Source organism: Lissotriton helveticus, chromosome 8 (genome assembly GCF_964261635.1).
Source record: "Lissotriton helveticus chromosome 8, aLisHel1.1, whole genome shotgun sequence".
Classification (NCBI taxonomy): Eukaryota; Metazoa; Chordata; class Amphibia; order Caudata; family Salamandridae; genus Lissotriton; species Lissotriton helveticus.
The window spans coordinates 724,209,275-724,497,632 of record NC_136069.1 but is presented as its reverse complement, the minus strand read 5'-3'; positions in this window follow the sequence as shown (position 1 = coordinate 724,497,632).

Sequence of the window (288,358 nt, the reverse complement as noted above, 5' to 3'; positions counted from 1 at the left end):
TCCCTGAGACAGGCGCAGGACCTCCTGAACTTTAGGCGAAAGCTAAAAACGTGGCTCTTTTCAGCAATAGAGGAGTCAGCCGCTAGTGCGCGCCTACTTTTTCTGTTACGAGGGTAATGGTAGCACCGGGACACTCTCTAGAGTAGCCGTGCGCTCTACAAATACCCCAATAACATAACATATTGGTACTCGCAAATTGCACATGCAATTTCCCATTCATTCCTATGGGCCTGCAGGCCCATAGGAATGAATGGGAAGCCATTTCTTAATTGCGTCTTGCAATTTTCAAGTTGCAATTAAGGAATGTTTAGAATTCGCTATTTTAATTGCGATTTCTACATGCATAGGCTTTTGAGAGCCCCTATTTACGATTCCTTAATAATCGCAATGAAGGACTCGCAAAAAGCTTACTTTGATGCATGTGCCCCCTAGATTTCTGCAACATGATTAACTCCACCTCAGATACGTTTCCTGTGATACTTTGTGAGGTCATGAAAGCAGTTCTCAGGGTGAAAATAATTGCATTAATAGCTGGCAGAAAAAGAGACAGAGAAGAGTAAATATTGGCATTGGAAGGTAAACTCAGAAAGATAGAAAGACTCCGTGCCCAGAGAAGGGAGGAGGATGTGTTTCGCCACGGTCTTGAGGTGACAAGAGAGGCCCTTAAACAGAAGATGTTGCAAGAAGCTAAAGCAGCCCTTAGAGAAATGCAAAATAGATTGTACGAATTTGGGGCTAAACCAGGACAACTGATCCATAGAATTACACCCAAATCTCTGACAGGTTTGTCCCTCAGGTATGCACACAGGCAGGCCGGGTAACTCAGGATGTATCCTTAATAGCCAAAATCTTTGCGTTAAACTATGAGTATCTTTACCAAGCAATATCGTTGAGCCATGCTGAATTACAGACCCCAAGAGTAGCATCTTCTCAATAGGCCTTTACAGTGAAAGGGATCCTTGCCACCCTATAGGATATGCAACCTGGGTAAGCACCAGGTCCAAACTGCTTCCCCACCGACTTCCTAATAAGGATTGCATCTACTATGATTCCCAACCTTAATGCCTGTTCATAGCTGCCAGGAAATGGGCATTCTTCCCAGCCGATATCCGTGATTCCATGGCGGTGGCCCTCCCCAAGTGGGACAGGCCACTTTCGGAATCCGCATCTTATAGTTCCATCTCCTTGATTTTACATGGAAGCTAAGCTGTCGGCAAAGACCCTGGAAAACTAAGCTGCCTGGTCCAGCGGAAAAGGTTCTTGGTACGCTTCGACCAGAATAGCTTTATGCCTACCAGGGGTACCCGGCACTGCCATAGGAGGTTGAACATGGTATTAGTCCAAAAAACACAGTTGATGGACAGAATGTAGAACAATATCATACATTCACCCCAGTACAAGGATCTGGGCCTAAATCCATCGTTTTTTTGCACTCCACACCACCCTGGGTTAGACACTGGCTATATGCAAATCAGCTCTGACCCTGTGCCTCATGGGAACAGTCCAGTCCGAACTACCAAGCCATGTCTTTCCCAGACCGGAATCAAGCATCCAAGGACCGGTTTCTGGCTATCAGCCTTCATCAGCCTGGATAGCTTGACTCCAGTGGTGTGGAGAGCCTGGGACTCACGTCTGAGCATACCCAGCCCACTCGGGGTGAAAATTGCAAAAAACACAGTTGATGGACAGAATGTAGAACAATGTCATACATTCACCCCAGTACAAGGATCTGGGCCTAAATCCATTGTTTTTTTGCACTCCACACCACCCTGGGTTAGACACCGGCTATATGCAAATCAGCTCTGACCCTGTGCCTCATGGGAACAGTCCAGTCCAAACTACCAAGCCATGTCTTTCCCAGACCGGAATCAAGCATCCAAGGACCGGTTTCTGGCTATCAGCCTTCATCAGCCTGGATAGCTTGACTCCAGTGGTGTGGAGAGCCTGGAACTCACGTCTGAGTATACCCAGCCCAGTCGGGGTGAAAATTGCAAAAAACACAGTTGACGGACAGAATGTAGAACAATGTCATACATTCACCCCAGTACAAGGATCTGGGCCTAAATCCATCGTTTTTTTGCACTCCACACCACCCTGGGTTAGACACTGGCTATATGCAAATCAGCTCTGACCCTGTGCCTCATGGGAACAGTCCAGTCCGAACTACCAAGCCATGTCTTTCCCAGACCGGAATCAAGCATCCAAGGACCGGTTTCTGGCTATCAGCCTTCATCAGCCGGGCTAGCTTTGTCACGGTTTGCCAGGCTGCGCCTACGGACTACAACTCCCAGGAGGCTGTGGAGTAGGAGGAGTCAAGGGTATAAAGACGTCTGGGATGCAGGCGTTAGTTGTACGTGATTCTCCCTTCGGATCTGTTCCTGATTGCCTTGCTGTTGCTTTTGTGTCTTTGGACTTTCCCTGGTTTGGCTTCCTCGGCTGAGGCGCTGAACATTTGTGCTCGGAGAGGGCGGCTGCCTTCTGTCGGGTCCTGGGCTATTTCGGAGTTCCTTCCGCCTGCGGCTGCGGCGGACATCGCCTGTGAGCGTTCTCGGCTGAGACGCTCTGTGTTGGTTCGTTGAAGAGGGACGGCTGTCTCTCTTCCTTCCAGCACGCCCGTTGCTGTTACTCCGCCTGCGGCTGCGGCGGACATATCCTGTGAGCGTTCTCGGCTGAGACGCTCAGTTTCCTCTCTCGGAAGAAGGGCGGCTGCCTTTCTTCATGAAGCAAGCTTACTGTGGATTTATCCGCCTGCGGATGCGGCGGCCCATGCCTGAAGGCGTTCTCGGCTGAGACGTTGCCTCAGTTACACAGAAGCGGGCGGCTTCTTTTCTAACCACCAGTGAGAGAGATAAGTACCATTGTTAACTTTGTGGTTGCTGAACTGTTAGTAACCAGAAATCTGGAACTTTGCTTGGAACATTGCTTGTACTGGTTACAGGCATTCTGACTTTTGTTTGCTTTTGAACATTGGAACTTCCTGAGTTGTTCGTTATATTTTGGTTCCTTACTGACAGTGGATCTCTTTTATACTGCTTCCTTCAATACCCGGTTACTGGAGAAGGAATTATTTTCAGTTGTGTAAAGAACGTGGGAATGGTATGTATGGTGCGTTTGTGGTGTTTACTGGATGTCGTGAGCATCAACCAGGAATAATACTGTTTGTGTCTTTCTGATTATTAGGTATCAGGATAGAGGAGTATCTATCATTTACTGTCAAGAGAGGGGGTTGCATCCAGTGGAGTAACTGGGGTAGGTTTTCCACTAGCGAGAATTATATGAGAGTAGCCAGTGAATTGTGCTATAACGTTGTGTCTTATTTTCTTCTCGTTTCAGTGGTCCCTTCCGTTCCAGCCCCTTCCCTTACCTTTCCCTCGCCTGATTTCCTAGAGGCTCTGTGTACTTAGTTGTCAGAGTTTCGGGCAGTCAGGAGGTGGACCCCCTTGAGCATCGCCCTGATCCTGTGGAGACAGATCGTGACAGAATCACGTACCCACGTAGTTGACTCCACCCGGTCAGGGGTTGCTGAAGGGATGGCCACTTTAGACGATGTATTGCAGGCCCTGGTTTTGGTCCAACAGGAATTGGCTACGTCTAAAGCAGAAACAGCTGCATTAAAAGACAGGCTGGATAGGCAAGGCAGAAACCCTTTCGATGCCTCAGCAGGAGTACCTCAAATACAGGTGTCAGTTCCTCCACCTATACCCGTGGCCAGTCCTGAGAGGTATTCAGGCGATCCCTTGAAAATCCAGACCTTCCTGACACAAATCACCCTGCATTTCTCTTGTAGACCGGCCTCCTTTCCTACTAACCTGTCGAGAGTGGCATTCGCTATCTCGTATCTTACGGGGGATGCTGCCAATTGGGCGGTTCCTTTAGTAAAAAACGACGATCCATTATTGGCAGATTGGGATGATTTCCGAAAGGAATTCGAGAGAGTGTTTGACAGACGTGCGACCACTTTAAGCACTGACCGTGAATTGCTAAGGTTGAGGCAGGGAAAGAGTGACCTAGTAACTTATATGACCACTTTTAACAGGCTCGTTGTAGAAACGGCCTGGCCAGAGGAAAAAAGGATGGCGCTCTATTATCAGGGATTGAACGAGGACATAAAAGACGTCCTTGCTCAAATAGATCCACAACCAACGACATGTACGGATCTCATTAATCTTACGTTGCGCTTAGATCGTCGCATGTCTGAAAGAGGCGGGGAACGGAAGAGATATGATAGAGCAGGAGGCGGGATGGCTCAGGTTGGTCAAGACAAACCCAAAGACAGTGTGGCAGAACCAATGGATATCGGGGCCATGCGACCTCCTTTGTCTAAAGCAGAAAGGGAGGTGCGACGAGCGCAGGGTCTCTGCATGTACTGCGGAAAGAAGGGACACTATGTTAAGGATTGCACCGTTAAACCAAAGAAAATACCTTCTTTCTATGCAGGGAAACAGGTGGCGGTTCTGTCTCCGGCTTTATCTCCGGCGGTACAGGTGGACCCTAACACAGTGGAAAGGGCTGGCATCGCTCAACAGGAGTGGAAAATCCCATCCTTAGAGGTAGCGGTGTGTAACAACACAGAATCGCATGTAGTGATTTCCATGTTATTGGGTAAAGGGCCTCATCAAAGCCAGGCATTGTGCATGATAGATTCAGGGGCAACCGGCAATTTCATCGACAGTGGGTTGGTGGAGAGGTTGGGTTTGAGGAAGGTGCCAACTCTTCAGCCTGAAACTGTTCTGGCCGTGGATGGCACTCCTCTCAAATCAGGGCCGGTAGTGGAACATACTGAGTCTTTGGAGTTGACTGTGCCTGGTTATCCATTGAGACATGTGGAGGACATTGTGTTGAACATTATTGAGGCTCCTCAGTATGAGGTAATATTAGGGATGCCGTGGTTATGGCATCATAATCCGACGATGGATTGGAAAACAAAAACTATGTTGTTTGAATCCGAGTATTGCAATGCTCAATGTATGAAAACACAGAACTCGCCTACGGTATCCTTGGCTCAAGCCTATCAGGTCGCTACTGCGGCGGAAAAGGAGGTGGTCTTGCCGGGAGAATATGCAGGGTATGAGGCCGTGTTCAGTGAGGTGATGGCAGAGGTTCTTCCGCCACATCGTGAATACGATTGTCGGATCGACCTGATCGAGGGGGCGGTGGTACCCTCATGTAGGGTGTATGCCTTGTCTGAGTCCGAGACCACTCATTTGAAGTCCTATCTGGATCGTTTTTGTTCTATTGGTTTCATACGCCCCTCACGGTCACCAGCAGCTTCTCCTTTGTTTTTTATTTCGAAAGCGAATGGAGAATTGCGGACCTGCATAGATTACAGACAGCTGAACAAGGTCACCGTGAGAAACAGATACCCACTTCCACTCATCCCTGTCCTGTTGGACCAGGTGAGAGAGGCAACCATTTACACCAGGTTAGACCTCGGGGTGCCTATCATTTGGTGAGAATTCGGGCTGGGGATGAGTGGAAAACGGCTTTTAAAACACGTTTTGGGTTATTCGAATATTTGGTGATGCCGTTCGGGTTGTGCAACGCCCCGGCGGCATTCCAATATTTTTTAAACGACATCATGAAGGAGTATATCGATCAATTCGTTGTCATATACATCGACGATATATTGATCTACTCCAAAACGGTTGCCCAGCATGTTAGTCAGGTGTTGTTGATTCTCAAAAAACTACAGGACAACAGATTATACTGTAAGCTCAGCAAGTGCGAGTTCAGTGTCAACGAAGTGGAGTTTTTGGGGGTCATATTAACACCTAGCGGATTTCGAATGGCAGAGCGAAAGGTGACAGCTGTGAGTGAGTGGCCAACGCCTAAGAACGTGAGAGATGTGCAGTGCTTCCTTGGCTTCTCCAATTACTATCGGAGGTTTATTGCTCATTTCTCTCAGCTGATCTCTCCAGTAACCCGGTTGTTGAGGAAGGGGGCGCCTTTTTGTTGGACAACGGAGGCTATGGAAGCGTTTAATCAGTTGAAGGAAGCATTCTGCTCTGCGCCCATCCTCCGACATCCACAGATGGATGTGCCATTTGTTGTGGAAGCAGATGCGTCGGACATTGCAATAGGGGCTGTGTTGTCACAAAGGGACAAGCAAACAGGACAGCTCCATCCCGTGGCTTTCTTGTCAAAAAAACTCACTGCCTCCGAAGTCAACTACACTATCGCCGAAAAGGAACTTCTGGCCGTGAAAAAGGCCTTTCAAGAATGGAGGCATTATTTGTGGGGGGGCCAACATCCGGTGACTGTGTATTCAGACCACAGGAACCTGCAGTTCTTGAAAACCGCCCGGCATTTGTCCCAAAGGCAAATGCGCTGGATGTTATTCTTCGCGGAATATGAGTTTACTATCACTTTTCGTCCTGGTGCTGAAAATAGAAAGGCTGATTCCCTTTCTAGACAGACAGACTTGGCTACCCCGTTGTTTGCTGAACCTAGATCCATACTGCCCCCTGAGAAGGTTGTGTGTGCCTGTTCTGTTGATACGTTTCTGGAGGAGGTGTCCAAGAATAGGTCTCCATTGCAATGGGAGGAGTGGGCTAAGGTAGATTCGCACCGTTCCTTGCAACATGGCATTCCACTGTATCAGAACCGGCTGTTTCTCCCCATCCTTGCCTTGCGGTTGTTGGCATTCAACTGGTGTCACAGTGCGATGGTGGCTGGTCATCCAGGGCAGCAAAAGACCATCAACGCCATGCAACGACAGTTCTGGTGGGAAGGAATGAATAAGGATGTGCGGCAATGGGTTGACCGTTGTGAAACGTGTGCCCGGGCGAAGAATGAACAAGCCAAGAGCAAGGGGTTGCTAATGCCTCTTCCTACGCCTTCCCGTCCCTGGCAGGTCATAAGCATGGATTTCATCGTTGGGTTACCTATGGACAAGGGCAGCAATGCGATACTGGTAGTGATAGACAGTTTCTCGAAGATGGGACACTTCATCCCTTGTAGGAATCTGCCTACGGCGGCTCAAACAGCGCAACTCCTCTTAACGCAGGTGGTGAGGTTGCACGGCATCCCGAAGATCATTGTGTCCGACAGGGGTCCTCAGTTTGTGGCTCGGTTTTGGCACACGTGGTGCAAGGCGTTGCATATCCAGGATGCGTTGTCAACCAGTTTTTATCCGCAGTCTGATGGACAGACCGAGAGACTGAACCAGACCCTGAAGAAGTACCTTCGCTGCTATGCGGAGGAAGCTGCTGACTCGTGGGTGTCGTTGTTATGGTTGGCAGAACTATCGTACAATAACACTTGGCATAGTTCCACGGGGGTTTCGCCGTTTCAAGCCAATACCGGTTACCATGCTGACACCCTGCCATTGACAATTCCTAGTGAGGTGGCGAATCATCCAACGGTGTTGGGACAGGTGAAGGCTCTTTTGCTGATGCATCGGAAGGTCCAGGCTCACTTGGAAAAGGCCAAGTCGTCCTATAAGAGATGGGAGGATAGGCATCGGCGAGTGGGACCGCAGTATCGAGTTAGAGACAGAGTCTGGCTGTCCACCAGGAACATCCGGTTCCGGTTCCACAGTATCTTCCATCCACGGTTCATCGGTCCATACGAAGTGGTGCGCCAGGTCAACCCCGTGGCATACAAGTTGAAGCTTCCAGCCTCCCTGCGGATCCACCCGGTGTTCCACTGCAGCCTTCTGAAGCCTGCGAAGTCTGCGCGTCGTAAAGTGGTGCCTCCGGTGAGGCGGGATGGTCAGTTGGAGTACGAAGTGCGTAGGATCCTTGATTCCCGCTATCGGCAGGGAAAGCTCTGGTACCTGGTGTCTTGGAAGGGCTACACGGCGGAGGACGATTCGTGGGAGCCGAGCTCGGGGGTTCATGCCCCGCGTGCTGTGCGCTGTTTCCATGCCCGGTGTCCGGGCAAGCCTGGAGCTAGGAGGCGCTTGGGAGGATGGCCTACTGTCACGGTTTGCCAGGCTGCGCCTACGGACTACAACTCCCAGGAGGCTGTGGAGTAGGAGGAGTCAAGGGTATAAAGACGTCTGGGATGCAGGCGTTAGTTGTACGTGATTCTCCCTTCGGATCTGTTCCTGATTGCCTTGCTGTTGCTTTTGTGTCTTTGGACTTTCCCTGGTTTGGCTTCCTCGGCTGAGGCGCTGAACATTTGTGCTCGGAGAGGGCGGCTGCCTTCTGTCGGGTCCTGGGCTATTTCGGAGTTCCTTCCGCCTGCGGCTGCGGCGGACATCGCCTGTGAGCGTTCTCGGCTGAGACGCTCTGTGTTGGTTCGTTGAAGAGGGACGGCTGTCTCTCTTCCTTCCAGCACGCCCGTTGCTGTTACTCCGCCTGCGGCTGCGGCGGACATATCCTGTGAGCGTTCTCGGCTGAGACGCTCAGTTTCCTCTCTCGGAAGAAGGGCGGCTGCCTTTCTTCATGAAGCAAGCTTACTGTGGATTTATCCGCCTGCGGATGCGGCGGCCCATGCCTGAAGGCGTTCTCGGCTGAGACGTTGCCTCAGTTACACAGAAGCGGGCGGCTTCTTTTCTAACCACCAGTGAGAGAGATAAGTACCATTGTTAACTTTGTGGTTGCTGAACTGTTAGTAACCAGAAATCTGGAACTTTGCTTGGAACATTGCTTGTACTGGTTACAGGCATTCTGACTTTTGTTTGCTTTTGAACATTGGAACTTCCTGAGTTGTTCGTTATATTTTGGTTCCTTACTGACAGTGGATCTCTTTTATACTGCTTCCTTCAATACCCGGTTACTGGAGAAGGAATTATTTTCAGTTGTGTAAAGAACGTGGGAATGGTATGTATGGTGCGTTTGTGGTGTTTACTGGATGTCGTGAGCATCAACCAGGAATAATACTGTTTGTGTCTTTCTGATTATTAGGTATCAGGATAGAGGAGTATCTATCATTTACTGTCAAGAGAGGGGGTTGCATCCAGTGGAGTAACTGGGGTAGGTTTTCCACTAGCGAGAATTATATGAGAGTAGCCAGTGAATTGTGCTATAACGTTGTGTCTTATTTTCTTCTCGTTTCAGTGGTCCCTTCCGTTCCAGCCCCTTCCCTTACCTTTCCCTCGCCTGATTTCCTAGAGGCTCTGTGTACTTAGTTGTCAGAGTTTCGGGCAGTCAGGAGGTGGACCCCCTTGAGCATCGCCCTGATCCTGTGGAGACAGATCTTGACAAGCTTGACTCCAGTGGTGTGGAGAGCCTGGGACTCACGTCTGAGCATACCCAGCCCACTCGGGGTGAAAATTGCAAAAAACACAGTTGATGGACAGAATGTAGAACAATGTCATACATTCACCCCAGTACAAGGATCTGGGCCTAAATCCATCGTTTTTTTGCACTCCACACCACCCTGGGTTAGACACTGGCTATATGCAAATTAGCTCTGACCCTGTGCCTCATGGGAACAGTCCAGTCCGAACTACCAAGCCATGTCTTTCCCAGACCAGAATCAAGCATCCAAGGACCGGTTTCTGGCTATCAGCCTTCATCAGCCTGGATAGCTTGACTCCAGTGGTGTGGAGAGCCTGGGACTCACGACTGAGCATACCCAGCCCACTCGGGGTGAAAATTGCAAAAAACACAGTTGATGGACAGAATGTAGAACAATGTCATACATTCACCCCAGTACAAAGATCTGGGCCTAAATCCATTGTTTTTTTGCACTCCACACCACCCTGGGTTAGACACCGGCTATATGCAAATCAGCTCTGACCCTGTGCCTCATGGGAACAGTCCAGTCCAAACTACCAAGCCATGTCTTTCCCCGACCGGAATCAAGCATCCAAGGACCGGTTTCTGGCTATCAGCCTTCATCAGCCTGGATAGCTTGACTCCAGTGGTGTGGAGAGCCTGGGACTCACTTCTGAGCATACCCAGCCCACTCAGGGTGAAAATTGCAAAAAACACAGTTGACGGACAGAATGTAGAACAATGTCATACATTCACCCCAGTACAAGGATCTGGGCCTAAATCCATCGTTTTTTTGCACTCCACACCACCCTGGGTTAGACACTGGCTATATGCAAATCAGCTCTGACCCTGTGCCTCATGGGAACAGTCCAGTCCGAACTACCAAGCCATGTCTTTCCCAGACCGGAATCAAGCATCCAAGGACCGGTTTCTGGCTATCAGCCTTCATCAGCCGGGATAGCTTGACTCCAGTGGTGTGGAGAGCCTGGGACTCACGTCTGAGCATACCCAGCCCACTCGGGGTGAAAATTGCAAAAAACACAGTTGATGGACAGAATGTAGAACAATGTCATACATTCACCCCAGTACAAGGATCTGGGCCTAAATCCATCGTTTTTTTTGCACTCCACACCACCCTGGGTTATAGCCATGTCTGAACTGGGGTGGCTGAGTGAACTAAAGAATGGTGATGGATTAAACCCAGATCAGTTGACTGGGGGTGAGTGTTTGATTTGTACAAACGCTCCGTCCATCATCCCCTTTTGTATCCCCATGGTATTAGTCCACCTGGGCTCGGACCCGCCGCCCTCATGCAATTGGACTTATCGCGTCTATGTGAAGCTGTTATACATTGAACCATGGGCAATAGTGTACGTCAATGGCACAATGTCTCAACAGTTTTGCATCAACAGGTGCACTTGGCAGGATTGTCCCCTTTTCCCCTTTCTGCTGGAGAATTATGGAGAGGCAGCTGGCCTGAGAGTAAAGTGGGGCAAGTCAGCCATAATTCCATTAGTAGGAACCCCTCCAGATCTACCACAGGGATTCCACAATCTCCAATAGGTAACAGGGTCATTGAAATACACGGGTAGTTCATAAATAGGGACCCTAGGGCCTGCTGGTATAGCAATATTACTCCTCTCATCTCGAAAAACAAGGGAGATTTGGCCAGGTGGAGCACCCTTCCCCTGACTATGTTGGGGTGTTATACACTCTTTAAAATGCTCGCAGTTTTACAGCTGCTTTATGTTCTCAAGAACTAGCCCTTTCAGGTTCCCTCACACTGGTTCACTGACTTGTAAACAAGTAATAACATCTACAGTAGGGGAGGAGGGCTGACACTGAGAGTCTCCCATATTAAGTACATCATACAATGCCCATACCACTGCAGCTTGGGAGCGGTGAACCTCAAACTGTATTATTTGGTGGCTCAGTTGTTCTCAATTAATGACTAGTTATTTGTAGACTGGGCAACCTGGCCACAGTATTTGAACTTGTGGTCTAACCACATGATATCCTACAAACAACTGATAGCTGAATATGAATTGCATAAATTTTTCCTTTTCGGCATGTGGTAGATGAATACAAGGTGCTGGCCAAGGCGCTCCCATAGTATTGTCCCCTAGAGGCCTAATTTATAATAGCGACTATTGAGGGGAACTTCATCTCTGTTGTATGTAGGCCTGAAGGCGCAAAATGAGTCATTAATATCAAGTTCCTCTATTACTGCAGTGCTCTGCCAACAAGTCCAGTGCCAAATGTACGGCAATAAATTAGGCATTTAAAGTATAAAATGAAGAATTCTTTACCTGTCATGTCACAAAGATGTAATAATTAAGAAATATAATGACGTAGGTTGAGGTCTGACAAAATCTCTAAACCAGAAACAAATTCTGTAGCATGTAACATCTTCGACAAAGATGGCGGCGAATTCTTGACTACAGCTGCCAATGTTGACACACCAGCGCCTTAGCGACCCTGAAGATTCTGTGATGTCACAAAGTCATCTCACTCTGGTAAGAACCAATGATGTCAAAACCTGAGAGAAACCTGGTAGCAAGGCAACACTGTTGTATTCATGAAGCTAAGATGTTGCTGGTCTGCAGTGGCACTAAAGGCTGCACTTCTCACCACCAATCTTTGGAGTAAAGGGAAATTATGTGAACATGTCACGTGCTAAGGAATTTAGCATAAGGGTGAGAAACACAGAGAAGGCAAATGTGACTTTTAACATTTTAATATGTTAGAATGTTTCTTCCTTCCATTGAGTATATTTTATGTTTGGATTGATAGCCCAGAAAGTACAAAAAGAATACCTTTTAAAATACAATTTGCCAATAAAGATGACTTTGTCTGTCCCATGCCCCAGAATGGACAGAGAGTTCCTATTCTGTGAATAACTACACCAAATAGATTTGGTGTGTCGGGGGCATTTACTGTTTTTGTGTATTATTGTTTTAGTGGAAGCAAAGATGGTGAGTTTCTTGTTAGGTTTCCCATTGCTAGTGGATAAGAATACAGCTGAAGGAAAAGGGTAAGGAAGAGAGTGTTCTATTTTATACATGATGGGCATCAGTAGCCCTTGACAGAAAAAAAGTAAACTGATGAATATTTGTAATGATCTAACATCCCTTCTTCACAAATAGGCTTTTGATCATATGTTCCCTGTAAAGACTGTTGGGGCACCAGAAAGCTTCCACTCACAGAATAATTCCAGAGTCATTGTATTCAATGTTAGGCCATTATCAGGACCAGGTTACAAGTAGTTTAGGAAGCAGTGTTGAGTCAATCAAGAGCGGTGACTGGACAGTGTTCACGCAGTGTTCACCAGAACCCTGCGAGTTATTCTATGCACCATTAATTGCTTGCTCTGGACTTAACCAATGGGCACAACCTGATGCACGAATTTCCGCATCTATAGCACCCATGAATTCCTTCCATGCGCCGTCCAGTCACCGCTCTTGATTGACTCCCCACTGCTTCCTAAACTACTTGTATCCTGGTCCTGATGATGGCCTAACATTGCATACAGGCTGAAATGCCGTCGACGTTAGCATCAAAATTACGGCGCCTTTCTCGAGAGTGCTCATTTAAATTATTTTGTATTATCTGCATTCACTGTTTGGCCAATTCTATGTATACTCTTTTTATGTATAATTTGTTTTGGTTGCGGCCCGTGTCCTCTGTATATACTCCCTCACATGTCACTTGCGCCGTTCACCATTTCACGAGCACTTGTGCACAGTATTACACAGGTTATATGTCATTCAATGTAACACAGCGCTTTCCTTTTTGTCTTTAAATATATGATGAAATATGTACAAAAGTTTTTCCATGTTTCTGCGAATCACTGTCTCCCTGTTCTCTGTGCTCACAGCAATTAAATGTGCTTCTTTAAAAATTGCCTTCCAAAAATACCCATTGAGACACTGTTGTATGTTACATGACTATTCTGACTGCCCTAAGCACCTCACAAGGCGAGGGGCAGACCCCCTCAGAGACTTGTCGCCCAATTAAAAGCAGAGTTTGAGGAAATAATGAAAGGGAACTTAGGGATGAACTTCTTGTGACATTACAATGAGAGCAAATTACTCTACAAGAGGAAGGAAGCTACAAGGGTGGCACGCGAGGAATGTGTGAAAATGGAAAGTGTGGCAGATGAATGCGGGCTTGTTCTGAAACTGAGAAAGAAGCTGTAAAATAGTGTCTGGATAACTATGACATAGAGTAGGATGCTGAGAAAGAATGTCAGGGTGTTGATGAGGGACAAGAAGTTGAAGCTCTTAAAGTTGAAGAGACTAAAGATGCATGTGAGAATTGATCGCGAATATTAAAGATCGAAGCAAGCTGGAAGATTTTAGGGAATTGTGGCCTAAGAAGGAAATAAAGAAGGTGGGTCCTGCAGCATCCAGCCCCATACAGGCAGTGACAGCCCATGGGGATGACTCCTGCTTGTTCCCAGTTCTGTGCGCTCCTGAGTCCATTCTGGAGCCCAAAACAGAGGAAGGAGCTTCAAGTGGGCCACGTCAGAGAGAGGCCAGCCTGACATGCATGCTTTGATGCGGCTCCCTCCTCTCCTTCAACCTCAGTGCTTGTGGCCCCCATGGAGAATGCAAAGATACTTGAATCAACAGTAAAGGCCCAGTCGCAGCAGGGAAACGGCTGACTTGCAGATGATCTAGCGATTGCCCCGTTGGTTGTGGTGGTCGATGCTGTAGGTGCAGAGTGCAGGCCTTCCTTTCCATTGGGCACAGAGGGGCAGGAGCCATGAACGAACACTGTGGTGCCCTTCCTGGGTGACTAGGGGGAGGGGTTACCACTAACGTGACCATGTTTCAGCTGTGGCAACAGCAGCAGGTGCTGGGGGCCCGAGGAGTTTCAAGGAGCTGAATCTTAACCTGCCGTTGGAACCTTGATGGACTGCATGGCTGACCTGCCCCTCACCGGACACTCACTGGACTCGTCCGGCTGCAACAGTCACTGACTAAAGTGGGATTTAGGTGCTACCCTGAGGTGGGACAGGACTGGAGCCATCGAAGGGAGGTGCAGCACAGATGAGATGCCACGAGGGGAGGAGCAGCTGGCCCGATGCACATGTGTGCACAGGGAGAGGCCCTGTGGAAGTGGAGGTTCCCGGGACATCGTGGTGTTGCATGGAGCGGTGAGACGGGGGTATGGGCCCTCCCACTACCCACCCCCACTGCCCACCTTCCATGCGGACTAAGCCCTGGTGGAAGACTTCAAGGAATCACAGTGGGGTTTTAAATCTGAGGCTTTTATACTGTCCCCTGGGAAACAGTGGGCTGGGGGAGAGACCTAGATATAATGCACTTCCCCCTTGGAGTCTGTGACCTGTCCCTGCTCTGTGATAACATTGCCTCCAGGCCCTAGAAACATGGGGGTGAAGAGGTACTCCGGCTGGACCACCAGAATGGTGAAAGACAAAGCGATGGGCCATGCCTGAATACTAGTGGCTCCTTCTTGGATGGCAGGTGACAGGGCACAGGAACTGGCTCCCTAGCAGCAGGATGACACGGTTGCACTAGCCACAACCCCACAAAGATCTCAATGACAAGATTGATGGGGTGTAGTTGTAGGTCTCCCTCTTGTCCGAAGGCATACAAACTTTTTTCAGCAAGAACTACTGAGGTGGAGGGGCACATCTCCTGTCTGGAAAATATGGTGGACACCACAGGTAAGGAGATCTAAATTCTGAAGATATTGACTGCACTTCTCAAACACCGAATGGAGGATGCGGAAGGCCAATCACGTGGAAATAACCTGCGGTTAGTGGGTCTTCTGGATGGCACAGAGGGACAGCAACTATAGAAACTATAGAAATGATTTTAGAGATTGATTTAAGGGATGGATCCTGGACAGGGCTCTGTCCTTCTGCTTCATACTGGAGAGGGCTCCCAGAGTACTCTCTGTAATACTGCTGCCTTGTGCCTAGCCCGACCCATCATCATGTAGGTACCAAACTATGTGGACAGTGATGCTATACTGCTGCAGTCCGCTGCCAACAAGATATTCGATGTGCAGACTCTAAGGTGTTGTTATTCCTCCGAGTACACCACCAAGGTGCAGCTCATGTGTAAATTCTTTTTGGAGTGAAAAGCAAGCAAGGCCTTAAACATTCATTATATGTTTATCTACCCTGCTAAACTTAAAGTGCTGTTTCAAGGCCAAGCAATTTTCTTTGAAAGTGCAATGCCAGCTTGGGACTAGGCAGCAGAGAGGGAGCAATTGCCTACAATGCAGGGAAACCCATGATTCTCTGAGAGCGGACAAATAGCCCCAGGAGAGAAGGTCGGCAGTGTAGCAGTGGGAGACTACCTCATCGGATGGATCCTACCAAGGCCCTAGAGCGGACTCCCTCGCCTTTATAATTTTCAGTATGGCTGCCTGCAACAAGTGGCTGGAACGGAACAGCTAACCTCGCTGTTACGAAAGGCCCGCTAAGCCATGTAAGCCATAACACTCAGGGGTCCATTAGGATGGCGGGCGGACTTTGTCCGCCCGCCACCCTAGCGGAGATCGGGATCGCCCGCCTAAAGGGTGGGGGTCCCAACAGTGGCATTAGGATGCGCCCGCCACAGTGGCGGGCGCATTCCTCAAGTTAACATTGTGGCGGGCTGTGCCCACTGCACCGCCCGCCACAATGTTAAAAACAAATGCACGCATTTGCATAATCAAAGCTGCAGGCACCGCGCGGTGCCTGCCGCTGCGATTATGCAAATGCAGGGGGGTACCACAGGTACCCCCCCGTGTGCCACCCCCCTTTGGCCCCCACTCTGGGGGCCCACAGGGGCACCCCAGAGTGAACACCGCATGCCTTTCCGTGGCGGCATTGCCGCCACGGAAAAGCATTGCAAAATGCCCATTGTAATATGGCTGGCGGTGTCTCATAGACACCGCCACCATATTCAACATATTCCGCCCCGGCCGCAAGGCGACCGGGGTGGAAAAGTGGCGGGCGGTGTTTTCTTCCGCCGTGGTCCCCCCGCCATACTAATATGGCGGGGGGAATTCAGGGAAGGATGTCGGGCGGCCACCGCCAGCCTGGCTGGGGCAATCCGCCCAACATCCTAATGGGCCCCTCAGTTCCTGATGCGTATCGGGAATAAAGGAGTCAGCGTGCTAATACCCGATTTCGCTTCCTGTGAGAAGCTGACCTAGTACATGATGAACACTTATGTAAGTGGACAATTTGCACCAGTCCAGACAACCATTATGGTGATTTAAGAGGTCTTAGACAACCTTAGAAAGCTCTCTAAGTGGTAGCTGTGGAGAGCAGCCTTCAGGCTTAGTCCAGAAGGAATGTAAAGCAGCTTGTGTTACAAGAATGCAATGTTATAGTATAGATTAAGTGAAAAAGAACCACACAAGGTATTTATAAATATATTTATTTATTATATCATACTCTCTAACTCATACAAATATCTCCTACCCGGAGATATGCACAATGCACACAATTCTTTGCAAACAAATACAGTAAATAGAAGTAATACTCAGTGGACCTCAGGGGGGACCAAACCATATACTAAGACAGTGGTATAAGAACCATGACCCTGGTCAAGACAATGTCAAGAGGACGTAGAAGTGCTGGGGGACCCAAGGAACCACAGAAGGTGTGTGACTAAGAACCCCATGGAGAGAATGTGCAGTGTGGGAACACAACCGCGTGCTCCTTCCAAGTCTATGTGTAAGTCGCAGTTGGATTTTTAAAGATTAAGGACCCTTCCCACTAGACCCTGAAAAAACACCATGGAAGACAGAAGCTTGGAGAGCCACCCCACCCTTGGATACCCTAGCACCCACTTTACCTACACCAGGGAAGCCAGGTGCATTAATGTGAAGTGGTGTCAGAGACTGCTGTTGAACCCAATAGAGGACTTCAGGAAAGTGCCGCTGCTGTAGGAATAGAAAGTGTCAGTTGGAATACGAAGGTGGTTTCTCGTTGAGAGGTACCTGCAGGCAGAGGGGACAGAGTCTATGTCACTCAGGAGTGATCAGAAGATCTGGAAGACGAATGCCCACCGATGTCAAGAGTTGCAGGAGAGTTGACGTGGATCTTGACTGTGCATCTATGAGTACCAGGCAATGCTGAGGAAGACCAGGAGCCGTGTACGAGCTGTCCCACGAAGGATGCCGAGGGCTGAGGGGTCGGTGTCCAGTGTGAGCACCAATAAGACTTGGCAAATACAACCAACACAAGAGCTGAAGAAGGAGCAACGTCGGGCCCAGCAAGGTCCAGCAGACTTACCACAAGCAGGGGAGTCAGGGCATGCCCTGAGAAATCAAGGGAGCCCAAGATAAGCAAAGGTGACCCTCAAATGGACCCACAGGCAGGAGGCACTGGAGTCGCCAGAAGACCTCAAGCAGCTCACCAAAAGATGCAGCCCACGATTGACACGGTGTGGTGTGGCCCATGATTCTGGTCTCTGGAGATGCTCGAGGTTGGGGCTACTTGGAGCCCAAAGATCTTCTTGGAAGGAAGCCAACAAGCCTCTGCTACTGCAAGTTGACGCAGTGCACAGGGGTTCGGTTATTGCAGTACCCATGAGGGATACTGGCCTCACACTTGTGAGAGGGCAGGGGAGGCCTCGGGAGCTGTGGAAAACAACACCTGTGTTGCAGAACCTTTCAGAGTCCGAACGAGCTCTGGATCAGCAGACCGGTCGACTTACTTGTGGTGCTTGCTTATGCAAGGGAGTGATTCCTTCACTCAAAGAGAGATTCCTTTAGGTGCCTTTGATGCCCACAGGGCTAGTAAAGTTCCTGTATGGTACAAAGGCACAGATGATGCAGCAGACTGGAAGGTAGAGGAAGTCGAACCCAAACGAAGTCCAGCGAAGTCCAGAGTACCCAGACGGTAGAAGAAGTGGTGTATGATCTGAATCTTATCCCACGTTGCATTTAGGGGTCCACCCACAGGTAAGCCCTTAAGTACCCTTAGTAAAGGGTTGGGACGATTCAGGGGACCCTCCCAGTCGAGGGCCTGGATAGGATGGAGGTTACCCCCATGTCCTTTGTTCAGTTTCGCGCCAGAGCGTGAGCCAACGGCTCCCAGGACTGGTGTGAAGTGGACTATGCATGGGGACACCCAATGTGCCCCTCATGCAGACGAAGTGGCGCTGGTAAGCACACCCACCCTGCCCCAATACACTCAATCCTGTCAGGGAGTTGGTCACACCTCCCTGTGACAGGGTGCTTATTTTTCTGCCTTTCCCTGCTCGAGCTTGCAGGAGGGCAGAATCGTGTCTCTGGTCGGCAGAAAACATTTTGTGCAGTGTGGGTCTGGAAGACTGGTACCAGGGACATGCAAAGCGTAACGGAGGGCACTTTCAGTGCTTGGAATTGTACCCTCCACACCGTTTACGGTGTGGGAGTATAATTCCAACATGTTCCTACACCTGCTTTCGCAAAGTTCTAAAAACCCATCTTTTCCAGCTAGCCTATGAATAAACCCCACTGCCTTTCCGTCCTGCTTTGTCTATGAGCGCCATGAAACCATTTGGTGACCGTGCGCGGTACAAATCTTTTTAACATAACATTTAACATAACATGTTTCATACCAAACATGATAGGATTTGTTGCAGACAATTTCGAGATGGTCAACGCGTAATTACGCAATGCTCCTCCATATGGTATATGGCTGCTTCACTGACAACCTGGAAGAATGGACTCTATAGGCTGTAGGGGTGTTCTGCTCATGCTGGGTCACCCTCTCACTTAGAACCAAGCATCCTACCTTCAGATTTGCAAAGACCTGCTATGGGGTGACTTATAGATTTTAAGTACTGTAACCCTAGATTTAGGAAACCTATACATTTAGTAAGTGGTGCTAGCTGCAATGGCAGGCCTGTATTTCCATATCAAATGGTCTCCCATGATTGACATAATGCATGCTTCAGCTCATGGGGGAACACTGGGGTACCTATGCCCTGGGTACCTTAGTACCATATACTAGGGATGTATAAGGGTACCCCAGTGTCCAACCTGGGATGTACCTAAGCACTGCACATAACAATTTAGGGAGAAAACAGATGGACTGGGGTCTGGGCTATCTCCCATTTGATAATGTTACATAGCGATAATTTACGTTGTTGTGGCATTGATGTTCTTATTCCTGAAGTGGAGTTAGCTTTAAAAAAAGTGGTTCAATATAAGCAGTCTAATACTTATTCTGAAATCGCCAAGAGGGGCCTACCTCACTCGAAGAGAGAGAGCATATATCAGGTTTCCCTAGGTAAAGAAGGCAGGAGGGTCTCGTTACTCACAGAGGAAAAGACTCAGTATGATCCTTCCATAGATGAGGAGGATAAGAAATGGAGTTGGGTAGCAGGCGCTCAGACTAAAAATAGATCCCTATGCTTAAAATGTGGGAATTTCTCCTAGCAGGGATATCTCTGTAATATCTTGGAACGCAGCAAGCCTGAGCTCCAACAAAAATAAACTCCTATTATTGAAGGAACAGAGTGCAGATATAATTTGTCTACAAGAGACCTGGATCACTATGGATTGGTCTACTGAAGAATATATGGTGTTGAGCCGGCTTGCGCTATTGCTATTATGCTTAGTACAAATTTTAGTTGGTCTTATAAATACTTTTTTCATGATTCCAACTTAACCCCTTCACTGCGGGGCTGTTTCCCCCGCTGTGCTAGGGGGCGGGGGGCATGACGAGGTCAGCTCGTCATGAGCCACGGCGCTCCGGTGCTCATGACGAGCTGAGCTCGTCATGACCCCGCCCGTTCCAATGGAACGCTCAGCACAGCAGGGGAATCAGCCCAGCATGCAAGCGTTCCATGTAACGGGCGCGGTCATGACGAGCTCAGCTCGTCATGAGCACCGGAGCGTCGTGGCTCATGACGAGCTGGCCTCGTCATGAGCACAGGAGGGGTTAATTCAGGCGATTAAGTTAAATCTTAAGTATACCCAGGATCATTTAAATTCTCTGTTGATCGTAAATGTCTATTTACCTCCTGATGCATTGTATTCTCACCTATTAAAAGACCTATTTGTTTTTATTTCCTCTATTTTGGAAAGGGAAGATTGTAGGTCTTTAATGTTAGTAGGTGATATGAATGCTAACACTTCCTCACATAGTATAAGCGTATTCTCTAACACTGAAAAAAATGAAGCCCTAAAAATCCCCACTGCCCAATTTCCGAATAAAAACAGGACAGATAAAAGGGGTGCTATACTACTTGAAGGTCTGGGAAGCTTAGATCTTATAATTTCTAACAGGAGGTTAGAAAATGATATTCTAGCAAATTATACTCAGGCCCCAACTGGGAGATGTATTATAGATTATCTAATTGTTTCCTCTGATTTCATTTGTAATCTCATAAGTATGGAAGTTCTGGGAACTGATCTTAGCGATCATATGTTGATCTTCTTCAAATTCAATTATACCTATGCTAAGGTAGGTCCCTGGAATGTTAAAGGCAGCACAGTATGGTTCAATGCAAGAAATGGTAGTGTTCACTGGAATACTCAAGCGACAGCTAAAGTAAAAGCGAATTTAACAGCTCTGATAAAAGATCAGCAGCATTTAGTAATGACCGAGCGTGATTCTCCTCAATTTGATGCTCTGGAAGCTTTCTCCAGTAAGGTAGGTTATTTGGCTACATCAAGTAAATCATCGCATGTTCCAACTAAACTGATATCTCATTTTAATCCAATGCTCACCTTAAATAGGGAAATTAATAAATTAGTGAGGGCTCAGTTCCTGAACTTTTCTATTGAACAAAGTAATTCAATAAACCTATTAAAGAGGAAAAGACATAGGAAAAAACGTTCCTTAAAACAAACAAAGGAAGATGGCACATGGGTGCAGTTAAAGGAGGCGGCCTAAAAAAATAACTCCAAAAAATGTTGGGAAGTAATCGCTGACTGCTGTGGCACAAGAGTGAAATCTCTCCCCATTCCTAATAAAGAAGAGGATTGGAAATCCCATCTGGTAGAACTCTACGCAGCAAACTCTAATTCTTCCAGCTTCGTCCCCACCGCCCCTGACCCCTTGCAAACTCCTATATCCAACTATGTACACTCATTGAATGATGTAGTTGGAATTATAAAAAAAATTGATCTTCAGGAGCAATGGATCTGGATGAAATCCCTATGATGGTAATTAAAAAGGAGACACTCTTGTGGGCCACGTACCTACGTACCTAGTCCCACTGTTTAATTTCTGTTACTCTCAGGGGAAGTCACTGCCATCGTGGTCTGGAAGTATTTAATCCCCCTGCACAAAAAGGGCCGTAGAACTCATCCAGGTAATTACCGGCAAATAGCTTTATTAGATGCAGTGGGGAAAATATTTGCACGCAGTATTCTCGATCACCTCACAGAATGGGTCATGGAGAATAAGGTCCTCCCTATAGAACAAGCAGGTTTTAGAAAAAAATATTCCACCCTGGATAACATCACCATGTTGAAATTAATTGAGGAGAAATACACATTATCTCGTAGGTCAAACGTTTACATGGCCTTCATAGATTTTTCGACGGCCTTTGATAAAGTGGACCGGCTGTCACTAATATATGGGATTGCCTGCTCCCCTGCTGTCCTTAATTATTGCATTACATTCTCAAACTTGGTGTCGGGTATTAATGGGAGGAAACCAAGGTTTAACATCTGTAATTCCCATAGAAAACGGTTTGAAACAAGGTTGTTTACTAACCCCGCTACTATTTTCCTTATAATTAGCAAATTTACCCGACTGTTTTTCCAAGCGAGAGGGAGACACACCAAAGATAGGCAGCCGTCCTTTCGCATGTCTCCTATATACAGACGATATAGTAGTGATGGATCTAACTCCTATAGGGCTAAATAAAAAGTTGATATCATTACAGAATTACACAATGGCTCATTTCTTGAAGATCAGTGTCCTAAAAGTAAAATTTTTATCACAAAAGGAAACAGAAGTAGTAAATCAAGTGATTTCGAATGGCAAATTGGTCTTGAAATGCTGGAGGTGGTTAATTCATATTTATATTTAGGGAAAATAATAGCGAGCAATACGAAGAATAAACTTCATATCCAACACAGCTCCTGTAAAGCTATGTCCCACACTAATGGTCTGTGCATTTTTTGTAGTGCAATGGGTAGAAGGCATTTTTTACATCTGCTGGCGGTTTTTAATGCAAAAATTCCATCAACTTTGCTCTAGGATTGAAGGCCAGATCTTAAGTAAATTGTGTAATTTTAATACGCTAGTTTCATTAGCTGCTATTAGATTGGAATTTGAACTGATAAGCACCTATACCCAAGGCGTTTCCAGAGTTTTACGTTGGGGATACCAGTTAAAAAATAGTGAACCTTACTCACTAAGAGGTTTCATGTGTCAAGAATTCTTTGGAGGTATGGGGGGGAATATTACTTATATCGTGATTTCTCTCTGGCACTAAAATGTTTCTGTGTACAGGAAGAATCAGTGATTACCCTCCCACTATTAGAATTTAAATCCTTTATAAAAAAAACTTAAGTGGTAAGATTAGTTTTAATAGAGATATTAAGTTCTGTAATACTAAAGAGAGACTAAAGATAATAGCCAGGACAACTTCCCCGAGACTTCCCAGAAATATTTAACCTGGAGCTTAGATCATGGAACAGGGCCCTGGTTCTCCTTATTTCGTATGAATCTCCTACCTCTAAACAGCACACTGGTCCCAGAACACGAAAAATGGGAAAAATTGTCATTTCTGTGAACTGAGCATTCAGAACCTGGATCATGTTTTGTTTGTTTGTCCAGCACTGGTATTAAGTCGTCGTCGCTGGCTTAGACCGATGTTTTTCCAAAATGGTATTAAGGATGTAGCTTGAGCCCGCAACTTTCTTATTAGCCCAAAAAATGAAGCAGTTTGTGTAAAATTAATCAACTTTTTTATGGAACTTATGTACATATTTTAATTGTATATCTATTTAAATGGGCTGTTACCTCTGAGCCGTTGCCCTATTATGTAGTCTTAATATACTCTTCTCTTTTCAAATGTATTTTGCATTGTTTTGGCTACTATTTTAAATGCTTTTGCATGAGTGAGATAGGTTTAGTTTTAGCTCATTGATTTATTGTAAATTTTAAAAATTCAATTCAACATTGAAGTTAGATTTTATTTTGCATACAATGCTGCTGTAAAATAACTGATTTTTTCCAAGTTAATTCTTTGCTGAAGATGAATTTTTTAATTTTAATTGTATTTTTGCACATGATCCGGTTCCTTTCTAAATGTTCTTTGCACAGTTCAGGATATACTTTGTTACCTTAATTTGTTGGCTGCTAATTCCAAACTTTATTTCTTGAAAATGCTATATATTGAAATTTTTTACTCTATTGCGTTGTCACGTGTTTTTATTATATTTTACATAATAATTGGTATAAGTCTTTTTTAAGAGTCATTTAATAAATGTATTTTGTGATTCATTCGGATAGCATTTTCAATTATCAATACTATATGCTTTGAATGAAACATATGCTTTAAATGCGTACAGCACAAATGCTCTTTTCGTGTACAACCAGTTCCACTGAATTTTTATGTATTTTGGCGGGGTTTTTAACACATCATGTTTAGATATGTTTTACTGTGTTTAGAACTTATTAATGTTGTACATAAGAAAGTGGAGTAGGTTTTGTGTGGCGTTTTAGGCTCCGAGTGAATTTTCCCGATTCATGCCCGTATATAGGTACAATTCACATTGCCCTAATACAGGCATAGAAATCATACCCTTATTTAGGCATAGCCCTGCTAGTCAAATACAGGCATAGCGCTTCCATCTGTTCACCAAACGTCACAACGATTTCTTGGAAAACCAGCTGAAGCAGTCAGGGACTTCCCCTTGCTTGAATATTGATTTCTCCAAGAACTCGGTTACTTTACAAATGAACAACTTTTCCCAAGGGGTTCATTCATGACATTCGTATGCCCAACTTTACATCAAACTATGGCATTCCTAAACACCTTCAAGGTATAAATATACCTTCACTTGCTATAGCAAACTACGGTGGTTCGGAGCAGTTCGACTATCTACTTGCCCGACGGAGCTCGCACAGCAAGTGCCGAAGGAAGCCGACTCACCAGCTGACGCACTGCTCAAGAAGCTGCTCTTCTCCTGCCGAGAATCCAGATCCAGTGTGTCCGGCTCCCCTTGCGGGGTGTTGGGAAATCGAGTCCCGAGACTGAGATACCAGACCTCCTTCATTCTAAACTAAGGTATGGAGCTGATTAGAACCTAGAGAAACCTTTGGTAGATTCTTGGCAAAGAAAACTAAAACCTATGCTACACAATACTTACTTCTTTCCACATACTAAACTTAGTTTAGGTACATTGGGGTAGGCGTATTTTAGAAGCACCAGTTGAGTATTTTAGTCTAGTTATTTATGTATGTATTTGTATATGGCTTAGAAACCATACAATGCTCTTATACTATTATTTAATATTACTGTTTAAGCTGTACGCATTATACTTTACAGTCTGCCTAACGATTGTAGCAGTTCATTTCTCTTGCATGAGAAAGAAGACCGTTCAATAAACCTTTTTATTGAAAACCCCATCTCTCTATTTCTCTGCAACTCTGTTGAAGCGAAGCATGCATGAAGCATGCATGATTGACTGTGTGAAATACTTATCTATTTTTTCCACAACTCTGAGAGATATATTCTTATTTTTGGGAAACAAAGTTGTCATGTTCATGCGGTTGTTAGAAACTAATCCCTTCTTGTGAATTTGAGAAAGTTTCTAGTGACCTCTGAGCTAGCTGGCACTCACTATTAAGTTTAGTATATTCGATAGAGACCTAGTTGACCTAAGTCCTAATTCAAATCCATAGGATATATTATTCCAATGCGCAGAGCCTATTGGCAATATAGGAACTACACTACAAGTTATGCTTCTCGAGAGTTACTTGAACTGTGATGGCCACATGGGGACAGCCTTGCTCAGACAGGGGACAACAGGTTTAAGTGGACCCCATTGGAATTCCAAAACGTTAATAAATATTGAATTGAATTGTCCTGATTAGCAGGATCCCAGTCAGACAAGTCAATAATAGCTTGAGCACCAGGCAAAAGTGGGGGTAACAATAGAAGCAGATCCTACTTTCCTACAAAATCCCGTCCCCCAAACGTAAGGAGATGAGACTAACCTTGTCCAGTTTAGTCTTTATTTTCTAAGTGGAAATATCGGGAGAGTCCCTCTGCATTGGCATTGCATTGCATTGCCAGTGTATAGAGCATCCCCTGTAGGGAAATTGACCACCTCAAAAGTCGCAAGGTGGTTGGGGCCCATTGGAATGGGGCCTGTGCCCTCAGAATTGGTATGCCCTGTGATGCCTGTGATAGTGCAGATCTGCCTATTCGTCAGAGTCAAAGTTTCCACTACCAGGCCAAACTGGAGAGGGGGTGGACATTCCTGTCTTGTCCCTGTAGTGAGTTCGATTGGGTCCATACAGTGACTGTCAACCCAGATGCCCGCTGTGGAAGGAGGCATAAGCTGCCATTATTTTGTATTTCAATTTTGGGACCTTCCAGATTTTCATAAGGACAGCAGAGAGAGCTGTTCAACTAAAGTGGTCAAACATTTTTCGGTATCCAGGGAGACCAGGAACACCAGGATGAGCCTTCTGCAAGCTTTTCTATTAGGTGGGGCAGTTGCTGAAGGTTGTCTGCACCTTGTCTGTTTGCATATGAAACCAACCTAGTCTGGATCAATGAACCCAGGCAGTAGTTGGTCCAGGCGAGGCGCTAGGATTTTAGTGTAAGTTTTTAGTTTTAGGAGTTGAGTGGGTTCCACAGTGATATCAAAAAGTCAAATAGGAAAGTTCTGTAAAAGGCAGGCATTAGGCAATCAGGGCGGGGAATTTTCCGACTGGGAGTAGCTTAAGTACCTGTCTGATCGCATCTTCAGTGATCAGGGCTTCTAGGGGGTCCTAGTAGTGGTGCTCTGGCAGGGGCTAGTTGCAGTCCTCTAAAGATGCTCTTGCGGCATCCTGGTTGTTCGAGGCTCGCGTATACAGCTCCTGGTAAAAAGGCTTAAACGCTGCCCTCTTCCCAGCCTCCTCTTTCATGTAGGTGCTGTCTGCCTTACGAATCTGTGGGATAAGTGTTTTAGATCTATGTAGCCTAATCTTACGTGCAAGGAGTGAGACAGCTTTGTCCCCCCTATTGTAGAACCTCAACAATGCTTACCACCCAAGCTTTCTCTATATCTAAAGAGATCATAACCCCCAATTATGGTAACCTTAAAGGCAATTTGATAACATGTTATGGTTGGCAGTTATTATTCAAAAAATTGTTTAATGACGATATTTTTAGTGCATGATGGGAGTTGTATTTCTTTAATAAACAGAAGTCGTTTTCTGTTGGTAGAGGGAATCCGGTGGTGCAATTAGGTAATGTGAATAAGGGAGGGACTTGGGTGGGAGTTTCTGTTTAAAAGGCAGGTGGTTGCACTATGTAAATGTATACTTGTAAAGTGCACTGTTACTCCATCACGCAGTGTCCTTACGCTGTATACCGCTGGGAAACCCGTCCTGGCTTTCCCTGTGAGATGGTCCCTCCTGGGCACCCCCAAGGTGAAGCCAGGCATCCCCGGCGCTGATAGGGCCGTTGTGGAGATTAAGCAAGCTATTGCCCAGAGTTGCAGAGTGGGACCCATGGTTAGCTTAGTTACCTAGGCGAGAATTATCGAGTCCACGGGCATTGACCCAAGACCCTGCCGCGATGGGAATTGAACCCTGGTCCCGGGCCGACCTCTGCTTCAGGGTCTGCCGCTTCTAACCAGTGAGCTACACTTCTCCACTGTGGAATCAACACTTTCTTTATGAATGAGACACAGGGACGGAGGTGTTAAGGAATTTTTGGCAGGTACGTGAAGTTGCGTGGACACAGCGGCAGTAGATTGTGGAGTATGTTGGTGTTTGCGAGAGGAGAAAGAATGAGTGTTAGCAGCGCATGAATGTACCAGGAAAGAAAGGGGACGCTAGCATCGTGTAATGCAGAGAGAGAATGAAGGTGGAAGGAGCAGGTGTTAGCAGTGAGTGAAGCTGTAGGAATGACAGGGGCTGTTTGTACTGTGAGATTCAGAGAGAGAGTGGAGGTGGAAGGAGCTGGAATGAATGTGTGAATATAGCGCGAGAATGATTGATTTGAGAGGAATGTTGGATGCAAGTGAAAATGATACAGAGAGTTTAATAATACAAATGCTTTTTTGAATGGTGTTGACAGTGTGCTGTGTGAGAGTCGGGGAGGGGTTTAGATACAGTGAGCCAAAGAGAAGGGGGGAGGTAACTATATTATGGTGAATATACAGGGGAGGCATTTGGGATTTCAATGTAAGTCGTTTTGTTGAGGGTTTTATGTGACTAATATGATTTTGAAAGTGATTGTCCACGTTTTTTGGGGTTAAATAAGTATCATATGGCCAGTGCGGAAGTGTATAGATACAATAATGGTGATTACATTCTTTCATATGTTAAACAATGGTTTATGTAGTAATGATATATGTTTACTGTCATTTGCAGTTACCCCCGAAGAAGGACTGAAAGCCCGAAATGCATTGGGTTCTAATAAACTCTGCTTTTTGGACAAATTATGCTTCAGTGCGTGTTCTTGACAGAGGTCCGGATGGACACATCTCGAGCACGGGAAACTTTGGAAAATAGCATGACATTCCATGTGTGTACTGAATGGGATTATAATTAACTAAGTGGAATAGTAATATGGAGTACACGTAATACTTGGATTAAAATGGATTATAATAGATGGAAAAATGTGGTATACCCACCCTCATAGCAGTGCGACTGGTTTGGGGACATTAATGTTGCCCCACACAGTAGAACCTTAAAGGCGTGCCATAGTGTATGGAGGGGTACCTCCTGGGCAGAGTTATGTTCAAAGTATTTGGCTATCGCTGTGTGTATGTTTGCCTATTAGTGGGATCTCGGAGGAGTTGAGGGTCAAGGGGCCAATTCGGTGGACACTTTTTGGTGGCCAAATTATCTCTATAGTTGAGAGCTAAATGTGCATGATCAGATACGGCTATATCGGACATAGATGCCGATTCTATAGCAAGAAGGAGGGATTGTGTGACCAGGATGTCGTCAATTCGGGAGTAGGAGAAGTGTTCAAGCGAGTAAAAGTAGTAGTCCTTTTTGTCCAGGTGCATGTAGTGGCAGGTGTTTGTCAACCCAAGTTCTACAATCTCTTTTTAAGGAGTGTAAACAGTGCTCCCATTCTTTGGTAGATGTGAGATCCCCTATCTCAGTCAGGGTCCCAGAATAGATTTAGGTCACCCCAACTATGATGTGTCCTGTGGCTGCTTTCAGTTGTTGGGGGAGGAGTACACAGAGGTAAGGGTCTTGTGCTGTGGTAGGGGCGTAGATGTTGAGGAGTGTGATTGTCGCCCATCCCAAGGTAGAATGAGTTACACGCATCAACCCTCAGGGTCTCTGTTGACTGAGAAAGGAGTTTCCCTATTTGTGGTTTACGAAGAATGGCAACCCCTGCTGTCTTAATGGCAGAGGAGACCCAGTATTGATGAGGGTAAGCAGAATGACCCATGCCTTTATGGTCTGCTTTGAGAAGGTGGGTTTCCTGCAGAAAAATTATGTCTGCACCCTGTATCAGAAGGTGACGCCAGATCTGATGGTGTTTGGTGGGTGAATTCAGTCCTTTCACGTCAAGGGACAGGAGTTCCAGAGTGGGACTAAATGTGTCTGGGGTGGACTCTACCCCAGTAAGCATGGTATCTGTCATAGCAATATCAGACTGCTGTGGTGCTGTAGTGACAATGGTGCCTTGTGCCCAAGTGCTGTGTGCGGCATAAAGTGATAAGGAGTCCAGGGAGGCCAATGTTAAACTGCAAGCTTGCTTCCCATAGCAGGCAACATAGATGTTTCTACTGCAAGCAGTGCATTTATTTTAAATTACAATAACAAGTTGTTTGAGCGGCTTTGATGTGGTGCCCCTGATGTAGAGTTTCCAATGTTGTACCCACTCAACAGAGAAGCATTACAAGACAAGCATTGCAAATTAGTGTGACATTCAAGTCTATTTGGAGATCTGTGGTTGATGCACAGATTCTGTTGCTTCTTTTTTAAGGTTAATAAGCTTTATTAATATATAAGTTCAGCAAACAACACAGGGCCGGGACCATAACAATAATTAGAAAATCAACAAATTTACAGAGAATGCCATAAAACAAAGTAGAAAGCTGTTTATAATTTTTGGGGAGTATAAGGGAAGGGAGGGAAGGGAAAGGAAAGAAAGGGAGGGGAAGAGAAGGCAACTCTGCTTTTGAGGATCAAATGGCTATAATTATCATCAGAGGAAAACAAGAAGGAATATAAATGATACGTTTCATATAGCAAAACATTATAATAATAAAATGTCTAAAAAGAGAAAAAGGCGGCAAAGAAGTGAAAGAGAAAAATTATGGTGGTAGGAAATGTTCAGAGCAATCTCTGGATACCTGAGTAATTGAAATCTTTTTTAAATAAGCAGTAAGTGGAAACCAAAATAAAGTTCTATTCAGGCGTGGATTAAAACAAGAAGCAAAAGCAGTATCCAATCTATGATAATGACATACATTGTTCCACCAAGGTGTGATTGAAAGTTTATGCGCACATTTCCAATTAAGTGTAATTTGTTGTAAAGCTAAGGCTAGCATGAGGTCAAACAATCCTCGTTGGTAGGGTCATAATCCAAGGGAATCTGCCAGACTGCCTGCAAAGAGAAGGGTATTGGAAAGGGGAATGTGAAGATCAAAAATAGTCGAGATTGTAAGCCAAAGTTTGACCAAAACGAAGTGACAGAGGGACATGAGAAAAGAAGGTGGTAAAGATCAGCCGACGGGTGAGCACAAGACCAGCAGGTTTAATTATCAGAGTGGGTAAATTTGGCAATGGAAATAGGAGAGAAATATAATCTGTGGTAGAGAAAGAACATAGATTGTGGTGTAGAGGCAGATCTCGCAATTTTTAGTTATCTGATCCAGATCTTGCTCCAAAAATCAGTGCTACTTACACAGCCCAAATCAGACTCCCATGCAAGTTCCGAGGGAGTTTTAGTGTGCCCTCCGGATCAACGGAATTTAAAAATGTATAAATGAGAGAAGCCTTTGGAGACAATGATAACATTCTAGTAAGATGATCCTGTATGGGTGGAGAGTCGTCGGAGGGGAGAGGATAAAAGAAGTCCAGGATAGTTTCCATTAGTAACAAGAAATTGTGCAAGAACGAAGAACGAGGTAGCTGAAAAGTGGCTTGCAATTGAGGAAAAGAGTAAGGAGAAAGGCCATCAAACATCCTGAATCCAGATAATACCTTTAGATCTCCAAGAACTCCAGAACAAGTGTCAATTATTGTTAGTAAGATGACGGTTGTGCCAAAGAGAACATAAAAAATTGGCTCTAGAGAATAGCCTTGGTTGACAGTGGGGTCGTAACAATGAGCAAGTATGCTTAAAAAGAGGAAGAGATACGAGATTCCTTTTGGCCGTAAAGGCTAACAACTCTGGGAAAGAAAAAGGGGAAATTAAACAGCGTTCAATATTAAGCCACAAAGGGGTAAAAGAAGAGATACCAGTATGAAACCAGTAGGTGGCTTGTTTGAGACAGAAGGATTTATGATATCATCGAAAAGATGGAAAATTCACACCTCCGTGAGGCTTTGATTGTCTGAGATGAGATAAAGAAACTCTGGGTTTCCTATTATTCCATAAGGATTTCGAAAGAAAAGAGTCCAGTTTCTTGAAATAAAGAGAAGGAATACGAACTGGGATCATGGCAAGAGTATATAATAAGATAGGAGTGACCATCATGTTAATAGAATCCAAGCGTTCCCACCAGGAGAGAAAGAGAGGGTTCCTAGAGGATAATAATGTAGAATACCCTTCATCTTAAGAGTAGCCGAATCTAGGATGGAGTTGGTAAACCATAAGCTTAGGTATTTAATTTTTTAACCATTCCAACGGAAACCAGTCAGGTCAAAATGATGCTTAAAATAAAATTTTGTTATGGGAAATATTTCTGTTTTGTCAGAATTGATTTTGTACCCTGAGACTACCGAAAAATCTGAAATTTCTTGTAATAACGGGGGAATAGAGGATTCAGGGTTAGAAATAAAAAGTAAGACATCATCTGCATAAGCGGAAGTTGGTAGCATTCTGGCAGATGCGAGATAGAAAAGGTTCGAGGGATAAACGAAAAGAAGAGGAGATAAGGGGCAACCTTGTCTAACACCACGATTAAGTGAAAAACGGTTATAAATAGGACCATTAACTAAGGTAGAAGCAGAAGGAATGGTATAAAGTAGTGATATCACAGAAATACATTTAGATAAAAACCATGTCAACTGAGAGTTTTAAGGCCAATCAACTCTATTGAAAGCTTTTTCCGCATCGATAGAAATTGCTGCTAAGGAATAAGAAAGGGTAGACGCTTTATTCAAAACATTAAAGAAGAGCAGAGAGTTATCAAATATTAATCTACCCTTGACATAACCACATTGTTCTGGACCTATTAAATGAGGTAAAAAGGATTCCAGACGAAGAGCTAATAATTTAGTGAACATTTTATAATCTACATTTATTAATGATATTGGATGATAATTTTGAGAAAATTTAGGGTCTTTACTCGCTTTAAGAATGAGACATATAGTAGCTTCCAGAAAAGTACAGCTAGCTTTTCCAGTGGTACAGAAGAGCTAAAAAAGATTGAAAAGTTTTGGCAGTAGGAGATTAGAAAAATATAAATAAAATTGCACTGAAAAAACATCAGGACCAGGAGATTTATTTTCCTTTATTGAACCTAGAGAACCGGCAATCTCCTGAAGGGATATATCAGAGTCTAGAGATTGAAAATCAAGATTTGAAGAGGAAGAGGGAGAGACACTACCAAGATAGGAATCAATAAGGGAGTCATATGAGGGTGATTCCAGAGTGTATACATGTTTATAAAAAGAAGTAAATTCATCTAGAATATCACGATCTTTAAAAAGACGTTTCCCATCCTCAGATTGAATAGAATCAATTAATGTTCTTTCTTTTCTAGATTTAGGATAGTTAGCCAGCAATGAACCTACTTTATTCCGACCACCATAGTAAAAGGCACTTCTATGAAGTAAAATAGAAGAGGCATGGTCCGTAGAACTTTTATTAAAATCCAACTTTGCACGCACAACCTTCTGCAAATCAATGTCCGATAGAGATGTATAAAATTGATGTTCCAAGCGCTTGATTTTAACCAATAAGGCGTCATGTTGAGTAAGGGTATGCTTCTTTTTCTTAGATACAAAATCAATGATAAAACCCTAGGCAGCAGCCTTGAAAGTATCCCATACTATGGCAGGAGAAACAGACTGATCTTCATTGAGAGTGAAAAATTATTTCGCAAAAGAAGTAAAGGATGAAAAAAAACTGGGTCCTGTAAAAGAAGGTTATTGAATCGCCATCTTGTAACGGTATTTGTAGAGCGCATGGCTACCCTGAGGCCTCCCAGCGCTGTGGAATCTGATCTGTGAGTACTCCGTTTAGCTAGATGGAAATAGCAGTGTTTTCAGTAGCTTCCGAAAAACCAGATGGTCGTCCGAAAAACCAGATGGTCGTCCGTGGACGGAGCAAATCAAAGTCCGCAAACACTGGAGTGTGATCAGAAATCAAAATAGATTCAATTGAAGATGAAATGAGAGATTGAGCTAGTGGTTTGGATAGAAATATATAATCTTATTGAGAAATGGAACCATGAGGAGGGGAGAAAAAGGAAAAATCTGTTTGGTCTGGGTTACAGAGTGTCCAAGCATCTACTAAATGCGCTTGATGTGTGGTACTATGAAATTGTTTGTGGGTTCTGTGAGGGACGAAACAGACTCGGGATCTACGGTCTGTAAAGGGGTCCATGATCTGATTGCAGTCACCTCTGAGGAAAAAGAGTTCATCTTTGTGCTGCAGGTACTTATGTCTAATAGTTGGCCAGAAAGTATAATCTGGGAGAGTTGGACCATAAACATTAAAAACAGTTAATGGGATATTATTATTAATAAACAGTTTAACTAAAATCCATCTACCTTCAGCATCAATTTCCTGTCAAACAACAGAGCATGTCAACTTTTTATGGCATAAGATAACAAGACCATTTTTCTTGGTAACAGTAGGAGAGACAAAAACAGTACCAACCCAATTGCTTTTCAGTTTAAGAGCATCAGTTTCTGACAAGTGAGTTTCCTGTAATAAAACTAGAGCAGGATTATAGGAGGCTAAATGTGAGATAATTCTCTGCCTCTTGACAGGATTAATAAATCCCTTTATATTCCAAGTAACAACTCTGAATGATAGAAAATATCAGTAGATATGGAACAATAGAGGCAGCAAAAAAGAATAAGGATAGGAAAAAGGAGCAGAGCAAGAAAAAAGAAAATAAATAAAATAGGAATAATGAGTGAAGAAGAGAGTAGTAATACATCCGCTGGAAAAAAGGGAAGACAAAGGAAAAAAGGGCAAAGGAAAGAGAAAAGAGAGCCAAAAGAAGAAGAGACAGTACATATCCAAAAAGGAAGATGGAAAAAACATACCTGAAGGGACAAAAACGAGATAACATTGGGTCAAGGACGACACACGAAAAGATTAAACACCCGAAACCGGGAAGTCCGGACCACACCAGGACAAAGAAGGGATAAGGAGACAGACCAGACATATTAAAATGAACGGATGAACCTGTAAGGATATAAAAAGGAGATAAAATAAACATCATGTATACTAGAAAGATTACCCTACTAACAAACGTAAGAAATGTAAAAAGACGAATATGAGCTACACATTGACCCTTAATTGAGCAATATTGAAAAATAAAGAATTAATGCAAAGAAATAGCAGTAAGTGTACAACTGATCAACCATGAGAAGAACCATCAAAGTCCATGTTACAACTAGAAAAAATGTAAAAAATTACACTGCTAAACAAACATAACAAATGGGAAAAAACGAATATGAACTATGCAATTAAACCACACTTCAACCATATTGAAAAGAAAAGAAAAAAGAAATACCAAGAAATATAAAGAAGTGTACAACTGATCAACCATTACAAGAACCAGCAGTGTCCATAACACTTGTAGCGTGAGAGTGAATGAATTTCTTGAGTTCTGCAGGATCTTCAAATGACCGAGTCTGGCTTTTACAAGTCACCTTAAAAATGCAGGGGTGGGAAAGCCATATCGAGCTCCAAGAAATCGAAGAGGTGCTCAGAGGTTAAGGAACTCTTTCCTTCTAGCTGCAGTAGCATTGGAGACATCTTGAGAAAGGAACACCCTCTGACCAAGCCAAGAAATGTGTCGTTTGACTGTAGCTGCAGACAGGACTGAGAGCAAATCAGTAAATTTCAAGAAGAGAATGATGACTCCCCTTGGTCTAACCGAAGATGTAGCGAGTGGAGGGCGAGGACCAAGTATGTGAGCTCTCTGAATGTTGAGTGACATTGAAGGAGGCATGTCTAATAGCTTCGGCAAAAAGGAGGAGAAAAAGGAGACAGGGTCATCACTTTTTAAAGCTTCAGGCAGACCATAAATACGTAGGTTATTCCTCGTACCTCCAGTTCTAGAGAAGAAAGTCTCTGGGAATTACCTTAGACAACCAAAATTTGCTGTTCCATTGTAGAAACTCTACTTTCAATTGTAGACCACGTTTTCTCAAGGAATTGCATTTTACTATTTGTTTCCTCTACAAACGGACGTAAGGCGCGGATTTCCTCCAATAGTAATTCCAAGGAAATGGGAGGTGGCGCCTTGTCGGGAGAGGGAAGATCAAGCTTCAATCGTTTAGAAGCCGAAGAAAGTGGAGAAGGTTTATTAGCTATAGACTGTGATGAGGGATTGTGAGTAGAAGCAACTCCATCTTGCACAGTGCAAGCGGTCGTTTTCTGCCGCTCGAGTAGATTTGTACTCGAGCGGCAGCTTTCTCAACGCGGACTGGTAGTTTCTCATCGCGAGCGATCGCGAGCATACGCGACCACTCGCAATAAAAAACCTGACCTCCCCGCTTTGAGAATCTCGCCGGGAGGTTTATTTTTCATTCTCGCGATTGGCAACTTGATGTTGCTGATCACGAACAAGGAAAAAGTCTCACCGGGATGGTATTTTGCTCGCTCGCGGTCGCCAACTTGACGATGAAGGTTCGCGGGCAAGCAAAAAATGCCCTCTACGCTACGTGTTTTTGCACTGTGCTACGTGAAATTTGCAGAGCACGTAGTTGTGCAAACTACGAAACTACGTGAGCGTAGCCTAGTTCTACGCCCGGGGTTAATCTAGTCTCAGTCCCCCACTGCTTCCTTCCATGTTATTGGTGACAAATGGATTAGAGAATTAGGAGGAAGAAGGCCATCTGACTGACACTATAAAGTAGGCCCACCACATTTCTTCACCAGCTACTAGGGCTAATCGCTGACAGAGGCTGGGTCGGGCTGTTCGCAGCGTTACCACATGTATTTAAAGGAAAATGTTCTCAGTAAGCACATACCATGTGAAAAAGTGAAACCATGGCACTCAATTTCAATTCAATTCAAGAATCTTTATTCGGTGATTGAAAAAACACCATAAAAGCACACTCAAATATACATAGTAAAAAGTCATTAAACATTTCATGATTCTTTGTACAAAAAATATATACCATAATACAACCAGGTATCCATTATTGGCACTATTAAAAGTTACAGTAAAAACAATTCAATCTTCTCCTCTGGTGAGCCTTAAGCGGAGAGCTACCTTGATAAAATTCAGAATGCTACACAGTGTTAACGGATCCACAGCTGTCTGTAAAAATACTAGTGCCTCCCTCGCGTGGACCAAATTAGCTTTTTTCAGGAGGTTTACAAGGTATCTACGTCTGGGCATTGAATAAAAAGGGCAGAGTAAAACAAAGTGAAGGGAGTCCTGCGGAGACCTATTGTCGCAGCCGCAGGACCCCTTCTCTTCAATTGACGTAGCAAACCCCGCTGGTGATGCCAACATAAATGGGAGTAGGTTCAGTCTGAAACGGCACATCAAGAACCTGTCCTGTGCATTATACATGAGGTACAAGTAAGGCTCCATACCTTCCCTGCTCTTCACCAGGAAATGGGCCCTTACTGTCTTTTTACACCCTTCAGCCTCATCTCTGCGTAGGTTTTTCCGCTCTAGAAAAATTCTCCCTACCTGCAGTTTGTTCTGGGCTACAATAGTTGTGGGGTGCGTAAACAAATTCCCAAAACCTAGCTCCTCCAAGGTATTCTTCACATAAAAGAGCCAGGGGATGCGCATACACTTGTCCCTCTCAAGACAGTCCAATAAAATTTCTCTGCTCAGTGTCGCATCGGGATTAACCCAGATTTTTAGCCAAGCAATAATGGGCCTCAATTTTATCAGATCTTCTATGTAGGGTCTACCTAACTCCCTGTGGGCAATCATACCAGCAGTACTTTGTGGTACCCTTAAGAGAGATTTCAGATATTTATTTTCCTCTCGTTGGATACTAGTGGTATTAACAAAGCCCCATACTTCTGCCCCATAGATTACCTTGGAGCATGATACAGAGCTGTACAGGTTTATCACCTGTTCCGGGGACCATCTTCCTAGCCTCCTGCCATAGCCAGCAATTGCCCCGTTAGAAGCAATCATTTTACCACGTCGTTCCTCGACCAGGGTATCGAACCTCAGGGCACCATCGAATGTTACACCAAGATAGGGGAATGTTTTAACCTTTTCCACAATATGACTTCCTATTGTGTATGTGAATGTAGAGGAGGTTTTCTTTGTTTTCCCCGCCAAAAGCACATATGATTTGCTTAGATTAACAAAAAGGTCCAGGGCGCCCATGAACCTAACAAATCCATCTATCAAGATTTGAAGGCTCCTTGGTGTGCGTGCGATCAGGACCGCGTCATCTGCGTAAAGCAGAACAGGAATATGACGCGACCCAACCTTTGGGCAATCTGCCTTTAGACCTAACAAAAACTGCTCCAAATTATTAATGTAAAGGGAAAACAAAAAGGGGGCAAGGATGCAACCTTGCCGGACTCCACTCATGCAGGGAAAGGAGGTAGTCAGTCCCCCCTCCCTGTTAAAACGAACCTTTGCAGTGGTGTCGCTGTGCAATTCTCTCAATATATTAATTAAACCCCTCTCTATCCCCATACTAAGCATCATACCCCACAATTTTTCCCTGTTGACGTGATCAAATGCTGCTGCCAGATCCATGAAACCCATGTAGACGGAATCGTCACTAGCCATGGTATACTTGGCAGTCAGCATATAGAGGTTCAGGCACTGGTCGCTAGTCGACCTCCCTGTCCTAAATCCATATTGAGTGTCCGAGAAGATGTTATTTTCCTCGGTCCACTCGGACAGTCTATTAAGAATTGCCCTTCCCAAAAGTTTTGCCGACACATCGATCAGGGAGATCGGACGGTAACACTTCGGGTCATCCCTACTGCCCTTTTTAAAAATTGGCACGATTACCGCCGTGGACCAAGACGGGGGCAGGCCATAGGTAATGGCAGTGTTAATAACCCTTGTCATTAAAGGGGCCCAAAGTTCGATATTACTCAGGAACAAGTCTGGGGGGATTCCGTCAGGCCCCGGGGCTTTATTTCTGGTCAGGCCCTCCATCCCTACAGTGATCTCCCTAATGGAAAATTCTACTAATGGAGCCTCAGTTGAAATGGCCCACGGCTCTTCACTAGAGCCAGACTCATAATTATACAGGCTCCTAAAGTGGGTAACCCACTGCTCTGGGAGAACATTAGCCCCTATATCCGGGGCATCTTTTTCCTGAAACGTTGGGTTATTAATTATTTTCCAAAACCCTGCCAAATCCTTTCTTTCCCCTGCTTCCCGTAAATCTGCCCATGCTTCCATCTGCAAAGCAAGTTTCCTCCGTTTGATCTCCTTTTTGTAAGTGTCCCTACACTTCTTAACTGTTTGGGGGACCCTTGGCTTAATTTTAAGGCAATTTTTCAGCTCCCTCAAAGCTTTAGAACAGTCATTATCGAACCATCGCGGATTTCCGTGGTTCTTCAGAGGCGCACTGGTCTTTAATAGACCGTCGACCAGTTTAGCAATCTGATCAAAGGCTTCTAATACCCTTGACCCTTGGACCTCAGTGTCCAGACAATCATTAATAGCGAGTTTCCCTGCGTCCACCAGGCCCTTGTAGAACTTTTCCCCGTCTATTTTTGCCCATTTTAATCTCCTGCCCTGGTCTATTGCTCTTTCAGAGAATGTACTTTGGACTCTAGTACTTGGGCCCACCCTGTGCGACAGATCCAGGACAAGAGGATTATGGTCACTGAAACCACTCCATTCGATCCCTACACTGATAATCTTATTAGTTAGGGACCTTGAGACCAGAATGTAATCTATAAAAGAAGAACATCCTCGTCCCTTGAATGTGGGAGGGAGTGTACCATCCAACTGCGTCCCTATCATATTAATAGTATGTTCTAAGTCATACTTAAGCCGTAGCATTCTAAGTGCAGAGCCCAACAGTGTGTGAGAAAAATGCGGGCCCTTCTCCCTGGGGCATCGTGACCAATCAATATTTGTGTGGACCAAAACCGGGCACAGGTGGCAGTTGTAGTCTCCCATGACCACCAGCCCATATGGCTGCCCCTTTTTTTGATTTGAAATAGCCTGGCCCAACCTGTTATCTAATTCCTCAGCCAAAGAGACATTAGATCCTAATGTCTCATCGTTGTAGATATTAACTGCAACGAATCTGAGGCCTTTCCCAGAGAACATCACTGCCTGAATCCTGTGGGAGTTCCAATCCAGACATGTATGACTTCCCGGGAGGCACAGGTCTATATATATAATTAATCCTCCCATTGCCCTCCCTGATCTTGATTTTTGAGCCGGTACAAAGAAACACCTGTACCCTTGCAAATGGTAGTTATTCTCCTGGGCCCATGTTTCCTGCAGGCAGATCACATGAAATTTTTTAATATAATCAAGCCACTCCATGTTATTGAATTTCCCGGCAAGGCCTGCTATGTTCCATGAGATTATCCTTAAAGCCTCACCCCCTTGTGCCCCTCCTCCCAATAGCCCTCCTACTGGATCGCACCCTTGTTTTTCCTTTTCCAACCCCTGTACCCCGCCTATACAGGCAGTATCTATAGGCCTACATTCATCAGGCCGCTGTATCCGGGCAGAGCTTGATGAAATTTGCTCTGCCTCGGAACTGTGCTTCTCCTGATCATCATACAGAGCCCCTCTACCCCCTAGTCCCCTTGTGCCCTCATTTATTTGTCAATCTACCCCCTCAAGGCCATCCAGGCAATGAAACCGATTTGACGTGTGGAAGGGTAACTCTGGGCGGCTAAATAATGGTCTAGGGTTGAACTCATAATGAACACCCCTCTGACCCACTCTTTCCCAGTTGCTATATGGCCGGGTCACATGTGCAGGTACATTGGTGGGAGGAAAGAAAAAGGACACATGCAGGGTTTGGATGGTTGACTCTAGCGATCTGTTCTTTCCCTGGCATATATAAGAAACAGTTCTCGCATCCCTACAGCTGACCAATATGCAGTCCCCTTTTATAGATTTGCGGCTTCTCCCCACCCAAGGGACCCTTCTGACCATAATAATTTCGTTATTTAAGTGCTCTGGTAAGGGTCTGTTCAAGTTAAGCCATTTAATTACCCTGCTTTTTAAGATGCAAAAGTCCTCTGTTTCACCTTCTTCTAACGGGGGAACACCCGCCATCACTACAGTAAAGTCATTTGACTCTGGGGGTAAATTAGGTCTACGTGGCTTAGGGGGAGGCTTCTTTAGGGGCATTAACACAGCTCTATCCAAAGGCTGTGATTGTGTGGTGGGTTTTACTGGAGGGGTAGGCCCATTAGGGTTGGATATCTCCACTCGGGTCGAGTTGTTACTCTGGGGATATAGGGGTGCGGCCACCATTACTGTCTGCGTTGGTACAGGGTTCGTTCCTTTTTCTGGCAGTTGTTTGCCTGGGGCTATTGGTATGGCAGTGGGTTCTGATACCCTTCCTTGCGATGTAGCTGGAAGTTTTAGGCTATTTAGTGTGGCCTCTAGGATGGTTAGTCTAATTTCCACCTTTTTTATGCTTTCACTGATGGGTAGCAATAGTGACCTCAGTAGAAATTCCAAGTTTCCCAACGGAACAACAGAAAGGGGGACATTAACAATATTATTTGCTGTGTTTCCCAACACACCGGTGGGCGCACTAGTCTGCGCAGCAGGTTTTATCTGTGACGCCTCCACTACTGACACAGGTGATGAAATGGGCTTAGATGACTTCCCAAACTCAAAAATAAGGGGTTTAGGTCTATGTTTCCCCTGTGGCCCCTTCGCCTTTCTCCTACGTTTTGATGGGGGCCCAAAGGCTGCGTGTGCAGCTACAAACTTCGGTTTGGCTTTCCTAGGTTGCAAAATCGGGGAACGTTGAGAAATTAAATCAATAGTCACCTTGTTGGAGCATGTACTGCTCGCAGGGGTAGGGCTCGTTGGGGAAGTTACCGGAGTTTTACTACCCTCTCTCAACAGGATGGGAACATCATCTATTGGGGGCAATTCTGCATTAGGCGCGGTACGATCATCAGACAAGGGTCTATTTTTCAAAATATCTATTGAACGTCTCCGTTCAACCCTCAGCCGATTTAAGGTGCCCTCTTTATCCCCATCTCCCACAGCCCGGGGAAAATAATTATCTAAGGTTTTTGGCCCACCCTGTTTCCTAGGAGTGCTTTCCCTAATCGGGGATGGCATGGCGTCTAAGGTGTGGTGAAGTGTATAAAACACTGTGACAGGAGCCAAAATTTAGCGCCTAATAGTACAACCAAGAGGGTGGGCCCGGCCCAGCCTACTCCGGCCTAGGACGGCCGCAGACGGCCCCGCCCTTGTCCCGGGCTTCTCCCGGGACGCTCCCGCGCGCTCCCGCGCAGCGGGCGTGCTAAGGGCTTAAAGTACTAGTTCGCGTTATGGGCGGGGTCGCGGCCGGCAGGGAGAGCAGCCCAGCTGATGGTAATGGGGCTCGCAGGGGCTCCTGGTCCACGGAGTCCCTGCTTCGCTCGCAACCCTGCCGGTCCAAAGAACAGTCCCAAAGTCAACAGCCCTTTGAAGAATACCCCGCTGCGGGACCCGCGTAGCGGGTCCGGCGAGGTAAAAAGCAGGTCCGGTATCAGAGGCAGAGACAAGGAGGCTTCAGCAATCCACTGCTGCTTCTCGGCAGGAGCGTCCCGTTTGAACGCGGGAGATCCCGCCTGTTAAAAACACTGTGGGCGGGGTCGCGGCCGGCAGGGAGAGCAGCCCAGCTGATGGTAATGGGGCTCGCAGGGGCTCCTGGTCCACGGAGTCCCTGCTTCGCTCGCAACCCTGCCGGTCCAAAGAACAGTCCCAAAGTCAACAGCCCTTTGAAGAATACCCCGCTGCGGGACCCGCGTAGCGGGTCCGGCGAGGTAAAAAGCAGGTCCGGTATCAGAGGCAGAGACAAGGAGGCTTCAGCAATCCACTGCTGCTTCTCGGCAGGAGCGTCCCGTTTGAACGCGGGAGATCCCGCCTGTTAAAAACACTGTGGGCGGGGTCGCGGCCGGCAGGGAGAGCAGCCCAGCTGATGGTAATGGGGCTCGCAGGGGCTCCTGGTCCACGGAGTCCCTGCTTCGCTCGCAACCCTGCCGGTCCAAAGAACAGTCCCAAAGTCAACAGCCCTTTGAAGAATACCCCGCTGCGGGACCCGCGTAGCGGGTCCGGCGAGGTAAAAAGCAGGTCCGGTATCAGAGGCAGAGACAAGGAGGCTTCAGCAATCCACTGCTGCTTCTCGGCAGGAGCGTCCCGTTTGAACGCGGGAGATCCCGCCTGTTAAAAACACTGTGGGCGGGGTCGCGGCCGGCAGGGAGAGCAGCCCAGCTGATGGTAATGGGGCTCGCAGGGGCTCCTGGTCCACGGAGTCCCTGCTTCGCTCGCAACCCTGCCGGTCCAAAGAACAGTCCCAAAGTCAACAGCCCTTTGAAGAATACCCCGCTGCGGGACCCGCGTAGCGGGTCCGGCGAGGTAAAAAGCAGGTCCGGTATCAGAGGCAGAGACAAGGAGGCTTCAGCAATCCACTGCTGCTTCTCGGCAGGAGCGTCCCCATGGCACTCCTTGAGTACAAATTTGTTGATGCGTGGTTTCGCTCCAATTACAAGTCGCACAGCAAAGTCATGAAGTATTCAAATGAATCCTTTTGAAGTTAGATACTCCGTTTTAATCTTTTTTAATCCAAAATATTTTATGGTTTAAATCTGAATTATTGCTGTATCAAAACAGAACAAAAGAATAAAGAAGAAACAGTAGAGGCCATGAACACTGATGGACAGTAAGATACCAACATGGGCTACACAGAGCCCCTGCTTAAAATCAAGTGTACAACAAATGCAAAATAAAGGAACAAAACCCCAACACATCCCTCCCCTACCCCTCCTGCAATCAGCCCTGCATTGAGCTAAGCGAAAATTCAAGCTACATATCCCAGGGTTAAACCAGAGCGGGTGGTGCCCAGTAGTCTGGCAGTCGCATCAAGCGTAGATATTTAGGGCATGTGAGCTTGCGGAATTCTTGCGTCAATAAAGCTAGGAAGGGAAGCCATGCTTCTCGAAAATCTGCGCCCATACCGGCAAGTGTAAATGTTATTTTTTACATGCCAGGATGTGCCACAGGCGTGTCAACCACCCCGTATGTGTGGGGGACTGTGGGGTCCCTCAGTGCGTGAGAATGTTCTGTATGGCCACACCCAATGCCATTCCTATCAGGCAGACCCTCCTGGACTTCGATGGGTATGCCAATGGATCCGGCACGCCCAGCAGGATGTGTGCTGGAAATCGGAGCAACTGAGTCTCAAGATGTTTGTCAATGTCATCTAATATTTGTGTCCAGAAATGTTGAATGTGGGGGCATTCCCATAGTAGGTGGATCAATGTACCTGTCCCCCCACAGTTCCTTCAGCAGTGTGCACTAGCTACTGAATTAATGTTATGCATCCTCTCTGGTGTGTAGTACCAATAAGTGATCACTTTTGTGAGGGTATCTGTCAGCGCCATGTTGCTGGCAGTGTAGCGTGCCCTGTAACACATGCCCTCCCATTCCTTGTTGCTGAGGGGTCTCCCAATATCCCTTTCCCATCTACCACGTCCAGCATGGTATGAATACGAGTTTCGTGCGTTCAGCAACTTGTATAGGTTGGAGACTATTCCCTTGTCGGAGGACTTTGACAAGAGCCATCTCTCATAAGAGGTGAGATGTCGACTAGCAGCCTCGCTATTATGTGGCTGCAGGACCCAGTGTCTAAGTTGTAGGTATTGCATGCACTTTGTCTCAGGGATGCCATAGTCTGCTTTAATTTGTGGGAACTAAAGTACCCTTTGGAAATTGAAAAAATGGCCCATTGAGCGGCACTGGGACTGGCGCCATGCTAGAAATTGTGTTTCCCTTAAACCTGGCTCTGGGTTATCTAGCAGTGGGGTCAGGGGGGATGGAACTGTCGTGAGCTGGTGTTTAAGGTTAGTCTGATCCCATGTCGATATGGTTGTCCGTGTGATGTCAGACACATAGAGGCTATGGGCTTTCTTTAAAAATAGGATCTTCATCAACGAGGTACCCACCACCGCCCTGTCCTGAAATAGCCAATGTTTCCCTGATTCCATTCGGTTCCATTCTTGATGTGGAGAAGCGTGGCTCAGTGGTTAGAGGCGGCAGACCCGGAAGCTGAGATCAGCCGTGGACCAGGGTTCGATTCCCCGCCTCGGCGGGTCTCGGGCTCAAAAATTCCATGGACTCGACAATTCTCGCTCCGGTGCCTACTCGACTCATGGGGTCACACTCTGCGACTCTGGGCAATAGCTTGCTTAATCTCCACTACGGCCCCTCGCGGCGGGATGCCTGGCTTTCACCTTGTGAATACCCTGCCGGGGTATCTCACAGGGGAATACCAGGACGGGTTCCCTAAGCAAGCGCCTTGAGACACCTGGGTGATTCGTGCGCTATATTAATCGAAATACATTTACATTTACATTCTACTAAGGGGCCGATTCTGATGTCGGACGGACTCAGGTCCACCCGGCATCGGTCAGGAGCCGTAACTGACCGACCTGCTGTCGTCGGTTATGGCCCTGCAAGTACGATGCAACCGAGCCCTGTTTGGTCGCACTCGTATACCTCACAATGGGAGCATGCATTCCGAGCAGAATGCATGCCTGTATTCTGAAAAACAGAGGTGCAGTTCATCCCTGCAACCTGTGGCCGGCACCCCAAGGTGCCTGCCACCGGGTGCAGGGATCAACAGAGGGGCACCCAGGCCACCATTCTGCGGCCTCGCACCCATGGGGGCCCTGCTGGGGTCCCCCAGAGACAGTTTCCGACTGCCTTTTCGTGCCGGAAACACCGGCAAGAAAAGGCAGTGAAAAACTTCCATCGTACTCCCTCGGTTGTAAAGAGGCAACCGGGGGAGTACTGAAGCATTTCCGGCCGGCGGACAGGCTCTCCGAGCCCGTCATAAGCCATCTGGAAATCCAAGTCGGATTCCTTTCTGACCGAACCCATTGGAATGGCTCGGTCGGAAAGGAATATGCCGGCACATTCTGATGCGGTCGGAACATCGTTCGGAGCCCTTCCGACCCAGATCGTAATCGGGCCCTTGGTGTCTTAACTGTGCCGCTTGAAAGTACAGCTGGAGGTTAGGTATGCCCAGCCCGTCTTCACAAGGTGGTAAGAAGTTGAGACTTTTATTAATCCTAGGTTTACGGCCCTGCCATATAAAGTTCATGATTTCTGCTTGCAATTTGGGGATCATACCTGTGGACGGTCGCAGAGGGAGAGTCTGGAACAGAATTTTAGGGAGGATCGTCATCTTAATTGCTGCGATCCTGCCTAGCCAGGAAATCTAAGTATATCGGAGCGCACTTGCCTAAATAAGTTAGTGTAGTTGGTGATGGTGACAGCAGTGGCGTGTGTGAGGCAGCTATTTGGAATCCCAGGCAGGGAATTGTGTCATTGAAATGGGTGTTCTCCCTTAAGTCGTTCCACTGTCTGAGGGGAAAGTGAGAGGTTAAGGGCCACTGACTTCTCCAAATTAACTTTAAACCCCAATACTTTGCCAAAGTCTTCCAATCCCTGTAGGAACTACCCAAATGGAATCTCTGGGTCCTTGAGGGTCACTAACACATTATCGGCATGCAGACGTATAGTGTGGCTGTCCCCCACAAAAGGAACTCCCAGTATCTGTGGGTTTGTTGGAATGCTGTGAGCCAGGGGCTCCATGAATAGTTCGAACAGCAGGGGTGATAAGGGACACCCCTGTCGTCTACCTTGTGCTATTCGGAGTGGGGCCGACCTTAGCCCAATGACCCTCACCGTGGCTGAGGGAGAGCAATAACAATTTAAGAACTGTGTGCGGAAGCATTCCTCGAAGCCAAAGTGGGACAAAACTTGTTCCAGATAAGGCCAGTGCACCCTGTTGAACGCTTTCTCAGCGTCAATTGCCATCAGCATGTAGTTGCCTAGGAATCTGGAGGCTTTATATATTATGTGTAGGGCCCTTCTGGTGTTGTCACTGGTCAGCCTCTGAGGTATGAATCCTGCCTGTTCCGGCTCGATCTGGGCAGGAATGTATGGACCCAGCCTCTGCTCCAAAATACCCATGTATAGTTTTAAATCGATATTGAGCAATGAAATGGGCCTATATGCACTGCATTGCGTTTTATCTTTCCCTGGTTTGGGAATGACTGTTATAACTGCCTCTAGCATGGAGGCCGGTATGGCGCCCGTAGTAGCAAAGGAATTTAAAAGCCTAGTCAGTAAAGGAGCGATTTCAGGGCAGAAGGCTTTGTAAAAGGCGGCTGAGAATCCGTCTGAGTCCGGGGAGTTAGCTGGTTTTAACCGGGAAATGGCCGAGATCACTTCCTCAATGCGGATCTCCTCCTCCAAGACTGCAGCTTTTTCTGGTGTCAGTCTAGGTGTCTGCACACTTTCCCGTTGTCTTCCCCTTCTAGTGGTTGTCTTCTGTAGAGCCTCTCATAAAAGTCCCTGAACGTCTTCGCTATCGCAGCGTAGTCCGTCACCAGCTCTCCCTCCATGTCCTTAATCGTGTGGATACTCTGTCGCTGCCGGGTTTCCCTTAGTCTGTTCGCCAATAACCGCCTGCATTTATCCCCCAACATAGAAGGAGTGCCGCAATCGGAGAGCAGCTTACTCCGGTCGATCCAGATCCAAAGCCGCTTGCTGGGCATGAGCTGCTGACAGTTGTCGCCACACCCTGGGGGCCCCAGTCCTTTGGTGTATGCTTTCCAGTTCTCTAAACTGTAAGGAAAGGCTGTCCCTATTTACCTTCCTCAATCTGTTGTCTGCCGCTGAGATCGCTATGAAAGTGCAGCGGATCACCACTTTAAATGCTCCCCATATATTGGATATGTCAGTGCCTGGAATGTTGTTATGGGAGAGATAATCCCCTTTTGTATGTTTTATTTGGTCCACGACCTCTTGATGCTGAAGTATGATGTCCCTCAGTTTCCACTGTCTACTGGGTGGTGTCGGGGGGGGGGTGTTATACTACCGTAACCACGGCTGCGTGTTCCGAGAGGGCGCCCGTGAGTATTTTCGTACTGGAAGCTAAAGATTACAGTTCCCTGGTGCCCAACAAGTAGTCCAGTCTGGCACAAGTTTTATGGGTGTTAGAATAGTAGGAATAGTCCCTAGCTTGTGGGTGGAAAGCCCTCCAGAAGTCCACTAGACCTAATTCCCGTGCTCTAGGAAAGCCCGGCATTAGACAGTGCGCCTAATTTCCCATGACGTTGTGCTGACCTGTCCGCGATATTAAATTAAGGTCGCCCCCCCAGGAGTAGACGTCGTTCAACAAGACCTCCTTTAGTGCGGAATGCAAAAACCCCTCCTGCCCTTCATTAGGAGTGTAGATTGTGTCTATCTCTAGTCCCTGGCCTCCGATAAGAAAGCGATAAGTAAGCAGTCTGCCTCTGATCTCCTCTTCTTTCTGGACCACTCTACCTCTAAAAGCCTGTGATACTAAAATGGCCACCCCTGCTGTTTTAGTTGCATTAGAGGAGAACATCTGTATGAGGAAGGCCTCGGACTTGAGTCTACAACAGTCCCTGGCTAGGAGGGGAGTTTCTTGCAGCAGACATATATCTGCCTGTGTCTGCTTCAGGTACGAAAGCACAGCCGGACGTTTAATCAGGTTACTAAGACCTCCCACATTAAGTGAGAGGATCTTAAGGTTAGAAGATTGCATACTCAGAGTTAACGTGAAGCCTCCCTGTCAACAAGCTTCTCCACTTCAGCATCCAATGCTCTAGGCCCCTGGTCCCAATGCCCTCGAGTATACGCATAGTGTGGTGAGTGACCAAGTAGCAGGGTGGAATGAGGACCCCAACATTATCCCAAACACATAGAAAAAACAAGAATGCTAAACTTATACACAAAAACTCCAAATGAACAGTAACGAGTTTACCCAGCTTGAAGTCTGGAAGTAGTCCAATGACCCTGCAGGGCCATTCAGGAAAAGAAATGGAGTCCTCATTGTGGCCAAGTTCTCGCCGCTCCCCCTCCCACCAGCCTCAGAAACCCCCCCCAGGGAGACCCCCGGAGTGCTCAGTTGCCTTCTGATTTTGCCAGTGTAGACGGATTAGTTCCCAGAGCCTATTGCTGTCGGCTGAGTTAGGCTTGTTCACACTGCGGTGGAGGGGCGTAACACATGCCCTCGCAACCCCCGTATTGCGGGGGGGCCCCAACGCTCCAGGGGCCCCCTCAGCAGAGCCAGCAACCACTACATATCTCTCAGGTATTGATAATTAAAAAAGGCTAAGTGCAAGGCCGTAGTTCATTGCACCAGCTCCTCACCGTGGCCTCCTCATAATGGTGCGCGGCACGCAGATGTCTCAACGTCTACGGCTGCGCGGTCTTCACTCATGCGCATCACGCAAATAAAAGTGTGCGTGACAGCGCATTGCGCTGGTGTGCGTGGCCACCAAGAAGGGAGAGATTTGGGTTTTCTTGCACCATGGTTTGCTGCACGCCGGGTGAGTTGGGAGAGAGGCTGGTACTTCACTTCAGTGATTTTGGACACTAGTCGCCACGGCCCATCATTCCTAGTCTGCATTGTAATGTGCCCCGCCCTGAGAGCTATCATTCCTAAAGCGCAGAGAGGGAAGAGAGACGCTAGAGCCAGGGGCGAGAGGTAAGTGCCCTTCCACAAGAAAAGCCCGTATGTTTTTTTAAAATGTTTTCGTGGTGGGGATTTAATTTGAAAACACGTGGATAGCAATGACCAGGCATTTGACGGCCTCTATGTGCGATCGTTTGCCCCAATGCCCATGAGCTAAGCTGTGGTGAGTGAGTTTTCGGGACCGAGTGCGGGAAAGAGTGGGTGGGTGATTGAGTTTAGAGGAGGGATCATCATGGTCAGACGGGGACAGAACATGGACCCAGATAAAAGTGCCCTCCCATAGGCAAATCAGATTATTAAAAAAAGTGAGCAACTTTAAGCAGTTTTGAAGCTGTAATGACACTTGTACAGATGTTTACAGGGTTTGGGAGACCGCGTGCATTCGAGCTTGCTGTAGGCAACCTTTCTGGCAAAATCAGGGAATTCAACATATAAACGGGTGTTGGACCCGGTCCTTTGGGCAGGTTCACCCCGTGACTTTTTGCTTTTTCCTAGCCTGTTTTTAGAACCTGGATTGGTGATTTTAGGCCTCTGCGCACTTTTTCACTGTGGTACAGTGTAAAGTGCGTGTGCACTCTGTGTAGGTGTGTGAGTGACCTGCCCTCCCATAGGAATGAATGGGGAATATGTATGCCCATGGTAGATTCCTGATGCGTGGGGAGTGCAGGGTCGAGTTTGATATGTGTGAACTCGTGAGAAGGAATGCTGCAGAATGGTATATGCGGCATGGCTGTGTCTAGTCTAGAAGCGCCACTTTTAGAAGTTGGCATAATTGTGTAGTGAGTCTGCTGGCACGTGATTGGCTGCTGCGCCTGGCCCAGGAGTGCCTGGGCCTGCTGGTGGATGGACTGTCTGTTTTGAGTAGGACGGGGTGTGCAGGGCCCTGGAGGAGGGGGTCTGAGTCAGCCGTGGATGAAAGGTCCCCATCTGCTGTCACGGATGGGAGGGAAGAGCTCTGGTGGTGCCGGGCTGTGCCTGTCAGCCCACCCTGCTGCCTCTCCCTCCTGATGGCCCACTGTCACCTCTGACCTGAGGCTGACAGGAGAGGGAAACCAGACACACCCAGGGCTTAGGGCTCGCTTACACAAAGACTTCAAAAGACTTCAAAGCCTTTTCTGTGTATAAGAAGGGGCTGTGTTCCCTTCCAATTTGTTCTTGTTTCTGACTTGAATCTGCCAGGGGCGTGCTGCTGCTTGGGTTCAGGGGAATCCCTGAGTCCTGCCCAGCCCCTGGACTCCTGATGGACTTTCCTGGACTCCTGTGGGACCCCTCTGCCCTGCCTGGGCTGATGGGGGGACTTGGCTTTGCCCCCCAGGGAAGCTCTGGGGCTTTGGCAGCATGGAGGAGCTGCCTTTTCCTGTGGATAGCGCTGGAACTGTATTTCTAGTGCCTGGAGGCGCTGAGCTTCCCCCTGAGCGCTCTGCTTGTTTGCTAGCACTTTGGAGCGCTTGATTTCCCCCTAGCGCGTAGGAGCGCTTTATCCTTGGCCATAGTGCTTAGGAGCGCTTTATTGTGTTCTGTTTATTTGATTGATTGGGCCGATCGAGTGCCTACCTCGATTTATTCTTTTTTAAAGAAACCGGTGCCCACCCGGCATTTGCCTCCCCTTCACCGCCGCCGCCCGGGCTTGGAATTGCCTGAAGAACTGAAGGTGCCGCGCTCTCATTGGCTGGGAGAGCCGAGCCCCCTCACCAACGCCGCGACGGGATATGCCCGTGCGGCGCAGCGTCATGGCCCTTGTCGTGCCGTGATTGGAGGAGGAGAGGAGACTCGTCATCGGGGCCGCGACGGGATTGGCTGGACGAGGCGGCCCCGGGGAAGAAGGAGGAAGGCGCGGGAGATGGCGGCCGTGGCGGGGCTCCTCTCGGCTGAGGGAGCCCCGAGGAGACGAGGTGACCGGTAGGCAGAGCTCCCGTGTGCCGAGGGAGCCCTGCAGAGAGAAAGAAGCTCGACCGCCCCCGCCGCGAAGCCTCCGTGCTGCAGGAAGAGCCCCGCCTTCCCCCTCGAGGGAAGCGCTGCTGCCGGGCGAGGTGGAGGAGACGCGCTGCCCCCCACGTCCAAGGAGCTGGTGAGGGGAAGCCGGCTGGGATTTGAAGTGCGAGGTCGCCTACCTCGCTGGTGCAGTGTGCTCAGCCGCCCCGCTCTGCAGAGGGCTCTGGGGTGGCTACGGCTGGTGCGTGGGGCAAGCATAGCAGGAAGGACCTGCAGGGCGGCCCCGGTTGGCAGTGGGTCGCCCCCACTCGTTTTGCGAGCCCAGGGAGGCTCAAGGGGCCTCATCTTGTTTGTGAGCCCAGAGAAGCTCAGAGGGGCCATATTTTGTTTAAGAGCCTGTTTGGCTCCAGAGAGGCTCCCCGCCCGCAGTTGTGATTAAGAGCCCAGCGAGGCTCCAATGACTGGGGCATGTGTTATGCCAGAGCCTGTGTGGCTCCAACGACCCCCACAGTTGTTCTAAGAGCCTGCTAGGCTCAGGGGGCATATTTGTTCAGAGCCTGTGTGGCTCCAACCTTTTGCGCAGTGTTGTTCTAGGGCCATGAGGGCCCCGGCGCAGTTTTGAGTCTCCAGCTGCCCAGCAATTAGTGGGCAGCTGCACCGTTTAGGCGCAAGATGGAGAGTGAGTCCCTGAGAGGGATAGAGATGGCACAGAGGTGCCCGGCCAGTCACAGCTGCGCAGCACTTAGTGCCAGCTGCAGCGTTTAGGCGCTTGTGAGTGTTCCCAGGGGCCCAGCAAGTAGTGGGCCCCTGCATCGTTTAGGCCCCTGACATTGAGACTCAGGGCGTTCTAGCCCCAACAAGGCCGGTCACAGGTGGTGGCTTATGTAGGTTGTGCGCAATTGTATGGTTATTGCACCTCTGAATGTATTTCCTTGCATCATGTTTTATTCCTGCACCTCTGAATGTTTTTAGACATCATGTGACTTTTGCGCTACTGTATTTTTCTGGTACCTCTGAATGTATTTTTAATGCATCATGTGCTTTATTCTTAACCACCGCTGAATGTGTAGGTGTATACATTATGTGTTTTTCTTTACTACTCCTCTGAATGTGGTTCATACATCATGGGTAATGTGTTCTTGCTTAGACCCCTAAATGCTGTGTGATACTTAGGTGGTTCTTTTTAGTACAGGTGGTCCTAGTGAGGTCCTGGCCCCCTGCGTGACAGTCTCCTAAGGGGTTAGGGTTACGTAGGTGGTACTTACCTGTCCCCAGTAGTTACTGGATGTGATCTATAACTGTTACTTTGTGTTACAGTGATTTTATATACTTTTATTCTAAGTTCTATAAGTACTATTTCTATTCCTAAAAGTGCTGATTATGACAGTGGCCCATGTGGCCCTGTCCTGTGTAAATAATCCCTTGTGAATATTGCCGTGCCTGTTGGCACAATGTACCTGTGTGATTTCTATCTGATATGTTTTGACAATACAAAAGTTATTTTAATATAACCTTGTGTGGAGTCTCTTTTGTGGTGTGCCTAGTATGTTGTCGCTGTGGTGCGCTGACGCAAATGCTTTACACATCGCCTCCGAGTTTAGCCTAGACTGCTCGTGCCAAGCTACCTAGAGGGTGAGCAGGGGTTATCTTGGCGTGTGACTTCCATGCCCTGACTAGAATGGTGGTTTCTGCCTGGCTTTGGCATCAGCCTTAGCCTACCAGAAATAGCCGGTTCTAACATTGGTGGGTCAGCGGTGCGGATTTGGACTTGCGTTTGCCCAGTGCCATAGCGACAACTGGCTACATTACAAAAACTCTGCGTTTTTCAGATAGTCACATATATGGGATTATTGTTTTTGATTTTGTTTTTCCTCAAGAGTGTCATTTTCAGATGGTGTTCCTGCGCTTTATGTTTAGTGGCAGATGAGAGAAAATGACAGGGCGGGACGCCAGTAGATAGGGGAGGTTCCCATAGGTTAGGAATCCCTTGCTGGGTCCAGTGTCCAATCCCTATTCCTGTCCCTGTGCGGGTAGATGGAAGAGAGGGAGGGTGGAGGAGAAATTGCTTGCTCAGGAGGGTGGTTATTCCCTGAGTGTAGTGTGTGTGTCTGGATTCCCCAGTATGGTAGGATCCAGTGGTGGCAGCTTAAATGTGTCCAGTGCGTGAATTCCCATTCCCAGTTCCCAGAGTATGGTGCCTGGTGCTCAGTAAGAGGGTGACAGGTTGAGAGTCAGAGGCAGTGAGGAACTGTCTCACCAGTCTGGACGGGGAGTGTGTGGATGAGTGTTGAACTGGAGGAGTTGGTGTGAGGTTTTTTTAAGGAGCTTGCACGTGAGGTGTACCTCTGGTGGCGTGCAGGAGGGCCTGCAGAGGCACTGGACAGGAAGGTGGATGTCTGGCGGTGTGCTAGATGTCTTGCAGAGGCATTAGGGAGTGATTCGAAAAGTAGTGGCTTGTGTATCTGATGAGCCTGTGTAGGTGAAGAGGTTCATGTGTAGCCCAGCTAGGTCCCATTAGGATGGTAGGGGTGTAGGGGCTCACGTCCTGTCTCAGTGGAGGCGGCGTGTGAGTGTGGGACGGTGTGTCCCACGTTGGCCCGAAACCGTATCTCAGGGCCTGGAGGGTTCCCTAAGGGAGCACCAGGTCAGGGGCCTAGGCTGTACTTATAAGTCATTTGAGGAAAATCTTCCTGTGTTTAGAGGACGGGGAGTGTCTGTAATCAGAACTCCGGCGGTCCTGGTGTTGGGCTGTACCGCTCCTAAGTGGAGGGTGCAGAAGTCTTGGTTCGCTGGGCATTTGACCGTCTAGAGTGCTTGACCATTTTTGTTTTTTTGGGGCCTCTGGAGGTTGTTCCCCGAGGAGGGGGGAGGCCAGGTTCAGGTTCAGCCTGACCTGGAGGGAAGGGCATCGGTAATCAGTGTCCTGACCGGTTGTTGGCTTCCAGGGGTACCGCTCCAAGGTGGGAGGGTGCAGAACTCTGGAGGGGGGTGCAGAGGGACGTTGTCCTTACTTCTGACCCCGGTGGGAGGAAAGTGTGTTGCTGATACACCGCTGGCGTGTGCTCTGTCTAGCCGGGAACATACTGAGAATCATCCTGTGATAGGGAGTACTGGAGGAGAGTGTGTCGCTGATACGCCGCTGGCGTGTGCTCTCTCTAGCCTGAGACATACTGTGCCTGTGATCATGGAACTGGAAGGGGGTGCAGAAGGACGGTGTACTTCTGACCCCGGTGCAACTTGAGAGTGTAAATCCTAGGTTGGGAGATTAGGAAACTTCTAGGTCAAGAGGAACTCTACCAAAGTGAATCAGCTGAAGAGAACGAGGGGGCTGCCCTTGCTGTGTGTTCTGGGGCCCGCCTGCAGTTTGTTGTTTCCACTAAGGTAGAGGAAAGGGGACTTTGCTGTGTGCTGTGTCCCCCCACCTGCTTGAAGAGGGACTGTGCTGTGTGCTTTGTACCTCAGAAGTGGAATCGTTTCCAGGTGGTAGACCAGTGACGGAGTGAGGTCCTGATCTGGTAGGAGAGTTGGTTTCTGGTGAGTGCTTCCCTGTGAGGGTTATTCCTTCACCCTGACTGGAAGCAAGGGTCCCTACTTGGTCTAAGGTACTTACCTCTGCCAACTAGAGACCCCCAGTTCTAACATTGGTGGAGTAGAGGTAGGATGGGGCATTCTTGCCGTGACCTCCGGTCAACCTGAGGGTGTGGTCCCAAGGTTGTGGGATCAGTGGTAGTTGTAGCTACCCTGAGAGAGAGAGAGTGGAGATTGGCTATTGTGTGCCAGGGGTTACTGCCCCCCTCTCTGTGGATTGGTTAGGACCTGTGATATTTGGATGGCCTAGGGCCTGGCCCTGGCTGTGGATGACTAGTGTGTACCAGTGGGGTATCCTAGTGGTGCCAGAGAGCGTTTGTTGAGGGAAGTCTATGTGGGTTCCGAGTGGTGAAAAACTGGACGGTGTCCCTGCCGTGCAGGCCCGTGTCCGTGGTTTTGTCGCCCAAAGCATTGAAGACCATCAGTGTAGTGATTGGTCTACCCTGCGTTTTGGCTGGAAGGGGGATGTGTTGGACCCGGTCCTTTGGGCAGGTTCACCCCGTGACTTTTTGCTTTTTCCTAGCCTGTTTTTGGAACCTGGATTGGTGATTTTAGGCATCTGCGCACTTTTTCACTGTGGTACAGTGTAAAGTGCGTGTGCTCTCTGTGTAGGTGTGGTGAGTGACCTGCCCTCCCATAGGAATGAATGGGGAATATGTATGCCCATGGTAGATTCCTGATGCGTGGGGAGTGCAGGGTCGAGTTTGATATGTGTGAACTTGTGAGAAGGAATGCTGCAGAATGGTATATGCGGCATGGCTGTGTCTAGTCTAGAAGCGCCACTTTTAGAAGTTGGCATAATTGTGTAGTGAGTCTGCTGGCACGTGATTGGCTGATGCGCCTGGCCCAGGAGTGCCTGGGCCTGCTGGTGGATGGACTGTCTGTTTTGAGTAGGACGGGGTCTGCAGGGCCCTGGAGGAGGGGGTCTGAGTCAGCCGTAGATGAAAGGCCCCCATCTGCTGTCACGAATGGGAGGGAAGAGCTCTGGTGGTGCCGGGCTGTGCCGGTCAGCCCACCCTGCTGCCTCTCCCTCCTGATGGCCCACTGTCACCTCTGACCTGAGGCTGACAGGAGAGGGAAACCAGATACACCCTGGGCTTAGGGCTCGCTTACACAAAGACTTCAAAAGACTTCAAAGCCTTTTCTGTGTATAAGAAGGGGCTGTGTTCCCTTCCAATTTGTTCTTGTTTCTGACTTGAATCTGCCAGGGGCGAGATGCTGCTTGGGTTCAGGGGAATCCCTGAGTCCTGCCCAGCCCCTGGACTCCTGATGGACTTTCCTGGACTCCTGGGGGACCCCTCTGCCCTGCCTGGGCTGATGGGGGGACTTGGCTTTGCCCCCCTGGGAAGCTCTGGGGCTTTGGCAGCATGGAGGAGCTGCCTTTTCCTGTGGATAGCGCTGGAACTGTATTTCTAGCGCCTGGAGGCGCTGAGCTTCCCCCTGAGCGCTCTGCCTGTTTGCTAGCACTTTGGAGCACTTGATTTCCCCCTAGCGCGTAGGAGCGCTTTATCCTTGGCCATAGCGCTTAGGAGCGCTTTATTGTGTTCTGTTTATTTGATTGATTGGGCCGATCGAGTGCCTACCTCAATTTATTCTTTTTTAAAGAAACCGGTGCCCACCCGGCATTTGCCTCCCCTTCACCGCCGCCGCCCGGGCTTGGAATTGCCTGAAGAACCGAAGGCGCCGCGCTCTCATTGGCTGGGAGAGCCGAGCCCCCTCACCAACGCCGCGACGGGATAGGCCCGTGCAGCGCAGCGTCATGGCCCTTGTTGTGCCGTGATTGGAGGAGGAGAGGAGACTCGTCATCGGGGCCGCGACGGGATTGGCTGGACGAGGCGGCCCCGGGGAAGAAGGAGGAAGGCGCGGGAGATGGCGGCCGTGGCGGAGCTCCTCTCGGCTGAGGGAGCCCCGAGGAGACGAGGCGACCGGTAGGCAGGGCTCCCGTGTGCCGAGGGAGCCCTGCAGAGAGAAAGAAGCTCGACCGCCCCCGCCGCGAGGCCTCCGTGCTGCAGGAAGAGCCCCGCCTTCCCCCTCGAGGGAAGCGCTGCTGCCGGGCGAGGTGGAGGAGACGCGCTGCCCCCCACGTCCAATGAGCTGGTGAGGGGAAGCCGGCTGGGATTTGAAGTGCGAGGTCGCCTACCTCGCTGGTGCAGTGTGCTCAGCCGCCCCGCTCTGCAGAGGGCTCTGGGGTGGCTACGGCTGGTGCGTGGGGCAAGCATAGCAGGAAGGACCTGCAGGGCGGCCCCGGTTGGCAGTGGGTCGCCCCCACGCGTTTTGCGAGCCCAGGGAGGCTCAAGGGGCCTCATCTTGTTTGTGAGCCCAGAGAAGCTCCGAGGGGCCATATTTTGTTTAAGAGCCTGTTTGGCTCCAGAGAGGCTCCCCGCCCGCAGTTGTGGTTAAGAGCCCAGCGAGGCTCCAATGACTGGGGCATGTGTTATGCCAGAGCCTGTGTGGCTCCAACGACCCCCACAGTTGTTCTAAGAGCCTGCTAGGCTCAGGGGGCATATTTGTTCAGAGCCTGTGTGGCTCCAACCTTTTGCGCAGTGTTGTTCTAGGGCCATGAGGGCCCCGGCGCAGTTTTGAGTCTCCAGCTGCCCAGCAATTAGTGGGCAGCTGCACCGTTTAGGCGCAAGATGGAGAGTGAGTCCCTGAGAGGGATAGAGATGGCACAGAGGTGCCCGGCCAGTCACAGCTGCGCAGCACTTAGTGCCAGCTGCAGCGTTTAGGCCCTTGTGAGTCTTCCCAGGGGCCCAGCAAGTAGTGGGCCCCTGCATCGTTTAGGCCCCTGACATTGAGACTCAGGGCGTTCTAGCCCCAACAAGGCCGGTTGGCCTAGGGACTGCCACAGGTGGTGGCTTATGTAGGTTGTGCGCAATTGAATGGTTATTGCACCTCTGAATGTATTTCCTTGCATCATGTTTTATTCCTGCACCTCTGAATGTTTTTAGACATCATGTGACTTTTGCGCTACTGTATTTTTCTGGTACCTCTGAATGTATTTTTAATGCATCATGTGCTTTATTCTTAACCACCGCTGAATGTGTAGGTGTATACATTATGTGTTTTTCTTTACTACTCCTCTGAATGTGGTTCATACATCATGGGTAATGTGTTCTTGCTTAGACCCCTAAATGCTGTGTGATACTTAGGTGGTTCTTTTTAGTACAGGTGGTCCTAGTGAGGGTCTGGTCCCCTGCGTGACAGTCTCCTAAGGGGTTAGGGTTACGTAGGTGGTACTTACCTGTCCCCAGTAGTTACTGGATGTGATCTATAACTGTTACTTTGTGTTACAGTGATTTTATATACTTTTATTCTAAGTTCTATAAGTACTATTTCTATTCCTAAAAGTGCTGATTATGACAGTGGCCCATGTGGCCCTGTCCTGTGTAAATAATCCCTTGTGAATATTGCCGTGCCAGTTGGCACAATGTACCTGTGTGATTTCTATCTGATATGTTTTGACAATACAAAAGTTATTTTAATATAACCTTGTGTGGAGTCTCTTTTGTGGTGTGCCTAGTATGTTGTCGCTGTGGTGCGCTGACGCAAATGCTTTACACATCGCCTCCGAGTTTAGCCTAGACTGCTCGTGCCAAGCTACCTAGAGGGTGAGCAGGGGTTATCTTGGCGTGTGACTTCCTTGCCCTGACTAGAATGGTGGTTTCTGCCTGGCTTTGGCATCAGCCTTAGCCTACCAGAAATAGCCGGTTCTAACAACGAGCTTATCCGACCATAAAACAGGCCCCAAACTGTCCAAAAAGGCTCACTGTCAGACCACCCTCCTCTCACTGCCAGACCAGCCTTACCCCACTACCAGACTGCCCTATGGACCAGTCCAACCCCGGGCACAGATGAGGATCAGATGGGCTCTTCTTGCAAAAGTCTGCATGCTTTTGTGGTAATCAGATCACATGATCTATTTCGGTTTTTTTTGTATGAATTACCAAATAAAATTGCATATGTCATGAGCGATGTATTTAAAATAACAGTGATTATAGGTTATTTAAATTATATGTCAACACACACACACACACACACACATACGCACCCACACACACACACACACACACAAACACTTAGGAATCCAAGGCGTAAAAATTCCTTGGATTTTTGCCCGCTAATAACTTTGCACCTGTTTGATGAATCTCCACAAACCTTTCCAGAGCTATTGCTTTTTCTACATTGATAGAGGATGGAAAGTTTAAGAAAGTGATTGGTCAAGGAGGTGCAAAGATAAAAAGGGGTGGGCTGGTCTCAAAACACTTTTGTCCACCAACACATTTTTCATCAATTTTTGTATTGGACATTGCACATTTTTTTTAGATATGTTTCTATATATTTAAAGAAAATGTATGAAATACTGCAGTACTTCCCAAGAAATAACACTATACCTAAGAAAAAGTTGAACACTTAAAAAATAAACAGTATTACACTATATTTTAAAAATACTGGGCGGAACTGGCAGAGTTACAAAAAACTCCAAAATATTCTGTGGAATTCCGCATATAGGCAGAATAATCATGTTGCACTGCTTGCATTGTCTGGTAGGGACGGGAGCTCATTCAGTGCTGATAAATCAGTGCGAACAGCACCATGAGCTCGCTAGAGGGCGCACTCTTCCATTTATTTTCTACTCAAGCAACAGATTACTGACCGCAAATGGTTGTGACCACCCACGTTGGAGAAATCTCACCAGGGGTCCTGTTAGCAACCGGAAGTATCGTTAAAGGATGCCAAATATCACTTGTGCTCACCAATTTACCACTTCTGAGCCATGCAAGAGGACAAACTCCACCCCATGGCTGTTGGCGGAATTTTGCCGGAGCTCCATGTTACAAGTGTAATGTGGAGTGGACAAAATTCCACCAATTCAGCTGGCGGAAAGGAGTATATGTCCATAGTGGACTACAGTGCGTTTATAATGTTTTGCGTATTCTAATTTAGACAAAAATGTCTATGGGGTACAGGCATAGTACCTACACATTATCACACTGCTTAAATACAAAGGGGCAGATTTATGTTAACTGGCGCATCCCCAGGGATGCGCCAGTTAACATGCGCCACAGTGCGCCACAGCTCCGCCACCCATGGTGCGCCGCATTTATGATGCGGCGCACCATGGGGCAAAAACGGCACAGATGCGTGACGCATCTGTGCCGTAAAGGTGACGCATTGCTGGAGTTGCGTCGCAAGCGCGACGCAGCTCCAGCAAGGCTCGGGGGTGCCCCATCTCCACAATGCTGCGTCAAGACCTACGCCTGCTTCAAGCAGGCGCAGGCTTTTGACGCAGCATTGGCCTGAAAGTGACTGAGTGAAATCTTATAGATTTCACTCAGCCACTTTTGCGATGCGCACCTGCCCCGGAACGCCCACCCTGCGCCGGAACGCCCACAAGCGGCGCAGGGCTTTACAACGTGACGCATCTGCCTAGATGCGTCACGTTGTAAATCGTTCGTAGGGATGCGCCACGTTTACGCCGCCTTGCGTGACGCAACAGCGGCGTAAACGTGGCGCAAGTGCCTCATAAATCTGCCCCAAAATTCAGTTCTCCCTAAACTGCTGTAAAAATATATAAAAAATTCTAAATATTTTTCGCTAAGTATTACTATCATTAGGGAACTACAATAAAAACAAATCCTTACCTATATATAAGGCCCTATCCCAGAACGCAGAAAAAGTGTGCTGAAGAATACATAGCCACCTTTCACGTTTTGTAAAGACAGCCATTAGCCAATCAGATACTATCTTCTCATCAGCATGTACTGCAGTATACTGCAAAATTACCGTAGTGTACTACCTCACATTATATTGCTAAGCAATTCAATACTGATAACTTAAGCACTACTTACAACATTTATACCTTCTACAAAATATTAGAATTTACACCTCATAATCTATATTACTGCAACATTACATCATTACATCTACATCCATTCACCCCCTTTCACTTTCAAGCGACATCTCTTATAAGCACGTCCACGTACGAGGAGCAAGCAGTCCGTGTCAGAGGGTGGGGTGGAATGGGATACATCGTGAGGCGGCCGGTATTAAAAGTAAAAGGTCATATAGGCCCCGGTTCTGTTCTGCAAGTGGAGACGGAGACCGTGACGATTGCTCCAGTGCGAATATTGCGGTTGCGGCTTGCGCACTGTCGCGTGGCTGCAATAAATCAAAAATGTTAATTATGATGATTGTCACAATCATCATGATTAAAATTTTTGATTTATTGCAGCCACGAGATGGTGCTCAAGCTGCAACCATAATCAAAGGTGAGAGCATATAATATGGGCCTCCAGTCTAGAAATAATGGGCGGCCGTGTAGTCACCAAAGAAACATACCTTACAGCATACATAGATCGAGGCTTGTGCATTGTGACAATTTCTGATGTTTAACCTGTTTCACCGAAGCGAAAGGCGTACAAGAGGTAGCTCGACATCTTCCCTTACTTTTCTGGAAAAGGCCTTTCTCAATGATATGTGCTTTTTTAGGCTCTGAAAAAACGGAACGTGTAGGGTTGGGATATGTTTAAAGCCTCATATAAAATTTGAAAGTTGGGAATGTTATGTGCACTTTCTTACACTTCCGAGACCACTTGTGCATAATACATGCCTTTGGTGCCTCGGTGGGCTCTGCGATTGCAATCGCAATTGAAATGTCGCACATAAGCAATCTTAAAAACTTGGCAGCAATGCCGCAGGTACGTGCAGACATTATTTCAAGCACTTGTTGGCAAATGCAGCCGGCTTTCTGGCAGCCGTGCTTCGTCTGTAAGTTGGCGGTAATAATTTAAAACAGGTGGGTCTCTTCTGACAGTCATACTTGCTGTTGGTTTTGCCATGAGATTACTGCACAGCTCCTGCCTCAGCCTGAGGATAATGCAGTATGGTGCCTGTCCGTGCGCAAGTCTGTGTCACACTTAGGCAGCTAAAATGGATCCCTGTGTTGTAACTATTCATGTTGGCGCTGCCTCACATACTGTTGGGTTGGTTCCCACGTGGACAGAGAGGGCCTGGAGTCATGGTGCTCTCCTTATTGATTGCTGGCAGGGAGGGGGCCCAGTGTGGGCAAAGGCTGGCAATCTTAGGGGCGCCTCTGAAGCAGGCAAAAATCTTGTGTATCATACAACCACCTGGGAATGTGCAGATTAGGTATCAGGAGGTGTTTTAAATATTCCTTTTACCCCCACATACAACATGGAGGTTTCCATACTGGTCATTAGTCATGATGTGTACCACAAGCCATTTCATGTGCTTAAACCGTGTTCCCAGCTGCTATGTGTTATAAAACACTCCTAATAGCTGTTGACAAAACACTCTTCCAACCTGTAGGTTGGTAAAAACCTTTGATTTCTGTTTCCCGGCATGAGGTTTAGGTATGTGTTTTTTAATGATGCTTGGCTCCGGGGGTAAGTGTGTATCAAGGTGGTTCTACGTTGCCAGCACTGCGCCCTGTGTATTGTGGTGTAGGTTCTATGCCCTGTAGGTGTGCATCTTCAAGGATGGCGCGGCTTGAAAATGGCCCATTGGCCTCTGTGGAAGGGAAAGACACGCACAGTACATGACCGGCTACTATATAATGAGAGGCCATATTGTGCCATTCCATTACTGAGTGCCCTTCCATTTCTGGTTCTTTGCACCATTTATTGTGTTTTAAGATCTTCTTCAAGTTTCTTCTTGCTCAAATGGGTGTAATTTCTGATATTTATGTTTTGATTGTCTTCATTGCATAAATTTGCACGCAAGAAAGTGGCACTCATAGTCGTTGATAGGACCCTCATAATTACACTGAAATTATGAAAATGTCACACATGGCAATCTGAAACCTTGACAGCTATGCCCGCAGCAGCCCCGTGTTCCAGCCTCCAGGTGCAGCACTACACTCTCTCGCCGACGTTGGTTGCACCAGTTAGTTGCCTCATATCAGTCCTGCCTCATAAATTAAATGGTGCGTGCCGCGTGCGGTGGGTGCAGGTGACCTGAGCTTCCAGGCCCAGCAGCAAGGGGGTTGAAGGCAACTGTCTTGATGCCAGAGATCATTTGCTTATTTACATACCTTTGTAAACTGGTTACCGAGGCTTAGTTCTTTTCTGGTGCCAGTACCCCCTGGGACGCCACTCTGCCTATTCCTTACATTTGAAATTTACATTTACTGCTGTAGTGTGAGAATGCATTTCATGAAAAGGAATATAAAGTAAGGTTGCCAAAAGAAAAATGCCAGCAATGTGTTGTTTAACGAGCCTGGAAAGACCTCGTCTTGACACCAAATAGGGTTATAAATAAAGTATGTATTGATTTGTAATGTGACTTTTCTGTCTTTGTTGACTTTAATTATCAGTCATGGATCATTCAGGCAGTCCTAGAACACAATTAAAAGTGCTTTCTATTTATATTTGTTGTTCGAAGTATGCACAGATAAGTGCTGAAAATATGGCTTTAGGTGACTGCTTATTTTTGTCCCTTCTGGGAAATCAAAATAATGAGCTGACAACCCTAATCATAAGACTGAAAGTTTGTTGCAGGATCAGCACATTATTTATTTCCTCCACCCTCGATCCCTGATTAGCACCATAAAAGCAATAGTTTAACTTACATCTGAAAACCCTACGCCACTGTCAATAACAAGCTGAGTTACTTCAAGTGTCTGGGAAGGCCCCCTGTATTCAGACAACTCACTCCTCGTTCTCACCCTTTACTTTTACGCTCACCCTGCACTCACAACAATCACAGTGTCCTCACACTGATCACCATGTGCTCCCACCATTCACCCGCTCACCCTGCACTCACAGTGATCACTCTGCACTCACAGTACACTTGCGCTGTTCACCCTGTACCTCACCCTTCCGTTACAGGAGCACACTACTCACCCTGCACTCATTTCACGCTTCACTCACCTGTCCCCCTCACTGCTCAATCTGCAATCTCACTTAAACAAGCCCATCACTAACCATGCATTCTTTCGTCCCACTCTGCACTTACATCCGCACCCAAATTCATATGGTCACCTCACTCACCCTGCAGTCACTCCTCTTACCCTCCCCTCACACTGTCGCATCACTCACCGTGCCCTCATATGGGTACTTCTACCACCCACAGAGTGCAGAGGTTTAATGTGCCTGCTACAAAGAATGTGTACCATGCACATCACAGAACTGAGTGTGAGTAAACTATAAGTAGTGCTATAAAAAATGTAAACTTTTGTCAGAAAGGTGCATTAGAGAGATGAGGTGCATTGTTGGTGAGTGGTAGTGAGGGAATTCATGGAAAAGAAGGAAATGGGGGAGGGGCGGCAAAAAAGACTGTCAGATGCCATCCAGAGAGTTTTTGAGGCATGGGCAAAGTGGGCTCCGGCCCAGGGCCTCAGACTTTCAGTGGGCCCCCTGATAAAACCCGCTTTGTTCTGTAGAGTCTTGCCCGGATGGCATTAAATGATTCTTGAATGGATTGTTTTAAATACAACTTTCCTTCGCTTTTTTCAATATTGGTGATGTGTGTCTATTACAGACATTTTGTAGAGGAATGTTGTGTTGCCTGCAACATCCATAAAATGTTCTTTTGGATCAAATCAGGACCTCACACATATGAGAAATGGGAGAGTGTCACAGAGATTACTTGCAATAATATGCTGCTATGTTACAATATTGAAAACATGCATCACTATCCCTAAATATCTCATGCAAAAACACATTTTGAATGTGGACTAGTGTGTCAGTGCACTTTCTGTGACACGCTCAAAGAGGGCATGAATGAGCTGAAACAGCATCATAAATTCAAAACTATTCTCACAGGGGTCCCCAAAATATGTTTGGCAGTTGGCCCCTAATATCCTTAAGATGTTCCTGGTGCCATCTGCGAATATGATGGCCCTAATTACCACATGGGCTGGCACGTCTAGGTTAATGGAAAATACAGTTTGTGTATAAAGTTCAGCAAAAAAACTAATTGTAGCAAAGGTGCAACATGTTTAAACTCTGCATACTTGTTTCTGTGGTGGTGCACCCACAAAAGGGGAATTAGTTTGGCTAAATAGGTTTGATTTATGTATGCTGCTGTCTGTTGTACTTATTGTTTTACCCATCACTTTGAAATATTTGCACCTTCCTGCACAAGAACAAACCAAAAGGTCTTTGGTTGCCTAAAGTGGTTTGATTTTTGTATGCTGCTGCCTGCTGTACTTGTTACTGTTTTGCTAGTCACTTTGAAATATTTGAGTCTTCAAAAAGGGAATTGTTAGTTTAAACTGGTTTGATTATTGTATGGTGCTGCAGTTGTTATTGTTTACCAGTTGCTTTGAAATATTTGTGCCTTTATGCACACACCAAACGGGGAATTGTTTGACTAAACTGGCTTCATTTTTGCATACTGCTAGAATTGTTTTTATCACGCACTTTGAATGTATTTTCAAGTTGATGCAAGAAGAAAGTTAATTATTGTGCTAAACATGCTTGATTTTTTATTGCTGGATTGGGGATTGCTTTATTATGCACTTTGAAAGTATTTGCACATTTGTTTTGCTTTACCAACTACAGTTTGTATAGATTGTCATTAGGTACTTGCTGATATGGTTTGTTTTTATTCTACATGCGCTGTTATTTATGGTGTTGCTTGTACTTGTCTGTAATATGTGTGCCTTAAATATTGTATTTAGCTTTGTTTACACTACAGTAATGATAAATTAAAACAGACCAACATCTGCATCAATGTTCTGAAGCATCCAAACAGTTTTCCAAGGAAGTGTTCTTCCTCTGCCTTGTTTGCCTGCCTGTTTTGCTATGCTTACTAATAAAGAAATGATGGTAGAAATTGAAATTGCTTCCTCAGTTCACATTATTGACAACCCTTGACAGTCACTAGTGTGTGGCATGCAGATAATTCACTAGTCTATTTCTCTTGCCTCGCAGGATACTGAGTTATATCTTGTGCACTTCTCATGTATATTGTCAGTCGAGTTTTTATGGAATTGCAGGTTTGGGTTTGTCTTTCAAAGTTTCACGTTATTGTCAATTATTGTCAATTCAAATTCAGACCCTCGCAGGGGTCTCCAACCTTTTCTGTATTGAGAGCTACTTATGTTCAATAAAACACATTAACAGCTACTAATATTATTAGTGCAGTATAATTCCAATTTCTTTACATGTATATTAATTCAACCAAGCAAAATCCTTCTAATTTAATAAGCTGAGCTGCACACAGGTGAGCTACTCAGAGTAAGCTCAAGAGCTACAGTAGCTCACGAGCTACTGGTTGGAGACCCCTGCATTTTATTCTTCAGCCATAGGCAGTTCCTGAGACAATAGGATTGCTTTTAGGCATTGTTCTGATTGGTGCCTCAGTTAAATAATCTGCTTTTGACATTATTGTTACAAATGGCGTAGCTTATATGTTAAGAGGGTTTCCCACTTTCTCATTAGAACTTTGAGAAAAACAGTATAGAGCCATTTCATTTAAACATTGGAGTTTTCAAATCAAACTATGCCAGATTTTTGGGTTTTGGGGCAAAGTGGTAGGTGGTGGGCCGGGCCGCCGGGGTGGTAGGGGCCACCTTCATGTGTTTTGCAGGGGGGCCCCTCAAGTTTTGTTACGCCACTGCTGCGGTGGCGTCCCTGTCATCGCCAGCAAGGCCGCTGCTCCCCTTGGGAGGGGTTCTCAGTCCTCGTCCACCTGGTCTCCGTGTATCTCTAGCCCGAGCAGTCGGCACGCCTCTTGCAATGACCGCGGCTGTCGAAGTCTCCCCTCCCAGCGGAAGATAATTCTAAAAGGGTGACACCATGAGTAGGCTATGTTTTGTTTCCGCAGATGGGAGGTTACTGGGCAAAAGTCGTTTTTGCAGTGTTCATGCAGATAAGTCTTGAAAGAAAGTGGGAGTTTGATCACAGAATAACAGGGGATGCATCGCCCGTGCTTTGCGTATGATTTCCTCCTTCGTTTGGAAGTCATGCATGCAGACTAAAATGTCTGAGCTTTGTCCTGGCGTGGGGCCCACACTCTGTGTGCTCTGTCTATCTCAAGGACAGTGTCCTGGGGGTTGCCCAGTATATGGTTGGAGAGGTCTCTCACAAAAACAAAGATGTCGCTCCCTTCAGCCTTCGACGCTACGCCCCCAATGCGGACTTTGTTCGTCCGAGAACGGATTTCGCTGTCCTCTAGATGTGCATGTAGGTCGATGTGCTGCTCTTGAAGACGTATAATCTCTTGTCTCATTGACTCTGTCTCTTCTTCCTGTGCATCTCCTTTGTCTTCCAACTCCGCCACCCTATCGCGAAGTGCGTCAGTGTCCCTTCTGATCTCTTTGATTTCTGAAGTCAAGTCCTTCTTGACCGCTTGAAGGTCTTCCTTAAGTGATGAGAAGAGGGATTCTAGGAATGCCCGGGTTACCGGCTCCTCCGCCATGGTGGTCGCCTGAGCAGGTAGCGATCCATCTGCGTCTGGCTGTTCTGACATAGCGCCACCCGTGGGCTTTGTAAGCATATCCTTAAGGGAGGGTTCTTTCTTCCTGTTGCCATTGCTACAAGCTCTCACTCAGTCCCGGCCTGGCTAGGGCTGACTGTTCTTTCACCCAGGTGCTACCTCTCCAACCCAGGGGGCTCTAGGCTTGCGCCACAGAGGGTGGATGCCCTTGCCCCACTGTGATCTCTTTTGCGGGGACTTATTTTGAGGCTACGTCTTCGCGATGGCTCCTACCTCCGTGCTCCAGGTCACTTCCCTTATGCTGCTGCGTAGGTGGAGCGGTCCCTCAGCTGCTGGATGTGCTTTGGACATAGGCCCCAGCTACCAACTCTTGTCCCTCAATGTCCTGAGTCCAGTCTTTGTTCCTCGTTGGGGCTAGTCTGAGTGCGTCTCGGGCGTCCAATGTCTGCCCCCCTGTCTGGTGCCCAGCACCGCTCAGTTAGATGCGGGCTCTCCTCCGCTAACTTTGTGTGCTCGCACTTGCTATCTCCAAGGTTATGCCCAGGCCTCTAATTTTACTCTGCGCCGGTGTACCCAGGGCCTTTCGGTCCTTTGCCTCCCAGGTCTTCAGGCTTCCCCCTCTCTCGTCTCTCATGCAATAGCGGCTTGCGTCGGAACCCCGGCGCAAGGGCAACGCACACCGAGGCCTTCCAGGAGGGCCTGCGATTGGGCTTCTCCGTCTTTCTGCCTCCCAGTTTCAAAGCTCCCAGTGTACTCAGGCCTTAATAGGTTTCTTTCTTGTCCCCTTGTCGCCGCTCCTCCAGCCCACTGGCTCTGTAGCCACCCAGGGCCGCTCACTCTGCCGCTCACCTTTGCGCCGGATCCCCCCGGGCGTCGGTGAACAAAATGGCGAGGAAGTCTCCCGGGTCCACGCATCCGACTAGGCACCGAAGTTCCGGGGCCGAGCCTCTCCCTCCTTTGGTTGTGCCTTCCTGCTTGGGCCTCCACCGAACGAACTCCCTGCTGTTCACCGAGAACCACCGTCTGCGGCCCGCATCTCTCGGCCCCTTCAAGTGCTCACAGGCCAGCTCCGCTGTCCACCGCTATCTCCGGCGTTGGGGCTGCCTCCAGGGGATCATCGACGCAGCCTCGCGGCCCTCTGCCCATCGCAGGTGTTTACGGTGCCTACGATCAATGTCTCCGGGCTCCCTGGGCTCTCCAGGAATAGCGCTGGGCCAGTTTACCTGTCCCGGTGTTTCTGGGGCTGTGCTTAGCTGAAAAACAGTGCTATGTACGGCGGTCGGCAGGAGAGGTAACGAGAAACGTCCTACCTCGCCGCCATCTTGACCACACCCCCCAAAACATTTTAAACACATTTTCACTACTTTCTTCATTCACATTGAAGGTAACATGATTTCCAATTCTTTTAATGCTTTCAAGTGCTAGGAAAATGCCCATCTGGGCCTTTTTCTGGCATGCAAGGAAACAAGGTTTGTCCTGGGCTGCCTTATTTGCATAAACCCAATGCATTTCGGGCATGGTAGCCCTACGTCAGGGGTTACTGAAATGTTAAGAAATGAACATCCATGTTCTACAAACATTTTCATCAAACGAAACACAATTAATAAAAATAAAACAAAAACAAATATTTAATCCCTGTGTTACGTTCTCAAGTGCTTAACACAAAACTATCCATTTCGATTACACAACCCTTTGCTTAATAGAATCTGCACCAAGCCCATCCCCTCCAATCTCATAAAAAAAAACAAAATGAATCAAAGAATTAAATACTTCCAAATTAAATACTCCCCATTATCTCAAAGAAACATCTAAATATCGACACAGTGAAAAATACTTAATATTTAGAGAAAACACTTTAGTACCTGCGATATCTTGATGCTGTAAATGGCAGAGCGACCACTCCGTCCATACTCTATAAAGCTTACACAATAGTGCGCAATGTAAACTATGTGCTTATGGTCTTAATAGCACCGCCTCAAACACATCCAAACTGCTAAATATTTAAAGCAAACAAGTGACTTTGACTGCCAATTACAACCCCTGTACGCCAACAACTACATCTCCCACCCTTCACCCTGCACACGACCTGTTTTCAAAGTTAATAGTAACCCACCCGACATGTGTGCACAAAAGATTTACACATATATAAAGTGTTTTGCAATGCACTTGAAAGCATTAAAAGAATTGGAAATCATGTTACCTTCAATGTGAATGAAGAAGGTAGTGAAAATGTGTTTAAAATGTTTTGGATTAAAAAAGATTAATCTAACTTCAAAAGGATTCATTTGAATACTTCATGACTTTTTTCTGACTTACCTATATGTATCATGGGAGGTGGATTATAAAGCTAAGTCCACATCTCCCTATCAACAATGATTTCCCTATTGCTGTTCTTTATCGTTGGAACTCAAGCGGTATTCCCATTCTCCAGTATTCAATCTTTCATGGATTCACATGCTTGTATCTTCCCCGTCGTCATGGTGGGAGTCTCCCGGTAAATAATAACCATAGCAGTAGAAGAAAAAACTGCCTGGAAACCATAGAGTAGTGAAACAATAGGTAACCTCTCCTCCTCATTATGTGGCCCAAACTACAGCCAATCAGCTGCCAGCACCAGCCTACACCATTCCCAGCAGAGCCACCATACCTCAGATTTCCAACCGCCTTCGTGTGAGAAGGAGTCTGCCTGAGCTCAGCTCAGTTTTCTCTCTTCATTCAGGCCAGATTATTTTCTGAGGATCCACACAAGGAATGCTTGTACTGCTTGTACCCTAAGCATATCCCTAAGGACTGTAAATATTGCCGGACCTTCTCTGCCAAAACCCTTAAGGAAAGAGAAGCGCGCCTCTTATTATGGCTTCAAAAGAGAAAATCTACAGACTCAGAGTCTGAGGGGGAAGCAAGGGACACACCTCTAAGAAACAGAAAAGAGGGTCCTCTGAGGAAAAAGGAGATGTGAAGAAACAAAAAGCCGGAAAAACCAAGGAAGGTGAACCTTCTTCTTCTCTTCCTCCAACTCCTCTCAAGCCTTCCTCAGAAAAGAAGGCTCCGTCGTCGCTTCCGTCGACGAAATCTGCTGAAATTCCAGTCAGATCGCCGTCGAAGCAGTCGACGACCTCGACGATGACCATCTCGTCGACGACGAAGATGACAATCTCGACGACGACAGCTTCGTCGACATCGATGACGACGACGACTCCGTAGACGGTGAGTACTAGACCCTCGTCGACGGCAAGATCTTCGTCGACGATCATCCCATCGACGATGCAACTGATGGTTCCGTCGACTACGAGAAAATCGTCGACGATGCCTGCATCTCCAACGATGATGACTTCAACCTACATCTCCATAAAAAGGATTGCTCCGTTGACGGGCTCGTCGGCGAGCAAAAAAGGAGAGTTTTCCACGCCGAAGATTTCACCTCTACTTCCCTCTACCATACTGGATTGCCAGGAATCTGAGGAGGAAGGTCCCTATGGCGTTGCCTATAGTCCTTCGCAGCTTCATATTAAAAGCCAGGACTCGGATGAGGAAGACTTTCAAGAGGTCCAGAAGCATTTCTCTTTTAAAGATCGCCCCGTCAGAGGCCAAAAGAGATATGAGTCTTTTCATTAGGCTTACCACTATGAGGATGAAGAGGAAGTGGATACATCTGTTCGTGAAGAAGCTCTGTCAGTGCCCGTCTCTTTGATATCAGACTTAAGACACATGATTGACAGCTATTACCGTCGCTTTCCAGAAGATAATGATCCAGCCTCTTCCACTGCCTCTGCTACTGTCTCTCAACCTGTGAAAGAAACACCCCTAATTCAGCCACCTCCTCCACCTCAACGGACGGATGTCCAAAAGGTTATTACAATTCGGGATGATTTGAATGATTCCGATCATGACGATCAAGAGGAGGAAGGAGAAATTCCTCAAGATGATGTGGTTGGGGATGAATGGGACCAATATATTGTTCCAACTTCCCCGGTGTCACCATTGCCTCAAGCAAGCTCTCCACCAGAGGACATAGCCAGCTTTCACGATCTGATCTGAAAAGCAGCTTAGAGATTCCAACTTACTATGCCAGTTAAGTAAAGCAAATGTTTTCTTTAAGACTTCAAAGAGTCTTCTAGGAAGTCTGTAAGAGCCATTCCAATTATTCAATATATCTGGGATGAAGCAAACAAGCTGATGAAGAATCCAGCTTCAGTTCCAGCATCTATACCCAAGCTGGATAAGAAGTATCGTGCTACAGAAACGGCTCCAGCATGTCTTATTGGTCATCCTCGACCGGAGTCGGTTGTGACTCAAGCAGCGCAGAAGCGCTCCAAGAACCCAATGGCAACATGCTTTGCACCCCCTGATAAGGATGGTAAGAGAATGGACGGCATAGGTAAACGCTTTGCAGTCATGGCAGCAGCATCAATCAAAGCGGCTATCGCGATGGCACTTCTGAGCCGGTTTAATAGACAGATGTGGTCTGACATCGCACCACTCGTGTCGCATCTTCCGGATGACAAGAAAGAGGAGGCGAACTCCATTCTGCAGGATGGAGCCAGGGCAGCGTCGGAGTCCATAGACGTAGCAATGGACATAGCGTCTATAGCTTTCCGCCAGAGGGCTGGGGCGGTAGCCCTACGGAGACAAGGATGGCTCAAGGCCACATCCTTTAGACCTGAGGTCCAGTCTAAAATCTTGGATATGCCATTTGATGGCGAAAGCCTTTTCGGTAAGCATATTGATGAGGCGCTGCAGGGGATAAAAGCAGACACTGACACTGCTAGATCCTTGGGATCATTACAGCAAGGCAATTATCAATCATTTCGCGGCAAAGGATCCAGTGGACATTTTCAACAACGTTCCTCTTACCAATCTAATAGGTACTAACCGTACAATCAACAGGGATACCGTCAGTACTCCTCCAACCAGCAGTATCGGTCCTTGAATACTTCTTTCCAACAACAAGGAAGGAGAAAATCTGCTGCCAGAGGAAAGCAAGACTCTGGTCGCAGACAGTGATGTTCTTCAGGCGCCTCCAACACCGTTTCAGATCAACCAATTCCACTACCTCTCTCAGTTTCTTCCGCATTGGCAGTCCATAACATCGGACAGATGGGTATTAGACATCATTACACAGGGTCACAACCTGGAATTCTCACAAAAACCTCCAAATCGTCCGCCTCTCTGCAGAGTTCAAGAACATCTAGCAGCTCTCAAAGCAGAGATCTTATCACTCATACTGAAAGGAGCGATAGAGGAAGTCCTATCAGACCAGCAGGGAACAGGCTTTTATTCGCATTTCTTCCTAATAAGGAAAAAGCAATCTTCAAAATGGAGGCAGGTACTGGACCTCAGAGATCTGAACAAATACATAAAGAAAATTTCATTCCGCATGCTGTCCTTACAGGAAATTCTTCTACTGCTTCGCAAGGGAGACTACATGGTCTCTCTAGACCTGTTGGATGCATACTTCCACATTCCGATCCACAAAAAACACAAAAAGTATCTTCGATTCATGGTGGCGGGGCGCCATTACCAGTTCAAGGTGTTGCCTTTCGGCCTGAAGTCTGCCCCCAAAGTATTCACAAAATGCATGGCTCCAATAGCGGCACATCTAAGACAGCAAGGTCTCCAAATTTTCCCTTATTTGGACGACTGGTTGATAAAAGGACCATCGTACCAAGCAACACAAAGATCTTTACGGATTTGCATGGATCTTTTTCAAAGATTAGGCCTTCGGATAAACAGAGAAAAATAATTTCTTCTTCTGACACGTTCTCTACAATTCCTAGGAGCAATCTTAAAAACTCAGGAAGTAAAAGCGTACCCATCAAAGGAACGAGTAACAAAAATCCTGAATCTGACTGCATCTCTGACATCAAAAAAGTTCACTTCCATCAGGATATTCAAGTCATTACTGGGATTGATGTCCTCCTGTATCCCATTGATTCCCAACTGCTGTTTGCAGATGAGACCATTGCAAGAAGCCCTGGACAAACAATGGGTTCAAGCTCTGGGTCATAACCTGTCAGATGAAACGAGCAATGTCATGGTGGGATATCAGGAGCAACCTGACAAAGGGCCTGTTATTCGAACCACAATCGTCCAGTTACGTCATGACATCAGACGCTTCATTACGAGGTTGGGGAGCACATCTGCAAGACCTGGAGATTCAAGGCCTTTGGTCTCCCCAAGAGCCCAAGAGGCAAAACTTCACATCAATCTCTTGGAATTGAAAGCTGTTTCCCTGAGCCTTCAGGCCTTTCTTCCCAGAATCCAAGGTTCATCGGTCTTAGTGCGGACAGACAGCACTACAACAATGTTTTACCTTCGCAAGCAGGGTGGCACAAGATCAAATCCCCTATCGACACAGGCTCAAAAAATCTGACCTTGGCTTCTGCGTCACAAAATAACTCTGCAAGTGGAACATGTTCCAGGGATAGAAAACACAAAAGCGGATCTGTTAAGCAGGTCATATGACATTTGCCACGAGTGGGAACTATGTCAAGTGCAACTGAATCGGATTTTCAACTTGTGGGGCAAGCCAAGTTTTGACCTGTTCGCAACTCAGAGCAACAAAAAGTGCAAGCATTATGCCAGGAGGTTCCCTCAGCAGGGTTCGAGAGGGAATGCTCTTCATCTCCGATGAACAGGGATGTTTGCTTATGCCTTCCCTCCCTTTCCCCTAATTCCGAGAATATTGAGAAAGATGAGATCGGAACCTTTTCAAATAATTCTAATAGCCCCAGCCTGGCCGAGGCAGTTTTGGTATAAAGAACTTCTCCAACTGTCGGTGGAACCAAGGATACAGTTCCCAATAACCAGGGATTGGATTTCCATGAACAGAGGCCAAGTACTTCATCCACAATTGACCTCTCTAAAATTGTCAGCTTGGAACCTTTTGAGCACGAATTCCAGTCATTAGATATCCCTCCGGAATGTCGTGAAATATTGAAAAGTTCCGCAGCACTGTCTACCAACAAGACATTTACTGCAAAATGGAAACAATTCTGGAATTGGTGCCTTGCTCATACAGTGCATCCCTTCTCGTCTTCACCTGAGCAAATTCTTCCTTATTTGCTGCATTTAGCCAGATCAGGACTTTCGCATTCATCTATTAAAGTACATCTAGCAGCAATATCCAGATACCGAAGATCTCCAGGTTGCCCATCTCTGTGGTCCCAAAGATTAATCAAGGAATTTTTAAAAGGGTTATTCAGAAAGTTTCCTCCAGTTAAGCGTCCACCGCCTACATGGCTGCTTAACACAGTCTTGTCACAACTCATGAAAGCTCCATTTGAGCCAATCCACAAATCAGAATTGCAATTCCTGTCATGGAAAGTAGCATTACTCTAGGCACTCACATCAGCCAGGAGAGTCAGCGAAATCCAAGCCTTTTCAATACAGGATCCCTTCATACAATTCAGGCCAGATAAGGTGATGCTAAGAACTAATCCGAAATTTGTTCCTAAAATACCCTCTTCCTTTCATCTAAATGAACCGGTGATCCTTCCTACATATTTCAAAAATCCTTCTACAGCGGCTGAAAAAGCTCTTCCTACTTTGGACATTGGCAGATGTCTAAATTTCTACATTGAAAAGTCAAAATCCTTTCGCAAATCAAACCAATTGTTTGTTGCTTACTCAGGGCCCAGAAAAGGTCTGGCCCTTTCAAGATCCTCCATCTCTAGATGGATTGCATCCGCCATCATCTTCTGTCAAGAGAAAGCAGGAAGACCTCTCGACATGAAAGTCCGTGCTCACGATACACGGAAGATGGCAACGTCTTCTGCATTGCTCTTAGGAGTACCCCTTCCAGACATATGCAGAGCAGCAACCTGGTCAAATGTTCATACATTCACCAAACATTACTGTCTGGACACAGAATGGAAAGCAGATGCAGCAGTGGGACAAGCAGTTCTGCGACATCTTTTTAAAAAAGGTACATGTTTATGAATTTCTACAGTTTTTCTATAATTTTGTTTTCTGCACAAATGACTGTAATGACAAAGGTTGCTTGTTCGTACCTTTTTGATTCTTAATGAGTTCTTTTTCTAAAAGGAGTTTATGGCACACAGCCCCGAGAAAAAAGGGGGTCTAGCCTAGAAACGCTCTGACAACAAGGACTGCTATCTACTCTGATACAAGCATGTGAATCTATGAAAGATTGAATACTGGAGAAAGAACTAGTTACTTACCTGTACACTATGGTTCTCCAGTATTATCTTTCATAGATTCACATGCGCCCGCCCACCTCCCCGTTTCTACTAGGTAGACCACCTTTTATCTCTGGTTTCCTGCATAGCTCACTCTTGGGCTGTTGGAAATCTGAGGTATGGTGGCTCTACTGGGAATGGTGTAGGCTGGTGCTGGCAGCTGATTGGCTGTAGTTTGGGCCACATAATGAGGAGGAGAGGTTACCTATTGTTTCACTACTCTATGGTTTCCAGGCAGTTTTTTCTTCTACTGCTATGGTTATTATTTACCGGGAGACTCCCACCATGACGACGGGGAAGATACAAGCATGTGAATCTATGAAAGATATTACTGGAGAACCATAGTGTACAGGTAAGTTACTAGTCTTATTTTCGCCGCTATTGCCAGGATTTATATCGCCTCAGTGATGCGCGTTGTTGATAGCGCGCTAACCGGCGATATAGTCCGGGGATGGACGGCAATAGAAATGTTAACACTAAATGCGGCCAGCGATAATTATCGCTGCCGCTTGATGATATGCCCCTCGAGTATTAGGTGTACATTCTATCACCATTATTGAGATGTAAATCCTTGAGTACACCCATGGATGTCAATTCACAAAAAAAACAGAGGTAGCGGAAGGGAAAACACACGCCCTTTGACCTTCACTTTCACTCACACTCATATTTACATCAACTCTTTTTCACGTAAACACACTCACCCACAAGCACACACGCAATAGGCATTTAAAAGCAATTTGTTACTCACATCAGCTCCCAGGGAAGGCCATGTTCCACCTAATTGTGCTCCATGTTTTATTACACTAATAGTGACTAATAAAATATTAGTCACAAAACAAAGCAAGTGGAGCCCTAACCAACCTCCGTATGCACGAGCTGTCACTATATTCCTGGCACTGATTGTGCCACCTCTAAGGTTAAGGGTTGCAAAGGCAGTGCCAGAGGTCACAAGGGGCCACCAGGGGCTGCAGCTGCGACCTCTGGCAACCCCTAAATGACGTCTATGAGTACACCTTTTAAAACACATAATGTAGGTGCATATACGCATTTTGTTTTATTATTATTTTTTCACGACACTTGTTAATACAGTCTTGCTTAGCAGCACTATAAATAAGCATTTACAATGCTTATTATAACCCTAATGTTTGTTTATAGTCAGTGCTGGATTAAACCCTGCGGAGGCCCCTATGCAGTCATAATTTCAGGGGTCTCCTCGCAAATTATCTCCTAATACCCAATGCACCGGATTTTTTTTCAAACTGGCAGCTGCCAGAAGATGAGGTTTTAAGAGGCAGCTGTTATGTGAATCTGATGTCTCTGGTTTAGGTGCTTTAAGTTGTTAATGTGCACATTACATTAATACAGTAATTTTTCTATAGTGTCTTTAATTTAAAGTTTTCGTTTCTTTGAATTGATTCATTTTTTTCTATCCATTGGAAATTATATTTAAGAGAGCTTGATTGTAGTTTTCTTTCAAGATCAAATCAATATTATTTTGATCTGTTGTCGCGGGCCCCTAAAAGGAGTGGGGGCGGGGCCCATAGGCCGGGGCCTACTTTGCCTATTTGGTAATCCGGGACTGTTTATAGCAGCAGGCTTCAATGCCTATCAAGATCATGCTGAATCTTTCACATTTCTGCTGCATTGTTTCGCTAGGTGGCGCTCAAAGGCAGGAAACCGTGTTCTTGAGGCATGGCTCAGTTTTCTCACATGCAATGTAGTTCGGGGCAGGACGATTGACAAATCTACCGAATGCGAAATCAGAGAGATCTTGTGGGCGGGTCAAACACATAAAAGGAAGAAAGCAACAAATAAGAGCAGGAGGCTACTGAGACTGACACAAAAGCCATCCAATTTTAAATAAGGACTAGCTGTATTTTTTTTTTTAAACATTTTGTTTATTGATGCTCTGTGCAGTATTGTATGCCATGTTGCCTCCGACAGACCTCTGGAACTGTCTGTAGAGAGAGCACAATAGAAGGAGATATCTTTTTTCTAATGCATTAAAACTTACTTTTTTAATCTAACCTCTGAGAAATTATGGGTTGGCCATAATAAGAGTTCTACATGTGACCTTCAAGTTGACTGCAGATTCGTAAAGTAGGAACATTAACACTCTGTGCTATCTTAATTGCTCTATTTGATGGCTAAGTTGGTAAAACAGCTCAGGGCCCCACAGCACACTCTCTAAGTATCATTGTGTATGCGCCATGTCTCATTTCCAATACTGGACAAATTGCTCACTTGTTAATATGTCTGCTGCAGAGCAGAGTCTGTCATCTGGAGGCTACATGGTTGAATCTTGGAAAGGAAGCTTAATGAGTTTGTGCATTTGCTGCAGCGCTCCAGGTACAAACCGAGGTTTACAAGTACCAATCCTAGTAAAAGAACGCTCACTGGGTTGTACACCGCCAGTAGAGACACGCCTGCCATGCGCAGCCAATACCTTTGCACGTCATTAATGCATATTACTAAATGATAAGAAATGATGAAGTTGGTGTTGCATACTGTATATGTGAGCACTAAGGGCTGGATTCACAAAGAGTCTCCACACTCGTGGCGGACTCTCCGGAATCATGGCAGAGTCCTCGCCATCATTGCAGAGTCTCTGCCCTCATGGCGGAGTCTTTGCACTCATCGTAGAGTCTCCGCACTCATGGGGGAGTCCTCGCACTCATGGGGGAGTCTCTGCACTCATGGCGGAGTCTCTACACTCATGGCAGAGTCATCGCACTCATGGTGGAGTCTCTGCACTCATGGCAGAGTCCTCGCACTCAAGGCGGAGTCTCTGCACTCATGGCAGAGTCCTCGCACTCATTGCAGAGTCTCCGCTGTCGTTGCTGAGTCTCTGCCCTCATGGCGGAGTCTTTGCACTCATGGCAGAGTCTCCGCACTCATAGGGGAGTCTCTGCACTCATGGCAGAGTCTCTACCCTCATGGCGGAGACCTCATGGTGGAGTCTCTGCACTCATTGCAGAGTCCTCGCACTCATGGCGGAGTCTCTGCACTCATGGCAGAGTCCTCGCACTCATAGCGGAGTCTCTGCACTGATGGCAGAGTCCTCGCACTCATTGCAGAGTCTTTGCACTAATGGCGGAGTCTCTACACTCATGGCGGAGTCCTCACACTCATGGCGGAGTCCTCACACTCATGGTGGAGTTTCTGCACTCACTGCAGAGTCTCTGCCCTCATTGCAGAGTCTCTGCTCTTATGGCGGAGTCTCTGTACTCATGCGGAGTCTCCACACTCATGGCAGAGTCCTCGCACTCACTGCAGAGTCTCTGCCCTCATGGCAGAGTCCTCGCACTCATTACAGAATCTCCGCAATAATGGCGGTGTCTCCGCACTCATGGCGGAGTCCTCACTCTCATGGCGGAGTCTCTACACTCATGGCAGAGTCCTTTCACTCATTGCAGAGTCTCTACACTCATGGCGGAGGCTCCACACTCATGGTGGAGTCCTCGCACTCATTGCGGAGTCTCTGCACTCATTGCAGAGTCCTTGCACTCGAGGCGGAGTCTCTGCCCTCATGGCAGAGTCCTTGCGCTCATTGCAGAGTGTCTGCCCTCATGGCGGAGTCTTTGCACTCATGGCAGTGTCGCCTCACTCATGGCGGAGTCCTCACACTCATGGGGAGTCTCTGCACGCACGGCCAGGTCCTCGCACTCATGGCAGAGTCTTTGCACTCATGGCGGAGTCTCTGCATTCATGGTGGACTCCTCGCACTCATGGGGGAGTCTCTGCACTCATGGCAGAGTCATTGCACTCATGGTGGAGTCTCTGCACTCATGGCGGAGTCTCTACACTCATGACGGAGTCCTCATGGCAGAGTCTCTGCACTCATGGCAGAGTCCTTGCACTCATGACGGAGTCTCTGCACTCATGGCGGAGTCTCTGCACTCATGGGAGAGTCCTCGCACTCATTGCAGAGTCTTCGCAGTAATGGCGGAGTCTCCGCACTCATGGCGGAGTCCTCAGACTCATGACGGAGTCCCTACACTAATGGCAGAGTCCTTTCACTCATTGCAGAGTCTCTACTCTCATGGCGGAGTCTCTGTACTCATGGCGGAGGCTCCGCACTCATAGTGGAGTCCTTGCACTCATTGCGGAGTCTCTGCACTCATGGAAGACTCCTCGCACTCATTGCAGAGTCTCTGCCCTCATGGTAGAGTCTTTGCACTCATGGCAGAGTCCTTGCGCTCATTGCAGAGTGTATGACCTCATGGCGGAGCCTTTGCACTCCTGGCAGAGTCTCCTCACTCATGACGGAGTCCTCACTCTCCTGGGGAGTCTCTGCACTCATGTCAGAGTCCTCGCACTCATGGCGGAGACTCCGTACTCATGGTGGAGTCTCCACACTCATGGCAGAGTCTCTGCACTCATGGCAAAGTCCTCGCACTCACTGCAGAGTCTCTGCCCTCATGACGGAGTCATCGCACTCATGGCGGAGTCTCTGCACTCATGGCAGAGTCCTCGCACTCATTACAGAGTCTCCGCACTCATGGCAGAGTCCTCTCACTCTCATGGCGGAGTCCCTACACTCATGGCAGAGTCCTTTCACTCATTGCAGAGTCTCTACTCTCATGGCGGAGTCTCTGTACTCATGGCAGAGGCTTCACACTCAGAGCGGAGTCCTCACACTCATTGCGGAGTCTCTGCACTCATGGCAGAGCCCTCGCACTCATTACAGAGTCTCCGCAATAATGGCGGTGTCTCCGCACTCATGGCGGAGTCCTCACTCTCATGGTGGAGTCTCTACACTCATGGCAGAGTCCTTTCACTCATTGCAGAGTCTCTACTCTCATGGCGGAGGCTCCACACTCATGGCGGAGTCCTCGCACTTATTGCGGAGTCTCTGCACTCATGGCACAGTCCTTGCACTCGAGGCGGAGTATCTGCCCTCATGGCAGAGTCCTTGCGCTCATTGCAGAGTGTCTGCCCTCATGGCGGAGTCTTTGCACTCATGGCAGTGTCTCCTCACTCATGGCGGAGTCCTCACACTCATGGGGAGTCTCTGCACTCACGGCCAGGTCCTCGCACTCATGGCAGAGTCTTTGCACTCATGGCAGAGTCTCTGCATTCATGGCGGACTCCTCGCACTCATGGGGGAGTCTCTGCACTCATGGCAGAGTCATTGCACTCATGGTGGAGTCTCTGCACTCATGGCGGAGTCTCTACACTCATGGCGGAGTCTCTACACTCATGGCGGAGTCCTCATGGCAGAGTCTCTGCACTTATGGCAGATTCCTCGCACTCATTGCAGAGTCTTCGCACTAATGGCGGACGGAGTCTCCGCACTCATGGCGGAGTCCTCAGACTCATGACGGAGTCTCTAGACTAATGGCAGAGTCCTTTCACTCATTGCAGAGTCTCTACTCTCATGGCGGAGTCTCTGTACTCATGGCGGAGGCTCCGCACTCATAGTGGAGTCCTCGCACTCATTGCGGAGTCTCTGCACTCATGGCAGACTCCTTGCACTCATTGCAGAGTCTCTGCCCTCATGGTAGAGTCTTTGCACTCATGGCAGAGTCTCCGCACTCAAGGTGGAGTCGTCACAGACATGGGGAGACTCAGCACTCATGGCAGAGTCCTCGCAACTCATGACGGAGTCTCTGCATTCATGGCGGAGTCCTTGCACTCATGGCGGAGTCACTGCACTCATGGCGGAGTCTCTGCACTCATGGCAGAGTCCTTGCGCTCATTGCAGAGTGTATGACCTCATGGCGGAGCCTTTGCACTCCTGGCAGAGTCTCCTCACTCATGACGGAGTCCTCACACTCCTGGGGAGTCTCTGCACTCATGGCAGAGTCCTCGCACTCATGGCGGAGACTCTGTACTCATGGTGGAGTCTCCACACTCATGGCAGAGTCTCTGCACTCATGGCAGAGTCCTCGCACTCACTGCAGAGTCTCTGCCCTCATGGCGGAGTCATCGCACTCATGGAGGAGTCTCTGCACTCATGGCAGAGTCCTCGCACTCATTACAGAGTCTCCGCACTAATGGCAGTGTCTCCGCACTCATGGCGGAGTCCTCTCACTCTCATGGCAGAGTCATTTCACTCATTGCAGAGTCTCTACTCTCATGGCGGAGTCTCTGTACTCATGGCAGAGGCTTCACACTCAGGGCGGAGTCCTCGCACTCATTGCAGAGTCTCTGCACTCATGGCAGAGTCCTTGCACTCATGGCGGAGTCTCTGCCTTCATGGCAGAGTCCTTGCGCTCATTGCAGAGTGTCTGCCCTTATGGCGGAGTCTTTGCACTCATGGCAGAGTCTCCCCACTCATGGTGGAGTCCTCACGCTCATGGGGAGTCTCTGCACTCATGGCAGAGTCCTCGCACTCATGGCAGAATCTCTGCACTCATGGCAGAGTCCTCACACTCATCGCAGAGTCTCCGCACTAATGGCAGAGTCTCCGCACTCATGGCGGAGTCCTCACACTCATGGTGGAGCCTCTACACTCATGGCAGAGTCCTTTCACTCATTGCAGAAACTCTGCTGTCATGGCGGAGTCTCTGTACTCATGGCGGAGGCTCCGCACTCATGGCGGAGTCCTCGCACTCATTGCGGAGTCTCTGCACTCATTGCAGAGTCTTTGCACTCATGGCAGAGTCTCCGCACTCAAGGCGGAGTCTAAGCACTCATGGGGGAGTCTAATCACTTATGGCAGAGTCCTCGCACTCATTGCAGAGTCTCTACCCTCATGGCAGAGTCTTTGTACTCATGGCAGAATCTCCGCACTCAAGGCGGAGTCGTCGCACTCATGGGGGAGTCTCAGCACTCATGGCATAGTCCTCGCACTCATTGTGGAGTCTCTACACTCATGGCAGAGTCCTTTCACTCATTGCAGAAACTCTGCTCTCATGGTGGAGTCTCTGTACTCATGGCGGAGGCTCCGCACTCATGGTGGAGTCCTTGCACTCATTTCGGAGTTTCTGCACTCATGGCAGAGTCTTTGCACTCATGGCAGAGTCTTTGCACTCATGGCAGAGTCTCCGCACTCAAGGCGGACTCGTCGCACTCATGGGGTATTCTCAGCACTTATGCCAGAGTCCTCGCACTCATTACAGAGTCTCTACCCTCATGGCAGAGTCTTTGTACTCATGGCAGAGTCTCCGCACTCAAGGCGGAGTCGTCGCACTCATGGGGGAGTCTCAGCACTCATGGCATAGTCCTCGCACTCATGGCGGAGTCTCTACATTCATGGCAGAGTCCTTGCACTCATGGCAGAGTCTCTGCACTCATGGCGGAGTCTCTGCACTCCAGAGTCCTTGCACTCATTGCAGAGTGTCTGCCCTCATGGTGGAGCCTTTCCACTCCTGGCAGAGTCTCCTCACTCATGACGGAGTCCTCACACTCCTGGGGAGTCTCTGCACTCATGGCAGAGTCCTCGCACTCATGGCAGAGTCTTTGTACTTATGGCGGAGTCTCTGCACTCATGGCAGGCTCGTTGCACTCATGTTGGAGTCTCCGCACTCATTACAGAGTCTCTACCCTCATGGCAGAGTCTTTGTACGCATGGCAGAGTCTCCGCACTCAAGGCGGAGTCGTCGCACTCATGGGGGAGTCTCAGCACTCATGGCATAGTCCTCACACTCATGGCGGAGTCTCTGCATTCATGGCAGAGTCCTTGCACTCATGGCAGAGTCCTTGCACTCATGGCAGAGTCTCTGCACTCATGGCGGAGTCTCTGCACTCCAGAGTCCTTGCACTCATTGCAGAGTGTCTGCCCTCATGGTGGAGCCTTTCCACTCCTGGCAGAGTCTCCTCACTCATGACGGAGTCCTCACACTCCTGGGGAGTCTCTGCACTCATGGCAGAGTCCTCGCACTCATGGCAGAGTCTTTGTACTTATGGCGGAGTCTCTGCACTCATGGCAGACTCGTTGCACTCATGTTGGAGTCTCCGCACTCATTACAGAGTCTCTACCCTCATGGCAGAGTCTTTGTACTCATGGCAGAGTCTCCGCACTCAAGGCGGAGTCGTCGCACTCATGGGGGAGTCTCAGCACTCATGGCATAGTCCTCGCACTCATGGCGGAGTCTCTGCATTCATGGCAGAGTCCTTGCACTCATGGCAGAGTCTCTGCACTCATGGCGGAGTCTCTGCACTCCAGAGTCCTTGCACTCATTGCAGAGTGTCTGCCCTCATGGTGAAGCCTTTGCACTCCTGGCAGAGTCTCCTCACTCATGACGGAGTCCTCACACTCCTGGGGAGTCTCTGCACTCATGGCAGAGTCCTCGCACTCATGGCAGAGTCTTTGTACTCATGGCGGAGTCTCTGCACTCATGGCAGACTCGTTGCACTCATGGTGGAGTCTCCGCACTCATGGTTGAGTTCTCGCACTCATGGCGGAGTCTCTGCATTCATTTCAGAGTCCTCGCACTCACTGCAGAGTCTCCACACTCATGGCGGGGTCCTCGCACTCATAGCGGAGTCTCTGCACTCATGGCAGAGACCTTGTACTCATTTCAGAGTCTCTGCCCTCGTGGTGGAGTATCTGCACTAATGTCAGAGTCTCTGCACTCATGGCGGAGTCTCTGCAGTCATGGTAGAGTCCTCGCACTCATGGGGAGTGTCTGCACTCGTGGCAGAGTCCTCGCACTCATGGTGGAGTCTCTGCACTCATGGCAGAGTCCTCACACTCATCGCAGAGTCTCCACACTAATGGCAGAGTCTCCGCACTCATGGCGGAGTCCTCACACTCATGGTGGAGTCTCTACACTCATGGCAGAGTCCTTTCACTCATTGCAGAAACTCTGCTCTCATGGCGGAGTCTCTGTACTCATGGCGGAGGCTCCGCACTCATGGCGGAGTCCTCGCACTCATTGCGGAGTCTATGCACTCATTGCAGAGTCTTTGCACTCATGGCAGAGTCTCCGCACTCAAGGCGGAGTCTAAGCACTCATGGGGGAGTCTAATCACTTATGGCAGAGTCCTCGCACTCATTGCAGAGTCTCTGCCATGAGTACAAAGACTCTGCCATGAGGGTAGAGACTCTGCCATGAGTGCAAGGACTCTGGAGTGCAGAGACTCCGCCATGAATGCAGAGACTCTGCCATGAGTGCAAGGACTCTGCCATGAATGCAGAGACTCCACCATGAGTGTGAGGACTCCGCCTTGAGTGCGGAGACTCTGCCATGAGTACAAAGACTCTGCCATGAGGGTAGAGTCTCCGCACTCAAGGCGGAGTCGTCGCACTCATGGGGGAGTCTCAGCACTCATGGCATAGTCCTCGCACTCATTGTGGAGTCTCTACACTCATGGCAGAGTCCTTTCACTCATTGCAGAAACTCTGCTCTCATGGCGGAGTCTCTGTACTCATGGCGGAGGCTCCGCACTCATGGTGGAGTCCTTGCACTCACTGCGGAGTTTCTGCACTCATGGCAGAGTCTTTGCACTCATGGCAGAGTCTTTGCACTCATGGCAGAGTCTCCGCACTCAAGGCGGAGTCGTCGCACTCATGGGGTATTCTCAGCACTTATGCCAGAGTCCTCGCACTCATTACAGAGTCTCTACCCTCATGGCAGAGTCTTTGTACTCATGGCAGAGTCTCCGCACTCAAGGCGGAGTCGTCACACTCATGGGGGAGTCTCAGCACTCATGGCATAGTCCTCGCACTCATGGCGGAGTCTCTACATTCATGGCAGAGTCCTTGCACTCATGGCAGACTCTCTGCACTCATGGCGGAGTCTCTGCACTCCAGAGTCCTTGCACTCATTGCATAGTGTCTGCCCTCATGGTGGAGCCTTTGCACTCCTGGCAGAGTCTCCTCACTCATGACGGAGTCCTCACACTCCTGGGGAGTCTCTGCACTCATGGCAGAGTCCTCGCACTCATGGCAGAGTCTTTGTACTCATGGCGGAGTCTCTGCACTCATGGCAGACTTGTTGCACTCATGGTGGAGTCTCCACACTCATTACAGAGTCTCTACCCTCATGGCAGAGTCTTTGTACTCATGGCAGAGTCTCCGCACTCAAGGCGGAGTCGTCGCACTCATGGGGGAGTCTCAGCACTCATGGCATAGTCCTCGCACTCATGGCGGAGTCTCTGCATTCATGGCAGAGTCCTTGCACTCATGGCAGAGTCTCTGCATTCATGGCGGAGTCTCTGCACTCCAGAGTCCTTGCACTCATGGCAGAGTCTCTGCACTCATGGCGGAGTCTCTGCACTCCAGAGTCCTTGCACTCATTGCAGAGTGTCTGCCCTCATGGTGGAGCCTTTGCACTCCTGGCAGAGTCTCCTCACTCATGACGGAGTCCTCACACTCCTGGGGAGTCTCTGCACTAATGGCAGAGTCCTCGCACTCATGGCAGAGTCTTTGTACTCATGGCGGAGTCTCTGCACTCATGGCAGACTCGTTGCACTCATGGTGGAGTCTCCGCACTCATTACAGAGTCTCTACCCTCATGGCAGAGTCTTTGTACTCATGGCAGAGTCTCCGCACTCAAGGCGGAGTCGTCGCACTCATGGGGGAGTCTCAGCACTCATGGCATAGTCCTCGCACTCATGGCGGAGTCTCTGCATTCATGGCAGAGTCCTTGCACTCATGGCAGAGTCTCTGCATTCATGGCGGAGTCTCTGCACTCCAGAGTCCTTGCACTCATTGCAGAGTGTCTGCCCTCATGGTGGAGCCTTTGCACTCCTGGCAGAGTCTCCTCACTCATGACGGAGTCCTCACACTCCTGGGGAGTCTCTGCACTCATGGCAGAGTCCTCGCACTCATGGCAGAGTCTTTGTACTCATGGCGGAGTCTCTGCACTCATGGCAGACTCGTTGCACTCATGGTGGAGTCTCCGCACTCATGGTTGAGTTCTCGCACTTATGGCGGCGTCTCTGCATTCATTTCAGAGTTCTCGCACTCATTGCAGAGTCTCCACACTCATGGCGGGGTCCTCGCACTCATAGCGGAGTCTCTGCACTCATGGCAGATACCTTGTACTCATTTCAGAGTCTCTGCCCTAGTGGTGGAGTCTCTGCACTAATGTTTGAGTCTCTGCACTAATGGCGGAGTCTCTGCAGTCATGGTAGAGTCCTCGCACTCATGGTGAGTGTCTGCACTCATGGCAGAGTCCTCGCACTCATGGTGGAGTCTCTGCACTCATGGCGGAGTCTCTGCACTCATGACCGAGTCCTCGCATCATGCAGAGTCTCTGCACTCATGGCAGAGTCCTCGCACTCATAGCGGAGTCTCTGCACTCATGGCAGAGTTCTCGCACACATTACAGAGTCTCCGCACTAATGGCGGAGTCTCCGCACTCATGGCCGAGTCCTGACACTCATGGTGGAGTCTCTACACTCATGGCAGAGTCCTTTCACTTATTGCAGAAACTCTGCTCTCATGGCGTAGTCTCTGTACTCATGGCGGAGGCTCCGCACTCATTGCCGATTCTCTGCACTCATGGCAGAGTCTTTGCACTCATTGCAGACTCTCCGCACTCAAGGCGGAGTCGTCGCACTCATGGGGGAGCCTCAGCACTCATGGCAGAGTCCTCGCACTCATGGCGGAGTCTCTGCATTCATGGCAGAGTCCTTGCACTCATGGCAGAGTCTCTGCACTCATGGCGGAGTCTCAGCACTCATGGCAGAGTCCTTGCGCTCATTGCAGAGTGTCTGCCCTCATGGTGGAGTCTTTGCACTCATGACAGAGTCTCCTCACTCATGGCGGAGTCCTCACACTCATGGGGAGTCTCAGCACTCATGGCAGAGTCCTTGCGCTCATTGCAGAGTGTCTGCCCTCATGGTGGAGTCTTTGCACTCATGACAGAGTCTCCTCACTCATGGCGGAGTCCTCACACTCATGGGGAGTCTCTGCACTCATGGCGGAGTCTTCGCACTCATGGCAGAGTCTTTCCACTCATGGCGGAGTCTCTGCACTCATGGCGGACTCCTCGCACTCATGCCGGAGTCTCCGCACTCATGGCGCAGTCCAAGCACTCATGGCAGAGTCTCTGCACTCATGTCAGAGTCCTTGCACTCCTGGCGGAGTCTCTGCAATCATGGCAGAGACATTGCACTCATTGCAGAGTCTCTGCCCTCATAGTAGAGTCTCTGCACTAATGGCAGAGTCTCGGCACTAATGGCAGAGTCTCGGCACTAATGGCAGAGTCTCTGCACTAATGGCAGAGTCTCTGCACTAATGGCAAAGTCTCTGCACTCACTGCGGACTCTCTGCAGTCATGGTAGAGTCCTCGCACTCATGGTGGCGTCTCTGCACTCATGGCGGAGTCCTGGCACTCATGGTAGAGTCTATGGGCCCAATTCACAGAATTAATGTTTTTTTTTTTTTGATTTTTCAAAAACCTCTATTGAGCTCAAAGGCATAGTACAATAATTCAACAGAGGCAGGCATGGCAATGGCATAGAATACAGAGTAAAAATAACAATCATCCATGCAAGTCCCCGCCAAAAAGTATCCAGTATTGCAGCATGTAATGCTAAAACTAGAGAAATACCCCAAACTGCAACCCCCCAAAAAGTTCTGGTTCAAATATGAATTGTCCTTAGTCCAAAGTAGATAACAGGAAGTTAACCACATGCATGAAGACTGGAAGGAAAAGCACCACATGCCTCACCAATTACAACGCCGGCAGTAGGGTTGGTGGGTGTTTCAGAAATGCGGCACAGGCCGCAGGAGACTGGCAGTACAACATCTTTAGTCAGACCGGCAAACCACAGGGACTACAGTGCAGATAATGGTCACTCACAGAGGGAGGCGCAGGCCAGAAAACATTTAGCATGCATAACAGAAACGATGGTGCTCAATCAGTAGGCATGTCCCCCACCCTCCACTTCGTCCAGCTGCTGACCAAGAAGGAATGTCGTAAGTGGCGCCCAAATGTCCTTCGGCCGCGAACGTGAGGGCAGCAGGTCAGCGTAATCATGTAGTCTCTCCTGCCAAGTTGCCATGGAAGTGAGCCAGCACTTACATTTAGGCGCCCTCCCACAACCCCATCGACAGGAAACTAAGCGCTTGGCTAATAAAAGACCAAGGGCAAGAAACTTCTTGTGGACAGTGGCAACCCCCTGTATAAGGCCCAGTAGCGCCTGGAGCGGACAGGGGGTCAAGGGAACTCCCAGCATTTCAGTAAGGCCGGCAAAGACCTGTCCCCAGTAAGCGGCGACCCGGGGGCAGGTCCAAGCCAAGTGTAAAAAGTCAGCCCCCTCCGCACCGCAGCGCACACAAGAGTCTGTCTCGCGCAAATGGAGTCTGTGCAATCTGGCAGGGGTGTGGTATGTATGATGAAGAAATTTATAATGTAGGAGCCGTAGTCTACTGTTTCCGGTAACCGCGTGTGTGTGAGTGCAGCTATTCTCCCATTGGTCGTCAGTCAATGGCTCTGTCAGGTCCCCGTCCCACTCCCTCCTGGCTCGGAGAGGGGCGGAGCAAGGAGCAGCCTGCAAATGCTTGTATAGCAGAGACACAACGTGACGGGGGGCCGACGGTTGCGCCACCGCATGGAGCGGGGCAAAGATGTCAGGTTCGGTGGGGAACGACGGGGTAAGGGCGCGAACATTCTGCCGCAACCTGGTGAATAGGAAGGTGTCCATGGTAGAGGGAGAGGACTCTCCAAAAAATTGGGCCGCAGTACGGAAGGAACCCTGTACATACAGATCACCCCAGCAGCGAAATCCCACCTTCCTGAACATTTTATGGCATAGCACTTCACAAGTGACAGGGACACGTGGGTCATTCATTAATGGCAAGTGTGGGGAGTAATAAAATGCATAGTCCAGTGCGCGTGCCATACGAGTCCAGGCCTGCACTGTGCAATCCACCGTGGAAGGGTCCCGTGCTCTCTGACTGACAGAGGAATGGATGTATCCAGTGGGGACAACTGGGGCCATATAACCGTCTTCGACAGCTAAGTGCGCCATGTATGGGGGCGGGTGGAACCAGTAGACGACGAAGTGAGCCTGAGCGCAATCATAATATTTCTCAAAGTTGGGCACCTCAAATCCTCCCTGATGGAAGGGGAGCATAAGTGTGGCGAGGCTGACTCGTGCTTGCTTCCCACCCCAAATCAGTCTAATAACATGGGAGTTGAGGGAGCGAAAAAAGAACCTGCCGGGGTTATATGGGATATTAATAAACAGATATAGCAATTTGGGTAAAAGGACCATCTTTAGAAGAGAGATGCGGCCGGCCATAGAGAGGGGAAGACGCAGCCATCTAGTAACTTTGTCCGTAAAGTTGTCTAGGGCGGTGCCATAGTTAGCCCTCATCAATGCCTCCCTGTCCCTGGTGATTCGAATGCCTAGATATTTCACTTTGTCGTGTTTCCAAACTAGCGGGTAGTCAAGTTGAAATGGGGGGGTGTTGTCAGTGAGTGGGAAAATTGCAGACTTAGCCCAATTTATCTGCACTCCGGCAAATCCTCCAAACTTTGTGATCTCACGCAGTACAGGATTTAGATTTTCTCGGGGCTTGTCTATATAAAGTGTTATGTCGTCCGCGTATAGTGAAATAAGAAGTTGCCGGGATCGGTAAATGAGGGAGCGGGGATTATGCTTTTGACGGAGGATCGCAGCTAGCGGCTCAACCGCGACAGCAAAGAGAACTGGGGACAGGGGGCAGCCCTGCCGAGTGCCCCTCTGAACTTCGAACGGTGTGGACCTAGCGCCGTTGAGCAGTACAGCAGCCGTGGGTCGATGATAAAGCAATTTTATCCAATCTAAAAAACTGAAAGGCAGACCCATGTACTGCAATGTGCCGAACAGGTAATCCCACTCCAATGAATCAAATGCCTTGGTGGCATCGAGGAATACCGCCACAGCATCGCATTTGGGGTTTATGTCCTGCAGCACAGCGTGGAGGGTGCGGAGATTGTGGGAGGTCGCTCGGTTAGGTACAAACCCGGCCTGATCAGGCAACACTAATTTCTCCATGAGGAGATTTAAGCGGGTGGCTAGCACCTTAGCAAGGATTTTGATATCACAGTTTAAAAGGGAAAGTGGGCGGTAGGAGTCACAACTGGTAGGGTCCATACCAGGTTTAAGTAGGGAGGTGATGAGAGCCTCTCGCATCGTACGGGGAAGGCTACCTTCCTCAAGAGCGGCATAATACACTTGCTTTAGTATCGGGGCTAGAATGGGGGCAAAGAGTTTGTAAAACTCAATAGGAAGGCCATCTGAGCCGGGAGCCTCACCAGAACCCATGCCTATAATGGCATCGGTTATTTCATCGATCTCCAGGTCTGCGTGCAGGAATTTCTGTTGAGCATTTCCCAGCCACGCCAAAGCAACATCCTTGAAGTACGTTTGGAGGTCAAGGGTGTCAGTCCTGTGCGAGGAGTATAGCGTCCGGTAATGATCCCGAAAGACGCGAAGTTGATCTGGGAGGTTCCAATACATATTCCCTGCATCATCGTGTATTGTAGTGACATAATTGGCAAATCGAGGGTCCTTAACAGAGTGAGCTAGAGCCTTCCCAGGTCTGTCACCCTCGCCGTAGATTCTGGCCATAGAAGGGCGGCCTAGGAATTTACATTCCCTGTCAGCAATCTGCGTATATTCGGAGATCTTGCCGCAGATGTTGGCAGTAATCGTCAAGTCAGTCGGATTGTGTTTAAGGGAGCCCTCCAAGTCGCGCAAATCAGTCTCCAACCTACGCAGGTCAGCCCGCAGCGATCGCAGGATACCCCCCCCTTGACAATGCACCACCCCCGAATAGTGACCTTGAAGGCCTCCCACACGGTGGTAATGCTGTCCACAGAGGCGATGTTGCGGTCAAAAAACTCCCTCACGTCTTGTTCCAGCTCAGCCTGAAAGGCCGCATCGCGAAGGTGAGCAGGGTTAAGCCGCCAGGACAGGTAAGGGGAACAATCCAGCGAGATCCGCAGTTCCAGGAGGACAGGGGAATGATCAGAGAAAGTGCGTGGCAAATGTGACGAGTGGGACAGCCAGGGAGCAACACCTGCAGAGACAAAGATGTAGTCCAGGCGCGACCAAGTGGAATGTAAGGTGGAGAAGTGTGTACCGTCTCGGAGGGCAGGGTGAAAGTGTCTCCAAGTATCAGTCAGTTTCCCCTCTCCGATAATGCCAAGCAGCGTGCGCTGTGTAGTAGTGTAGTGCGAGGGAAGCGGTCGTGACCTATCCATGCTAGGCAGAAGCGCGGTATTAAAATCGCCCCCCCAGATCACGTGCGCAATACCCAAGGCCTGAATTTTACCCCATAGTGTGAGAAGGGCGGAGGGATCATCCACATTGGGGCCATAGAAGTTAGCAAACAAAACATCTTGCATGTGCAGACGCCCCCAGATAAGACAAAACCTGCCCTCTTTATCAGTGTCAGCGCCGCACAGTGTGAAAGCCACCCCCCGCTTAATAAGGATGGTGACCCCTCTGGAGTATGAAGAATAAGACGAGAAGGAGCGATTGTTGGCCCATCTAGATGCAAAGAGTCAATCAATCAATCAATCATACCATTTGTATAGCGCACTACTCACCCGGGAGGGTCTCAAGGCGCTTGGGGGAAGGGGTATGCTACTGCTCGAACAGCCAGGTCTTGAGTTGTTTCCTGAAGGCGAGATGGTCCTGGGTCAGCCGAAGGTGGATGGGGAGGGAGTTCCATGTCTTGGCAGCCAGGTAAGAGAAGGATCTTCCTCCGGCGGTGGCTCTTCGGATGCGTGGTACGGCTGCAAGGGCGAGGCTGGTGGACCGTAGCTGGCGGGTGGGCGTGTAGAAGGTCAGGCGGTCGTTCAGGTACTTGGGGCCCAGGTCGTGGAGAGACTTGTGTGCGTGGGTGAGGAGCCGGAAAGTGATCCTCTTGTCGACGGGGAGCCAGTGCAGGTTCGTCAGGTGGCTGGAGATGTGGCTGCGTCGGGGGACATCCAGGATGTGTCGGGCGGAGGCGTTCTGGATGCGCTGGAGTCTTTTCTGTAGCTTCGCTGTGGTTCCGGCGTAGAGGGCGTTTCCGTAGTCCAGTCGGCTGGTGACGAGTGCCTGGGTGACAGTCTTCCTGGTCTCGGTCGGGATCCAGCGGAAGATCTTGCGAAGCATACGCAGGGTATTGAAGCACGTTGAGGAGACGGCGTTGACTTGTCTGGTCATTGAGAGGGAGGAGTCCAGGATGAAGCCCAGGTTGCGGGCATGGTCCGTTGGTTTGGGTGCTCCGCCTAGGGCCGAGGGCCACCAGGAGTCGTCCCAGGCAGATGGTGATGATCCCAGGATGAGGACTTCCGTCTTGTCCGAGTTCAGTTTCAGGCGGCTGTCCTTCATCCACTCGGCGACGTCTTTCATCCCTTCGTGTAGGCAGGTTCTGGCGGTGTCGGGGTCTCTGGTGAGGGAGAGGATCAGCTGGGTGTCGTCGGCGTAAGAGATGATGTTGAGGTTGTGCTGGCGTGCGATGGCTGCAAGAGGTCTCATGTAGACGTTGAAGAGGGTGGGGCTGAGTGAAGATCCTTGCGGGACGCCGCAGATGACTTCGGTGGCCTCGGAGCGAAACGGGGGGAGGCGGACTCTTTGTGTTCTTCCGGCGAGGAACGAGATGATCCACTCCAGTGCCTTCTCTTGGATACCGATGTTGCTGAGGCGCTGGACTAGGGTGCGGTGGCAGACAGTGTCGAACGCAGCGGAGAGGTCCAGGAGGATGAGGGCCACTGTTTCCCCCTTGTCGAGCAGGGTCCGGATGTCGTCGGTGGCTGCGATGAGGGCGGTCTTGGTGCTGTGGTTGGCTCTGAAGCCGGACTGCGAGGGGTCGAGGGATCCGTTCGTCTCGAGGAAGGCGGTCAGCTGTCTGTTGACGATCTTCTCGATGACTTTAGCAGGAAAAGGGAGGAGCGAGATGGGGTGGAAGTTTTTGAGGTCGGTGGGGTCCGCTGTAGGTTTCTTCAGGAGGGCGCTGAGCTCGGCGTGCTTCCAGCTCTCCGGGAAGGTGGCGGTGATGAAGGAGGTGTTGATGATATTCCGGAGTTGGGGTGCGATGGTGGAGTCGGCCTTGTTGAAGACGTGGTGTGGGCAGGGGTCGGTCGGTGATCCGGAGTGGATGGTGTTCATCGTGTGGGCTGTGTCTTCGGTGGTCACCGTGGTCCAGGTGCGAAGGGTGGCGGTGGGGGGCGTTGGTTCGACGGTTGGGTGCGTGGGTGGTGCGCTGAAGCTGTTGTGGATGTCGGCGATCTTGCAGTGGAAGAACGAGGCGAGGGAGTCGCAGAGGTCTTGTGACAGAGTGATGTCGTTGGTGCCAGTGCTGGGGTTGGAGAACTCCTTGACGATGCTGAAGAGTTCCTTGCTGTCGTGGGTATTGTTGTCCAGTCGTTCCTTCAGGGATTTCTTCTTGGTGGTGCGGATGAGCTGGTGGTGCTTGTGGGTAGCGTGTTTGAGGGCGGTCATGTTGTCGGTGGTCCGGTCGAGGAGCCAGGCTTTCTCGAGGGTGCGGCAGGTCTTCTTAGAGTCCTTGAGTTCGTCGGTGAACCAGGATGCCTTCTTGCTTCTGGGTCTGCTGGGATGGTTCTTCAGTGGAGCGAGGTCGTCGGCGCAGGCGGACAGCCACTGTGTGAAGTTGCGGGCAGCTTCGTTGGGGTCCGTTGTGTTGGCGGGTGGGTTCTCGCTGAGGGAGGTAGTGAGCTGGTCCGCGGTGATCTTGCTCCAATTCCTGTGAGGTACCTGTTGTGGGTGGTGGTGGGTCGTGGTTCTTTTGAAGCTGAAGTGGACGCAGCTGTGGTCGGTCCAGTGGAGTCCGGTGGTGTGGCTAAAGGTGATGTACTTGCTGGAAGAGAAGACGGGGTCAAGCGTGTGGCCGGCGTAGTGGGTGGGGGTGTTGACCAGTTGCTTGAGTCCGAGGTTGGCGAGGTTTTCCAGCAGGGCGACGGTGTTGCGGTCCTTGTTGTTCTCCAGGTGGAAGTTGAGGTCCCCTAGGAGGATGTAGTCAGCGGAGGGGAGGGCGTGTGGGCTGATGAAGTCTGTGATGTCTTCGCTGAATTGTGTGCGTGGTCCCGGGGGTCTGTAGACGAGGGTGCCTCTGAGGGTCGTCTTAGGGTCGGTGTGAATCTGGAAGTGGAGATGTTCTGCTGCGGCGAAGGAGTCGTTGGCGTCGGTCGTGATGTGGATGGTGTTCTTGTGGACGATGGCGATGCCTCCTCCGGTCTGGTTGATGCGGTCCCTCCTGATGATCTTGTACCCGTCCGGGATGGCGATGGCGATGTCGGGTGCAGAGGAGGCGTTCATTCAGGTTTCCGTGAGGAAGGCGACGTCCGGTGATGTAGCGTCGAGGAGGTTCCAGAGTTCCACGGCGTGTCTGTGGACGGATCGGGTGTTGAGCAGGATGCACTTGAGGTGGTTGCTGCTGGTGCTTGTCTTGGCGGGTGCGGGGCAGGTTCGGAGGCAGGTGAACTTGCAGGTACAGCAGGTGAAGGGTCCGTGGGTGCGTCTCGGGGTGGCTCGGCAGCAGGCGTGGGTCCGGCCGGCATTGAGTGCGTTGAGAGTGGTGGCGTCGTAGGTCAGACGGGTCGTCTTGCATCGTCTGGGAGGGCCAGGGGTCCAGGCGCGGACGGGCGCAGACGGGCTTGCCTTTGGCACGCCTTCGGCGCACAATCGGCGCGCCCGCTGCGCGTACGCACGGTCGCCATTTATGGCGAAGTGGGAAGGAGGGAGGAGCAGCTGGGAGGCGGGCGCGGGGAGGGTACTGAAGGAAAAGGGGGCGTGTCCTCACGCAGGCGGCGGGAAGCGGGGCGGGGGGCACAGGGGGGGAGAGGGAGACAATATGGGCACAGGCAATCAACCACAATATGGGGGACAGACAGTACAGAATGAGGCACAGAACGAAAAGAGCAGGCAGAGGCCAAAAACAATCATGAAATACGGCGGAGGGCGGGGTTGACGGGGCGGGCTCAGCGAGGCTGAGATCAGTAGCGGGGAGGAAGTGCACACGCTACAGCTGGTGGCCGTGCGGCGCGCGGGTGTCCTGAGGTCAGATCACACTCACCTGCGTCGCACGGTCGCCATTTATGGCCAAGTGGGAGGGAGGGAGGAGCAGCTGGGAGGCGGGCGCGGGGAGGGTGCCGAAGGAAAAGGGGGCGTGTCCTCACGCAGGCGGCGGGGAGCGGGGCGGGGGGCACAGGGGGGGAGAGGAAGACAATATGGGCACAGGCAATCAACCACAATATGGGGGACAGACAGTACAGAATGAGGCACAGAACGAAAAGAGCAGGCAGAGGCCAAAAACAATCACGAAATACGGCGGAGGGCGGGGTTGACGGGGCGGGCTCAGCGAGGCTGAGATCAGTAGCGGGGAGGAAGCGCACACGCTACAGCTGGTGGCCGTGCGGCGCGGGGGTGTCCTGAGTGTATTGGAGCTGGGGGCTAAGTGCGTTTCCTGTAAAAAGGCTATGTTTATGCCGTGCCTATCCAGATAGCCTAGAATTTGCCTGCGCTTTCTGGGGTTGTTAAGGTCCCCTGACATTCCACGTGACCAGTTTAAGAGTTAGGTGCGCAGCCGTATCACCCATAGCCTACAGTGGCAGACATGACATAGGTTGTAGGCAGGCATGTGCTAAGTGTTGACATGGGAAAATAGTAGTGACTTTGATCCAATCCTAGAGCAATAGCTAGCAGAAACAATACTTCGGTACAAAAGCAAATAAGTAGTTCAATACCCCCCACCCGCCACCCACACCGGCATCCCCAACCTGCCGGGAAAAACTCCCCACACCAGTAACCCCAACTTAGTACACCTCCCACCCTCCCCTCCCAGGTAGTCCAGCCCAACTGGGGTAAGGACAGCTCAACAGTACCCATAGTAAACATGTCCAAATAGGGGAATGCCCTCAATTGGGGGCCGCTAGGGGCTCCCGCCGGAGACGCTCGACCTCACTTCACACCCATCTACGGCCCCTCAGTTACGAGGAGTCTTGCGACGGGACGGAGGCAAGCGGCCGGGCAACATGATCATACCCCTCCAACATGACACAGCAGTAATACATCACCAATCCACGGAGAGTCCACCCACGGTCCAAAGACAGTGTCCCACAGCAGCCAGGCTAGTACACTAAGACGTCTTCAGCCTGGTTCAGAAAGCGGAGAGTGGGACCTCGAGCGGCGGCGTGAAGCTTCTTCCCGGGAGGCCGATCGTCTATCCTGTTTGAGGTAGTCCTCCGCCTGTTGAGGAGTGGTGAAGATGTGGGGCGCTCCTTTATGATGAATCCGAAGTTTCGCGGGGTATAGCATGGCATACTGTATGCCCAGTGTTTGCAATTTTTTCTTGACTGCCGCAAACGTGCGCCGAGCATCTTGAACTTGTTGAGTGAAATCGGGGTAAAATGACAGAGTGGTGTTTTCAAAGCGCACTTCCCCTCTTTCTCGCGCTAGACGCAAGACAGTGTCTCGATCTCTGTAATTCAAGAACCGCATTATCACCGGGCGGGGAGGCAGACCCGGGACAGGGCGTTTCGTGAGGGATCGGTGTGCCCGTTCAATGACCATGTGGGCAGAGAAGGAATCTGATCCAAACAGGTCCACTAGCAATTTTTCCATGAACAGTTCTAGCTTCCCTGTATCTGTCGTTTCTGCCAGGCCCAGGACGCGGACGTTGTTCCTCCTAGAGCGTGCCTCCAACTCCTCGTTCTTATCGGCAATGACTTTGAGGAGTTTATCCATGTGCAGCTCATGCCTCTTGACCGCACTAGCCCCATCTTCCAAAGTAGACATCCTCTGCTCCGCTTCCTTCAGCCGCTCCTCATGATTAGCAAGTTTCGCAACTACACCATCCATTCTTGCATTCATGGAGTCTATTTTGGCGTTGATGGACGTAAGGCTGTTCTGCACCCCTGTCAATATAGCCTTCCACTCCGCATCCCTAGTATCCGGGGGGGCAGCCGCGCCCTGCGTTGCAGTAGTGGCACCAGGCGTTTGTCGAGTGTCAAATGGCAATTTAGATTGCCGGGGGTCGTTCTTCCCCATTTTTTTTTTGTGAGTGGAGTCGTTACCCCCAGGGGGGATGGAGCGGCCAGGAGTGTGCTAGCACCAACCCCGGAGCAATATACTTCCCCTGTGCAGGTATGGGGAGCACGCCCGTGGAATTCGCGGCAGGGGCGAGCTGTCAAAACGGCGCTGTGGTGAGGAGGTGCCCAGGGACGAGCTCGAGTCAGCAGATGCAGCAGGAGGTCCGGGGGAGGGTGATCTCGAGCGTCAGGCAGGTCAGAGGGGCAGGGGCCGAGACACGCAGGGTGGCCCCCACCGTTGATCGCGCTATTTGCCAACCCTTATGGGGTCCAGCGAGTGTCCGGTGCCAGGGGGACCCAAAATGACGGCGGCCGCCGCAGATGCGACCCGTTTTTGCCTCCAGGGGTCCGCGCCCTCCCCCACCACTACTCACGGGGGCTGGCACGTCGAGGATCCACAGGAAGGATGATGTCCGGTATAATCGGTCAGCAGGCGGCAGCTCCACAGGCGGCAGGACCCAGTGCTATCATCGGTCCGGCCCGCCAAACCGCCGCAAGGCCTCCATATCCACGGCTTTTCCTAAAGGCAGCACCCCAGGACGTCCTCCAGGAGAAGCTCGCCACAGTCCGTCTCCGCAGCAGGCAGCAAGTAGCCGGCAATGACTATGCCGGAATGGCACGAAAGTTCACAGGGACCCGCAGCAGGCACTCCGCTGTCGATTAGACGGGTTTATGGGCCATCAGAGGTGGCAGGATAGCGCTGATGTTTATAAAATCACCCGGCTCGGCGGGAGCTTCACGCCAAGGCAGCCATTTCGGTCCGGCGCCACCTAGCGCCCCCCAATTCACAGAATTAATGTTAAGACAAAATCCTAAACTTACTACTTTTGTTATTCACAGAATGCACTTACTACTTTTGGTATTCACAAAATGAACTTACTACTTTTGGTATTCACAGAATGGATTTACGACTAGTAACTTTGCGTCCGCACTCGGGCCGGAGATTCTGGCTTGGAGGAGGAGCTTCCGGCCCGGAGGCGGAGCTTCCGACTTGGAGGCGGGGATTCCGGCCTGTAGTGGAGATATAGCCATGGCCGAAATCTCCGCCTCTGGGCCAGAAGCTCCGCCTCTAAGCCGGAAGCTCCACCTCTTGAAGCTCCGCCTCCAAGCCGGAAGCTCCACCTCCGGGCTGGAATCTCCAGCCCGAGTGCGGACGTAAAGTTAGTAGTCGTAAATCCATTCTGTGAATACCAAAAGTAGTAAGTGCATTCTGTGAGTACCAAGAGTAGTAAGTGCATTCTGTGAATACCAAAAGTAGTAAGTTTAGGATTTTGTCTTAAGTTAATTCTGTGAATCGGGGCCCAGGCCCTCATGGGGGAGTCTCCACACTCATGGCGGAGTCCTCGCACTCATGGCGGAGTCTCTGCACTCATGGTGGAGTCTCCCCACTCATGGCAGAGTCCTCGCACTCATGGCAGAGTCTCTGCACTCATGGCAGAGTCTCCTCATTCATGTCGGATTCTCTGCACACATGGGGGAGTCTCTGCAGTTGTGGTAGAGTCCTCGCACTCATGGAGGAGTCTCTACACTCATGGTGGAGTCTCTGCACTCACAGCAGAGTCCTCGCACTCATGGTGGAGTCTCTGCTCTCATGGCAGAGTCCTCGCACTCGTGGAGAGGAGTGAACAGGAGTGTCAAGGAGTAGCATGCAGTGTCGTGGAGTGTTGTGGGGGGAGTAGAGTGTGGTAGAGTGTTGCACAGAGTCAGAGTTGAGTAGAGTGTCGTACAGTGGAGTTGCATAGAGTGTCATGAAGTGGTGTAGAGCAGAGTGGAGTCGTGTAGAGTGTGTTGCGGAGAGTGGAGTAGAGTATTGAGAGTAGAGTGGTGTACAGTGGAGTAGATTGTTATAGAGTAGGTAGAGTGGAGTGGAGTAGTGTGAAATAGAATAGAGTTGGGTAAAGTGGCATGGGGTGGCATAAAGGGAGTTGTGTAGAGCGTTGTAGAGTGAAGTAGTGTCATAGAATGGCATCGAGCGGAGTAGAGTGCTCTAGAGTGGAGTGGCATAGAGTGGAGCAGAGTATCATTAGAGAAGAGTTTAATGGCGTAGAGCATCATAGAGTGGAGTAACGTGGAGAGTCCTAGAGTGAAATGGCGTGAAGTACAGTGGTGCAGAGTAAATTAGCATAGAATGCGGTAGTGTAGATCGCATTGGTTTTGGGTAAAGTGGTGTAGAGTGCATGGGCATACAGTGCAGTGACCTAGAGTAGCATAGAGTGCAGTGGCATAGAGTAGAGCGGTGCAGAGTAGATTGCAGTGGAGGAGAGTGCAATGGCGACGAGTGGAGTGGCGCACATTAGATTAGAGTGGCGCAGAATGGAGTAGAGTGGCATAGGGTGAAGTGGCATAGAGTGGAGTGGCGCAAGGTAGAGTACAGAGGGATAGAGTGCAGTGGCAAAGAATGTAGGGGTGCAGAATGCACTGGTGTAGATTGCAGTTGAGTGGCGTAGAGCTGAGGGGTGCAGAGTAGAATACAGTGGCATAGATTGCAATCATGCCGACTAGAATGTCCAAGTGCAGGGTCGTAGAGTGCAGGGTCACAGAGTGTTGCAGAGTAGAGTGGTCTAGAGTAGAGTTGTGCAGAGTAGAATTGTGAAGTTTAGAGTGGTGCAGAGAGCAGTGACGTAGAGTACAGTGGTTCAGAGTAGAATAGAGTGCAGTGGCATAGAGTGCAGGGGTGTAAAGTGATGTAGTGTACAGTGGCATAGAATGCAGTGGCATAGAGTAGAATGTTGTAGAGTATAGTGGCGTAGAGTGCAGTGGTGCAAAGTAGTTGAGGTATGTGTAGTGGCATATGGTGCATTGGTTTTGGGCAAAGTGGTGTACAGTGCATTGGCATACAGTTCAGTGATTTGAGTACCGTGGCTCAGCATAGACTGTAATGGCGTAGAGTTCATTGGCATAGAGAGATTGTTTCAAGGTAGAGTGGAGAGGTGCAGTATAGAGTATAGTGGTGCAGGATAAAGCACAGTAGCTTAGAGTATTGTGATGTAGATTAGAGTGCCATGTGACCCGGTTTCCATAACTACCTCCAATACAGGAAGTCTGGGTATGATTCCTGATGCGAACGCGGAGACGCCGGGCCGATTCATTCCCCTCGGTAAACTTACAGGTTTACCTAGTGTTTCCTAATCTAAATATATTTAGGTCCTTGACCTGACATCTATCGCTGTTGGTTCTTTATTGCAGCGGGATCCTTCAGATTCAAGCGCCACGCCGCTTAAACCACACGGGGGACGACTCTGACTCACACCAGAACCGCTGGTAAGCCACACTGTGTGTATCCCGCAATTGACATCGCTCTAGCTCTGGGTGATTATACTAATCCAGTTCCCTGATTGATTGGCAGATTCGAGAGTCTCCTGTGCCCTACGTCCCCGGGCCGTCCCAGATCCCCGCCTGAACGTGGTTGGCTACAATTAACGTGTAAGTCTCACCACTTTATTGTACGAGTCTCTTCTACTTAATTAAGGACCACTTAATTTTAATTTTACAGGGTCTTCCAAGTGTAATTATCTAATGCGTGCACATTACTGTTCGTACCCCGTAGGTATTCCCAACCCGAGCAATCCTACAATTACAACTAAGATGTCGAGCGGCAATCCGATAGGTATGCTCCTCCCACTTTTTTCATAACGTGTGCCTCACTATTGTCTCTAACAGTGATCTGTAGACCTTTTATCATTAATACACATCCATTATCAATACCAATAGGTTGATAGCCCCACACCCGTCCTGATGAAGACCCCGCCGCAAGGGTTCTACGAATTCCTGCACATAGTGGGTCGAAACATCGACAACCAATCCCCAGGATTCCAGCCCCTCTCTCCGCAATTGTAACATTGATGTACTGTTCGGGGCATGTGCTTAATTGACTTGTTGTGATTTATGTTCATGTGTACATTTCAAATTACGGTTCAGTCTTACAGATTACCGTCTGTCTTTATGGTCACTTCTCCCTACCTGCACAAACCTCACTTTACCACCTCCCCTACCCTGGGCACCAATCAACCGTCTTTGCAATGAGAAATGTTGGATACTATATCCTAATTGTGTCTGCTCTGTGAATTAAACATTGCAGACCCTTTAATTGTAGATTAGAGTGGCACAGCATTGATTGCAATGGTGTAGAGAGGAGTTGCGCAGAGTGGAGTAGAGTGGCGTAGAGTGCAGCGGCATAGAGTGCAGTGGCGTAGAGAAGATTGTTTCAGAGTTGAGTGAAGTTGTGTAGAGTGGAGGGGTGCAGGGGAGAGTGGAAAGGTGCAGGTTCGAGTGGTAGAAAGTAGTGGCATAGAGCACATTGGTGTACAGTGCAGTGTTGCAGAGTGGAGTGGCATGGACTGGTGCAGAGTGCAGTGGCGAAGAGTGCAGTGGTGCATAGTACAGTCGGGAAGAGTGCACTGGCATAGAGAAGAGTGATGCAGAGTAGGGTTGAGAGGCAGAGAGTGAAGTGGCATTAAGTGCACTGTCAGAGTGCAGTGGTGCACAGTAGATTAGCATGGCAGAGACTGCAGTCAAGTGGCGCAGAGTAGAGTGCAGAGGCGTAGATTATAGTGGCATAGAGTGATTTGGTGCATAGTAGATTGGCGTAGAGTGCACTGGTTTTGAATAAACTAGTGTAGAGTGCAGTGGCATAGAGTGCAGTGTTGCAGATTAGGGTGGCATAGAGTGGAGTGGCACAGGGTAGTGTAGTGTGCAGTGGTGCATAGTAGAGTAGTGTGGAGTAGAGAGCATTGGCATAGAGTAGAGTGGAGTGGAGTGGTGTAGAGTAGAGAGAAGAGTGGAGTGGTGCAGAGAAGAGTGCAGTGATGCTGTCTGGAGTGGAGTGGCGTTGTGTAGAGTGGTGCATTGTAGAGTGCAGTGGCGTGGATTGGTGCAGAGTAGAGTGTAGTGGGGTAACATGGAGTATGCATGGTGTGGTAGCGTACTGCCATTATAGACAACACATCTTCAATTGAAATGTATACTAGAAAGAAATAACATCTGTGCAGGCTTACTCAAGCAGTCCCCCACTAGTCAGCATGATTGTTGTCACATAAGTCCTCTCACTTTGAAGTCGGAGACATTAAAATAAACACCAAGGTCCCTGGAAGACACAGCCTGACATTTGACCTCTGTCTTTGAATGCACAGCAAGTGTGACAAGCTAAGAACAAGATTTAAAGGCCTGTTTACAGAAAGAGAGTTCAAGGAATAATACATTAAACAAAGTTTGGGCAACGGGAGGGACACATTCAAGCTGGGCAGTCTAAAGCAAATTAAGCCAGCAAATAGAGAGCCAGAAAATGTGAGTTTGAAATCACAAAGCCAATGGTAAGCAACAGACGGAAAGCATATCTAGATCAATTTTCTGAATATCCCCAAGATGTCTTTAGCAAACTAGACAGCTGTGACCTAAAAATGTGTTTTCCATTGGGCCAAGCTACAGACATATCCTTCAATGAAAATATACCTACACACATTTTTCAACATCTGGGTAAACAAAGACTTATAAAAAGTACAATGAACATTCACAGAATTTTACATTTCAGATAATGTTTATTATTTCTTAAGTAATAAAAAGATGATGCCAACCATCTGCAATATAAGTACATCTAAAATTGATGTGGGGCTTTTTGGACAATCTAACATCAATGAATAAATCTAGCCCTTCAATTGTCAAAAGTTGTTACTGAAAGTATGTACTTATAAAACACTACAGAACTATTGGGAGTTTGCTATCATACTATCTATAAATGAAGACGTTGAAATCCATGAAAAATACTTGAACCCTTTGCATTCAGAAAGAAAGAGAAGCTTCTATATAAAATTTAGATTAGGCGGCCTAAGAGTTTTAGCCTATACAAAAATGTGGTCTAATGATAAGGATTGCTCAGATCTCTTTAATTGTGAACTAGCTGTCCAGAGACTGTGAAGCACTTCATGCTGTTATGTACAAATACATTGTCGATAAGGAAGCAATTGCTTTATGCTCTTTGTGGAAAGCATAACACAAGGCTAAGCAATGAGGCCATGACTCTATGGAGCAAATGTACAAGCCCCTATTGCCACCACAACGTCACTTTTAGTGACGTTGTGATGGCGAGAGGGGCTTCGCCTTATTTACAAGGCAGCATTATGCCACTTAATGTGGCTTAACGCTGCCTTGTAAATAAGGCCCCCTTTCACGCTGTACTTAGCGTGAAAGGGGAGGGCAATTGGTGTTGTGGTGGAAGAGAGACCTTCCTGCACATCAACAATCTTCCCCTCAACGCAGACACACTTGCACTATGGTGCAAGGGTGCCTGCATTGGCGCTATGCTGCTAAATTTAGGGCCAGCGCAGGGGGAAACGCAGGGCTGCACAATATTGTTGTAACTATGGTGCAGCCTGCGTTTCTGAAGTGGCGCAGTGTGGCGTTGGGCCAAGAAGGCTAACGCCGCACTCCGTCACTTCGTTGTAGATATGCTCTGATGTTTGTTGTTCGACTTTGATGCCATTTTTCTCTCTGTCGCCTCTTGTATTGTCTCGGCTTGGAATAAAACTAGGGCTAGACTTTGCAACACACAATTTTGACAATCCATTCGGTATAATTTGGATTGATTAATTGTATTTTTAATGTGTTTTCATTTTTGAAGGCATTTGTTTTTAAGTCTTAAAAGTAAAGTTTATTAAATAAGAAAAAGGGAAAGAACAAACATTAGCTTCACAAAAAAATATAACAGTGTTCTGAAAACATTTGAATAATAATATAGAACAGGAAAAATATTTGCAATTATATGTATTTTTTAAGTGCTTTAGCTGATCGTTTTTAGTGAATTGTTTCCTTTTACTAATTGTGTGGCTTTTTAGTTGAAGCAATAAAGACATTCTGTATTCTAGTTTGGTTTACTGCACCTATACCGAAGTCTGACATGCCACCAGCCTGTGTTGTCAATGTGTTTTACAGTGGCTTATGTATTCATGTTACTGTATTCATTTTACTGACCCCTGGTATACAGAGAAATGGCAGAAGAGTGTCATGCTATGCACAACATGTCACATAACACAACATGAAGCCAACACCCACAAAGGAACGCGTAGAGAAATTAAGCAAATCCCCAACAATCAGAGTAAGCTGCACAGCTACTTTTAATGACTTGCTTCAATTATTTCTCCTGCCAGTGCAGTCCCAATTATCATAATCGCTGGCGTTAACGGAGCATATTTTGCAGTGGCTTTGCTAACAGCCGCAGAAAGGTCACCTCAAGATTTGCATGTCTTTGTTGGCAAACTTCCAAGCGGGCACCTAAATCTGTAAGTCAGAAAACGTTTTAAATTGGATATAAAAACCTAGTGACTTCATTACTTCTGTTTCATGCCTTTTCTTCGCTGGGCCAAGGTGCCATTTAAAAGATAACGTTTGCCTTCCGCGTTCCATCTTGGCAGCCATTATCTTCAAATACACTCTGCCTCTGTGGGTTGCTGAGCCGTTTTGGAAAACAGTGCATGACAAATAGACCGAGTTATGCTTGGTGGTATCACAGAAGAGCACATGTCAACATGTGACATAGACCCCGCCCCCATCCTTCATCTCGCCTACTCTGAGGAATACATTTACATATCAACGCATATGAATTTCTCTGGACCATAAACTCCCCCTGCCTCACCCACCTAAGAGCAACCAGGAAGCACAGAGCAGGAACCCAACGGGGATTCGGCCATCTTTCAGGAAGGGGTGATACACATGTATGAACTGCATGAGCGTCCCTGGAGAGAGCATACACATGTCATATATTTTGAGAGCCCCCCTGTTCAAAAGATATATTTTAAATATTTTTATTTTTCACCCCCTCTTTTAACGATGGTTTTACCAGTTGGCACCCCTTCTTATTGCCATTATGCCATTCAAATACTCAATATTTAGTTTGCAGTATGCTGGTAATGCCAAAATGCACCACAGAATCTGTTGTCCCAAATTCGCCATACACCCCAAACACAGGCTTTAGGGCAGCGCGACAGGTGCACCCGCACTGGGCGCTGGCCTGTGGAGGGGGCGCTGACGTGAGGAGGAGTGGTGCTGTGTCTAGCAATAACTAATTATTTGGGCGATGAGGGGCACTTTTGCCCTGTAGGAGTAAGAGAATCCGAGAAGGTACTCATGGGGTGTGAGGGCGCTAAAAATGATTGTCGCACCGGTGCCACCAGCGCTAGAATCAGCACTATATCAGTGCTTCACTTGTGAAAACATTTCCTACGAGTGGAACTGTCGAAAACCAGTACTGACTAGCTTTTTTTTATTTTTATTTCTGTAATTTTTTTATTGTATAAAAAATATATATTTACATGGAGCATAGAATATACATGGGTGGAGGGAAAAAGGAAAAGAAAAGAAAAAAGGGGGGGTGAGAAGAGAAAAGAAGAAAACGCCCGGGGGGGTAGGGGGAGTTCGTTACCAGCTTCCAGTCTTATTGGGGTTAGTCCGATTGCCAGTCTTTCAAGTTCTGCTTGTCGACGTCGTCCTCCGCCCCTTTGCTTGCTTGGTTGACATCCTTGGTCCCACGCCCCGGAGGATAGAAAGGGTAGAGAAAGGCCGAAGAAGAAAACAGAAAGGAGCGTTGCAGGTTACATTCCTGTTGTGTGCACAGAGACCGACAAAGTCACGAATTTTTGGGGAACAATAGCGGGTAGGGTGCTAAGTGAGGACGAGAGAGCCGAGCTATGGAGATCCACCTCCAGGAGAAAGGTAACGGCAACTCTAAACCAGACCAAATTCTGGCTAGTACATAAGGCATACTGGACACCAGCTCGCCTAGCATCCATGGGAATCCGAGAGAGCGATTCTTGCTGGAACTGTGACAAGGGGAAGGGAGACCTGGAACACCTACTCTTCAGCTGTTCTAAAGTTAGGGAATTCTGGAACAGAATTGGCACACTAATTAACGATATCACAGGGGTAACCATACACATAGTACTGACTAGCTTTGATCCCACCTCATGCCTCTTTCTTTCACTACTAGAAACTTCCGGTCTCTTTATCTCACCAATGCTTTCTCCACTGGTCACTGCTTTCCTATCTGTCTCTTCTTCCTTCTTTCGTCCTTTTATGCATTTATTTCTCTAGCTCTGGGTCTTAGTAGAAGAAGAACATAACTTCCGGTTCTGAAAAATGAGTGCCGATGCCCACCTCCTGCGCAAAGTTTAACCCTTCGGTTGCGTTATTTTGTACCTCCATGGACTCCAATTAAGGGCAACTATTGGTCGAGACTGCTGCCCCTGGCTTGCTCTTATGGATCCCTGGATACCTCTTTGGGATCAAGGGGCCATGAAGGTAGCAGAAGGAGCAGAAAGTAATAGGTCTTCATGCGCACTTTTTACTTCGATAGGGCCTCATTTATGAGCACTTTTGACCCGCCGGAACGTCACTTTTTTGACGTTCTGGTGGCGCAATGTGCCCAGGCATATTTGCAATTTCACGTAAAGCCATTTTACGTGGCTTTTCATGGCCTTGCAAATATGTGCCTCTTTTACACAGATCAGTGTATGAAAGGGGCGTTCCATGGGTGTTGCTGTGGGTGTTCTCACGCAACTTGCACCCACGAAATATGAAGCATTCCCAGATTTACAAGAAATCGTATACCTGGGAATGGGACCAAATCCAACGCCGCCCCATAGGTGGAGTTAGGGAGGCGCAACGAGGAGACAATTTTTTTCATTTCTCCTCGTTTTTCCCTTTTTCTGTGTGTGCTGCATTATGCAGCACACATAGAAAGAGGAAATCGCCTGAATTGATTGATTTTGTGCAGGGAAATGTCCCTTCCTGCACAAAATCACTCAGCCCCTCAACGCAGGCACCCTTGCACCATGGTGCAAAGGTACCTGCGCTGGCGCATGGCAGCCCATTGTGGGCCAGCACAGGGAAAAAGGACAGGAATGAGCTGTATCACATAGATACGGCGCAGCCCTGCCCTTTTGTTTTGACGTAGGGCAGCACAGGAAGATTCCTTTCGGTGCTGCCATACGCCAAAACCTCATAAATGGGGCCCATAGTTTCCACTCCTTGCTGTTCACCTAACCACTTTGCGGCAAACCGTGAGGCTGTTCAATGGATAAGAATGGTACAAATGGTGAGCCTTGTGATATTTTCTAGGGAAAGATGGAGGGTCAAAGAGAGCATGGTGTCACTTCTGCTCCCCTGTCATTTTGGTGAGTCAATGTTTATCTGTATAGCTACTTTCAAAATATAGTAGTATTTGCTAAATGTGCATTAAGCACCAAGGACTATAGGATGCAACTTCAAAGCAGAGCTTCGATTGCCAGGAGAAGATAGTGAAATCTCCTAAATTGATCAGCTTTTGATACATTACATTTCGCCTATGCAAAGGGCTACCCTCTATTGCACAGCTTTACAAAGAAGATAGTTTTAGCACAGGATAGATTCGATAAACCTTTTATTATTTATTCTATCATTTGGGAATCAAATATCCCTCCTTCACGAATTGTATAGATGTTCCAAATCTGTTAAAAGAATGTCAAAAAGGGCTTCAGTGTTTGATATGGATAGATAATTACTTGTTTCCTAGTTAAATGAAATACAAATGAAAAACAAAAGTTGGCGGCAAAGCATAAACAGTGCAACAATGCAGTGAGTAAGTGTTAAGGTGAGGAATAAAGCTTTATTTAAGGAATCAGAGTTTAAGCCGCATAAAAGTAGCAAGAACTTACAGGTATATTAAAGAATTTGTCCAACAATCAGTGACTATAATGTCGCCATTTCAACCCCAATGTGTAAACTGTTAAGGTCTTCCTCAGGACACAACAGCCAACAAAATCATTCAAACTTAGATAAAGGATGAAAAAGCATACCACCAGTAAAATTAAATCAGTGCCGCAGCATCGATTTAAGAAAGAACTGGCAATTTTTAAGAAAATCGAAACAAGGTCTGCAGCCACCTCCGTGAGGGGAAAGTGAAGTATTCTCCAATGTCCACTCATCATTCCCCCTCTATTGCTCTAGAATTGAATATGCCCAATGCCAAACCTTGGTATGATTCAGTAATATTCTTACATTTGTAATCTTATCCTCTCCCGGTCCTCCTTTCTTTTAGGGAAAAAACAACAGAACTTGCTCAATCACTACTCACAATTCATCTCGACTCCCCCATAAATAATGACCTATCTTTGTATTTTTCACAGATCCCGACACTTTTCTTCATGAAGGTTGTTGATAATTGAACACCAGGGTCCTTATTCCTTAAATTGAATGTGAGGCAAAAAACAGCTAAACATGATCTATGTTTTTCTGTTGCTCTGGTTATGCATCATACTTCTCTGCGAGAGACAAGCATTTCAATTGGTAATGACAAGATCTACTTATATGAGAATATTGCAGATGTTTTACATATAACACTAGGAATTGTGAATCAGATGAAATTTGATTGCACCATTTTAATTCCACATGTATGAGTGTTGAAGCAACTAATTTAAAAAAGGGGAAATAGATTGTTTGTGTCATATGCAACTAAAATAGCATCTGCAGTGCTTAATTTGAGCCAGTGGTTCCCGGTAATCGACACTGGCACTTAATTGTCAACAACAGCACTTATGACAGTCTGTCACATGGTGGCGTTGTTTGTCTAATTTAACCCTGAGCACAACAGATGTTTATTAATTCAATATACATTGTCTAACCTGCTGTCTAACTTATTCACATAGCTTTGGGGGTCTGGAATAGTCTGAATTGTCACACTTGTAGGAGTGTGATGGTTAGTAGTTTTGTAGGTACTATTATTGACAGCTCTGGCAGCTGCTTTGGGTGGTGCAAGCTGCAGTGGCCTCCAGATAAGGGCCCTGGCACTTACGTTTTTACAAATTAAGCACTTCATCTGCAGGAAAACAGACAATGTGAAAATATTGTTGGAATAGTGACAAATAGCAAAATAATCTACCCAAAAATATACACTGCCAAAATCTCCGGCTTACTTTAATATCCCTACATACATCTTTAATTGCAGATGAGAGCGTAATAAAGCATTTGCTCCCAAAAAGGCTAAAACTGACCTTAGAATAAAACATTTTGTCAGGCCTAAATTGTCAGGATTTAAAACTTCAAGGATTGTAAAACAGTTTGAGATAAGGTTGAAGATTTAGGCATTCTAAAATTTAGAGTAGACGTTTTTGCATCTCATGTATTTTTCTACCTACATTCCCACACGCAAGCTAGATAAAAATAGCTGGTAATTGTCAGTAAGGCTTATAGGAAAAAAGCAAAACTAAATTTAGTGTAAATTAGATGTGTTGGTTATCTTATCGATTATTTGAAAATATCATTGACCAGTAAAGATAACACACAATAAGATATGCGCAGTGCTAGTAAAAAGGGATACTTTAAAGAAACAAATAAAAAATATTCTGGAGATAGGATTTATTCAACATTCATCTTCCCCAGCAAGGCTGCACTTTTTTGTAAAGAAAAACAATAGTGACTCGTGCCCCTCAACTGTATGAATGTCATTGAATGGTAGGCTTGTTAGGGACTGTTAATTATAGAAATTGTGTATAAAGTCCAAACTCTAAAAGGAACTTAATCTTAAAAACATAAAGGAACTTAGGGCCATATTATCAAGAAAGGGCGATACACTATCGCCGCTTTTATCGGCAGGAAACTGCCGCTAAAGCGGCGATAATGGGCTTGATAATATGCCCTTATGAATTCCCATAGAAGCCCAGGTTAACACCAGAACCTTCGGCTTCTATTGGAATTTACAAGGGCATATTATCAAGCCCATTATCGCAGCTTTAGCGGCAATTTCCTGCCGATAAAAGCGGCGATGATGTATCGCCCTTTCTTGATAATATGGCCCTTAATTACCTGCATACTGCCTTCAAGGAGTAGTTAATTCATGTTGAGTAGCAGATCATGTAATTCAAATTGTGGAATGTACCAGATGCGTTTCATTATTTTAGAAATTATATGTTTGAGAATATTTGGATGCATTTCGGATCATTTACGGTCATTTATTTGGATGGTAAACTGCTGTGACTCAAATATACACATAATTGGAAAGTGGACTTACGGCAAGTGCAAGAATATCGTCGATATCGTCCGTAAGGAAAGTTGGATATGTGTGAGTTTCTTGTAGTACGGCTGGAGTTCCTGGGCAATGTGCTGCCACCTAGTAAGAAAGCTATAAGTGAGTCTAAAGTGCAAAAAATGTAACAGTGGAAAGTGCTACCATTATGAAAGAGGTGTGTATCCTATCATGGTTTGCATATTTCTGTGAGTAATGTATTATTGATATTTAACTATCATAGCTCTCATCTGCAGACTTCCAAAGAAGATTAGGAACTTTGAGTGTGGAGGAAAAAAACCAATTCCTTTACAGAAATTAAAGATAGTCTATTGTTCAGCACCATTATCCAGTGTATCAGCAACATGACTGTTCTCCAAATTTTTTTATAGTACTGATGCATTGAATACTGCATTGTAGGTGGTAATAGCCCAGTTACAGAAGGACATGAATAAACATTCAGTGGCTTATGTTTTTCAGGAAGTTTAATGTCCCTGAATAGTATTATTTGACCTTTGATAACCGCCTTCTGAGAGTCAAAGATGTTTTTTGGCCCCAGAGACAGCACCGGGAATATACAAACTCATCAATTAAAATGATTATTGATCATTGTTATTTTGTATCTCAAAAACCAATAGAATGTATTAATCATCAAAAAGACAGTTGGATGCTGATCTTCATAAGATTCAACTTAATAATGGCATATCTACCTGAAAATACCAAAAGCAAGATGGATGCATTTTCTTGCATAATTAATGCAAATGTTTCAGCAGTAGAATCTGTGTCTATCATTTTTGAGAATCAAAATCCAGAGGTGGTCTCACGATGAACCGATGTTGAATATTAAAACGGCCGGCCCCCGGGTTGTAGGCCTCAAACTGTGTATTTTCAGAAATGCAAATAAAGGTCTTTAAAAAAATAAAAAATCCAGAGGTGGTTGGATCCATCGTCTGGCATGAAGCAGCTAAGGAAGTTCTGAAGTGGGTACATAAGGCTTCAAAACTACTTCAGACTGAGTTATTAGTTGGTTTGTAAGTATATGAGGACAAAGCAAACGCACAAGGACATTTGAAATGGGGACATGTAGTTTCATATTAGGTTAACCAAGGTGGCATTATACTATCAAATTGTTCTTATGACAATTTGAGCAACTGAGATGCCCAAATGAGATTGAAGAATATTTGACTCATTGTGGTTTTGTGTCCAGACAGAACCTTGCACTGAAAACCAAATGAATGTTTTATTCTGTTGCCTATGTCAATAGAACCAGGGTGTATGGGTTCATTGGATTGGATTGCAAATCCCACAGTCCCTCAACAAAATACAAAAGTGTCGATAAACTGTTGTCATAAATATCTAATTTTTTTAATTGACGGAGTTAACGTAATCATTGTTATTTTATTGTTAGGCCTGGCATCTTTTCGCGTGTTACCTCTGTCTTTTTGCTCTCTGACCTCCTGGTTTTGCTAGTTCAGTGTCTCTGTGCACTTTCTCTCTGCTGTTCAGTGTTAAAGTGCAAGTGCTCCTATTGTAAATTGTACAATGGATTAGTGTTTCCATGATTGGCATATTTGATTTAATGGTTATCAGATCTGCCACTGCAGTGTCTGCATGCAGTTTTTACTGCCATGTCGACTTGGCAAGTGCACTCATGCCAAGCCCTAAACTTCCATTTTATTACATGTGAGTCAGTCACATGGGCAGGGTGCAGTGTACGTGAAATTTATGACATTTCCTGGTGTGTGTGACATATCCTGATAGTGAATTACAGTGTAATTTGTTTTCCACTGTTGAGAGGGTATCTGTCCCATAGGCTAGAATGGGGGATACTCTATAACATTTTACGAGTGTATCTTCCCATTGGGAACAGATGGAGAAATGAAGTTTAGTATGCCTGAACTCAGAATGTAATAATGCATCTTTTAGTAAAGATGATTTTTATGTTCTATAGCACTTTTAGAAATTAGGTATTTTCTTGCTTAGCCGTCCTGTTTGCCTCTGCTGGGTTGTGGATTGATTACCTGGCTTTGGAGTGACAGGGGCTGGGGATGTGCATTCTCTTCAGACAGTAACTGGGGGGTTGAGATGTCTCCTGCCTTTCCTGGGTGAGTCAGGGCTGGGCTGAATAGACCTGGGTTACATTTAGGGTAGTGAGAGGAGATTTCCTTGCACCTGAATGGGCCTGGTCTGCCTTGGACAATGCTGTCTCCACCTCCTTCTGGGCAGCGGGGCCAGAGAGGACCGAACTTGTTTGGGCTGGGCACAGAAACTCTCTGCTCCAGAGAACAAAGAGAAATGCAGTATAAATATTGGGGCCCAGACCCCAGAACGTTAGAACTCGCTTTGATCAAGGAACCTGCCAAGAAGAAGAGCTGGAAGAACTTCCAGGAGGAGTACAGCCCCTTTGTTTTGTTGTTGCTTTGTTGGGATGGCCTGCAGTTGCTGCTTCTCCCTTGGGCAGTGAAATGACTGGACTGAACTTTCTCTACTTGTTGCTGAGTACCTCCAAGTGCTTGAAATAGAGCTTGCCTACTGTTCACAACATCTCAGGGACAGCAAAGACTTCACTTACTTCTGGGTACCACCTCTGGAACCGTGGGTTTCAGTTGCCACAGAGGGGAAAAGCAGCCGACACTGTCACCAACACCGCTGCTGGGTCCATGTCCTAAAGGCACCACACTCTGCACCGCCTAACTTCACTCCGCTGCCCTGATCTCACCAATGACGTTGCTGCCTGCTGACCGCAACACGCATGACCACACCGTGGTTTAGGGGCACTTCTCGTAACTTACACGACACACCGCCCCGACCCACACTGCAGTCTGGGCCGACTGACACAAGCTCCCATCAACAAACACTATCGCTTGCGCCATGACCTATCAGCACCGCCTCACTCAGCACCGCAGCCCTGGTGTCACCGACCCCGCTGGACAACCGTCACCGAGCTTCTGCCTGCACCGTGACTTGAGGCCACCGCACGCGGCACTGCTCCGCTTCACATCGCAACCACGATGGTTGCCACAACCGGTCCGCGGTCGGCAAGAACCAAAAAAACTGTTTACAAGTCTGCTGACCCTAAAGCCGTTCCGCACTGACCCAGTCAGCCAGCACTGTTGGATTCTGTTGTTTTCAGCACCGTGGTAGCTCCGGACGGAGTTACCGGCTTCAAGGAACTGCATATTAAAGTGATTTCTGCAAAGTGCCTATTTTTGATTACTGTACGTTGTTCTTTTATAGTTTTGGTCTTGTTTGCACAAATAAATATTGGTTATTTTTCTAAAACTGGTGTGATGTCCTTTTGTAGTGTTTTCACTGTATTACTGTTGATTATGTGCAAATGCTTTATAATAATAATAATAAATCTTTCTTTATTCGGTTAATCACAAAGAAAACCATAAAAGAAGCAATCGACAGTTACATTAATATACATTGAAAGGGACGTTTTGAAAGACATTTAAAATTTAGTGACAACAAAAAAACACATGTTTAAAAAGAGAAAAATGTTTTTTTTAAAGTTGTCAGTTTTTTCCATTGCATGTTGCTAAAGGTTTTTTCTGTGATTCATGATACATTTTAAAAAGTTTAGGACTAGGTAGCAAACCTCTTCAGACTCCAAGGATTGCAATCGGTAAAAGGCCGGTCGGCACTGTCTGAGTCCCCACCGCCTGCATATCGGGAGGATCCAACGTTTTCTGTGGGGGTGGTAAAATTTGCAGAACAAGAAAGCGTGGATGTTCGATTGGATTGATTTCCCATCGCAGGGACATGGGGGCATGTTTTGTTCCCAGGCCTTGTTTGTGGGGAAGGCTACCAGTCTGAAGAAAAGATTCAGTCTAAACCTGGTCAATAACATCCTCTCATAAGTTTTACTCTGTAGGGTAAAATAGGGTTGGATGCCAAGAGTTTGCTGGATTATGTTCGCGTGAATTACTGAAGGTTTTGCAGCGTCAGTTGACAGTCTTAATGTTTCCAAGTGTCGCAAGGCAAGTTCCATGAGCTCCTTTTTTGGAAGGGAGACAATCGACTCTGGTTGGAGATAGTAATTTTCGAGCCCAAGGTCAGCAAAAAAATTTCTGATATAACGGAGCCACTTCAGTCTAGAAGAGTGGTCGAGTGACATTGTGTCGGCCACTATTGACTGAGATAATGTGTTCACGTCCGATACCCAGATACGCCTCCAAAGGAGCAAAGGCTGGATTTTGATGAGATCCTGGAGATATGGTATTCCCAGTTCCATGTGGGAGGCATAGATTGATGAGCCTTTTGGGGTCACTAGAAGGAATCTTATGAATTCATTTTCAATTTTCTGTAGAGATTCAACACCTGTGTGACCCCAGAGTCCTGCTCCATAGAGAGCAATAGCCTGGCACTTGGCTTTATAAATTCTCAGCAATTCTACTGGACGTCTCCTTCCCAATTTTCGTGAAAAGGACTGCAAGGCCGCTGTCGAACATTTGAAAAGATGGCATCTATTGTCCACAGCTGGTTTCCATGTTAACTTGTCATCAATCATCACCCCAAGGTATGGATATTGTGTGGTGGTCTCAAGTGGTTGTTTGTCAAGGAAGATGTTTTTTATACCTTTCTTCACTCCCCCCGTGATCATGACAAACGTTTTTTTTACGTTAACCTTGAGGTCCAAAGAATTCATAAAAGAGGTATATCTGTTAAGTGAGAGCTGTAATTCACGGGGTGTTCGGGCCAGGATGACAGCGTCGTCCGCGTAGAGGAGTGCTGGGATCGATCTCTGTTTCAGTTTTGGGAGGTCCTGAGCCCCCCTCAACATCTCTTCCTCCAGGCCGTTGGTGTAAAGCGAGAAGAGAAAGGGGGCCAGAACGCAACCCTGCCTGACTCCTCGCTCCACGCCGAACGGTGCTGTCAACTCGCCATTCTTTCCAAATGCTTTACACAATGCTCTGAGATAAGCCTGACTGCTCTTGCCAAGCTACCAAGGGGTATTTCAGTAGTGTATACCCCTTATCCTGACTAGAAGGAAGGGTCCCTATTTGGACAAAGGTACAAACCTTTGCCAACTAGAGACACCATTTGTAACATTGGTTGTCAGTGGTGAGGATAGGACCTGCATTTACACTTGCCCTACAGTGATTGGTGTACACTAATACCACATCGCAGACCATTACATACCACATACTGCTTCTTTTTGTCCTACTTTTGATCTTGCCATTTGTTGAGAACTTCTTTTTTTTAGAACTTTAACTTGCTATTGCATCATGCCTGAATGAAAAGCATTATCTGTTGCATCCTTGGAAGTGGCCTTTGAGGAGGAGAGGTTAGAAACCTACAATGAGAAGGAATTGAAGGCTATCTGCAAGAACCTCAAAGTCCAAATCAGGGGCCTCACCAGGGAAGAGAAGCTACAAAAGGCACTGCGGGCCTGGGAAGCAGCCAGACATGCCAGTAAGCAGTCTGGAGATCTAGGGGGGGAACTCTACAGGCCAGGCAGCAGTGGCCTGCCCCAGAGGATCTGGAGGACAGATGGGAGGCAAGGAAGTTTGAACTGGAAAAACTCCGGCTGGAGAATGAGAGGTAAGACAAAAGATTAGCCATGGAAGAAAGGAAGATGATCTTGGATCATGAGCATGGTATTAAGGAGCGGGAGCTAAGAAGTAGGTCCAGCACAGATGGTGGCAGCAATTCCTCAGTGCAGGCAGATAGGATTGTACAGGCAGATAGAACTGTGCACATCCCCAAGAATGTAGGCAAGGAATTCAAGAAGTGGGGGCGACATACAAAGGTGGTTTCAGGGCTATGAGGCATCTATCCACATGAATGGGGTCCCTGAGAAGAATAGGGGGAGCAGAATGGTGGCTTCTGTTCCTAGACGAATGGAGGGACACTTTTGTGGCTTTGGGTAAGGGGGAGTGCCTCATGTACACTGACATCAAGGAAGCCCTTCTCACAAGGTATAGTCTCACACCTGACAAATACAGGGATCAGTTTAGGTCCAGTAACTGATGCACACACTTGGTTGGAATGTGTGGATTCTTTTTGCAGGTCACTGGATAGTTGGTTGAAGGGGAGTAATGTGACAGATTTTCAGGGGGTATTCAATTTGATTGCATGGGAGCACTTGTCTAGTCTATGCTTTGCAGGGCTGCGCCGGCACTTGACTGATGGTAAGCTGACTGACCCCAGGAAGCTTGCTATGGAAGCCGAATGCTGAGAGAGTACCAGGGTCTACAAGTAGGTGTATGGGGAGACTCTGCCAAAGGTGGGCAGGGTCTGCGGCAGAAGAGTGGGATGGACAAAGGTTAAGCACAGGAGTTCTCTAGAGGGCCCCAAACTAATACCTAGGGTAAAGGTCCTATTCTCCAGGAGATAAGAAACAAGGGGTTTCTTAGAAAAGCCTGCAGAGACCGGCCCCTCAAGTGCTCTGCCTGTAGCAGGTGGGTCACTCGAAGGAAGACCCGAAGTGTCCAAGAGGGCACAGCCACCCACCGGTGGGCAGTCCAAGATGTTGGCTAGTATAGCGCTTGGGGAGGAGGGGTACCCACAGGAGGAAGGGGATCCTGTAGAAATTACCCACGTCTCACTAGGGCACAGTGAGATGGCACCAGGAAACCAGGTGCCTGCTAACACTAAGAAATACATTCCCTGGGTGACCATCAATGGGAGAAAGAAAGAATTTTTAAGAGATACTGGAGCCACTGTGACCTCAGTCCGGTGGCACCTGGTCTCTGAGGAGCAAGTAGTCCCCGGGGCATTCCACCAAGAAGTTACTGTGGACAACTCAGAGCACCAGTGTAAGGTGCCTCAGGTTCCCTTTGAATGGGGGTGGGTCTCAGGTCCCTTGAGGGTGGTTGTGAGCCCTACCATGCCTATAGATTATCTATGAGGAAGCGACCTGGAGTAGTCCTTGTGGAAGGATGTTGAGCTCGGGTCTCACTTGGAGATGCTTGGGTTGCCAGAGTTTGCCTGCTTGACCACTCGGACAATGGCAGCCAGTAAGGGTGATTAGAAGGACCTAGAGCGTAAAACAGTGGGCCAGGTTCCTGCCAAGAGAAAGAGCAGGGGGCGCAAAAACCTACCCATGAGTTTCCCACCGTCCGGGAGGAGGCTGACCTTGAGGGGGACGCCCCTGTACCTACAGGGGAGCTGGTAGCTGAACTGGGGGACTGATCTGAGCTGATCCATTGGCAGCAAGAGAGTGGTACCACCAGAGAAGAATTCTTCAGGGAGCAGAAGGAATGCACTTCTCTGGAAGGTTTGTGGCAGAAGACTGCAAACCAGGAAGTTGGTGATCAGTCTGGATCACACTGGATCTACTGAGAGAATGGTCTCCTATACATCGAGCCTAAGATCGCTGAGCCTGGGTCAGCCCATGTGCTGGTGGTACCCCAGCGCTTCGGGGCCTTCCTACTAGGTCTGGCTCACGACGTGCCTTTGGCAGGACATTTGGGGAAGGGCAAGGCCTTTGACAGGATTATCACCCACTTATTTTGGTCCCAAATGCAAAGGCTGTCAGATGCACATTCTAGGTCTTGCCAGAGATGCCAGGCAAGTCGTAAGAGTGGGAGGTAGTTTAAGGCTTCTCTCCAACCTTTTCCAGTGGTAGGAACCCCTTTTGAAAGGGTTGGGATGGACATAATGGGGCCACTGGATCCCAAGACAGCCATGGGAAACAGGTACTAGGTCTTGGGGGACCATGCCACCGGGTACCCGGAGGCTATCCCTCTCAGGACAACTACGACACAAGTGGTGGGAGAGGCATTAATGGGGATCTTTTCCCATGTGTGTTTCCGCAGAGAGGTGGTATCTGACCGTGGACCCAATTTCATATCCATGTATATGACATCCCTGTGGGAGGACTGAGGTGTAACCTACAAGTTCACCACTCCTTACCACCCACAAGGCAATGGTTTGGTGGAAAGATTCAACCAAACCTCAAAGGGAGTGATCAAGGGTCTAACAGAACCCATGAGGTGTAAATGAGACATCCTCTTACCATGCCTTCTCTTTGCATACACGAAGGTACCACAGAAGTCATTAGGGTTCAGTCCCTTTGAGCTTGTGTATGGGCACCCTGTGAGAGGACCTCCCAGTTTGGTCAAGGAAGGCTGGGAGACAGCTCCCAGGAAAACTCCCCATGAGGTATTTAGCTACATGCTGACCTTCAGGAACCAAACTTCACGTTCCAGGAAACCCGCTCAGGTGAACCTAGAGGCAAGCCAGGAGAAGAGGAAACACTGGTACGACCAGAATGCCACTCTGGTAGAGTCTCAGCCTGGCCAGGAAGTGTGGGTCATGGCCCCAGTTGAACCTTGTGCCTTTCTGGAGAAGCGGACTGGGCCTTTTGAGGTGGTAAAGCGCAAAAGTAATGTCACCTCCCAGGAACCCGTTGAAGGTCCTCCATGGGAACCGCCTCAAGCCTCATTTTGAGAGGTCCGAGTGAGCATGATCTTGCCGACAGATGATGGGGTGGAAAAGGAGAGTTAATCTCTCCCTGACCTCCTGTCTACCAAGAAGCATGATGGGTCAGTGGAAGGTGTGTTCCTCTCGTCTACATTCACCCCAGAGCAGCAGAGTGACTGTCACCAGTTGTTGGAGCAGTTCGCCACACTATTCTCTCTGACCCCAGGTGTTACTCACTGGTGTACCCATGACATGGACACTGGTGACAGCCCTCCTGTGAAACACAAGATTTACAGGTTGACTTTCTGGGTCAGGGCCAGCATCAAAGAGAAAGCCTCTAAGATGTTGGCGTTAGGGGTGATAGACCTTCCAACAGTCCTTGGACCAGCCTAGTGGTCTTGGTTCCAAATGCTGCTGCACCAGGTGCCACTCCTGATTTGTGGTTCTGCGTGGACTACTATGGGCTCAACGCAATCACCAGGATTGAAGCACGCCCCATCCCCAGAGCTGATGAGCTCATTGATCGGTTGGAAGCTGCCAAGTACCTCAGCACGTTTGATTTGAAGTCTGGGTACTGGCAGATTGCCTTAATTGAGGGAGCCAAGGAGAGGTCAGCCTTTTCAACACCAGAGGGGCACTACCAATTTCGGGTGTGCACTTTGGGTTGAAGAATACCCCTGCCACCTTTCAGACGTTGGTCTACCAGGTGTTGGCTGGGATGGAGATTTTCAGTGCCGCCTATTTGGACAACATTGCAGTGTCCAGTTACAGCTGGGAAGAAAACTTGCAGCACCTCTGGGAAGTGTTGAAGGTTCTGCACAGGGCAGGCCTCACGGTCAAGGCCAGTAGGTGCCATATTGGGCAGGGCTCTGTGGTGTACTTAGGGCACCAGGTAGGAAGTGGCCAGGTGGCACCCCTACAGCCTAAGAGTGACACATTATGTCTTGGGAGCCCCCCAAGACCAAGACAGGTGAGAGCCTTTTTAGGTCTCACCAGTTACTATAGGAGATTTTTAAGGGCTATGGCACCATTGTTGCCTCCTTGACTGAGCTGACTTCCAGGAAGCAGCCCAGGAAGGTGATCTGGCCTGACGCCTGCCAGAAAGATTTTGATGCCCTAAAGCAGCATTGTGCATGGCGCCATGCTCAAGGCACCCGACTTCTCCAAAGGAATTTGTAGTGCAGACTGACGCTTCAGAGCATGGTGTGGGAGCGGTGCTCTTACAACTGAATGATGGGGGCCTAGACCAGCCTTTAGTTTTCCTTAGCATGAGACTATTTCCCAGGAAACAGAGGTGGAGTGCCATAGAAAGAGAAGCTTTTGCGGTGGTCTGGGCACTAAAGAAGCTAAGACCCTACCTGTTTGGGACTTACTTCCAAGTTCAGTCAGATCACAGGACCCTCAGATGGTTGATGCAAATGAGGGGTGAGAACCTGAGAACCCAAAACTGTTGAGGTGGTCCATCTCCCTACAGGGAAAGGACTTTACGGTGGAACACCGCCCTGGCACAGAACACGCCAAAGCTGATGGTCTGTCCAGGTTCTTCCGCCTTAGTGAAGAGAACTCCAAGGAGGTTGGGTAGTTCTCCCTACTTTCAGCTGGAGGGGACATGTGTCAGACATGGCATCTTTTGGCATGTTACCCCAGTCTTTTTGCTTTCTGACCTCCTAGTTTTGATTCTGTTTTTGCTGGATTATGTCTCTGCGCACTTCCTCACTGCTGTTCGGTGTTAAAGTGCAAGTGCTCCTATTGTAAATTGTATTATGGATTGGTGTTTTCATGATTGGCATATTTGATTTACTGGTAAGTCCCTACTAAAGTACACTGAGTGTTCCAGGCCGGTAAATCAAATGCTGCTGAGGGGCCAGCAGCACTGATTGTGCCACCCACACAAGCAGCCTTTCAAAGGGCTCTCAGACCTGCCACTTCAATGTCTGAGCGCAGCTTTTACTGCCATGTCAACTTGGCAAGTGCACCTACTTGCCAAGCCCTAACCTTCCCTTTTATTACATTTGAGTCACCCCGAAAGTAGGCCCAAGGTACCCCTATGGGCAGGGTGCAGTGTATGTGAAAGTTAAACTTGTCCTGGTGTGTTTGACATATCCTGATAGTGAACGGTAACGGTATTCGTTTTTCACTGTTGAAAGGCCATCTGCCCCACAGGATAGAATGGGTAATACTCTGTAACATTTTACGAGTATATCTTTCCATTTGGACAAGATAGTGAATTTGAGTTTAGTATGCCTGAACTCAGAATGTAGAAATGTATCTTTTATTAAAGATGATTTTTATGTTCTGTGTTTGAAAATACCACTTTTAGAAAGTAGATATTGTCTTGCTTAGCCATCCAGTGTGCCTCTGCTGGGTTGTGGATTGACTGTCTGGCTTAGAGTGACAGGGACTGGAGATGTGCATTCTCCTCAGACATCCACTGAGGGGGTCAAGGTGTGTCCTGCCTTTCCCGGATAAGTCAGGGCTGGGCTGAATAAACCTGGGCTGCATTTAGAGTAGTGGTAGGAGATTTTGTGCACCTAAATGGGCCTTGGTTGGCTTGGACAATGCTATTGCCACTTCATTCCGGGAAGCGGGCCAGGGAGGACCAAATTGGTTTGGACTAAGTACAGACACTCCCTGCCCAAGAGAACAAAGAGAAATGCAGTATAAATATTGAGGCCCAGACTTAAGAACTTGCTTCAATCAATCATGACATTTGTTAAGCGCGCTACATACCCATGAGGGTCTCAAGGCGCTTGTGGGGGGGTGCTGCTACTGATTGAAGAGCCAGGTCTTGAGAAGTCGTCTGAAGGTCAGGAGGTCTTGGGTCTGCTGTAGGTTGGTGGGGAGGGTGTTCCAGGTCTTGGCAGCGAGGTGGGAGAAGGATCTGCCGCCGGCAGTTGCTCTTTGGATGCGCGGCACGTGGCGAGGGCGAGGCCAGCTGAGCGGAGCTTGCGGGTAGGGGCGTAGAAGCTGAGTCATTTGTTGAGGTACGCTAGGCCAGCGTTGTGGAGGGCCTAGTGTGTGGGGATGAGGAGCTTGAAGGTTATCCTCTTGTTGACGGGGAGCCAGTGTAGGTCTCTCAGGTGGGGTGGGGTGTGGCTGCGGCGTGGGATGTCGAGGATCACTCATGTCGAGGCATTCCAGATGCGTTGCAGCCTCTCAGGAGCTTGTTTGATGTTCCTGCGTAGAGGCCATTTCCGTAGTCCAGCCTACTGGAGACGAGGGCCTGGGTTACTGTTCTTCTCGTTTCGGTGGGGATCCACTTGAAGATCCTGCGGAGGATTCGTAGGGTGTTGAAGCGGGATGAGGAGACGGCGTTTACCAGTTTGGTCATGGAGAGGGTGGAGTCGAGGATGACCCCAGGTTGCGTGCGTTGTCAGTGCGTGTCGGGCTGTTCCCAGTGATGTCGGACACCAGGAGTCGTCCCAGGCTGAAGCGGTGGAGCCGAGGATGAGGACCTCCATCTTGTCCGAGTTCAGCTTCAGTCGGCTGTTCCTCATCCATTCGGCGACGGCCTTCATTCCTTCGTGGAGGTTGGTTTTGGTGGTGTGAGGGTCGTTGATGAGGGAGATGATCAGCTGGGTGTTGTCGGCATAGGAGATGATGTTGAGGTTGGGCTGACGGGCGACGTAGGCGAGGGGAGCCATGTATATGTTGAACAGCGTTGGGCTGAGGGAGGAGCCCTGGGGTACGCCACAGATGATCTCGGTGGCGGTGGAGCTGAAGGGGGGAGGCGGACACTCTGCGTTCGGCCGGAGAGGAAGGATGGGGTCCAGTCCAGGGCCTTCCCTTGGATCCTGGCATCGTGTAGGCGTGCTCGTAGTGTCGGTTGGCAGACCGTGTCGAAGGCGGCTGACAGGTCCAGGAGTATGAGGGCTGCTGTTTCTCCGTTGCCGCTGTGGTTGCTGCGGAAACCGGACTGGGATGGGTCCAGGAAGTTGTTGTCCTCGAGGTAGCGGGTCAGTTGCTTGTTGACGATTTTCTCGGTGACCTTTGCCGGGAACGGGAGCAGGGAGATGGGACGGAAGTTCTTAAGGTCCTTGGGGTCCGCCTTGGGTTTCTTTAGTAAGGCGTTGATCTCGGCGTGCTTCCAGCTCTCTGGGAAGGTTGCTGTCTCAAAGGAGGTGTTGATGATTCTCCGGAGATGGGGTGCAATGATTCTTCTGGCTTTGTTGAAGACGTGGTGTGGGCATGGGTCAGACGGGGATCCAGGGTGGACAGAGTTCATGATTTTGATGGTGTCATCGTCGTTGACTTTGGACCATGCGATCAGGCTGCAGGTGGTAGCGGCGGTGGGGGTCTCGGTGGTTAGCGGGGTGGTCGTGGCTTTGAAACTGTCGTGGATGTCTGTGATCTTGCGGTGGAAGTATGTGGCAAGTGAGTCGCACAGGTATGTGCGAAGGGGGATGTCGTTGGTGTTGGAGCTGGGGTTGGAGAGTTCCTTTACGATGTTGAAGACTCTTTGCTGTTGTGTGCGTTGTTATCCAGGCGGTCCTTGAATGCGGTCGTCTTGGCGGTTCTGATAAGTTGATGGTATCTGCGGGTGGAGTTCTTGAGGGCCATGTAGTTGTCTGCTGATCGTTCGCGGAGCCAGTTCTTCTCCAGTTTCCGGCAAGTATGCTTGGAGACCTGGAGGTCTTCAGTGAACCAGGTGGCTTTCTTGCTGGTGTGGCTGTTGGAGGGTGTCTTGAGCGGGGCGAGGGTGTTGGCGCAGTCGGTGATCGATTGTCGGAGGTTGAGGGCGGCGGTGTTGGGTTCGGTGGGGTCGGCTGGTGGGCTCTGGGTGAGGGCGGTAGCTAGCTGCTGTTCGGTAACTTTTCCCCAGCAGCGACGAGGCATCTGTTGGGTGCGGCGATGTGTGGTGGGCTTCCTGAAGGTAAAGTGGACGCAGCGGTGGTCGGTCCAGTTGGGTTCGGTGGTGTGGTTGAAGGAGACGTGGGGGCTTGCGGAGAAGATGGGGTCTAGCGTGTGACCGGCGGCGTGGGTGGAAGCTGTCCCAAGTTGTCTGAGTCCAAGGTTGGTGTGGTTGTCGATCAGGGTGGTGGAGTTGGCGTCGTTGTTGTTCTCGAGGTGGAAGTTCAAGTCCCAGAGGAGGACGTAGTCTGTGGAGGCGAGGGCGTAGATGTTGATGAGGTCGGCGATGGAGTGGCTGAACTGTGGTCGGGGTCCGGGGGGTCTGTAGATGAAGGTTCCTCTGAGGGTGGTATTGGGAACGGTGTGGATCTGGAAGTGCATGTGTTCGGCGGTGCTGAGGGTGTCGTCGGTGTTGGTCGATACTCTGAGGGTGTTCCTGTGGACGATGGCGATTCCTCCTCCTGTTCCGTTAGCGCAGTCCCTGCGCGTGATCTTGTATCCTTCCGGAATGGCAATGGCGATGTCGGGTGTGGAGGCAGTGTTCAGCCAGGTCTCTGTCAGGAAGGCAACGTCAGGGGAGGTAGAGTCGAGGAGGTCCCAGAGCTTGATGGCGTGCTTGCGGGCAGAGCGGGTGTTGAGGAGGATGCATCTGAGGTAGTTGGGTTCCTTGGTGGGCGGTGTGGCTGGCCGGATGCTGGTGAAGTTGCAGTTCCGGCAGGTGAAGGGTCCGTGCGTGCGCTTCAGGGTTGCTCGGTAGCAGGTGAGTTCTCGTCGGGGTTGAGTGCGTGGAGCGTGCTGGCGTCATAGTGCAATCGGGTGTCGTGGCGTCTCCGGAGTCCAGGGGTTCTGGCGCTCGGCGCAGACCAGGCACGGACGGGCGCAGACGGTCTTGTCTTTGGCGCGCCTTCGGCGCGCCAGCGGCCTCCATAGAAGTGGAGCAGGAAGGGAGGAGCAGCTGGGAGGCGGGAGCGGGGCGGCCTATGGGAGAGCGAGGGGGCGGGCCGCAGGGAAGCAGCGGCGGGAGCGTGGGGCAGAGCGGGGTGCTGGCGGAGAAAGGGGGTCAGGGGCTAGTGAAACCAAGAATAGCAGAATAAAAGAAACACACTAAACAATACCAAGGGGCACAGGAATGAAGGGCAGCAAAACCAGGTACATGGCAGGCGGCGAGTGGCACTGTGCAGCGGCGAACTTACGGCAGCAGGGAGGAGAGGCACGGACACAGCGGAGGTGCTGTGTGGCATAGGGGGTGGCCTGACCTGCAAGCAGGGTCAAGGGTCGCTCTCACAGTCACGCAGCGGCCTCCAGATAAGGGGAGCAGGGAGGGAGGAGCAGCTGGGAGGCGGAAGCGGGCGGCCTATGGGAGAGCGAGGGGGCGGGCCGCAGGGAAGCAGCGGCGGGAGCGTGGGGCAGAGCGGGGTGCTGGCGGAGAAAGGGGGTCAGGGGCTAGTGAAACCAACAATGGCATAATAAATGAAACACACTAAACAATACCAAGAGGCACAGGAATGAAGGGCAGAAAAACCAGGTACACGGCAGGCGCCGAGTGGCGCTGTGCAGGGGCGATCTTACGACAGCAGGGGGGAGAGGCACGGACACAGCGGAGCTGCTGTGTGGCGTGGGGAGCGGCCTGACCTGCAAGCAGGGCCAAGAAGAAAAGCTGCCAAAAGGAGTACTGCCCCTTTGCTGTTTTGTTGCTTTGTTGGGTTGGCCTGCGGTTGATGCTTCTGCCTTGGACAATGAAAGTACTGGACTGAACTTTCTCTACTTGTTGCTGAGTTTCTCCAAGGGCTTGAAATAGAGCTTGCCTCCTGTTCACGAAGTCTCAAGGACAGCAAAGACTGTACTTACTTCTGGGTACCGCCTCTCGAACCCTGGGTTTCAGTTGCCATAGAGGCGGAAAGCAGCGGACACCGTCACTGACACCACTGCTGGCTCAGTGTCCTGAAGGCACCGCAGAGGGCACTGCCGCACTTCACACCGCAAACCTGGTCTCACCAACGACGACCACCACTGCCGCTACCGAGCTGCTGCTTGCACCGTGACCTGTAAGCAGCACACTCCACATCGCCTCTCGTCCCTCCGCTGCCCTGGTCTCACTGACAATGACGCTGCCCACTGACCTCCACACCCATGACAGCACCGTGGTTTGGGGGTACCGCTTGTAAGTTACACCGCCTCATACCACACTGCAGTCTGTGCTGACCGACGCCAGCTCCCATCAACCGGAACTGTCGCTTGCACCGTGACCTGTCAGCACCGCCACGAGCACCGCCTCACTCCGCACCGCAGTCCTGGTCTCACCGATGCCGCTGGCCGACCGTCACTGAGCCGCTGCCTGCACCGCAACTTGAGGGTACCGCACGCCGCACTGCTATGCTTCACATCGCAACCACGACGGTTGCCACGACCAGTCCACACCGACGCAGTCGGCAGAAACCAAAGGTACTGTTTACAAGTCTGCTGATACTAAAGCAGGTCCTCACCGACACGGTCACCCGGAACTGTGGGATTCAGTTGTTGACAGCACCGCAGTAGCTCCGGACGAAGTTACCAGCTTCATGGAACTACATTTTTAAATGATTTCTGCAAACTGCCTATTTTTAATTACTGTATGTTTGTCTTTTATCATTTTGGTCTTGTTTGCACAGATAACTATTGGTTATTTTTCTGAAACTTTTGTGGTGTCCTTTTGTAGTCTTTTCACTGTATTACTGTTGGTTATGTGCAAATGCTTTACACACTGTCTCTGAGATAAGCCTGACTGCTCCTGCCGAGTTACAAACGGGGTGAGCAGGGGTTATTTCAGTAGCGTATCCACCTTATCCTGACTCGAAGGAAGGGTCCCTTTTTTCGACAAAGGTGCAAACCATTGCCAACTAGAGACCCCCATTTCTAACACTTTTAAACTTTTTTCTCCACATAGAAAATGTTTTTTTTTCCTGTGGCGTAATCCCTTCATTAAGCCGTGGGAAAATATTTGAGAGGGTGGGGCTGTGAACTCAGGGGTCTTTTATTTTAGGTAGCAGTTAAGGATGTGCTTTTACAGTGAACTCTTTTCCTCCACCTAACATTCCTATCAAACAAATCCTTGCCCTCCTCCTTAAAACACCCCTTCACCAAAGTTAGAATTGAATTTGAATTATGATTTGTCATTTTGGTCATATCTGACATTATTTGTGCACCTAAGAAAAATACCTTTGGTGGATATATCATAGATATGTGAGCACAGACAAAATTACCCTCACTTTAAGGACAAATTTCTAGTGTCTTCATTGGCTTTCAGAAATGTTAGCATCCCAGAGACAGGAGTTGACAGATTTTCTATTAGAGTTTTCTCTGTCAGTAAGATCTTCTGATGGCAGATCCAACTGCTTTGGTGGAGAATTCCCTGTTATATTGATGGAAAACTCTAAATATGTTGGAGTTTCCATACACTCCATAGATGAAAAGGAACATACACTCCAGTGGTAGACAGAAAATCGAGTCATAAACTCTAAATCAAGCCATCAGTTTCTCTGGCATGTGCATGCAGCTAGATAATGCTGGTGGATTGAGGCTCAGATGTATCATTATTTAGTGCAGTGCAATGCAGAAAGATGACTTGCTGCACTGTGCTGCATCAAATGGAGAGGGCAGGAATGCACCATATCCTGCTCTCTCTGTGCGTTGGTTCACTGTGTGCTTCCTAGTCCCAACACAGGCACCCTTGTGGCATAGTCCACAAAAGAAATCCGTAGAGGCATCACTCTTAGAAAGAAGAAACAACAGGGATAAATAAAGATATTTCTCCTCGTTTCACATCTATCGGGAAGGCGTGCGATTTTGACACATTCCTAGCCTTACCAGTCTTGGTAAACCTGGGAATGTGCCAAAAAGAATGGGTGGATGCTTGGGAACACCCATGCTCCACCCATGTAATGACTTCCTGGGGCAGAGTAAAGCAAGGCAGCGACTTGTGGTGCTTGCATTACTCTAGATTTAACAAACAACGCAGGACCACGCAAATTGGCCATGCATGACTTAGTAAATCTGACTTAAGGATTGTGTTGCCCTTGCACCACCTTGCGTAATTCTTTGATAAATTTGGCCTGAGTCCTAAGATTGACTAAGGATCACCCATGCAGACAGGAAATTTAAAAAACACACCTGCACACCTCAGGCACAGAGAGAAAAGAACAATGAATGTTGCCCAAAAGAAATCCTTTTGGACATAAGGTTTTGTTATGGAAATCAAAGCACTAGATCCACCCTGCATTTGGAAAACATGGATCAGTAGGCAAGACAACACTCCAATCACTGGTATCAAATGGGAAACTGACTAGTCTAGTCCGACTAGTAAATGATCAGTCCAATGGGACCTTCAGAAACAGTATATAGGGGAAGTCTTGCTACAAGAGGAAAAGACTGTCAATACTTATAGTAGGTTAGACTATTTCTTCATTCAAAAGACGGCGGTATACCGGGTAGCGAAGATGCAATACCTATCCTGCTATTTATCGGACCATGCCCCTCTCCTAATTGCATACTCGCTGGCCCAACCGAGGTATAAGGTGCCGCTCTGGAGGCTCAATATAGAAGCCTTTGGGGACCCGATTTATAAAGACTCCATATCGAAGGGGCTGGACGATTATATGGAGGTCAACTGGGGCTCCGCTAGCACCAGGGCGACTGAGTGGGATGCCATGAAGGTGGTAGTATGGGGGATATGTATGTCCACGGAGGTGGGGGTTAAAAAAGTGTTGGATCGTGACTTGCGTCGACAGGAGGAACGGTTAGCAGCGTTGGAAAAAGAACTTCCCACGAATAGGGAGAGGTTGGCGTAATGGGATGACGTGCGGCGGCAGATAGGGGACATATGGGACTCGCTAGGCAAATTTGCTAGAACAGCGAGTAGGCTTCATTCGTACCCGGAATGAGATAAGGCAGGGCGGCTGTTAGCACGCCTGATTAGAGCGGAAACTCAGCCTTGCCCCATCCTGGCACTTAAAAACCACCTTGGACAGACAATGTATACCCAACATGAAATAAATAATGTTTTCCTAGCGCACTTATAAAATATATACTCCGAGAGCCAGTCACCCACGACCCTGGAAGTGGTGGAGGCCTATTTGGCGGAAGTAGAACTGCCTAGTATCGGCGCGGAAAGTCAGGAGGCCCTGGGGGTCCCTTTAGTGGGAAGGAGATTCGAGCAGCAATCGCCCACTTAAAAACGGCAAAGTACCCGGGAATGGATGGTATGGCAGCAGAACTCTACAAAGAGTATGGCGGAGTGCTGATCCCCAAGCTGCTAGAGATCACAGTGGAGGCCGAGGAATGTGGTATGCTCCCAGACTCCATGAGGGAAGCACTGATTGTGATGATCCCCAAATCCGGGAAGGATCACCTCCTCCCCGGCTCCTATAGACCCATCTCAATGCTAAATGTTGATCTTAAAATTATCAGCCAGGTGCGGGTGTCTAGGCTCCTCCTCTATCTTCGGCGGCTGGTCCATGATGACCAGTCCGGGTTTATACCGGGCAGAAATACGTTGCGGAACATCCGCCGCCTGGCGCACATAATGCAATCTTTGGAGGGACGGGCCCAACAGAGCACCTTGGTGTTCCTCGTTATAGAACAGGCGTTTGACTCAATTAGTTGGGCTTACCTTTGGCAGGTATTGCTTAAGATGGGCCTAAGGGAGGGATTTGTCAACTGAATTAAGCTGCTATACGCTCGTCCGATGGCAAGGGTCCGTACAGGGCGTTACGTGTCCGACGCATTCCCATAGCAAGGGGGACGGGGCAGGGTTGCCTGCTTTCCCCCTTGCTATTACCTCTGGCAATGGAGCCATTGGCATGTCCTCTGAGAAAGTTACTGGTGGGACAGGGCATACGCGTGGGGGGTTCGGAGCATGTGGTGTCACTGTACGCCGATGATACGCTAATATACCTAAACCGGCCGTCCCAGTCATTGCCGGCATTGTTATCCACGCCGGCCCAATTCGCGGGGGCCTCTGGGCTTCACATTAATAGAACAAAGTCACAACTCTACGCGATTGGGACAGATAGCGACTGGGGAGGGGACTAACGTCCAGCGTTAGAGTTTCCATGGGTTGAGGACACAGTCCGCTACCTGGGGATATGGATTCGGAGGACGGAGGCAGTGTTCTATCAATACAAAATGGGGAGGATACTTTGAAGGCTGCAGGGCAGTATTACTTATTGGAACACTCGTAACCTATCCCTGATGGGAAAGATTGCATTAATAAAGATGGCAGTCCTGCCCCAATGTATTTATACCATGCAAGGCTCCTTCTTTGAAATTCCGCACCGGGTATTTAGGGAGCTCGATAAAATGTTGGTCCAATTACTGTGGAACGGGAAGCGATGCAGGGTTACTTTAGCAGTCATGAAACGCAGCTGGGGAAGGGGGGTTGGAAATCCCAGACTTGGAACTTTATTATTTTGCATCGCAATTGCAGCATGCCATTGCCTGGCTGGACGCGGACCCATCTTGGGAGAGGTCCTTGTTGGCCGGTACGTACGGAGACCGGCAGCTAGGGGCGTGGTTCTAGCGGGCCGGAGGCTCACGGAGCGCGGTCACCCTTTGGTGCGGCTTGGAGCTGCAATTTGGAACCGAGCGGTCCGGAGAATAATTCGGGATAGACCCTTTGCCCCGGAGGCGGACTTCTGGATGATGCCGCCCTTTGCTCGGATTGACCAGGTGATGTCAGTAGAGGCTTGGATGGCGGGGGGTTGCCTAATCTTGTCGGATCTCTACCCGGATGATACATTTATCACTTATCAGGAGGCTGTGGCCACCTTCGAGTTGGGAACAGGGCAATTTTTGCAATATGCCAAACTGGCAGCAATGGCACAGCAATTGTGGCCCACATTTCCAGATGCCCCGGGGCACACCCACACCCTTGTCACCATGATTCCTATGGTGGGAGGGAGAAAGTGTGTTACTCACCTCTATAGAGCGTTGAGGGACGACAAAAAGAATGGCCCCCTACCCATAGAAGATAAATGTCAGCAGGTGTGTCCACAGGAGGTCATGATGCGGGACTGGGAAGAAATACACGGGAGTGTGCGGAAGGTGACGGTGAGCAATCGCTTTAAGCAAATCCAGTACAACATAATACATATGACGTGCCTCTCGCCCAAGAAGCTGCACGCCATTGATGGCTCTAGGTACCCGCACTGCCCCAGGTGTCGCTGTGACCCAGCAGATTTTATGCATCTGACCCGAGTTACGGGATGGTCTATAGAATTAGATCCACGCGCTTGTTTACTGGGTTTGATTCCTAGGGACCCAAAACAGAAGATAAGCAGGCGGTTCTTGGTCCTGGGTCTAGTTATCGCCAAGAGGTGTATAGCGATTAACTGGTTATCGCAGCAGAGACCGCTACTGGCAAAATGGAGGGTGGATTTACGTGAATGGGCTCTGGCGGAGGAGGGGCATATAAGGAATACCAGGAGGGATCCCAAGCTGCCCGAGGTGTTACTGGCATGGGGAGCAATGATGCAGGAGATAGGGGGACAGGCCTCCCAAGTCTCTATAGACAGTACGATGGAGCAGTCCTCCGGAGAGGGACAAGAGAGGGAAACGCAGGGTGATCCTGCATGAGTAGTAAGTTACATGGACCTTGAGTTACATAGACCCGGGGGTGGGGGGTTGGGCAGGGAGGAGGGATGCTGGGAAGGGAAGGGGGGTTGGGAGGGGGGGTTTCCTACAGTTGGATACGTTTCTGTATGGAACATTTACTGAGAAGACTAACCGAAAATAATGTCAAGGGGGGGAGGGGATTCTCAACGGTGGCGAATGTAGTTATTGTCGTTGATGTATATTCTTACAGTGTTGTTTTGTCACCTCGGCTGAGGTGGACGAAATGTAACCATGTTGTTTTGGTTGTGCACTGCCGATTTGGAGAAAACCCAATAAAGAAAGTTTTAAAAAAAAAAGAGTAAAAGACTGTTCTGGTTCCAAAATTGTTAGAGAACTTCAATGAGCCATAATAAGACCCCCTATCGTCTAATCTTAAATGTTATATTCAAATCCTTTCATATATGCAGATCCCACGTTAAAAATTGGGAATGGCCAAGAAATATTGCTTGCAACCTTACTCCCCAAACACTTTGTTACAGGACCCTTCAATTGTTTATTTGGCTACAATTACCAGATAGTAAGACATTTAAATATAAGTCTGCTCCCATATTTACAGAACAGTGACCTCAGCAAAATGTGATAAGATTTGCCTACAAAAAAATCAATGAACAAACAGAATGCCAGTACTGTCACCACTAATTATTTTTAGTTTGTCAGACCATAAGAATTGTGCAATATGGTCAAATAACACGTAAAAGTTTTGAATGAATCCACTGTTTTATTTTTGAATTTTTCAAAGCAAGGATATTGGTTATTATTTCACCAATCCATTATACATTATGCAACCTCTTCTCAATATACATATATTTACACAATATTCACAAGAAAAACATTTACAATATTCACAATAGCATTAGTGTTAAAACAATCATACCCTCATACATTCACATCCATACATAACAAAAAGTGTTATCACAAAACCTGGAATCTCAAATATTCACAGTGCGCCATATACAATAAATTTTCAATATTAACAAATTTTTTGGGGGGATTTTCTTTCTATTGCTCCTTTGTTTTAGATGGCGAAAAAGATTGTCTACGCGTTTCGAACTCACACTAGTCGCGGAGTTCTCATCAGGACAAATAAGCTGTGGAGAAAAGGAGAACAAAAAGGCCTTCCTTGATTTACAATTCGTGAAGGCATCATGTTTCCATCCTATGTTGTTATGGCTGAAGAATGACCCTTCCACGGTTGTACTGCAACAGTTGCATGACCCACATTTGTGATGGCCCTGAACAGGAGGTAACCTCAACATTGTTCTTAAATCTGGTGTTGTTGTTTGTGGCAGTGCTGCGCGAATCAGTAGTAAACACCGTTAGCCTTTGAGACGCTTACCCAGCAAAATCACCCAAAACTATGTAATTTCCCTTTCAGGACTGGCCACACTCCAGGCTCCATAAGCAACCTCCAAATTAAAGTAAATGCGTTTTCACTCAGTCTGGTGCGAAAGGAAGACTGGTATGGAAATGGTTGAATGACGAAGTGTTTTTTTGAACACAGATGGTGTCATTTGGATTACTGGTGTGTTTCGACGGGTGACCTACGCAACCGCAGATCGTTCTATTTGATTTTAGAGGTAAGATACGGCGGCTTGAGTAATAGGGGGCGTAAGCAAGGTTAACATCAATTTTTGATATGACCCTAAAGGAAGGCCTTTTTGTTCTCCTTTTCTCCACAGCTTATTTGTCCTGATGAGAACTCCGCGACTAGTGTGAGTTCGAAACGCGTAGACAATCATTTTCGCCATCTAAAACAAAGGAGCAATAGAAAGAAAATCCCCCCAAAAAATGTGTTAATATTGAAAATTTATTGTATATGGCGCACTGTGAATATTTGAGATTCCAGGTTTTGTGATAACACTTTTTGTTATGTATGGATGTGAATGTATGAGGGTATGATTGTTTTAACACTAATGCTATTGTGAATATTGTAAATGTTTTTCTTGTGAATATTGTGTAAATATATGTATATTGAGAAGAGGTTGCATAATGTATAATGGATTGGTGAAATAATAACCAATATCCTTGCTTTGAAAAATTCAAAAATAAAACAGTGGATTCATTCAAAACTTTTACGTGTTATTTGACCATATTGCACAATTCTTATGGTCTGACAAACTAAAAATAATTAGTGGTGACAGTACTGGCATTCTGTTTGTTCATTGATATTTTGTGGCTTAGCCTTGCTGTTGGGGGCCCAGACCCAGTGGTGGTTTTTGGTTACAAAAAAATCAACACTGGGGGGCGTGGCCAAAATGGCGACCTAGACGGCTGCAGTTCCCGTGAGCTCCTCGACCGGACCCCTCCCGCATACCACCAAACACGTGATTTCCCCCCACGGAGCTACACCGGGGGTGGGAGAGCTGCAGGACACCGCAGAGTCGGTGCGGGGACCGTCGGAAGGGAGGAGGACGGCGCGAGTGAGCAAAATCCCCCGGCCGCCGAAAGCCACGAAATGGCGCCCACGCAGCAAGCCCGGTGAGAAGGACGGGCGGCGGTCTGACAGGGGGGCCGTGCGGTTGCAGGGCTAGGCACTCACGCCGGGGGAGGCACCGACCACTTCCGTGCCCCCCTGCAGAGGCCGCGGAGGCCCCGAGAGGCACCGCGAGAGGACGACGGCAGCCCCGCGGCAATAGAGTGACAAGCAGGCCGCGGCACCGCAATCGAGGCCCGGGTTGTGAGGCCCTGTAGTGAGTGATCGGGCCAGGCCTCTCCTGGCACCACAAGGACCCTTGGCGCCCTCCCCCACATGGTCGTTTCAAACAAAATATACACTGGTGGGAGGTGATATTAATCTGGTGATGGACCAGGATAAGGACAGATCAGGCCATCACTATGGATCCACGGGGTCAATCTCACAGGAGGGTAGACAATGGTTGGCCAGCAGAGGGTTTTTAGATCTCTGGCGGGAGGCCCACCCCAACTCTACGGGGTACACATTATTTTCACATGTACACCGCACATACACCCAGTTAGATCACTTTTTTGGGACTACTGACCTGGCTCCCTCAGTCACAGACGCTGACATTGTCCCGGTGGCACTCTCTGACCACGACGCGGTCACACTTCATCTAACGGTCCCTCGCACAAAATCACACAAAGGCAGGTGGCGCCTACGGGAGACATTACTACAACGCAAGGGGGTCACACAACAACTAGGCAAAAGTATCACAGACTACTTGAGCATTAACGATAACGCAGACGTACCAGTGACAGCGGTTTGGGGGGCACTTAAGGTTGTGGTGCGCGGCGACCTCATTGCTATATTAGCTGAAGCTCAGGAACGAAGGGACAGGAGGCAAGCGCTATCAGCGCAGGTGTTAGAATTAGAGCGGGTTCATAGTAGAACGGGGGCCCCTAGAATCTGGCATCAGCTGAAAGCAGCGAGGACACAGCTTGCGAGCCTAGATCTCGATCGCGCAAGATACGCAGCCTTACGCCTCCGACACACATATTATGTGGGAGGAGATAAAACGGGGCGCCTATTGGCCAGTAAGCTTAGAGCTAAGGTCCACCGCTCAAAAATTCCCGCTATTTAGGGCCAAGGGGGACACATGCTTCAGGAGGATGAGCAGATAGCGGAAGCGTTTAGGGCATTTTATGCCTCACTCTACGCTGCGGACCTAGCCGTAGACCCAGGGGGCGGGGATGCCTACCTCACTGGGACGTCGGTTACAGCCCTTAACGAGGCCAGCGCGCTTACTCTAGATGCCCCAATAGGGACTGAGAAAGTGGTATCGGCAATAGCACGCCTCAAGCCTCTGAAAGCACCAGGGCCCGACGGCTTCTCCGCAGGCTTCTACAAAACCTTTTGCCCACTGCTGGCGCCTGTGCTCACCAAATTGTTTAACTTCTTCCAGGGACCAGCCTCCATTCCTCAGGACATGCTTGCCGCGGATATTATCGTACTGCCCAAACCCGGCAAGGACACTTCACAGTGTGCCGCCTACCGGCCCATTTCCCTGCTCAATTTAGACCTCAAAATCTTCACGGGGATTCTGGCGGCTAGACTGGGTCCCTGCCTGCCGGGCATCATAGAACCCGACCAATCGGGTTTCATCCTCAACAGGCAGTGCAGTGATAATACCAAGTGACTCCTGCATGTTATAGACAAAGCCCATTTTAATGATGCGGACGCGTCTCTCTTATCGGTCGACAGGGTACTGGAAATACCTGGACAAGACTTTGGCGCGCTTTGGCATTGGGGACCGCTTCCGGACATGGGTCGCTAGCTGCTATGCTGCGCCTCAGGCGACTATTTGGGTTAATGACATAGGCTCGCAACCCTTCGATATCCGGCGTGGCATTAGGCAGGGGTGCCCACTCTCGCCCCTGCTGTTTGCCCTTTATATTGAACGATTTGCACAGAGAATCCGTGACAATCTGGATATTGCGGGTATCACGTTTGGTGGCGAGCCACACACCATTAGCCTGTACGCAGATGATATACTTGCGGCGGTAGACACTTTAGGTGCCGGCTCTCCTATTAGAAATGGAGACCTTTAGGAAAGTTTTGGGATTCAAAATGAATGTAGGGAAATCCCTGATTCTTCCCCTGGGCTGTAAAGCTCGTAGAACCGCTGGCGGTCTACGGCAGTTTGGGGGACTGTCCTCCTGCATGTCTCTGCCAAACTTGGGGCTCACCCTGAAGCCCAGCACAACGCAGATGGTCGATCATACCTACACAGCACTCTTTGCTCAACTTCAAGGGGACCTGAAGAGGTGGCCTCAACAACCGCTCTCTTGGCTGGTATGAGTGGCGGCGATCAAAATGTCCCTGCTACCCAAGATCCTTTACCTGTTCCAAACCATTCCAGTAACCCCACCGATCGGGATGCTTCAAAAAATGCAAGATGCGCTACGGCAGTTTGTATGGGTGGGTAAACGTCCGAGGCTCTGCAGGGACTTGGCCAGGCAGGCTCCCATAGAGGGGGGCTTGGGCATTCCAGATCTTCTCCGATACTTCCAAGCGACACAACTTCGTTATCTCCTGAAATGGAACCACCCGGAGTCAGAAAAACTGTGGCTATTCCAGGACAGTGTTTCATCAGAATCCAAGTGGAAACCAGTCCTGGCTGCAGTACTTGCTGGTTCACCATCCTCCCTGCTCCGATTGAACATTTCTTTACCGAGTTACTGGCCTCCAACACATCCTCTTCAAAGTGTATGCTGATGACACCCAGATCTATCTGCAGCAAGAAAGCAATGTGGAAAACTAAGCAGCATCACCATATGGCTGGAGTACATACCGTCTTGAATGAAGAAAGCTTCTTTTGTCTGAATGGGGGAAACTGAGATTCTTCCCTCCCACCTTTTACAAGGATAATCTTGCTTGGAGAAGGTTCAGTTCCTACCAATAAAGTAAGAATTTTGAAATCCTCTTAGATAATGGGACATCCTTCATTCTTCAGATAAACTCTGTGATCAAAAAAGTAGTTGATTTAACTTACTTAGTCTCTTCTCTGGCATCCAGTGCAGAAAAGGCCCTCTTTATCTGAAAAACATAGCCATGCAATACTGACCCACGACAAATCTCACGTACGTGAATGTATGCTGATTCTGCTACAGAAATTCTTGATGAATAATACAGAAGGATAGGTCAAAGCCTCAGGACACCACCAATGGAACAAACTACTCACATCCTTCATAGGTTAACCAGACTATCTTAAGTACCCGAAGCTGCTGAAGATCTTTTATTTGAAGATGTTATAGTTCTCCGGTACCTGAACTGAACCACCAATGTGTTTCAGATGGAGCTGGTCCCATTACTAGTGAGATTTTTCCAAGTCTCAGGCTTTTAGATACTGTCCAAGTAAAACTCCGCTGCCCCCTTTTAAGGGACCACCTAGATCTGGTCTTGTGGAACAATGTTGTACTATAACATCATATCCACCTGGCTCTCTTTGATGGTGCTGAAGACTGTACCTACTACCACCCAGCACTCTGAAGTGGCTGTAAGGTGGCATGCTAGCACAATGCCTACCTCCTCAAAAAAATAAACAGACAAATAAATAAAATTATAATTCACAAGCTTTCTCAAATATATTCCTGCAGACTTACTGTGCACCACCATCCTGATAGCACAACAGTAGGAAGATCTCAACTAGGAGGAAACAAATATTCATGTGCATCTCTCTCCACATTGTTCCCCTGTATATCCACACACTGCTAATTCCTCTCTTCTGCCTGCATAGACCTTTGCAGCCTGGTTCAGACTAACAAAACATTCAATGGAGAAGGAAAGGGTCATGTGGTCACCCACCCGATAAAGCCAGTTCAAAAAGATTGTCTCAACTGATCACAAAGGATGTGCTGCCTGCCCACTCCTCACATCCTGGGATAGACACATATTTCCTATGAGCATTACAGTATACCTGCCATCACCATGGAGACAGTGAAAGTGTTAGAACTGATGCAACTGAAAAGCTGTCAGATTTTTTACTTGACACATAAACCAATTATGAGACATTTTGAATAACCTATTAATAAACGTGCACCAACTACACGTTGGAGAAACATGAGATATAAATGTGAGAGAATTTAGATACTGTATTGTAAAGGCATGGAGATAATTGTAGGATAGATGAGATCATATTAATTTGAATATTATAGATTTATATTTTATTAAACAGCCATTGCATATCATTTCAACATGTAATAGAATGTTAAAGTGATGTACTCGGGTGTTATAACATTCCTAATCAACCTCATCGAAATAGTAATGTGTGTGAAGAATCAATGAAATCTAACGTAATCTAGATAATTTTGCGTGTGATATAAAACAGTTACATTCTGAATTCCATCATTTGCATATGTGGAATTATGCACCAAATGAGAAAAGCAAAAAAGGTGCTGCATAGTCCTATTGAGTGTAAATGTCATGAAGCCTTCAGATAATAATCGGCATATATGTACCAATGTAGACCACTTAAAACGATATTAATATTTTATGATTTTAAATAATTGGACCCATTGGTATTTTAAAAGTGCAGTAACGTGTCATAGTTACATGTGATGGTTGCAGACCAACTATTAACATTTTCTGAGTGCTTTTAAGTTGAAAATATTTTTCGAATTTTGATTTCCCCTATGAAATGTATATTTCCATTACTTTATATTCTGCATGTTCTTAAATTTATATTCTGCATGTTCTTAAATTGGCTTCATTATAGCTCTGCATTTTTTTTACGCTTTGTCTTACACTTGTGAGAATGTTTCCCATACTTACATTGTGAAGTGAAACTGTATCTTCCTAGAAGAGTTCTCACTCCCTTACAAGGACTGCTTGCAACATAGTTGATACTTTGGGAACATTTGCTATAGGAAACTGTCTTTTTAATATCACTCATGTTCCTGTTACTGAAGGATCATTGTTTGGATGTTTATGTGTACTGGATGATCAGACAAACTATGCGATCAGTACCACCTCTTTCTATAATATGTGTTTTCCTTTAAGCCTCATGACAATCATCCTATACAAACTGACCAATAAACTGAGCGGTCTGACACAATCAGGTGACCAAGGAGGCGTTACTCTGGAACTAGAGGATTATATTATAAATTGATGTGAGGGATGATGGTCGGACCCCAGAGACTGCCTTTGATTTGCCTGCACCATTCTGTTGAAAACTCGTTTGCTGACTCCGTTCATGCTCATTTCTTATACGGACTCTACTTGCTCCTTCTTTCTGGCTGACACATATGCTGTGCACATCATTCTTGGACTCTTTCTTGATGGGATATTGCCCACGAGCTGTTGTGGCTCATGTTCTTGCTGAACTATCCAAAGCTCCTTGTCACTTAATGGCAAGCCCCAACTAATTAGGCTGGCCTGCACTCTTTAGCTCCTAAATGTTTATTGATGATGTATTTGCCCCGGTTGGATACTTTTGATAAAAATGAAATTTTTAACTAAACCATAGACTCTGGTTTATCATGGCTTGTCTCCTTAAGATGATTGTGAATTCCAATTGATGTATTTATGTCAAGGAGAGAGCAGCATAGAGAAATCCCAGGGCATCAGGTTCTAACGTTCTGGTTTTGTATTGCCTTAACAAAATTATTGGTTTGCATGATTTTAGCCGACTTCATTTCTTCAAAAGGTTCGGACTAGCAGAGATTGTTTCTTACTTGTATAGTCTGGTTTTAAGAGTCCTCTACTTCAATCTAATTACTAGCTTGTAAATCGGTTGTCCAATTCCTGATCCTCATTGGCTAGCCTGATAATGGATCCCCTGTATCCAACCCTTCATTGGCACAAAGCAAGGCCCATCGGAGGACCAAATGAGTGTTGGAGAGATAATAGTAATTAGAAAATCAGAAACAAAAAGGGCCCAGTATCCACTGGAACAGAACTGTGTGATGTCGGCTTCCAAGGGACCAAACTGTATCTTAAGGAAGAAGCATTTCAAAGTGTTTAGTTACCTCTAAAATATCAAGTGCTGAGCATGTACTGAAGGGCTGGTCATCCTGGCACCAACTGGCACTGCTTGAGAATACAAGCCAGCCCTGTCAGCCAAGAAGCCATTTCACCTATTGACTGCAGAAGAGCTCTTAGCACCGACTCAGAGAACAGATTGGTCTGGAAGTGGTAAACCCAGGTCTAGAAACCACGGACAACTCGTTATATGGAGAAAGGGTATCGTCTCCTATGAGGGCCTATGTACAAATAATATTATGCACAAATTGATTACTTCCCATGGACCAGTTCTGGCTGTGCCTTAACTGAAGTGAATAACTGTGAAGATTACCAAATGCAATACTTACAAGATAAATTATCTGCTGTCTTAAGTTCTATCCAAATAGAATAAGCCTAGTAGTATCATTGTTGTTTCTTTATTCTGTTTTCTAATAGAGATTCGGCCAAGTAGACACCCAGAATCGGTCAATAGTCAGAGAGGCGAGCTGTGCCTGTTCTGATGCATTTATCAGAATAAGGACAATTCGGAAAACGTGAGGTAACTTGGTGTGGTGTCCTGCTGAACAGGTAACGAGACAGCCCCTCCCTCGAGGCTGCCCTTAACACCCACCCACTCCTATCCATTTCAGTCAATGAGAGCAGACTCACACGCTGAGATGTAATTAGGCTCCCAGGGTTCCAAGCGTGAGGGGTGCCACAGCTGGTTGGCCCGTCCGTGCTGGAACTTCCGTTTGACCAGCTGCAGATTATTTCTGCTGGACCCATTTGCGGCAGAAAGGATTTCGAACATTGTCGATATGTGTCCAGCAGAAAAAGAAAAGGGGGCTGACTTCTACCGATTTATCAAATATCATTCCAAACTTGTAGACATCACTGGACTCGCATGATGAGTCCCAAGATACAATTTAAATCAACTGTTGGTCATTGTATGGCCATAGTAGGTCATTGCATGTCGTTATATGTCAACTGTAGGTCATTGTATGGCCATAGTAGGCCATTGTATGGCGAAAACCAGCTACAAGTGGATAATTAAGTAGAAAACAATTGTAAACTGATCAGCTGGAATTTCAGTCAGGGCCCCTCATATCATTTTGAAGTTTAAAAAGAGAGGAAACAGCCCAATTGGCCACTAGGTGGCACTAAAACAGAACATGGGCGTTGACGGCATGTAAAACAAACACACAATATTTGAACTGAGTTTGAAGCGATTACTCATGTTAACCAATTGTGATAAGGACGCACCGCACAATTCAAAATAGGAATTGTGTTTGTGTACCTCACCAATAAATTATCCACAATGCAACTTGATACAGTGAAAAAAAGACAGCCAAAAAGCAGAAGGCGAGACATAAATGTGACATAAAATTGGAACTTATGTACACTACATAAAACATAACATAGATACATTAGAGCAGTTAGGTGGAGACGAAGTATTTCAAGCAGACATCAGCCAATCTGGTCTCCAGATCAATAAAATAACAAACAGGTTGCAGTTCACTATAGTCATATGGAAGGATGTAAGCAATTAAAATGAACCCTTCCATATATTTATGTAAGGAGCACAGTCCGTCTGTTTTACTGTGAATCCCTAAATTTCTTTTGATTTTTCTTGCACCCTAAATTTAAACTCCACTGAAGTGTGAAGTATTCACATCAGTTCATCTCTCCATCTGCTGTAACAATGGTAGGCCCTAACACAGGTCAGGCCTACTAGAATGCACAATAGAACTACTTTTCTCTTAGGACCGAAAGTCTTAAAGTTAGAATTTTGTCTCATTTAAGCTTAAGTTTTGGCAAAACTTAAGTTTAACTGAGACAAAATCCTAACTTTATGCATTTCGATATTCACAAAGGGCATTTAGGAGTAGTAAAGTTAGGCTTCCTAACTTTACTTAGGAAGCTAGGTTCAGGGGTTCGAGGCGGCTCACCCAGCTCATAACTGACAGATAGTTGGCATTCTTGATAATAATGTTCTGACTAGTCGCCCATCTGTCTCACCTCGTGGGTATACTTTGTGACATTCTAGTTATCTGGTTATCTTTAGCATATTAGTGGTTCATCCTTGCTATGTTGTGCATGTTCAGGTCACATTCTGACTATCCCTGGCACAATCCTGCGCATTCCTTGATATACTTAGGCCATTCTTGGTAACAATTGCAGTAATCCTGGAAGTAGTGATTTCGTCCCTAAGCACATACACAAGCCCACATATATATACACCAATACACACTCACACTTACCCATTCCATACTATATTTTGAGTTCCATACAAAAGCCATGCTGTAGAAGTCCTCTCCTTTTACTTGTACACGTGAGCCGTCTTTGGTTGTGTCTGATATGGTGCAGCGCGGTCCGGCAGGATACTCAAAGATAAATGGAGTACAAAGGGTTAGAGTTCTTTTTTTTTTTTTCATACATGCCAGATGTGGGTGTTCTGAAATTGTCTATTGCATTTTGTCCAAGTAATGGCACAAGGAACCCCAGGCTTCTTTAATTGTAAACAATTACATAATAAATGTGCATGGTTGGTAGGGTGGAGGTAGGCGGTGTTCATGCTCGCTACTCTTCCCTGATCTCCTGAGGCATCCTCGCCTGCTTGGTAAGGCTCCTCGTGAGATTCTGGAACTGATGAATGTCTAAGAGGGAATAACTTGCCGTGAGGTATCTGGAGCCACAGTTGGAAACAAAATTTGCAAAGAAATGTATTGAACTCCTGCCCAGAACTTACCTTTGAATTGAAGCTCCAAAAACTTTCTTCGGTTTACTACCAATACATATCTTCAGGCAACAGAGGACCTCTCTGTATTCCCAAATTATGATGTTCCTTTTGCATTTCCTTTATGTGCCAAGTATGTACTAAGCACACACAACATTCCTACATGGTTACCATTTACGAAGACTATTGAGGTGTGCACAGTCAATTCAATTCAATAAGTCTTTATTTCGATTAAAAATCATAAAAGACATTTAAAACATGATGGTCAAATTCATTTATATAAGTGTTTGCAAATGTATACATTAAAATGGCGGTCAAAAGGAAGAAAGTACATCCACAATGGTAAGGTGCCTTGATTTGTAATAAATAATTAAAACGTATAAAACTTCTGACGATTGTGCCGCAAAAATCAGTACCAGTAATCTCAGCATATATGTAAAAAATAAGCAGGTGTTTAACAGGTTATCGTAGCCTCATCTTCTTGGCTCGTATGGCCCACATCCAACTTAGAAATTTGGCAACAGCAACCACTATGGATTCATTGGTGTCTGTTTTTAGGATCTTGAATGCTACGTTGCCAGAACTAATGCCCAAAATCAAACAAATTGGTTTGAGCCATTTGTTCCTAGGGATTGTATAAACAGGTCATACAAATAAAATGTGTATTAAGGATTTGTTCTGGGTTGGACAGAAGGGGCATTTACTGTGGTTCAGGGCATGCCATTTACTAACAAACAAGTTCATTGGGAGAGAACCCACTCTAAATTGATGGTAAAGTTTCCTATCATTAAAAACTGTAATAAAATCCCAATAGCCTTCGTACTCTAATTCATGTTTATGCTCTATGAATTCCCTTGTTAGTGATGGCCTTGTTAACCCGTTGCATGCTGATGACGGAACTGCTCCGTCATCAGCTGCGGGTGCGCTGTGCTGATGACGGAGCGGTTCCGTCATGGCCCGCCCGGCACACCTGCGCGGCGCGAATTCCGCGCCTGCGCTGAGCGTTCTATTGAGCGGGGCGGGCCATGACGGAACCGCTCCGTCACAAGCACAGCGCAACCGACGCTGGTGACGGAGCGGTTCCATCACCAGCATGCGCCCGCCGTATTTCCGCCCCGCCCCGCCCCTTTAGCACTGCGGCGGAATAGCCGCCGCAGTGAAGGGGTTAAAGAGGAGAAGCGCTTCATTTTGACCATGTTCCAGTACACCGCCTTAAATTCCTTCTTTGAAGGAAAGGGATTATCAACAGGATTTTCTCACAGTCTACTCATCCCCATTTCGCTCAAAATATATTTTGCCTGTCTCAGCCAGGGGATTTTACCCATACAATCTGCCTCCCTGACTTCAAGAAGAGCCTGGGCGTAAAGGGACAATTCTGGTGTAACCCAGAGCCTTCTCCAATAAGCCACTGGTCTAAACCGCGCCGTGTCCTCGATAGAGTAACAACCCAAGTCTAAAAAGAGAGGCAATAATGGTGTTGATTGGGGAAGACCAGTTATGGCCCTCAGGAATTTGTTTTGGGCTGTAGCCAGGGGAACTAAGTTGTCAAAGCCCCACAATTCTACCCCATATAAAACTGAGGCGCTAATTTTAGAGTTATATATTTTTAGGACAGGTGCAACACAAGCTTGGTGTGGGAAAGACGCTGTTCCTTCAACAGGGCACCGGACAATTGGGCGTGTTTGAGGACCAAATGATCGATATGGGGCTTCCAATTAAGTTTTCTACCTAAGGTAATCCCCAAATATGTAAATACATGAGTCAGTTGGAAACAAAATATGCAAAGAAACGTATTGAACTCCTGCCCAGAACTTACCTTTGAATTGAAGCTCCTAAATCTTTCTTCGGTTTACTACCAATACATATCTTCAGGCAACAGAGGACCTCTCTGTATTCCCAAATTATGATGTCCCTTTTGCATTTCCTTTATGTGCCAAGTATGTACTAAGCACACACAACATTCCTACATGGTAACAATTTGTGAATACTATTGAGGTGGGCACAGTCAACAACGCACGTTTTATTCCTATAAAATTTAAATATGCTCTGTAAGAAACAAACTCATTCTGGACAGAGATAATTACTTGAAGTCTGAAAGCATATGGGAAAGATAAAACCAGAAGACAACTTCACAATCCAACAGTAAAACATACAACTAGTTGATTTACTTAACATGAAAGTGTCGGTTTTTGATATTGAATTTATATAATATTGGTGACTAAGCAATGATTTTGGATTCATGATAAAAAGCAAAGGATGTCAATCCGACTCAATGGTCTTTTCAATGCACATGAACCAAGAAACTTTGCTATAGAAATGCGCACTGCAATTTGTGCATGTTCAGAACACTATGCTTAGAGCAATGGTAAACTATCCATGCTATGATTTGTCAAGAGCATGTTAACACTTCTGTTCCCAGTCAGTTTCAACCCTTGCATCACTGTCACAGGATAAACACAAACTTGGCCTACCTAACGTTTATCAATTTAACACAAAGAAAGCGGCACATTATTGTTTGTTCCCTGGACATAAAATAATATACTTACCTCAGGTGTGATTATCAGAGGATGAAATATTGCAAATGGTCTCGACATGTTTCCACAGTTTCCTGGACGGTGTGGTATTTTCCTCAGCTAAAATGAATGTCCTTCTTTCCACAGTAAGATTTATTTGGGGAGTGCACTGTAACTGTTTCAGTGACAGATGCATTACAGAAAAATATGCCGGAAGAGCAAAAAAAAAAAATCCGATCAATAGCCGCTATATCACGCACTGACTGCCCTAAAAGCTTGCCAGAACGCATTACACGTTGTCGACTTTTCCCCATCGCCAGCAGGTACTTTATAAGAATCAGCAGGTTAAACAAACGAACTTCACGTGGGAGCAGCACTGCAAAATCTATTAACATTCCAGTGGGGCTTACGAGCACATACCATCTGCCATATGCAGTGTAATTCACATGCGAATTCGGAGCGTTTAGGCTAAAAAGTATTGATGCGACTCAAACCCCTTTTGCGAAAAAACCTTTTGAATGCAATAGTCAAATAAAAACGTAAGATCTGCAGAGAAGTAATTTGCAGCCATTTTATCTTCCACGAGAAAAGTTAGAATGCAATTTTCAAAGCTTGAATACATTTCAATATGGTTAGCATCCAATGTTTCCCACTCTCAGCTTCTGCACAGATGTTATTGTCTTGAATTGAAAAACTGCTTCAAGATCTGCTTTTGAAATTAGGCCAGGCAATCACATTTTTCAGCTGACATTTGGGGCCCAATTTATACTGGGGCGGACCATTAGTGTAACTATGGTGGCGACTACACCCTCTCTGTCAAGGTTCCGCCCCCCACCGTCCTGACGGAGTAAGGGCAGTCGGAGGCTGAACTCTATGTCCGCCCACCTTATTTAGATGTGTGGACATACAGGTCAGTTCTCATTGCCCGTCACCGGGGCAGTGGAAACTGTTCAATGCTCCTCTTGCATGGGAAACAGCTTCCAGCTTGGCGTTCATTTCTAAATTTGAGTAGACTAGAGCAGTGTCAGCCTGGTGGATGTTAATTCCTCTTCCAGGGCAACGGAGATTACCCCATCCACCTAATAATAAATTGGGGGCCTAGTTTTTTCAACCGTTAACAAGAAACAGCGATAAGATATCACTTCAATTTCTTTGCTGCCGGTGAAAAAAAGCTGTTAGTATTGTATCAGATTCCAATAAGTTTTGTGGCATTTTGCTTATTAAATTATAATATTTGTAACTAACTGGGGGGGACGATTTAAATCTTGGTGGATGACACATCCTTTGCCAGGGCAACAAAGTAAATAAGTCGGTCGCCCTGATGGAGGCGCCACTGGCAAATTTTGAAATGTCCTACAACCCGGGGGACATTTCAAGTATTGACAGGAATTGCCGTCAAAGATGTTCCTGTCAATGAATTGTAACTTTGCCATTTGGCTTCGTCAAGCATAACGAATCCATATTGAAAAGTTACCATTTATTTATTTTCAAAAACAAAATCCCAAAGCAGGATTTTCTTTTTGAAAAAATTAAAATAAAACAATGACCCTCAAGCCATGGGAATTTTCACTCATCGCGAGGGGGCTCTGAGCACCCTTCAGTACCCCTTGCAGCCATATTTTTCTTGTTGTTCTGACCTTAGTTTAGTTTCATTTGAATCAATTTGAAATAATTTACGATTTGATATCTTGGTGTTGTGTAGTATGGTTTATGGGCCTCTTCATGTGTGCATGTTAAGTTAGCATGGCTTATTAGGAGTTTAAACACCATTTTTCCTTTTGCTGCTTTTTTGCACACAACACTGCTTAGCTGTTTTTGCAGAGTTAGCTTTCACGAAGGTCTATACATGGGAAAAGGTTTCTTTTTTGACATCTCTAGATATACATCGTGTCCACAGTCTGTACAGTGAGTGCTAAGCCGCCAAGGTTATCATAAGGTGCGAGCCTGTTTTTCGGCGTGTTCGTGTAACACATTCTAGACACAACAATTTGGCAGTTGCAAGCCGAGTAGGATTCTGGCACCTTTATTATAGCACACTTGCCAGAATTGAAAAACACTTCGAAGATTCCAGGCATGCAGAGAGACTAACCGATCCTGATGTAATTTACACTTACTGAGCGGACAGGTAAATGGGGTCCCCCTAAAGAATACTCCAGAGACCTTCTATAGTTTTATAATACATAGTTCCTAGATAGGGAGAGTGCTCTAAAATAGGCGCTTTTATCACCTGTTTGCACTATCATTATAATATGATTCCTCCTTTTGTATTTTATGGAATTGTAACCATGCTGGCCGTTATTTTTCTTAATCATATGTATGCTTATGTTGATTAAAATACTGCGCTTGAGATCACTTCGTTAAAATAAATATTTTAACCTGATCGTGTCTCTATTTTACTCCTGTTGTGGACTGGTATGAACGTATAACAAAAGAGTGTTCTCACTTCCCACCATTCCTGAGATGGTCCTAAGTCGCATGTCCTAGGTTTTCTAATCATTGGTTTCTTTGCTATAGGATAAAGAGCTAATGTGATACTGATTGCTAGTCTGGTAGGGGATTTTGGGTACTAAGGTGAGTTTTGGCACACCCTAATTCACTGAGGTCCTAAGTCTTTGTGCACAGTTCTGTGTTTGCGCAGAATCCCTGTCACATGGTGCCGCCAACGAGTGTGGTCTTATTGTGAGACACTTGAGTAGTGCTTATATCAGTCTAGGACCCTCTCACTATTGTTTCTGGTTGACGGTAGTGACGGATAATTAGCCTACCTATATTTACATAGGTTGTTTCAAGCTTGATACTTCTCAAAGGTTTTCCATAAATGAGGATGTCATCCTGAAAGCGCATGGTGTTAGGGAGACCTTCCAGTACATGTTGCATGATCCTCTGGAAGGCAGTGGCTGCCGATGCCAATCCAAAGTGCATGCGAATGTACCGGAAGGCCCCCAAAGGGGTAATGAAGGAGGTTAAGTGACGTGAATCTGGGTGCAACTCCACCTGGTGGTATGCAGACGAGAGGTCTAGAACGCTGAAACAGCTGGCACCCTTGATTAAGGTAAGGACCTCATGTATGCGTGGTAAGGGTGCCTGCCCTCCCAAATGTTGTTGTTCAAGTCCCTAAGATCCACACACAATCTTATGTCCTTGCTAGAAGATTTAGTTGTGAGGACAATTGGGGCCAACCACTGGGAGCTATCTATCGGTTCAATGACTCCTTGAGCTAACAGTCTGTCCAATTCAGCTTGTAGGGGTGCCTGCATCAAATGAGGTATAGGTGTCACCTTGTGAGCTACGGGCTTGGCCTTGTTTTTAAGTTTGATAGAATGCTGATAGTTCTTGAGTAGACCCAGCTCCTCAGTAAACACCTTAGGGAAATCTTCACAAACCTCTCTTCCACCCACTGACTGGTCCACTAGGAGTACTTGGTCAGGGCTATTGGGGTCTAGTTTAATGCCTAATTCCCGTTGGTGTTTCCACCCAGCAGACTAGACCCTTTTTGTGTGAGATATATTTTCCCCACCGTGCTCCTTTCCTTGAACCCTATACTCATGGTCGTCATCCCTATCAATGGTATGGGGTCCCCATTATATCCCCCTGGGTTTATGTCAGCAGGTTGTATTTTCTGTTGCCACATGGGGAGGAGAACCTAGTAGCATCCCATCCTTGTCGCCAGTGTTACAAAGAAGAGGCACACAGGCATAGTTTCAGGAGTCTTCTTTATTCCATCTTCACACCATCACAGGTTCCAGTCAGCTGGAGTCAGCTGTGGAATCTTCACACATTCTTGCCAGGGCTGGACCAAAGAGGGAGAGGGCAAAGGGTGGGAGGGGGGGGGGGGGGTGGAGAAAACCAAGAGATTACAAGAGTTCCTCTTTGAATTACTACCCAGTTGTGCGTTATAGTATTGTATTGTACTTCTCTATTACTGTTTCGATATGGCTGCGGTTGATATCCCGGCACACAGTCGTATAGCTGTGCGTAATCATTTGCAGGAATACCTCGTTTCTCTGGAGGGACAGGCGGTGGTTTTTGTGGTCTCTGCTGATGTGGCGTACCTGTTTGAGTTGTATTACTCATGGGTCACGTTTCCCGCGGTGGATGCTAATTCTAGTGTTTTTCCTCTTATACCCCCGCTGATGCTCCTGCAGTGCACGCTCCATATCGGACGGTAGAAATTCCTATTCCTGTTTGGCAGCATGCTGTTTGGTTTAATGGCGCCCTCCCACACGTTATTACATCGGTCAGACAAGGACCGTTGTCCTATCAAGGCACTACTTGGCCTGTGTGGGCTGCTTACACCCCCCATCCTCAGTGAGTGCTTTGACAGCTCAACGACTGAGACCCATACATGCCTCTTCGGTAGCAGTTTTAGGGGTCTGGTTCACTACATTACTCGCAACCTCCCGGGTGGGGCCCCGGGTGGTACGGCGCATCCAGTTGGCGGTGGCGGACTTAAACTTAGTCCCGTCATGGTTAATGTGGTCATGGGCAAGCGTCCCCAGGATAAGGAGGAAATGCCTTTTTGGCTTGCCGAAAAATTTGACCAATTGAAAGCAGTGTTCCCAAATACTAATCCTGCTGAGAAACACAGGATTCTCACTGTGAGTTTGCAGAAAGACTTAGTGACTGACGTGACTGAGTGTACAACTTGGGGGGTGATTTTTGCGGCAGTCAATACTAGGTGCTTTGGCACCCCGTCAATGACTGTTTTGACTACTGTGATCAAGTGTGTTCAGGATGAGTACGGACCAGAGGCAGTGGTGGAGTTGGGAATGCGACTCATTGGGGCATTTGATATGGTACGTGATCTCGTCCTTGCTAATGTCAAGGGGGATGCTGTAAGTTTCCAAGTTGCTAATGCTCTTTGCGTGGTTCCAGACGCCGATAAACCCCATCAGATGCCGAAAATTATTACGGAGGCACATAAGACCATAGGCCGTAATAGTTTAGGTGTTAAGCCTTTTGCGAAAAAAGAAAAACGACAGCAAGCTCAGCAAGGGTTGTCTGATAAAAATGACTGTCCGAAGGTTCAAAAACAGAATTGGGGTAAGAACAAAAAACAGGGGAAGCAGCAACAGAAACAGGAATCCCGCCTGGCTTCACCTACACCTGCCCTTGTTGAGCGTAGATATCATTTGCGCGACCGCAGAACTATTAAGTCACCTGATAGGTTTCAGGTTCCTGAACAATGTTCTCCTCGCTCTTTGCAGGAAACATCAGTAACAGCCACCGGTGGAGGAGGCGGCGGCAGAGGTCAAGGTGCCCAACAGAGCCGTGAGCAGTCTTGTAAGGCTGATGGAAAAGGCAAGCAGGACGAGTCACCGCGTCAAAGACCCCAGTTTCAAAAGAAGAAAGCTGATGCTGTAACAGCGAGATATGCCGCAGATAGTGAGAACGCAGCTTCGGACTCTGACATGGGCTCTGACCCTGCTGGACAGCGCGGCGGAGATTACCATCATTCGAGAGGCGCTGCGTCCACTACTCAAGGTGACAGCGACTGACAACATCGTTGTGGTTGAGACAGCCGACACTAGAGTGGCTCCCCCTGAACGACTTTATGAAATAGTCCTTGTAGTTGAAGGTGACATAGAACGTAACATAAAAGGGTTTTTTTGGGAAAATTTAAGAAGATTGGGCTAAGGTGCTAGCGCCGGCGTTGTACCGTACTCACTGTGGATGGGACAAATTTTCCCCTCGCTCTTTGCAGGAAACATCAGGAAGAGCCACCGGTGGAGGAGGCGGCGGCAGAGGTCAAGGTGCCCAACAGAGCCGTGAGCAGCCTTGTAAGGCTGATAGAAAAGGCAAGCAGGACGAGTCACCGCGTCAAAGACCCCAGTTTCAAAAGAAGAAAGTTGCTGCTGTAACAGCGAGATATGCCGCAGATAGTGAGAACGCAGCTTCGGACTCTGACATAGGCTCTGACCCTGCTGGACATCGCGGTGGAGATTACCATCATTCGAGAGGTGCTGCATCCACTACTGAAGATGACAGCAACTGACACCATCGTTCTGGTTGAGACAGCCCACACTAGAGTGGCTCCCCCTGAACGACTTTATGAAATAGTCCTTGTAGTTGAAGGTGACATAGAACGTACCATAAAAGGTTTTTTTTGGGAAAATCTAACGACGACTTGTGATATTTTGTTGGCGGAGATCGACTGGCCCCCACCGTTTGTCTTTGCCGCTCCGGAAGGGGAGGAGGTGATCCTCCCCGCTTTCGCGCACACTCTGCCGAAGGAGCAGGGGCTGCAATTTGCAGAAGATTGGGCTAAGGCGCTAGCGCCGGCGTTGTACCATATTCACTGTGGATGGGACAAATTTTCCCCTCGACATGAGATCCCTTTGCAGTCCATGCCACAGCCACAACCCCAATACCCCATATGGCGTGAGGCGAAAGCCTCTGTAGCCGAAATCCTTGAACAATTGGAATATCAAGGTGTAATTGAAACTTCTGTGTCTCCGATGAATAACCCACATTTTACAGTGACTATTCCAGATGGCTCGTACCATTTGGTATTGGATTACCGCCACTTAAACTCACATTGTCGTACGTGTGCGGTGCAGAATACTCACAGCTCTACTCCAGTGGATAGTCTTGTGCGTAAAAGGTTTAAAACCACGCTTGACATTTCCAATGGCTTCTTTGCACAAAACTTGTCCCCCCTTAGTAGTCAGTGGACGAGTTTTGGCTGCGGCGGCAAACAACGCCAATTTCTTCGTTTGGCCATGGGCTACAAGAACAGTCCAGACGTTTTTGCTGCCCGCATAGTCTCTCTGCTTGAGAGGCTCGACGCAAATGCATGTCCGTATGTAGATGACATTTATCTCACTGACAACGAATTATGGCCACATCTGTGCCGTGTAGACCGCATAATTTGCAGTTTTGCGGACATTGGCTATAAATTCAACTTTGCCAAATCACACATTGCAGAATACACAGTGTTGTTCCTGGGCTATGAGCTCAACAATGAAGGTAGAGGCTTGGCTCCTCACTTCTTGGAGAAATGCGCACTACTGCATGCTCCCACAATGCTGAAAAAGCTACAATCCTTACTGGGCTTTTTGAATTTCGGACGAATATATATTCCGGAATATGCCCACCGTATCAAACCACTTTATGCGTTGATATAACCTACTTTTTCCAAATCATGCTGGCTGCCAGAACATTCAGCCATCTTGCAATCTTTGCAGGCTGACCTACTTGAATCTAAGTTCTTGTCGACTCGTGATAACCACATAAACCTGGTGATAAGAATCATTCCAGGGGCGGTGGGTTTCACGTACCTCACTTTTAATGAGGGAGACACAGTTCTTATTGCTTATAAGTCACACCTGTACACTTCGGGCGAGTTGCGGTTTTACACTGTGGAAAAACCTTTGACAGCAGTGCAAATGGCGATTCTTAAGGAACGTGCACTGTCGCAGGGAAAACGCATTGTGGTTGTTACTCCGTATCCTGCCTTGGAGGCAGTGACGAAGACCAGTGTACCAAATTCCAAGGCTTTGCACCCTCGGTGGATACAATGGGCTACATCCTTGACATCCCCGGATGTAACGTTCATTTACGATTCCTCTTTACAGACTCAGGAGTTTTTGCAATCTTTGCAGGCTGACCTACTTGAATCTAAGTTCTTGTCGACTCGTGATAACCACATAAACCTGGTGATAAGAATCATTCCAGGGGCGGTGGGTTTCACGTACCTCACTTTTAATGAGGGAGACACAGTTCTTATTGCTTATAAGTCACACCTGTACACTTCGGGCGAGTTGCGGTTTTACACTGTGGAAAAACCTTTGACAGCAGTGCAAATGGCGATTCTTAAGGAACGTGCACTGTCGCAGGGAAAACGCATTGTGGTTGTTACTCCGTATCCTGCCTTGGAGGCAGTGACGAAGACCAGTGTACCAAATTCCAAGGCTTTGCACCCTCGGTGGATACAATGGGCTACATCCTTGACATCCCCGGATGTAACGTTCATTTACGATTCCTCTTTACAGACTCAGGAGTTTTTGCAGTATGAGTTTGTTCATCCTGCTCCTCTGACTATGCGCCCACTTGAGGATTTTCGTTGTATCATTTACACTGATGGTAGTACGCAAGCGGCTACGGGTTCTAGACACACGTATTCCGCGGCCTGTGCAATTGTGGTTGGTACAATGGTGCATGGTAAATTCAAGTCAGATGTCGTGCATACACAGACATTAGGTGAATGTACCGCCCAGTTAGAGTAACTACGTGCTCTGATGCTTGCATTGGAGTACGCGGACCCCAGTGTGACTACTCTTATTGTAAGTGATTCTTACTACTGTGTACAGTCTTTCAATGACAATCTACCCTTTTGGACTCAAAATGATTATTGTGACTCCAAGGGTCGCACAATAAAACATAAAATGATCTGGGTTCGAGTGGCTGAGCTCAAAGAACGGCTCCCACTCATTTTTGTAATTCATACTCTGGGTCATCAGCGCGTGGGAGTTCACGCTGTTGGCAACTGTCTCGCGGACGAGGCTGCGAAGACAGCAGTAGCAACATTTGCAGTGGAAGCGGTAACACGTTCCAAAAGTAAGATTGATGATGACATCTTGGCAGCTATTGCCGCAACTGAGAAGGGAGGTAATTATCCTAAGGGGTTCCCTTCGAAGTACACTTTTCACTTAAGTCCCGATAAAGTTCCTTATGTGAGAATTAACAACGTTGGTGACAGACTGATTCCCAACGCGGACCGCAGACAGGCTTTGATTACAACGGCCCATGCCGGGATGGCTTCGGCGCACGCCGGCGTATCAGCTACTGTATCTCTCCTACAGGAAAGGTATTGGTGTTGGGGTTTGTACAAACAAACATGTGATTTTGTCCTTTAATGTGGCATTTGTCAGCAAATTAAGCCTTCTTCTGCTGCGCGCCCGCCCCAAACTCAGTTGTACATATCTAATAAGCCTCTTGCATGTGTTTACTTAGATCACTGAGGTCCTTTCTCCTCAGATACTGCATATAAGTACATCTTAGTAGAAGTTGACTCTTGCATGCGCTTTGTGTGGGTGTGGCCTCAAAGGAGCGCTGATGCCAGAACTGTCATAGGAGATTTGCGTGTCTTTGTGGGAATTTATGCATGTGGTAGCTTCCATTCGGACCAGGGTCCAGCATTCACCTCTAAGGCGTACAAGGATGCCATGGCTTCATTGGGGGTCCAAGTCAAAATTTCGTCTCCATACTGGCCTGAGGGTAATAGTGTTGTGGAGCGAATTAACCATGATTTAAAGCAATCATTGACTGGCAGAGAATGGTTCACCCACCTTAATAGTGTACAACGTGCACTTAATAATCTCCCTAGAAGGTCTCTGGGTGGGCCGACCCTATACGAAATGCTCTTTGGCATCAAGATGTTTGTTCCAGACCTTGACGGTCCAGACATGGCGGCTGGAGCCGCATCCTTTGAGGTAGACTAACATTCTAATATTTTGCAGAATCTACAAAAGACCAGAGACAGTCTTGCAAAGGAAAACTTGCGCTCCACGTCTGAACCTGCGTTGCAGATTCCGGTAGTCGGCTGGCTACCCCAGGTTGGAGAACTGGTCCGAGAGAAGATCAACAACAAGAAAGAATTTGGTCCTTCCTATCGAGCTCCAGTTGCCGTGCTTGGTGTGCAGGGTACAAGAACAGTCATTTTACCTCCTCTTCCTGGGCAAAAGGGGAACAGGTACATTTCAATTGACCATGTCAAACTACAAAGGGTGGCGATACTGTATAGTATGACGCCTGCAGTTTCGTGTCCAGCAATGGTGCGACACTCTGTTTTGGCCCCGGATCTTGACATCAGGCCTGATTTTGTCATTGAAATGAGTCCACTTACGACTCCTATATTGAGTCTAACTGCTGGTGATCCTCTTAATGACAATGAATATACTTATCCAACTGATTTATCTATGCCTGATTTGGAGACCCGTGTGGCTAATCAATCCCGTTTGTCATTTGACACCGGCTCATCCACATCAAAGACCCCTTCAAATGTTTCAATTTTTGTTACCTGGTTTAAAAAGCATTTTTTAATCCCACCTTGGACTTACATTTGGCTGGTGCTGATTGCGTTTTTTTGTTCATGTCCATAGGATTTGTGGTATATTTTTTTCGTTTTATCAATGGACACTATGTTGAAGAAAGAAAGTCACACATCATGAAGAGGGACCAGACATTTGAGAATATAACTGCTTGGCCCGTATTAGCTGGGATTGTATGGGATGCTGTAAAGTTCCAGATTCATGGTCCCACAGAGGTTATTAATGTTCCCAATGTACTCCGTGTTTCTATGGGGGATGTGGTTAAACAAAACATTCGCTCTGATGATTGGGATGTAAAAGCGGTTGAAGCTTTATTTACTGATTTGAAATATTATGCTGCCTTCGATGCTGAAGATTTATATTTAGAGTCTGCAAATTATGTTGATTTGTACTGTTACCAACATTTTGGCAATCACTTTCTGCATAAGGCTAGCTCATTCAGAAGCATGGTTAATTTCACACAGTGGGAACATTGTCCCGCACCGGTGGAAGGCAGCTCCAAAACATTTTTGAAAAAGTTTTCCTATTTTACTGATTTTGATCAATCCAACCCTAATGCATTTTATTTTAAATTGACAGGAGAGTCGTTTTCCAAGGTTAGACTTACCCACACTAAATTGCTTTATTCAAAGTCCTTTATTGACCAGTTGGCTGTTGGGGGCTATGAACTGTGCAGGGATACTATTGATCTTAAATCTGTTTGGGGTTCTAAAAGTTGGCAAGTGCAAGGCACTGAGGCTTTGCATCGTGCATGTCTTATCCCAAACCATATGTTGTTTCTGAATGATACTATTTCACAAACCACATGCTTTGGATTGACTACTTGAAAAAATGTAATGCTCCTTCCTTTCCTGATTTGGGTGAATTCCCCCATTGGAACAATTTTACCAGTACACCCCAGAGTGATATTCAGGCCCTGTTTAGTAATTCCTCTTTTAATGTTTCCAGCATTAATCCCGAAGGCTGGTTGTTATGGCAAAAAAGTGCAGATTCCTGCCAGCACCGCTTTCTGGGTTTGACCCCTTTCTATACGGCGGTTAGAGTTGATCCCCGTTTTCAGAATCACCATTCAGTGACCACCTATTCTGTAGGCAAGTTGTGCCAGAGTTGGCTCAGACATTCATCCTTAGCATCTGTTAAGTCCCATTTGTCCAAACTCACTGAATCTCTTGATTTGAATGATTTTGTGAAACGCCCTGCGGGTGGCAGATCTAAAAGATGGATATATGCTGCTTACAATGAAGTTTGGAAAATGTCTCAAATTGAAGCTGCTTCTAGGCTTAGGGCTATAGATCAGGCAAATTTAGAAACAGTGCTTGCTGTTGTAGATAACAGCATTAACACCCTTTCTTCCCGAATTTACATTTTAGATAAAATTGGGTCATCTGTAGTTGATATTGTACAAGAAGATGTTGCAGTGTTATATCATGGGCAAAATCAATTGCGCTCTGTTATGCAGTTTACCTGGACTTTGCAAATGTTAAAGAATGGCCGCGTTCCATGGGATTACATGAACACAAGCTTGTTAATACTGCCTTTCAATTTGACTTTGAAACAGCAATTTATGTCAATGAAAGATGTCACGTGTTCCCTGTTGCATATTGAAAAATTGGAACCATTGCCTTTTTCTGTAGCGGAGGCAAATTCAGCTGTTTGGCTTGTCCACGGGTTAATAACTTTACAGTTCTCTCTTTTTAAATTCAAGAATTGCATGAAAAATTATGCTATAGGCAGATTTGAGCCCCTGGATGGAGCATATCTTCGTGAAGTTTGGAACCTCCCATTCACTTACAGATGTTTGAGGGATGGTAAAGAAGTGTTTTTAAATGGCGAGGATTGCTCCGAGACACCTGATCATTCATTAACATGCAGAAATCTTCAGTTGCACGGCTCATGTAATGTGCTTGCACCAAATTTAGTGTGTGTTTTGAAAGGCACCCCAGTCCCGGCCATTGCACCTACATTCACACTGCTTGCTAATGGTAGGTATTTATTATTAAATAATGAAGAGTGTTGTGGGATGCATGCCGGTATTGCTTACATTGTTACAGTTTCCCAGCGTGTTACTTGTTACAAGAATGTGTTGTTCCCTCCTCCGCCACTGGATTCAAGCAAGCCTGGCTGAAATGCCACAAACCGGTCCTAGGAAGCTTGTTTTCGGTCCAGGGAAGGCATGGCTTGGCAGTTCGGGCTGGACTGTTCCCATGAGGCACAGGGTCAGACTGATTTGCATATGGCCATGTCTGAACTGGGGTGGCAGAATGGGCTAAAGAACGGTGATGGATTAAACCCAGACCTTTTGACTGGGTGTGAGTGTTTGATTGGTTCAGATGCTCCGTCCATCACCACCCCCTTTTGTACCCTCCTCCACATGGCAGGCTTGATGCTTCCATCTGGCCCTCGATTCTGACCTTGAAAGCAGAGTTCAACAAGATGAGCAGAATATGAGCTCTTTGGTCCCAGAAGGAAGTTCCCCTTACATCTGCACGTGAGACATTCGTCCTTCACGTTGCAAATACTCGTACTGAAGTAAATGCCTTATTAAACACAGACCTGCCCTTGCACTTCGGGGCTTTGATCCACACAATCTTGAATGTCTCGTCGACTACTGGCTTGGCACATTTTTTTAAAGTAGTATGCTCTGGCCTTGTTACCTCGTTTCAGACTATATTCGGTGTGATCCCTGCATTTCTTCATTCAATTTTTTCGAGTGTATTTGGAGGTTTCCCCTTGCTCCTGGCTTTGGGTGCCGGCATTCTGCTTTTATTTTGTTTGTTGCAAAATGGATGCACAGAATATGCCCCACGACGTACAGTCCCGGCTGCTCCACCTGCGTGACCGCATGCTAGAATACTATGGAGCGCTGCCTTTGGCGACTCTAAGTGTGGCGTATGGTGTATCCTTCCGGTTCTCTTTCTTCACTTGCATGCAGCCTGTTTTCCATTGCCTGGATTGTGATTTCGAATGGGCCCTGGATTTGTGTCTCTGCAACACAGCGTCTCCTGACCTGGATTTTGATCTACTAATGAGTCCCTTAGTTACTCATGAAATAGACTGTTCTGGTACCGGGATTATGGCCTGCGCATCGGCACATGGGGTTCTAGACAATTGGAAAGTTTGGACTGCGGCCAATGACTTTCTGGATCACAGTTATCTTGAAATAAGTCTGAGTTGTCCTCTGATGATGCTAGAGGCTCCTGCGATTGAGTAATAAGTATGTTCTTTCCCTTTGCTTAATTGGATGGCTGAAATGTTCATGGATGCAAACAACGACTTCTTGTTGGAAGCAGTTGCAACATTTGGTGCTTACACGTTCTTGGACTGAAGTATTACTCATTTTTTTGCTTCATAGACACGTGCAGGACTCATGAATATTTTTAAATATTGTCTTGCCTTTTCGAATGCAAGTTTGAGGTCTTTTCACTCACCAAAGCCACGTGTGTTTGAATTTACTGATTTGGATTTTTTGAGTTTGTGATCCCAAAATTCAAGTTTGGCAAACTTTTCTGAACTTGGTTCTGTCTCCCTCAAACTTGAACTCTGCGTTCTATGGTGTTTGCCCTGAGTGCTGTGTGTTCCCCGAACATGGGGGGGGTGTGTAGTATGGTTTATGGGCCTCCTTCTGCATGCTTACTAAGTTAGCATGGCTTATTAGGAGTTTAAACGCCATTTTTCCTTTTGCTGCTTTTATGCACACAACACTGCTTAGCTGTTTTGCAGAGTTAGCTTTCACGAAGGTCTATACATGGGAAAAGGTTTGTTTTTCGACATCTCTAGACATGCATCGTGTCCCCAGTCTCTACAGTGAGTGCTGAGCCTCCAAGGTCATCATAACTTTCGAGCCCGTTTTTCGGCGTGTTCGTGTAACACATTCTAGACACAACAAATTGGCCGCTGCAAGCCGAGCAGGATTCTGGCGCCTTTATCATAACACACTTGCCAGAATTGAACACACTTGGAAGATTCCAGGCATGCAGAGAGACTAACCGATCCTGATGTAATTTACTCTTACTGAGCGGACAGGTAAATGGGGTCCCCCTAAAGAATACTCCAGAGACCTTCTATAGTTTTATAATACATAGTTCCTAGATAGGGAGGGTGCTTTAAATAGGCGCTTTTATCACCTGTTTGCACTATCATTATAATATGATTCCTCTTTTGTATTTTATGGAATTGTAACCATGCTGACCATATTATTCTTAATCGTATGTATGCTTATGTTGATTAAAATACTGCGCTTAAGATCACGTCGTTAAAATAAATATTTTCACTTTATCGTGTCTCTATTTTACTCCTGTTGTGAACTGGTATGAACGTATAACAAAAGAGCGTCTCACTACACACCATTCCTGAGATGGTCCTAAGTCGCATGTTCTAAGGGCCATATGTATCAACATACCCTTTTGCGATTCCTAAATAGCGATTTTTAAGGAATCGCTATTTAGAAATCGCAAAATGGTATGTATGAAGAAATTCGCTATTTTTTAGCGATTCCTTAAAATTCCTTAATTGCGATTAGCAAATTGCTAATCGCAATTAAGGAATAATTTCCCATTCATTTCTATGGGCCAGGAGGCCCATAGGAATCAATGTGAAATTATTCTCAATTTGCAATTGAGAATAATTTCAAGGGTGCAGGGGTATCTCAAGAACACCCTGCTGCACCCCTGAAAATGAAATGTGTGCGCATATGGCGCACATACATGCCCTAAGGGCATGTATGAGCGTCACATGGCACATTTGGATTTTTAAAAAAATTGGTTTTTTAAAGGATTCGCAAATTACCACCAACTAGAAGTTGGTGGTAATTTGCGATTCCTTAAGGGCATTTTGGAATATTTTTTTCCTTGATACATTGCATTTAAGGAATTGCGAAATTTACGATTCCTTAAATGCAATTGCAAAATAAGGAATGGCAAATTTTGCGATTCCATATTTTGCACCCAAATTGTGTCATACATACCATTTAGCAAAAATGGGTTCGCAAACGCCGAAATTCGCAGAACCCATTTGGCCTTGATACATATGGCCTAAGTTGTCTAATCATTGGTTTCTTTGCTATAGGACGAAGAGCTAATGTAACACTGATTGCTAGTCTGGTAGGGGATTTTGGGTACTAAGGTGAGTTTTGGCACACCCTAATTCACTGGGTCTTTGTGCACAGTTCTGTGTTTGCGCAGAATCCCTGTAACAGTTGCTCTAACTACCTACAAATTACCTTTCCAGGTTGCATTATTCCTCTGATGGAAACCGTACATCCTCCACGCTGCTTTAAAAATGTCCTCACCAAGTTCTTCTGATTGGCTTTATATCGATTTTTCCTATGAATGATGGTGCATCCTATACTGCCTAATATACCTTGGGTATGAAGGCGTACCGTAGAAAAGGCATGGCTGCACTCAATACCCTGTGTACAATAGAAACTAAGGGCCTCATTTATGAAAAATGTCACATCGCTGCGGGAAAACAGCGATGCAACACTTTTCAGTGCACCCTCCTTGCAACGCCATGGAAGCGCCATATTTACTGTACGGCGCTCCAAGTCGTAAGGATTTACAGTTCCGTCAGTATTCCTGACGCATCTGTAGGCGCAAATGTGGCACATTGCTGGGGTGTGTCTGAAAACAGAAGCAACTCCTGCAAATTGTCCTTTCACATGGGGCAAGCCCCTTGTGAAAGGGCCTGCGTCACTCTTACGCCTGCTGTGAAGCAGGCATAAGGATTTGACCGAGTGGCATCCTAGAAGTGGCACAGTAAAATCTCATAGATTTCACTTCAGCACTACTAAGAGCCTTTTTAGCGGGGAAATGCCTACCCTGCTTACATTATACCTGACGCAGTTATAATGTAGCGCAGGGGTTTACAAAGTGAAGCATCTTCCTAGATGCGTCACATTGTAAATAGGGTTTACTGTGGCGCATATTTTACAAAGCCACAGCGTAACCAAAAGAAAAGTAATGGGGGTTTAAGAGGCTCCTAAATATGGCCCTAAGAAAGCCAGATTACATCAAAGCTATCAGCACAGACATCTGATTGATATTTTGGTTGACTTTAAATATTTATCCTACTTTACAAGTGCAAAAACAGCTCGCCTAACTGACAATATTGGATGAGATACTTCCACTTGACCTGTCCCAAAAGCTTAATTTAGCTGATTTTGATCTGTTCATAGAGGCTTCTTTCATGCTTTCTATTAAAAGAAAACATCAACTCTGATATTAGGGCCCACAACTTTGGAACTCTCTTAAACACACTCTGGAGTCAGGAATGTAATTTCTGTTGTTTCAAGTGAAGGCTTACATCACATTTTATGGTCTAATCCTTAATGGTGATGTATACATGTTCTTTAATCTAATCTGATCTAATTAACATATGGTGCATGGTGGGTGTCCATATTTAGGCTTCATTATGCATACGTTTAACAAGTAGTGGAGTGGCCACAGGCAGAGAGGAAATTACCTGTATCAACCACCAACAGAGTGTGTACAAAGAGCATGCGAGGCAAAGTCAATGACTTTAATTGCAAAGTCCAAAAAATTCACAGGTAACAGTTTCACTAAGATGTGTTACTACAGGCAATCACGTTCAAACCTACATTAATTTAAAAAAATCTCACAAATTCTGGAGAAAACATCAGTTTTTGTGGTGGGATGGTAACAAATAAAACATCAAAGTACAATACATCACCAACAGCATTATTGATTAAATCACTGATAACAGTGGAACACTGAAAGGTTACTTTAAGAATTTAAAGAATGCGGTGTAAAATTTGTGATCGCAATATTAAACTCACCTGATAAAAGTCGTAAAACGTTTTCTGGACGGGCTGACACATTAATCACTCTAGTATTGACTTTTTCCCATTTTTTCAAACGCAGATGTCTACCTTGTAAATAACTCTTGTTAAAAAATCTAATTCACATGCAACCAAAAACATGTTTACAAAATGAAGTGGTGCACCTTTCAGATTCTGTAAACACATTTAGAAACACAGAAGATCAATCAATCAATCAAGAAATTTGTATAGCGCGCTACTCACCCGGAGGGTCTCAAGGCGCTTGGGGGAGAGGGGTCCGCTACTGCTCGAACAGCCAGGTCTTGAGTTGCTTCCTGAAGGAGAGGTGGTCTTGGGTAAGACGGAGGTGGATGGGGAGGGAGTTCCAAGTCTTGGCTGCCAGGTAGCAGAAGGATCTTCCTCCCATGGTGGCTCTTCGAATGCGCGGAACGCCGGCGAGGGTGTGGCTGGTCGATCGTAGCTGGCGGTGGGAGTGTAGAAGGTCAGGCGGTTGTTGAGGTACCTGGGGCCCAGGTCGTGGAGGGCCTTGTGTGCGTGGGTGAGGAGTCGGAACGTGATTCTCTTGCTGACGGGGAGCCAGTGCAGGTCTCTCAGGTGTCCGGAGATGTGGCTGTGTCGGGGGATGTCCAGGATGCGTCGCGCGGAGGCGTTTTGGATGCGTTGGAGTCTTTTCTGCAGTTTGGCTGTGGTTCCGGTGTAGAGGGTGTTTCCGTAGTCCAGTCGGCTGGTGACGAGTGCCTGGGTGACCGTCTTCCTGGTTTCGGTGGGGATCCATCGGAAGATCTTTCGGAGCATGCGTAAGATGTTGAAACACGATGATGAGACGGCGTTGACTTGTCTGGTCACCGAGAGGGAGGAGTCTAGGATGAAGCCCAGGTTGCGTGCGTGGTCCGTTGGTTTGGGTGCGCTGCCCAGGGCAGGGGGCCACCAGGAGTCGTCCCAGGCAGAGGGTGATGATCCAAGGTTGAGGACTTCCGTCTTGTCTGAGTTCAGTTACAGGCGGCTGTTCATCATCCACTCGGCTACGTCTTTCATCCCTTCGTGTAGGTTGGTTCTGGCGGTGGCTGGGTCGTTGGTGAGGGACAGGATCAGCTGGGTGTCGTCGGCGTAGGAGATGATGTTGAGGTTGTGTTGGCGTGCGATGGCTGCGAGGGGGCTCATGTAGACGTTGAAGAGGGTGGGGCTGAGTGATGATTCTTGTGGTACGCCACAGATGACTTCGGTGGCCTCGGATCTGAACGGGGGGAGGCGGACTCTCTGGGTTCTTCCGGCGAGGAACGAGATGATCCACTCCAGTGCCTTCTCTTGGATTCCGATGTTGTTGAGGCGTTGTACTAGGGTGCGGTGGCAGACAGTATCGAACGCTGCGGAGAGGTCCAGGAGGATGAGGGCCGCTGTTTCCCCGTTGTCGAGCAGGGCTCGGATGTCGTCAGTGGCTGCGATGAGGGCGGTCTCAGTGCTATGGTTGGCTCGGAAGCCGGACTGCGAGTGGTCGAGGGATCCGTTCATCTCGAGGAAGGCGGCAAGCTGTCTGTTGACGGTCTTCTCGATGACTTTGGCAGGAAACGGGAGGAGCGAGATGGGGAGGTAGTTCTTGAGGTCGGTGGGGTCTGCTGATGGTTTCTTCAGGAGGGCGCTGAGTTCGGCATGCTTCCAGCTCTCCCCGGAAGGTGGCGGTGTTGAAGGAGCAGTTGATGATGTCCCGGAGTTGGGGTGCGATGACGAAGTCGGCCTTGTGGAAGACATGGTGGGGGCATGGGTCGGTTGGCGATCCGGAGTGGATGGTGTTCATCGTGTGGATGGTGTCTTCGGTGCTGACCGGGGTCCAGGCGCGGAGGGTGGTGGTGGGGGGCGTTGGTTCTGTGGTTGGGAGCGTGGTCTGTGCGCCGAATCTGTTGTGTATGTCTGCGATCTTGCTGTGGAAGAACGAGGCGAGTGAGTCGCAGAGGTCTTGTGAGGGAGTAATGTCGTTGTTTCCGGCGCTGGGGTTGGAGAGCTCTTTGACGATGCTGAAGAGTTCCTTGCTGTTGTGTGCGTTGTTGTCTAGTTGATCCTTGAATGCTGTCTTCTTGGTGGTGTGGATCAGCTGGTGGTGTTTGCGGGTGGCGTGCTTGAGGGAGGTCATGTTGTCTGTAGTCGTGTTTTTTCGCCAGGCTTTCTCGAGGGTACGGCGGTTCTTCTTGGAGTTCTTGAGGTCGTCGTTGAACCAGGAGGTTTTCTTGCTGCCGGGCCTGCTGGGGTGGTTTTTCAGGGGTGCGAGGTCGTCAGCGCAGTTGGTGATCCACTGTGTGAGGTTGTTGGCTGCTTGGTTGGGGTCCGTTGATCTGGCGGGAGGGTTCTGGTTCAGTGATGTGGTGAGCTGGTCGGTGGTGATCTTGTTCCAGCTCCTGCGGGGAACCTGTTGCGGGTGGTGGTGAGTCGTGGTCCTTCTGAAGCTGAAGTGGAAGCAGCTGTGGTCTGTCCAGTGGAGTCCGGTGGAGTGGCTGAATGAGATGTACTTGCTGGAGGAGAATACTGGGTCAAGCGTGTGTCCGGCGTAGTGGGTGGGGGTGTTCACCAGTTGCTTGAGTCCGAGGTTGGCGAGGTTGTCTCGCAGGGTGGTGGTGTTGTTATCGTTGTTGTTCTCCAGGTGGAAGTTGAGGTCCCCTAGGAGGATGTAGTCAGCGGAGGGGAGGGCGTGTGGGCTGATGAAGTCTGCGATGTCTTCGCTGAATTGTGTGCGGGGTCCTGGGGGTCTGTAGATGAGGGTGCCTCTGAGTGTGGTCTTGGGGTCGGTGTGTATCTGGAAGTGAAGATGTTCGGCGGCTGTGAGGGTGTCATTGGAGTTGGTCGTGATGCGGATGGTGTTCTTGTGGACGATGGCGATGCCTCCTCCTGTCTGGTTGACGCGGAACCTCCGGGTGATCTTGTATCCGTCCGGGATGGCGATGGCGATGTCGGGCGCTGAGGAGGCGTTCATCCAAGTTTCCATGAGGAAGGCGACGTCTAGAGATATGGTGTCGAGCAGGTTCCATAGTTCCACGGCGTGTCTGTGGACGGAGCGAGTGTTGAGCAGGATGCACTTCAGGTGGTTGCTGCTGGTGCTCGGCTTGGCGGGTGTAGTGCAGGTCCGGATCCAGGAGAACATGCAGGATTGGCAGGTGAAGGGTCCGTGGGTGCGTCCTGGGGTGGCTCGGTGGCGGCCGGGGACCCGGCCGGTGTTGAGTGCGTTCAGGGTGGCGGCGTCGTACGTCCCGCGGGTAGGATGGCATCTGCGGGGGCCAGGGGGTCTGACGCTGGGCGCGGTCCAGGCGCGGACGGGCACAGACGGGCTTGCCTTTGGCGCACAATCGGCGCACCCGCTGCGCGTACGCGCGGACTCTGCCATAAATGGAGAGTGGGGGGGTGGAGCGATGGAGGAGCAGCTGGGAGGCAGGAGCGGGGTGGCGAGTGGGGAGGGGAGCGGTGCGGTGATGCTGGAGGGAACGGGGGTGGGGCCGTGGGGGAGCAGCGGCAGGGAGCGGGGTGGAGCAGCGGGAGAGAAGCGGCGGTGAAGGCACACAAAAGCAATCAGGGGCACAACAGAGGACGAGAGAAATACAATTACTGGCACAATACAATTACTGGAAAAGTACAATTACTGGCACAATGCAATTACTGGAAAAATACAATTACTGGCACAACGAGATCAGGGGCACAACAGTGAGGCAGATACGAACGGGCAGCGGCGGCAGCAAACGGAGACCGGGCACACTAAGGATGGGCCACGCGGTGGGTGGAGCGACCGGCTCTGACCAGGTCACCAATAACATAGCCTCTGTACTGTGTATTCTTTCTTTAGTAAATGATTAGAAAGAGCCAACATTATTCCGTTAGTTTGCCAACAGGTGTTTCTTCATATCTGAAATTGCTTCCTGGGGGAAGGAACTTTCAAACATTCAGTACAATAATATTAAAAACATTGTATACAGAGGAGGAGCTACGCGTCAAGCATGATGGCCGCTTAGGACCTCGGCTCCGCGTTACCAGCCCTCAAGCTCCTTCATCCTGCTAGTCATCCTGATGTGCGAGCCCACCACCCGACAGGTGTAGTGTTGCGGAGCCTCCAACGGCGACTCTGGCCCGCTACGACATCGGGGGGCCAGAGATATGCCATCCGACAGTTGCGACCTAGAGGGTGCCTGGGGACCAGGGGCTCGCGTGAGCCCGGCAGCTGCGGCGGAGTGAGTCAACAGCGGGGCCGGGAGCCGGAAGTTACCGGTCTGGCCCGCTGGAGAGGGACAGAGGTGCGGAGCCATATCGGGAGCTGACGCGTAGCTGCACGGGGGCAGAGGAGACTTGCCCGCGGCCTTGTGGTGGTCCACCACTGCGGCCGATTGGTGAGGACGGCCCGCCGTGGTTACTGTGACCTCCGATGCGCCTCCCATCCGGAACGCCGGAGGGTGCTCTGTGGGTCCCAGACCGCCCGGCCCGTGAGGGAAGTGACTGGACCAGCTTGGCTCTGGCCTGCGCCCTTGGCACTGCCGCTTTGTGACCACGTGTCGTCGCCCCCCCCTGGGGCGCTTGCCTCTCTGGGCCGTTCTGATCGGTGCCATCGGGCAGTGGAGGAGGGGACACTTGAGCGAGTGTTGTTGACTCGGCCCGGGTTCTCCCACGTTCGCACAGAACCCGAGTTTGGACGCGACTGTTGAGCGGCGTTTCAGATGGCGACCAGGCCAGAGACCGACAAACAGCTGCCCAGATCCTCCAGAGGGACTAAGCAGATCCAGTCCAACAAACTGGACCGGTACACCATGCCTAAAGGCTCGTCTATTGAACTGAAGTGGGTCCAGTCGTCGGGCAGTGAATCCTCAGGAGCGCCGGCAGAGCTGATGCTGCTGGATGTGATGGCAGCCATAGAAGGTGTCCAGACAATGCTGGGGCAGTAAATGGAATCATTAGACACCAAACTAGACACAGTCACGATTGAAGTCAACCTCATCCGGGCGGATCTAATGAAGGCGAACGAGAAGGTGAAATTGTTGGATATAAAGACTGCCAGCTTGATGGACGACGTGACGTTGCTCCAGCGTCAGGTGCTTGATCTCAAGGCCTCCCGGGCACTGGCTGATAAGAAGCTCGATGATTTCGAGGGGAGAGACAGACGGAGAAAGCTGAGAACCCTGCCCCGAACCTGTTCATCGAGGATATTATTCTGAACTACCTCAAGCCCAAGGGACTGGGCAAATTTTTCACAATTTTGCGGGCGCACAGGGTAACCGGGGGCCGGCCCAGGACTGGGGCGCCACCACGCCCGATGATTGTGAGGGTCTTAAACTTCAGGGACAGAGATGTTATACTACAGGCAGCCCACACGGGGGGGCCCTCCGGTACGAGAATGCCACCCTCTCTTTCTTTCCTGACTTTACACAACTTGTCCAGAAACAGCGTCAAAGTTTTCTAGCGGTGAAGACGAAACTTAGAGACAAGGGCATGAGGTATGCAATGATGTTTCCGGCGCACTTGAGAGTGGAGGCCGAAGGGAGGGCCTGGTTTTTTGACAACCCGGAGGTGGTATCAGACTGGATCGACAGCCTTCCCCTGGCCGAATCGGAGGGGCACGATTGTGAGGGAGTAGGTGAATGACAGAAGCAGGAGTGAAGACGGCACTTGGATCTGTGGACTATTGTGAACTGTAAGGTTGTGGGGCTAGACCCGCTGAAGTTTCTTATTCTGTTGGGGCAGTGATAGTGAGAGGTGTGTGGGTTACTCTGAAATTTTGGGGATTAATGTTAGACGTGGAGCTGGGGGGGGTGCGGGACATCGATTCTCTTCCTCCTTACTACTTTTTTTTTTTTTTTTAAATTAAAACTTTATTGACATGAAGGCAGAAGTTACATACACAATATTTCAAGCAAGTTTCAATCTTGTTCTCCATGCAGTTTCTTATCAGTAGAGCAGTATATTAAATGTGTAGTCTGATATACGCTAAGTTCAGTCCCAACAGTGACAGGTATGGTTACTACCAGTTGTCCGTAATGCAATTGTTGGAGCATAAGGTAGCTGTCTCCCATTGTACACGTCGCACCACTCTAACCTTCAGGACATATATACTAATTTGCGAAGAAGATAACAAAAAATAAAAAAGGCAGAAAAACCTAACAGGTGTCATCACTTTCCAGTATGCCTCTCACGCCCATACCAAACCACCAGCCATCTCACATGTCTACAGTTTGTGTCCCAATAAAGCTGCAGTAAAGCGACATCTTGTTCATATAGTAATCTAGCAACCAATCGTCCACTCCCCTACTCATCCTCCCCTTCGGAGTCTAGATCCTCGTCTTCTGGCAAGGGTTCACAGATATCCCCCCTATATGTATTCCATGCTGCCCAGATCTTGTTCCACTTATGGGGGCAAGCCCTGAGCACATACACCGCCCTTTCCGTCACCATCAGTATGTCCATATTTTTTGTCCATCTATTCGCTGTAGGCAGCTCCGGAGCACCCCACTTCTGTGCAATGTCTCGTTTAGCCACTGTCATGGCTAGTGTGGCCCATATCAGTCCATATCTATCCAGATCATTGGGGTCCCAGATGTTCAACAGGCATTTGCGGGGTTCAGGTAGAATGGAGATTGTTAGGGCCTGGTAGACAGTGCGCATAATTTGTTTCCAGAATTCTTGTATCTGTGGACATTCCCATATCGTGTGAAATAGTGTCCCCTCCTCCCCGCATCCCCTAAGGCAGAAGGGGTGTGGTGCCCTCTGTATCTTGTGAAGTAGTGTTCTAGTGTAGTAAATACGGTGCAGAATTTTGAGTTGCACTAATCTGAACTTTGCCGAAATGCCTACTTCTCTCGGGGAGGCAAGCGCTTCATTCCACTCCGAATCTTCTACCTCTCCTATCTCTCCCACCCATTTCTCTCTAAGTTTAAGTGTAGGGTCCTCCAGGTTGTTAACCAGTTTTTTGTATGTGAGAGAAGTCGCACTTTGTTGCATAAAGTCCGTCAGTAGTCTATCCTCCAGAGGCGAGGACTCTGGTATTTCGGTGTCTGCTGGGATTGCCTGGAGCAGTGCGTGACGTATCTGCACGTATCTGAACGTCTCGGTGGGGCCTAGGCCGTACTGTTGTTGGAGTTGTGGAAACGCAATCACTGTGTCCTTGTCCCATAGGTCCCCCACCGTGGAGATTCCTATGTAGTCCCACTGTGTAAACCCTTTGCATGATCTGAGGTTCCCCAATGACTTCGTGTCCCATAGTGGCGTCAGTTTGGTGATTTTCCCTTTCCAGCCCAGTCGCGTTTGTGCTACGTGCCACAGGGCCGCTGTGTGCTGCGTCGGGCCCAGCATCTTTTTGACTTGCGATTTGTTGTATAAAACGGAAAGCATGCAGTCCGTCCCCAGTTGAGACCAGTCCGCCTTGTAGGCTGGGTCATCTCGCGGGGCGTGGATACACTGATTAATTATTTTAAGTTGGGCAGCCCAGTAGTATAATTGAACATTGGGTAGTGCAATCCCTCCCTCATACCAACTTTTTATCAATTTATCATAAGCTATACGCGCCGGTCCGTTATTCCAGAGTAGGCTGGAGACCAGCGCTGCAACTCGTTTAAAATACTGCGGTGCAACCATATATGGGGTATTTTCCAGCACATAAAGGAACCTGGGAAGCGCCATCATTTTATATAGAGCCGCCCGCCCAAGGAGGGTCAGGGGCAAGGTCGCCCAGTGTTTAACGTCTGTATGCAGGCGGTCCATAGGTGGCTTTAAATTTTTGTCGAAGAAGTCTGCGGCCGTATTTGTGATTATAATCCCTAAGTATTTAAAGGAGGTTGTAGTCAATGCCAGGGGGCATTCCTCTTGCAACAATGGCTCCGGGCCTTTAAGCACGTATATGACTGACTTGGACCAGTTCAGGGTATAGCCTGACGACTTCCCATGCGTGTTACAGAGGTGTAATAGGGCAGGGATCCCGTTGTTAGGGTCAACCATGTAGATGAGCATATCGTCCGCGTATAGGGAGACTTTATCTTCCCAGCCTTCTTACCATGTGATACCCCAAAACAGTGGCGTCGTTCTAATCAGGATCGCCAGCGGCTCCAGCACCAAGGCAAAGAGCAGGGGTGACAAAGGGCACCCCTGTCTGGTCCCCCGTTTCAGCAGGAACGGCGGTGAAATGTGGCCATTCGCCACTACTTGCGCTACTGGTGTCGTGTATAGTAGCCGCACCCACGCAATATATTTCGGTCCAAAGCCCATACGTGTAAGCACCGTAAATAGATATTCCCATTCTACTAGATCGAATGCCATTTTGGCATCAAGTGAGAGGATCACTGCCTGTTCCTAAAGAAGGTGCGCACGTGCCATCACCCCATGGACCCGTCTGAGATTTAGCGCTGTACTCCTGTGAGGCATAAAGCCTGACTGATCAGGGTGTATCAGTGTGTGTAGGTGTTGTGTCAGACGGCTGGCCAGGAGTTTCGCCAAAATTTTGGCTTCCACATTAAGCAGGGATATTGGGCGGTATGAGGTACATGCAGTCGGAGGCTTGTTCGGTTTTGGTATGGCAACAATCGTGGCTGTACGCTGGTCAAGCGGTAGTTCCGCCCTTTCCAGGCTTTCCGTATACATGTCTAGCAGTGGTTTACTGAGCACGGTAGCCATTGTTTTATACCATTCCACAGGTAGCCCATTGGGACCCAACGCCTTACCGGATTGCAATGCCTGTATCGCCAATTGAATTTCGTCTTCCGTTAGGTCAATCTCAAGCTCCTGCTGTGCCTCCTGTGTGAGCTTGGGGATGGCAATGTTGTCAAGCGAAGTCGCCGCCGCCTGTGCAGTGACGTCCCGTTCCGGGGTGTATATCTCTTGAAAATGACGTGCCAGGGTGCACACTATTTGCTCAGGATGTGTCTGCAGCTGACCGTCATGTGTGTAAAGTCTCTGTATACCTCTGGTACTGCCCCCTCTCCTGTCCAACCACGCCAGCATTTTCCCGGCTTTATCACCTACATCATATACTCTATGTGCTGTGTTTGCGATATAGCCTTTGACGGTTGTTTTGAGGTGGGCCTGGTACTGCTGTTGACAGAGCTGCAGTAAGTGTGTCGTTTCTGGGGTGGGATCTGACATATGAGTAGTGTTCGCGCTGTGGAGTGCCAGTTCCAGCTCTGTGAGCTCACGCCGGGAGTCTCGTTTGTGCCCCGTTATCGCTGCTATTGCCTCACCTCAGAGGACCGTTTTATATGCTTCCCACAGGACCGAGGGCGAGGATACCATCCCAGCGTTCTCTTTAAAGTAGTGTAGGGTGGCTAATTTGAGTTTCTTCCTGATCTTAGGGATCTTCAAATAGTTTGGGTATATTGGGTATATCCTAGCGCATTTCCTTTCTTTGGTAGTGAGCAATAGAGATATTGGTGAATGGTCAGAAACGCCTCTAGGCAGGATGTCTATCTTATCCACTGACCCCAGCCCAACCCCCAGAAACAAAAAATAGTCAATCCGTGAAAGGCTATTATGTGCAGCGGAGTAGTACGTGTATTGGGTCGCCACTGGGTTCAGCTGTCGCCATACGTCCAGAAGGCCTATTGCCTCCAGAAAGCCAGGGAGCGTTGCAGTCCCCCTGGGGCGGTCTCTCATGGGGAAGGTGTCTAATGTGGGGTCCATTATTGCATTGAAATCTCCCCCTATGATCGTATCACCCACTGGGAGATCTAGGAGGAATTTACCAAGTGCAGGCAATGCCGTAGAGTGAAGTGCCGGGGGGATGTACACGGAGACCACATTGAGAGGCCTCCCCTCCCATTGGCCATGCACTGCTGCGAAACGACCCAGATCATCCGTCTTGCGGCGTTCCACCAAAAAAGGTGATGTTTTTTTCATTAGTATCCCCGTCCCTCTGGAGCCTGTTGTGAATTCCGCATGCACTGCCATCACATACCCACGTCTATCAAGCGCTTTACATGTCGTCCCTGCGAGGTGTGTCTCTTGGATCAGCACTAGATCAGTTCCCTGGCGATTAATGGCCTGCAGAACCAGACCCCTCTTGATTTTATCCCCCAAGCCTCTAACATTCCAGGTAAGCATGCGCAGGGGGGGCACATCAGTCGTCGTAGGGGCGCCCTCAGCGGGTGCATCGCTTAACTGTTGGGCCATTGGTTCGTGTAAGCAGTGTTTCGGGCGACCGGTCGCCATGCGCAGTGCAGATGCAGCGCCGTGTGTTGGTGCACATGAATAGTTTGGCATTTGTCGTGGTCGTGTACCATGGAACATGAGTGATGACTATTAGCAGTAACATTAACATTATAACTCCCCTTCCAACCCCCCTCCCTGCTCCCCTGCTCCACGGACTTTCCCCCGCCCGCTTCCCCAACTTGGCAGAGTGCTTTGTCCCATTCCCAACTATCTTACTTGCTCGTGGGGTTGGTGAGTCCCCCACAGGCATCGGCTCTTGCCCACCCTACTCAGCTTCACCAGTTCCAGGTTCCCTCGTATCGTACTCGGTCTGACACAGAAGTAGTCCACCCTTATGCCAGGGCCGGCTGCCCAGAGTCAAGCGGGTCCTGTCCCACGTCGGGCCCCACATTCGCAGTATCATCTTGGTGTGTTGGACTGCTGGTCGGTTTATCTGTGTGTTTGCCGTTGCGATGGTTCGGTCGATCTCTGTGGAGACGTTGGTGTTGTCCCACCTGCCTCCATCCATCAAGCCAGTCCTGTGCCACTTCTGGCTTGTCAAAAAACCAAGTCTTCCCATCGGCCACAATCCGTAATTTGGCCGGAAACAGCATCGAGTACGGCAGGCCTCTGTCTCGCACTGCTTTTTTCACTTCAGTAAAGGATTTCCGGCGTCTGGCCACTTCCGCTGTGTAGTCCGGAAAGAAGGCCAAAGTCGAGTTTTGGAGCTTGACAGGTGGTGAAACTCTCGCCGCTTGCAGGATTGCATCCCTGTCTCTAAAATTAAAAAGTCTAGCCAGTACAGGCCACGGTGTTGCTCCTGGTTTGGGCGTTCCGCCAGGCACCCTGTGCGCCCTTTCTACTGAGAAGAAGTGCGATAGGCCTTTAGGTTGCAGTTTATTTTTTATGAGGTCCTCGACGTACAGGTCCATTGCCCCTTTTCCTTCTGTTTCCGGAAGACCAAGGATACGTATGTTATTTCTTCGGGAACGCCCTTCTTGGTCATCCAGCTTTTCTTGTAGCATCTTGGTGACTTTCTCCATGCCTTCCATCGCCATTTGCAGTACCGAAGTGTCCTCAACAAGCGATTTCGTAACCACCTCAACCTGAGACACCCTTTCGGTCATTTTCTGAAAGTCCGCTCGCAGCAGAGTAACCTCAGAAGAGATGGAACCCACTGTCGTTTGCACTTCCGAGAGGGTCTTCATTATGTCTTCAAGTGTCACCTTCTTGGTCCCCTCTGTGTCTGGAGTAGCTCCTGCGGAATGTCGCCCAGTGACTTGTCACTGCCCGTGCTGGCTATAGGCAAATTTATCTAGTCTAGCCTGCGTTGAACCACTCCTGGTCCCTTTGCCTGCCATGGCTCGAGGTTTGCAGATTTTATACCCTGTCCCGGTCAGCACCGCGGTCCCCACGTGGTGAGGGGTTGTGCACCTTCTTCGTGGGTCAGGGGAATGCAGTTCGGTATATGCTCTGCTATGTCTCGGATCTCAAAGTGCTCCCTACACTGAGGAGCCTGACGCTCGTCGGCAGGGGTATCCAGCTGACCGTGTCTGATCCGGCCTCCAATGTGCCAGCCTCGGCGAATCCGCCTATGTGCCTTCGCCCCGTCACTAGTCGTGTAGGATCTCTATGGTATGTCTCTGATCAGTAGGGTGCTTGTCTGTATCGGGGGGATGTTGGTCCGCTATGCAGTCCTCCTGCGTCTAATGCGTAACTTCGTGGTCCGCTTCCCACTGATCCTTATGCGGCAATGACCCCACTGCTCCTCTCGCTTTGCCGACCTGGATCGCTCAGTGCCTGTTCTGTGCCATTGCCAGCCCGGCAGGCGGGATTCTTATGGTGCCAGTGCTAGGAGCCTGCCAAAGGTCCAACCGGAGGTTTGCCTGCCGGGGCTTCCCTTGTCGCCCCGTCCCCGGGTCTGGCCGACGCTGCTATTTGCTCCTCAGGCGCTCTTCTCCATGTGCTTGTCTGCCTTGCGGGATCCCGGGGCACTTACTTGTACCGCTGAAAGTCTGCCTCGCGTGCGGTCTTGATCGCCGCTGCCGCGGCGAGGGGGCCTCTTCACTCCTGGTGCGCCAGTACTCTTCCCGTGCCACTCGCGCCGACCAGGCCTCACCTCCGACGGGGCGCCCGATGGAAACTCGAGTCGCCGCCCTCCGCTCGGAGACTTGCACGAGTCATCCACCGCAGTGGTTCCTTAGCGGAATTTCGCAGTCTCCGGAAGCCGTTTCCGCCTGCACAGTCCCCGCCGGCTCCTCTGGGGCTCTTACTGTTACTTTTGGTATTGGGGCGTCTTCCGCTGCGCCCCGGTCGGGGGGCGGTGGTCGCCTCCGAATTCAGGCCGGTCAGATCGCACTTCCGCCGGGGCTCGGCAGTCACGCTAGGCCGATGCTTCCCTGCAGTCGCAGGCCCAGCGCGGGACGGTGCAGTTCCCGGCCCACGATTTTCACCGGAGTTGGATCGGGTGGTGCCGCTTGGGTTCCTGAGCTGATACCGCTACTTCGGGTGGGCGGTGTGTCGGATGAGGTTATCGGATTTTACTAAAGGCCGTTATGCCGTGGGGAGCTCCCGCTTCACGCTGCCGCCATGCTTGGCTGCTAGCCACGCCCCCCCTCCTTACTACTTTTAATTAGTTTGTAGAGTTAGTGTGTGGGGCGACAGGCACACTGCCAGTTGGGGATGGGCGTAAGCCGTGAGCAGGGGTGTTGGAAGGGCGGGTGGGGTTCAGAGTTGGCGGGGCTCCGGGGGTTCGGGATCACGATGTTTGTGGGTTTGTTTGGTTTGTGTTTTTTGTTGATAACATCAGGAGACAGTGTAGCACGTGTGGTGCTTTTATACCAGTCTTATGCCTAATACTGGGAAGGGATTGGGGATCACCGTGCTTAGTTGGAATGTGAATGGCCTGGGTGATAAAATCAAGAGGGGGATGGTCAGTCAGTTTATTAGGCGTCACTCCCCAGACGTGGTGCTGCTGCAGGAGACACATCTTATTGGTAATAGGTGCATGGCCCTGCATAGGGGGGGCTATAAGTTGGTGACGCATGCGGGGTTCACGTCTGGGTCGAGGGGGGTTGGTATTTTACTTAAAAACTCCTTTCCCCTGACCATTCAAACCACGTCATCCGATCAGCGGAGTAGATGTGTGGGTATTTCCGGCCAATGGGAGGGGAAGACCACTACCTTCGTCTCTGTTTATGTCCCACCAGGGCTACAAACTAATCCATTTCGGGACCTGGGCGCGATTTTCCTAACTCTGCCCTTGGGCACCCTAGTCATGGGAGGAGACTTCAATGCAGTGGTCGGCGGAGAAACGGATCGCAACCCTGCTAGATTACTTCGTCTGGCTCAAAGGTGGCTCCCCGACTATTTGGATACAACGGGGTTGGTAGATAGTTGGCGAGTGTTGAATCATAGTGGCGTACAATATACGCATGTGTCATCCGCATATCACAGTATGTCTAGGATAGACCACATCTTGGTTCCGGCCGCCCATATGGGGCCTATTCGGGAGGTCAGGCATCTGGGGAGGGGTATTTCCGACCACTCCCCGTTTGGTTACAACTAGAATTCGACCGAGTCACCGCAGGCAGGACTGCTCCAATCAACCCTTGGCATCTACGAGACCCTACCATTAAGAGGGACATAGTCAAAGCCAGGGACAGTTACTTCCAAGACAATCAGGGCACGGTGGACTTGGCGCAGACCTTGTGGGAGGTGTTAAAAGTGGTAGTACGGGGCGAGGCCCTGTCCCTGATTGTTAAGAACAAGAGGGAGAGGCAGGCCGAGTTGGAGAAGGCGGAGAAGGCAGTGATAACATTAGAAAGAGAAGTATCCCAGACAGTAACCCCAGAGGGTCTCCACCGTCTCAAAGTAATATGTACATATATGTATATATGTATGAAACCCAGAGTAGTGTATATGAACATGGAGACAAGGCGGGAAAGCTGATTGCTTGGTTGGAGAAGAGAGACTGGGCGTCGAAGTTAGTACCTGAATTGCAGGGGGAGGGCTCCGAAGTAATCACTGACCCGCAGGCTATTGCCAACAGATTTGCCAACTACTATAGTACGGTTTATGGCTCAGAAGGAGTCTATTCGGAGGCAGTTAATAAGGAGATGATTAAGGACATCCAAATGCCCCGGCTTTCGAAGATGATGGTACATACTTGGACTCCCCTCTTACCAACAACGAGGTAGCACAGGCCATCAGGGGGGTTAACTCTGGGAAAGCCTCAGGGCCGAATGGCATCCCGATAGAACTCTACAAACTGAATTCCAATAAACTAGCTCCATTCTTCCGCTCTATGTTTGTGGAGAGCAGGGACAGGGGGAGCTTCCATAAGATCAGCGTATCGCCAACATTGTGGTTATCCACAAGGAGGGTAAGCTGTTCATCGTATAGGCCCATCTCACTCTTGAATGTGGAACCTAAGGTTCTGGCTAAACTACTGGCGACGAGATTAGCCTAGGTCGTCACCTCCTTTGTACATCCGGATCAGTCGGGCTTTATGCCGCGACGAAACACAGCCCTCAACCTGCGCCGACTCCACGGGGTCTTGGGCCGGGCATCAACGATTCAGGAACCAGCAGTGGTGGTATCACTTGACGCTACCATGGCGTTCGACAGAGTTGAATGGCCCTATCTCTTTGCGGTATTGGAGAAGCTTGGCTTTGGACCGGGATTTATAGACTGGGTGCGCCTTCTCTATTCTGCCCCTTTGGCTCAAGTAGTGGTCAATAATCGTAAGTACCCCGATTTCCCGCTGGGCAGAGGAACTAGACAGGGATGCCCCCTGTCCCCGCTCCTGTTCGCATTAGATCTGGAGCCATTGGCGGCTTGGGTCCGACAGGACCATTCCATACACGGGATGCAATAGACTCCCGAATGGGAGGATACAATCTCGCTATCTGCGGATAACATCCTGCTTTATCTTACCAACCCGAGAGGGTCCTTGAGCTGTTTTTCAGATATACTGGCTATTTTTGGGAGGTACTCTGGCTTCGCTATCGTTTGGTACAAGTCGGTTCTTTTCGTCCTTAGGGGAGACACACCGGTCTTCCCCAGGGCTTGCCCTATACAAATTGCCCAATCGGGCTTCCGGTACCTCGGTATTTATTTCACCCTGGATCCTAGGGCCTGATTCGCTGATAACCTGTCCCCCCCCTTTGGCTCAATTTAGGGGTGATGTGGCGCGCTGGCAGGCACTCCCGCTCTCCCTTTTGGGCAGGAAAGTACTCTTCAAAATGCTGGCCCTGCCCCAGTTACTGTATGCTCTACAGAACGCTATGGACCCGGTTCCTGCGTCATATTTCAAGGTGAGAGAGTCCCTCCAAAGGCAGTTGCTCTGGGACAGTAAACCCCGGATAGCTTACTCCAAACTTACTCTCCCCTGGTATGACGGGGGAATTGGGCTGCCAGACCTCAAGAAATATTATTGGGCCTCTCAATTGGCGGCAGTTAGCCACGGGATATATGGTACCCCTAATGACCCCGGCTATGCTATGGATCGTTGGCAGATGCCAGGGGGAATTTACACTAGAGCATTATATGCGAGGCCCCGCAGATTCCATCTCATGAGTCCAACGGCGCATGCTGTCCAGGTATGGCATGCGGCCCATGAACACCTTAAGTGGGAAGGAAGACTTACACTCGCCACCCCGTTATGGAGTTCGGAAAAGTTGGGAAGTCTGTGGAAATCGAAAGGCTTCGACAAGTGGGACCTCATTGGCATTACATGCATAAAGGATATTTGGGGAAAAGGTACGATTCTTTCATTTGACTCCCTTAAACAGCAATATCACTTGAGCGATGGTGAATATTTCTGGTACCTTCAGGTACGACATTCTCTACTTACACATATCCCCCGGGACACGACACTCTCCGCGCCTCTCCATTAGAAGACAGAGTACTAGATGGCCACCTACCTGAGAAAACCATTTCCCTAATATATAGAAAGCTCATAAATCATATGGAGGACCCACTAGGTCTCCTTAGAAGGCAGTGCAGGAAGACGGATTGGAGCTGGATGATGAGGACTGGCAAGAAGCGGTGTCATCCCCACGGGTGGTGGCAATCCCAATGAGGCTCAGACTGGTTCAGCTGAAGATCTTGCATAGGTCGTATGTCACGGGGCTCCACTTGGTCCATATGGGCCTCTCAGAGGGGGGAGACTGTAGAAGGGGCTGCGGGTAGCTGGGGACATTCATGCATATTTTGTGGAATTGTGCGAGGGTGCAGGGGTTTTGGGGGAGGGTCCACAGCACCTTGCGGGTAGTCCTGGGTATGGAATTGAGGATGGAAGCCCGTAGATGTATTCTGAATCTCTGGGAGCCAACGAACCTCAATGCATATAAAAAGCAGTGGGTAACGTTGGCGCTCATGATAGCGAAGCGCAATGTGGCCCAGTTGTGGAGAGCCAGTCAGCCGCCTCGGGTGGAGAAATGGAGAGAGGACTTGGACTGGTGTATGTTCAGGGAAAGATCAGTATATTCCGCCAGAGGCTGTCCCGGGAAGTGGAGCAAGATCTGGGAGGCCTGGAATAAGTATAGGGGAGACATCTGTACCCCCCCCCCCCATGTGGTATTGGGTTTCGTCAGGTCTACATACTCTGCAAAAACTCTCGAACACCATAAAATAGAAGTTGGCACGGAAACTGGAAATGCAAAAGACAAGTTTATTAAGACCCCATGGGGTGGTGGTACATTCCTACAGCACCCTTCGGCAATGCAAGAAGTATCACACCGAACATCGGTGCGCGACCTCTTTTATACAAGTTTAACAGTAATAAAAAGGTAGGCGGTATACATTTGAACAGTTTCAGGTACATATTTTTTTTAATAAATTTTTTTATTGATTTTGTGCACACAACAAACAATCTTGGTTCACATATCAGTCCGTTCGTAGCACATACAACCATGTCACTTCCTTACCATCCCCAACAACAGTCCCTATCCAAGACATCCCGCCTCACCCTCTACCCCCACCCCCCCCTTGTCAGTGTGCCTCCATTCCCTTGTTACGGCTTGTCAAACCTATCCGATAAGCAGCGGGTGATACTTCCCTCTGGTCAATGTCCACACAGAAGTCCAGGTACGAGCCAATGTTGCTTAAGACCTCCACTCCATCCCCGGGCTCAAATGACCCACATAGTCTGCTCTCTCCTTGCGCCCGGGCCATTGTCTAACTCCCCACCTCCATCACCATCACACCCACCTCCACCTCCCCTCGCCCCGTATCCCCTTCCGGAGTCGCCGGTTCGCCAACCTCTCGGCCATCATCAGCCTCCAAAAGTGACTGCAAATCCGTCACAAGCGCGCTCCACGCCCTGGCAGTATCTAGCGCCTTTTCGTTGGCCGTACGCCTAGCTAATTGCAATCTGAGAGAGAGAGCCTTCGCACGCAGCCCATTGCAGGAAGCACCTCCGCCACCTCAGGAAGTTAGGTCCCCCTCTAGATTTCCAATGTAGAGTAAGTTCCCTCTTGGCCATTATGAACCCCAAATCATAAAATTTGCTAGTGATTTTGGTGGCAGGGGTATGGGGAAACCAAAGTAGCAGGCATGCTCCCGCGTCTGCATCAACCTGACGACCCGTAACCGCATTCAGGCAAGCGCAAACATCAATCCAGTATGTGCCAAGCCCTGTGCACGACCAGAACATATGCTGAAAGTCAGCGTCCTCCGCGGCACAGCGCGGACATAACGATTGCGCACCTCCGAAGATCCGTCGGATTTTGGCAGGTGTCCAGTACGCCCTATGGAGTGTGTAATACTGAACCAATTGAAACCGAACATTACGGGTGCCCTTCCAGGCCCTGCGTACAAGCTGAGGCCAGGTCGTCTCCGGTATCTGCCGACCAAGGTCAGCTTCCCAGCGCTCCCGCAGCCCGTCAAGGGGGGGAGGATCAGCCAGCGCCAGCCTCCGGTACAGGCATGTGATGGCCTTATAGGTGCCAGCCGCCATCACGACATACTGGCAGCCCAGCGACGTGGGTGGTTCCACCAGCCCCATTCTCCAGCGCCTCTGAATCCCAGTAACCAAAGCCGCATGTAACAGGAAGTCACCCCTTGGCAGACCGAAGGCCTCCTGCAGGACACCGAACGGCATCAAGGCACCATCCCGGTATAAATCCCCTAGCATGTGAACCCCGAAGTCCTCCCAGCAGGCAAGCGCCGACCAATCCCCGCCATGCGGGATGGCAGTACACATGCCCAAGGGAATCTCCGGCGCATATGGGGCGCGACACCCCACCCGCCTGTGGCCACGCAGCCAGCACCTTCGAAGGGTTCGCTCTTCAAGAGTCAGCCGCTCCAACCGAAGCTCCTGTTGGAGCACAATAAAGGACAGAACATGGCGCTGCACAATCCGACCCTGCGGTCCGTCCGGTCCTCTAAATTCCCGCGCCACCGCTTGCGTGAGCCACTGAAGTTGGGCAGCCAAATAATACCATTCGAAGTCCGGCACTGCTAGGCTGCCCTCCTCTCGGGACCTAAGTAAAGTATTCAGGGCTATGCGTCGCCTGCCAGTGCCCCAGATAAAGCCTATCACCACGGATCTCAAAGTTCGGAAAAAGGAGGGTGGGATCCACACCAGTAGCGTGCGGAAAAAATATAGTAGGCGCGGCAGGACCACCATTTTCAACAACGCAATTCGCCCTGCCACAGACAACGGAAGGACGCGCCAAAACCTCATGCTACCTCTAATGCCCCTCATGGCCCTACCCACATTCCCCTCATAAAGGAGTGAATGGGTGTGATATATATGGACTCCGAGGTACTGCAGGCAATCCGGTTCCAAGCGCAGGCCATCCAGCACCTCGGGCTGAGCGGGAAGTCAAGGGGAAGAGGCAGGTCTTAGACCAATTAACCCGGAGGCCCGACAGGTTCCCGAACTCCTGGAGCAAGGCCCGTGCTCCCGTCACTGACGCATCTACATCTGCCAGGAATAACAAGAGGTCGTCGGCATACAGGGAGATATAATGCAAGTCGCCGCGTGACAGTACCCCGTCAAAGGACCGACCCTGCCGGGCCCGCGCCGCCAGCGGCTCAATCGCCAAGGCGAAAAGGAGCGGGGATAAGGAGCAACCCTGTCTGGTGCCCCGACCTACCAAGCACGCCGCGGATATGGAGCGGCCCGTTCGGGCCCTAGCAGTAGCCGACTCATATAGCAGCCTCGTCCAACGGACGAAGCCATCCCCCAACCCGAACCGATGGAGTACGCAGAACAAATAAGGCCATTCCACACTATCGAATGCCTTTTCGATGTCCACCGACAGCACGGCCGCCCCCGAGGGGCCCTCCCCTTCAACATCCATGACCCTTATCAGGCGCCGTATGCACGTCGAGGTGTTCCTAGTGGGGATAAAGCCCGACTGGTCCGGGTGTACCAGAGAGCACATATGGGCAGTCAGCCTCGTCGCTAAGATCCTTCTCAACACCTTGTAGTCCACTGTGAGCATCGATAGCAGACGATATGCCGTCCTAGCTGTGGGGAGGCCGCCCTTTTTCAACAGCGGGATTACGATCGCCTCACGCGCCAACGCCGGCAATTTACCCTGCTCCCAGGCCTCCCCATAGACCTGGTGTAATCGAGGTGCCAGGAGATCCACATATGCTGCATAAAATTCCACCGGGAGGCCGTCCCCCCCTGGTGTTTTCTTCCTGGCCATATGCTTAGTCGCCGCTCTAATCTCCCCCTGCGTAATAGCCGCCCCTAACGCGGCTCCCTGCTCTGGATCCAGCCGCGGCAGCTGAGCCTCTTCAAGGAAGGCATCCAGTGCCGCAGGGCACGCCGCCATCCGGCTCCGATAAAGTTCCGCATAGTAATCCCGGAACTGAGTGTTAATCTCTAGCTGCGAATGGACCAGGCCCCCAGTCGACGTAGCCAGCGACAAAATCGGCGTGCCCCTAGTGTCAGGATTAGCCAACCATGCCAGCAGCGAGCCGACCCGGTCCCGTTCCGCATGCGCTCGGACCATGTATTCCCGGTAGTCATGGCAGCGGAGCCACTCCACCTGGGTGGCCACCCGCTCTCGAGCCGCTAGCACTTCTTCCCTATTGCCGCCCGCCTCATGGCCGTTCCTCTCCGCCTGCCGCAGAGCGGCCTCCTCCCGTGCGACATCAGCCAGCAACGTCCGGCGAACCCCCGACGAGGACAAGAGGCACGCGCCTCGCACCACCACCTTGAAGGCGTCCCACTCGATTGCTCGAGTGGATGCAGTTCCCGAGTTCTCAAGGAAGTAACGTTCAATGCAGTCCTGCACTTCAGCGTGGAAAACTGGGTCCTCCAGCGTCAGCGGGTTCAACCGCCATGTGGGAACCGGCTGCCGCTGTCTGGTCCAGAGGACCGTGAGCAGGCAAGGGTTATGGTCCGATATGGTCCGCGCCAGATACTCGCAATCATGCGTAAGCTCCTGAGCCCCACTCGAGCAGAGGAAAGTGTCGAGACGCACATGCAAATCATGTGGTACCGAGTAGAACGAATAGACCCTATCTGTGGGGTGACACGTCCGCCACGCGTCCTGGAGTCTCCAGCGGTCCTGCCAGTCCCTCCGAGCCTTGGCCACTCTGCACACCACCAACTGAGCAAGCGGTGGATGAGAACGGTCCATCTCAACATCTGCCACAGAGTTAAAGTCCCCTCCCATGTACACCGTGCCCACGAGCACATCCGGCAGCCGGCTTGACAACACGGATAAGAACGCAGCCTGATCAAAGTTAGGGGCGTAAACACAGCAAAACGCAACATCCCGGCCATCCAGCCTCCCCAACACTGCCACAAACCTCCCTTCTGGATCCACCCTAGTGGCCAATGGCTGAAAGGGGACACCCGCCCGCACCCAAATTAGCACCCCCCTAGCATGCGCAGAGTAAGTAGTATAGAAGAGTTGCCCTCTCCATCGCCGCTGCAGCGCCTGCCCTTCTGCTAACGTTAAATGCGTTTCCTGCAAAAAAGCCACCTGGACCCCCCTCCGGACTAAATATGCATGTACTTTATACCTCTTCCTCATGGAGTTGAGCCCCCGCACATTCCAGGTAATGCACATCAATTCTAATCTAGCCGCCATCAATGGGCACATAGCAAAGTCCAATCCCCCACAGTCTCATCGGCACACTGACAATACCCAGAAACTCAGCAATCCCAAAACAACCCCAACCAACTCCCACCCCACCCACCCCCAGAACAGGCATCAAACAGTTTTCACCCATCCAAACCCAACCCCCGAGTACGGGGGAAACTCTGGAAGATACCAGAGACTCACAAGTTATGTGAGGTCGAGGAGGTGACCACCCACCAGCCGGCCGGACAGCCAAGACCCGTCACACCAAGAGAGGTCGATCCCGACTAAGAGTAGACCTCCCCCACCCCCCTCCCAGCAGCACCACCCCCTACTAAGAAGGCCCGGGACCCAACACCTCCCATAGGGAGCAGAGTACAGCCACATTTCCATCCACCCAGAAAGCAGGACCCCATCTGCCTATAATGTGTCCACCCCATTGGGCCAGCACACCCCCTTACTGTCCACTACTCAGTGTCCCGTAGTCACTCATCTAGTAGGCCATCAGCTGTCTGCGGGGTGATCAGAGGCAGCTCCCCAGTTTCCTTATCCGAAGCCTCATCCGAGCCTCCCGGTTCCGCCTCATCCGAGCCCAATCTGGAGCCCGAGTCCACCACCTGGGTCTCAGGCATTGCTCCGGATATGTCCGACACCGCCCGTAGGGCAGCTCTCCTCTCCTGCTCAGTCTGTGAGGCCGAGGGGGACCTCCTGCCCTGTTCTCTCCTCCGATTACGCCTGCTCCTGCGCGGTCTCGGTCGGGCCTCAGCATTCCCCGTCCAGGTACCCGAGCCATCCTTGCCCGCTCGATACCGCTCCAACCATTGCCAAGCGGCGTCCGGGGAATCACAGAACGTCGCCACTCCGTCCACCAGTACCCTCAGGTGGGCCGGGAACAGCAGAGAGTACTGCACCCCCTCATCGCGGAGAGCTCTCTTGACAGCGACGAAGGAAAAACGGCTGCGCTGGACCTCCTGGGAGTAGTCTGGAAATTTCGACACAGAGGCGTTGTCCACCTTGTAAGGACCAGCCAGTCTGGCCTGCCGCAGTATAATGTCCCGGTCCCTGAAGTGGAGCAGCCGAGCTATCACCGGCCGGGGAGGCCGTCCCGGGGCAAGGGGACGAGCCGGGACCCTATGAGCTCTTTCCAAGGTGTAGAAGTGCGTCAAGCCCTCAGGGACCACTACTTCCCGCAGCCAGTTCTCCAGGTACGCAACCATGTCGTCCCCTTCAATATTTTCTGGTAGGCCCACCACACGGATATTGTTGCGTCTGTTGCGCCCTTCCGCGTCAGCCGCTCTCCTTTCCAGCTGCTGCACCCTGCGAGTTAAGTCCTCCAGTGTGGCGTCCGACGCCTTCTGGGCAGGTTCCAGTGTCTCTATTGCCAGTTCAGCGGCCTTGACGCGGTCAGCAAGCTTGTCATGGTCCGCCTTCAAAAGGCCAAGGCTCGTGGAGACCTGGGCGATGTCCTGGCGCAGCGCCTCCCTCGTGTCCCCTATGGCCTTAAGGATTTGGTCCATCTGTTGCTGCTGCAGCCCAGCCGCCCCATCGCCCGTCTGTTGCTGGTCATGGGCGTCAAGGGAGTCCTCAACTTGGTCCGGCGGCGCTACGCCCGTCCCCTTCCGCGGCTTCCCTATGGAGGCCAGTCGGAGACCGCATCGATGCCAAACACAGCAGGGCCACCCCAACGTGTTCTTCAAAGAGGGCCAAAGTTGTTAGCCCGCCGGCGAGCCTGGCGAGATGGCAGGGTCCTGCACGATGAAGGGAAAAGAAAAGAAAAGGGGGGGGGCAGCCAGCAGGCACAGCCGGACCCCGGCACCCGACACCCCCAATGGGACTCCCTCCGCTCTGGGTCCCCGCAGCCGGCAGCCAAAATCACCAGTAATCCCACGCCGCTCCCGGCCTCTCCCTGCCGGCAGGACCCAATGCAAAAATCCAGGATGTCAGCAGAGTGGACCCAGGTCCCCCCCAGGGCCAGATGGCCGCCCCGAGGAGTCCGCAATGCCAAGGCCGCTGCCGCTAAGGTCCGCTGCGGGCCACGAGGGGCCCCCCCAGACAAACTCAGGCCCTCACAATCCTCGCGGCCACCAGTCCATCCGCTATGCCGCCATTGCCCAGCAGCTCCTCAGCCGAATCGGCACCAGGCTGGCGGCGCCTCACCAATGACGCCGCAGGTTCAGAGCGCCGGTCCTCCACAGCGCCGCCCACCACTGCCGGGCGCCTCCGCTCCCAGCGCCCGCTCCAAACCTCACCGCAACACCAGCGTCCCGGCACTCCTCGCTCGGGTGCTTGGCCCGTCGTTTCCTGGCTTTCGGGCTCCCAGGGGGAGACCACCCGCACTCGGGTTCAGGGTACCCGCCAACACCGTCCTCCGGCCACCCGCAGCTGTTCAATCTCCGGCGGCCCCTCAGAAATCGAGGCCGGGGATCGGCCGCGAGATGTAGGCCCAGGCAAAATGGCCGGCAGCCGCCTCCGCAGCTCCCTCCGAAGAGCTCAGTCCCTGGCAACCACGGGACCCAGCGCACTCCCGATCGGTGCTAGGGTGACCCGCGACGATCAGGGATCGATCCCGGGTGGTGGTGCCGCCAGGGGGGTCCTCCAACAGGATAATCACCGAGACCGACCCGGAGCTCAGGGCTCAGGCGTCCATGCTCGGCAGCGTCGTGGCCACGCCCCCCAGTTTCAGGTACATATAAGGGCATTTTTGGAACACAGCCAACATGTGGGAGGAGTTTGATGCCTCTGGTCAGTTTGGGGAACATTCCTAAGAAGTGACCGCTCATTAAGCTAAATGTTCGAGTGCGCATGCGTGAGCTTGACCAGTGCTAAAAATAGCCTGTTGCTGGGCAAGGTATATGGCCATTGGCATGGAGGAAGGACGAAAGGGCACGCTGGCCACGAAGCCGCATGTTCATACAAAATGGAAGCCAAGAAATACAAAATGGCCCCCGCACGTTTGGTCAAGTTAACGGGGAAAGTTTGTGTAGCTGAGCTAAATGCTAATTCAGTTGCTGCCAAATTACGACAGACGGCCCTTTTAGCATTTAGCTGAAGCTACCTCATAACGGAAGTAATCAGGATACTCGTCATCAATATTAATCATCATCATTTTCATCGTTTCTGCATTAATCATTTGTTCATTTTTGGCAATAGCTCGTTTGGATGGGATACAGGCTGTAATACATACAGAGCATAAAGTAGGGCCACATTGGATACATAAACAAAAGAAGAAGAGTATTCCAATAATCACACATAGAATCGTTAACAGCTTCCAACCCCAAGTACTGAGCAAAGTCCAAAACCAACCAGAAAATGTCCATGTTCCATTTTCGGGGTGTATCTCAGCAGCAATTTTATGCAATTTGGAAATAGCATCATACACGGAAGGTGAATTATCTGGAACATAAACACAACAACTACTTCCGATAATGCGGCATGCACCCCCACGATCAGCTAGTACCACGTCAAGAACCATACGGTTCTGGAGCGTTACAATTCTGGTAATTTGGAGTTCCTCAGTTAAGTTCCCTAAAGCAGAGGCAGTTTCATTAGCAACAGCTTCCACGACACGTGTTAGCCGTCTTATTTTCCTGCTGTTTAAAGCAGCACCAACAAAGGAAAACAGGCCTAAATTAAAATCTACATATTGTTGTAAGGAAGTGTCAGTTTGGTCGACATTTTCAGTTTCTAATGTTCTCTTCACCCTATTCAATATAAAATCATGATATAGTACAAAATCATTATGGTACATGGGCGGAGCAATAAACACAGGGGGTAATACAAACGATATGTAGGAAGTTCCTAACCACCCAATGGGAAGACGATGATATCCTTTATTACCACAGATAAAATAAGTGTTTTGTGAGGCTACAAAAGTAATACCATTTGGTGTATCAAACGTGAGAGTAGTATTACATTCACTTCTCCCTACCGGAATTGTTCCTTTATTTCTAATGCACAGATCAGCTTTAGTATCAATAACCGTGATCACATGTAAACTGGACATATTTATAAGTCTTTGATTGGTGAAAACACGAGGTGTAGATACATTGTCCGGTCGATATTCTTCCCACTCAAATTTAGTTCCTTCTGCTTGTGGATACCCATCTCTGTCGTTGTAACAGACTTTATTCAATCGAAAGAGTAGTCCACCTTTTGTTGGCCATCTTAGGGTAAAAAGAAGAGTGTCCCAAGCATTACAAGAACCATTATGTGAGAACGGAAGAGGAATAAGCGGAGTTCCTCCTCTTTTCTGATGTCCAGGCAACATTCCACATACCCAACAATTGGAGGTGTTTGTCATGTTGTGGGTATGATGTAGAATTTGAATAAAACTATTATTCAAGTAAGTCTGTCTATGTCTCTCTTCATGATAGGGCAAAGTAAAATGGAAATGTTCAGATGGAATTGGAGTGGTAGGCAGTAAATATTCTCGTGCAGGAAACAGTCTTTCTATAGTCCAAGCTATTACTGCTATTACCATTATAGTTGTAGCAAAAAGAACTGCACCCAATATTCTTCTGTTTCTCAGTGTCGTAGGTGCCATAGTAAAAAGAACAGAGTTTCAAAAACCAAACTAAAAAATAAAAAGTTTAGTGCTGAGAACCGAGGCTGCCGCTGGTTTCTTCTCCGAGATTCAAGACGGGTGTCGCTACACTGGCCAGAACTGATCCCCCCCCCCTTGATATTCCCGGCTTCCGTTTTCACAAACCTCGGAACGGTTACTAACCAGTCTCAAAAAGTATAGGACAAATATTATTTCCTTGGACGTAGGTCATACTTCGTTGCACCAGAAACAGTGTAGTCCGGGAAGGCTCCCTCCGACTCGTAAGGCGTAACAGCTGGGCTCTTCTCTGCATCCAAGATGTCTCGATAATCAGACAGCACCGAAGGGTTCACCAGGTCCGGAGAAACACGACGGCAGTGAGTTGAATGTACCCACCGCTTCTTAATCGTGACACGCACAGCTGTCCACGTTGCCAGCAACACTTGTTCAGGGCCACGCCACCTCGGCTCCAAACTGCTGGTTCTCTCAAACACACGGACCATCACGTGGTCCCCTGGACGGAGATCGTGAGCCTCTCCACTGGAATTGTCGGGGAGCGCTTCTCGAACCTGTTGATGAATAGAAAGTAAATCATTTGTTAATTGTGCCAAATAATCGTTCATCATTACACAAGGCACATCATGTATCAAACGAGGCTTTGGAACTCCCCAAATATTCATAGGCCTTCCGAACACCACTTCATAGGGTGTGAGGCCAGATCGGGAATGTGGCACTGATCTAATAGACAGTAATGCCAAAGGCAAAGCGTCCGGCCATTTCAAAGACGTGGATGCCACGATCTTTGCTAGCTTCAGCTTCAGAGTCGCATTATACCTTTCTACTAGACCTGCTGACTGCGGGTGGAATACAGCATGACATTTTTGCTTAATCCCCAATCCTTTCAGGACATACTCCACTACTTTCCCAACGAAATGAGGACCATTATCATTCCACAAAAATTTACAAACACCATAGCGTGGGAAGTACTCTTTGAGTAACACCTTAGCTGTTGTCAATGCAGTATTATCCTTCGTGGGGTAGGCCTCAATCCATTTACTGAAGGCACACACCACCACTAGGACATATTTGAGGTTATTACAGCGCTCAAGCTGGATGTAATCCATTTGCAGTACTTCGAATGGTGCAGTAGGTAGAACAAACCCTCCTTTAGGAGTATAAGTCCCTTTATCAGGATTGTGCTGTAAGCATATCAGACAGGTCTGAAACACTCTCTTGGCCGTGCTGGCAATCTCAGGATGCTCCCAAACTCGAGTAAGCAATTTAGTAATTGCAAGAGTTCCAACATGTGCCAGCCCATGTGTCATTTGAACCATTACTTGCAAATAAGCGGCAGGCAATTTCCATCTCTCCATGTCCTTGCTATGCCAACAACCCTCATCATCCAACACTCCCTCTGTTGCCCAGGTTGCAAGTTCTGCTTCAGATGCTGATTTTTGTATGTCCAATATTTCCTCTCTAGCATCATGCCATCGCTCTACCTGTGATTTCACCACATACATGGGAGAGACATTCTGTAGCATCGCAGTCTCTCTCGCTATGCGGTCTGCAAAAGCATTTCCTTGTCCTATTTTGTCTGTTACCTTCTTATGTGCACTACACTTAATTATCGCTACTTTCTTTGGACATAATAGTGCATTCAGAAGGTCACGTACTAATTCTCCGTGCATGATGTGTGCTCCATGTGAGGTCAGAAACCCTCGTTCCTTCCAGAGTAGGCCAAAATCATGCACTACTCCAAAAGCGTAACGGCTATCAGTGTAGATATTCACACATAAACCAGCACTTAACTCACATGCTTTCGTTAAGGCTATCAGTTCAGCCGCTTGGGCCGATTTTTGCAGTATTCGTGCTGTTTCTACCACTGTCTTAAGTGTCGTGATCGCATAGGCTGCGGAAGTTGTACCATCTGGCAGCTTCACACACGATCCATCAACCCACAGTTCCCCATCTACATCTGCAAGTGGCGTATCCTGTAAATCGATACGACCCTTTGTTTGTTCTTCAGTCAGAAAAACACAATCATGTTGTTCTTCCTTCTGGGTCTCAGCAACAGGATATGGCAATAAAGTAGCGGGGTTCAATGTGGCGCACCTCTTCAATGTGATATGTGGCGCCAACAGTGTTAACTCGTATCCTGTTAAACGGGCACTAGTTAGATGCTGCGTTTTTGTTTGGTTCAATAAAGCATCTACCGCATGGGGAACTAACACCAACAATTTGTGTGACAAAACTATTCCCTCACTCTGTTGTATGGCCACAGCTGTTGCTGCAACTGCTCGAAAACATCCAGGCAATCCTCGAGCCACAGGATCGAGTACTGCTGAGAAGTACGCACAAGGCCTCTGTTTGTCTCCGTGTGTCTGCACTAAAACTGACAATGCGCACCCATCCTTCTCATGTACATATAGTGTAAAGATCTTTGTATAATCTGGTGTCCCTAACACTGGTGCAGAACAAAGAGCTTGTCTCAATTGTTCAAAAGCATTCTGACATTCATCTGTCCATTCAAGAGGAACCGGTGTGGTTTTAGACAACAACGCTAACAAGGGTTTTACAATGTGCGAAAATCCTAATATCCATTGCCTACAAAAGGACGTCAAACCTATGAAGGCACGAACATCCTTCTGAGTGCAAGGGACTGGCGTGCCTAAAATTGCTTGAATTCGATCTGATGTCAATGCACGCCCCTCCTTAGACAAAAGATGACCAAGGTAGGTCACCTTTGGTCTACAATATTGCAACTTCTTCCTCGAGACCTTGTGATTATTCTTGGCAAGAAAAGAAAGGAGGGAGAGAGTACTCTCCTCACATTGTTCCTGCGTGTCTGCTGCAAGTAAAATGTCGTCAACGTATTGAATAAGAGCCACCCCAGACTGTAAATCAAAGGAATCAAGCTGCCTTTTTAAAGCCTGGCTATAAATGCTAGGACTTTCTGTGTAGCCTTGAGGAACTCGACAAAATCTATATGATTTGTTATTTAATGTGAAGCCGAACAAATATCGACTATCAGGATGAATAGGGATCGAAAAGAAAGCGTTTTTCAAATCAATTACTGTAAAGGTAGTGGCTGTGGGTGGAATCAAGGTGAGTAAGGTAGTAATGTCAGAAACCACCGGATACTGGGGTACAACTATCTTATTGATTTCCCTCAAATCAATAATGAAACGATAGATCTTAGTGTCTGTGTCTTTCTTTAGGATCGGAAGAATTGGACTGTTACAAACATTATAGGGAACTTCCTCCACCACCCCTGCCATTATCAAATCATTCACAATGTGTTGCAGAGCTATTTCGCCTTCTCTAGAAATCTTATACTGTGGGACACGAGGCAAAGACGCTCCCTCCTTTACAGTGATACGCACAGGAGAAATAATCATTTGTCCCACATCAGTATCCGAGGTGGCCCATAAAGTGCTTGGAAGAGACGCTAACGCATCGGCCTCCTGCATGAGACACGATCTCTCAACCTCTGGGTAATTCTCATTCAAAATAACCCGCACCCCTTCAGGGGCGCAACGTATCGTTGCACGAAAATGTTTAAGCATGTCAAGTCCCACAATATTATCTGGTGTATTTGGGGATAACAAAAACGGGCATGGGGCAGTGAATTTGTCGATGTGAAATATGAGGGGTTGGGACAATGGGCTAAGAGAAGGTGTTCCATCGAACCCTATTGATGTAATCGTTTCGCCAGACAGGGGAGCCCTTGGAACCAAGTGTTTGGACAGAGTAGCTCCTGTATCGACCAGAAACTGATCAGTAGAACCCAAAACATGTGCTGATATATATGGACCCCTTTGATCGACTAGTACTTCAACCGATTCCACACCCCATCCTACGCAATCCTACGCATAACGATTATCCTGTGACTCACTATTCTCTCCTTCAGCTATCTGATACTGATTCCGTTGATCAAAAGTATTATAATCAGCCTGACCACGACCCCTCGCTTCTGACCTACCACGATCACTCGCTCCACCTCTCGGTCCCGCATAACTATTCCGTGACCTTCCACTCCCTCGTCCACGCTGAGCACGCTGTTCACGAAGCACCGGACAATCCGAAACCCAATGTCCAAACTGCTTACAGTATGCACATTGATCCTCAGATATATCAGAACGGGGGGGAGACATAACATACGATCCTCGTCTACCCCTATCATTCCCTCTCGACTGCGTAGCATAAACCTGAGCCAACATCACCTTCGTCTTCAAGTCCTTTGCTTTCTTATCACTACTTTCTTTAGCCTCCAATTCCTGTCGTTCGTAATACTGAGCCATAGTTAATAAAGAAGCAGGGGTTGCCGTGGTCCATGAACTTTCACTAGTCTTTAATCGCCGCGCAATCTCCGGTAGGAGATTAGCCACATACTTATCAACAAACAAATGCCTGCCCGTGTCCTCTGTTAATAATTGCCCACTGTAATCATGAAACGCTTCCTCGAAACGGGAGAAGAAGTCAGAAACCGATTCATCCGGCTTCTGTTTACAAGAAGCCAGCATTGTCCAATCAATTTTCTTAGAAGGAACAAGTGTTTTTAATTTAGTCAGAATAGCTGCCGGAAGGTCTAAAATCAATTGACACGGCTTACATGCAGGTTCCCTATCCAAATCAGCTTGAGCTAAGTTTTTCCAATCTGCCCCTAAAATCGCTCGATCATCAAACTTATGAATAGCTCTCCACATATCAGGGGGCAATATTAACCCAAAGAATAGATCAATATCGACTAACGTCATAATGCATGAAGAAATAGCACCTTCCACTCCTTCATAGAAAGCTGCCGGATTTTTGCGAGGGTCGGGCAAAGCATTTTTAAGTGCCATAACGTCCGTTCTATTCCATGGCGTATAAACCCAATTATACACAAAGTAACCCTTCGCATCTTTAGACCTCTTATCATCATATGTGCCTTCCCCTTTAGGAGGGATATACAAAGGCGCAGCTTCTCGCATAGGCATAACATTAACCGCAGCGCTCTTATCTGTTCCAAAGATAGGGCACTCTTTGGATACTTCCGTTGACCCAGTTGTAGACGAACTTGATGCCTTTTTCGCCGCCCGTAGCCGTGTCGCCTCATCCCGTAGCTGAACCAGACGCTGGAGAAACTCTTCCGCATCTGCAAGAATAAAAAGACCTTTACGGAAATTCTCACGACCAACTGATATAACTTTAGGTTCCAACTCGGGAGAATGCTTCCTAAATCGGTCAACAACTTCATCTGCAAAATGATCTAAAAAATACAATCGCTCCTTTTCAGACCACCTACTCATAAGATCATTGATCTCCGAAACAGTAATAGCATTTGAGTTAAGTTTACGAGCAACCGAACGCAGTTCCGTCATTCGCTCGGTAGTTAACCTGGTACGCTGTTTATCCTGATTATCCTCGTCCGATTCCCCATCCGGAGCTGTAGGCGGAACATACGGAGGCGAGCAACGATCTAACAATGAAAAATCATCCGACTCATTAGTAAGGACAGGATAAAGAGGACGTCGAATAGGAAACTGACCATTAACCTGTAAATTACGTTCTCGACTCTCTATCTCTTTCTGTTCCTGCAATTCCTTTTCCTGCAACTGTAAAGCTTTATCACGAGCAGCCTTTCGCTGCTCCTTGTCCGCCAAGGCTTGTTCACACTTCATTCGTTCATGCACCGCTTTCTCCCACATACGCACACAATCAAACATATCCTGTCTAGACCTGCGCTGGAACAAACACTGCTCCACATATTGAACCTTTTGCAAATCAAACGACCCATGTAGAGGCCATTGCAATTCACGATCAGTTTTTGTATATTTATGCCATAATGTACTATACATTATCAGAGGAAGGCCAAATTTTACATACATGTCGCGATTAGGAGTTCCCTCTGGGGGAGCCGGCTGAGATTCATTTAATCGATAATTGGTACCATTTCCAAAACAGCACATTCCTCGAAGTGTGCTGAGAACAGGCATGTCAAAATATCACGAAAACGCGATATTACATAAAATGGCACTTAAATATGTCTTATACACGGTGTGCCGTTCAAACAAATACAAAGTCAGAGAAATATCTCTACATGCCTGTCTATGTGAGGTGCACTCCACATATAACTCAAATCATAGGTCCAAACGTTACCTAACTCAAACAAATTCAAAGAGCCACAGTAAGCGTCAATGGACTACCTTACCAATCACAGGCTTACCAAATATTCTCAAACGTCCAGGTTCCAACTGCCAAGTTCCTTAATCAAATCAGCCAAACGGGCACTGCACGACAACCTAACCGATCAGGATCTCAGTCGAGGACCGGCGCCACCTGGAAGGTCGAGTCAGAAGGAAAGGAAGAAACACCGTGGGTGCCAAGACTCGGGTCACTCAGTGGCAGCGTACGCGTCCATGGCGAGTTTCCAATCCTTCGTCGTGACCTCTCCTTCGGGCATCCGAGTCGCCGATGAGTCCCTTCGTGGTCGCCAATTTGTGGTATTGGGTTTCGTCAGGTCTACATACTCTGCAAAAACTCTTGAACACCATAAAATAGAAGTTGGCACGGAAACTGGAAATGCAAAAGACAAGTTTATTAAGACCCCATGGGGTGGTGGTACATTCCTACAGCACCCTTCGGCAATGCAAGAAGTATCACACCGAACATCGGTGCGCGACCTCTTTTATACAAGTTTAACAGTAATAAAAAGGTAGGCGGTATACATTTGAACAGTTTCAGGTACATATAAGGGCATTTTTGGAACACAGCCAACATGTGGGAGGAGTTTGATGTCTCTGGTCAGTTTGGGGAACATTCCTAAGAAGTGACCGCTCATTAAGCTAAATGTTCGAGTGCGCATGCGTGAGCTTGACCAGTGCTAAAAATAGCCTGTTGCTGGGCAAGGTATATGGCCATTGGCATGGAGGAAGGACGAAAGGGCACGCTGGCCACGAGGCCGCATGTTCATACAAAATGGAAGCCAAGAAATACAAAATGGCCCCGCACGTTTGGTCAAGTTAACGGGGAAAGTTTGTGTAGCTGAGCTAAATGCTAATTCAGTTGCTGCCATATTACGACACCCACTGTGTCCTAATGAATCTGAGGAGCATGTGTCCCCTTGATCCGTCAACTGAAATAGATACAGCGTATTTTGGAGGTATGGATTCTATAGCCGGACTGGAGGCTTCTGATTATGCCTACTCAATTTCTTTACTGCAAACACAGCAGCCAATAAAAGTAAAACTACGACAGTAAAAAACATCACTACCCATGAGGCTTTGAACCACGCCTCCTTTATCACAGCCAATCACTGCATCATAAAGTATACAAAGTAGAGAGACAGCAAACTGGCTTCCTCTTTCTTTGCTGCTCCGCAGCCCAGATAAGTGCCTCTCTACTTTTTATACTTTGCACTGTCATGATATTGGATATCTTTGCCTTGTACTTGATTTTCGCGTTTATCGCTGAATTTTAAGCTTTATATACATGATAGTGCTTTATTTATAGCTTGTGGGACTTGCCTGGTGCTAATTCACGTCTTTGACACTGCGCGACCTTCCTCTTCTCCGACATCAGAGCGCGGCTCCTCCGAGCCTGCTCCGCCTCATTAGTCCCCCTCTGAGCGTGTGTTGCGCTTTAGGTGTCCCCAGTGCCCGCTTCTGCTGCCGGCAGTGTTGTCTGTCTCCCGATCGCGGCCCGTGATCCGGAGGGGTTTGCCCCCCATCCCCCCCCCCCGCTGGGATTAAGATGCACGTCGGGGCCTTCGCAGGCATCCTGCGCGCGCCTCTACTCGCGCGCTGCCCTTGTTATTGCCGATTTTGACGCTCTGCCCCAGGCTGAATAGGGGTGCACCGTGCGGTAGGCCAGGAGCCGGTTTTGGGCCTTTATAAGCAGATAAGGCAGCGTTTTTGGTCTGATTCCCCTCACGCTTGTGGCAGGTATTAACCCTTGCAATTCCAGTGATCCTGGAAGCCAGAATTTTTGGGTGCCCCTTCTTTCCACAGATAGGGGGTTTTCTCCTCCATTAGTCCTAGAGTGGGGCTATTTATTGATTAATTCCTTGACTTTGATATAGTTTACTGGCTCCTGTGCCCGGCATTAATCCCAACCGACACCCTTCTTTCCAGGCTGATAATTGAGCTTCCCTCTGGGGATTCTGATTGGAATTGTACATTCCACTAAAGAGTATGGCAGAGTGCGAATTCTACCAGGAGGACGTTGCTGCGTGCGAGGACCAGGGCGAAGATGAGTACTATGAGGAGGAGTCCATGGAGGACATTATTAATAAAAAGCTGGAGGTGAAGCTTGATAAGGCCCTTTCTTCTGCCGTGTTGCCCCTAGCTAAGAAATTAGAACTGTTAGTCCCTTCTACCCCTTCACCATCCCTTCCCGATCACTGGGTCGTCCTCAGCCCCCAGGGCCCCATTAGGTGAACCGGCTGGTTCCTCTTGGCCTCATGCACACCCATATTCTAAGTTATACAAGTACAAAGAAGGCTCCAAAGAAGGCTCCAAAGATGGCGCTCCTGCTCCTCCTCCACCTCCACCGCAATCCTCTCCTATCCCTGTTATTGATACCACGACTGATACCGACACGGACACAGATTCGCCTCATGACTCTAGACCTCGCAAGTGCGCAAAAAGGCGTAAGCACGCTTCCTCCCCTGTTCAACCTTCCCCCTTCATGTTCGATCCCTCAGACATAGTCCATCCTAGGTCTTCTGATTGGGTCCCTCCCCCTGCGGTGGCTGAATACATGCAGGCACACTTTCGTAATGGTTTTGATAAAGAGGTTAGGGCTAGACTGAAATCAGAATGCCCACGCCCAGACTTAGCTAACAAGGTGGCTCTGACCCCGGATATAGACTCTTCCATGACCACCTTCTTAAAAAACGATAAAAAGGACCCCAAGAAGGGGATAGATCGTGCCCTCCTGGCGTGCCAAGATAAGGTCCTCGACCTTTCAGGCCCTCTGGCAAAAAATTTGGAGTTGGCTGTCCAGGCACAGGAGATGGGTGCGGCCATTCACCCCGAGGTCCTGGTCGGATGGGCGCAAAGGGCGATTTGCATGTTAGAAAACGCTAACTGCACATTGGCGTCCGAAAGGCGCAAGTCTGTTTTACTCAGGATTGACCCCCAATTGGTGGAGATATCCTTTTCTGAACCAGGCCCTTTGGCAGAGGGTCAACTGTTTGGCGACAAATTTGTGAAAGACATTGCCAAATTCGTCAGCACCTTCGCTTCCCTGGATAAATCTCAAGCTTCCCTCAAGAGAGTGCTCCAACAGGTCTCTGGTTGAGGAAAATTGAATTTTGCCTTGTCATGTGTCCCTACGTGTTCCCCATCCTATGTTATATGTGCATGATCGATATGCATATATCCCCCTATGATCGATTAAAGACGCAATTATAGTTGTGTCCAACGTTAGTATGCTAGTTTCCAGTTCTCGTGAAAGCAACGAGTATTAGGCCTATGTTGCCAACGTTTTACATTGTGCACGTTAATTCATCGAATTGTCCCCGTTTCTAGGCCTCAAAAGGGCCTGAACACCAGATTCAAGCTCCAGTCTCCTGAATTCACTCCGAGGAGCGATGCAGCCCCTCCCGCATCCCTGACCCTTTGCTTACTTCCTGCCGCGCAGCGCGGTGCCCGGCCTGGCTCTGTCTGCCTGCCTGCCAAGAATATGTTATGCCTACAGTTATCAGTTCGTTACATAAAAGGGGGTTAAACCCATATAGTCACGGGGACCTGGGTGCTAAGTGATACATTCGTAAAGGGGTCCCCGTAAAGGAGGAAAGTGTATTGTGGACAACATACACTAAACAGTTTTCACTATAACTCAAACACAGATTCAAAAAGTAGTTTTCAATTGGTAATTTGATTTATTTCCAATATGCTGTGATTGCCGATTGGCAATGGTTGAATCACACCAATTCATCAATAGTTAAGCCCCAAGGGGAGCCTTATCAGTGTTTAAAACGTATTGGACCTTTTGATGTCCTGAGGCCTAGTGACCTAAAGGTATAGTCTATAAACCAACGTAATCTATTGCGGCTCCCTGACACCGCTATGTTGATTCTTTGTATGTCACTGGCGACAGAATTCATGGCATCTACTAATGTAGTATGTGAGTGAAGTTATAACCAGTTAAAAATTGTTTAAGAACTCTGTTGATTACTCCTTCTCCTCTCCCCTTTTTGAGGTTTCCACTTTTTAGATTTGACCACGACAACCAGCGTGACTGGTCTCTCCCTGTACAGAGCCCGGCCGGGCCGTACCACATGGTAAATACATTGAAAGAAATTACGTCTTGAAATAATTTAGTTTTTCATGTCATTAGTTGGACATGCACTGAAGCTTAATTTTCATTACATTTTCTCATACAGAATTGCCCCACCCTTCCCTCCCCCCTGTGACGTCCTGATGAAGACCCCGTGAAAGGACTTTATTAGGCCTACTATTAGGGGTCGAAACGTCGACTTGTTTCCTTGCTGTTGAAAATCCGGCACACCCACGATTGTTCTAATAATTAACTGTGACTGTTGAATTTTCTTACATGAATTTTTCTTGAATTTTGCCTGTATGATGGCCTTTGTTTTATAATTGTATGTGACTTATGTTTGAATTTGGTACTACCCCCCTTTTTGATACTGTGTTATTCCTCTCTACTCTGAACACTCCCCTGAGCACTACCTCCCTCCCTTTTCCCCCTTGGGGCTTAACTATTGATGAATTGGTGTGATTCAACCATTGCCAATCGGCAATCACAGCATATTGGAAATAAATCAAATTACCAATTGAAAACTACTTTTTGAATCTGTGTTTGAGTTATAGTGAAAACTGTTTAGTGTATGTTGTCCACAATACACTTTCCTCCTTTACGGGGACCCCTTTACGAATGTATCATACAGTTATCAGTTCAGCTCTCCGTCTTCACATTCCTAAGCTAACGAACCGCATAAACATCTTCAGCTATAGTCTAGTCTTCCTGTCTCCATGCAAGAGAATTACTGTATAAATATCCATAGAAGATTCATAGCACACGCAATACATGAAGAATATATGCATGCACCAGTCTTAGTGTCAAGTAGCCTTTGCCCTGATAACTTTTAGATTCTATCAACATGTACTCCAAACACAAGATACCAGATATGCTATAGGTACATGTCGTCCTGACATCCCAGACTTTAGTCTCCTCTTCTAGTGTAGAAGTCAGAGCCCCCAGCTCTCCCCAGTTACACGTCATGGTCCGTTTGCGCGCACCACTAGGTTAAAGGTTCCAGCTGCCCAGGTAGCCCCCTCCATGTATCCACCCATTTATGACACTTCTGTGACGTTCTCATCACATGTCTTCGTGCACGCCCTGTGCACGCCTTCTTTTTACGCCCATGAGTTCTTATCTTACGTTTGTCACTTGTTACGCCTACTGTATTCAATGCAATTGTAATGTTTTCCTATATATACTATATACTGTTAATGAGACGTTGCAGCTGCCTTTCCATGCCATTCTATTTCAGGCTGTTCCGATCCTGTCCCTTCCCTTGTGCCTGATTAAAGCCTGTTCAACTCAGATACCCCGGATCCTGCCTCTTATTTATTGAGCTATCTGTTTTATTTAATGCATAGAAAAATAGTACCGGTAATTAATTATTTATTTACCACATAATGGCGCCCGAATAGGGACGAGCCCCTTCCCCACGCGCCGGCGATGTAACGCAGGCCCCCTGACCCTTCTACAGCTGTGACGGAACTCTACCGTGCACGTGCAGATATTTCTGCTTCATCAAGTCTCCCTCAGGCCCACGGAGGAGACGGAGACTGCGGTCCGGCATCCAGACGAGGCGGTGAGGAATGCGGTTCGTCCCGACCAGAGCCCAAGCCGAGAGAGCAAGGTCCGAGGTATCCGGAGGCCCACCTGTTTCCGAAGCCCGAAGTTCGAAGCGCATGCGTAGTAACCAGACGTCGTAGCAGTCCAGTCCAGTCCGAGGCCTTCAGTTTCTGCTTCCCGGTGAGTACCGTTGCGGGGGAAGTATCTAGACGGGGTCATTAGTTTGTCTCCGGTCCGATGGGTTTGGGTACGCAGATCCAGTCCGACGTGTCCATCTAGGTGGATACGGTATGACGTGTCTCTTTATGAGACCGGTATGTTCTGTACTGTTTTAGCAGTGCATCCAGTAATTCTAGTAAGTCCGTTCTCGAGAAATTCAAGCGTTATGTTTTCAGTGTATCAGGTAGTATTCTGTTCGAACTGTTATTAATGTATTTCTATGTCGTGGTATGAGTGATTTGTTTGCCATTTCATTACTGTGATTATCGTGTATTGTGTTTAAGTCTAAGTTCAAGTACGACTCAAATATGCCTCTGTTTTCAAAGTTACGTCAGATAAAAACCAGAAAAGGGTTACTCGAAGAAGCAGTTCCTGTCCCTCCTAGGGACAGTCCTGGACATTTTATGTATCACAAGCATGGCTTAGATGCCATATTATATCTAGACTTATGGGTGGATTATACAAAGAATCTTGAAGAGAAATATCGATGGCCTGTATCAGGTACATGGGATGCCGAGTGCATCATGCGAGTAGAAGAAGCATTATGGAAAAAGAAAGCCAGACAATCCCAGAAAGATGCCATAGAGTTATGGCGTAAAGAATCTCATAGAAGAACCGAAAAAGATTTCAGAAAAGCAGAATTAAGTAGGGAATCCTCAGAAAAAGCCCAAGAAAGGGAACTTCTAGAAGAAGGTGAACGGGTTAGAGCAGAACAGTCAGACAGACAGAGAAATGCCCTTATTAAAGGTATGTATCCTCTTCTTGCCGAGGGCTTGCCGAAGGCAACCCCGGAAGTACCCTGTAATTTACCGCCACCATTGGTCCCGACTAAGCTACGTCATAAACCGACTGCAGCTGAAATTTTCCTTTCGTCCTATTTGGACGATACAGTCCCAGAATATGTAAATCCTATTCCGCCTGCTCATCCTCAGCACCCTGTTAATAATGTAATTCCTGTTCCTCCAGCCACTGGTCCCGGGGACCCGGTTAATGTGCCAGTACCCCCGGACCAGCCCACATTACGTGTGCCCATTTTACCAGTCACTTTACCAGCACGTTCAGTATTAACTGACGATTCTAGTTCAGGAGGAGCGGGGGGAGGTGCTCCTACCACCCCGCCTCAAGTAAAACGAATGACGCTGAGAGACGCAGCGTTACAGCGCACGCCAAAAGTGACTACATACGCGGACCTCAAGCGACACCTTACTGACTGCATATATGATTCAGTTCCAGGCGAAGATTACATGATATTATATTCAGTACGTTTAAGACGAGTTGCCAACTTTTTGGCCACCCTGCCTGACATGAAAGAATATCTAGACAGAATATATCATTTTATCCGTACAGGGGAGGAATCAGAAAGTATTCACGAAGCTATGGCACACAGAAAGGTCGAGATTCAGAGTATGATTTTGCAATTTATGATTAACTGTTTAATAAGAGAACAGGATTATCCTGATAAAGACAAAGACGAGATGAAAGCCCTGACTAGGTGGAGTGACAATATAGCCGAGGGAAAACATAAGACACAAGGTAGTATAGAAAGTATGTACAGGAAAATTCGTAAGGAAATTATAAGTATACACCAGAAGGAGGAAGCAAAAAGAGCAACCGAGAAAGAGAATGACTCTTCAAGTGAAGAGGTAGACAGCGAGAATCCCGACAGAATAGCGTATGTAGGTAGAACTAGATTTTCCGACAGCATTCACGTCTAGATTACAAGAAAGTTTTTCCTCCTCCCGTACCAGAACAGTGTTCTCTTGAACAAGTATTCCAGGCCACCGATAAAATTCTGAAACTACGAATAGGTTATAGTGAACTTAGTACCATGCATGAACAAGAACTAGCCCGATCAGCCGTTCGATGGACTAGTGATTCTACCACGTTTTCAGATGAAATAGTGGCCCAAACGTTTCTGAAGCTGCCCCCAGCCGAGCAGCGTCTGGTGGGTATGTATATGATCCAGCACCTCATTACACTGTATGAGGATCAGCATTCTGATCCAGGTCCTTTGTATGATGTACTGAACGAGTTACTCCTAAACAGATGGAAAGGTCTAGGTACCGATTTAATTAGTGTCATTTTAGAACAGCGCCATAAATATAGAACGTTCCTGAATCCACATTTTGTTCCTGTTCCACCCCCAGTAAGAAAATCATTCTACATAGACAGACAGAATCCGTTGCGAGAAGTACACCCAGTTAAGGGAGAGGGGGGGGAGCTCGAACGAGTATTTGTTTACACCCCTATCACGAAAATAGAACTTTTAGAAATGAAAAAGTTAATACCCTGTCACGATAAAGATCCAGCAGGGTTCCACCGTGAATTAAAAGACATGCTCCGTATGGGAGAATACACGTATCCTGATATCATTAAAATGTTAAAGGTCCTGTTGCCTGCGGGCATATATGAAAAACTTAAAGAAAAAGAATGGGAGGTGGGAGAGAAAAAGATAGATTGGACCGCATTAGAGACTGAAGATAATACACGAGTTCCAGGTACCGGTCTTGGGGATAAAGCTAAAGCATTGCCCGAATTGTTAATACAAGTCTTGCCAAGATTACTAGCCACGAAAAAGGAAGACTGGGATGCCATCTCAGCCTGTAAACAGAAACAAGACGAAGACACTAGTGATTTTTATTCCAGATTTGAGAAATGTTTCATTATTAATAGCGGCCTGAAAACAAGTAGTGAATCGTATCCACATCTTTTTGTTACTAAACTAGTTGAGAATTCTTTACCACAAGTTAAAAATCGAGTACTGAAAGTCGAAAGTACCTGGCAAGCTAATACTCCGTCACAAATGCTCCAGATGCTACAATATCACCAGAACAGAATCAGGGAGGAGCAGGAACACGAAAGGAGACGTATGAAAGACACGAAAATGAAAGTACTGGTTGCACAGTCTGTTCCACAAGACAGTCAGAAGAGGGGTCCGAATCAGACTAGTCATTCTACAGCTTCCGTTAAAGGGACATGCAATTATTGTAAACAGCCAGGTCATTATATAAACGAATGTGCAGTTCTGAAACACAACATAGCTACTGGTAAAACGAAAGAGGGACCACGTCCTCCTAGACAAGAACATGTTCCGCAGAATTCTCAGCCACCGCAGAATGTACAACAGACAGTTACAGTACCGCAGCCTATAGCTGCCACACAACACGTTACACAGCAGATGTACCAGTATGCACAGTCAGAATATCCAGATTATCAGCAGTATTCATGAAACAGCCTAGAGAGGGAGGTTGGCTTGCCTCTCATCGAAATTCCTGTAGATCAAGAGGGTCCCTATGTACACAGTCAAGTATTAGGGAAAGACAGAAAGTTTCTGATTGATACAGGGGCAAGTAGGACTACCATCAGTCATGACGAGGTTCCAGGGGCTCCACTCTCAGGCTCTAGAAATGTTTCCCTTGGATTTTCAGGAAAGCCTATTGTTAATGAAATATCGAAACCAGTTTCCCTAGAAGTTGGTCCATTGTCCCGAACTACAGACTTGTTACTTACGAAATCATGTCCAGAAAATGTATTAGGTATTAAGACCCTGAAAGAATTAGGAGCAGTCATCCTAGGTCTTCTGATTGGGTCCCTCTCCCTGCGGTGGCTGAATACATGCAGGCACACTTTCGTAATGGTTTTGATAAAGAGGTTAGGGCTAGACTGAAATCAGAATGCCCACGCCCAGACTTAGCTAACAAGGTGGCAATGTCTTTTTGGTGCAAAAGAAGGGCGGAGGACAACGCCTTGTCTTGAACCTAAGAGATTTCAACCCTTATGTAGTCTACAGACACTTCAAGATGGAAGGCATCCGTCTTTTGAGAGATCTCCTGCTGGAGAAGAATTGGATGGTCCGTCTGGACCTGAAGGATGCTTATCTTACAGTACCAGTTTGCCCCTTACATCAAAAATTCTTGCAGTTTCAATGGAAAGGGCAATGGTACAGACATCGCACTCTTCCTTTCGGACTATCGTCAGCTCTGTGGGTGTTCACCAAACTCCTGAGACCAGTGGTTTCCCGCCTTCGGGAAATGGGGTTGCGCCTCATTGTGTACTTAGACGACATGTTAATTCTGGCGCAAGACAAGAATCTCCTTCTCACTCACTTGGAGTGGATAATGTCTCTACTACAGAGTCTGGGGTTTATCATCAACATCAAGAAGTCAATGATGGTCCCGAGTCAACAGATAGAGTTTCTGGGATTCCTGATAGACTCTGTCTCTGCCCAGCTCCTTCTTCCCAGGAGCAAGATCAGGTCCATAAAACGAGAGATCAAATCCACCCTGTCCAAACAAATGATCCCTCTGAGAGTGCTGGCGTGATTTGTGGGCTTGTTGGCGTCCTCGATTCAAGCCATTATCCCGGGTCCCTTACATTACCGGGCCCTTCAGAGGCTCAAACTCTTTTACATCCAAAAGAAGTTTCACTACGATCACCTCATTCCCCTTTCTCTGGAAGCTCGAGATGAGCTTTGCTGGTGGCTGGAGCACATGATGGCCTGGAATGGAAAGGCGATCTTAGGCGCAGCCCCGGACGTGGTTGTTGAATCAGTCGCAAGCCGATGGGGATGGGGCGCTCGTTGTGGAGACTTTGCCACAGGCAGACGTTGGTCTGCAGACGAACTAAAGTTGCACATAAATTGCCTCGAGTTACTAGCCGGATCCTTCGCCATCAGGTCAATATCACCTCTGAAGAGCAACTGTTGCATCCTTCTCAGGATGGACAATGTCTCAGCGATGAGATATATCAATCGATTAGGGGGCACAAGGTCCTGTATGTTGATCAACATAGTAAAGGAGTTCTGGCATTTTTGCCTAGCAAACAAGATCAATGTCATAGCGGAATATCTTCCGGGGAAGCTTAATCAGGTGGCGACTGGAATTCCAGGTTCCTCAGGGATTACAGCGATTGGAGGCTTCACCCCTCTCTTTTTGCCAAGATCATGGATATGCGAGGCCCATGCCAGATAGACCTGTTTGCCTCTCGCCTGAATGCCCAACTTCCCCTGTTCTTCAGTTGGAGACCGGATCCAATGGCAATGGGAACAGACGCGTTCCTTCACCATTTGGGGCAACAGAGGAACTTTGCGTTCCCTCCGTTTGCCTTGATTCCGAGAGTGGCGGCCTTTGTCCGTCGGCAGACGGCTTCAATAGTGTTGGTGACGCCTTTGTGGAAGACTCAGTCGTGGTTTCCCACACTATTGGAATTGTCTGTGGATCTTCCGTTTCAACTTCCGGTGTTCTCGACTCTTCTCCAGGACCCAGTGGGGGCAAGTCATCCACTGGTTCTGCAGAACCAGTTAATGCTGAGGGTGTGGACGCTCTCAGGAGACATGAGAACATTGCAGGCCTTTCACAGGTGGCTGCCGGCTTTATGCAACAAGCTTGGGCTCCATCCACCCGAAAGCGATATTCAGCTTCCTGGAAGAGATGGATGGGCAGGTGGATCCCGTGGGATCAGATGTAACTGAGATCTTAAACTTCCTTTCTGAATGTGCAGAATCAGGCCTGGCTTACAGATCTGTTAATAACTTCAGGTCCGCTATCTCAGCAGGTCATGATCAGGTTAATGGTAAACCTGTGGGGATGCATCCCCTGGTTTGTAAATTGCTTAAGGGTGTTCGAGTGGCTAATCCACCTCGCCCCAGGTACTCGACTTCATGGGATGTCTCCAAAGTCCTTTCCCTTCTGGAATCGTGGCCCGATAATACTGACTTGTCTCTGAAACAACTTTCTGCCAAACTTACCATGTTGTTGTGCCTTATCTCCTGCCGGAGAGTGTCTGATGTTCGAGCCTTAGATCTGGCTGGTAGAATGTTTTCTCCACAGGGTGTCTCTTTGGTGATCACGAGACGAACGAAGACTATGTCACGTTCAGTGGAGTATGTATGTAAAAAAATTCCTAGGTAGTAACACATAAGAAAACATGTGACATAAGATAACAGCAAGAAAAAACCAAAAAGAATTCAAATAGATAGCACCATCAGTTTAATAAACACGCTTAAAAATCATACAGTTTATAACAACTATAAACTGTCTGATGACAGGGCATTAAAACAAAAGATTATACAATTTAATATGAACAATGATCATCAACAAATTTAGTCAAGGTATCCAAACAAAAGGTGGCAAATAACATCACGTTCAGTAGAGTATCCTTCTTTTCCTCATAATAACAAGTATGTGTACTACAATGTTTGAAATGTTATGAATAGCGTACTATTGTGCACAGGTCTGATCCCTTGGGTCAGTTCATCATCATCAATAATCTTTATTCGGTATTATACAAAACACCATAAAAGTACAGTTTAAAATGCTAAAAATACATGTATTATTTACTTTACAGCGGGATAAAAAAAAAAGAAAGAGAAACTATAAAGAGAAAGGTACCGGGACATTCATTACAATTCATTCTTCCCCCATCAATCCCCGCTCCCTCCGGCCAAACCTCTCGTTCCTCTCAGTTTAAATGCTAGTCTGAGAAAGCTCGTGATAGAGAGCAAGGTCAGGGGTCTTGGGCCATTTGCATGTATAAAAGGGCAACCTTAGCATGCCTAAATTTAAGTTTTTTCAGAAGACTAATTAAGTACAGGCGCCTGGGCAATGAATAAAAAGGGCACAATAATACAAAATGAAGGGTATCCTGCGGAGATCGCTGATCGCAGCCGCAGGATCCCTTTGGCTCAACAAAGTTGGTAAAACCTGCCAGATCGGCTAATAAATAATGTAAAAGGTTGAGCCTAAACCGTGTTAGTAACAATCTGTCATGAGCGTTGTAAATGAGGGCTAGGTATGGTTCCATTCCTACATTTGACCTCACTTGGCCATATACTCTGACTGACTGTTTGCCCCATTCCCTATCTTCTCTGCAGGTGGTTGTATAAGTAATAAACCTCTTCCTCACACTGTCCTTATCCCGGCCTACCCTACCGTTCGGGTCTGGGAAGAGATCTCTGGAGCCTATTTTTCACAGTACAGACTTGAGATATTTCAGCCAGGGAATATCCATACCCTTATCCCTACCAAGGCAGTCCATGATTATTTGCCTGGTCAGTATTGCCTCTGGGTTCACCCAGATCTTTAACCACGCTAACAGGGGTCTGACCTGTAACTTATCCTCTATAAAGGCCTCACCCAATTCTTCATGCACAATATATGCGGGGACACCCTGCGGGACCTTGAGGAGCCTCCTCATGTATTTGTTCTCCTCCACCTGCAAATTATCGGGATTAACGATCCCCCAAAGTTCTGCACCATATAACACCTTAGAGCAACAGACAGAATTATATAACATCATCATTTGCTCCGGGGACCAGCGGCCCAGTCGGCGGCCAAAATTCATCATTGCCCCTGTGCTGGATCCTAGCTTATTACAGCGCTCTTCAAGTAACGCTTTAAAATTTAGTTGCCCGTCAATTAAAATGCCCAAATAGGAGAAGGACTGCACCTTCTCTAGTTTATGTTTGCCTATTCTATAATTGAAACATTTCCGTTGTTTCAACCCTGCTTCCATCACATATGACTTGGTCAAATTAGCCGACAGATCTAATTGATTCATAAAATCCACAAGCCATATATTAGAGTCTGTAGGCCTCGCGGCGTCCGTGCCAGCAATACCGCGTCATCAGCGTAGAGCAGGACAGGAATTGCTCTTCTTACTACTCTAGGTGAGTCCACATTTAAGCTTAAAAGGGTGTGCTCTAGGCCATTTATGTACAGCGAGAACAGAAATGGCGCCAAGATACACCTCTGTCGCACACCACTGGTACAGGTGAAGGACTCGGTACATCCACCCTCTAGGTTCTACCTGTCGTTGGCCGAAGTGTTCCAGTGCAAGGTTGTTAAGATTTTTATAAGATCCTGGTCTATTCCTAAATGACTCAATTGGGCCCACAGCTTCTCCCAGTTAACACAGTCAAAAGCTGCGGTGAGGTCCATGAATGCTAAATAGACCGTTTCATTATTAGCAATGGTGTATTTAGCCACCAGGAGATATAAATTTATACATTGATCTGTTGTAGATCTATTAGCCCTAAATCCATACTAGACATCAGTAATAATCTGTTGATCCTCGGCCCAATTCATCAGACGGTTTAAGACAACTCGTCCCAGGACTTTGGCAGAGGCATCTGTTAAGGAGATGGGGCGATAACACTGAGGCTTGTCTCTATTCCCCTTTTTGAAAATTGGCACTATTGTGGCAGTCGACCACGAACGTGGGAGCCCCGTGGTTATAGCGGCATTTACTACTCTTGATAGAATTGGGGCCCACAGTTCCACCTTACTTAAAAACAGGTCCGGCGGAATTCTATCCGGGCCTGGTGCCTTATTTTTAGTGAGGCGCAAAATGCCAGCAGTGATCTCCTCTAGGGTGAATTTGAGTGTTACATTACACCTCCCCACCCCCTCCTCATTATACAATACCTGACAATTCGTCCGGTTATAGAGTCCTCTAAAATGCTCCACCCACTGTCCCGGAAGAACGTTAGAATCTAACTGTGGGCTATTTGCGTCTTGGAAACACAGATTATTAATTATCTTCCAGAAGGTCATATTGTCTTTCCTTTCTGCAGCTCCTCTCAACTCCTCCCATGTTTGAATTTGGAGGGCCCTCTTCCGGCGTTTTAGCGTCTGTTTATAATTGAGCCTACATTGCATCACCCTTTGTTTATCCCTTGGATGCAATCTTAATGAGGCTCTTAACATTCTTTGTGCTAAAGAACATGCGCTATCAAACCACCTGGGATTATTATTAGGCTTTGCCTGTCCTGTCACTTTTAAAAGACCGTCTATCAAACTACCCATTTCTTCGAAAAGGTTCACCAAATGTGACCCTTCCATAGATGTATCCAGGCATTTCTCTAGGAGCTGTCCACCTTCTTTGGCTAGTAACCTATAAAAACGTTCCCCGTCAATTCTCGACCATTTCAGGCGTCTGCCCTGATCAGTAATCTTTTCTGTATTTAGCCCAACCCCGATCCTCGACACCCTATTTACATTTGCCATTAATAGGGACAATACTAGGGGGCTGTGGTCACTGAAGACACTCAGTTCTATTGAAAATCCCCGTACCCAACTGTTTAATAATTGGGACACCAAAATAAAATCAATAAAAGAGCTGCAACCCCTTCCCTTAAAAGTGGGGGTGATCGGCTTATTGGAATCAATAACCAATAAGTCCATTGTTTGCTCAAGCCCATGGTTGCTCACCACCCTGCCCAGCTCCTTGCCCTCAGGCGTATGCTCCCAATGGGGTCCCTCCTCTAAGCTGCAGGAGGTCCAATCTTCTTTGATAGGTAGCAGTTTGGGGCACAAATGACAATTAAAGTCCCCCGCAACTAAGAGCATAGGAGCCGTTGTAATCTGTTTTTGCTCAGTCAGGGATTTTAACCTTCCATCCAGCTCACTCACTCTACGGCCTCCCGAGTTATAAAAGTTTACCAGGGTTATATTAAAACCCCTGTTTCTATACCAGAGGCCTATCATATTTTCTGATTTCCATTTTAGGTCATCCCAGGTCCCTTCCAGGCCCACATCTACAAATACTAGAAGGCCCCCACTCGCTCTTCCAGCCTTAGACTTGCTTGCCGGGACCCCAAATAGTTTGTTCCCGGGTAGGCGGAAGTTAGAGTGGTCTGCCTCCCAGGTTTCCTGGAGGCAAATGATGTTAAATTTGCAAATGTATTCCACCCACTCTCGATTCTGAAATGTAGTCGACAGACCAGCTACGTTCCAGGATATAAAATTGGGAGTGCTCCCTAATAAGTCTACCTCGGCGCATGGGTCTGAGCTTGCTCTGTCGATACTTTGGGGCACCTCTATTTTACGAGTCCTCGTAGAGCAGTGGACAAGCTGATGTATATTTGATGTAAATTCTTCTACTCGCTTTTCCCCCTGTGGCTTGGGATTCCGCAAGGATGCACTTTGAGCCCTATCTTGGCCTAGTGTCTCTCCCTTCAGTCAGTTCACTTCGCTTAGATGTCTTCCCCAATGAAGTGGTGCAAATCTATTGTATAGAGGAAATCCCAACACCCCTCCATCATCGGCGCTACCTGCTGCCCGCCTGTGGCTTGGGATTCCGCAGGGATGCACTTTGAGCCCTATCTTGGCCTAGTGTCTCTCCCTTCAGTCAGTTCACTTCGCTTAGATGTCTTCCCCAATGAAGTGGTGCAAATCTATTGTATAGAGGAAATCCCAACACCCCTCCATCATCGGCGCTACCTGCTGCCTGCCTATATATCCTCCACATCGAACTCCCTGCCATAGATCATTCCTCATCCTAGTCAGCCCCTCTTTTGACCTCCCTAAATGACCAGCCCCAGTCCTATACTCATCAATTTGCTTGGTGCTAGGTATAGAGGCTGAAGGAATGTAAAAATAACTTAAAATCTGAGCCTGGATCAAGGATCGTGAGTCTGTCAAAGAACCCCAGCAAACATGGTCCACCACCCTGGGGTCATTGAAATTAATGATCACACAATCTCCTGATACGTTTTTCTCCCTGGCACCTATCCAGCTAACTCTTCTAACAAGGAGGATTTTACGCCTGACAGCCTGGGGCAATGGCCTATTTTTATTTAGCCAATACGTTGTCTTGTTTTTAAGTTGGTCATGTGTTTCAGTTTTACCATCTTCTAATTCTGGGACGCCAGTCAAGACTACAACGTAAGGTGAACAGGCAGGGGGTAAGTTTAAATGGGAGCATGGGTTAATTTCCCTATTCATATGTCTTTCCCTTTCATCTCTGCAATTTACTCCTTGTGTGTTTGGAATAACTACCTCGCCTTCACTCGCTAATCTTCCGCAAAGAGTGCCCTGGCTTGGCGGGCGGGTAGCCTGGGCCTGGTTCACGGTTGATGCTGCCATAATACTGGGGCGAACTACAGGAACCCTTCCACCCTCCTTCCCTTGATCAGTTTCCAGACCACATTTTAATGCATTATTTTTCTTTTCCCCCAAGTTTGTCATTATCAGCCCCTCCATTTTATCAAGTCTGTTTTCAATTGATTTGAGTCTTTCCGTTAACGGGTCCAGTGCTGATACAATGAGGGTGCCTATTTTCTGCCAATACGCATGCTCCGAACCCAATAAGCCAATTCCAATGGCATCCATCCTGGGAGCTATGTCTGCATGCCCAGGATCTTGGCCAATTTCAATAATCGAAGAATCTGTGTGTGGCTGCTCTCCCTGCTTTTTTGGGTTAGGTTTGGAGGTCCTAGATTTCTTTCCCTTGTGCTGTGGGTCTCCACGTGTGACTCCTCTTTTTCTCTTTCCACCTCCCCCCTCTACCATGACCATTGATTGAGAGGTCTCCTTATGGACTTCTGCCACACATGTTACTGTGTTCTTAGATGACTCCGGCAGTGTCCTTCCTGCCAATAACAGAGGATTCGGGTGGTCTCCTTCATTACCGCTTAATGTGTGGGATTGAGTGGGGCTTAAAGATCCTAGGTGAGCGTCCCTTTCCATGCCAAACTGGCGAAGTCTTTCTGGGGAACTCGCATTTATTATGCCCCCCAAAGATGAGCGTTTTGCGAACGCCGGGTCCGTAGAGAGACGTCTTTCTGTAATTGCAATCTCATGTGCGAGCATGGAGCTGGCCCTAGTAATAAACTGGTCACGCGTTCCTGCTACATAACCAATTCCTGCTTCTTTCCTCCCTCTTCCTTCCCGTGCTGTCATTCCAGAACAGTTCAGATGCCACTATCAAGCGAAGAGGATATCAATAAGAGCCAGATACAGAGTTTGGAATCAACTTACTGTGAGGTCCCCTTCTCCGTTCAGATCCGGATCCGCCGCCTTAGAGGGGGAGCCCTGCCCTGCCTCTCTCTGTCTCGAACGGGCTCAAACGGGCCCGCCCTTGGCCCGGGTTTCGCCTGGCGCGCACCCGCGCGCGTTCCGCGCTGCGGATGTGACGATGTTGTTTAAAGGGTAACAGGCGATATGAAGCAGGTGTGGCGTGTCCTGTTGCCCCCTGGGACCTGTAGTCCCTCCACAATCCACTCTGGTCCTCACAGGTCTGAGCAAAACAGCAGCGCAGTGGCTCCAGCGAAGCGGAAGCGGCAAGTTGTTATGAGGTGCTGTGGGCGATATGGAACAGGTGTGGCATGTCCTGTTACCCCCTGGGACCTGTAGTCCCTCCACAATCCACTCTGGTCCTCACAGGTCTGAGCAAAATAGCAGCCCAGCGGCAAGTTGTTATGAAGGTGCTGTGGGCGATATGAAACAGGTGTGGCGTGTCCTGTTGCCCCCTGTGACCTGTAGTCCCTCCACAATCCACTCTGGTCCTCACAGGTCTGAGCAAAACAGCAGCGCAGCGGCTCCCGCGAAGCGGGAGCGGCAAGTTGTTATGAAGGTTCTGTGGGTGATATGGAACAGGTGTGGCGTGTCCTGTTGCCCCCTGGGACCTGTAGTCCCTCCACAATCCACTCTGGTCCTCACAGGTCTGAGCAAAACAGCAGCGCAGTTGGGTCAGTTGTTAATTTCAGTTCATAAGCCCTTCAAACCAGTCTCTGCTGCCACCTTGGTTAGGTGGGTTAGATGGGTGATGTCAGAAGCAGGTCTTGATATTTCTATATATGTTGCCCATTCCGCGGGAGGAGCTATGGCATCCAAGGCCTACATGTTAGGATCCCGTCTAGAAGACATCCTTAAGGCAGCTGACTGATCTTCAGATTCTATGTTTAAAGTTTTCTATTATAAGCCTATTTCCCATGTTTCTGATGCTGTGATTGATGAGCTTTGAACCAGCATTATCAGAAGCCTCCGGTCCTGCTATAGAATACAACATTTTTCCAGCTATCGGGACAAGAATTTTAGATTCTATTAAGGACACGGAGGTGAGGAGTATCCCACCCATTGGGACAGTTTATTTCAACTGTTGAGTTGTTTGATGTTATCTTTTCTAACAACGTTATATTCCCACCCTATGAGAAATTAAGTTATAGGTTCCCTTTCTCAACCTCGTTTCTGTTTTAGGAAATGATTCCAACAAGAATTGACTGGGTATTCCGGATGGAGATGCATCATCTTCATGACAGAAGCGGATGACTTTGTGTGCTGTGGATTATTCTCCGTTGAGAATTTCTAAAGGAAATGTTTAGCTCTCCTTTGAGAGTGTTAGACTTTGGTTTTATTCGTTCTTATGGACTGAGTTCGCGCAAAGAAAGAGGAAGCCAGTTTGGTGTCTCTCTACTTTGTATACTTTATGATGCAGTGATTGGCTGTGATAAAGGAGGCGTGGTTCAAAGCCTCATGGGTTGTGATGTGTTTTACTATTGTAGTATTACTTTTATTGGCTGCTGTGTCTGCAGTAAAGAAATTGAGTAAGCATAATCCTCGCCTCCGTGTCCTTAACAGAATCTAAAATTCTTGTCGCGATAGCTGGAAAATGTTGTATTGTCATCTATTGATTTGTAACATTTTGTACTATGTCACCTGATGTTTCTTTGTTGACTTTGTTTAATAAAAAGAAATAAATAAAAAAATGGATACCCAGGCTGCAATTGTAGGGCGCAGTATGAGTTTGGAGATTGCATGGATTTGTTCCCTGTATATCGTGGACAATTGTCCATGCATGTGTGTTGGAGGACCACAGTGGCTGTCCCTAATTGATGGGATCAATGTTGATGGGAATCGGGGATGGGCAGAGGCGGAGACAGGTGGTGCATTGGAGGTCATCGGTGGAACATTGGTTCGACTGAATCTGTGTCGCAGTCGTTTCGTTTAGCCAGGTTTTTAGGCAATGGTTCCTCGAGTTTGGTGGTGCGGGGGCGTCGATGCGTTTCCGTGTGCACGCTACTGTGGCACCACCTTCATCAGGACTTCTCGTAATGATTGTCTCTTGTCAAAGAGTAGCACATAAACATGTGTGCTGCCTACCTTCAGAAGCAAATAAATGGAAGCAGTCAATATTGTCTGTCAAACAGAGTTTCTCCCTCTTAGGTTATACTAGGTATACAGCTTCTCATAAATCAGAGTGCGAATTAAGCAGTAACTTCGCCACTCAGGCGCAAGGGATCCCGTATTTGACCACATCAAGCGCTCCCATCAAAAGTGTGAGAAGAGCATGCTCATAATTTAATCTTAAAAAGTATGTATTACTATCCTCTGGTCCGCTCCCCATTTTTTTAATATAACATTGTTTGCCACACGTACTATGGGGAAAAGTTCATAATGCAACCGGAATACTCGTGTCTCCCTCTTGAGGACGGGTAACTGCTCGTATTATGTGAACTTCTTACGCCGCTCTGCAATCAGAAAGTACCTGGTTGACTGCATTGGCCAGCCGGCTGCACTTTTACTGGCTGACATTGATAGCACGTTTGACTCCCTTAGTTAGACATACCTGTTTGCACTCCTGAGTCGATTACATTTTGGTCCCCGCCTTCTTAAATACATTCAACTCCTCTATACAGATAACACCTCCTCAGTCCGCGTCGCAGACTCCACATCATAAACCTTTCCCATAGGCGGGGCACTCGTCAGGGGTGTCCCCTGTCTCCATATCTCTTCGTGTTGGTCATGGAGCCTCCGCGGCCTGGGTGCAGGTAGACGCGCAAGTTTGGCTCTTCGAATGGCCCAGGGAAGTTTCCGACCACATAGCTCTATATGCGGACGATGTCCTATTTTTCCTGACACGACCTGATCCATCTGGACCCAGACGACTTAGGATCATGCAGATCTTTGGGAAGACACATCCGGGCTATATATGAATCCCCAGAAATCATACCTGTGGCCATTGCAAAGAGGACCGCGCTTGGGCAGACGCAGTGACGACAGTGCGAGATGGATTTAAATACCTCGGGGTCTTCTTGTTGTATTCCCAGCCCGTGTCTTTAGAATATAATTTGGCCCCGGTGTGAATGCAGATCAAGGAACAGACTCGTTCCTGGTCACACCTGCCACTCTCCTTGTTTGGTAGGTTTGCCATTTTTAAGTTGGTCTCTCTGCCCTGTCTATTATATCAGCTCCAAAATCACCTGTACCTCATATCGTCAGCCTGGTTTAGGCTATTGTCTCCACCCTCCAACACTTTCTATGGGATGGTGGTTCAGCCCGGGTGGCAATGAAAACGTGCTTCCAATCTTCGTACTGTGGAGGCATAGCTTCGCCTGACCGTCGGGAGTACGATGAGGCCTCTCATCTTCTTATCCTCAACGACTAGTGGTATGGGGACATACGCAATCCTGCATATGCCGTTGAACATTTGTTAATGGGGAACACGTCACTCCACACACGGGTCCAATCCTGAAAATGGTGCCTCCAGCAACCGCCACAATATTTAAGATCTGGAAACGCTCGCTGCAACAAATGGGGTGGTGGGGCAGGCTAACAAAAGAAACACCCCTCTGGCGTAATGGTCTTCTGGCCCCCCCTCCCCCGGGCCGGACTATATGGATTTTCCGGCTGGGAGGCCATAGGAATATTGATGGTGGGAGATGTTCTCCACGGTCAGACTCTGAAGTCCTTCCGGGAGTTGCAACATGAGTATGCGATGCCTAGATCCCAATTCTATAAATACCTTCAGTTCCGCCATGCCTTTTACCCTTGTCTTACACTTCAGGGTATTGTGCCTGACTTTAATACTATTGAAGCCAAAGAATTCATGGGAGGGCTTGGAGAGCACAAAATCACCAAGATATATCGCACACTGGTAACAAATAACAAATAGCCCCACTACACTTGATAAAACATTAGGGGCTTGGCAAGAGAATTTGGGCCCCCTGGATAACGAGGACTGGGCCGAGGCACTTGAGTCCCCATGCGGCACTGCTATTGCGGCATGATTCCGATATATACAATTCAAATACCTCCACAGGGTCTACTACTATACAAACTATGGCGGGCTGGATTGCTTGAATCTCCGCTCTGCCTGCGCTGCGGATGGTACCCTTATGCACACCATACGGCAATGTACAATACTCTTTAGATTCTGACGGGGTGTCATCACATGCCTGTTGGAGGTCTTGGGTTGGGACATTCCATACTCTCCACACCTGGCTCTGTTCCACATCACTGATGGCATTAGGGGCAACATATACAGGCACCACCTATTACTTCTGGGCCTTATGCTGGCGAAGCGGGGCATTGCAAAAGCATGGAAAGATGCTTCTCCGCCATTGATTGGGGTGTGAAAGAAGGGTCTTGATTTTTATATGGGGCTAGAAGTACCAATATTTAAAGCAAGAGGATGCCCCCAGAAGCACCCTAAGATTTGGAACAGGTGGGCAGAGTATTGTGGATTATACCTAGAACCTATTCCAACTGTCTCCATAGATTAACAATGGATAAGATGGAAAATATGTGTGCTGAACATGGTTGTAAAGGCATGGCTATTAGATCAGGGTGGCTGCACTGGACAGGTGCTATAATATGTATCAGATGCATGACACTACAGTATCATGAACAATTGTTCATGCATGTGTGTGGGAGGACCACAATGGCTGTCCCTAATTGATAGGGTCAATGTTGATGGGAGTCGCGGATGGAGAGAGGTGGAGGCGGGTGTCGCATTGAAGGTCATCGGTGGAGCATTGATGCGACTGGATCTGTGTCGCAGTCATTTCATGTGGCCGGGTTTTTGGCCCAGTGGTTCCTAGGGTTTCGTGACGCGGGGGTGTCGACGTGTTTCGGTGTGAGCGCTGCTGTGGCACCGCCTTCATCGGGGCTTCTTATGGTGGTTGTCTCTTGTTAGGGAGTGGCACATGGGCATGTGTGCTGCCTACCTTCAGCAGCAAATATATGGAAGCAGACAATATTGTCTGTCAAACAGAGTTTCTCCCTCTTAGGTTATACCAGGTATACAGCTTCTCATAAATCGGAGTGCGAATTAAGCAGTAACTTCACCACTCAGGCGCAAGGGGTCCCGTATTTGACCACGTCAAGTGCTCCCATCAAAAGTGTGAGAAGAGCAGGCTCATAATTTAATCTTTAAAAGTATGTATTACTATCCTCTGGTGCGCTCCCCTTTTTTTTAATATAACCTTGTTTGCAGCGCGTGCTGTGGGGATGCGACGTTCGTGGCGCGGTCGGGGTGCTCGTGTCTCCCTCTTGAGGACGGGTGGCTGCTTGTGTTGTGTGGATGTCTGGCGCCGCTGGCTGCGCAATCAGAGGGTGTACTTCCTGGTTGGGGCGCGGCGTCGGACGTTCGCATGGTGCGTGCGGTTACCCGTCCCCGGGAGGGGGACGCGGGTGTTCCGGTTGCGTTGTGGGCGTGTCCCCATGGTGTGTGTGACATGTTTATGTGCTGCTCTTCAGTGGGAGACGGTTGTTGCGGGGTGTCCTGGTGGGGGTGGTGCCATGGTGGCTTGCGCGCCAGGGCGCGTCGACGCCTTTGTGTTGTTGGATTCGGGGAACTGTTGCATCAGGGATTTGGTTGCATGGGGTGGCTGCGGTGTGGGTTCGGTCGGGTTGGTGTTTTGCTGATGGTTTTTGGTGTGTCGCTTGTTTTTGTCTCTGTTTGTGATTCTTGTTGACATTGGTTTTGTTGGTTGGGGACAGTTGTTGTGGTCTTTTTGTACGTGTGTGTGGATGGTTGTTCATGATGTGAATGGAATGGATCTGTGTGGTTTTTTAATTCATAGTGCGTTTTGTGGTTGCAGTTTGGGTATTTATTATTATTATATATTTTTTTTAAAGTATGTGATTGAGTGTACTGTATTGATTGGTAGTTGGATCCAAGGGCATACCTTTTCTTTATTTGTTGACAATAAAAGCATGTTGTGAAAAAAAAACATTGTATACAAATGTACATCTTCCCAGTATCAGTTAAAACATAAGTACATGTAAAAAGGAAAAGATTATTATTTAATTGTCTTCAAAGAAATACATAACTCAAAATCTAAACCTATTGTAAATTTATTATTTGCACTCCAGTCCTATAGTAAATCATTTTTTTGATCTCAGGTAAGATAATTTCACTCAACATATATTTATACTATTTGTTTAATAAATAATGGTGCATTAGTTAAAACGTTGTGAATCAGACCTGTAGCAATCTATGTATTTCGTTCACATAAATCAATCAATTCTCATTTCTCTTTCACCTGAGCAAATAGGGTCAATTCATTACAGGTATTTTGTTACTGTTGAAAAATGTAATTATATATTTTATGGCTCTGTTTCTTCATATTATCGTTTCTGTTCTATGAAATCTTGAAATGAAACAGAGTTTGAAATATCTATACTGCTGCATATAATCTGGTTCTGTTAACCTCTTGAACTCACAGTAGGAACTGTGAAACAAAATGACTAAACTTTACATATTTGTTGATTCAAAATGGCTGCTGCATGGTTATGGCATCTTGGTTCTGACTCTATTGGTAAATATTATATAGACGGTCAGTGTTGTATAATAACAATGTGAACAATACAACTTTGTCATCGAGTTGATTCTCTATAGTAGATGTAAGACCCTATTCGAAGCCACAGAAAAGGGTAGAGATACGATGCCACAACTGTGGTTGTTAGGGTCATTTGACTTTTTTTTTCTGCAATCTGCAAAATAATCAAGTAGACCCTTTCTGCAACTGACCCTCAATGTAGAGATGGTGAACAGTGAAAGGCTTCTCAAGGAGGTAGTGCTGGATGTAGAAACTCATACCTCAACAGTCAAACAACATTCAAAATAATGGACTGTTAAGCCCAGCTCATGTTTTAGCAAAAAGTGTTTTTATTAGCACAGCAAAATGAAATACTACCCATCCAACCATACACACTGTTCCTTTACAATAGTGTTTTGCCAAAGAAATGAAAGAAAACTGGACACATAGTTGATATCCTGTTTTTTTTGTGTATGTCCTAGAGCTTGCCCATGATATTTTCACCTGGGCACATTTGGATTTGAATAAAGTACCAGAATAATTTTCTGTAGATCCTGTTTGTCAAGAAACTATGCTGATGCTATTCTGTATATGATCCCTGAGACCCCGAATTCAGAATTCTCTGGTGCCAATCCAGCCTTTGCCTATTTATGAAATGTCATTAAAAGCACAGCCATGGATCTAGATACTCATTTGGACCTCTCCAAAGAGGACACAAATAAAACTGATTGTTTTAGTATATGCCACATAGTATTCTGAAGATTAGCTTAGCTCATTATAAGTTTATTCTCCATTACCAGTGTCCTATTTCTGATCTTCTTATTCCGTGGATTTGTGAATAGGGTTTTGATGAGTTTAGGATCCACATTTGTATGTGAAGTCATAAACAACGTACAGGACGTTCTGGGCTCAGGCTGTAACCATATATAAAATCATGGTAAATCATCTAAAACCTAAAGCTTGATAGAGAGGTTTAATAAAACCTTTAAGTCTGTTCAGGTATGTCATACTGAAGAGTGGATGTCATCAAAGTTTTGTCCTGGACCCAGGAGGAGAAACAACCTGGAATCCAAGATGTTCTATGGGCATACTTGTACCTACAACAGAATTGATTGACTGTCAGCCAAACTCTGATTACATAGTACTTACAAGCTGATTAGATCCTTCTGAAAACCTTCCATGATTAGAGAACTTCACTGGCTCACTGTCAGGGAACAAAGCATGGAATTATTATTCATAACTATCGCTGGATTAATTGGACAAGGAAAACATCTCTGTACCAAAGTCTTCAGCCGCTAGGCACAGCATCTAGTACCTCTGATCATTAACAGGTTTGTCACATGGACTAGTATGATTTTGCTCCAGAGAATTCCCAAGCCATTTCTGCCTTCCAATCCACTAGCTATAATGAAAAAGACAAAATATACTGCCCTGAAATTGTAACAATTCCTGGCCTGGTCTGTTCTCTCAACTACTCCCTGATTTAGAAATTGGGTTGTTACAGTGGATCAGCAACTTCAACACATTTGTTTGGGACAAACGAAGGTGGGTTCTTCAGTGTTCCTAAAATATTACACAGGAAGGCATGTTGCCTATATCCTTGCAATCTTCCCAAACCCTGTGAACATGCAGTCACACAAAAAGTTAAAAGAAATGCAGTACTAGGGTGACATATAGACAAGTTACCCTAGAATTAATGTAGAATGACCTGACTGCTCTCATTCCAAAACTATACAAAAGAATCTTATTTTTATAAAATTAAGTACAATAAATTAGACTTCCACTTGGGCAGGTATCCAGTGCCTCACATAGATGATTCAGTAGAACATTAGGGTAATACTGCTTACTGTACATCAACACCCTGGAAAGTCCGTCCAGTTGGTAGAAACTTTGCTTTTCTATTATATATATATTCTATTTCTCTTTAAAGTAATATCTTTTTGAGTGGTTACATTTTACACGTTCACGGATTGCCCATTCAAACCCCAGACAGAGGAGCATATTTCATACTTTTCTGTAGCAGAACATGGCATTAATAATTATTGATTTTAAACAAGGTATTTCAAACTATGCATCATCCGGTCCTGGTTTTCAATCCTAATCTGCTCCCCTAAAGCAAGAAACACTGAAGGCCGTACACCCTCTACTGTCTGACCAACCTAAATTATAACTAAGGCAATCACAGATAAGAACAACTATAACCAGACACTGACTGCAACACTGGCACAATAGGACTGTGCCACTATTGCAACGCACTGAACAATCAATTACATCTCCCAGCCCACTCTGTCAGTTGAACCTTCACATAAAACAGAGCAATCGCAGATGAGGCTGGCTGTTCCCTAGAAAGGGACCACTTAATAAAAGGAAATCTTTAAACGCCTTCAGCTGATGGCCTACTTTGCCTCAAATAGAGGATTTCCCAAAACCACCCAATTCCCGGTGAAAGGATGAAGACACAGGCAACACCACCCTTTCTGTTCTCTAGCCAGTTTGTGATCCTTGAGCAAGGAAAACAATGCCTTATGGCTAGAGCAGGCTACCTCAAAGCTGGGGTACCGGGTTCGAGTCTCGGCAGGGATGCTAACATCGTGTGATTCTGGGCAAATCAATTAATCTCCTCACACCTAACTAAAATGAATGTGTCTATCTGTAAAGAAACTGGTACTCGTGTAAAGCGCTCGTATACCTGATCTTTTTGGGTCGAGTTTGCGCTATATAAAACTCTAAAAAAATGAAAAAACTTTATATATATATATATATATATATATATATATATATATATATATATATATATATATATATATATAAACTTTTTGTATATATATATAACTTACTTTTGGATTCCAAAAAGGACCTCCTTATCATCACAGAAGCTTGACTGGGTGAGGATGTGCAGAATTCACAGGAGGCCGCACCCAAGGCCTTCCTAACCCTTTACATAAGTCACCAAAGCAAGAAAACAGGTGGGAAGATACCAGTGCTTCATAAAAATACGTTATCAACTAACATCTTCAAACACCACCACACTCGAGTAGGAGTCCTTACTGGTGCATTGTTTATCTAATCAAACTTTATTTGCCTCAGTTCTGTTTATTTGCCCACTACCTTTTACAGCAATGCTTTCTCATATGCCTTCATGTACTCTATCTTAGATGTTATAATTGGGGGGGAACATCCTTTTCGACGCGGATTTTACCCCGCAGTACTTTTAGAACGCGTCCTTTACAACGCAAGTCGTAACCACGACTTGCGCTGGAGGGCGCTAGAGGGTAAAGAATAGTAAATTTACTATTCCAACACCTTCCCTAGTATCCACGGGGACTGGTGTTAGAATAGTAAATTATATTATTTACTATCCGCGCCCCCAACGCAAGTCGTGGTTACGACTTGCGTTGTAAAAGACGCGTTGTAAAAGCACGCGTTGTGACGGTACGCGTCATACATCCTATAATTGGCCACCAAAATCTGTGAGTCTTGGGTGATCTTAACATCTGGTTCGACAAGTCAGAACTGCATTATATCTTATCACTCATAGCTAACCTTGAAGCTCTAGACCTCCACCAAGTAGTCTCAGGATTACCTCATTCTGCAGTCCAGTCCCTCATAGCTCTAAACGGACTGATCTCAGTACACAGGAATAACAGGAAACTCTTTGATCACCTTGAGAGATCATCTCAAACTTAACTTCTCTTCCTTACCACAAACATGCTAAATGAAAACAGTCACCAGACCTTGGAAAAAACAGAACCAGGCAAATACTGCACTGCACTATTAGCTACATGCCTATTGAACCTTCTGAGTACTGTAAATCAATTCCCGAATGACTTTCTGACAACTTGTACTAAGTGGTTCATCTCAAAGCCTCACATAACCGATAAAGCAACTGGAATGTGAATTGGCTCAATTCCAATCTAAAAGTACAAGAAAACATAGCAAAAAGCCTGCTAAAACAGTGGACCTCTTCATTCCAAAAGCAAACTGCCTGAAATCTCACTTCCAGTAGAAAACAATAAGTGACACCACTTAACACATGCTCCAAATCCACAAACCACCTATCAGTCACACCACACATTTAATGTAATTCCCATAAACAACACTGCTTTCCAATGAGCCCTGCCCCGACACGTTTTTAAAAATGTCCTTCTGGCATTGCCTTCTTTAATCCCTGCCAGTTCAATCATTAATTTGAATTCAAGGTAATAGTAGGAATTTTTACTGTATATATAAAAATTGTTTACAATAAAATGCATCAATGGAGAATACAGTCAAAATTAAGGTTAAAAATACAGTACATATATGTCAAATGTTAAGCCGGTTCATGAGCAACAGCTGAGAAGCAAATAGTCTCTTGTCTAAGAAAAGACATAACTTTTCTTAGACAAGGCTGGGGGTTTGTTGGGCACACAAGGCCGTGGGGCGTCTGGTGCAGGGGTGGCTTTTGGGGTCGGATCTTCTTACCTGCCCCTGGTCGCGGTTGGGGGGATCTTCCAGTTTGAGGCTACAGGCGTCAGTTGGAGGCTTGAGAAAGGTCAGGGATCGCCAGATCTCAGGTCAGGATTGCCGGGGAGACCTCCTCTTGGTGTTGGGCCACACTAACTCGGGCCGTGGACGGCAGGTGCAGTTTAGTGCAAACTTGGACCCCAACCGACAGTGCCTACCCGGCCCGGCCTCCCAGCTTGCCTCTCCGGGTGTTGGTCGCGCTCGGAGAGCCTTCGTTCCCAAGCCTGCAGTGTGTTTGTGGGCTGGGGACTCCCCGTTGGGGGCTGCGAGGCTTCTGGTGAAGGGCGGCGCTCTGCGCCCAGCCACCCCGGTGCCACTGAGGGTGCAACTTTTGTGCTGGCCTAAACCCCCATTTGCCCTGTGCTTTGTTCTGGGAGCTTTGCTCCCACGCGGCGGTGACCTGCTCGTTGGCGGCCGCTGTCTGGAGGCCCCCTGTCCCCTATTGGATAGCATTGGGCCTCTGCATTCTGCGCCTGGCCGCCCTGTTGCCGCTGGGGGTGTAGCGGGAGTGCATCCTTGACCCTCCCCAATCCTTCTCAATCCAAATGACTGACTAACATGTCCACCACTCAAATTAATTTCATATTTCACCATACTAATTCAACACTAATCCTTATGGGTTCCAGAGTAGCGTGCTACTCGACAAAAAAGCGCTTCAAAACCCCATCAGGGGTAGCAAGTGCTATATAAATAGAAATCTCTTTCCCTCTTCTATCACGCCACCTACCCTTCTCTATCCTAATAACTGAATAACATATCCACCACTCAAATTACTTGATATTTCACTATGCTAATTTTCAACACTAATCCTTTATTGGTTCTGGAGTAGCGTGCTACTCACCAGAAAAGCGCATCAACACCCATCAGGGGTAACAGGTGCTGTATGAATGCAAACCTTTCTTCCCCTTCCATCCCTCCGCTATCCTTGTCATTCCAAATAACTGACTAATATCCACCACTCAAATTACTTTCATATTTCACCATACTAATTCACCACTAATCCTTTATGGGTTTCCGGAGTAGCGTGCTTCAACACCCCATCAGGGGTAACAAGCACTATATAAATACAAACCTTTTTAGGTCGAGCCTGTCCCATTCCGCAGGAATGGATAGGATCGAATTTTAGTGTTGCATCAGGAAAGCTAAACCAGCCGGCGGTTTTCCTCAAGTGCATGTGATCGTGAACGCGCTTCCGCCTGCTGGTTTAGCTTTCCTGATGCAGCTCTAGGGATCTGCTCCGCCCCCTACTGCGCGCGCTTTCCATCCGCCTGCCTCGAGCGCGTCCACTTTAAAGCCATCTGTTGCTCGGCCTCAGTTCTCCACTTCTCCTCCCCCCTCCTCCCCTCTAATTACATCCCTGTTCACGACCGCGAGGCCGTGCTTCAAAGGGATCCGCAGTCCCGCCCCTAAAAGCTTCTTTCCTGACTCCACTCTCTTCCCCTCCTCTTTACTTTCCTGGTTTTCTTTCCGTTCTCTGTTCGTATCCCCCCTCACCCCCTCCTCTCTCTTTCTCTCTCTCTCTCGCTCTTTCTCCCTCATTTCTCTCCAACTCTAGCCCTTCGTATCCCTTTCTCCCTATATTTCTCTCCCCACTCTACTGGTAGATTGAGGCCACAGGCACACGGGCAGAAGTGCTCGAAATCGCACCCCTGCTCTTCAAGACCCAGTGCTCAGTGCTAGGCACCAGCAGTTTCACCGGTCAGTTAAGCACCTTCAATTACCCCCGCACAACGCGGGACATCGTTGCTTTTGATGCCGCGAAAAACCACTCAAAGCCGTGGAAGCTGTATAATCTAATCAGGAGCAGCCTCTCCGGTCAGTTCAATCGCTTCCAATATCTCCTCGCTGGATACCATCACCTCGGCACCACGAAGACCCGCACAACGCCATAACTCCAGGTCGCAGCAGCTCCCGGCAGAGAACCAGTCCACTAGCGCATCACTGCCGCCATTCCGGGGGCGGGGTCACGGGTCACGGGAGGCTACATGGAGGCGTGTTACTCCGTAGCCTTTTGGTCTGCTTTTCGTATAACATTGGCGCCCAGCACAAACACTCAAGGATACAAATTCTTACATAATTGTTCTCCTCATTGTGTGCCACATTAAATGGACTATCTGCAGTACTTTGTTAATCTAGGAGTAATTAAAATGCACAGAACAACTGAAAACTCGCTCCTTTAAAGGTTATTCTCATTTTCACAGTATTTAGTTAAAAAAACAAGAAAAAAACAAGCATTGGCATAGCCAATAGGTCTCGCTTTTGGGACCTTATAAGTGTTTAGTTATGCAGCACAATATCCTTGGTGGAACAACATCAACTTGTGCTTGGCTAAACACTTATAAGGTCCCAAAGGAGAGACCTATTGGCTATGCCAATGCTTGTTTACTCTTCTATCCTTCTGCTATCCTTCCTAATCCAAATAACTGACTAACCTATTTGCCACTTAAAATGTACTTGCATGTTTCACTATACTAATTCAACACTAATCCTCTATGGATCCCGGAGTAGCATGCTACTCCCTGAAAAATGCGCTTCAGCGCCTCCTCAGGGGTAGTAAGCGCTATATACATGCAATTACCATACCATACCATATATCTATTGGTTTCAGTGTTAGAAAAAAGAGGCATAGCTTCAGGGATTGTTCTACAGCCACATTCAATAAATATCGAAAGTAGTAAGTTTCTCTTCAAACTAAGTAAAGTCGAACATATACAGATTACATGTTCAGCAGATTCAATGGAAAACTTTCAGAAATTACATGATTTAAATGTTAACCTTGGTTCCTGCCAGGTACCTTCAGACTGATGAACTGAAATATTAAACAGCCTACATCCTAAAAATTCATATTTTACAATAAAATACAAATTGAATCAAGATAAAACTGCCTTTTCTGTATATAACAATCGCGGATGTAGTTGAAAAACGTATTTAGTGAGGGAGATTCTAAATCACATTGATAAGCCTGATTTTTATAGATTTAAAAAAAATATATGATTTATGTGGAAACAGAGATATATTAGCAATAACCTCTAAAAATTGTGGTTGATATTCTCTAATAATCAAATTACCAATAATTCACAAGGACAAAGCACTATCAAGGTTAAATAGGAAAATGTCTTTATATAAATTAATTATTTTACGATGTCTTCTTCTTCAGCTTCTGCCCAGTTACAAAAAAGTATTTAAATAACTGAAGACAATAACAATGTTAAACCTAATTCCAACTGCAGTCTGCAGTGGAGACTGGTTGCAAAAGTACAACTTCATGGTATCAATCATATGACGACAAACAGATATGGACCCATAAAGTAACACTGTATCAAATGTATGTGTAATTACATTAATTGAGGGTCCAATAGTTCTGACATAATATTATCTTGACAATCTCTTAATTAGAGAATGTTTGTGAAATCCCAAAACTCCCATAATAAAACTATATTTAAGAGTATGTGCACGGATTAGCTTTACAATATTTCTTGTGGATTGGTCCTATTGTATTGAACAGGGCAGTAGTAAAATACAATGCATGTGCTTTGTAACAATTGCTGCATTAGATGTTTTAGAACTAAACTACAACTTTATGCTCTGCGGCTCTACATCTACGGGAAGATGTGCATTCAAGTTTGTCACGCAAAGGGATTTTTAGGAAGAAAACCTAACTTATTTGTGTAAATGTAGGGTCACATGTACTGTACAAACACTTTAGATTTTCCAAAGGAAAATGTTACAGGATGGGTCGATTTATGTTATTAATTATTATTAATACAGGAATCAAGCCATCAGCGGCATATATGTACGAATTATGTAAATAACGTGTTTTTTTTTAAAACACATGTAGACACTCTTAGAGCAAACGAAAAGATCAATGACAAATCGCTTTAAAATAATACATTTAAAAAAAAACGTCACCTTGTTGCACTCTGAAATGGTGGAATGGAAATTTGGCGTTATTGTATTTGGGCTTTTAGAAGGATGCTATTTCTGTGCTTCCACAGGCAGGAAATCCAGTTCCATTCCCATGTGTTCTAATGTATAGTCACAATGCCCAGGTCAACGAGCAGCTTCCTTCTTGCCATATTGTGAATAGGGATTTACACCAGACGCTTAAATGAAAGGAAATCCGTATTTAACAGGTCGTTGATGAGACATTTGTAGAAAAAAGCATGTGTCTACACGCTGCACTAATTTAATTTATACTGTGTATCACTACGAGGTATTTCAAAAACTAAGTGAGATGATGGATTTTTTTTTTGTTTAAATATTTTTTATTGATATTTCAACAAATGGTAACAATACAGAGCCATATTTAGAGGAGGGTAAAGTTAAGGTTATTTGTGCGATGTGCAGCAATGAACAAGTACAGCAGCAACATTATACATTACAATCTTCTCATTCCTCAACCGACATTGCTGAAAAGAAGAAAAACATTACAGGTTACGAACAGCTGTCCCTCACTGCGCTCCCCACTGGGATGTGTCATCTATGCCTACAGATCCACTAACCATCAGCCCAAGTCAGTGGAGCATATCATGCGATTGTGGCACTTCGCGTGCAGCGATTGTGTGTCCAGTAGGATGGCAGAAGGGCAAGGCGTCGTTGGGGGCTGTTATGGGCGTGGCACTGTCCATTCTGCTTATAAATATCTCTCATGGATTACTCATGGGAAGAGAGAGAGTGAAGAGTTCAGCGGACATGTTTCTACATCACTTGGATGTAGGTCATGGTCGCGGGGCGCAGCTCACAATGCAGCTATTCAGCACTCGGTAAGTCATAGTGGGTTCTCATCGCGGTCATTCCAGCCGTGTTGGCTCCGTAGGGAGAATATGGAACAAACAAAAAAAAGGGGGGGGAGGGGTGGGGTGCGGTCATCGAACTTGGTGGCGTGGTGCAAGTGTCGTGGTGGGAGCGCTTCGATAGTGGTGGGTTTCAGGGAAGTCATCAGGTGTGCCTGTCACTGCTTGTCTAGGCCCGGGAGGGTGTTGGGACGGTCGCGGGTGGTGCGAGATGCGGGCTAGGCGTGAATGATGGCGTCTCGCCTGTTAGAGTGTGGTGTCATCTGTGAGTACAGCAGCCTCCCCGTCTGGTGGTGTATGTGTATCCTGGCCGGGGTCGTCAGGGTCACGGTCTACTGCAGCCGCTCCCTCTATTGTATCTCTATCCCTCCTGGGGGAATTGTCGGGCGTAGGGTCTCCCAGTGATTGGCATTCTCTATGGAAGGAGCTGAGCGTGTCGTCCCATAAAGTCGCAATTGGGACCTGTCGCAAACCTGCTGTCTCCTCGTTGCGGAGGATGATGCTCTCTGCTTTTGCCCAGTTGTCCAGGGAGGCGCGCCAGTGTTGTGCTAGGGGTGGGGTTGTACGTTTCCAATGTTTGGTAAGCAGTCTTTTGGCCGTGAGGAGGCCAAGGTCCCAGAAACGGGAATGGACTCTATTGTGGTTGGTCCTCTTGTAGAGGCCCAGTAGGCACGCCTCCCATGTGTGCGGTATCGGCATGGTCGTGCATCGCTCGAGAATCAGCAGTACCGACTGCCAGTATGTTTGTATCTGTGGGCACTGCCACAGCATGTGTAGCAGGTCCGCTCCATCGAGCGCACATCTCGGGCAGCTAGCCGCGGCACCTGGGAAATACTGGTTGATTTTGTCTGGCGAGAGGTATGCTCGATGTAATATATAGAATTGAATCAGTTTAAAGTCTGCGTTGCGGGGGACGTTTTTGGGGCCTGCTAACACCATTGCCCATTCCTTGTCTGTCCAGTTCCTCCCCCTGTCGGTCACCCATTTGTCGCGCAGAGGTTGTAGAGTATGTTGTGTGTGTGACAACAATGCTTGGGTCAGCCAATGTATCACATGCGAGCCATTCCCCATGACGTGTAGGTGTTGTATCAGTTGATGTGTGGGGAGCTCATCAGTGATGTTTCCCCACCGTCGCGTGTATGTCGCCACTATGGATGCGTGTTGCAGGAACAGTCCCGCTGGGATGCCCGTGTCGTTGACCAGTGTCTCAAATGGGATCAGGGTTCCGTCGGCATATAAGTCCGCCATGGTGTCTACTCCTGAGCGTGTCCAGTGCTCCAGTGCGGCCTCCGTGACAACGGATGCAGCCTTAGGGGTGCCCAGGAGTGGAAGCGCTGGGGCATACGGTTTGACAGTTCTAGTGAGCCGTAGGCTTCTGGTGTAGCATTTCACAGCCACATCAACATGTAGTTGTGGTGGATTATTCGTGCGCGCCAGCGGGTGGAATATTGAGTGTATCTGCAGGAGGGACATCGTGTCTGCGGTCGCGGCTGTGTCCTCCAGGTTCCTGCCTGAGAGCCAGGCCGACACCCATTGTAGTTGTGCCGCTAGGTAGTAAAGCTCTAGGTGTGGCACTGCGAGGCCGCCTGCTTCTACTGGTGTGTATAATTTGTTCAGTGCCACTCTGGGCCTTCCAGCGTTCCAGATCAGCTCCCTGATCATTGACTTCTTTAAAGGTGCGGGCCGGGACGTACACTGGGATGTTGGCAAAGTAATATAGGAGTCTGGGTAGCACAATCATTTTCGTCAACGTCACTCTGCTCGGCACATTGAGTGGGAGAGTCTTCCAAAAGGCTATCTGTGACCTGATGGACATGACGGCGCGCGTCAGATTGCCATCCAGGATGTCCGGGAGCGTCCTGTATATGTATATTCCCAGATACTTGAATGTGGTGTCGTGCCATGGTAGCCGTTCGTCATTGATGCTGATTCCGGGGTCTGGGACGTCGGGAGCGAATGAGTATGCCCCCGATTTGGCCCAGTTCACCTTGAGGCCCGACATGGTCTCAAAGGTCCGGAAAATGTCCGATAGTTCCGGTGGCAAGCTGGCAAGGTCTCTGAAATACAGGAGCAGGTCGTCAGCGTATAGCGAGACAACATGCACGCCATCTGCCAGCGGTATGCCCCAATTCGCACCTCTGCTGCGCAATATCTCAGCAAGGGGTTCTATTGCTAATGAGAAGAGTAGTGGGGACAGCGGGCAGCCTTGTCTGGTGCCTCGCCCGATCTTAATGGCGTCGGACAGTAGCCTACCCGTGCGGACACGTACTTCGGGGCTCCTGTACAGTAGTCCGACCAATTCGATGTATTCGTCTCCTAGGTCGAATTTGCGCAACACTGCCAATAGATAGGGCCACTCGACCGAGTCAAACGCCTTTTCGAGGTCTAGAATTAAGCACCCCGATCCCGGCCATCTCTGCACCGCGTATTCTTGTACCCGAAACAGTCTTCTGATGTTTTGGGAGGTGCATCTAGCGGGCACGAAGCCGTTTTGGTCGCTATGCACCAGGGAGGGCACCAGTGGTGCCAGCCGTCTGGCCAGGGCCGACGCTAGGATCTTGTAGTCCGTGTTCAGGAGTGCTAGGGGCCTATACGATCCAAGGAGCGTGGCATCTCGGTCCGGCTTGAGAAGAGACACCAGCGTCGCCTCATTCATTGACTGGGGTAAGGCCAAGTCACCCAGAGCCGCCGAGTACACCCTGAGGAGCTCTGGTATCAGTACATCGGAGCATGCTTTATAATATTCGGCCGGTATCCCATCCGGTCCAGGGGCTTTGCCGTTCGAGAGGGCAAAGATGGCGTCGCGTAGCTCATCTGCCTCCAATGGTGACCCAAGGTCGTCACGTTGATCCGCCGTAAGGGTGGGCAACGTAACCTCGTAGAGGTAAGCGGCGATATCCGGGCGTGGAGTCTGTAGGCGTGACCTATACAGCGCTTGGTAATGCGCTATAAAGGCTTTGTGGATCTTCGCTTGGGTGTGTACCACAGGACCAACAGGTGGCTGTATCGCCATCACAGGTGACGTTCGCTCCTCACGCTGTATCAGCCAGGCCAACAGCTTACCGGGCTTATCGCCAATGTGTTATGCATGCGGGCTGAATGTGCCGCGTAATTAACATGTTTCAGTTTATCTATTAGTCTGTCATGTTCCGCTCGCGCTTCTAACAATCTAGTGTCCTCGCCGTCGGTCGCTTCCTGTTCCACCTGTATGAGTTCTGTCTCTAGGCGCCTCAGATCCATCTCTAACTGACGTCGTGAGTGAGCTTGCGTGCCCAGACATTGCCCCCGAGTTCTACTTTGAACGCGTCCCATTCAATCTGTGGGGTTGATGCCGTGCCAGTGTTGTCCTCAAAATATTGTGTTGTTTGTGCGCTTATGGAGTGTCGGAAGTGGCCATCCAGTAGCAGGTCAGGTTGTAGCCGCCAAGTGGGTATCGGGGGCCGGGGGTGTTCCCATGCCAAGTTCAGGATGTGGGGGTTGTGGTCAGAGTGTGTGCGACCCATATAACAGGTGTCCGTGACATGTGGCAGGACCTCACTGGTGACCATGTACCTATCCAGGCGCACGTGTAGGGCATGCGCCCCAGAATAGTACGAGTAGGCCTTGGTGTGTGGATTACAGCTGCGCCACGCATCCTGCAAGTCCCATTGTGTGGATCACGCCTGAAGAGTGCTCGCGGCAGTCTGTGCCTGTGAGTTGGGCGGTGGGGGATGGGAACGGTCCAGGGCCAAGTCTAATGTGCTGTTGCAGTCCCCACCCAGCACCCACGGGACACCATGCCAGGGAGCCAACGTGGTGGATAACTGTGCAAGGAAAGCCGCTAGGCCCGTGTTGGGTGCGTACACCGAGGCCAGCACGAGCGGATTCCCGTCCAACCTGCCTTGGACCACAACATACCTCCCCCCGGGGTCCACATGTGTGTCTAGTGTCGTCCATGGAGTGCCTGGTCTGACCCACACTAGTGTCCCTTTAGCATAAGATGAGTAGCGTGTGGCATATAGTTGCCCCCACCATCGGCGGCGTAAAGTACAGGTTTCTGAGTCGCTGAGGTGTGTTTCTTGTAGGAGAGCAATTTGTATGTGGTGACGTTTGAGATACGAGTAGATCTGGTAGCGACGTGAAGGTGTGTGCATACCCCTGACATTCCACGTACATATCTTAATGTCTGACATTACGGATTCCTAACGGTTCCCCTCCTCCCGCTCTCCCACCTTCCCTCCCTGGGTCCCAAGTTTTCCTCAAGCAATTGTTCCCATCATTACACATCGGTAGCGCGTCTTTGACCATACACCACATCTACAGAGGGGGAGGGGAAGGGAAAAACATGACTAATGAAACAATGAGCCATTGAACATGATGAACGTATAGAATACCAAAAGGTCGGGTGCGAAACGTGCTCCCGTCCATACTCTCGAGGAGAGCAACAAAGTCTAATTCGGGGGGGCAGGCGTGCAAGGTGCACTGTAACCGTGGTATCAAGTCAACAAAGTTATTGCATGGAGGCCCTCCCCCTTCCCGGGAGATATGTGCCATTCGTAACCAACCTTGCATACAGTGGTCCCCATACACACATGCATCAGTTCACTGTACGTTACGTGACCCAGTTAGGCGGCTGCCAGGGGTGTCTTCTCCGGGTGTGTGTGCCGGCCAGATGTAGGCATCTGGGACGTGTCCGGGGCTCGTGTCCACTGGGGAGGCCTCAGATGTGCACCCACAGCGCGGATTGTGTGTAGTGCCATGGTCACCAGCTGTCACCGGGAGTGTCCCCCGCGGTCGCGGGGTCAAGTCCTTGTCTGACCTCTCCTCTACGTCTGCCGAGGTGCTCCACTACGCGTGTCCTCGAGAAAGCAGGCCTCGTGGTGCAGTCAACTTATGTATTCCGCCGTCTGGGGCGTAACATCTGGCCTTTCCTCCGATGCTTGTGAATCCGGTATACCATAGATGGCTTCATCGTCGCAGGGAGGGTCCTGTTGACTGCCACCAGCTGTCTCGCTCTGTGCAGGGGAACGGCTTAGCTCCATCACCAGACGGAGGGCATCTTGTTTCTCCCGTTGCTTGGCGTCCTCTGGGGGGGTGTCCTCGCCGCTCCTCGCACATCGGACTGTGATTTTCGGCGTGGTCTGCGTCTCCTCCGGGCGCTTCCGGTCCGTCGCCTAGGCATGGGACCCGTGGCAGTCCTGGGGTCCGTATCTGTGCCGCTGTCTAGCCATGTCTCCACTTCAGTTGGGTCAGTGAAGAAGTGGGTTCGCTCTCCAGCTATTACTCTCAATTTTGCGGGAAACAGCAGAGAGTATTGCAGGCCTTGCTGTCTCAGGCGTTTTTTCACTGCCAGGAAGTCATGTCGCTGCCTCTGCACTTGTACAGTGTAGTCCGGGAAGAACATCACTGACGCATTCTCGATTCGGACCTCCTGGAGTTTGCGCGTTTCACGCAGGATGGAGTCCCTGTCTCTATAGTTCAGTATGCGGAGCAGCATGGGCCTCGGGTTGGAGCCTGATGAAAGTGGCTTAGTGGGGACACGGTGTGCACGTTCCACCACAAAACGCGGCGAGAGTGACCCCTCCGGCAGTAGGCCCTTCAACCAGTGCTCCATGCGCTCCTCAGGGTTCCTTCCTTCCCATTTCTCCGGGACTCCGACCAAAAGCACGTTGTTCCTTCGTGCCCTACCTTCCGCATCTTCAGCCCTATCTTCCAGAAACTCCACCCTATTTAGTAGGTTTTGGATGTGTTTATTCGATTGGCTGGTCTGGGGCCGAAGTTCCTTCACATCGCTTTCCAGGAACGCGGTGCGGTCCACCAATTTTTTATGATCTGCTCTCAAGTGCGTCAAGTCTATGACCACGCTATCTATTTTGGTGGCTAGCGAGGTACGGGTAAGCTGGATGGATTCTTCCAGCCTCTCCATGGCTGCCAGCATGGTGTCCAGTTTTGCCGCTGTTTGGTCCGGGTCAGTGCTCTTCCCAGATTTATCCATCTTGCTCTTTGAGGTTGCGCCGCCGGTTCCGGTTCGGGTCCTGGGTCTGTTAGACATCTGTGCCGGGGCGCAGACACGGCCGCAGTAGCGAGGCCTGTCGTCGATGGGCGAGTCAGAGCGCGGATCTGCAGCGTGGCGGGGGTCGGGTTTGTCCCGCAGTGTTCGTGGCCAGTAGGTGGGCAGCCGCTCGACCTCGCGACGTGGCGTCTACAAGCGCCAGTCAGGCCTCCGCTACCTCGTGTGCGGGCTGCACAGCATCCGAGTCCTCCCCCAGAGGTATTGTGGGTATGCCGACTAGTCACACAGGCCTTTGCACGCCTCGCGGTGTAACTGGTGGTGGGGGGGGTGCCACGAACTGCCTGTCTGCTCTCCCGCCGTGTCTGAGCTTCTCCCCGTCGTGTGTGTCCATGCTCCCTCGTTGTGCGCTGGCAGTGGGTGTGCGCTCTGCCCCCCGGGGCGGTCACCAGCTCTCGCACCCAGGTCGTGGCCCCGATCTTGGCCTCCTCCGTCGCCCAGGCCTCCGCTGCTCACCTCTGTTGGCTGTGTAGCCTGGTCGTGTTCTTCGTGTGTTGGGGTCGGTCTTGGGCGCTGCGACGACTGGCTGCCTATCGTCGGGCGTGGCGGGCCGTCTCTGCACCCCAGGCCTCCGGGTCCCAGCTCCCCGGGCAGTGCCCCTCGGCCGCCCGTCTCCTTTAGCAGTGCAGGCGCCGGGGTCGGCAGTATGTGCGAGTCTGCACCTCGTGATGGCCAGTGAGAGGCTTGGGGTCCTTGTACAGCCTTGCTGGCGCTTTTCGCGGGTTCCGCTGGTAGGCCGCGTTTCCGGGCCTGTCGGACTTGGTTAAGCCCCGGACTTTCCTACGCGCACGCCGGGTGTGGAGGCGGCGTGCGCGGCCGCGGCCCTGCAAAACTCTCGGTGCAGGTCTGGTGCGCCGATTGCCCCCAAAGTCGGTGGGGCTCTTGATTATGGTTCCCCACTGCAGCGCCGGTGGTTTTCGGTCGGCTGCGGGCGGCGGTGCGTAGGATAACTGCGCCGGGAAGGGGAACTCGGCACGGAGCTCTACCCGAAGGCGTCCATGTCGGTCGCGTGCGTAGCCACGCCCCCCCCTAAGTGAGATGATGGATGTGGTATTATAACTGACTAACCCTCGGGGCGTGGCTTGGACACCATCGAGCATGGAGCTGTGAGCTCAGAGCTCCGCGCTTGCCTCGATATTTATCCTGTTATTACGGTTACCCTGGTGGTGTCCGCGGCTTGAGGGGGCTCCCTAGGACTGAGGAGTGCCCCGCGAGCTATCCGGAGGCCGGGAGGTGTCTTGCTGATACCACCGGTCCGACGATTTGTACCGGCCCTCTCGGAAGGTGCCAGCCATCTTGGCAGGGCCCACACCGTGACTCTCATCCCCGGCCTCGAGTGAATTGGGAGCCGCCGCAGGAGAGGAGCGGGCCGGTCACGACGGCGCTCAGAGCCGGGGGGCTGTGTCGGCGGCCGCCGTTCGGAAGCGGGGCTACGACGGACCGCATGCCGGTTGGCGCTGCTGGCGCTGGATGGGGAGAGGGCCCTAGCTGCTAGGGTACGGCACACCAGTGGACCTGCGGAGCGGTGCGGAGGCCGACGCGGAGGACCGTATGGCTGCGGGAGCGGCTGCCGCCTATGTGAGGGCGGATTGACTGGCTTGGGAGCAGCGTAGCTACCCCCGAGGGGGGATGATAGCCGCGATGTCGGCCACTTTGTGGCAAGGACTCTGACCCCGCTGGGGGATTGTGGCAAGAGATGACCGCTGTAGCTGGGGCGGCCTGAGGGGGAGCGGTGGCGGACGAACTTGCACCGTGGTGCATTGCTGGAGCCTTCCCCCCCATCCGGCCTGGGAGACATCTGCGCTGAGGAGTGCCCCCGGAGTGACGGCATCACGAGAGGTGGAGGTGCCGGCACCCCGGGACAGGGTGTGGGGGGTGCGAGGCTCTGACCTCCATTGGACCACTGTGGTCGAGGACTACCAGCATTGGTGAGGCAGCCCAGAGAGGAGTGGTGGTGTGAGGGACTTGGCAGGGGCGCGCTGGAGACATCCCCCCTAACCGGAGGAACAGCGGACCGGAGGGCGTGCTTGAGTGGCCAGAATCAGGAAACGCCGCAACGCCAGGTGGCCGGTGCACGTCCCCCGGGGAAGCCATTTGCTGCACATGGGAGGGGATGATCAGAACGTAGGCTGGCGGCGCCTGTGACCGACCTGGCCTGGTTACTGCGAGGGCACGCCATACTGCACGAGAGGCAGCCCGACCGGAGGGACCCAGTCTTTGAAGGTCTTGGGGGCATCGTCTGCGGTGCAGACTCTCAGGGCGGTGGCATCTGGCGTCTTGCGATACCTGCTCACGACCGACGAACGGTGGGGTGCCCAGTGCTGACAGAGTCCGGTCAGCATCGAGTGGCAGCAGAGGGCAGCCTGGACCTACACCTGAGCTCCTGGGGATAGCCGCTGCAGAATCCTGGTTGACGGTCATCTTTGCCGGGAACTGGGATTTCGACTATGGGGAAACCACGGCCGAAACCTGGGGCGCTGCCCCCTGACTCCGCGGAGGCCCCAACGGAGGGCCAAGACCAGGGTTCAACTGGAACACCAGCACTGGGGTTACAGCAACAACAGATGGACCAAATACTGGAAGCCATTTCGGACACGAAAGAGGCATTGCGCCATGACATAGCGCAAGTGTCAACGAGTCTGGGTTTACTGCGGGCAGACCATGGGAAATTGGTGGACCGTGTCAAGCACACGGAACTTTCCCTGGAAGTGCTGGAGCCGGCCCAAAAGGCGGCAGATGTGGCGATAGGAGACTTATTACGGAGGGTGCAGCAGCTAGAGAAAAAGGCCGAGGATGCTGAAGGGCGCAATCGGCGCAACAACATAAGAGTGGTGGGTCTACCCGAAAAAGTTGAGGGGGACTGCATGGTTTCATATTTGGAGGCCTGGCTGCGTGATGTGGTCGCCCCCGAGGGCTTTTCACAGTTCTACACGTTGGAGAGGGCTCATCGTATGCCGGCCCGCCCACCAGTTTTTGGCCGGCCCCCTCGGCCTGTAGTGGCACGCCTGCTGCACTTCAAGGACCGAGATGCTATCCTGCAGAAAGCCTGGGCATCGGGCCCCTACCGGGTGGACAATGCCTCCGTTTCCATTTACCCTGACTACTCCTATGAGGTTCAACGCAGCCGATTTTCCTTTCTGGTGGTCAAGAAGGCCCTTCGCGAGGAGGGCATACAGTACTCTCTTCTATTCCCGGCTCGTCTGAAAGTGATGGTCGATGGGAAGATGTCCTTCTTTGACACGCCGGATGATGCGTGGCACTGGCTAGAAGACTATTGGGTTGGAGCTGATAGTTTTCAGGGGAAAGAGACGACAGCGGAGACCCGACCGAAACCCCGCAGAAGCCGACGAGGTAGAAAACATGCAGTGAATAGCCAGACACCATTGACATCGCAGACGGAATTGGAACGGCAGGCGGCCCTTCAAGCGGTCTCCGCCATATCGGGGGCAGTGGTTGCTGCTCTGCAGGCGGTTCGGGATCTCAGCGGGGGTCGGAGGTGAAGGAGTCGGAGGGCTCTGAAGAGGGCTCCCGGACCGTGCCTCATGTCACCCCGGGGACAGCTGATGGCCCATTGGACGAGTGACTGTTCCTAACTCCAGTCTGTGTACAGTAAGAGGGCAGACTCATGACGGTGCCCTGTGGTGGTAGGGGGTACAGCTGTAGACCTAAGGCAAATGGTGTGGGGCCAATTCTGCTGTCTCATGGGTCGGAGGGATGGGGGCGGCGGTTGCTTGGAAGGGAGCTCCTCTGGGGTGGGGCACTGCTGGGGGGATTCCATTTTGGAGGCTGAGCGTAGTTGAAAGTGCAGTGGGATCGCTGTTCAGCTTGATTTGGTGTAGAGTCACCCCCTCTACCTCACGTTAGTTGTGAGACTCTGGTAGCTACCAGAGTGCTCCCATTAGTTGGGATTGGGTTTGGATGGGTAACTGTGGTTTAGCGCCTGTTCTGGGGAGGGGAGGGATGAGGGTTTGTTGGGGATGTTTTGGGTTCAAGGGGTTTGTCAGTGTGTCCTTTAGGCTGAAAGGGGTTTCGTTCTGTTGCATGCTCTGATATGGCGACCCGACTTGAGCTGAAATGTATCACCTGGAATGTGTGAGGGCTGAACTCCATGAGGAAGCGCTACAAGGTGCATGCGTATTTAGTCCGCAGGGGGATTCAGGTGGCCCTTCTACAGGAAACACACATTGATCAGGCTGAGGGGCGGGCATTGCAGCGAAGATGGAGGGGCCAACTGTTTTACACCACTTATTCTGCATTTGCCAGGGGGACTTTGGTTTGGGTGCGGTCTGGTGTTCCCTTCCAGCTTTTGACCACGGTGGTAGACCCAGAGGGGAGATTTGTGGCAGTTCTGGGGCGCTTAGATGGCAGAGATACAGCATTTTGCAGTGTGTACGCTCCGAACGTAGACCAGGCTGCGTTCCTATCACGACTATCTGGGAAGCTAGCGTCATTCCTAGCAGGCACGGTGTTTCTGGGAGGTGATTTTAATTCCGTCACGGATGTAGACTTAGACCGGTCCCATCCCCTGTTAGCCCAGTCTGCGGTACACAGATTAGCGTAGGTGAGGCGGGAATGGCAAGGCAGCTGGGGGCTAGTTGATGCCTGGCGGACACACCATCCCACGGATAGGGATTACTCGTTCTACTCAGTACCACATGACTTGCACGTACAACTTGACAGTATTCTGTGCTCCCCTGGATCTCAGGAGCTGATTCGGCATAGCGAGTACTTAGCGAGGACAATCTCTGATCACAACCCTTGCATGATAACGGTACAGTGGTCTAGGCAACGTCAGGCGATTCCCACGTGGCGCTTGAACCCGATGACACTGGAGGACCCAGTTTTCAGCACAGAGGTCAGAGAGGGTATTGAACATTACTTTTCAGAGAACTCGGGGACGGCGTCGAGTAGGGCCCAGGAGTGGGACGCTTTCAAAGCTGTGGTAAGAGGAGTGTGTATCTCGTCCACTACGGGAACTCACAAAACGTTGTTGCGCGAGATAGAGCGGGAGGAAGACCACCTACGGCAGGCAGAGAAGGATAGCCATACGAGTGCGACAGGGCAGGAGGCAGTTATGGCGCAGCCGCGGTCCGTGGAGGGAGTTATGGTGGGGCAGGGAGGCGGGGAGGGGGAGGGACGGGGTGGAGGGTGCTAAAAACAGGCACATGGATCATTGCAGGTAAGTACACAATTTAATTAATAAAACGAAATTCGTAGCGCGCACAGCATTGCTTTTTGCCATGCAGTGCGCGCTACGAATTTCGTTTTATTAATTAAATTGTGTACTTACCTGCAATGATCCATGTGCCTGTTTGTAGCACCCTCCACCCCGCCCCTCCCCCTCCCCGCCTCCCTGCCCCACCGTAACTCCCTCCACGGCCCGCGGCTGTTATGGCAGCGCGCGAACGAGTGGCCACTCAAGTTGAACGGCTACGTTGTTTTGACTATAAGGAATATATGGTGCGGGCCCATGCAGAAAGGGATAGGGTGGGGACGCTATTGGCCAGGCTGGCTAACCCGGCAGCCAGGGGCTCCCCGATTGTGTCGCTGACTGCGGTGACGGGGGGTCTAGTTTACTCACAGAAAGAGATTAATGATCAGTTTCTGGCCTATTACATGTCGCTTTATCGGAGTGCGATGCAGGAATTGCCTGATGGCATCGAGGATTTCCTAACAGCAGCACAACTCCCGTGGTTAGACCCTGAGCAGGGGAACAAGCTGGGTGAGGACATCTCACTAGGAGAGATCCGTACAGCGATTAAGCATATGGCCAGGCGGAAGACGCCGGGCACGGATGGCCTCCCGGTGGAGTTTTATGCAATGTATATAGATCTCCTTGCACCGCATTTGCAGTCAGTGTACAGAGAGGTATGGGAGCTGGGTAGGCTACCACCCATTACCAGGGAGGCGATCATAGTGCCGCTGTTGAAGCGAGGTGGGGAACCCACTTCTAGGACAGCATATCGGCCGCTTTCAATGCTAACGGTGGATTACAAAGTCCTAAGCAAGATCCTTGCCACACGACTCTTGGACCACATGGGTTCGTTAGTGCACCCGGACCAGGCGGGTTTCATCCCCACCAGGAACACAGCGACGTGCATACGCCAGCTGATTCGGATTATGGGTGATGGCCGTGGTGGGAAGCCGAGTGCAGTGGTGTTGTCGGTCGATATCGAGGAGGCCTTTGACAGTGTGGAGTGGCCATATTTGTTCAGTGTGCTGAAGGAATTTGGTCTTGGGTATCCCTTTATACGATGGACTACACTGTTATATAGCTCCGCCACAGCTAGGGTTCGCACGGGCGTACCATTTCGGCAGCATATCAGGTGGGGAGGGGCACCCGGCAGGGCTGTTCCTTATCACCTTTATTGTTTGCTTTAGCGATTGAACCATTGGCGGCTCATGCTAGACGGGGACGGGCTTATGAAGGGGTTTGGTTGTGTGGGGAGCTCCACTATATATCCATGTATGCGGACGATTTACTGCTGTACCTGGCGGATGCAGATGAATCCCTGCAGGGCGCCAGAGCCCTGCTTCGGGAGTTCGGCCACCTCTCGGGGCTACGGGTGAACTGGAGTAAGACCTGTTTGTTCCCTTTGGCCCTGGAGGGCCAGAAGCCCCGGACGGTGGGGGAATTTGCGATGGGAGCCTCAATGTTTGCCTTACTTGGGGGTCCGCATATATCACACTCAGCCCAACCTTTTGGAAGGCAATGTGGGCGGGGTGGTGTGGGGACTCCGAGGCAGCATGGAGTTTTGGCGAACTCTTCCCCTGTCGGTGGCCGGGAGGGTAGCATTGTTAAAGATGGCGGCGCTCCCACGTTTGCTTTACTTTTTTCGTACACTGCCTGTGTGGATCCCGGCGTCTTTCTTCCGGACGCTTCGGGCCCTGACTATAGGGTTTATTTGGGGCTCAGGCAGACGGCGGGTCGCACTGACTACCCTGATGCGACCAAGGGCGGAAGGGGGATTAGCAGTCCCCGATTTTGAGTGGTATTATCTGGCAGCACAACTACAGTGGCTCACGCAAGCAGTGGCTCGAGAATTTAGAGGCCCAGATGGACCGCAGGGCAAGCTAATCCCCCACCATGTGTTATTGTTTATAGTCCTCCAGCAGAAAATCAGTCTCGACCAGCTTACTCTTGAGGAGTGCACTCTCCGATCATGTTGGATCCGAAGCCAGAAACGATCAGGGTTTTCTAGCCCATATGCCCCGGAGATCCCGCTGGGCATGTGCACAGCCCTCCCGCATGGAGGGGATTGGTCGGCGCTGGCTGGCTGGGAGGAGCTTGGAGTCCAAATGATGGGGGACCTATATAGAGATGGGGCTCTCTTATCTTTCCACGACTTGCAGAACACTTTTGACCTGCCGCGGGGAGACTATCTATTGCACGCTGCTCTGGTAGCAGGAATTCAGAGGCAGTGGAGGATGGGATTATTGGAACCCCCGACTTCACTGGGCTGCCAGTATATCACCATGGCTTCGGGTACGTTTAAAGCAATTACGTGTTTGTATAGGCGGCTATCGACCGAGCGGCTCCAGCCCCTGGATGCCCTAAAAGGCAAGTGGGAGATGGATATTGGCAAACCCATACCTGAGATGACATGGCCTCAGTTGCTGAGGAGGGCCTGGAAGGATACACGCAACGCCAGGTTCCAATTAGTTCAATTCTTTACATTACACAGGGCCCATTTGACGCCGGTTAAAATCCTACAGTATTTCGGGGGATCTCAGTCACTGTGTCCCCGGTGTAACGCTGATGGAGCTGATTTTAGTCATATGTTCTGGTCTTGCATAGGGCTGGGATCCTTCTGGGAAGAGGTGGTGGCGTGCTTGAACCAGGCGACGGGGCGTATGATGGAGGCGGAGATGAGGACTTGTCTCTTGCTTTGGTTCCCGCACACCCCCAACACTAAAGTCACCAGCAAGTTTTATGATTTGGGGTTGATAATGGCGAAGAGGGAGCTTACCATGCACTGGTAATCGAGAACGGGACCTAATTTTCAGAGGTGGAGAGCAAGCTTTCTAAATTGGGCGGGTAGCGAAGGGACACTGCCTACAACTAGCTAGGCGTACTGCTAACGACAAGGCATTGGAGGCAGCAAGGGCATGGGGGGCTTTGGTGGCAGAACTCCAAGTCTCTACCAGGGAGGAGGAGGAGGACGAGGAGGATGCTGAGCCAGATCAAGATGAGGGAGCGAGAATGGAAGAATAATGAGGAGAGAGGAGAGGGATGGAGTACCTGATAGCACCACGGGAGGGGGCAATCTTGCACATTCTAGGTTACTAGTACTAGTGGGCTAGTGCGGAGACACCAGAAACTTACACTTAGTCAACAGAACTTCCTGTTTCTCTTTTCCTTTTTGTCCTTGTTCCTGATGAATAGGTTGGGGATGGAACAGTTTAGTAGACATAAATTGGGATGGGTAGGCTAGGGCACACTGACCGGGGGGGTAGGGGTAGAGGGGGAGGGGGGTCGGATCAGTAGGTGAAAGCTGTTGTTAATTGATATCGCATGATATGCACCAGGGTTGATGGGCCATCTGTGTAATGGTCATAAAAGAGATAATTGAATGGAGGTGGTTGGGGTTTTGGAAACAATAAAAATTCTTTAAAAAAAAAAATAACTGACTAACCTATCCACCACTCAAATTAGTTTCATATTTCACTATACTAATTCAACACTAATCCTTTATGGGCTCCGGAGTAGCGTGCTACTTGCCAAAAAAGCGCTTCGACGCCTCGTCAGGGGTAGTAAGCGCTATATAAATGCAATTACAATATAATACAATTATTGCCATGACATTTTTATCCAGGGTGCAGGAAAGAGTGAAACCACAGTGTGCCGGACCGCGAGGACTTATGGTTTATTCACTATTCCTAAAAAGGGTAAAAGCAGGGCCTCATTCTCAAAGCTATTTGCACATGTGCGACTGATTTATATGTCCAGATAGCCTATTGTAACAGTGTGAAATATTTTTTTAAATCAAAGAAGTACATTTCTCAATCATAAAATTGTTTGGGGCCTCATTTTATGTTGGTGGACTGACTAGTCTTCATTGACCTGGCAGAGGACTTTATGTTTGCCTGGCCAAGACTACTGCACAGTGCACATTGTCCTAAGGCTAACAAAAACGAATTCATCAAAAAGTGGAGAGTAAAAGGCAAAAAGTCAGGGGATGACCCTGCAGAGGGGGCAACGGTCCACCAATGAGTATAGTATAACATGGAGAGCATATGCATATTATAGTGCACCCTTGTTGCCGTTCCACATCACCGATGGAGCCCTTGGTTTCATTCTACCACGAGCAGGCTATTGAGTACCACTTTTTCTACTAATACATCCCCCTTGTCAGGACGTCAGTTCCATCATTCTGCATCCTCATGGCTGGATACTGGTTCCAGGGTCCACATTGTGTTCTGTAAACTTTGTCCCATTCTGATGAAGACTCAGTAACTTCTGTGTGGGTCGAAACATCATTGACTACTTATGGAGTAAAACTGTATGTAATCCTAGTGGCTTCAAAGGAGCACTGAACTGTTGATCTTTGAATTTTCCCAGGCAGCATTGGAATCGGTTTTGAAATAAATTTTCCTACTGTATCTTAAGACTATCACCAGTTTTAATTGATCGCTTCAATCAGGCGTTTTGGTTTTCATTATTTCACTTGCACCGTATGACCACCCACTTCACAGATCATGTTTTTTGGACACTTAGTACATCATTTGTGATATATGTAATGTTTTCTTTACATATATATTGGCAATAATAATAACTATTTCAATATGCATATGGTCTTCTTGTTATTATCTACTCATTATAAGCAATTTGTGCGGTAGATAGGAGCAATCGCTATCTATGCTTAGTCAGTTATTTTATTTACCATTGACACCTGGTTGGACCCTGCTTTTGTTTTCATTATGTATGGGAATGCCCTGAAAGTTTGTGAAGATCCACAAATGTAAATTTGTGGTTAACCACAACTAGTTTTTCAACCCCGTCCTGTGCAGGAAATGGTTGGGGATTTACTCCCCGTCGTGCAAAAGTAATTCCCTTTCCAGGGTTGACACTGTAAGGGAAAATTTGTTGTGGTAACTGGGGTTGGAATTTCTCCATAAGTAAAGATATTTGTCCGGTGAAGTAGAAGTCAGAATAACTTTATTCAGTCTAACTAGACCATAAAATATAAAACATAAAATAAAATAAATAAATAAAATATAAAAATAAAACATCAATACATACAGCAATCAGTGAAAAATGTTGGTTCGACCAGCAAATTTGATCATCGATAAAAGTCATAAAGAGCCACAAAAAAAAACTGAAAAAATAAAAGGTTAAAACTCGTTACATGTCTACAGTTGCCTTCTGCTTTATGGCATGTTGAATATAAACAGCAGTTGAAAAACCTATCCTCAGTTGGACATGTTTGCAAATAAGTAAAAGCAGCTCTACTGTATCGTGTTGGCCTGTTTCAAAAAATGTATAGGATAACGTTTCCTAAGTGTTGTATAAGATTTACAAAAGAACATAAAATGTAATGTGCTATGTGTAGACTAGTCATCACAGGGGAAAACAGGTAGGTTTTGTGAGATGAGAACCCTGAATAGGAAACGCAGCTAAAAAGTGCACTGTGCTCAGTCTAAATCTCACTAGCAGAAACCCATGGTACTGGCTGCATAACCGTGTTTTGTGTGCTTCGGAACCAATATTTCTGCAGATCCTCACATATGCCTGGACAGTTGGCTTATCAACCTCCCTCCACACTCTGTCCACACTCTGTCGTCCAAGCAGTCAGCTAGATATCCTTCGGGATCTTGTTTGCGCTATATAAAACATTATAAATAAATAAAAAATATATATCTTTTTTTTAAATGCAGCTGGAGATAGGACTTAGCTGTTCCTTATGGGAGAAGGGCAACAATGCAGGGGTGTACTAGCAATGCTCCTCAGGCTTTCTGCCACATCCTAGTGAGGCATTCTTAGTGCCACCCAGAGGTTTTTTGATGTGCTGTCTTCATTTTGGCACGTCCCAAGGTATGTATTCCTGACGAAGCTCCCAGTTTCCAAACTGTATCCAGCATCAGATCAGAAGTCTGGTACAGGCTGAATTATTACAGCTAGTACTGGCGTGATACACATCCCTGTTAGGTAGTCTGGAAGGAGGACTCAGTAGCATGTCCGTGGGTGCTGCAGCTTTTTGCCTACGACCTAAATTAGCATTTCCGACCTCTGGTGTTCCCATCTATCATCTGGCTCTGTCAGCCCCTGTGGCTTTGTTTTGATCAGCAGGTGGACAAGGGTTGAGGACCCCAAGACAAGTGCATCCATCTTGGATCCTGGCCTTCCACACTCCACGGGTCATGATTTTTCAATAGATTTTCCGGTGTTATTTAGATTGTTGCCTCCACATTTTTAGTTCATGCTGACTGTAAAATGTCATGCAACTATAATGTAAATAGTGTTGAGGGGAAGCAAAAACATTTTGCTTAAAGACGCTAATACGGTTACAGGTGTGAGTTCTCTGGGCCAAACAGATCACTGCGTGAGGCTACGATCAGAATGTCTTCTCTTCCCCCTGTCAGCTACTCACTGATTTGTAGGAGAACGTCTTTGCAACTAAAACATTGTTTGAATTTACACTGTTGATATTTACCTTCATGGGCCCCCACCCTCCGCCCCACCGCTGAAGAAACTCATCCAGATTACACACAAAGGAACGGATAGTCCATTTCATTTGAGTTAAATACCCAAAAACAAGCATTTGCAATGCAATATGTCTCGCATTTGCGACATTTTAAGCTATTTGGCATTGTAAATGAAGATGCCTTTTATTTATATGTTTTCAAAACAAACACATAAAAGGTTTGTGATTTACAATGCCAGTTGCTCAAAGTCTCGTAAATGCGAGACCTATTGCATTGCAAGTGCTTGTTAAGTGTGGTCAATGCTTCTAGTGGAAGTATTCTCAGACTTCATGGTTGTGACAATGGTACCACAGTTTCAGCATTTCTAAGATTCATACTTAGTGTGGCTTGATTTGTTGCTGATATGCTTACAATACTCTTCTTTATTTGCATGCTTCTGATTTATATTCTCACCCTACCCACTACTATATCATTTGATACTATGCGGTTTATAGCTTCATTGTTGTGAACCTTGTATTGTAAATACGGCATTGCTTGAAATACTCATACTGTCGGCATCACCCCATGCTTGAGCACAACAGCATATTTTGTAACAAGTTTAAAGCATGTCTAAAAATCTCATGCACCTCACACCTAGACCAACTTATTTCTAATAAGTAAGCACTTCAAAAGGGAATCCCATTGAAAATGAGAGTGCTTTGCAGCCTTTTGAAGCACTATTTGAATTTTACATTACAGTGCAAAACAACCAGGCAAACATGTTAGTGTTCCCTGTCCGTGGCCCTGTTTGAGTGGGTCGTAGGTCAATACACAATCCTAGTTTGGGTGAATGTGTAGATTCCTCAAACGCCCAGTCAAGGTGGATGTACATGTTTGGACTCTCAGCAACAGAAGTATGGAGCAGTCAGCCACGGCTTACACTATTATCCAGTGATGCACCTTGTATTCCTGGAGGAGAGGACACGCCCAAGCCTCTAAGCAGCTGTTCCAATTTGAGTGGGCAGCCCAGGTCTCCACTGCCTTCCTCAATATCTTGTGATTGATGTGCACAATGTTCGTGAATCATAAATACAGATCTCTGGCATTTCTGCATTTATTCTACCTTTTACTAAAGCCTTGAATGCAATATTACTGCTAACCTCTCACAGCTACGAATCCAAGCCTTGAAAGAGAACAGATTTTGAATAATCCCTTTGCTCAGCATTTTTTGGACACAATGGAATTCAAGTCCTAAGTGTGCAGAATTACCCAGGGGTGGTGCAATTTGTTGGAGGAACAGTGTGTAAAACAGAAGAGCATGATAGTGGAAGGCATTTAAAAGGGATGGGAAGGATAACTGTCAAGTTCAAGTTCGTTTTTATTGTTTGATTAATTAAAATCATTACAATACCCCCCTGGAACGGATAAGAAGAATTACATAGACAATAGCGTTATCGTTCTGTATAGAAATACACATGACTTTTTTTTAAAAAGGTACATAACAATAAAATTCAGATATGAAAGATCTTGCGTTAGCGAACATTTTTTTTTTTAACTCAGAACAGCAGATTTAACAGAGTGTAACCCCCTTAGGGAGGATGTTAATGCCATTGGACACGTTTTTATTTAGGATCTCCGGCGACTTGCCGTAAAAGTCTGCTAACTAATTTCATGTATTTAACTCCTCGGCATGTCAGGATGTTCGACGTGCCCTCTAACCAGCATATCACCGCTTGCCTGCTGAAACGAATGTTCAGATCATCAAAAATGTATTTCAAGTACTGTCTCCTTTGGTCTAGGACGGCTGGACAGGCACATAGTAGGTGGATTAAGGTTTCTTTTTTGATAACTGAGAGAACAGAAAACAAGGACAACATTTAAGATGAGAATACAAGTAAGAGAATTGTAAAAGAAAGGGAAAGTATTCAGATAGGAGAGGTGGGACAGAAAGGGATAGTGTGCAAGTCAGAGGAGCAGGATAGAGGGAGATGAGTAAAAAGACAGAAAGGAAAGCAGAAACGGGAGTGAAGCAGCAGAAAAGTGCGAGATGTGTAAACGAGCGATAACTGAATGTAAAAAGTAATGGAGCTAGAACCTTAAAAAGGAGATACATAGTGGAAAATATGTAAAGGGACTGGAGATGAATTGAGGAATATATCTCTCATTCTGCCATCTAAACCACTAATTTCCTTAGATTGCACACTTACATAATACATCATTGCATCACTTCTGTGCACATACGTTTAAAGCTTATCTTCATTTCTGCAAAAATAGAAAACAATTAGAGGGAACATTGTTCACAGGGTGTCAACCAGAGGTCAACACAGGGCCTAGTGCAGCAAGTCCAGTTGCCACTGGTCAGCTGTACAGTAGCAGGAAAAGGTCTCTTATAGCTTGGTGTGTCCCTGTAGCTTTAACAGGTCAGTCATATGACACTTCGAGTCCATATCTTTGTCATGGGTACATGTCGTGGGTACAAAAGGGAGCAGGTCCAGTCCTTCAGAGCTCATCTCAGGTCCCAGACAGCAAGTTCAATCCTCATCTGTTCTTCCGCAGGCCTACGATTGCTCTGAAGTGTGTCCTGTAGATGTCATATGAGCAAGTGGGTAGGAATTACTCTTGGGCACACAGTAACTAATGGAGTAAATCTTTCTGTTGCCAACCCCTCCCACTTGGGCATTTTCCAGATGGTGACAATCTTCACCCCCACTAAACTTTCGCTCTAAGGGCTGGGTGTATGTGTGGAGCGTGTACTAAGGTAATCCTAGTGTCCTTCGATGTCTAATACCAAAATCCAGTTTGAGGCAGATGCTGTACCCACAATAAACACAGAGACAGAAGTCTGCTAGAACAAAAGTAGGGTTTTCCAGCAACCAGACAGTGGATACACAAGAATTGTTTTGGCATCCTATTTCCTTTCCTTTCAAGTATGTCCCATTGTTATATATAAAACCCGGCGACAGAAGCATGGTAGGACAAAGCAGGTCCTTCAGCAACAATATAGTGGATACACAAGAATTATCTTGGTATCTTATCATCTGCCTTTTAAGTGTGCCCAAAAGTGTTATATGTAAACCCAGCAGACCTGTTAAGCAGTCTTTGACCCTCAAATACGATTTGACACTGTAAGGTCAAAAAGGATGCTCAGAGTGCTCACTCTGAATATTTTGGGAGGAAGAGGAGTCATCTGGGCCCATTCAGGTCAGGGTATTGTTTGTTTATGGGAGGGATTTCACACCTTTTTCATACATATTCAAATGCTAATTACAGGGTGGCAGAAGTGGGAGAGAAAATGGAAATTTTGTCTCCAGGTACTTCAGGTAAGGAAAACATAACTGTCTAAAACTTACTTTTCCTTAATATTTATTGCACGACTTACTTTAGCAGAATTGAATTTTTAATAATTATTAACCATAGTTGTTTAATTATTTTTCTAGCTAGTCCGATACTCAAGATACAGTATTAGGATTTTAATCTGTACTCTGGTTTTCTACATAGGACAGCTAGGCCTGCCACAATGAAAAATAGTTTTTGGGTGCGAGTCACTGTAAGGACAAGTTATTTTTTTTTTTAAATATTTTATTAGTTTTTCTTTCCCCCCCCACATTTTATTTATAACAGGGCACATTAATTACAATCCATTTACAGTAAAGAATTAAGCATAGTATTACAGACAGTGAACAAAATCATATAATAAGCAAACTATTCCCCCCCCCCCTGAGGGCCTAGGCCTACTTTCCATCGGATGAAGGGTTCCCAAATCTGCATTCCCATTTTCTTACCATTCTTCCCCCTTCTGGCATATATAGCTGTTTCTAATTTTTGTATAGACATTACTTTGCCTAACCATTGATGATATGTTGGAGGGTTAGGGTCTAGCCAAGCCGATGCCACAATCAACCTCAAGATCGCCATTGCAACAAATAAAAAATATTTACAAGTCGGTTGCTCACCAATACTAATCCCCAACAACATAACAGCTGGTGTTAATTCTATATTCGAGGTCATAGCAATCTGAAAAAAATTAGTAATGTCTTGTTTCAGTTTATCCAATTGGGGACAACTTACAAAAATATGTAAGAGATCTGCATCTGCATTCCCACATCTAAAGCAGGTATTTCCAGTTGTACCACCCCACTGGGCAATCTTAGCAGGCTTGTAATACAGATGATATAATATCTTATAATGCTGGGCTTGAAGAGACGATGAACATAACGCTATCCTGCCCATTTCTATTGATTCAGTGAAAATGCCCCTGCCCGCATCCATATCCAAATTTAAATCCAAGGACCATTTATCTCCCCATTTCTCTAAATCGTCCTTCTTTATTTTCGTCATCTCTAAATAAAATCTTTTAATCGTGCAATCAATACCTTTTTCCATAAGATCCATTATTGCATTTCTTTCGAAACCCGATGCGCCCCCTTGCTTATTTACAAGACAGCTTCTAATTTGAAGGTATTTGAAAAAGTGTCTAGCATCCAAATTAAACCTCTTTTGCAGTTCGGCGAATTGTACTATGCCATAGGGACCCATCATATCTCCAACTTTTCTTATCCCCCGCCTATCCCATTCTTGGAATACATTATCCGAAAAAACCTCACTAGAGAGCGATGGATTATTTTTTAATCTAGTATAAAAGCTATACTTCCCAATTCCCACCTTTTTTGAAATTCCTTTCCAAATATTATGTGCAGCGATTACAGTCTTAAAACGTGTTCTTTTAAAATAACTACCCTCAGAAAATCTCAGAAAAGCATTCTCAGCATTCATACCAAGTGCCAAACCATAAATAACAAGTGATCCAAAATCATGCCAGGCCTCCTATTCTGCTCCTCCAACCAAACCCACCATATATTGTAATGCCGCTGCCCAATAATAAAGTTTTAAATCGGGCAGAGACCAGCCCCCTCTTTCCCGCGGGAGCGACATATACCTGAGAGCCCTCCGCGTCTTACCTCTAGCCCAAACAAAGCGGTTAATCATTTGCTCGCAAATTTTGAACCACTTGCCATCGAAGAATAGTGGAATTGCTCTAAAGATATATAGAAATTTAGGCAGAACCATCATTTTGATAATATTCACACGTCCTACTAATGATAAATGCAGATTTTCGTAACGGTCTAAATCTTTCTTAACTTTGCCTATAATTGGAGCTATGTTTTTTTCCACCAATTTATCTAGATCTGCTGTGATATTAATTCCTAGATAGACCCCTTCATGTACAACACGATTATCATTACAAATAGCCATTGAGTTCTTGATAATCTGGGTCTTTAAGGTATTCAGGGCATAACCAGATACCTGTCCAAACTTACGAGCCTCCCCCTCTATCATAGCAATTGCCTCTGTGGGGTTTGGAGTTATCACCGCCACATCATCGGCATACGCAAGTATCTTACAGGGTCCCAACATGGTGTTCACTGGAGTAATGTCTGGACATAGCTCTATCCTGCGAATTAGAGGATCCATATACATGGCAAACAACAGAGGCGAGCAAGGGCACCCCTGCCTTGTACCTCTCTTAATTGAGAATTGATCCGTAGTGCCCCCGTTGACTCTTATAGCTGCGACCGGATCCCTATACAAAGTTTTCAGGGCTTTAACGAATCCCTCCTTCATCCCAGCTCTTATTAAGATATGCCACAGGAAGTCCCAGGAGACCCGATCAAATGCTTTTTCAGCATCAAGCAGCATTACCGCCATCGGGTCCCCTGTAACTTCTGCGACGTCAAACATAGTTATGACTTTCCGGGTATGGTGTGTCGTCCCTCTGCCAGGAATAAAACCATGTTGATTACTACTAACCAACGGAGATATATTAGCTGCAAATCTTGTTGCCAATGCCTTTGAATATATTTTAGTATCACTGTTCATGAGCGTGATTGGTCTATAAGACCCTGGCTCAGTTTCTATCTTCCCTTTCTTTAATATTAGAACAATGTCTGCGCCACTCCAGGATTTAGGGATAGATTCCCCAAATTGTGCAATTTGCATAGTCTTAACTAGGTCTTGCCCTAGACTCTCCCAAAAGATTTTATAAAACTCTAAGGGCAATTGGTCCGGGCCAGCAGCCTTACCAGAGGGCAAGTTAACCATGGCTTCTTTAACTTCATTAGGCTCCAACACTTTCTCGAGTTCTTCTGCATCCTCACTAGATACCCCGACCACCGGAACGCCCTGAAGGTATTCCCTTATCTCTACAATATTACTAGGCTGTTGCTCGTCATACAGTACCTGATAATATTTCCTGAATACCTGCCTGATTTCCTGTGGGTCTGAATGTATTTTCCCGGACTCGTCCCTAATCTCCCTGACTACCCCCGTTGCTGCTATCTGTCTGGTGCGCATGGCAAGTACATGTCCAACCTTTTCGCTAAACTCGTAGCATCTCTCCCTTTTGGTCGTGAAATTCTGAGCTGCCTTATTCGCCATATCTTCTTCCGCTTCGCTTTTTACTTTCATTAATTCTATACTGGCCTCTTCAATCGATTCGCCCCTTATTAAAGATTCATAAAGATGCTGCTCCGCCTTTAAAACAGCCCTCTCCAAATCACTATCCCTAGTTCGCGCTATTTTCCTTTTATGGGCGCTAAAGCTGCATGTCTCACCCCGCACTCCGGCCTTAAAGGCATCCCAAACTACTCCTACTGGGGCACTGCCTCTGTTATTCTCAAAAAATTCGCAGATCCATTTGGACATATGCTTTAAGTAGTGTTTATCCAGAAGAAGTCCCCTTTCAAAAGTCCAAACCCTACTTACTTTACTTCTCCCTCCCACCTTCATTGTTAATATTAAAGGGTTATGGTCACTTAAGATACGAGGTAGCCTATCAATTTCTAACCTATTCAGTAGATCTGTTGAGACCAAAAAATAATCTAATCGGACACACAGATGGTGAGGTGCTGAATAGTATGTAAATCCTGCTTGACCTGGTTTAATACTACCCCAAACATCTTGCAGCAGGTTATTCTCTAAAAGATTGGTTAGGGCTTTGTATACTCTTTTCTTCCTCCCTTTGTAGGACCCTGTTGACCCTACCCCCAGCCCGTCTGCCCCATTAATATTTAGGTCTCCTCCTATAATTATTTGAGATGGCCAGCCCACCAATTCTGTATCCAGGAATTGCAGGATTTCTGGGTCGTCCTGCGTTGAGCCATATACGGCTACTAAAGTTGTCCATACCCCATCAATCAATATCTCTGCCATGGCCCATCTACCCCATTGATCCTCTAATTTTCTGCCGACCACCACATTTCTACTCCGTGAGAGGATGGCTACCCCTCTATTTTTAGCCCCCAGTTTAGATCTTGCTATCAGGTGAAATCCTAATTGGTTAAGGCAGAACTCCTGAGTACTCATTACATGTGTCTCCTGTAACAATACAAAGTCTACATTCATCTGCCGGAGACGGACTGCTATCTTTTGTCTCTTTTTTGAGTCATTCAGACCACAGACGTTCCAAGTTACAAATCTAACTGCCATATCGGAATTTGAATAAACAGCCTACTAACTGCACAGTACTAACACTCAAATTAGGTGGACTATTCTTTCCATCTTTTATCTCCAGATCTAGCTTAACACATTTATACCTTTCATTACGCAGTCTATAATAACAGTTCCTGTCTGAGTCATCTTCTTCCTCTTCATTACTCTTGTGCCCTGCCCCTTCCCCATCCCTCCCCCTCCCCTGACCACCCTCCCACAGATTCCCACCCCCCCTACAGGCAAATAGGTCAACCTGACCTATATCTGACCTACGATGCCGACGGGATGTCGCCCCCTCACCCCCCCGATGCTCATTTTAATCTAAACATTTGTTTCCCCCTCTGTTACCACTCGCTCTCACCTCATCTGCCCCTCAAAACTTCCCCAACCCAGAAAAGACAAAATACAAAGACCCCTAAACCAGTGGATCCCCCTATTCCCCAATCTGGAATTATACACCAAATCCTATTCATAATCTTGAAATTATAATGATATATAAGATGACATATGATAGAATAAGCATCAAATCAAGCATTACATTTCTATCTCATTGCTCTGAGCATTATTACTATTATTGTCTTTTTATTTCTGCTTCTTCCGAGAGATATCTCTAACAGCTACCAGCTGTGATCCACGCTCCTCAAGTTCCCTTTGTTGCGCCTTCTGTTTGCCTCTAGATTCACGTAAGAAACTTAGGTACTCTTGTGCCATAATTTCAGAGTGGAAGATCTTAAAGTTTCCATTCAACCCAACTTTCAGCCTTGCGGGAAAGAGGAGATAAGCTTCACAGCCAATGTTCTGAAAAGGGGTAATTATCTGCCGCATCCGCCAACGCCTCTCCACAGTGGCGTGGCAAAAATCAGGGCGAGCAAAAAATACTATGTCCTTATATGTACATTTCGCATGCGGCTTTGCCTTGCTAATTATTTCTTCGCGCAATAAATAGTTGCCAACATAAATCAATATTGCACGAGGTTTGCCCTGAGTTTCTTTCCTCGTCATCGGGAATCGGTGCGCTCGCTGAATCTCATGTTCCCAAACCCATGATGTCATTTCGGGAAAAGCGCCCTTTAAAAGCTCAATCACAAATCCTCGAACATCTCCCCCCTCCTTTCCTTCCTGTACTCCAAGTAATCTGACGTTATTGCGTCTTTACCTATTTTCTGTCTCTTCCAATTTCCAAAGCATATCATTTGTGGTCTTCTCCTGATCCCTCTTAACGTCCTGCAAATTTACCACCTCCTCCTCCAACTTGCCTGTTCTTTCTTCCACCTCAGTAATTCTCCCGACCACCTCTTCATACATTTTACTAATTTTATGAAGTGAAGATTGTATTTTTTTATTGGCGTGCCTAGCTCTTCTCTTAGCATTTTGGCTCTCAGTACGAGCCTCATCCTGCATTTGCTTTAAAGTGGATAGTAAGACTTCAAAGTTCGAAGGATTCACATCCACGTCCACGTCCACATCCTGTGTGGTAGCTTGCGGGATATCAGTGTTTATATTATCCGGATCTCCTGTGAACCTCGCTCGACTTTCCAAGGTGTTCTCCCACTCAAGTCTTTTGGCAACTGTTTTCACAGGAGTCTCGTGATGTTCCCTAGCCGGAATCATATGTCTAGAGCTACGCCTTTTATTCTTTTTAGTCTTCCTCTTACTCCTACTCTTACTCCTACTCTTACTTTTACACTTGGCTTTAATCTCTAGTGCAGATTCGCTCTTTTCAGCTGGAACAGAATTAAGGACTCTCTTGGGGCCTTTCAGTACTGTATCGTGCTGTATGACAATTAGTTCTGCCTCACTATCGATAGGGGTTGAGGTGCTGTCATACTCCAACTCACTCTCGTTATCTGATCCAGTACCAGATACCGACCCCACAGATGTTTCCAACTCTGATTCCGAAAGTGGATCTGGGTCCGGGTCACTGTCCTCACTCTCGTCCTCATCATCCGCCTCGTCGTTTCCAGTAAAGAAAACATCCTCTGTGGGTGAGGCTGGGACTAGTGCGAGATTACCCAAAACCTCTCTGTTAGCCATGGAAACTCCATTGCTTGCCTCTGTATTCCCTGCCCCAAAAACCACATTCTTACCGTTGCACCCTTGAGGTAAGTCCGGCAACGTTGTGTCTGCATCAACTGATATCAGCACCTCCTTATGAGCCCCATTCTGTAGTTGCAAGGTGCCAGCTACGTTATCTGTAATACCTCGTGCCAAAGCTGATTCTACACCTTTAACTGCAGACCCACTCCCGCTGCTCTCGTTGATCTTTTCAGCCATTGGGTCCGCCTCTGTACTAGCTCCGCCCTCCACTCCGCCTCCTGCTGATAATGTCAGCTGTTGTACGGGCTCTGTAACTTCAGCGCAACCATTCTCCAGATCAGCTCGGTAAGCGACGCTCTTCATTGCGCCCCTCTCCTGCTGCTCCGCCAGGCACCTCTCCCGCTTTTCTACCGCGCTGCACAGAGCGCTGAGCGGCGGAATGCTGAAAGCTCGAGCAGGCTGCTGAGCTTGTTGAGGGTGAAGCATGGGGGAAAACGTCTCTACGATAGTAGTTTGCCGCAGTGAAGTCTCTTTTACTGTTGTCTCCCCCTCGACGATCTGCACATCATTCCGCTTTACTGCCAGCGTCTTTTTCCTTTTTGCCTCGATCTCCTTCTCACGAACCTTGCGGAGTTTGCTTTCTTTGGCAGCCTCTCGTCTCTGCTGCGCTTTCGCTCGTGCCTTCCCTCTCAGATTGGAGGCAGGGGCCCCAGGACTGTCCAAGTGCGCGTCGTCATTATCGCATACATCACCCCATTTGCCTTGTGGCTCCTTATGCCTTTTAGGTGATCGCTGTATCTTAGGTGCCATCTTCCTAAGCAGGCTCCTCCAGTCGATCCGCCCAGACTGTGTCAAGCGCGCCAAAAGAGAAAAACCGGCTGTAGAAAAAATCTTGGATTTGGCCTGTAAAATAACATCAAATCGTAAAGGCCATAAGAAAGAGGGACCGAGCATTGCCCTGTCGGCAGCAGCACCTTGTGTTCTCTCCAATAGCAGTTGTATTCACTACCATATGCAGCAGCAGAACAGTAGAGCAGTAATAGAGATGAGAGATGAGAGGCAACCGTGTAGATTAATATACCCCTAAAGACAGTCCATAAATTCAGTCCATTAATCCTTCAAACACAGTTCCTTAGAGGGGCGTCGTGCAAGAATCAGCACAGCATCGGGAGGAGGATCTGGTGCGACTAACCCCTACAGCCTCTCGGCGGCCATCTTGCCCCCGACACCACAGCCTGTAAGGACAAGTTAATGTTACATTTCTACATGTCCTACTTTTACATTCTATGTACCCTGCCTTGTGGACTATTAGGCCAATATACTGGTGACTCAATAATATTTAAAACAGAGGTTTAGACCTGTCAAAAGGGTTTATTTTGACAGGCCGAATTGCAGTGTTTATGCTGCCATAGTCCGGCTACAGTGATAAGCCTGAAGCCATTTTTTACACCATCACTGTAGTGAATGACACAATAGGTGGTGCAGTCCACTGGCGCCATTTAACTTACAGGCCCTGCGTACATTTGAACCATATACTAGAGACTTATAAGTAAGTAAAATATACCAGTTAGGAGTATATACATTTATTACATAATGTTGAAAAGAGAAATACAGGCACTTCACCATTGGTTAGAAGGGATAAAGTGTACAGAGTTCTACAGCCAGCAAAAGCAGTCAAGGCAAAAATCTGGGGGTACAAGACACAAAAGATGGCCATTCCTGCAAGCTGACATTAAGGGTTATTTGAGTGCTTGCAGAGCCCCTAGAGATAGACTAGTGGTATTTGTGCAAAACTAGGGGTCCATGGATCTCTGTTTCCATGTAGACTACAGAGGTGCCATTGCAGTCATAGCGACTGATGTGTACCCTCTTAATTAACTGATGAGCTTGTGTGCAAGTTAAGGGCTAATAATTTTCTGACCGCCTTCAACTTAAACAACAAGTAACAACATATTGCCTTCACCTCTTCTTCCAATAAGAATACTGTGCTCTACACCCCTGAAGTATTATTCCAGTACTGGGCAATGCTACATGGCTAAACGTAAGTGCTGAGGACTAAAGAATTTTATTGTTTAGGGCATTCTGGTCATGTCCCTCGCAATAGAGATGAAAAGACCAGCCACTTTTCAGAGGCTGTTGTAATATGTGTTATGTAGCCTGGATGCATTCTGTGTAGCTTACCTGAACTACAAAGCTGTTTTCAGCTACACTTGGGCAGATCACCATGTCTGCCTCGATAAAGTGTTGCTGGCACTGCAAGAAGTGAAACTCGCAGTAAAGGCTGCAAACTGCTACCCTGGAGAGAGCTCAGTGATCTGCATTGTTCTCTAGATGGGTGGAGGAAAAGTAGGGCTACTCTAGGCGAAGAAAAAGGCCATTTTGGTGTGGGAGGACATTCTTGGGCCTCATCGACCTTTGTGGAGAAGTATGGCTTTATAGTTGCTCATGTGACATAGATGACGTCCAAAAAGCACTCCTCAAAGCTACACTGGACTTTTAGAGGGCTTAGATCAAATCAAGTAGGCTCTATGAAGCACCGGTTTTGAAGGCACCAGACTTCTACCATCTCTTCATTGTACAGAAAGATACCTCAAAGCAAGAACATGCTACTATCTTGTCTTAACTCAATTAGAAGGCTTTCATTAGCTGGTGATTGCTGCTCAGGGTACAAAACTAGATGACTATTGATAAGGAATGCTTTGCAATCATATGAAGATTGAAGAGGCTCCATCACTACATATTTGAGACACCCTTGAAGGTCCTAGCCAATTAAAAGACTCATCTAATGGCCGATGTACCTGAAAGGGGTTAATCCCAACTTGCTCCATTTAGCTATTTCCCTGCGTGGATTGGATTTTACCACTGAGCACAGAGCCAGATCTTCCCACAGGAAAGCAGATGGACTTTAAAGAAGTTCTCCTGGTTAGACAAATGGGACTCTCCTGGTGGTGAGTAGTGTTCTGGGTTTGTCTAATCTTAGAGGTGTAAGTTGTAAGGAAAAAAGTAGCAGACAAATCTGTGTTTTTGGAATTCTCACACTATCTCCTTTATCAACAATCCTCTGTGCATTTTTGGTTTTGGCAACAGTTATGACCGAGGGATGCCCAAATAACAAATTAGGTGCCTCAGGGTCAACCCTTGGGTGAGCCCTGAGAAACCCGACCTTCGACTGGACTCCCTGCATTTTATCCTAAATAGTAGACCCCCGTTATTCTCCTCAACTGTGCCCTGGATGGTGGCAGCTGATTACTAGCATGTCGGGTACTCATGTGCACACACTGCAGATGCCTATTGGCCAACCTATGTAAACCAAGTTAGGAGGCTCATAGGAGCAAGACCCTTGATGCCTGTATTTTGTTTTAAAGTAAATATAATAAGCGTGGCTATTAACATGATATTACCACTGATGTGACTATTTGGCAAGCAGTAGCATGTAAGACTAATGATATGGTTTTCAGACCATTCCCTGTATGCCAATGTTAGGGTTACCCATATGTTTGTAAACATCGTAATGTATGAATGGAACATTGAGGATGGATGTTGCCCAAAGTGGGCAAAGCCATCCCACACTTCTTCTGCCTCTTTCCTCAATTGGAGGTAGTCTGGAGGGAATACACATTGCTTCCCACTAGAGAAAACCCTGAAGTGTGAGCCAGAGACATTGCATATTGGCAAAGAGTCTTGAGATCCCAAACACCTCTCTGAGGAGGGAAAGGTGAATCCTGTTTGATTGTGAGACATATTTGAATTATAAACTGATTCAGCATTGATCTGCTGCCAATTGCTGACCTTCATCTATAGCAACGGCAACTACCATGCAGCTCACTGAATTGCTTCTGAAACTGTAGCTGTGTGAACTGCTTTTTGCAGACCTGTCTCCAGAGAATGGATCCTATGTGCGGTCCACTTCCTCCTGGATGGAACTAACCGAAGGCATTACTGAGGCTCTATTTACCAATTCTGACACTGGCCTAGCCAGTACTGCCCCCCCTCCACACACACCAGTCCTAAGAACCCCTGCTTCTACAGAAAGCCTCAAGAAGACCAGAGTCTGCTATGCCCCTCGCTATGAGATGGAGGCAGGCTAGCATGCATATGGCCTCAACAACACAAAATCAATGGCTCCTGTAGTTGATGCCAGAAAAGCACATCTCTTTTACCCCAACTTTTATTATGTTTATCAGTTTCATCATTGTTCCCTTGACCTTGCTGAGTATGGTGACCAATCACAGGTTTGGCTAAGTTGTAAGCTGGATCAAAGGAACTTTATGGCAGATTCTGAGCCTTCATGGACTCCTGGGATCTTGCTCCTAAGTGACCGTTGACACCCCCAAGAGTAGTATACCTCCACCTTGTATGTGCACGTACGTACTCCAAGCCATTGTGCCCTTGACATGAAGATAACACTCTTATTGCTGTTGAAGTTGTTCCTAATTGCTTTAAAGTCATGTTTGCTAAGTACTATGTTTTAGAAGGAAGGTGTTTGTGAGCTTCAGTTTTGGTCAACTGTATTCCTATCATCATCTTTTTGTGAACTATGAGTGTTGTGTTCATAGTGAATTGCATTGGAGCGTTGTCTTTTTTCTTTCAAAGTATTTTGTGTATATTCCAAGCTTGAAGATTACAACTTTAGCACTGGTCGCAAACTGATGTGTTACTCACTGTTGATGAAGGACAAAAACCAGGAAATACATGTACAAAGTTACACAGCACTGGCTAGTCTACACTTCAATACTTGCAAGTAAACTAAACTGAAAGGTATGCACTACACTTATCATAATGTATCTTGATGGGAAAAGATGCTGGTATTCCAGGCAGCATGCCATCCTCCTCCTTCAATTGTAATGGTGCTATTCTCCGGAGGCTCTGTGGACGGTTGAGAGTGCTTTGCACAGTGAATGCCATGCAATACATATTCAGTTAAAGGCCTGTACAGCTGATGCGATGTGTTCCATGTGTTGAGAAGTCCTGTTACAGCATTCGGGATTTTTTGTAGTTTTTCTAACCGTAAGAAAGGGGCCCTTAGGCATAGGCTTTTGGCATATTTGACCTTAGAGTCCATGAGGGTGAAAATAATGTGACGCTTGTGGTGTTCCCTAGATAAGAGTAGATGCACCTGAGAGTTTTCCTGGATTAAAAAGTGTTCTTGGTGATTCTGTTAACACAAGGAGATGATGGATGGAGCGCTGAAACTATTCAGACACTCACCCCCAGTCACAGATCTGGGTTTAAATCCATCATCATTCTTTAGCTCACTACGCCACCCAAGTTCAGAGAGAGCTATATGCAAATCAGTTTTGACCCTGTGCCTCATGGGAACAGTCCAACCCGAACTGCCAAGGCATGTCTTCCCTGGACCGGAAATAAGCTTCCTGGGCCCGGTTTCGGGCTAACAGCCCTCATCAGCCAGGCTAGCTTGAATCCATCATCGTTCTTTAGCTCACTTCGCCACCACAGGGTCAAGACTGATTTGCATGTAGCTGTGTCTGAACTGGGGTGGTGAAGTGAGCTAAAGAATGATGATGGATTCAACCCAGATCTATGACTGGGGGTTAGTGTCTGAAAAGTTTCAGCGCTCCGTCCATCATCTTCTTGTGTTTGCTTTGTTCACCCTAGGTTGTCAGGGTGTGCCCAGACGTGGGTCCCTTGCTCACTTAGCCACTGGTTTCAAGCTAGCCTGGCTTATGAGGGCTGTTAGCACGAAGCCGGTCCCAGGATGCTTGTTTACTGTCCAGGGAAGACATGGCTTGGCAGTTCCTGCTGGACTGTTCCCATGAGGCACAGGGTCAAGACTGATTTGCATATTCCTGTGTCTGAGAGGAACCGAGCACTCCGCCTATCAAGAAAGAACCCCAGCAATAAAATAAACTTCAATAACTACAAGCAAGCCTAAGCAGCTTTCAGAATCTCTACACAAAAGGAAAAACTTGCGGCCTCGGATTAATTCTGGCTGAAGCTCATCTATGAAAGTAAAAATCCTAACCCGAAGCAATTTTGGTCTCTTGTAAATAGGAGCAAACAGAGTACAAGGGGTATGGCAGTGCAAACATTAGCGAAGCCGTCTGGAGTAAGTTTATATCTCTTCACTTTGGAGACACCAACAAAAATGAAGCTTGCACCAATTTCTCCAGCCCTGTAAACCCTATGATCCCCCCCCAGGACTGGAGTGCCCGAGGCGAGCTCGGCCAGCAAACACCCCTTCTGAAGATCCGACACACAAGGAATCAATGAAAAGGAACGATACCTCACTAGAGCCCACGGTGACTCCTGATGCCTTAAAGAACAAGTTCTCACGCTTCATAAGGAAAGCCAGAGCAGAAGGAGCCCCAGGCCCGAACGGCCTTCCTCAAGCCATGTTCAAATCCGATGTCAGCCTATGGTCAGAATACCTGACCCCCTTGTTTTTCTATTGTAGTCTAAGTAACACGGTCCCAGAGTCCAGGGGAGGTGCAATAATTCACCCAATCTACAAAAGTGGGAAGAGAAACAAGCCAAAAAATTATCGAATGGTCGCACTTCTCGACGTGGAGTCTAAGTACTATGCAAATATTCTATTGGAGGAGCTACAGCCCTGGGCCGAAACAACCGCGCGCCTCCCTTTTAATCAGACAGGCTTTTTGGCTAACACCGGTACTACAACCAATCTGTTAACGCTAACAGTCTTGATGGAGAAAGCAACAGTCCAACGTATCCAGCTGCACTGTTACTTTGTAGACTTCAAAGCTGCCTTCGATCGTGTGCCCAGGGGACTGTTATGGCAGAAACTAAAATCGTGGGGCATACCCCAGCCTCTTCTTCAAGCAATAATCCAACTCCATACAGAAACATGAATAAGAATCAAGCTGGGTGAAGACTGCCACGTCTCCAGGAAGATTCTAACTGAAACTGGCGTCAAACAGGGTTGTGTATTGGCCCTACTCCTTTTTAATTTGTTTATATCTGACATTTCTCCAGTTCTCGATAGTGTAAACTGCCACCCTCCTCAACTAGACAGCACCCGCATCACCAATTTGCTTTACGCAGATGATTTGGTGGGTGAACAGACATAATATCGAGTTGTTAATTTCGACTAGACATAATATCGAGTTTTTAATATCGACTAGACATAATATCGACTAGACATAATATAGACTACAAAAATATCGACTAGAGTAGCCAAAATATCGAAGTCAAAAATATAGAATGACATAATATCGACTAGATAGAATATAGACAACAAAAATATCGAAAATAAGGTAAGTTAATATTTTTTAATTTTTGTGTAATATAATTCTGTAGCGGGTTGTGGGTTTATAGGGGAATAGGGTGGGAAGTAATTTAATTATAATTAATTTACTATGTTATTTAATTTATTGGTATTTATTTTTAATTAATTGTTAATTAAAAATTAATTGGTAAATAATTAAAATATAATTGGCAATTAATTGTAATTGATTAATTGATAAATATGTTATTTTAGTAATTTATTTTCTGTAGCGGGTTGTGGGTTTATAGGGGAATAGGGTGGGAAGTAAGTTAAATATAATTAATTTAATGTTATTTAATTTATTGGTATTTATTTTTAATTAATTGTTAATTAAATATTACTTGGTAATTAATTAAATTATAATTGGTAATTCATTTTAATTGGTTAATTGATACATATGTTATTTTTAGTAATTTATTTTCTGTAGCGGGTTGTGGGTTTATAGGGGAATAGGGTGGGAAGTAATTTAATTATAATTAATGTAATATGTTATTTCATTTATTGGTATTTATTTTTAATTAATTGTTAATTAAATATTAATTGGTAATTAATTAAATTATAATTGGTAATTAATTTTAATTGATTATTTGATAAAAATGTTATTTTTATTAATTTATTTTCTGTAGCGGGTTGTAGCTTTATAGGGGAATAGGGTGGGAAGTAATTTAATTATAATTAATTTAATATGTTATTCATTTATTGGTATTTATTTTTAATTAATTGTTAATTAAATATTAATTGGTAATTAATTTAAATATAATTGGTAATTAATTGTAATTGGTATTAATATTTCTCTTAATTATATTTATATATGAAGTATTTACTTTCCCTACTGTTGCACTCACTGGAGTGGGAATAGTAATTTATACCCCTACGCTATCCAGCGCTTTCCATACTGTTGCATTCTCTGAAGTTGGAATAGTAATTTTAACCCCCACGCTATCCAACACTTTCCCTACTGTTGCACCCACTGGAGTGGGTATGCAACGTTTACAACGCAACTTTTACTATGCACTACCATTACAACGAAACTTTTACAACGCAAAAACTTTTACAACGCATACATTTATAAAGCATGTTTTTACAACGCAGATACCTTTACAACGCATACCATTACAACGTAAGTATTGGTAAGTATATAATTATTATTATTTATTTTTTTTAAAACCTTTATTCATATAAGCAGAGCAATACAAGCGCAGGCCTACAACCACTGGGGTCGGCCGCAAAATCAGGAGATCAAAAACAGAGCAGTTTAGACGTGTATGGTAAAAAGTAAGTACAGTATAGCCGTGAAAAGTGGTCGTAACACAGGAAGCGCAAGGATAAAAAAGGTTTCATTTTTATGATTTTAAGAGGAGGCAGCGGCTATATCTACCAAGGCGCCATGCAACACAGTCAGAGAAAAGGAGACGGGAGGGGTATATCCCCCCATATAATCAGAAAGCAATAATAAAGAACGGGGCCAAATACATCCTACGCCCACCAAAGGTGGGCCAGAAGTAAAGGACAAACCATAGCAAGCAATTTAGCAGGACGTCGTGTAGAAAGCCCACCCGCCCCAAACAATAAGAAAGACAAGTGCAGACACCGAATAAATAAAGGAGAGAAAAAAAAAGAGAGACATAGCCAACCCCCTTGAAAGGGGAGAAAAAGGGACCATAGAACAAAACAAATTAAAATAACAAACCCCCCCCATCACCCGCCACCCTACATCACCGTAATGGCTATGGCCTACCCCACTAACAGCGTGTTTGTCGCCCCAGAGTCACCCGAAAAAAGGGAAATAAAAGAAGAAGAAGAGAAAAATAACGAAAGGGAGAAAAAGAAAGAATGAGGAGAGGAGCCGGCGATGGAAACACTCGGTCCCCCCCATCCCCGCAACAGAAAACTTACAAATCGAGGCCAGAAAGAATACAGAGAAAAGCCAACGCACAGGGTGCAATCAAAAACAGTCCACAAGACGAGTCCCGGATACGCCATTAACTAAGAGAAAGTCCCGCCAGGATCTAGGCAAGGTCACCCCTGGCCACTTCTGTGAATAGTAGAACTGCCGAACCTCCGTGCAGTCAGGAGACAGTACGACACAAAAAGTCCATACCAGTCAGGTAGGGCAGGCGGCATCTTTGCACAACACTGTCCCAGCCACCAAGAAGTAGCCAACGATACATGGCGGCAGCCAGAATGCAACAGTACGCCAATCACCAACGCGGCCAAGTCCAAAATCAGGTCTGCCCAGCACGGAGTGGAGAACACAAGATGTGGGAAACATTGCCGCACCGGCGCCAGGTCCATTTGTTCCCTCAAAATCGTAGACTCATCCGGGGACCCCGGCTCAGCAACCGGAGGAGAATCAACGGGACCAACTCGGGGAGAAGGCACTACGGGACAAAATGGCGGATCAACAATGGCAGCGATCCGTAACTCCAAGTCCCGGGACTTCCAGAGCAGATTGGTTCGCAGAGTAACCAGCGCAAGCAGCACATGACTTCGTGTAAGCGCCGCCCCAAGTAACCGAGGTCCGGGGGTCTCAAATGCAACAGTGTCACCGTCTCCGGGAGGGATACACTCCAAGGGGCCATCCGCCATCTTGAGCACATCGTTCGCCGCCATTATCCCCTCCACCTCCAAGTCCATCATGACCGCCAGAGGCAACAGGACCCACAGTCGATCAGCGGGGTCGGCGCCCGGCGAAGAAAGGAGAGTCACCAGAAGGCCGGGTGTGCTCCCAGCAGCTCTCCGGGAGCCAGGCACCGGTTCCCGGACGGGACTATTAACAGGAGTGGGCGTCCCACCCAAGGGGAACCGACAACACGGCCTCTCTCCGGTTCACCAACTGCTCGGGCATACGGGGCGACCCACTATTGGGAGTGGGTCCGCTCCATCTCTCCGGCTCGCGGCTCTCAGGCTCCCACCAACAGGCTTCTCATCCGGACCAGGGCCACCAACACTCCGAACACCGCCGGGCAGGCGCTGCACTCGAGGCCCCGGCGTCAGGGCCGGGAAGGCTAGCAAGCAGACAAGGGCAGATCGCAGGAGCCACTGCACGTTGGAGCCCCAAAATCAAACGGTAAGTGAGCGATTTTCTCTAGCAGTAGAAATCAGAAAGCCTCGAACAGGATTATCGACAGGATAGGTAAGCGGGGAGGAAGGGACCTCAGAGCGAAGCGTTCATGCGACTGTTCCGATCGCCATCTTGGCTCCTCCCCTATATAATTATTTTTAAAATGTTATATGTTTGGGTTTTTGGGTAAAGGGGTATTTTTAGGGTTCAGGGTCAGTTTTCAGTTTTTGGGTAAAGGGGTATTTTTAGGGTTCAGGGTCAGTTTTCAGTTTCTGGGGTAAAGGGGTATTTTTAGGGTTCAGGGTCAGTTTTCAATTTTTGGGTAAAGGGGTATTTTTAGGGTTCAGGGTCAGTTTTCAGTTTTTGGGTAAAGGGGTATTTTTAGGGTTCAGGGTCAGTTTTCAGTTTTTGGGGTAAAGGGGTATTTTTAGGGTTCAGGGTCAGTTTTCAGTTTTTGGGTAAAGGGTTTTTTTTAGGGTTCAGGGTCAGTTTTCAGTTTTTGGGTAAAGGGGTATTTTTAGGGTTCAGGGTCAGTTTTCAGTTTTTTGGGGTAAAGGAGTATTTTTAGGGTTCAGGGTCAGTTTTCAGTTTTTGGGTAAAGGGGTATTTTTAGGGTTCAGGGTCAGTTTTCAGTTTTTGGGTAAAGGGGTATTTTTAGGGTTCAGGGTCAGTTTTCAGTTTCTGGGGTAAAGGGGTATTTTTAGGGTTCAGGGTCAGTTTTCAATTTTTGGGTAAAGGGGTATTTTTAGGGTTCAGGGTCAGTTTTCAGTTTTTGGGTAAAGGGGTATTTTTAGGGTTCAGGGTCAGTTTTCAGTTTTTGGGGTAAAGGGGTATTTTTAGGGTTCAGGGTCAGTTTTCAGTTTTTGGGTAAAGGGGTTTTTTTAGGGTTCAGGGTCAGTTTTCAGTTTTTGGGTAAAGGGGTATTTTTAGGGTTCAGGGTCAGTTTTCAGTTTTTTGGGGTAAAGGAGTATTTTTAGGGTTCAGGGTCAGTTTTCAGTTTTTGGGTAAAGGGGTATTTTTAGGGTTCAGGGTCAGTTTTCAGTTTTTGGGTAAAGGGGTATTTTTAGGGTTCAGGGTCAGTTTTGGGTTTTTGGGGTACAGGGGTACTTTGTAAAAATAAAGTAAAATTACATTTAAATTAAATTAATTAAATACAATTAAATAAAATTAAATTATATTATAATGTTTTTAATTAATTTATATTCAAAAAATGATTATATACTTACCAATACTTACGTTGTAATGGTATGCGTTGTAAAGGTATATGCGTTGTAAAATCTTGTGTTGTAAATGTATGCGTTGTAAAAGTTTTTGCGTTGTAAAAGTTTTGTTGTAATGGTAGGTGTTGTAAAAGTATGCGTTGTAACGTCATACATCCCTGGAGTGGGAATAGTAATTTTAACCCCTACGCTATCCAGCGCTTTCTCTACTGTTGCACCCACTGGAGTGGGAATAGTAAATTTTACCTCTACGCTATCCAACACTTTTGCTAATGTTGAACTCACTATAGTTGTAACAATAATTTTTAACCATTTTCTATGCTACGCTAAAAATGTTATATATGTTTATTTAATAATATGTTTTTATATATATATATATATATATATATATATATTATTTTTGGTGATATAATTTTTTTAATTATATAAATTATTTATTAAAATTACATTTTTTTAATAATTATTTCTAAGTTTATATTAAATATATTTATTACTATATTAGTTTTAACTTAATTTTAAGACATTTAAAAAAATCGATATTTTGACAGTCTATATTTTTGTAAGTCGATATTTTGGAGTCGATATTTTGGTACTTACCTGTTTGAAGATAGGGAGTCGATATTTTGTCTCTCGATATTTTTGACTCAATATTTTTGTATCTCGATATTTGTGACGTCGATATTATGTCAGTGATCCGATTTGGTGTTGTTAAGTCACACAAAAGTGGGTCTCCAGATGCTACTGGATGAACTGCTACCTTACACGACAACAAACCATCTAGAGCCTAACCTGTCAAAAACCAAAACTATATTTTTTGGGGAGCAAAAAAGGTCAATAGAAAGGTGGTACTTCAACAAAACAAAGCTAGAATCAACCCCCAGTTATAAATACTTGGGCATCTTTCTAGACATAAGAGGTAATTTTATCAAGCACAAAGAAGCATTGAAAACTAAAGCCTTGTCGTTAGAAGTGGCCGCTGCAAAATTGGCAAAACAGTTATTAGGTCCCAGCCAAACTCCCATGCTGAAAGTAATGAAAGCTAAAGTAATCAACTCCCTGATGTATGGACATGAGATCACCAAGGGCACAACCAGTATATTAATAAACAAGTTAACTACAAAACATTTTAAAAGAGCCTTCCGGTTGTCAAAATCTGCCTCACCAGCCCAAGTGAAACTCGAACTGGGACTTCAAGATCATCATGGAGTGGAGGCAGGCGCACTCATTAAACTATGTCACAGACTGGCCCACGCTCCGGAGGGTTCCTTGGAGGTCCAACTCTGACAGGAAATACAGAAAAATCAGACCAGCCACAAGCATCTGCAACTCTTGGATCGCAGTTTACAGCTACTAGGTGCAAAAGACCTCTCGGATATAAACCCCTCTCACTCTGTGTTAAAGACCTCCATTAAAAAATCTGTTAGATTGTGGTCCTTTCACTCGGACAGGGCAACGCCAATTTGTGTTCAGCCACTTTACCTATCAACCACATACGCACTCTATTGGAAACACAAGTTTTCAGCGTTTAGGATGGGTGATTGGCCATTTCTGAAGAACCTTCCCGAATAGCGCCGGCCGGGTAGTAGCACTGAATGCAGGTTGTGCGGCTATTATTCTGAAACAATGGAACACATCGTCTGTGCATGCCCTGCACTGCTCACGGCCAGACTGTCACTGCTGACAGGCCAATGTATTACGTTGGGAGTTCGATCTTGCCGCCAAGCAATAATGGCCGCTCTTAATCCTGACAACACCAAGCTAAAAATTGGGCGTACGAAATTCGTCCATAAAGCGTCAAAACTACTTGAAGCCACAACCACATCCAAATTCTCCTCACCATAGTATGGCGGCTGAGTTAATAGACTCAACAATCAAATCAGAGACTACAAGAAATCCAAACCGATGTCCTTCATCAGTACATTATTAGCCCACAACGGCCCCCCTAATTTGAAGTAATTTTAAATCCACAGTTTTTAACATTTATCACAGTCATTTTTATCGTTCAATCTTGTCATGTTTTAAATTGTAAATGTTTTTTAAACCAATCAATAAAGAGTATTATTATTATATAGTAGCAAAAAGAAGTATAAAGTTCCCCGATAGGACTAAGTAAAAGGCGTGTGTTAGTTAAAGTTAGTTAAAAAGTTCTTATTAGAGCGCACTGTGACCAAGCGGCTTCCTGGCGCTAGAATTAAAGACTGAGGAGCATAGAGATCTGCCGAGATGGAAATCAGCAGGAGTACGCTTGGGAGAACAGGAAGGTCTTAAGGGCCTTGCGGAATTGTGAGTAAACTGGAGTAGATCTAATGGACAGTGGAAGGCTGTTCCAGAAGCGAGGGGCTAATACAGCGAATCTAGTACCTCCAGTTTTGGATCTGCGGAAGCGAGGGACATTGAGAAGGGCCTGATTGGAGGAGCGGAGGACACGACTGGGAGTGTAGGGACTGATGAGGGAATTAATGAATGCCGGGGCAGTGCAGGCACGGGCCATGAAGGCCAGATATCCTATCTTGAAAAGGGATCTCTGGCAGATGGGGAGCGAGTGAAGGGATTTCAAAACAGGAGTGATGTGATGGAACTTGGGAAGGTGGTGGATAAGGCGGGCGGCCTGATTCTGAATAGCCTGAAGACGGCGTAGTTCGTAGGCCGGAATGCCCACGTAGAGGCTATTCCCGTAATCAAGACGGGAGAGAATCATTGCCAAAATAATACGTTTAAGAGCATCGGGAGAAAATAAACTGGACACTTTCCGGATAATCCGGAGAGAAAGGAAACAGGAGGAGACAACTGAACTAATCTGGGCATGCATGGAAAGGTCCCGACTGACTTTAATGCCCAAGGTCTTTGCTGAGGCCGCCAGTACTGGCGAGGGGCCGAAGATGGGAGGCCAGAAGGCGGCAGACCAAGGGGAGGTGGTAGGGCCAGTCAGGACCAACTCCGTCTTGTCCAGATTGAGTTTAAGTTGGTTATGGTTCATCCACTCAGAGATGAAAACTAGGGTAGAGTGGAATTTAGGCAGGGAGTCCAAGGGAGAGGAAAGATCAAATACTAACTGGAGGTCATCCGCATAATTATACACGTAGACCCCCATATCAAGAAGAGAAAGAATAAGGGGGTGAATATAAAGATTAAAAAGAAGAGGGGACAGGGAGGAGCCTTGGAGGACCGCACATGGATCCAAGCGGGAGGGGGCAGAAAAGCCAGACAGATGGACCGCCTGAGTCCGTTCTTTAAGAAAAGAGGCGAGCCAAGAGAGGGCAGTGTCCCGAATGCCCGCTGCGCTGACACGGCCGAGAAGGATGGAGTGATCGACCGTGTCAAACGCAGCGGACAGATCAAGGAGCACCAAGGCTTGGGGTAAGTTGGAATCGGCCTTGCTCTTTAGCTCGTCTAGAATGGACAGGACCACTGACTCAGTAGAGTGGGCCGGGCGGAATCCCGCTTGGTGGGTGGCCAAAAGATGGTTGTCCTCAATAAAAGTAGAGAGACAGGTTGTGATGTAACTCTCCAAGATCTTCCGTAGGTATGGAAGAAGGGAAATGGGTCTAAAATTAGACGGAAGGGAGGGGTCTAAACCAGGCTTTTTTAAAATAGGGAAAACTATGGCCGATTTGAAGAGTTTCGGGACTAGGCCTGAGGAGAGAGAGGCATTAAGAAGGGAAAGGGGGGGGGTCAGGGCAGTGACTGAAGAGCTCTCTCAGAATGCGAGCTGGAGCACAGTCAGGAACCTGACTTCACTTTCTGAAGGAGAGCAAGGAAGGAGTCCATAGAGATAGGGGGAAACTGATCAAGAGAGAAAAAGGGCGAAGGAAGAGCAGGGGAAAGAGGTGGCGAAGATACTGAAGGGATGTTAGATTTGATCTTCGCAATCTTTTCTATAAAGAAGTCATTCTGGGACAAACAGAGAGCTTGTGTATGTATAGTGTAGAGAGAAAGATATTCAAGAGGGAAGGACGAAGGGGGGAATTTCCCTCTTGGGAACTAGAACCCTCACACACCCAGCAAGCTAGGCGTCATGCTTCATCATATGGGTCCTGCTCCTCGTCAGACTGGCGCTGCAATGTCTGATGGCCACCCGCGAAGGGGCTCTTTAGCGGAGATCTTTTGTTCCAGCCATATGGTGCATGCGTGTGAGAGGGCAGATGAAAGTGAAGTCATCAAAAAGTGATAGTGAATTAAAAAAGGTGGGTTAGTCCACAAAGAAATTTAATGGTGTGGCTAGCTCCCTTGGTTAAAATAGTGGGAGGGGAGATATATGCCACGGGTATTGGCGGCGAAATACCTACAACCCTCTATTTAGGTCGACATGTTTCTTGCTATTCTAGCAATTCCTCAGGACCTCAGTGCTCAGTACTACACAGTGAACTAAAAAATTTTGTTGATACAACCTTGAATCTTAAGGTCTGTAGTGGAGCAGGCCAACTGGTCCTGCCTAGAATGGTGCAACCTAGGGAGAAAAGGAGAACATATACGGAGAATAGTCAGTGTAGGTCTCCTATAAAAACTAGGTGCACTCTTCTATACACAATAAAGACACACACTGAAAATGTTAAAAAGGCCCAAAGGAGCCTAATCGAAAGAAGATGGTAAAACGCTTACCCTAAGCATATCCCTAAGGTGCCCCGCAGTCTGCTCCTGTGGGACCTGCACAGAAGAGTCAGGCACCTAGGAAAAGAGGGGGAGGGGACAATTTATATCCTCAAACGAAAGCCGGTATCAAGTCGTGGTAACAACCACTCACAACCGGGCTAATCGAGCCAAGTACACTCCCTGGCATCTATTGCTCACTATTCAGATCGATAACAGTGGCAGATTTAGGCAATCAGGGTTATTTCCGGAAGGGCAGCCATTACTCTGTTAGCGGACACTGACAGGGGGAAGCACCGGGCCTCATCAACCAACTCGAGTCCACAGCGCTATCAGGAGCTGAAGGCGCGGGAGTTTGAGGGGAGATTAATCACATGCTTTTCTGCCAGTGTGTCATCTAGTAAACGTAGCTGAGCCCACCGTCTCCTGTAGATGCCAGTATGCCCCGTGTTTACCGGTCACAGCGTATGCAATAATCCCAGTGTGGAATGGCGCAATCGGCCACAACTGTTGTCATGGTGAAAAACCGGTAATGATCCGACACGATATGAAGCTGGTGGGACACTTACCCAAGCGGTGTGCGGTCTCTGCCTGCAAACCTACCCCCACGCGTAATCCGTTAGGGATCCGGAGCGACTGGTGAGAAGTCACGGTAGTCAAAGCGCTCTTGTACCCTGCATCTCCGTGATCCGACGAGTCCAGAGGGGGGGCGTGGCCACGCGGTCAGTATCCGCGCATGCGCAAAGGCAGATGTTAGAGACTAATGCCGGTCTGATTAGGCTGACGGCAAGGACGGTGCCACCCGGCGGCCATGTTGGAAGTATGGAATATATAAACAAAACAGTGGATTTGGAAGGCAAGCACGCCTACTCGTGAAGCTCAAACTAATTAATTTTTAACTTGTCTTAAATATGACGAACATGCTCAGAAATACATTTTAAAAAATATACATTTTACATATTCCATAGGGTGGTGAGATTCAACGTTGTAAATGGGACGAGAAACTCGTCACAATGGCGTCAAACATTAATTGATCGTTCCACAGAAAAGGGGGAAAGTGTGTGGTTCACAGGGGAGGTTATATAGGCAAAGGGGTGGGCAAGGGAGAGTCAATGTCACTTGAAAATACACCCCAAGGGGGCGCATTAATTGTTCTGATGGTAGGGATGATTGTCTGTCTGTGGGGATGTGACCAATACTTGGGTAGGTCACTGGGGGGGTCACTAGTAGAGGTGCACTTGATCTGTATTGTCTATAGGGTAACCAAATCAAATAAATGTATGGAAAACTAGTGATGGTCACTCTCTTGGTCTAGTTTTTAAAGGAGGACCAAGGGACGGCGTCATTGAGACCCACTGTATCTAGTCTCAATCGATGCACCCATCTCTGTTCAATCCTGAACAGGCCCTGTTTGGTGATTCCAGGGTGGCATTCTAGAACCAACCAGCGGATGCTATCAGCTGGGTGTCCTTGTTGTGTGTAGTGTTGGTACAGTTTAGTGTGTGTCTTGAGGCATCTAATATTACTTTTGTGTTCTTGAATGCGCAATTTATCTTGTCTCATCGTCATCCCAATATAGTGTTGGTCACAGGGGCAAGTGAGTAAGTAAATGCATTTAGCGCTGTTGCAATTGGTATGCCTTCGCATATGCCAGACAAAAGTATTTGACAGTTGGATCTCTTTGGTTAGGCTAGCCTGGGGACACACTGTACACCCCCCACAAGGAAAATGACCCTCTACTGGCGGGAGATCCCATAATGTACTCTGGTTATTTGTGTTCAAATTTTTGGGTCTTGTATGGATCAGTGCGTCCTTTAAATTGGAGGTGCGTTTAAACGCAAATCTCGGGCGTGGAAAATCTAAACCCCCGGAGTTGATAATGCTCCAATGTTTATTGATTGTTTTCTTTATGAAAGCTGAATTTTTTGTGAAAGAGGTCACACAAGTGATCACATCATCGGGCTCCTTCACTCGAGTCTCCAGTAAGGCTTCCCTGGGATTATTTGCCGCCCTTTTGTAGGAGTTTTTAATCAATCTAGTAGGGTAACTAACCCCTGTCTTGCAATTTATGCTGTAGGACATTTGCTTCCTGTTTAAAGTCAGTATTCATAGTACAGTTCCTGCGGACCCTGAGGAATTTCCCAAATGGGAGATTGTCCCTCAGGGCCCTCGGATGATAGCTTTCGTATAGGAGCAAGCTGTTTCTGTCTGTATTCTTGCGATAAAGTGTGGTACTCAGACCCTCGACCTCTAGGTTGATCCTCAGGTCTAGGAAGGGGATGGATGTCTCAGAGATTGTTCCTGTGAATTTTAGGTAAGGATTTTGTCCATTGATCCAGGTACAAAAGGTTTCACATGACATACGGTCTCCCCTCCAAAAGACAAGGATGTCATCAATAAAGCGGCGCCAGAGTGTTATATTGCCCAGAAAGGGGTTCTGTGGTGCTCTGATGACTCTCTCCTCAAATGTAGCCATATAGATGCAGGCCAGGCTGGGGGCAAAGGTAGAACCCATTGAGGTCCCCTGTATTTGATGGTAGAGTTGTGTACCATATTGAAAGAAGTTCTCAGTGAGGGCTATGGTGGCGCATGCCATGATAAAAGAAATTGGTGTAGGGGAGCACCACTCCTCTTGCTGGAGAGTAGCCTCTACAGCTTCAAGTGTGGCCTGTTGGGGAATGTTTGTATACAGTGCTTCCACGTCCAATATCAGGAGCAGGTCTACACCCTCTCTCCCTTCAATGTTGTCTATAAGACGGAGCACATCCCTGGTGTCTTGTAGAAATGAAGGAATTTTCTTGACCATTGGTTGCAAGAAGGAATCGCAAAATTTGGAGAGTGGTTCAAGTAATGAGCCAATTCCAGAGACAATTGGTCTCCCCGGGACCGGTGTTGTACCCTTGTGAATTTTGGGGAGGGTATAGAAATAAGGTGTTACAGGTTCAGTAGTCAGTAGAAAGGCAGCCTCATTCTTCGTGATCCACTCATTGGTCTCACCCTCCAGGATTAGACTGGTGATAGTTGTCGTTAGTCTTTTAGTGGGGTCTACAGTGAGAGGGTGATAGTGAGAGTTATTTGCCAATTGGCGTTTGCACTCTGCGTCGTAGTCCTTGCTATTCTGAATAACAGTAGCACCCCCTTTGTCTGCCTGTTTGATGACAATAGAGGTGTCATTTGTTAGAGACTGAAAAGCCTGTCTTTCAGTTGTGCTCAAGTTGTTAAAGCAACGCGTCTCGGGCTTATTTTCAAGGCTCTTAAGGACAGCTCCCTCAAATGCCAACACTGCAGGTGGAACCATGCTATCTGTGGGAATGAAAGTAGAGGGGTTTCGTAAGCCGGTGTCGGTTCTTTCGATGTCTGGTCTGTCATGGAAGAAGGACCGAAGGCGGACCTTCCTGAACAGTTGTCTGACCTCAACCATTTCATTGAAGCTGTCGGGTATAGCGGTGGGAACATAACCCAAGCCTTTCTCTAGAATGTTAGTCTTGGTGGAGGTGAGTGTCCTCTCAGATAGATTCACAACCAAACTCTCCTTCCCCGGGTCATGCTCCTGGTTTCCACCGGGGATGCTGTGGCTGGTTGGTCTTGCCATTGTACACCCTTTTGTGGCCCTCGCTTGTGCCCTCTTCCTCTGCCCCAACCTCTGTCGTGAAAAGGGTTCATAGAGTAGAATTGGGACGGTCCCTGTTGGTAGAAAGGGTATTGCCAAGGTGGCATCATTTGTGGTGGCCCATGGAACATAGGTCCATTGTTGTACCCTTGGTTCCAATTGCCACGTCGTTGGTTACGGTTATTTTTGGCTGGGTGACTGCCGCTTGAGTCGCTGCCGGAGGAGCCCCTCCGGCTCCCACTGTCCGTACTCTCGTCGGAGGAATAGCCATTCCTATTGTTAGAATATCCATCTTTAAGGTAGGGATAGATTTTCTCCTTATCGAACTTGGCTACATCTTTCTGTAGTTTATTCATCTTTTGTTTAAGGAGAAATTCCTGGTTCTCTGCAATCTCTTGGTTAATCTCAGCCAACTTAGTTGTAAATGGGGTCTTGTTCATTGTTCCCCTAATGGCCACCTCGATGGCTGTGATCTTCACCATTAGTGCATCTGCCAGTCTTTTGGCTGTTTGTGTGATAAGGAAGAGCAGATCTTTAGTGCACTTCCACGAGACCTGGCACCAATCTACCTTGAATTGGCCGTCTTCGGCTTATTATTATATACCTGTGTCTGAACTGGGGTGGTGAAGTGAGCTAAAGAACGATGATGGATTCAACCCAGATCTGTGACTGGGGGTGAGTGTCTGAAAAGTTTCAGTGCTCCGTCCATCATCTCCTTGTGTTTGCTTTGTTCGTCCTAAGTTGGCAGGGCATGCCCAGACGTGGGTCCCTTGTTCTCTTTGCCACTGGATTCAAGCTAGGCTGGCTGATGAGGGCTGTCAGCCTGAAACCGGTCCCAGGATGCTTGTTTCAGGTTCACGGAAGATATGGCTTGGCAGTTCGGGCTGGACTGTTCCCATGAGGCGCACAGGGTCAGACTGATTTGCATATATAGATAGCTGTGTCTATACTGGGGTGGTGAAGTGAGAAAAAGGTTGATGATGGTGTTAACGCGGGATTTCTAGTCTATTGTTATAGATCTAGATTCCAACTCAGGTCGACTAAACCGTTGGTACCTGTCATAGAGTAAAAGGCAATCCACTACTAGGTCGATCAGTGAACAACTTACCCCACTCTAAAGAACCACTTACTAAGAATAAGGTTTAAAAGTTTATTTCAAAGCCAAAGTTAACTGGAGATACAAACATCTCAAAATAATGTTCAAAAGATATACGGGTATCAATACAAACATGAATTTTCTAAATGTTCTTAGTCGGCAGAAGAATATCACCAAAACCAATTCAAGAATCACCAAAGTTGCAAGAATAGACACAAGCTGTAGCTTGTGAGTCATTTACAGAAAGGAAAATTTAGATTAGACTGTCCCTACACTAGACTAAGTGACATCCCTATTTAACAAGTTCTTAACCTAAAAAGGTGTCAGCCGTGGTGACTTCCAAAGAAGATCACACACTTCCCTTAGTCTTCGTTATGAATCGAGGTTTCATAGTTAACCTATCTGCCTACCCATCTGCTCTCTTAGGTTCCTCAGATCATCTGCCTTAACTCCACCCAGGGGTGCTGTCCCTAATACAAAATCACATTTACAATAGAAACGCCCCTTAGAGACGCCCCTCACGTGGTGTTGGTTCTGGTATGTTCCATGCTGATACTCCTCTGGACCCTTCGTTAGAGTTGACCTTGCTTCCCAGGCTCCTCTCCGGCAGGACGGTACCCCCAGGAAATTCCTGAAGACTCCTCCAGGCCTGTGCCTGGCTCTCTTGAACAAAAGTCTATTCATCACTCTCTTGATTAAAACCTCCTCGCACCTGCAAACAGACACTTGTACTGTGGGCCCCAAATTCCGGCCTCAACCGTATCTTCTAAGTCGTAAACCATCGAGCAGGCTCCAAAGTTTGTGCCTAACACGACCTTTCTCTAACGAGCACATGCAGATCAAAAGGAAACGATTTTGTCTATTCAGGCCTATTAGAATTACATGAAACGGGCCTATGCACTCTGCAAACCTTTAATTTCTTAGTCTAGACAGTATTCTATCTTATTACACACAATGAATATATAAACTTATATAAAACATATTTCAGTTCTATGATCAATAATACTTTGAACTATAACAACATTAAAATCCATGTTATGTGGAAATGCATCAGCTTCTTGTATTCTCTGTGAACTGCCATGTGGCCTACACATTTATACGTTTAGCAGAATTACATTTTCCCCTCCAACAGCCACATAACACAGGATTCCAACCTCATTCTAACATTTCTACACAATTCTACATTAGCTTCTCACACAGATATATGCATTCTAATTTAATTAAACACTCTTATATATTTGCACTCTATAAATTCGACACTCCTACATAATGTTTACTAGACTAATACAACGTGCTTGTAAATATGGTGCACTTCTAGAATTTTCTTTGATTTGCGCTCTCTCAATCCCCCCTTTGATGACTTTTAGGAGTCATCACCATCACAACACCATCCCTGAGGTATGAATTGAGTCAAACTGAAGTCGTTGCAGTACTCCCTCGTTTCATCATCTCTAGAGCCTTCAGACTCCTGTACTGGTTATCCTGCATCGCAGTTAATCTCCTCTCCTGCTTTCTCATGGATCTCTGCAACCTGTTTGATCTATACCATTGGTACAGCCGCACCAATCCCCACAGGGCGATTATACAAATCACTATTATGATGATGGGTTTCAGTATGTACCAAATGAAACTCTTTCCTAGGTTGGCAAACCAACCTCCAACTTTACCCATTCCTTGACCTACTTTTTCCCACACATTTATCTGTGTCAAATCCTCAATCTCATGATGAATTTCAGTAATGTTCCGTATGTACTTTTCTAGAGGTTTTGAATTGTCTGGAATGTAAGTACAACATTCCTGGACCTTCAAAGCCTTACAGACTCCTCCCTCTTTGGCTAACAGAACATCTAGAGCAAGTCGGTTCTGAAGAACCATTGCCCTTATCGATTGCATCTCTCCTTCCACCAGCATTAGTGATCTAGCAGTACTGGCGGACAACCTATCTACAACTGTCGCCAATCTTCTAATCTTGATGTCATTCAATATTATCCCCAAAAGAGGAAATGCAGCACCAAATACATCTCCAACTACCTCCTCAGTGCTGACATCTCTTCTTTCTCTAGCTTGTGTTCCTCCCTCTATGATTTCTAAATCCTTAGCATGGTATATTTTGGGGAAGACAATTGCCAAATAACATGATCCATACCAATTATCCGGTAGTTTCACGTATGCATTTCTTCCACAAACAAAATATACATTTTGAATCACCTGCATTTCCTTCAAGAAGTCCTTAGAGTAATATTCTAGTTGGAAAGCATGTTCACAACTTACTTCTCCCACAAACACATTCTCATAATAGGTTTTACCCCTATGTATACACAGTTTCCCCTTTTTCTCTCGATCTAAAGCTATTGGACCATTGCTACCCTTCCTTTGGTGTGACCTTTCTTCCTCGGTCCAATCTGTTTTCCATTGACCTGAAGATTTTAAAATCTTCTGTCTCCTATACCGATCATCCACCTGTCCTACAAACTTTTTCTCAATTTCTGACACTTTACAAGTCAAATTATTTCTTTGGGCATGTGAAGTATCTAATGTTTTGCAGGGAAGGAAAAATTTCTGTAATCTGTCTTCACTCTTATAATAATCCCACTTATTTAAATGCTTGTAGTTTGGCACTTCTGGTAACACTGCATCAAAGTTTGAAAAATAGTACTCAAAACCATCACGTTCATAAAATATGCTCAGCAACAAACTACATGTGATTCCATAAGTCAATGGAAGATGATGATATCTAATACCTTCATCAACAGAGGCTGGCAATTTCATGCACACATAACAATTTTTAGCCTCCATAGCATCAACATATTCATAAAGCAATTTAGCATATGCATTTGATTTAAAGTTCCCCTGTGATGCATCTACATGTAACCTACGAGTCTCAGCTGCTAGTAAAGCTTTATCTTTCTCTGTATTGTTCCCCTTTTGACCAGCAGTTGTAGGTTTCTGTATCGATACAATTTTTGCTTCCTTTGTTGCTATCTCTTCATTTTCATGTCCCACTACATAGGATATAGTAACCACTAAAACGATAAGAAAAATCACTCCCACTAAAAGTGTGCCTACTATGCATTTTGTCCTGCGGTTCGGGTTGCCAACTTCCATGATCTCAAACAGTGTAGTTCCGGTTTTCTTTCACAGCACAATGTCTCTTTTCTTTGCACACCTGGAAGCTGATAATCCCTTCTGCAAGATCAGTCTTTGAGTTCCATAGCAACAGACAACCCTAGCCCTTCTCCGTCCTCTATATGGAAGTCCCTAAATCTCTTTTTCCACTCGGCGCTAGGTTATCTCTCAATCTGTTTATTTACAAAGTCTTTACAAAGTCCTTTAGCAATCCAGAATTATACGTGATCCAGCGACTCTAATCACGCACTCTAATATTTCCAAACGAAGAAGGATCTCCCCAAGTATTGACCTCCTTGGACAACAAGTCGGGAAATCTATTCTGTTAAAAATCATGTCTCTTATTCCGCTCAGATAAGGAGGATAGGGGATATTGAGTGTCAGCAACCCTTCGACCTCCACTCCCGGTATCAGCAACACTATTTCCACCGTTATGATGGGGTCAGTACTGGTCAGGGTCACTTCCCTCACCCTCCCAGATCCCTGTACACTGGACATCTGCAGCGAGGTAGGTCCACTCAGGAGTAGCGTATCTTCTGCAAGGCACTCGCACTCTCCTCGATCTTCTCGGACCTTCCTGTTCCTGTCCTTGTGCACTTTCGTCCAGATCCGAGTCTTCAGATATAGGAGCAAGAGTTCTCTCTGGAGTTGACTTCAAGCTCGGCCTCTTTCTTCTTTCAGGCCAACTAGCTTCTCCACGCCTTGTTCTCCTGTATCTTGCCCTCTCACTCAGTTCATGATCACTCTGGACTTGTTCTGAGTCTGAGCCGTATTCACAGCAACTTTCTCCTTCTGTGGCAACTTCAGTTTCACTGTCGTCCTGTCTGTCTTCTTCTGGATCTGTAGCGCTCCCAACTTCTTCCGACACCCCCACAGCTTGACTGATCCCCTCTAGTGGTTCGCCGTCCACAGCTGGATTTTCATCTGCGAGAGGAGCTGTTTCTTCCAGGGGTGCTGGAACTCTTCGAGTATGGGAAGCGTGGATCCAGTTTGGCAGCCCTCCACACTTCACGGCAGTATTCGTTGTCAATATGACCTGGTAGGGCCCCTTCCAACGCACGTCTAGGCAGTTCTTCCGGACGTGCTTCTTCAATAGGATCCAGTCACTTGGGCACAAGTCGTGACATAGGTCTCTTGAAGATGGAACTTCAGCGGCCTGCACCTGAAGAGACACAGAATGAATGGCGTCAGACAGTCCCTTGCAGTAATCCAGGATCAGGTCATCTGTAATATTCAACAAAGCTGTAGTCGGTACAGACGGAAGTCTCATTGCCCTCCCCATTAAAACTTCGTGTGGAGAGAGACCTGTCCTCCTGTCTGGTGTGCTACGCATACTCATGAGTACCAAGGGCAGAGCATCAGGCCAACTTAAGGAAGTCGATGAACATACTTTGGCTATTCGGGACTTCAAAGTGCCATTGATCTGCTCCACGATACCTGAAGCCTCTGGTCGATAGCTACAGTGCAACTTCTGATCAATGTTCAATGCAGAGCAAAGCATCTTCACAACTTCACTGTTGAAATGAGTTCCTCGATCTGATTCCAGGGAGGTCGGCACCCCGAAGCGTGGGATCAACTCTCTAAGCAACAACTTTGCTACTGTGAGTGTATCGCACCTGCGTGTAGGGTATGCTTCGACCCATCTGGAAAATATGCATACAACCACCAGAACATACCTGAGGCGGTTGCTTTTTGGCATCTCTATAAAATCTAATTGCATTCTGTTGAAAGGCCCCCCAGACCTCCCAATGTGACTCATTGTAACTGGTGTTCTTTTCCCTACGTTCAATTGCTGACATGTGACACATCTCTTACACACTGCTTCTGCGGCAATCCTGAATTTAGGGCAATACCAAGTCTGCCTAAATACCCTCAGCATGGCATCTCTTCCCAAGTGTACTGGACCATGCATCTGTCGTGCCATTGGATTCACTAATTCCGCAGGTAATACTGCCCTTCCATCTGCTGAAACCCAAAAATCCATTTCACTTTTCACACAACCTGCTGTTTCCCATGCCTTCTTCTCAGATTCAGGTGCATTCTCTTGCATGTTTTTTAAATCCTCCCAAGTATCAACTGTTTCTAGCATCATGTTTAACTCAGTCCTTTCCTGAGCCCCACCTACTTCCACCTCCGTGAAAGAATATCCTTGCTCCGCACAGTAGCGGGCAACTTCATCCGCATATCTATTACCTTGTGACACAAAATCTGTATTTTTGGTGTGGGCTACACATTTGACAATTGCAATTGCAGCTGGACCTTGTAATGCTTCTAACAGCAGTCGCACAAATTCTCCATTTCGAATAGGCGAACCAGAGGAGGTCATGTAACCTCTCTGAGACCACAATTGGCCAAAATCATGAACTACACTGAAACCATATTGGCTATCGGTATAAATGGTGACTCTAATTTTGCTACCTGCTATACAGGCACGTGTCAATGCAATGATTTCTGCTATCTGAGCGGAGTGTACTCCTTCCAGGCAAGCGGCTTCCACAACTCCAGTAATGGTGCAAACAGCATAAGCTGCTCTCAACCGACCAGTATCATCTCTTAAACATGAGCCATCGACAAAGAAAATTTCATCAGGGTCAGTCAACGGCTCATCCACAATATCTGGTCTTGGCTTCGTGCATAGTTCAGTCACATCAAGGCAATCGTGATCTTCACATTCTTCGCCTTCTATATCATTAGGAAGTGGCATCAGTGTAGCAGGATTCAAAACAGAGCACTTCTTAAGGGTCACATTCTCCGCAGCAAGAATAACTTGCTCGTAGCGCGTGAGCCTACTATTGGTCAAGTGCTGTGTCTTGGTCCTGGTCATTAACAGTTCTACAGAATGCGGTACATACACCACTAATTGATGTCCCATCACAATGTTCTCACACCTCTCAATGCTGACACCTGTTGCAGCAACGGATTTGAGACATCCGGGCAACGCTGCGGCTACCGGATCTAAAGTAGCCGAGAAGTATGCAACTGGTCTATGGGCATTCCCATGGGTCTGTACTAACACTGACAAAGCACAACCTTCTCTTTCGCTGCAGTAAAGTGAAAATGGTTTCTCATAATCTGGCATTCCCAAGGCTGGAGCACGGCACAAATCCTCTCTCAGCTGTAGGAACGCCATCAAACAATCTTTGTCCCATGGTACCGGATCACTCACCTCCTTGTGTGTCAGTTTTTGTAAGGGTTTTGCTTTCAGTGAAAAGTTAGCTATCCACTGTCGGCAATAACCAACCATTCCTAGGAACATCCTAACTTCTCTCTGTGTCGTAAGTGCGTTCATCTTCATTATCGCCTCTATCCTATCTGGTGACACTTTGCGCTTTCCTTTTTCTATCCGGTGACCCAAGTACTGTACTTCTGTCAGACAGTACTGCAATTTGTTCGGGGATACCTTGTGTCCATTTTCAGCTAAATGGTTCAGCAAGGCAATGGTATCTGTCTTACAAGCTTCTTCTGTTCCTGACGCAACAAGTAGGTCATCTATGTACTGGACCAGAACCGAGTTCTGTGGCAGTACTAGACTTTCAAGATTTTTCTTCAATAGCTGGTTAAAAATCGATGGGCTTTCTGTATACCCTTGTGGGATACGACACCATGTTAAAACGCGATTTTCCAGTTTAAAAGCAAAAAGGCACTGGCTCTCCTCATCTAATGGAATTGAAAAGAAAGCCTGACAAAGGTCTATCACTGTGAACCACTCAGCTTGGAATGGTATTTGAAACAATATCACTGATGGATTCGGTACCACTGGACAACATGAAACAACTATGTTATTAATCTTTCGAAGATCTTGTACTATTCTGAATTTCCCACCAGGTTTTTGCAAACCCATAATCGGGGAGTTGCATGGACTACCCACGATCTCCTTCAGTATTCCCTGTTGAATCATAGAGTCAATTACAGGTTTTATTCCTGCAATCGTCTCCGGGGTCAGTTTGTACTGAGGCGTTCTAGGATATTCAACATTTGGTTTTACCATGATCTTCACTGGTTCTACCCCTTTGATCAATCCTATCTCTTCTCCAGTAAAATCCCATACCTCTGAAGACACTGCATCTCGTAAGTCCCAGGAAGGTCCTCCACAGTCAGGGTAGGATACAGTTCTATGCATGTTCTCGAATTTGTAACTTTAAAGGTAGCATCAACGTCAGTAGTCTGTATCTCCACTCCCTGAGGTGTGCAGTATATTGTGCAGTTCAGTTTGCACAATAAGTCCCTTCCTAACAGACACACAGGACTAGAATCACATACTACAAACTGATGTTCATCGGTGTAGTTTCCTATTTTCACTTGCACTGGTTCCGTCAAAGGGCTATTCATTCTTCTATTTGCAACTCCTACCACCTGAATTGTTTCCCCCGACATTGGTAAATCTGGGACCACTGCCGATCTCAAAGTTGATCGAGTAGCTCCAGTATCCACTAAGAATGTTGTAGGACATCCTGCCACTTCAGCCTCAACAAACGGTCCTCTTTCATCCACCTCTAGAACTGCCCCGAGGGTACAGTCCTCTTCTCTACTTACACGTTGTCCCGTCAATGGATCAACGTAGTAACACTCTCCTTCGTCTATAAAAAGAGGCATTTGTCGATGAATCTTTCCCCCTGCCGTAATCCTTGGTGGCTGCGGGAACTGAGCTCGTGGAGCCGAAGTCCCCCCTTTGGCCACATTACTTCTTGACACGGTCACCCCTTGAACTGAAACCTCTTGAACTTCCTCCTCTACTTCTAGTTCTCCGTTTTCAGGGTTATAGGGACACTCGCGTCTCCAATGTCCCACCTGGTGACACTGGTGGCACTTTGTCGTTTTTTTCAATGTAGCAAAATCTATTCTAGGTCTCAGACTTTCCTCGTTGTTCTTATTCTGACTATTTGATTTCCGTCCCATTGTCCCTGTTCCCTGTTGCTGCTGTCCGCCCTTTCCAGCTGACTGCATCTGCACCATCATCAGTTTCTCCTTTAATTTCTTTGCTTTGGAATCTATTTCATCACTGCAATACCTTGCGTATCTCAAAATTTCATCCAATGGTTTGTTTTGCCAACAAATTAAATGTTGCTGAATCATCAAACAAATATCAGGTCTCAACCCCAAAACGAACTTTGATACAAACTGTCCAATATCCTTGGGATCCATTACATCTAGTCCACTGTATTGTTTGAATGCTTTCAGCAATCGCTCATAATACTCATGAACTGTCTCCTTGGGTTCCTGTCTTGTTCGGTCTATTTTTACCCAGTCTATATCTTGTGGTGGCACCTTCTCTTTCAGCCAAGTCATCACCCTTTCATATTTTAACATTACGCTTTCTGACGGTCCATTAGTACGAGTATCTCTTTCTGGTTCTGCAGTTGGCCATTCGACACTAACCTTGCATGCTATCCACAAGTCTCCTGGGACCACAATGTCAAACAAGGTGTTCAAATCAATCCACAATACCTTTGAGATCTTCACAAACCTCTCTACCTGCTTGTACCACTCTACAGGGTTCTCTCTTAACTTCGGAAATGAGTTGGTAAATGCAGCCAAATCTCCCCTACTCCAGGGCACGTGTACATAACTCCCATTCGCTATTTCTCGCAAAGGGAATGCCTCCATCTGCATTAGCCTTCCCTCCGGAGACATCACATTTGCGCTCCGTCTAACAGTTCCCTTTTTGGACCACCTCTCTTCCCATTTGTCCAGATCTCTCCATGCTCTTATTCCTGTGATCAGTTCTCTTATGTGTGTTTTTAATCCATTAGTCCTTCTCTCATCTAAGTCCTGATCTGAATAATGCAACCTATGGTTACCCTGCAATGCCTTTGTTCTGGACAAATCTACCATATACTTTTCTGCCAGTACAGACAGTTTCTCATGAGTGGCTCTTGCCTTTCGAGTGATGTCCTTTGCTATAAACAGCAGCTCATCTTGTTCGTACATCTCAATCCTTTCTATAGGCAACGTACCCTCTATTATATCGTCCAGATCAGATCTTAAGCTGGTCACATCGAGTCTTTTAGCTTTCACCACAGCTTTCAGTATGCCATCTCTAGAGAGTCCATTTACATCTCTCCCATCACAACTCTGAGTCCTACGTCTGGGCTCAGGCGAGTTATGGGGAGTCCTCCCATGCTCCCATCTCTCCAGGTCCCATGCAGTTCCATCCTCTCTGGGTGTATAGTGAAACACTTTCCTATTTCCCATAGTCCCACAATTCCCATCCTGCCTGGTTTCCCTAGGTGCATGGTAAGACATTCCGTTATTCCCCATTTCTTCACCATTTGCCGGTGGTCTCTGATCACTCGACACCTGGCAAGATCCTTCACTGTTCCCAGTGTTCCCACGATTCCAGTGCTGTACGTTATCGTTAGGTGCGTGGTGAGTGCACCTAAACCTATCTCTGTATTCTTGGGTCCTTTGGTCTCCCTCACTTTGAATGAGACGAGATGTCTCCCCACACTCCGTACTTCTGCCTCTTTGCTCCTGCCCATTCCCTCCGTCAATAAGACGTGTAACTCCTCTACTCTCCTGACTTTTACTATCCCACTCCTGACTGCTTTCGCTAGCCCCGCAGTGAGATAATGTCCCTTTTCCTCGACTTCCCCATTCAGCTTCTGCTCTTGACTTGTTGCTCGGTGCTTCCATGGACCTATCCCATTCTCTCAAGTCAGCCCTCAAATCTTTATAGGATTTCGGCCGTGGTCCCCTCAGGTCCATCGGTCCTCTCTGACCCCCCTGCTCTGTTACGGGACCCACTGCTGAATCCAATGGGGTGCTCCACGTTACCGGTCCCGGCAATTGCCTCCAGGCATTTGTCGTGTTATTCCTTCTTTCCATCTCAACTCTTTCTCTGTCTAGCTGTACCTGTTCTTCCTCTTTCCCTTTCTCTGGGTGATAAATCGACCGTATAGGACCTATGGTAACGGGTACTTGAAGAGCATCTGGCAATTCATAAGGCTCAACCCTCTCTGTTGCTGGCATCTTCTGCACCACAACTCTTCCGACTACACTCTGTACTGGACTATGTTGAGGTGTCCCCTCACCTTTGGTAGGTACCCAATCCGCTATAGGGAGTGGCCTATACCCTTCTCTGTCAACCCTATCTTCCCTTGGGAGCTCAGTACTTTCCATCTCCCTATTGTCCGGAGGCGGTCTATCTATCAACAACCTATTTATTAGGCCGTCCTCCGACTCGCTCTCATCATCCTCTTCTATGGGTTTCTTTCCTCCTGTAACCTCTCTCATGGGGTACAACTTATCCACTTCAATCGTCTGTACCCTCCACTTCTTGGCTTCCTCGTCCCATTTGGCATCTTGCACTGCCCTTACTGATCGCCTTACCCTTTCCTGGCGTCTGTTCTGACTCCTGTCGTGCGCCGCCCTAATCCATGCGTTAAGGGCCTCAAACTGTGTTGGTCTAGGCAAAGGTCTCAATGAGGACATAACTGCTTTCAGCTGATGTAACACTTCTAGTCTAAAAGTTCCGTATTTCGGAAAAGTCAGTTCCTCATTCCCTTCTGTAATCTTACTCCAAGTACCAAGCCATAGTATAGTATGCAACCCAACATTCGTTGCCATATAGTGAGCTGGTGTACCCTCTGGCGGTGCCTCTTCCCCGTAATAAGATTCTCTTCTTTTTCTCTTAAAAATCCCTCTCAAACATTTAAAACACTTCATGTTCAAAACCTACAAAATTTCTATTTTCTCCGCGTTCGTTTACTTCCTGATGACAATCCACCAATCTCAGCGCGGTTCTCGCTAACCGGTCTATCAGAGCGCGGCTTCTCGCTGACGTCACACCAACCGCCCTATCCCAGCGCGGCTCTAGCTGACGTCGGTCCAACCGCCCTATCACAGCGCGGCTCTAGCTGACGTCGCTCCAACTGCCCTATCACAGCGCGGCTTCTCACCAACCGCCCTATCACAGCGCGGCTCCAGCTGACGTCACTCTCCCCCTTCGCAGCATTTCCCCTCCTTTCTCCACTCGTCTCCCGGTCATGCATGCGTCCCATTCATACTCTGAAAAATGATTACTTCCGACCAAGCGATCACTTTCCTTGACTGTACACCCACAGTCTAACTGTAATTGTCACCTTAACTGACGAAATGTCTTTCCGTGTATGTCTAGACAATCGCCTTCTCTGATAGGTTACTTGCACACGGTAACTTTCGACCTGCGTCCGTTACCCACACACTCACTCTTGCATTCCCCCTATCTCGGTCCTGCGGGCGATCAATGGTACCTCATGACCCCCTTTACTCTGGTCGACAACTACTCTGGATGTTCGATACACCCGAACCACTTAAGTTCTTCCCCGAACTTAAGATTTTCACCAGTTCACCGGTTCACCCGTTCCCCAGGTTGCCAGTTTACCAGTCTGCCAGGTTGCGCGCGCTCACAACCCTCTCTCAATCACACTACAGGCATTCAACTCCGCAAGACATTACAATACAGATACAACACAAAACACCGCAATCTATCAACGCATGACCCTTGTTATACTCACTCTCGTCCGATTCTGCTGCTTTTCTCTCGCACCGTCAGCACCTTCTTCGGCAGGCCACCTCTCGATCTCTAGGGACCTTGGGGTAAACTTAACCTAGTCTAGATCACCTTCCTCAAGAAGGTAACCATCCTCACTCTGCTACCAACTGTTAACGCGGGATTTCTAGTCTATTGTTATAGATCTAGATTCCAACTCAGGTCGACTAAACCGTTGGTACCTGTCATAGAGTAAAAGGCAATCCACTACTAGGTCGATCAGTGAAGAACTTACCCCACTCTAAAGAACCACTTACTAAGAATAAGGTTTCAAAGTTTATTTCAAAGCCAAAGTTAACTGGAGATACAAACATCTCAAAATAAGGTTCAAAAGATATACGGGTATCAATACAAACATGAATTTTCTAAATGTTCTTAGTCGGCAGAAGAATATCACCAAAACCAATTCAAGAATCACCAAAGTTGCAAGAATAGACACAAGCTGTAGCTTGTGAGTCATTTACAGAAAGGAAAATTTAGATTAGACTGTCCCTACACTAGACTAAGTGACATCCCTACTTAACAAGTTCTTAACCTAAAAAGGTGTCAGCCGTGGTGACTTCCAAAGAAGATCACACACTTCCCTTAGTCTTCGTTATGAATCGAGGTTTCGCAGTTAACCTATCTGCCTACCCATCCGCTCTCTTAGGTTCCTCAGATCATCTGCCTTAACTCCACCCAGGGGTGCTGTCCCTAATACAAAATCACATTTACAATAGAAACGCCCCTTAGAGACGCCCCTCACGTGGTGTTGGTTCTGGTATGTTCCATGCTGATACTCCTCTGTACCCTTCGTTAGAGTTGACCTTGCTTCCCAGGCTCCTCTCCGGCAGGACGGTACCCCCAGGAAATTCCTGAAGACTCCTCCAGGCCTGTGCCTGGCTCTCTTGAACAAAAGTCTATTCATCACTCTCTTGATTAAAACCTCCTCGCACCTGCAAACAGACACTTGTACTGTGGGCCCCAAATTCCGGCCTCCACCGTATCTTCTAAGTCGTAAACCATCGAGCAGGCTCCACAGTTTGTGCCTAACACGACCTTTCTCTAACGAGCACATGCAGATCAAAAGGAAACGATTTTGTCTATTCAGGCCTATTAGAATTACATGAAACGGGCCTATGCACTCTGCAAACCTTTAATTTCTTAGTCTAGACAGTATTCTATCTTATTACACACAATGAATATATAAACTTATATAAAACATATTTCAGTTCTATGATCAATAATACTTTGAACTATAACAACATTAAAATCCATGTTATGTGGAAATGCATCAGCTTCTTGTATTCTCTGTGAACTGCCATGTGGCCTACACATTTCTACGTTTAGCAGAATTACATTTTCCCCTCCAACAGCCACATAACACAGGATTCCAACCTCATTCTAACATTTCTACACAATTCTTCATTAGCTTCTCACACAGATATATGCATTCTAATTTAATTAAACACTCTTATATATTTGCACTCTATAAATTCGACACTCCTACATAATGTTTACTAGACTAATACAACGTGCTTGTAAATATGGTGCACTTCTAGAATTTTCTTTGATTTGCGCTCTCTCAATGGATTCAACCCAAACCTGTGACTGGGGGTGAGTGTCCATAAGATTTCGTCTACACCTAGTATCTTGTGAAAATCTCTCCAGACTATCCACATAGTCATTATCAATAGTGGACATGCGCCTGTAGTTGTGACTTTCTCTACTTATAGAATATACAGCCTAGGTGGTGCTTTCACCCATGAACCCATGCTGGCTGTACAGAACTGTCCCAGTAAATGTACCAACTACGACAAATCATGTGCTAGATAGTATAGGTACACGTCAGGTGATCGAAGCCCCCTCCCCCTAAGTTATCAAATCTGCATCTAATTTTGAGGGTTTAAAACAGGGTTTCCTGCCCGACTACAACATTTTTTTTAGCAGTCATCAAGTCTTGATGAATGGCGGTCTTCGGGACTTTCCATTTTTAGGCTGATTTGTGTGGTGTCCGCAGATTGAAGGAATTAATCAAGTCTGGCAAATGGAATAGATAGATACTGAATAGAAGAGGAGAGATGATGAATAACTGTCGGACCAGCAGTTCAGGGTGTGAGGGGCTGATATAAGAGGTGACAGAAATATCAGGCTTTACCTATTTTTGAGATAGAAGGCAATCCATTTTAGTGTGTTGTTAGTGTGCCGCCATGGTGTAGCCTAAGTAGCAGATCAAAAAAAACGTTGATAGATCCAGTAGCAGTAGAGCAGCAACATTGTTCTTGTTAATAGGTAATTTTAGGTTGCCATATGTAGCAGAGTTTGTGTTACAGTCAGGTCAGAAATAGGATTGTTAATCCAACAAGAGGGTGTGTCTCTCAGTGAAATTGGAGACTTGGGCAAAGACTGCCCTTTCGATCGATGTTTCCATGAATTGCTCATAGTAAATTATGCTATAGTTTGCTGAACCAAATGAGTCAAGACTGCTGTTTTTGAGAAGT